At 40.8% G+C, this 288,358-nt stretch overlaps 2 protein-coding genes across 2 annotated transcripts; both read right to left on the reverse strand.

The window, feature by feature from the left end:
- Positions 1-46,088: 46,088 nt before the first annotated feature.
- On the reverse strand, positions 46,089-195,731 carry SMOC2 (SPARC related modular calcium binding 2). The gene is made up of 13 exons (XM_082481312.1): positions 195,560-195,731; positions 149,446-149,617; positions 134,287-134,393; positions 133,071-133,170; positions 125,368-125,415; positions 120,887-120,937; positions 120,012-120,086; positions 93,046-93,232; positions 86,232-86,314; positions 54,275-54,377; positions 53,101-53,375; positions 50,559-50,602; positions 46,089-47,758 (listed from the first exon to the last, which is right to left on the reverse strand). Exons 1-13 carry the CDS (start codon positions 195,632-195,634, stop codon positions 47,735-47,737), a joined length of 1,344 nt encoding a protein of 447 aa, XP_082337438.1. The 5' UTR covers positions 195,635-195,731; the 3' UTR covers positions 46,089-47,734.
- A 41,971-nt stretch (positions 195,732-237,702) lies between these two features.
- LOC309669911 (uncharacterized protein) lies at positions 237,703-254,125 on the reverse strand. Its single transcript, XM_082480708.1, has 14 exons — positions 253,902-254,125; positions 252,818-252,957; positions 252,060-252,149; positions 251,296-251,422; positions 250,426-250,520; positions 249,762-249,918; positions 248,686-248,805; positions 243,906-244,178; positions 241,496-241,641; positions 240,950-241,039; positions 240,154-240,280; positions 239,624-239,718; positions 239,044-239,200; positions 237,703-237,907 (listed from the first exon to the last, which is right to left on the reverse strand). The coding sequence occupies exons 1-14, from the start codon at positions 254,101-254,103 to the stop codon at positions 237,777-237,779; spliced, it is 1,950 nt and encodes a 649-aa protein (XP_082336834.1). The 5' UTR covers positions 254,104-254,125; the 3' UTR covers positions 237,703-237,776.
- Positions 254,126-288,358: the final 34,233 nt, after the last annotated feature.

Genomic DNA, 288,358 nt, shown 5'->3' on the forward strand with positions numbered 1-288,358 from the left:
CTTGATGGGATTTTAAGAGGTTATCTAGTCAATTTCCTGACCCCCAAAATACCTTTGTCTTTCATGACAACTATTTGTCTAATGTGTTTTTACAGACCTTCAGCACTGAAAACTCTGTAGTCTCCTTTGGCAATTTGTTCTAGTGTTCTACTGTTCTTTCTCGTATAAAGTTGTTTGCCATCTAATCTTTCCCAATATATTTTATTTCTTGCTTCAGATTAAGCCCACTGTTTATTGTCCAATCCACTGTGGTCACTGAGAACAGATTATTCCTTTCATCCTTGCAAAATTCTTTTACGCACTTGCACAGTTATTATGCCCACTTCTATCTTCTTTTGTTAGGCGAGACAAAACCAGTTATTTCATTCTCTCATCATAGGTCATGTTTTCTAGACCTCTGATCATTTTCGTCACTCTTATTTGGATTACCTCCAACATTTTCACATCTTTCTTGAAATGCACTGCTCAAAACTGAACTCCAGCTGAGGCTTTAACAGTACTAAGCAGAGCAGAGGGATTATTTCATATGTCTCATCTTGTTTATACATCCCACTGTGATGTTAGCCTTTCCACAGCATCAGAACATTTCTGACTTGTGTTCAACTTATGATTCACTCAAAGCCCAGATGAGCTTCTAAAAAATGGCCACCATCCTGTTTTTTTGGTATGTTCTCCCCTCCCATCCTGTATCTGTGTGGCTGATTTTTTCTTACACTTGTTACTACTGAATTTCATCCAGTCTTTTTTTCATACCATCTTGTCAGTTTGCTAAGATCATTTTGATTTCTCTTCTTATCCTTCTGGCCTCCACTCAACTGTTAAATTTAATCACCATGTTCTCTCTTCCCTCCTGAAGGTCAGTCAGTCATGAAAATATTGAGCACACCTAGATCCGGGACAGCACATGACTGGATATGTCCCTCACTGACTGTGGACCATAGCAACTGTCTGGAACTGCTATTCATCTGATTTTGCATGCAGTTTATAGTCAACACAAGATTTCCCCAGGATCCTCATAAGATGGTCAAAAACTCCATTAAAAGGAAGATATACATCTTCTGTATATTCTCTGTTCTGTTACTGTGTTAGAGGAAGAAATTAGGCATGATTTGTTCTTGGCAAATCCATATTAGCTCTTAGTCTGATGAAATAGTTTCCACTTTGACAGAAGATACTAAACAAAAACTACTAAAACTTGACATTTCAACCAGTGAATAAAGGTTAACTTGCATCCAAGATTTTAATAAGAGCTGGTTGAGTGTCTGTTTAAATTGCAAATATTATTTTCCAGTAAGTTTGGAAAGAGTAGGGAAGTTCCAATAGAACAGAAAAATCCTAATGTTATGCCAATATTCATGAAAGATAAATAGGATGAACCACTTATAATCCTAGTCTTCCCAAACACTAGTCCGGCTAACTAAACAGCTGATGAAAGAGTTCATCAATAAAGACTGAGATAGTGATAAAATAGAAATCCATTAATACAGCTTTTATGAGAAATTGTATATTCACAAAAGACTGTATTTTAACCATAGTAACATTTTGAATGATAAAAAAGCAAGAATTCATAAAATATTGCCAAACTTTTGTAAAATGCTTGACATGCTAGTGTGTTCCACTTTATTTAAGAAACACCAACAACTACAACGACAACAAAAAAAGAAAACCATAATAGAAAACTAGTTAATTGAGTAGTAACTGAAAAGTAATTGTTCACAGGAAATCATCTCTGAGTGGGTAGGTTTCTGTGCAAATCCAGAGAGGATGATCTGGCATTAAATTGTTTTCCATTTGTGTGGCTTTTCTGGAGAAGCACGTGAAGTAATTTCTGACAAATTTTCAGGTCCCGTGATGATAGTGGGAGTACTGATAAGAAAGATTGGATTGCCTATGAGCGGGGTGCAAGGAAACCATAAGAGCTTTTAAAGATGCTGCATATAAAAACATGCATTTAAGAACAAAAGATGTATCTCAGAATTATATGAACGTGTCAAATGTCTCATAAAGTCCTGATTTGATCAGCTCATGGTGGTGAGCAGATGGTATTGCAAGACTATGGGTAAAGAATAGCATGTTCCGTAACTGCGTGAATAAGAATATATTGAGTTGAAATAAAGAGGTTTTTATTTCTGTTCAAGGAATTCCTGCATTTGGCACAGTTTTAAAAATAGTGTGTCTGATTCTGGTCATTACAAGGCTGGTTAAAGCATGGGGAAACATACCTTGTTCTCAGTCTCAAGAATTTCTGAGATTTATTTTTGCAAAGAGATAGTTAAGAAATCACTTGACTGGAGCAAAACGTTTAAAAAAAATCCCTACTTGTGTACAGTGGGGACTGTAAGATTATTATTCTTTCAACAACTTTGTTTCAGTGGCTGCAAATGGCAGAAGGAAAAATGAAAATGTGTAAGTACATAAAATGTAAATATGTAAATAGTGTGTCTGTATAGTAAAGGGAAACTGGCCAAACTTTTCATAGGTTTACAAAACTGGAAGAAAGTGGAGAAAACTAAAAACTCTACATTTATATTCCGTAAACTTTTGTATTTTGTTATATAATGTGTATTAAGAAAGGCCTGAATTTCAGTCTCTGCAAAATGGAAATAACCTTTTACCTTCCTCATTTTTGTTCTCCCTTTTGCCTCCCTTTTTTTTCAATGAGTTCTGCTACAGATTCTTATCCACTTTCTGATATTCTCTTTTATTTTTCACATAAATTAACACAGAATTTTTGGTTTGCTTCTACAGTTTCTCAGATGTGCCTGTAGAGAAGGGGAGAAGCTGGCCAAGACACAAGCTCACTGTATGTATAATTTGTGCATCACTACTACATGTCTTGCACAGTCTCACACAGGGCGAGCAATCAATCTGAAGCTGATTTTTGAGACCTCTCAGAAATGAAGTCCATAGCTACCTGTGAAAAAATAACTATAGGGATGAATAGTGATGGTATTTGAGCTCAATCTGTTAGCTCTTCCAGACAAGAATGAACAATAACACCATCTCTGATGAAACCACAAATAGTGCAACCCATTTGCTTAAATACACCATGATAAGTCATGTAGAGAAGTACATTCTTTGGAAACACAAATGAGCGTGCAGATTTTTCCTAACCTTTTGCAGACATAAACATTAGTCAGTTTTTGAGATTTTCCTGTAATCTGTCCTAATTATATGTGTATGATATGTTTTCATCATTAAGAATATGAACTAAATTTGCAAGAGGGTTTTTTAACTGCCAGTATTGAAACAAAACCACATTGATGTACTGTGAGTGTTCTCTCTTTTGAATTCTACTTCAATGCTCTATTTATGAGGCATATTTTTATGAACACTTACAACTCGCACAGGATTTTTGTTGTTCATTGTGACTTTTTCCTTTTGATAATTTAGAAGGGTATCCGTTGTCAACTTTTACGGTTTCCATCTCATCAATTTTCTTATAAGACATGATATGCCCAGAAGATACTTCTCTCATTTACAGAGACCTTTAAAACCAATAGATGAAAAACATTGGTTCTCTTAGAACTTCCAAAGGCTGCTGAGTCGGCTATAGCTCTGGGAACAGGAGATATCATTGACTGATTAATCCAAAAGACCAATGATGCATTTTCACAGCAGAGATAATCCATTTCTGTGAATCATGAAAGAGGTATTAGGTTTTGTTTTCAAAGACAGCTGCAAAGGAGATGAAAGGAAAATGCAGGGTTGGGCTGACTGACGAGATGACAGTATTTCCTATGCTCCTTGAATAGCATCTCATAGCTGTAATGTTAATCTTGGGATATGCCTCTAGTAATAAGTTTGCAGTAGAGATCACAACAGAGTGCCAAATACATACCTTAAGTTAGGCGAAGCCTGCTGAAGCTAGTCATTTATGATGTCTATTCTTAAGAGTTGGTCATTCATTTAAAAACTGAAATCCATCAGCAAAGAAGCCCTGGAACAGACAAGAAGATTTGACAGGAAATGTCTTCATTTTCACCAAATCCAGGAGCTAAAATTCACCACAAAGTAATAGAAAATGCTAAAAAAACTGGGTTTGGTACATCTGAGCTGTTCCAAATATTTTAAACGAAAGTGAATGAACATGCACCCAGGTCATTTAAATGTACTTTTATATTCTGGTATGCCACATTTGGTTATTCCCAAAAGATGCATGACTGTTTTAGCAGATGAGAGGTGGCATGATATGTTTACTGTTTGGGGAAATAGTGCATCTTTAATACATGCCAATCCTGGGACATCTGATATACACAGTTTTAGATTAAAAAAACATGGTTTTAGTAGTAGGTTACGACTTAGGTTGAAAAATTAAATGTTAGGGAGCTGGGAAAAAGTAGATTTACATATATCTATGGAACTTAATTCCTTTCACTTGCGCATGTGAGGCACATAAACATGTTGCCATGTAATTAAAACCAATGTGTAATACATATGTCCATGGCAATGCTGTTAACTTGACCGTGCTGCTTTTGGTGCCTAGAGTCATACCTCCTCCACATCATGCCATATGAATATATCACTTGCAGCTGTTGCTGGCCTGTGGCACTCTTTATTACTCTCCGTTCAATTTAGGATGTTTGGATTCTCGTTCTCTTGCTGCTACTGCCTTAAAGCTTTTTAATACACAATGCTGTTACTGTATTGTGCTCTCTGGCAGTAATCAGAGAAAAAACAGCATTGGGGATTTAAGCTCAGCCTTATACATAACAACAGCCAGGTTAACAAATCTGAGCAGTAAGAGGAACACAGAGCACTTCTATCTCAGAGATAACTCACTACCTTAATCTGGCCAGAAACGTTCCCCCAAGTCCAGTGTCCATCAGACTCCAAACCTGACTAATGTCAGACAGCAGGTCACCCATCTTTACAATGAGTTTATAACCCACACTCACCCCTTTAAGACCGTTCACTTTTCAGTGAAACATTTTCTTTTTTATAGAGAGCTGTTAGTTTATTCATCTGTTATGCCCAGAGAAGTTATGGAAGCTCCATGCCTGGAGTGTTTAAGGCCAGGCTGGATGGGGCTTTGAGCACCCTGGTCTAGTGGGAGTTGTCCCTGCCCATGGCAGGGGGGTTGGAACTAGATGATCTTTAAGGTCCCTTCCAACCTAAACCATTCTATGATACTATGATTCTATTCTAGGGAAACAGAAGGGGACCAAACATCCCTTTTCTGCTTTGCTGAGCTGTCCCCGGGACAAGAGAAGCAACTTACAAAGAGAACAGAGAGAGAAAGCAGGTGGCAGATACTTCCTACTGCTACTGCCATCCCCTCCTTCTTCTCTAGCTATTCCAAGCAGAACGTTTGAATTTCTGCTTTTTACATGGTACTCCAGTTTGTTTTGTCCACTTTAGATTGCATATTATTATTCATTTCTCTACTCTCCTCTGTATTCTGTTTCTACAGAAGCAGATCTCTACTATTGTCTCTCATAAACAACAATAAAATAAGACAAAAGTTTGCCTTATGAATAAAGAAAACATTTGCCTTTAGCTGTATGTCACCCTCTTTACTTCTGAAAGATTTTTTTGTAAACCAGAGCAAACAATGAAGAAATTTTACAAAAAGCCTTTTCACACCTACCCAGAGGGCTAGACAGCTAGAACAAATTTGTCAGCATGGTATTGCAAAGTGCATTCCTGGAAGCTGCTGGGCCCCTAATCCCACCATTTAAAAGTACCCAACTGCAGGGCTGAAAGACTTGAATTAGACAGTTTAAAGTTGCAAGGATTTAAATTGCTACAAACTAAAGTCCAACTAAGGAAGAGAAAAAGAATCATCTAACCCTCCCTCTTCTGTTTACACCCTTGCTCATGCCCATCCATGGCTCTTATCCACTACGATCTCCACATATGTTGATAATGTACTGAATGACTTTCTTCTGTAGCAATACATTGAAAGGTATTTCTGATCTGAGCTAATAGTATACATGCATATTTTCTGGAATGAACTTAAATATTAGCTATCAAAGTGTTTCTGTTAAAACTTTTGCTTTCCAGATGCCTTTTTTATGCAAGACAGGTTTAATTTTATTTTTTACAAATAATTACACTTTTCAATACATTCACTCTTCAAAAGCATAAAAGCTTAGAACCACTAGATCAAATTTAATTTGCAAATAAAAAATGATTCTTTAGTCAAAGAAAAAGAGGGTGGGAGAGGCAGGGTCAGTATAGAAAGCTGACCAGGAGGTAGAGGGGAAGGGAGGATGCAAGTTCGAGATCGTCCCTGATTATTTTCCTTGCCTTGCATTTGAGCACTTTGAGATTTTGGCTGGGAAAGAAGTGCTGAAATGCCGTGACCAAAACTGAAATTGTGGTATTTTTGGACAGAGTGGAAACAGGAAGGATTAATAACCTTACAAAACAGCCCTTTTCTCTTGAGACTTGCAGCTTAATTTTGTAGTTCCAAGTTGTTATATTCTTTTCAGCTTGAAGATATACAGCAAGACTGTTGAAAGACTATTTCATATTGCGAACTGAAGCAATGCAGTTTTGCATAAGAACAATCCAAACATGTATGTCTGTGCATGCCAGGGAGATGCAGCTATTGTATGGCAAAGCACTGAGAAGTTACATTACAGCTCTAATTTGAGAGCAGATGGCTACAGAGACATCTTCACGGCTGCAAAAAGATGACCGAGTTTCACAGGGTCCTCAATGACTTACCACAAGAAGAGGAACCCTGCAGAAATTTTGCATCCTCAAGACTGGGAGAGCTTTGGGACTTTCTCCAGAGCAATACCTATTTGACTCAATTGCTTCTTTTAATCCCTGGGTCATGCCTGTACAATACAGCACTCAGATTTTGGAAGCCATCACAGAATCACAGAATTTTCAGAGTTGGAAGGGACCTCTAGAGATCATCTAGTCCAACTCTACTGCTAAAGCAGGATTGCCTACAGCACATTACTCAGGACTGCATCCAGGTGGGTCTCGAAAATCTCCAGAGAAGGGGACTCCACAACCTCCCTGGGCAGCCTGTGCCAGTGCTCTGTCACCCTCACCGTAAAGAAGTTTTTCCGTGTATTTGAATGGAACTTCCTGTGCTCTAACTTGTGCCCATTGCCCCTCGTCCTGTCACTTGGAACCATTGAAAAGAGCCTGGCTCCATCCTCCTTCAACCCACCCTTTAGATACTTGTATGCCATAATAAGGTCTCCCCTCAGCCTTCTCTTCTCCAGGCTAAAGAGTCCCAGCTCTCTCAGCCTTTCCTCATAAGGCAGATGCTCCAAGCCCTTAATCATCTTTGTTGCCCTTCGCTGGACTCGCTCCAGCAGTTCCCTGTCCCTCTTGAACTGAGGAGCCCAAAACTGGACACAGTATTCCAGTTGTGGCCTCACCAGTGCAGAGCAGAGGGGGAGAATGACCTCCCTCGACCTACTGGCCACACTCTTCTCTATGCAGCCCAGGATTCCATTGGCCTTTTTGGCAATAAGGGCACATTGCTGGGCCATGGATAATTTACTGTCTACCACAACCCCCAGATCCTTCTCCTCCGAGCTACTTCCCAGCAGGTCCGCCCCTAACCTGTACTGGTGCCTAGCATTCTTCCTCCCCGGGTGCAGGACCTTGCACTTGCTTTTGTTGAACCTCATTAGGTTCTTCTCTGCCCAGCTCTCCAGCCTGTCCAGGTCACGCTGGATGGCAGCACAGCCCTCTGGGGTGTCAGCCACCCCACCCAGTTTGGTATCATCAGCAAACTTGCTGAGGATACACTCTGTCCCCTCATCCAGGTCATTAATGAATATATTAAACAAAATTGGACCGAGTATTGACCCCTGGGGGACACCACTGGTTACAGGCCTCCAACTAGACTCTGTGCCGCTGATCACAACCCTCTGTGTTCTGTCCCGCAGCCAACTCTCAATCCACCTCACTGTCACCTCATCTAGCCCGTACTTCCTCAGCTTCCTAATGAGGATGTCATGGGAGACAGCGTCAAAAGCCTTGCTAAAGTCAAGGTAGATGACATCCACGACTCTCCCCCCATCCAGCCAACCAGTTATAACATCATAGAAAGCTATCAGATTGGTCAAGCACGATCAACCCTTGGTAAATCCATGTTGACCACTTCCAATAACTTCCTGTTCCTCAACGTGTTTGGAGATGAAATCCAGAACAAGTCACTCCATTACCTTCCCAGGGACAGAGGTGAGACTAACTGGTCTGTAGTTCCCTGGGTCCTCCTTCTTGCCTTTTTTGAAGATCGGAGTGATGTCAGCTTTCCTCCAGTCCTCAGGCACCTCTCCTGTTCTCCATGACCGTTCAAAGACGATGGAGAGTGGTCTAGCAATAACATCCGCCAGCTCTCTCAGCACTCGCGGGTGCGTGCCATCAGGGCCCATGGACTTGTGAATGTCCAGCTTGGCCAAGTGGTCTCTGACACGGTCCTCCTCAACTGAGGGAAAATCTTCCTCTCTCCAGACCTTCCCCTTTGCCTTCAGAGTATGGGATTCATGAGGGACAGCTTTAGCAGTGAAGACCGAAGAAAAGAAGGCATTCAGTAACTCTGCCTTCTCTGTGTCTTCCACCACTAGGGCACCTGTCTCATTCACCAGTGGGCCTACATTTTCCCTAGTCTTCCTTTTTCTATTGATATACTGAAAGAATCTCTTCTTATTGTCTTTAACTGCAGTGGCCAAGCTGAGTTCTGATTGAGCTTTGGCCCTTCTCATTTTCCCCCTACATAGCTTTGTTATATCTTGATAGTCCTCATAAGTTGTCAACCCCCTTTTCCAGAGAATGTAAACTTTCCTTTTTTTCCTGAACTGTGTGAAAAAGAATGAATATCAAGGATACACACATAAAAGTTTTCCTGAGCACATCCCTTCCTAAGATGTGTTGAAATCCCCAGCTGAGGTTCTAGTTTCCATACACTTCTTTTATTTTCCTGGTCTCAATTTCTTGATTTGTCTTTACAGCACTAGAAGGAATAACTCAGCTGCTGTGTTACCAGCCATTTTGCCGAGAGCCCCATCTGGTTTGACACACCTGGCTAGATATGTTTTGACACATCCAGATCAACAGAGATTTGAAGATCCTTATCTTCCCTGGACATGCCAAAACTTTCTGGATACCCATGTATTAAAAAGGTAAAACAGTTAGGAACCATTCTCTGGCCCTGAGACCAAGTAGGTTAGAGTAGCCACTCTGATACTTCCAAAACCAGGCTGGCCACATCCAACCTGACTATTGCTAATGGTTGCTGGCCTGTGCTTGCTTCTGACTGTGCTTAGTTATGTCCCAGGAACCGTTCTAACAATTTCACAGCACAGATGATCAAGGTTCAGAGGATGTGCCCATCCTTGCCTGTGCCTGTTTGATCTACATGTGTGCTCCTTCTTAAGAGCAGAAAGTACACTTGATGGAAATCAAAATGTCATCAACCCTAAATGATGGCATCTGCTACCTGGATTTAGTCACGTGATTTACAGAACTTTGGGGCAGCCAAATAAAAATTCAAATATATTTGAGATTAATGTTAGAGGGTTTATTTGTTTGTTTCTTTGTTTTTTTAGATATTTGGGAAAATCAGAAGAAAAAAGTTATGCCCGTGTATGGTTTAGTTCCTCTGGAAACAAAATGTTTTTTCTTCTGGGCACACTTAGTGAAAGCCAAAGATACAAGCTGCAAGATAACCGAAGCACTGCTTACAGAATAGGTGTGCTCTCCCTTCCTTCCTTATATAGCCCCAGTTCAGGAGATTTGGGTTCATCCTTCGTTGCTCTCTGATCAAGAAGATAGATATTTTTGAACTAAGGCTTGCCACGTGCTAGCAGAGAGCCTTTATCCCAGGCTGCTGAAGCTATTCCACTTATATACAACACTGAGATGTTTTGTTTAAGTCAGGGTGACTATGAGAGACTGTGTTCTGGTTGTTAGGGTAGGCTCTGCGGGTAGGAAGGCCCAGTTTGTAGTCCTTGTTGCAGTTGGATATTTGAAATTTTAAAATGGTTATTTTTACAGCTGTAAGTCCTTTAAAAATGGATTACTAGTAATCCTTTAATGCAGAAAGTTTGCATTTGAATGAAATTACTTTTCTGGATTGAATAAATTTCTTCTTATCCCAATTTTATCTGAAGACAGAACCTGCAGTAAAAGCCCTCCTTCTTGCTGTCTTGCAGACCATTTCTCTTCACTTGCCAGGTCACACAACATCCCTGAAGCCATTGGAGCACTTACTCATGTGAGACCAATTTGGGGTTACTGTGGCAGGTAAGCAAGAGTCCTGCCGGGCCCAGGTGCCAAGTTATCAACATAGTGTGCAATTTGGCAAGTGGCACCAAGTCATTCCTTGTACCAGGATTCCTGTCTGCTACTTTATGTCACTGAATTAAATATATATGTAGCTGTCTTTGATGCAGCACAGCGGTGGTAAACACGGGTAGTCAACAGCATGAGGCAACAGCTCTCTGCAGACCACTCCCAGTGTATGGACCATAGTTTGGGAACCACTGAACTAGCCAATGGTTACAAAGGGCTCTGAAGAGGTAATTGCTATGTCAGTGCTAAGTATTATTATTATTTTGCTAGCTAGCAAAGCCCCAAAGATAATGATATGATACACAATACATCATACTATACCGGAAGACATACTTGTCCTTGGTTTTGGTTACAGTTTTGTGGAATCAAAAATAGAGGGGAACCATATCTTTCACTGCCTGTAAAATGAGAAAAGCAGAAAGAGGGTTCAGATCTAATACACAACTGGTAAAGAAACACACATGAAAAGAACACTTGTGAACAGTACCTGGCCAAGATTTGGATGCTACTGACCCTGGCTTGTGCTCCAACAGCACAGGACCTGGGGCATCCCCCACTCCCTCACATGCAGAAGCATTTGCAGAGAAAAGCCCTGCTTGGGGAAACACAGGATCTCTGTCTCCTCACATGGATGCTCCTCACCCTGGAGACAGTGACCTTCACATTTACTTATAAAGGTGAAGACATTTTTGCCAATTAATTCAATATCTTCTGAATTTCTCGTTGCTTCATATAATTTCTATTCCCAGAGGATTCCTGTGCTGTTAGGCTTCACACCTCAGCCCTCCCCTGAGCTTTGTGAACCACGAATGGTCCACAATCCTCACTTTGCAGAAAAGGAATTGCATCACAGAAATGAAGCGTGGATTTTCAAACTGGATTAAGCATCTCATTCTTTGCCGGATTCCAGTAGGTATTAGTTGCTTACATATCTCTGAAACTTGAGTGATGGGCTGAGGGTCACGCAGAAAGCTACTGGGACCCCTTGGAATAGTTCCCAGCTTTCCTAAATCCAGCAGTGGGTTATGTTCATTGTTCCCAGCTTCTGATCATTTAAATCCATATTAGTAAGCTTTTATCTGCAAGCAATAAGGCCAAGGAGCTCAGTGGTTTTGAAGGTTGACAGCAACGATTTTACTGTAATCACAGAGCTTCATGCCCCAATGCTATAAGGAATACATAAAAAAAGGTATGACCTGGGATGAAATTATTAGTGTTGGTTCTGCGGTGGATATACAGGGCAATATTAGAAATGCTGGTTAAATGTTGTTTGCATACTGCACCCCTCCCTTAAGCACCAACCTCTAATAATATATCACAAGACAGCAAGTCAGCATACGGATGTCTGATAATCAGTTATTTTGTGGGTTGTGTATGGCCTTGCTGAAAGTGGGTCCAATCCCACACAGGCAATAATAATCCTTGCAAATACAGTCAGAATCTATTTGCAGATAAGGGCAGGAGCAGTCAGTACCAGTTCAGGTTTTTATGGTTATTTAAATACCCAACAAAGAATCTGTAATCCCAGTGCTGCAATTACCCTCACACGAATGGAATTCAGTAATAATGCTTCATTCTTAAAGGATACTTTCCAGCAGGGCATCCTGAGTGGCTTTACAAAGGGAGACACATATCTTCACCCTTTTTACAAGCTGGGAAACCAATGTACACAGAGATCCATTAGTACAAAATGAAAAACAGTAATCCAGCAGGCATAAATACCAGCCAACCTGAGCCTGATGTGCTCTTCTCCAGTGCACTGGGGGAGCTTTGAAGAGTCATGCAGGAGTGGTGTCATGGCTGCTGCCTTGCTATCTACCATAAAACCCATTATACTCATAATCATTTCATTCTGTACATCATACGGGTTCATTTATGTCATCAGGAATTGTTTTTCAATCAGAAGCTGTGAATGTATTTTATCTATTTTTTTTCAAAATCTGCCTGTGGAAGAAAACATTTACAGTTATAGAGATACCGAAAGTGGAGAGACCTGAATTATGAATAAGCTCATACATGAGAAGTCAAAAGCTCTTTATTAAGATGTTTCATACTTCAAGTTAAGTCAGTGTATAAATGAGGAATATTATTCTTATAACTCTGCTTACAAGAGCTTTCAAGTATTTCTGAAGTGACTCAGAAAGAAAGTTAGATGTACAAGATCTACTGGAATTTGGAAGCTGTGCTCATTAACGCTTTTTCTGCCATTTGTGGGTAAAAAAGCCACCCATGATTGAATACAAGGTGGAAGAGCAGGAATCATTTATTGGAATTATGTTGTTTTGGGTGATCAGAGTTTATTTCTTCCAAGAGGTACTAAATAGTGACTTCTGAAAATCACATTCCCCTCCCCCGCCCCATGCCAATGTTATTAGGATTTCTTCCAGTTGTCATTGTAATGTCTGAATGTTCAGTCTAGCTAAAAAATCCATTTAGTCTTGGCTAGGGTTTTCAATGGGAGCTGGGTGTCTCAGACTCCAGGGAAAATCTAAGCTCTTATTAAAGTACTTAAATTGTAATCTTTCCTAGGACTTGGCAGCTTTAGCTCTGACCCATTTCCCGTGGAGCTGGGATGAAGTCAGCTTTGTCTCGCACTTTTGCAGTGCCATCTAGTCATCCCTTGTCTCCTCTGCCCCAGTACTGCAGATACAGTCTTTTGGTGATGGGCATCCTTCCACATCTGGCTGTATCTGTATGAGGTACATGGGTCAAATCATCCCACTCACAGCTGTCAGTTCACCCCACTCACCCCACTTCTCCTCCAGCCCTTCCCATACCACATACCCCCAGCTGGAGGTTGCTGCTACATCTAACCTGCTTCCCTGAGCTGTTTCAAAAAGGAGTGACCTTTTCAAGAAAAATGAGCAGTTCTGGTTCAGGAGATGTACACATCTGTTCTTTGCCAGTCCCTGACTGAAACAAGGCACAGGGCATTTACAGCCATGCTGTCAGCACAACTGTGGAGTAATGGACAGGAGGCAGCAACTTTTGGCCTGTACAAAACCAGCTGCAGGTCACCTTTCCCTTAATACTTTACTACCCTGGTTGCCTGTGTATTTCATATGTATATCATTTACATATCTGTAGTTCACATACTTATAAGTGTGTATCATATATATACAAAAGACAAACATATTATATACACACATACATTGAAAATATGTATATTATTGTTCTTTCAGAACATTAGTCAGGAAAATTAGCCACAACAGAATTGTCTTTGCTTGATGAAAGGAAAAAAAAATAAATTGAAAGAGCTCAAAATTGCCAGGCAGAATGGAAAATCTTTTCAGAAGACAACGCAAGTGTAAACCCCCAAATAAAAGGGTGTGTTGCCAGGAAAAATTACCTTTGAGCCAATGAAACAATGACAACAACATGCAGAAATGAGTAAGAAAACAAATAGAGAGAGAGTAAAAGAAAGACTCTAAAGACTCAGAAAGAATAAGGGTAGAAATGGAACTGACAAGCTAGCTGATGTTTTGTAAACCTCTGAGCTGAATAATTAGAAGGTAAAACTGCTAAAAAACCTGCAGATGTTTTAGTGCCAGTTCATTAACCTCTCTTTTTACAAAAGATACAGAACTGAACGTGGCTACCTAAATAACATGAATATCATCAGCTGCAGGGAGTATCTTAGGAAGATGAAGATAAAGAACAAAGCTGTAGTCAGATTCTCTATCTTCTCTGTAGGCTGGAGGTAGCTGGTGCATGGGACTTTACAACAGAGTCACCTTGCAGGGAGCTTTGAACGAAGGCTATCCAATGCTCAAAGCTCACACCTGAAGGGGTCCATTGCAAAAGGGGGGAAGTTCCTACAAGTCCCACTGGGCCCGTACCCACCTGGACACCGCAGACATCTCTCCACAGGCATCTGAGCTTCAGTCCCAGCGGGCACTGAGGAATTTGTCTGGTAGCAGGGGAAAAAGTGGCAACGTTGGCAAAGAAATTAAGAGCACCTCTTATCATGGTGTGCTCCCTTCTCCTCACAGACAGGCTGCAGAGAGTGTGCCAAGCATCTTTATTGGCATGCTAACCTGACCAGCATGCTCAGGCCTGCAAGATCCTGTGTGCTCGGCGGGGTGTGTTTAAGCCTCTCCCTGCACAGACTATGAGTCTGGCCAAGGTGATGCTGACCTATCCCCGGTATATTCCCTTTTTATTTTTTTCCTTTTGGTGCTGTGAAACCTCCCCTGAGGAGCCACACAGAGGCTCAAAAGGGGTGCAGAAACACTGAGGGAATCTCCTGCAGGGACAGAGAGACTCAAGGGGAAAATGTACTCCCCAGACATCAGCCAGAGCCAGTGAGGCCCAGCAGCTGGTGTCTATCCCCATGGACTCCTGAGGTCCAGCAATGACTCTTGTAAAATTTCTGGCTTCTTCCATGCTAAAGCAAATACCAGCTCCCAAAGAAAACAAGGAAAAACACAGCTGTTGAAAATCCCCCATAGGGGAGAATACAAGGTTTGGTATTCATCTTTAGTCTGAAGAATTGTATCCTTATCTGAAACACTTCTGAAAGGTCTAACCCTTTTGTGTCTGCACAACTGGTCTGAAAAGCTCATCATCTGTTTTTTCATGAAAGTCTGAGGAATTCTTGCTTCTCTCAGGCCTGCATATAACATGATGTTTCCTCACGAAACTGTACCCTTGCATGTGTCGAATGCCTCCAAACCTCAGTAGCTAGTATTGGTTTAGGGCAAAATTCTTAGGGATCAGGGATAGAAAACCTCCAGTTTTCAACCGGAATTATCACCCCATCAAATCCATTCAGCAGTTCAGCCATTTGCTAAGCACAAATTGCCTGCATCAATGACCAGTTCATCCAGGTTATTGTTATTTTCTGTTTGCTTTTTTTCCAGGCTGGTTTAGATTCTCCCCTTCTCTTAACCATACAAGCAGACTCTTTTTCCTTCATGTTTTGGTTGGCAAGTGGTGTGGAAATCTTACACACCCAGATGATTCTGAGCAAGCCTCCAGGATAGGTTGTCATTGCCACTGGTATTTAACCGTCGGTGGCCAGTACTACGGCAATACCTGAGGGACAGTAAATACTTGATTTGACAGAAAACTTTACTCCAGAAAGGTGCTTGACATTCTGGCCCCTGTTAAATGCCTGTATTTGTGCCCTGGTAAATGAGGGCCCTGCAGAATTCTGTATTTTCCTTGGAGTCAGATTTAGGAGGGATATCTGGCTCATAGGCTGAACCAAGCTTGTTTTCCAAAGCTAACTTTATGTCATTTGGAATATATTATTCAAAAAATCACTAGTCTGAGAGAAAGAGAGCCTGAGAATGATTAAATACTTTAAATAAAAAAAGACAAATAATGTGAGAAACTACCACTAGTCTAAATTTTACTATCCATTACATTTCATGTTGGATGATTTAATTAATGAACTTGTCTGCAGCTAGTTCCATACAGAAAACGTCATGCGTTTCATTATTTATTTGCTCATTGGTGTGGTTTCTTTGTTTTGATTTTTGTTTTGTTTAATTTTCTTCTGTAGCCCCAGCCCACTGAAGGCGAAGCATGATGTTCAAAAGGCTGTTTATATTAAAAAACAACAACAAAGCAACAGACCAAAACTACAGTCCTGTGCTCATCTATAGCTAACAGTTAATTATAGATAAACAAGGTCTAATAAAATAAAAGCCTACATGGCCACGTGCCCAAAACACAGAACAAGTCAGATCTGGAGGTTCTGAAAAGCTGAGTCGTTTATTCTCCTGAGCACACCTCTGGAGCTAATATAGTCACTAAGGAAGGGAAGTCACAGACCATGTTTTGTAAAGAAGGTTGTCCCGCAGGATTCCTGAATCAGCCAGGCAGAAGCAGAACTGATTACTAAGCATACAAAAGAGCAACTATATATTTCTGTTAAATGACTTTGTATTTACTCTTTAGTTAAAAAATATTTTCAGAAGTGTCTAAGTGATATCTTAATTACAAATAGATAATCTGTTAAAATAAATTAAATGTGAAATGTATGAAGACTGAAATCTACAGGCCAATGTAATCTCTTCAGTCTGTTTTTTTTTGCAAAATACTTTATATTTTGAGAACAGAAGTCTGGGAGTTGGCCTACATAAAGTCTGAATACTGATTTATTTAAATCAGTTGAGAGTCTGTATGAGAAAATTTAATCAAACAGATATTGTGAAATAACCTATTCTGGAATAATTTCCATTAGAAATACTATTCTGAAATAAAAGCCTCTTTATTCCACAGTAATTTGGTTGCTGTTGAAGTGGAGGGTTCCGGTCACATTCCTCAGTGCCAAAAAGCACTTAAAAACCTTACTTCGTAATGTGCAAGAGATGTGAATTGAGAGAAGTGGTTCATTGCTGAAGATCCAAGATAGATTGCAAGCATCATTCTTTATTTGCAGTAAATTGTCTATGAAAGTATCAAACTAATGAAAAATGTGCTATATTTTAATAGCCGTGGCTACATGGAATTGATATTGAGATGCAAACTTCCACTTCTCAGTCTTTAATACTGAGCCTAAACTGCTTTAATTCTAACATATAAAATTAAGACAAGAGAGTCACAGAGATGTACATCCATTACAGGGAACAACTTAAACTGTCTCCATCAGCATAATTAAACTGGTTCTGGAGCTGTACATAAGGAAGGTTGCTGCTGTGTTAGGAAATATGTGTTCTATTCTCACTGCTCCTTACTCACTCTTGCTACTTCCATTGAGTTGTTCTTCAACTTTGGACTCCATATCTCAGTCTTCCTGTTTTATAAAAATGTACTTAACTGTATGAAATGGTTTAAAATTGCTATAGGAAAGCAATTAGGACAAGGTAGTCCATATTATAAAATCTTCTCTTAGTAATAGCCTAGCCAAATATCCTGAGAGCACTATCATTTTTTCTTATTACTGCACAGCAGTGTTGGGAGGGAGCAAAGTGTTTCTTAGCCCTGCTTATCTCAGCATTTCTGTTTCAATGCTACCTTGAAACAAAACAAAGGTGGCTGTGAGCCCAGGGATACGTGAGGCCAGACACAGACCATGGACAGTAGGTCAAGTCTTGTCAAAGGCCTGATAGTAATAAAAGCAGTAGAGAAGGAAGAGGATATAACCTGGTCTAAAATACTTTACAATCTAACTCTAGACACATATATGTTTGTCTTTGCAATGTGAACCACTGGGACCCATGTTCACGTCACCTTTATCCACGGTTTCCTGTTATTGATGTATTTACAGGGATGGTTTCTGAATGATACAAACCACCATAGAAATTGGAGAGGAAAGAAGAAAAAGGACATGCCCTCTCCTTCCCCATCAGATGATCTTTCCACTGTCATTTTATGGACGTACTGCCTTTCTTTTAATTCACTTATTTTTTCATGTATAGAAGTCCAAGAATAGATTTTTGCAGACAGCAACATGACGAATTTGTCACAAAGTGATGCTGTGTAATGAAGAGCCTGTATTTAAAATTGGAAGCCTTAGGCTGCATATGAGGGAGAAATATCTTGTGTGTAGGTTTTGGAACAAAGTTACACTCAGCCCACCCTTGTGCCCCCAGACTTCATTTGTCTTCAAAGTCATAAAAAATAATAATCCAAAAGACCACTGCCATCTTTTGCAGTGGCACCAGAATTATTCAGGGAAATGCAATGAAATAATATAGTTGCAATAAAAGATTGACATATATTGTGCTGGAAAACTACCAGAGGAAGCCAGGAAGGAAAAATCTGAGAAGAGAGAGAGAGGGGCATATTTTATGCCTTTTTCAGTGTATCATGATAAAAAGCAACATTCAGAGACCAATATCTAATCTCAGATTATTAATCTCTATGAAGAGATACCATTTATGGAAATAAGAGGGGAAATAAGTGTCCTTTGGACAAACAACACTGATTTTGACTCTATTGAAATCAATAGCAAAACTCTCCATGGGTTTGCACTTAATCCAAAGCCCTCGCCCAAGTCTGCTAATGTGTAAACCACTTGGGCATGCAAAGAGTGCTGAATTAGCAGTCTGTCTTTTAGCATTACAAAATTTATAGTCTTGCTGAAAGTAAAAGGCAGGTAAGATGAGAGGAAATGGCAAGTAATATTTGGGGAGGGACTAGTTAGAGGCAAATAAGAAGAGAAGGCAAAGTGGAAGAGGAATGTTTAACTCTGATTTATGGCCATACCATAAGCAGATAAACAGCTCATGATGACAAAAAAAAAAAAGTGACTGGCAATACACAAAGTCTTCACTTAGAACAGAAATGTCGTGTGTGATCAAGTGAGCTGTTAATGAAAGTGTTAGAAGTCAGCACCTACAGTGTCTGGTGTTCATGGTTTAAAACCAGTTTATCCATTGTGCTTCTTTCATTATGCCAGATTAGGAAAACATCAAGGTGACATTTCTCAGGTGGCCCCAGCAAAAGCAAGCTTTGCCATGTAAACAGTCATCCAGGCTCCAGATTAGAAGGTGAGTAGGGTGGTGGAAATTGTTGTGAACCGCATAAAAAATTGTGGCAATGATGTCCACCAGTTTTAAAAGTGGAGTGGGTTTATGTCATCTGCAGGCATTAAAATGCAATCAGATCTTATTTTGAAGCCTTTATTTTCACATGCTTCTTTAACAGCTCATAAATACTGGCCTGTACAAGTGGATCCTCTGTGGAGGGCAGGCTTGAGGATGAGGAGTGAAATGAATGCACCTGAGTAATTCACGATAATCTTTGGGATCAGAAAGCTGGCTGTGATGGAGATGCCACAGTTCCCAAACCCAGGGGAAATTCTGCCTCTCACTGCCTCTCAGCAAGAGTCAAGTTGGCTACAAGAGCCAGACCTATTTTGTGTAAAGCCACAGTGCTGGCACAGTTGTGTTAATTCTCAATTAAATTTTCCCAGGAAATTTCACTGATGTGGACAAGTTCCCAAAACAAAAAGGCCACACATTAAAATACCCTTTGAAAAGTTCAGATTGGACAAAGGAAGGGAGAATAAAGGTGAGACACTCCTGTTTGTCCTAAATGTATCCAAGGGTGGCTTTGGGGTTGGGTTTTTTTTTGGTTTTTTTTTTTTTTTGTCTTTTTTTTTTTTTTTTTTTGTTTAGCTTGGGTTTTGGTTTTTTGTGGGGTATTTTTCTGGGGGGGGAGGAGGCATAGGATGCATTTTACCTGCCCAGAAAAGACCAACTACAACTCAAGTGACAAGTAAAAATATCCTAATTATAGCAGCTGTTGGGCTGAACTAAGAACTTCTGTCTTCCCTGAATTTTTTCCATCATTACTACTGATGGTTCAGCTCCTCTGATAGGAGCTTTGCAACAGATACAGTGCCAGGTTGCACTATATGCAACGTTATGTTGGTATGCTCAGAGGAAACAAGAACAGAAAAGATGTTAAAGCTCCAGCCTCAGTGGGTGCTGCATCTACACTAGCATTCTAATGGCAGCACTAGGATAGGAAAGAGAAAGAATTATTGCCATAAAAAGCCCTTTGTTTACATAAACCCTTGAAGCGTTCTGCAATGATGACATTTAGATGTTGTTCTGGAGACAAAGTCAGCAATGCCATTCTGGAACCAGAACATACACCAATAGGCAGTATGTTGCAGAAGCTGGAGACTGGGGGTGGAGTTAGATATGTTTGTTCGGGGGCGGGGAAGAAAAAAATCTCAGCAGTCCCCAAAAGTTAAACAGTCTGAAAGATTAAAGAAAAAAGATTCATAGAATGGTAGAAAAAGAGGGTAAAAGAGAACATGAGATGATGTGTGCCCCATCCCCTTGCCCAGATGAGAATCAATTGTGTCTGATTCTTGTTTGCAACATGCATAGTCTGCTTTTTAAGACTCTAGGCAGTAGCCTCTCATGCAATCTGTAGCACTTCACTGTTCCTACTACTGGAGAAGATTTTGTGGTGTCAAGCATGAATCTTTCTTGCTACTATTCAAGCTCATCATTTCTGTTGCCTTCCTTCCTGGAAGACAAGAACAATGTTTCCTCCACAGCAACATCTTAAGTGTGTGAACATCACTACAGTGTCTCCCTTCATCTTTTTCTAGTCTCACAGACACTAAATATACACTATTCTATCAACATCGCAGTCAATTTACAATCTAATCACTTTCATTTAATGAGCTATAAGTAATTTCAGGTACTACACTGATACAGTATGCCAGGTTTTTTTCTGATGGTTTTGCATTCATATTTTCCCTATTGAAAAATAATACAAGAATAACAAACCCCCTTTTCTTGTAGTTTGAAAGACCCACACAAACAAAAGAGAGAAATGACTAACTGATTATTCACTAAAAAAAAAAAAAACAGTTCAGCTGACTCATTAAGTACTTTTGAGATGTTGAAATCAGGAGAAAACTCTTTAAAAGCCTTTTACATCATTTAATTGTTTCAAGTGGGCTTCAAATAGTGACTTCCCAGGTCTCTCATGCACAAGCCTGGACAGCTGAAGCCCTGTTGCCTGCAAGCCTGCCTGTGTTGCAATGGGCAGCCTGGTCACTGCCAGGCACAGCAGACGGATGTGTCCTTCCATGCCCCTTTGACAGCTCAAGCTAGACATGCCCAGGGCAGCAGGATGAAATTTTGAACTTTGCAGCAGAACAGAGTCCCTGGGCCATGGGAAAAACATGCTGCCACTGTGGTATTTAAACTGTCTGGGTCTCATACACTACTCTGGTACCATATGAATTACTGAAATCTCCATTTCAGTCCTTTAAGAATCTATTTTTCAAAACCTGCTTTCTCCCTCAGGGTCCGTATGTACCAGCACAGCAGAGCAAGTATGTGTGGGGCTTTTAACATTATTTTGTGATTCTGTTTCAAGCATCCTCATTCCCAGGTCTTTGCAGGCTGCTTTTGTCATGAATTTTCTGTTTCTCTTTGGAAACAAATATTGAACAACCCAGGCTGAAAAGAACCTCAAATGATCATCTGGTCCAACCTTTAAACAACATTTTTGATCCCTCCCTTTACCATTTACCAGTATTTATCTGCCATTTTACAAGTTGTCAAATGATTATGCAAATCCTAAAAACTCCCAAAACAAATTTCAATGCCTTTGTGGAATTTTAAATTAGATGTTAACAGGTAGTGGAAGATTTGTGGCAACATGACTATTTACCACTGTGAAAAAGGCAATGACAATTCCAACTTTACTGACTTCTGCAGAAATACTAGCCAAAAAGCAAGTCCTCCAGCTCCTGGTCCCATTAAACCAGTTGGCAGTCCATTAACACAGCAGTAAGTTGCAGAGCAGCTTCTGGCAAATGCCAGTGCCTTTACTACGGTACAGTAATTGTGCTTACCTACTCTCAAAAATATTTGGCTATATTAACAACTGCTTCACTAAATGCCTATAATTTCTCTGTCTGAATTTGGGCAGAAATGGACACAAACTGTGTCATCTCACATGACAGGTCAGATCTCTACATCATACAGGAGAGTGCTTCATTTGGAAAAAGTCTGTTCCACTGTACCATGCCCTGGCTAGGGTTACCTTGCAATGAAGTGGTCAAGAGGAAGCTCCTCTGTTAATCTCCCCAGCCCCTACTCCTGGCCAAACTTCCACCAGACCTCCTGCAGGCAGTTGATAATTGCTCTTGCTTGATTTCCTTGGTTAGACTCATCCAATAATGCACACAATAGAGGTGACCATGTCTTTACTTGACATCTAAGGAAAAATGGTGTTAGGACATCTTCTGTGTTAATTTAGGGCTTTATGACCTGATACTCTGGTCAGGACCATATCTGAATATATCCTAACTTCAGCCTAAAGCCCAAACATGAGCCAATAGATGCACAAAAATTTACTTGGATTTAGTTGTACTTAGGTAACTGTCCATACAGACTTGCTACTGAGATAGTTCGTAATATTTTTTATTTGTTTATGATGCAGGGAAGGCCTGATTTAGGCTGAATGGAAACCAAGTTTAAACTGAAGCAGGACAGGAGATCCACAAACCATAAAACACCAAAAGGCCATGTTGCCTGACGGGGCTTAGATGTTTTCATCAGCAAAATCATATCATCTGGAAAAGTAACCCAGGATTCATTTGAATACTACAAAAATAGAGACTATTTTACTTCCTTGGGTTGTACTGGGTCTGATCGCTCTCTCTATTAAAATATATTTCTTATTTCTCCATGTCAGTATCCTAAGCAGCCACAACCTTAGTCTTCTGTGTCCTTGCCACCTCCTGAGACTGCCCTCACACTGCCCACAATCCAGGACCCCACGTCAGCTCCTGGAGCTGTTGAGCCCCTGCCCCAGCGATGCCACAGCAGAGCCCATCTCCAGCTCCCCACAGCCCTGCCCAGCCATGTGCCCTGCAGAGCTAGGCCCACCAGCAGGCCCATGTCCTGGCCTGGCCTTGGCCTGTCCCCATCCCCTGGGAGGTGCCCAATGCCTGGGGCTGGGGCTGCCCCAGTGCCCCGGCTGCTTGCTCCTGGCTGGGGGTGGGATGGGCCCCAGCTGCTGGACACTGCCCTGATGGACCCTCATGGGGACCCTCTCTGGCCCTGCAAGGCCCTGACACTGGCAGATTCCAAAGAGCAGTACCGGTCATTTTTTCCTCAGGAAGATACTCCATGATAGTTAAATTGCTTCTCTGTCTTCTGTTTGGTTATCTAAGCATATTGCACTTGTTTACTCTTCTTGCAAGGTGATTTTATGAGCATTCAGCTCAAACTCTGTTCTGTACCTTCTCTGGTTCTGGAAAGTCCAAAGTTTTGAATACTCACGTACACCCCTGCTTTCCTACAAACTGTATCCATATCAGAAACAGAGATAATATTACCTCTCCGTTGGTCTTCACAGGTAAGAGCCAAAGGTCCTTTTGGAAATAGCTTCACCCAGAGGCTCATATTTGCCTGTTAGACCAATGTAATAAATGTCCACCCTGACATTCATGTATGCTTGAATAATGTGGGTTGAAAGCCATATTTTTACTTAAAAGAAGGTGCATTTTGCTGTGGAGACGAGGTCCAGAGCTCAATTTTCAAGTCCCTTTTATTCTGATTATTCCTTTGTTACTTTAATGGTGATGGCCTGAGGCTCCTAGACCTGGCAAACATGAACAGCTTTTCATCTTCATAAAAATGAGCTGAGATTGTTCACTGCGTTTTCCATTGTTTATCAGCCCTAGTAAATATTTGTGGGTGTCCCTATTCATAAACTATTTTATATTTGCAATGGAGTCTTTCCAAAAAAAAAAGAGGGAGGGCGGGGGGGAGAGGCTGGGGGAGGAACGGAGGGAAATATCTGGAATGCCAGCAGTAGCAGCAGCCAGTGCAGTGAATACCAAGGCAACTATAACATTCTCTGTGGTGGGTCCATTACATCTTCCTATCCCATTTACACTGTCTTTTCTGTGTCAAGGACAACACTGCCAATTAAAACAAAGCCTTTACCTTGCAGCTGTATTTGCAAACAGGGTTGACTGAAGTTTACTTCTGCAACACTTTAGAGTAGCCAAGAAACAGACAGATAATCCCGGCTGTAGTAGATACCTTTTGAACAAAGGCTCAGAGCCATTTTTTCTTGGTCATGACCTTCCCATCATGTAAAGAAGAGCTGAGCTGTTTCAAGAACATGCTCTTGTTCTGTATGGAGATTCCTGCGTATGTCATTCATAGTCTTCCATGGTTAATGGGTTCAAGTTATGCCAGGTGAGGATTAGATTAGATATTAGGAAAAAAAAATTCACTGAAAGGGGTTATTAAACATTGGAATAAGCTGCCCAGGGAGGTGGTGGATTCACCATCCCTGGAGGAGTTTAAAAAAAGGATAGATGTGGTACCCGGGGACATGATTTAGAAGTGGTTTTGTCAGGGTAGGTTAATGGTTGGACTTGATGATCTTGAAGGTCCCTTCCAACCTCAACAAACCCATGATTCTATGATTCTATTCCAGTCTCTGATGCAGATTTGAAACCACCGACACTGCCTTTACTGAGAAAGTATCCAAAGAGTCCCTCAAGTCTATGCTTATTTCTAGGGCCTTTTAGATATGAGAGTTGTGCTGTAGGTGGAAAAAGATGGAAAAAATGTTACTCAAAGCTTTGATCTCCAGTTTGGGCAAAAGAAACTTAGTAAACCTGAATATTATTATTGGGAAATGTCATCTTAAAATATTATTTTTTGTGTTTCATCTGCTTTCATCCTTACTGGCCAGATTAGGTCTCCCAGAGCATAAAGTGATATACTTCATACAGGATTCATCCCACATGCTGCATCCCTCATGTTGACCAGAGAAGACCAAGGCAGCTGAATCACACCACCTATATGGCAACAACTCCAAATCCACTCTTGCTGGATTTTTTTTTAATAGGAAGTTCATTTTTCTATGCAAAACAGATGCTTTTGCTTCATCTGTTCCAGATCACCTTTTCTTTTTTCCTTTTTTTTTCCCCCAAAATATAGTTCAAACAGAACTTTTTCAGCTAACCTCCACACTTTGCAAAAACCATTGTGTTTATGCTTATTCTTTTCTGGAAAATCCAGCTAAACTTCGGGTAAACTTTTTCCCATTCCCTTTTGTCTGTGAAAATTTATGTGCCATATGTTTTAATTTCTTTTTTTTTTCATTCTGCATTCCTACCTATAGATGGCTCCAATGGGTGGCCTCATAAGAGGTTATAAAGCTGTATTAGTTATGCAGTCATCTTAAATCCTGGGTAGTTAAATTATTATTACTAAATTTTCTTTTAATTCTTTTTAATAAAAATTAATCCCATTACGGAAAAGCAAAACTGCTAAAACAAAATCAAACAAAATAAGCTAGAAAGACCTTTCAAGAGGTAATAATAGAAACTATTATTACTTTTTTCCTCTTATTCTTCTGTCACTCAACAAACCCCCCAAGACGTACTGTTCAGCACTGGTCCACACTGTAAGTATAAGCACACCACTGCTACCAACTGCTTGGTAGTTCAAGTGGTTTAGATTTATGCTACAGATTGAAAGATCTTACATTCTTCTTTCTCATATTGTTCAAGTTGGATGCAGCATATTTTTACGATGTGGAAGTGCTGTTTTCAGCTTGCTTTTACTGAACAAAAAGAAGTAGGAGATCCATGTGAAAAAAAAAAAATGTACTCAAAGGAATTGCAAGTGTCAATCTCAGTGTGCTCAGAATTAATTACTATCATGTCTTGACTATGTGACCAAACCGTGCCCTTCTGTGAATACGTGCGTAATTGCATGGTTTTACATGACATGTTGCTTCTTGGAAATCAGGTTTTGTCCACTGCAGAGACAACAGGGCAGAGGAGAACTTATTAAAAAAACATATATGTATATGTACATAATATTTTTTATATACTATATAAATATTTATATTTTAAAGCACTGCTCTGGGACTCAGAGGAATTGGGTTCTCTTTCTGGCACTCCCACAAATATCCTGTTCAGCAAGGCTATAATAATGCCAGCATTTGAGGATGTCAGAGTAACAGGTTGCATACCAAACTCAACCACAATACTTCCTGTTTTTTGCAGTCTGTACATGGTACTAATGCCTGGCATTTTTGTATGATTTTGGGGAAGGCGGGAAGGAGGAAGGGATATTGGGAGACAGAATTTTGGCCATAGGTGTGCAAACTCAAATTCGGGAAGGTAAAAATGAGAAGCCCCGAGTCCCACTGCAGGTCAGAATGGGAATAAAACACATGTATCTTAGTCATCCTGTTCCTTTTCTATTTATGAAACAAATCTAAGTCTCACCTCTAGCTGCATATTTTGTCTACTTGGGAATATAAATCATGGTCACGGCTTATGTTGGCTTAATATATTTTGGTTGCTTGGGATGAAAGGAGTCCTTTTAAAGAAGCCTAGGTAATATTGCTCTTGTTCCTTATGTTCTCCTCCAATCTCTTTCCCAAGATGATAATATTTGTAATAGAACAGTTGTCATTCTGAGTTTTTCATTACTTCCCTTGAGATAGCCATCAATGCAAACAGCCAAAATCATGTAGCAGAAACTGCATTGCTGTTCTCCAAGAGATCCCAAGTTGCCAGCATGTGGTTCTCATTTGGAAAGACTGAGAAGGAGCAGTGTTCTCATAATAGCTCCAAACAAAAAACATTTACTTGAAACTGAAAAGTGAGAGGTGATGTCCTTAGGAATACTTTTCTCATTTTTCAGCCAAAAGTGGTACAAAAAGATGCATTCATTTGCCAGCCTCAGTATCTGCCAAGATATAGAGAAAAGTCATGTATATGACCTCAATTAACTGAAGAAGTACAAATAAAAATGGGAGCATTTGCATCAGTACATCATGGTATCAGGTTGAATGCATATCCTGATTGAAAGTGAAGTTTACCTACAGGTTGATGAATTCTAAAGCATTATTTAAGTTCAGTATTTTCCAGACTTCTGCCACATACAGCAACATTAAAACTATACTTATCTAATTGCCTTACCTACAGCCATGAAGCCACTTACAATCTCCCCTGGTGTTTAAACATGATGATAAAATCAAAATAAATTTTACCATTCCAATACGATTGATTCTTTCTGTTTGTCTTTACTGGTTATACATAAAACATCAGCCATAATTCTGAAATCCCCACAATGTTATTAATTAGTATAAATGTAAATTCTATTAAATGTAACTCTGCTACAGAGTATCATACATAAAAGTTTTATGTGCCTAATCCTTTTCTAAAATAACAAATATACATGGTCTGAGTTAAAAGGATTTTATTAGCCAGCTTCAACATCTGAAAGATTCAGCTCCCAGGCCTAACTTATTTCCTCCTAAGTCATAGGATTTGGAAAACAGAAATGATCTGAAAAAGCAAGAAGGCAGAGAAGTTTATATCATGGGTAGCTTACCCTTAATAGAAAAAAATAAGTGGCTACAAAGTCTTTTAAGGAAGTTTGGCTAAATAAGAGCAAGTGTAGATCAGGACAGAAATCATGGGAATTAGGTCAAGGACATGCTACTGTTTTAAGCTTATAGCACTGGAATGTGTGAAAGGGGTGGTCTTGCTAGACATGATATTATGATTTTCTGTTAGAAAAGACAGAATCAGGGAAATATTTGTGGAGTAAAAGGAAAGATTTATAACACATGGCAAACAGTTCAGCATCTTATGAAAACAAAAAGGACTGTCCTGAGGTAAGCAGAAGCAAGCCATATTATTTTTTAAAAGAGTCAAATTTTCTGCTTAAAAATTTTTGGGAACTCAAAAAAGACTAACTTTTTTAAAGAAAGTTTGTGTTTCTGAGTAAATGTCTCCTTCTGCATTGAAATTAAGTTCAGTTTTAATAAAGTCTTTTGATAAAAAAATAAACCACACTTAAATATCTGCCTTAAATGACTTAATAAATTTCTCTTTTTTTCTTTCTCAGTGAAATTTCCCCCAGTTGGCCCAAATAAGGATAAGAGACTTTTTAAAATCTCAATTATTTTCCTATAAAAGAAAATTGTTTCCCATGCTACTTGTCTTCTTCCATGTTTTTATTTTAATTTGGGTACTTCTTAGTTCTTTGATTATTCTGAAAAGGGAAGACTCAGCTTGCACAGAGATCAGAGTTTGAAGTGACCATATTGTTATTTTTGTTAGCAATATTGCTGATTACTCAACTGATTAATCCCTGTTGGCACTAATATAGATTACTTCCTAGGGCCATAGCTTGAGATGGGGAGTCAGAGAATCATGCATGCTTTATGACAGCAGGTGGGAAACCTATTTTTCTTGTGTGGCATTCCTAAAAGTGGGGACAAAAAATAGTTCCCAAAATGTTTCCTGAACGTGCTGAAGCAGGGTGCAGATTCAAAGACATCCCACACAACTGAGATTGTCTAGTTAACCACAGAGTCTAACTTGCAGTCATCAGATTTGTAGAGGTTTATGGGAAGTTAGGCACAAACGAGGGAAGCAAGGCAGGCAGTGAAAATTAGAGCAGATCTGTGGGCACTCTGTCTCCTCTGTGTTTGAGGTAACTAAAAGAAACCTCTAAACACTACCGAACAGCTGTGCAAGAAATAAATGACTTTGAATATAAGAAAGCCGAGAATTTCATCCTTTAGATGGATTCAGTACAGTATTTCCTTGTCATTCAGGTCATTTTGCTGTTCAGGAATGTTGCAAACTATGATGAACATGCTAATAAAACACGTTTTTGTTATTGAATTTTTTCCCAATGTCTCAATGCAATAGGCAGTCATGATTTTACTATGTTTCTGACACTCCATGAGACAGTATAAATGCAGTTATCCCAATGGCATGCAAGGATGGGCACACGCAGGACCTTCAGACTACTAGGCAGGTATTCATAGGAGAAAACTGGGCAGAAGGAGAAAGAAGTACGTGTAACTAATTACAGTAATGATAAAAACCTAGCCCTCCGCATAGGTTCCACTGGGAGGTAGAATAGGATGAGGTGGGAGTGGCGGCAGGGATTTCTGCCAGATGTGGAAAACAGAGAGAGGACAATGCTGGCTCACTGCAGGGTGCCTGTTTTCCTCCTACCAGTTTTGAATGGCTGCCAGGGAAAGAGTATACTTAAGAATATCTCTCCCTCGAGTGGCTGTGTTCCTGACAAGTATGAAGTATAGGCAGGAGGGCCTGGCTATACCTTCGAAATGTGAAGCAGAACTAATCAACAAGCTTGAGTGTAATCCTTCTGCTAGTAAAGTTGTCCAACAGGTGTCATGAAAAATTGTCTAGTTATTTTGTTTTGAGGTTTCCAGCTGAAAGACAAAATAGGCCTTAAGGACTCCGAAAGTAAAACTCTTTTCTTTATTATTTTCTTGCCCAGTAAAACGTTTGAGGTTTTTTTTCCTCATCTTTTACTTTCCTTTTTTCTCCAGTGTGATTCCTCCTTTCTTTCGTTCCAATAGTTAAAACAGCAAAAGGAAAAATAATTCAGTTTCCAGTCAGAAAGACTTTTTACATCGCCTCCACTCCCCAAAAAACTTCAGATTAGAAAATAATACTCCGTTTTATTATTTGTAACATTTCAAGCAGAGAAAAACAACTCCCTAAGGCGGCGATGCTCTGACTAGAAGAAGAGCCAGATTGTTTGACTCTTCCTAATACGTAGAGAGCCCTCACAGGCCACCGGTGCTGTTGTGCCATTGCCTTGAAGGAGGGACTAGGAAAGAGACTGCAGCCTTTTCCCGCTCTCACACTCATGCCACCCATGGTGCAGAGTTTGGCATCTTCAAAGCGAAAAGGTTCAGACAGAGGGACCATAAATCTATCTGAAATTGTTCTCGTGGTGGTAGATTGTTAGCCTACTGGCACGCCACTGGGTTTGGCTTTGTTTAACAGCTTGGCATTCTACAAAAAAAGTAAATCAGGCCTTTAATTTAGACACTAACTTTATGCCTTCAAGTTTCAATATTTTCATCCAAGAAGTTTAGAATGTACCCATTATTTTTACAGATCACATAAGCAGATAGTACTAATAACAATACTACCTAATTGGCTTTTCTTTTGGCTAGAGCATATTTCTCTAGTCCTAATGATTATAAGAAAATATGTGTCGATTGTTACACAAGAATTAAAGAACCTTAATACTACAATGGAGTTTTATTCCATGAAATTACTTATTCTGACACAAGTTTGTGGAGTTGGAGTTCAATGTCATCCTAATTAAACTAAACCTGCCCTAACTTCAGCAGAGCAGTGTTTGCAAGTGACTGGCTATTCTCCTCTGAGAGCAAACATGAAGCAATATTTCCCTCATACTCAAAGTCGATTTGACTCCCTACGGATCTGGTTTCTGTGGTGGTTGTATTAAACCCAAGTCTGGCTGTAGTGAAAAATGTCAAGTTCTCTGCTATATGTGAACCATAGGTCTCAGATTAGACTGGATCTCTGTTCTTCATATAAGTATATTGCATCTCCATAACAACATAACAATTCTTGGCAGACTAGTAATAAAAAAAAAAAAAAAAACAAAAAACCACACTGTGCATGAACCCCTCTCTAAATGTGTCCTGGGAGAAGATCTGGTAGTTAAGGGCAAACGCACAACAGGAAAAGATCACTGTCAGTATAATACCCATGCATCTGGCACCTTTTCTTTGAGAAAATGCTATGCTCTTCACAGCACAAATGCAAACAAGCTCCTAACCAGTTAATTTATGGTATTCAAAAAAAAAAAAAAGTCTCAGCAGATTCCAAACAGAACAGCAACAGAAGAATGACAACTGTTCAAAATACGGTATGGAAGTAAAGTATGGAGATCTTGGAAAGAGTAATTTTGTTCATCACCCTTCGGTCCTAACAGAAGAAAGCTAGCATGAAATTTCTTGAAGGTTATTTTGACTGGGAAAGAATAACTGTACTGTGTTCTTCATAGGCTGATTATGGTTTCAAATTAATATTCATGTGTGTACTCCTTCCTAAGCAAATCTATCTACAGGAATTAAGCAAATCACATACAAAATCTATTAATTACAATTTTTCCAAGAATACAGGTGATATGTTCTAGCTCCACCCAATTATTGAAATGTAATAAGCATAGACAGGTGGAGAGGAAGTTAAGATGGACAAAAGAAAGCCAGGCTTCCATTTCATGGTGTCAGACTTTTGGGGCAAATTCCATGACTACTTATTCTTTGCTTCTGTATAGAATGTAGCTATTCCTTTCACTGAATTCTGCTGAGGTGCTGCAGGGCTTAATTTGTTTCAAAATGCATTCAGATTTTCTCATGGTATTGCAGAATGGCATGTATTAAACTTGGTTTGGAAGCACATATAAGTACATACTCTCAGTTTATGTGCTCCCAGCTGCCTTAAGACTGAGCAAAATTTGGGAGTGAAGTGGATCCACCACTTGGCAGACTCTAGTTAAATTGTGCCGGTTAATGTCATGTCTGAATTGGGCCCACTTTATGCAGAGACTTTCAGTACGCTTGGCTAATTACATTGCAAAATCAGAATAACAACACCTTGTGTGCAATACAGAATAGACCCACCCTTTCCATACTGGGGGATGCTGAGCCTTGCCATCAAATTTTGTTTGAGGTCTGGCCAGACCCACCTAACACAGATAAACAGCTCTCACTATGAATTACACCTGGTTCCCCCTTTCCTCCGGGTCAAGCTTGCTTCCCCTACTCTTAAACCTGGCAGTTCTGTGGGATAAATTGTCCTTAGCATTCCATGATGGAATGAAGCTTGAAAAATAAAAGGAGAGACATAAACATGATTTATTTGTAGCAAGGAAATCGTCATTAGGCAACTCAAGTACTAAAGTAGATTTATTCCAAACTGTTACAAAATACTTGGCTTTGGAGCCCAAATTGACATGTCCTTGTCCAGGTGAAAAATCTCATGCCATGAATTGACCTAAAATTGCTACTTCTGTCTAGTTTCTTTTCCTTCTCTAGCGAAGTATGTTCGCAGATAGTCATTAATGAAGGGACAAACTTAAAGTGCAGATGTTACCATTTAAGAGAAACAACTAATTGCTGTGGAGAGGCTTCTCTCTCGACCGGAATGGGTGTGTTGCTATAGCCGATATGAGGCATAGGATCTATTCTTAGCAGTCATGGAGGGTTGAGATTTCTTCTTCACAAAATGAATTAGATACAGAAGAGTGATCAGGCACTCTAATTAAAACTAAGCAAACCTAGCCCAGTAGGATATAAATCATGGAAAGGCTTAGCTGAATAGCTGAGTTCTGCTGCTTTCCAGTGGGTAGAAGACAACAGATCAAGTGAAAAAATTTCTCATCTCACTGCCTTAGTACCTTTAAAGAAAACTATATCCGTATTGGGTTAATGTTTCGTAGAACTTAGCTGAGCAGATTCTCTTTATTCTGGTTTGACAAACATCTTGTCAGCTACTAGAAAAGGTAACTGTGGCAGCGGTGTCCTGGAAATGCTGTTATAGTGTATAGCTCGTTGACTTTTCAGGTCTGTGTGATAGTAGGAAAATGGTCATTTCCACTAGCCTAAGAAGATGTGGGAAGAGATTGTTGTCTGGAACTGTTTATAGATTAACGTACTGGAAGTAAACGTGGAAGCTGCTTGTGAGGTGCTGTAGGTGAAGTACAAAAACGCCACATCCAGCCAACTCCCTGATGAGTTCATTTCATAATTAACGCAGGCAGAATTATAAGCTAGATCTCACTCCCACTGAAACCAGTGATAAATCTTTTCTCTACTGAGCAAGACAATTAGCACAAGATTAAAGCACGTAGTGCACAAGCTGAAACTCAGTTCTCTACAGGGCCAGGTGGTAGAGATACATTTAAGTCCTCATTATGGATTCTCACAAGAAGATCGAAGTTGTTCATTTACCTCCTGTCAGTCTTGAAATTCTTAAGTCTCAGACAGAGAATCATTCTGACTCTCCTGGGTGTAGCACAGCATAACTTTGTAGATGTGAACAGAAGATTTGGCTCCATGAAAGTTAGGTATCTCATGCTCCTCGTGTAATTTTTCACAGTATGACATTCATAACATAATGCTGCTGAGATGGCTAAAGCCTCTCCAAGGGAAGACCCATGCCATGGCCTGGCTGCTGGCATGGGATGAGAATGGGAACGGGATATTCCATCAAGCAGCTGGATATAAGGATGTCCCTTCAAGTGATGCATGTGGAAAGTACACAGCTAGGACACACCAATCCTTGGTGTTTTAACACCACAGAAACACATACTAGTGACAGTTTCTCTGTTTTTAAGGGTGGAAAAAAAAAAAAAACAAAAAGAAACATGAAGGCTCTGAAATAACTGTGCAATAAGTTTGCAGTTGCATAGAACAAAGCCAGGAAGGAATGCTTTACTAACCTAAAACAATCATCCTATGTCAGGGGATGGGGACAGAAAAGAGAACAGAAAAGAAACTCTTTGATTCTTCTTTTTCAGTTGAAAGATAAGCTATTGTATGTTAATGTTGGTTAGGAAAAAGATGTACACACAGTATATGAACGCTCCTAGCCAAGGACCAAGACAGTTTTTCTTTAGAACATATTTCTTCCAGAGTTGCTATGTAATCGTTACAAACACCTCTGCAATTCTGATGTTTTAAAAATAATAAAATCCTAAGCAGCTTGAATACAGACTGAATTCTGAAGAACTGCTGTGTTACTATCCCCCTACCACACTCACAACTGTAAGCTCAGATACAGTGCACAAGCCAGCTTTCATTTAATAGCCCTGTTTGGGAAATTATGCTTAATATTAATAAATGAAACAATAACCTAAACCACAGCAGACTTCTGGTTTCATTTTACACAATAAAAATCCTTTGTGAGCTCGTGGTAGTGCATTTTATAGACACTGGGACAGCAGCGGGGGGACAGATGCTTCATCTGGAGGAAAGATTTGAAAGATGCTATTATCAGCACTCTCTGGCTAGCTGAGCTTTGATATTTTGCTATAAAATCAATGACTGAATGCATGTTATGCTTTGGGACAAAGAATTCATATTTGTGGTGCTAGGCACCACAAGAAGAGACCTGATTTTTTTGAAGAGTACTCAATCATGTCTTTTGTAGAAATGGCTAGAAAACCTAAGCATCACAGCATGTCTTTAGATAGTTGTTTTAAGGTGTCTAAGCTTGAAAATTTTTGTTCCTTCCTGTGAATTGTTAGCCAGGTTTCCTAAGCAAGTGTGATGAGTTTCTATGTATTCCTAATATATTTTTAACTCCTCAGACAATTTCAGGGAAAAAGAGTGAGGATCTTCAAGATACTGTTTCCGCAAGTCTCTTTAAAGTTATATCTTATTAGATATGAGGAAATTCAATCACACATGTCAAGCTATCAGAAATCAGGCCCTATCCACTGCTCATAGAAATACTGGGGTTTTTTTTATGTCTCTTTCCAGGACTTACCTGGTTCTATGTTTATTTACATAATTAGCTTCATGAAACTTGTTTAAACTTCTCCTTCAAATGTCAGGACCTCTTTGCATTCCTGGGAAATGCATAAACAAGTTAATATAAGATGTGGGGTAAGATTCCCAGCTGGCCACACGTGGGTGAGTCCAGATGCAGGATCTTGACTGTTTAAGTCTGCAAGCCCTTCTCAGTGTCTCACTTAGCAAGGGCTTCTGTGAATTTCTGTTTGGTTTGCTGAGCTGCAGTGATGCGTAGCTCTCAACAGGGTCCAGGGCAACTTTGGCTGCTTACCGGGAGGCAGCAGGGGAACAAGGGAAGTTTCTTTGGCCAACTCCACCTCTGTCAGTCAGTGGGTCGCAAGCCAGTCTCTCAAAGCTTTCATCCCAACATAGTTACACCTCATTGCACAAAGGCAGATAAAATGAGAAGCAAACCTAAGATTTACAGTATGGGTCGAAACAAGAATGGCTACTATTTGTTTTTCCCACTTCTAGCTTTCAGCTAACAAGAAAAAAAGTGCCATTGGGCTTTGGTAACAACCAAATAGCACAATATTCTGCAAACTTTTAATCTTTATTTGCTTTAAAGAGGGGATGAAACAAACTTGAAATACAAAGTAGCATGCCTGAAACTAAATGCTGGAGCCAACATTCCCCCCTGGAAAACAAACATCAGTAAAGTTTGGCAGATCCAAGTCCTACAAGTTAATCTCACCTCTAATTAAAAGTTATGTTGAGGAGTTCATTTTAAATGAGTGGCATTAAAGGTACTTTACCTTTCTTCCTCTGTATTACACATCTATTTTGAAATTCACAAACTGTGAAAGCCAAGAAGAACCGCATAACCCACAGTCTGACTTCCTGCCACAGGGATCTACATAGACCCTTGCTCAGTCACTACTGCTCCAGGCTCCGCATTCTGGCTGAGTCAGTGAATATCTTCAGGGATACAACAACCTTGATTTAAGAAGTGAAATTGTGTCCCCACACAAGCATATGGAAAGTCTTCCCCACATCCTGACTATATAATTACTACCTAAACATTTGGCTATGACAAACTTTCAGCAAATATGAAGAAATACAGAGGAACCTGGCGATGTTTGCTTTGCACATCTCTGTGTTTGGGATCTGCAGTGATGTTATTTGATTAAGTGGTTGGTCTCTAGAGCTCTGAGTAATTCTTTATTTCATTACATGTGACCCGAGATAGATTCAAAATGACATACAAGCACACTGTAATCTAGGCTATCAGCAGCACTGCTACAGATAGCAAAACACAGAACAGCAAATTTACCAGGCTGCAGCATCAGTTAATTTGCAAACAGGGAGAAATCAGATTTTCAAATAGACCACATGGCAGAACTGATTCTTTTCCAAGGTGCAAGAATAAGCATTAGCAGATGAAAATGAGTTGTAGTGGATTCATGACTAGTATTATCCATACTACCAGTATTCTCTGTCTATGGTGGTAGTCTCAGTGAACTGCAGCTACTCATGGTCCATGGACTGTTTCTAAGAAATCCATGAAACAGAGTCAAGAAAGATCTGCTGTCAGTACCTTGTATAGACTCAACCAGAGAAAGCACCTCCTTTGAAAAAAAATAGATTTACAAACTGAAAAAGGTTAGAATCTAATATTTTAGTTTGTTGTCCTGTTCCCTGCATTAGCAAATTAATGGGACAGTTAACTCCTGAAAGAGAAGACAAGCTGAGACAAATGGAAAAGAAACTGATGTAGATCTAACAAAGAAACTTCAAAAATATCCACATAAAAGCATTATCAAAAAATAGCATTTGCCCTAAGAATATTACAATGAAATTAAATTTCATTCACTATTTTTCTATGGCAAATGGTACTCCCTGAATGCATACCTGAGCTACCAACCTGGTGAAGCGGATGGAATTGCTTACTATAAAGTCACAAAAGTACAACATGCTTTCACACCTGCTGGCACAAGGACATTAGACTCCAACCTAGTGTATCCTCTGTGTAGCGTTGGAAGTATCGGACTTAACTATACTATGTCCCTTGCTTGGTGCCCCTAGTAGTAGGTGAGAGTTTCTGTACAAATGGAAATTATAGCCTTAAATTAGGAGGACAATAGATTAGCACTGAGGGTGTCAGTCTGTTGCCCAGAGCAACAGAACTGGAAGGCGTAACTTCTAAACCTTCAAAGAAAATGCATTTTCACTGCAATGTCTCTACATCACTTATCTTTTTCCATGTGTTGCTTATACTCGTAACCCTGTTTGAAATAATTTCTAGTGTTTTGCACAACATCTCAGGTTTCACCCCTGTTCATGACCTACAACGTGCTGCTATACATCTTGTATTCTAGTTGTTCCCAGACCACAAGAGGAAAATATAACCAAGCACCAATCTCCCATGTAAGTTATGTGCTTGTCAGGCAGACAAACAAACAAAACTTGCTTCAAGTCAGTTGAGACAGAAGTTAATGATCTTTTCTTTTCTGGAAATATCTTTTCTGCCTTCTGGTGGCCAACGCTCTTTGTCAAACCTAACCAGAACTTGTGCATAGTTTTTTGGGGCAAGTTTGCTATTCACCACAAACTTCACCACAACTCTTCACAGTCAAAAAGCTTTATGGCAAGCCTTCAGTCTCTCGACTTTTGCTGAGAATTTCAGTATGAAAATGTTTTCTGAGTAACTAACTAAATTAAAGCTGAAAACCGTTATAAAACACCCCCCCCCCTTTTTTTTTTTTCTTCAGAATCAGTGCCCAAGGCTTTCTAGAACATGTGCAACCCAGTTTGTGATGCAAACTGCAGATTTGCCATGCTCCTAGAAACAGATGTCTGCATAGCCTGCGCTGCCAACCTTGTTCTGTTACTGGAAACAGGTTCTCAGAAGACTTGTACAAGGATGGTGAAACTCAACTAGACTAAGATATAAGCACTGCATATAACTTCTGTTGTTCTATTCAGCAGGACAGATTTTAGCCACTATTAGAAACAGTGAATAAACCTAATTTTCTGTTTGACCCTTCAATTTTAGATTATGCACTTGCTCCTAACTCAACTTTCTTAAGACCTTCACTCTAAAACCTACAATTGGCTGACTTCTCACAATGCATGGATCAACATTTTTTCCTTCTGATGATGGCCTAAACCATTACATCAGTACAGATGTCTGGACACACATTAGATTCTAGCTTCACCCATGAGAAAATATGAAATTAAACTTAAAAAAATGTATCTGGTCCATAAAACCAGCTTTGCCTTGTTCTTGAAATCCCTATCTTGGATTCACATACTCCTCGTTACTCAGAAAGTCAGCCAATAAGCACAGATACATTCCTTTGTATCTAGGGCCAACTATGCCCTTGCTGAGGTCTTAGTGTGAATTGAAGTCGAACTAATGGTTGCCCTAACTTCATGCTGGCAAACCACCATTTCTCCTCCCTGCTCACGGAAGCCAGTCCTTGCGCACCTCTGCAATACCGAGTAGGTCCCATCTGTTTCATCTGTTTGTTCATGCCCACACTTATTAAGACCGATGGAAAGGCTGCTCTGAGCCTGGCACCGTCTGTAGGGATGGCTCATGCTGGGGCTTGTCCACAGTCTCGCTCAGTGTCTGAGCCTACAAAGCCATGATCTGAAGCGACGGCGCTGGGGCCCTGCTTTGAAATGGGCCCAAGCACCACTTTTAAACCTGGCAGCTAACCAGATGTGCATTTAGCCCATCCAGCAGCACCCTCCTGACAGGTTTTTAAGGCAAAGAGCATAAGGAGTAACTCCACAGTGAAGGGAGCATCACAGAGTAACACACTCGCCGCACTGTATGCCGAGGTGGAAGGGGAAATGGCAGCAGCGCTTTGCAAACAGGTTAGCTTACAGCCTGCACCCGTTGCGCTGGCAGCCCCTGGTGCCTGGAAACTGGGCATACTCGTATTTCAGATCCCCTGAGCTCACTACCCGTGAAAGCATTTGTATTTTGACTCTCACAGGAACAAGACGTGATAAAGTGATGCTTCCATTCCCCTTTCAAGCCTGGCTTACTCTTTTAAATCCACACTGCGCTCGTTAGAGTCTCAGGCAATGGTCTTGAACACTGGCGTAATGTTCCCAGGGAACCAGAGCACAGCTGGTCTGCACAGCATTTTAGAGAAAGGTAGGGGTCTTTATGTGGGAACAGAAATCTGCCTGTGTGTTAGGTTGTCTGAATAAACATAGGGTTCGCTGTTAACCACAACACTGAGTGTTTATTGGAAGCAATTCACAAAGGATATTAGGCAGAGGGCATTATCTTTATATGCAGAAACATCTGTATGCATTTTCCTATAGCAAATGTAACATACTTCACTATCTCTTAAATGTTGTTCTTAAAAAACTGAGTTGAAAGTTCACCAGAAGGCAAGCTTAAGAATAGCACAAGAAGGCATTTTACAAGTTTCCACATGTAGTTTTGCCTTTGCACTTCCACCTGGATCATTTGTATTCCACTCCTTGCTATCTTTGAAACAAAGGCTGTCAGCCACATCCAATTATCTCATTTTGTGATATACTACAACCACATGGGGCTTAGGATGAAAATAGTCAACTCCCTTACGTTTATGGCTGACACTCAGGCAATGGGAAACTCTTTTGTGAAATCCTGCAGCTAGACAGAACCAAGTAGTATATCAGCATGACCTGAATTTTGCTCATGGAAATGTGTGTAAAAGATGATAAACATTAATAAACTTTCCCTGGCAGGAATTAATTTTGCTTTTCCTAAAATAAATGGACATTTTCGTTTTGTTTGTTTGTTTGTTTGTTTAATTAATAGAATTATGATGGAAGCTAAATAGTATCTAAATGCATGAAGAACAAAATGTGAAAATACCATCAGCAAAGCACTGTCACTAATATACTCATGCTGCAGGAGATGTCCTGTTAGGTGTCTTTCAACTGTTTTCTCTTTTCCAGAAGATTGGCAACACTATTCATTAGAGAGAGCGATTAGTACAAGTGTGGTGTTTCACAGGGTGAAAGACTGTTTCAAGCCCACAGGAAAAAACACCACCGAGATAAAATAATAAAATTAAAGATATACTAACAGTTGCCATTAACCAAGGCTGCTAAAGTACCCATTAATGGCTTCTCCCGTGTGACAAAGCCTATATACTAACAATACAAACTAAAGCAAGACCTATAAGGGAAAATATCTCTGAAACTTACTGTTTCATTTCTATGGCTCAGACCATAACGACCAATGTCTTAAGCAAAATCCATCAAAAGAGATGTTGAAAATTAAAAGGAAAAAAAGAGGGGGGGGAGGCAGGATATGTAATGATTGATTCTCTATGCTCCAGTATTCATTTATGTGTTTAGCTTCTAGTTAAAAGCAGTGGTCAGTGCTTCTCATTAAACTGCCACGGCATTTGGACCCTCCTTCACAGAGAGGTCTGGATCATACTGGTGCTGTGATCCCCGTTTCTCACTATGAAGAGGATGCTGAGCCCTGGGAAGCTGCATGTCATATATTTCAGGAGATAATGGACTTTTCTTTCTATTTTAAAAAGGTAAAACAGAGCAGAGGCTCCAGAGTTTAAAACAATCTTTCTTTCACACACGCACACATCCCCGCCCCTTCTGTGTGTATACTGCAAGCAGCCAGTAAATCTGTGCCAGTTGTCATTTTCTTGCATTTTATAGCTGTACCGCCTGGCTTAATGTGAAAGCCTTCCAGGGAGAAACTGTCCTGAGAACCACAATATGGACTGTCTATGCTGCTTACTGTCAGGATGTGGGCTCTGGAGAGTTAAAAGTCTCTGGGCTTTAAACGGTGCAGGAGGCACCCGTTGCAAGACAGGTTGGCTGGGAACCCTCAGGGTCGGCCTCCTCCTCTGTACCTGGTCCTTCTCCCCCATCCTCCTCCAAGGTGCTTGTGGGCATGTAGCTGTCCCTCTCCCTCTCTCCCAGCTGTGCCAAGGTGAAGCCACCTCCCAGCCTGTCCTGATATCTGTCCCAGGCTATGTCAGTTCGCTATTTGCATTAGGTCAGCATGTGATGAACTTCTTTTACCTTCTCAACTGCACCACTGAAAATCTGAAGCATGAGGCATTTCTATTTTCCAAGTCATTTTCTGGATGACTATTCAAGGCTAGTGAAGTCAAACTTCTTGTCATCACGTCATTGCAACATTTGTTACCTTGAAAATAGTTTTAGTCTGAATCTGTGATATTCTCCTTAGGCTCCAAAGTCTTCTTGAACATATTCCATGCACTCTGTTTCTCTGCCTTTTTCTCTCTCACACACAGATACAAACCTTTAGATTAAAGATTAAACATTTTGAGAAATATTTAAATAATTAGTTTTTAGCCACCCCAAGAGGCATAAAGGCAACCACAAAAAAAAAAAAAAAAAAAAAAAAAGAGAATGAGAAGTCAGCACTCTGTTGTAACCCTTTGCCATCAATGTGTTGATTAAAGAAAATGTTAAACTGCAGGGTATCAGTCAAGTCTGTAGAGGATCTATTGGTACAACAAATGAATAAAAAACTTTTTTTAAAAAAATCTAATTACACTTTGCTTGCATCTTTACTGAATAAGAAATACAAAAGGAAATTTATCTTTGTTGTGGTTCAGATTTCCTCATCCTGCTCAAATCTGCTCTTAATTTAGAAATATGTTGGTTTCTGCTTTCACATTTTCATTAAATGTTGCTTAGACTTCCTGGATCTAAAGGAAGCCTTGGGATTGGCCATGAAAACAAATGTCTCTTGGAACAAAGCACTGGAGCCACTGGGATACAGAGGACCAAATTCAGACCTTATGCATGGACAGGGAAGCAATCCAAAGGCGGGCTGGACCTCTTGCACAGGTCAGAAAGTGATGCTGTTTGAGAGAGATGCTGTGCCCAGGAAGAGTAAATTTGGGGTCTCCTTTTCCCCTTCTGTTCTTTTTCTCTCCTGGGTCCCTCAGACTTTTCCTCCTCATGGAAGTCTTATGGGCAGTTCTGTTTCTTTCTGTCTTTACCATTTCTATTCTTGCTTGTTTCCATTCCTCTTTCCTCAGTCATTCCTCCCCTTTTACCCCCTCCTCCCATTTCTACCTGCTATCTCTCCTTCCTTACTTGTTCTGTCTCTTTGTCTGCTCCTCCTTCACTCCCACATGTGGCTTTAACACAGAGCTCTGGCCACCCTCCTCGGTTCCCCTGTGGTCTCTCCATGATTCTCCTTTCATTCCTCTCCTCTCTCTGTTCCTCTGCTTTTTTTCTTCTCCTCTCCCTTTCTTTTTTATTAGTCTTTTTCAAACTGCATATTCTTTTTTTTTTCTTCTGCTTCAGCACCTCATCCTTCATATGTTTTGTCTTGCAAAATATTTCTTGAAACCTATATAAAGCAGCAACAATACCATTCAGTCTCTTGGGATAACAGCAAGAGATGGGCTACAGTACAAGCTTCCTCATTCAATGCTGAGTGTTCAACACAAAGAAATACACTTCAGAGTGAGAGAAGCACACTTCCCATCTGCAGAGCATTAAAGACCTGATGCGTGCAGACACTGCTCCATCATATGGTGCTGAGCAGAAAGAGGAATTGTTAGGTGGGAGTTAACAGAGCACATGAATCTGTTGAGGGGTCACAGTATTTCTCAAATACTCCATAGCTGAGACCTGCATTGACTCCAGCCGGTTAAAGCGTGATGTTCCATTGCTCTGAGTATGGATTTGATGGATTAAGAAGCAAGAAGTTAGGGCTTGTCATTGACAATACAGGGCAGGAGTTTTCAGTGGATCACAGCACACCAGTGTAAAAAATCTGAGCTATCGAGTAATATCCTGTAACTTACAGTATCTGTCATCATGATTTTTCTTGTGTTCTTTGTTCTGGGTCTTGGTCTCACTTGCGCTCACAGCCCAGAATGCCAATCATATCCTGGGCTGCATCAAAAGAAGTGGGGCCAGCAGGTCGAGGGAAGTGATTCTGCCCTTCTAGTCTGCTCTCATGAGACCCTACCTGGAATATTGCATCCAGCTCTGGAGCCCTCAACGTAGGAAAGACAAGGACCTGTTGGAGCGAGTCCAGAGGAGGGTAACAAAGATGATCAGAGGGCTGGACCACCTCTCTTATGAGGACAGGCTGAGAGAGTTGGGGTTGATCAGCCTGGACAAGAGAAGGCTCCAGGAAGACCTTATAGCAGCCTTCCAGTATCTGAAGGACGCCTACAAGAAAGCTGAGGAGGGACTTTTTACAAGGGCATGTAGTGATAGGACAAAGGGGAATGTCTTCAAACTGGAAGAGGGGAGATTTAGATGAGATATTAGGAAGAAATTTTTCACTATGAGAGTGGTGAGGCACTGGAACAAGTTGCCCAGAGAAGTTGTGGATGTCCCATCCCTGGAGGTGTTCAAGGCCAGGTTGGACTGGGCTTTGAGCAACCCGGTCTAGTGGGAGGTGTGCCTGGCCATGGCAGGGGGGTTGGAACTAGGTGATTTTTAAGGTCTTTTCCAACCTAAACCATTCTATAATTCTGTTATTCTAAATATCCCAGTTTGGGGTCTCAGAAGACTGAACCCAAGCTGTGGGCTCAGGAAAGCTACCTGGGGATCTACATGTCAACAGAGCTAGAGCTGCTCTTCAGGTAGCGGTCAAAGAGGGGTTTGGCACACATCAGCCTTTGAGTGAAATGACTGGCAAAAGATAGAGATATGCTAGAATATTATTTTAGGTTTGAGGGTGTTTACATTCAGTCCCATGGCAGGCTTGTTTTGCAAGCTGGAAAAGTGCCCTATATATTTCTGCAGGGCATTAATTCACACCGCTTTAACTGTGCTGCAGAGATACAAACTAGTATGAATAGCCTTACCCATATTGCAGTTTTCTTCATGCTCTGTGTGCATACAGTGCTAAATCCATCAATTCATCAAGCTCCAGTCCTGTTAAAGTAAAATGAAGCATTTCTTTGCCTCATACATGGACCACAAGTTACTTAAAGACTGTAAAATGACACTCAGATTAAGCATGATTAATTGATGTTTGGAAACCTGACTTCTTTGAAACAAAAATGACTTTTTAAAAAAAGTTGAGGGAAGAGCAAGAATGCTGCTATCTTTCACAACAGCTAATTTTGGGATAAAATTTGTGTCAAAATGCCCCCTTTTTAGTGTTGATACTTCATGCTTTTTAAATACAGGAAAAAGAAGTTTCGACATAAAAATAACCACTAAACCAAAAAAAATACTTTTAAAAGTGAAATTTCATGGAAACGCTCAATCACTTTAAATCGGTCAGTCATGGTTTAGTGAAAACAATGTTTCTCAATGGAAACTTCATTCACTGTGTTTTTTTTCCTCAGATTGACTGCTTAGAACAGATCAGATATAGGCACCTTCATGGATGTTCTTCAGGTACTGAGTGGGCTTTATAAATTTTGATAAAATTTTATTTGCAGTGTAATAAAAAATTGCATCTTTCCACCTACAATCTCATAGACTGCTAATCTTCTACGAGTTATATTCTTCATAAAGTACACATTTAGCCAAGAATGGATTCTGTGCCCGTGCAAAGAAGTATTCTGTATTTGATAAGAAGCAAGCAATCCTATGAACTGAATTGATGTCAAGAGTAAAGAGAGTCTTTAGGGAAAGGATGCTTCAAATGACTGCATTTTATGGAAAAGATTGTTCACATGCACAGAATGGACTCTCATTTCACTATCTTCCCTTCCAACAGGTTTTGTATTCCAGCGGTGACATTGGTCAGGTAACAAGGTATATGACAAAATAGGAAAGATTAAGGTAGGAAAGGCAAAATATTGTATATATTTCTATTGCTAACCTAGATAAAAAACAGACTTCTCTCCCTGTCACCCTCCCATTGGATGTTATAGACAAATGTGTTGTTTGAATGCTTTCCACATGAGCTTTCATTTAAAGAAAAAATCAAAATGCATTATTTAAGCTTTTTAAACAAAGAGCATATTTCCACTTATAAAACTTGAACCGAAACTATTAAATAGGACAAAGAGTACAGCTTTTATCAGTAATTTACTATAATCATTCCAATGTTTCAGACATCAATAAACTTAGTTGGTTACTATTTAATGTCAAAGTAATTACTCCAAAATGACATCAACTTGCCACCCTAAAGAAAAGTAATAAACCTTTCACTTTCTGCTTCACACTAGTTTGTATAGCCTAGTTATATAATATGCCAGCATAAATATTTAAGAGAGACAACTAAATTATCTTTGCCAGGGAAGATTTCTTAGCCTCTATTAATCTATCTTTTATTACTTCTGTAAAAGGAAAATATTATTAAAATCTAGCAAATCTTGGACACACTTAAATGCCTTTAATGACGTAATCTATATTTTTGTTTGTCCTTCAAGGTTCTGGGAATGCCTGCTTTCTCCATTGGCTTATGATGCTTATGGAGGGAAAACGCCTGGTCCAAATGAGAAAAGTAGAGTTTATTCCTTGGTTTTTATGCAGTGACTATTTAGTTTAAGTATTCTGCCTTATACTCATATGAACTGATGCTTTTTTGCTCTCTTATTATCTGAAATGACATTAGCAAGAAAAAATGTCATTCTGAGCAATCACCTAGGTCCCCATTCTGCACAGTGAGTATCTGAAAGCCAGACATTTCGTTAGACTGAGCAAAGACTGAGAATGAAGTGATTTTGGTAAAACTGGAACTATGAAGTTGGCCTGCTTCTGGGGCTGGGAACAAGATGAGGAAGCTATCCAAAGTGTTGACAAAATATGGAACTTTTCTTGCTGTGTGGCCTGTTGACTAATGGACGTTGCAACAGGCTGGACAAACCATTGAACACACACACACACATTTTTAAAACACAATAGTCTTCTACTTACAACTTTATCAAAGCTCTAAATAAATCTGTTCAGCAACAGCTGGAACTAGAACAAATATTGGTCAATGAGAAGCAGAATATAAGTTGTACTTTCAATAAGAACAGAATTAAAATTGAGACTAAATTGTTGCACATGGAATAGGATAAAAACTAGAACTAATTCATTACTGTGGAATTAAATTAACACTGGTACTTTAGTGTGAGCCTAAGGGCCTATCCACATGGATTCTTTTTTTGCTATCGAGGCCATGCTGGGTTACAACTAGAAGGGTCAAGATTTGTCCAAGTTTAACTATCCTGTAGATATATGGGATATACAGGAAACCAAGGTGAATTTAGCAGGCTGTCAAGAGTGTTCCAGTTAGGGATCTGGACTCTAACTGGAACTATGAGAACTCGATAGTGCTCATAGCCCATTGGTGTAATGGCTGGAAATTGTAATGAACCATAAATGTGATGACACGGAAATACGTACAAAGATGAAATACCTCATGTTTCAGTCATTGCAGCGTCATTAAGTGACACTATGTTGTAGAAGTCTTTGGATACCTAAGAGAATGCCTACAGCATTTATTTGTGTTTTGATAAGTGTTTAAGGCTACTCGTTACATAATCAAGTGGCTAGTCCAAATTTGCCTTACCGTACACCCACCCAGTTTAAATGAGCTGCCCTTTCAAACCATTGCCGTGGCAAAATATTTGGTTGCCTACATTTATATTGTCTCTGAAGGTCACAGTGATGGAATTAGATGCTTCTTACAAAATGATGCTACTAACCATACTGTGCCCACCTAACCAGGTTCTGAGTATTCTTAGGGTTTGCCTCTCTCTCCTCAGTGCTTCTAGTCAGGTTGAAAGTTGCCCAGCAGCTCACACTCACACTGAGGGGAAAAGGTGTGATCTCTATGCCACATTGCGCTTTGCTGAGAAAAGGCAAGACACCGAGCTGAAGCTATACAGAGATAGCAGCAACATAGGATCTGCCCTCAAAAACACTATTTTGAGAAAGCAATGGTATGAATGAGGCATGAATGACCTTAGGAGAGAATTCAACAAAGGGGCAAGGGAAGAAAAGAAGACGGGCACAATATGAGGTCATGAGGTTTCTTGTGAACTCAACGTAGTGCTGGTCACCACTGTGTGTAGCTGCTTCTAAACATGGCTATCTGTGTTGCAGAAGAAAAAGCACCAGCATAGTTTGATAACATACTGATCTTTAATCAATAAAGAAGATTAAATTCAAAGTTTAGCAGTATAAAAGAATAACAAATACTTTTTAAAACAAAAACACAAGATAACACACAGTTGCATCTTGGTTCCTCCCTCTGTCAATGCTTAGAGTACACAATTTCTGGAGTACAATTCCACTGCACACAGTGTTTCCTATCACTTCAGCACATGTTGAAATTGAAATGAAACATTTTTATTTGCAAAAAAGCTTTTCCAGGTAGAAGCTCAAGCCAGGGTGCTATTACGATTAGCTATTCACATGTCAGATCCCACACATAATTTAAACAAACCAGAATGAAATCACTGCTTGTCGCAACATTCCTGCCTTTTCATGTCAGCTCCTAGATGCCAGCAGTCCGTCTACCACTGCATCGATCAACCCAGCTGCTTGTAACTCACAGTTGTTCAAGAGCTGAACCTTTTTTACTTGGGTCCCCTACTCTAAATTCACATCCGCAAGTTCTTATTCCCCTCAGGCACACATACAAAAAAAAAAAAAAACAAAAAAAAAAACCAAAAACATTGGGGGAAAAAACGACAGAAAAGGTATGAAAACTTGTGAGAACTTCTTTCAGACAGCAAGGAAAAAGCCTCAGGCAGGGGCGGTGTGAGTAGCCCCTCCTGACGGCAACTGTTCATAATTCGTTCAGCTTTACCTCTAGTGGACCCCGAGGCAAACCAAAGAGTTGATGGGGGCAGCCAGGTGTAGGGGAAGAAAAGGCTGAACAATCCGTTCAGCCTTTCCTGTCTCTTTATAGTTAGATTTACAATTCTGACCCATATAAACTCTGCTGCTGCTTTGCACTGACCACAGAACCATTCTTTTAAGCCCAGGCTGAAGCAGACCTGGGTGACGTTATAACCCACCTTACTCCTTGTTGGTTTGCTGCATTAATAAGCCAAGTGAAGTTAAAAAGGGGAAAGAATCCTACCAAAACTTATAATGAAAGGCACCTCAAAAATGGATAAAAGGATACATTTTTCTACAAGTATCCCAACTGTAGAATAACTGCTTTGAATCCATTAGTGGTTGCATTCTCATTGCATGATCTTTGGAAAGCATAATAATAACAACAATAAAACCAAAATGAAATACAATATTGCCACCAATTAAAAACCTGTTCAGTTAAAAACTGCAAAACCAAGTAAACAGCATTTTACACACTTCCCTCAGTCCTGCAAACCTGAAACATCCAACATTGCTTGGACAAAATTGAGAATACAGTAGACTTTTCAGCATAACTCTACTTAAATGACAGTATTGATTAAGAGAAACAAAGGATACTATTGAAACCAAAATACATTGAATCAGGTTTCTATGCTACTGCTTGCCAAAAAGCTATTTTTTAAAAAATGGTTTAAATGCAAACTTTTACATCTCCAACACGTTTTACATATTTCAGACAACAAAAGAATACACATACATTGTATGTGATAATTTTTCAAAACTAGCCATTACATTTTCACAGATTAAAAAAAGAGTCTGTTTAAATATTTCATTTCTACAAAGTGAATTTACATTTTTAAGTACAAAGTGCAAATACTACAGTTGTTTTTATTGCCTTTTGGTGAGGAAATCTCCCACATGTCAAAGAGATCTGCCTTGGATTGTAAGCTGTTCACCCTTGCTTCTTAGAAACTTGCTGAAAGAAAGAAAGAAAGTTGGAAAAAATTGCATTATTAATGATGTTTCCAAGTAATCAAGTATAAACATTTATGTCTATTTTTCAGCAATGTCCACATGCCACTATCAGAACAAGAGCTCTGCATAAATATAGAGGGGGAATCAAAAAATCCCTGCCCTGTAGTCCTTCAGGACATCTACAAACAAGGGTATGAGCAACATCTTTATGATTTCTTACCTATGGCCTCTTTAAATCTGTACCTGTCAAACACACAGTTTTAGCAACTGCCTGGGCAAGTCCCTGGTGCGCTATACCTTTCTGTGGCATGTGATGTATAAGGAACGGGCTGCTGGCCAAAGTCTTCTGAAAAATCTATAGTTTCCTTGTAAACTGTTTGCTAGGCTGCAAAAGACCCTCTGGGTCTCATTGACAGCGTGTGTGCGCGGATGTGTATGTTTGTTGGACGGGGTGAAGCTGAGGGAGGGAAATATGCCTGGCCACTACACCAGCTCTGTCAGACCCATCCTGTATTTGACCTCTTTTAGAGCAAGAGCTGAGGCTCAGTTAGCATCTTAGAATACGTATCCATATCTGCTTGCTTTCAGGAAGCTTGCATGTGGGTGTACACATACAGATGAGCGCGTATGCAAAAAAAAAAAAAAAAAACATTCCGGAATACATGCCTAAGCACAAATAAACATATATAACTGAACTGCTGCAATCAATAGTAGGAAACAAGCCCTTGAGTGCGCAGCTCCTGAGTGGTGCAAATCTGGTCGCTCCTTCTTAGATGGGTGGTTTCCTTTGAGTAGCTCCTACCCAGCCCAGTTGCTTTTCAATAACTTCCTTTCAAGTGAAAACTTTTGTGATGAAAGCCACCTTCTGCATTTGCAGGCTTGTATTGTTTGAGTATGAAACTGCCAACAGATGGTTTGCTGAGCCAGCCTTAATTTAATGCTATCATTTGTCAGCAACAGCTTTTAAAATAATTGGTGCTGAGTCAGGAAAATTATTGGACAAAATTAAAAAACATAGGACACTTTTATTACAGATTCTGCAAGTCAGGATCAGATCACAAGAAAGGGGAGAGGGCTTGTCATGCTTCAAGTGTAATGCACGTGTGCCAGTAATTGCCATTATATAATTAAAATAACCCCTTTGAATGTTTTTGAGTTCCGACAGGATAATTGTTTTCAGGCTGCCTTGTTTAAAGCATAAGTGATTTGTGGGGGGAACTTGAGAAGTTGAGACCACAAACATTTGTTTAAACAAACAGAAACTTATCACATCCCTCTAGCTTTGAGAATATTTTATATTCCATCAAAGGTACGTAGAAGGTCTCTGGTAGAACCCACAACCAATGTTGAGCTTGCCTTAGGAAGTGTGAACCTAACATCAAACAAATCAGAGATAAAGCAAGTAACAAACTGACTGGCAGCAATGAGAGGAAGATTTCTCTTGGCTTGTGGGGAGGTTCACCCTGGGTTCAGTTTTTAACAAATTAATATAGCTTTCTGATAGATGGGAACATATTAACCACAACAATGGCTTGGGGATATTTTTAGCCAAATTCTTATTCTCCCAGCTGCAGGGTTACCTGAGCTGTTCTTATAATATGTTTCTGTGGGTGTTTTTAAAAGCAATTCATCATTTACTGATGCTTTTGTGGGAATTAATAATTTAATTCTTCTAACTAATACAAAAGTGAGGCAAGAATGGTACGAAGATGATTCTTTTACCAGACCATTCAAATAAAAGGCGGACTCACAAGTCCTTCTTCAAATTCATGCATAAGTGCTGGGAAGCTGTGCCTGTGTTGTCCAGAAAAGTGAATTTTAGGATCATAAAAATGATTATAAAAATAGACTCACAGAAATGAGAAACCCTTTTTTAACCTTTTTCCTGAGCTTCCATTTGAATCCCTCCTTTTCAATGTGTACCCTTCCTTGATTTAAAAATTCTGCTTTTGTGCCTTTTGTAGTTCTGAATGCTTTGAGTAGCCAAAATGCCATGAATGACATGCACTGGTGTTATTCAGGAAAACAAAATCAAGTCTTTGCAGAAAATTGGTGCAAAAACAAATCACGGATTATGTTGTCAGGGCACTTGACGTTTTATTTGCTACAAAACCACTCTGCAGACCTAACAAATTTTAGTTTTAACACACATTAGCAGACTGATGCAAATCCTAGCTCTCCAGCACCATTTTGCTCAGGCAGTAAAAGCATTTGAAAGTGACAGCTCTTTTCTCTATGCTAAGATTTTAAAAGGTGTTTAAAGCCACCATGCAATAATTTGGTGGGGTTTGTTAAAGGTATAGATTTTCATAGGGCATGGGAAATGCATGGCTTTTTTCACAAAGAGTAATTCCAATCAAAATCTGTGTCTATAGTATGACTCACAGGGAAGTTAACGGAATTCAGCTAAAGCAAAAGGTAAATGAAGATAAAGCAGTGCACATTTAAAAGTGTATGGGAATGCCGACATACAGAAATGCAGAAGACTCATATGAGAGCTCAATTACACTCATCCAATTATCACTATCCTAGATGCCAATTACAATTTAGTAGGAACATCCACATGAAGGCATAATCCGCTTTGAATTTATGCACATTTACTCTGCACCTGCAGTTGACTAATTCAGCTTTCCTTAGAACTTAAGTCACAATTCGTTAATCAGGATGCTGCTCTACATTTTCCTGGCAAGTGTGCAGATGGCAGATGAATGCAGTTTGAAACTGCAATGATAACTCCTAAAACCCCAAGAAGTTCATCTGGGAAAGACAGGAATGGAGATCTTGCCCTCCTCAGTACTCACCTGCCTGCTGGATGAAGTGCTCTCAGTGTTGGTTTTAGGGGCTGCTAAAGGAGGGAAAAGAAAACATTATGAATATAGTTTGCAAGTTAAGCGTAGCATCCTGAAGAACTGAAGCCCTCATTCTGGTATTTAGAGCAGGATAACTGCAAAGCTTTCAATAAATGAGATGAAATGTTTCAGATCTTTCATTGAAACATCCTCTTTTTTTCTTTCCTCAATACAGGTGTTGCTTCTATCATGTTGTATGAAAGTCAAATGACAGCATTGGGACAGATTGCATCTAGTCAATGTTGAGCATTTCAAACTTATTCAATCTTTAGTAGTAAATATAGCCTATTATCCCTGGTGGGAAAGAAGCATGGACAAGCAGACTGTCTGGAAAGCATTCACTCTGCTTAATGACATTGCACAGGAACAGCTGTACAAGCCAAAGACATTGTTCACATTTAATCTATAAAACGACAAGATTATTACTGGTTTTTAAGTTTCTTAGTGGCAAAGTCCGAGACAGTGATCTGAATGAGGACACAAAAAAAACCCCAGAACAACTACATGAGCCTGCTGGACCATTCAAGGTCACAACCAAACTTGGGAGGGTAGGGAGGAACTCACCCTCTTGGTTTTCCATGTCAGTTTGTTAGCCAATCAAGCTGCGCTGGGACAAAGGGGAATGAAACTGGACCTTGAAAAATACTGCAGAAACTACCATTCCCCTGAGAAAGTATGTTGTGCAGCGCTCTGGCTTTCATATTGCTTCAAATGATTCTCACAAGACACCTGTGACTCACACAGAATGATACAGAGCAGCCTCCTTATCCCAGTTTTCACACTTCAGGTGACGGGGTCTCACCTATTCCTAGAAATATAACTCTAGCTTTACTGGAGTGGTGGCTGATTTCCTTCGTGCAAGTGAAAGGACTATCAGAAAGGATATTTTAATTATCAAGCGGGAGAAACAAAATAGAATGCTGATATTCCAACAAAAACAACTTGTCTTTAAAAATATGTATTTCTAGGGAAGCAACAAAACGATTCAGTTTAGAATTTTTTTCCAACCGGATACCATTAGTTTTTCAATGCAAAAGTTCTGAGGTATCTTTTCCTTCCAAAAATTTATATTCTCATTATTGACTGTTTGGTTTTGGTTTTTTTTGAGAAGCTGTCTTAAAAATCTCCAGTTATGGTGAACACAATTTTTTCTTTAGCTAAATCTGTGGGTGATCTTCACATGATTTCATGCCTCTTACAACAATCTTTTCTGAAACAGGCAGCTTATGTGAAGCAGGAGAATCCTAATCTTTGTTTTAGTCACTAAAATGGGCACAGGAAAAACTGGGGTTTGGTTTGAGTCTTGCTATAGCTTTCCTTATGTCCTGGAGGAATGAATTCAGACCCAAATTTCATCCGCAGTAAGACCAAGGAGTGCCAGCTGCAGCAGGATGGAAGTGTCTGGATGTTAACATACGGAGTGACCATAATGGCCTCCACTTTAAGACACTACTCTGCCAAGTAGTGGAAATGAAAAAGGTGTTACATTTCAGTTTCCACATTTATAGCATGAAGATAACAATAGTCATCCACATTCATATACCGTTTTTCCACCTCCCTCACCTAAGTGAAAATTGCAAGGTATTACGATTAGGTCCACAAAAACCACAGAAAAAAATCCTACGTTTGATATATTTGTTTTCAGATATCTGTTTCTGTGAGACATAGACAATTTACTTTATCAGTACAATGTAAAGCTATTGCTTCTTTCTGCAGTATTTCCTAGGCTTGAATATGACCAATTTTGTGGAAATCCTTTTGTTTCTGACTGCATTTCCCACTTGACTTGCTTTTCATTTCCTATGACACCTTTGTTTTACTGCCCTGGCTTCATTTTAAGGTCCCAGGCAAACGATATAATTCGCCCATATTCATGTTCTACAGCTTCTTACAGCATGGGGATCTATTGTTGTTGTTTACAATTTAAAAAAAAAAAATTCTTCTTTTTCGGGAATTGTGTGATTGAACTCTGCAGGGACCATTACACACTAGTTAGTTGCTCCCCTTTCTACCAGTTTGGCAGCAAGGTAAGGTGGCTGTGTACCAGCAGTTGTTCCACCTGTTTGGCAGATGACCACATTCCTCACCGTATCTCTAAACCACATTTGAGAAATAAGAAGTCATTAGAAAGCTCAACAATGTGCTTCCTTCCCAGCAGGAATCCAAAAAGCACAGGTGTGAGACTTCCACTCATTCAGGACATAGTACTGTAATAACATTAAACTGGCTTTTCGATGACTGTTAATATTATCGTATCCTCTTAGGTTTCCTACTGTAATACATTTAATGGTCAGAATCAACGGGAAGGTTTTGATTCTCTTGGAGCAAAGTGTTGATTTGCCTACACAGAAGCAGCTTTCCTGCCATCTGCCCTAAGCAACAGCTGCATTAGCTGCAGGCAGGTGTATTCTATTTTGTATATTTCTGGCATATACAAATATCAAACTTCATCAGCTTTTAAGAATCTAGTGGACAAGATAGAAAAGGTTCTTACTATGGCGTTTCTTTGTTTCTGCTTTACCTTCTTCTTTTGTTACTCCCAAGCAGCCCATTAATTCTTGAACTGACAAGGACTTGTCATTGTTCACATCACAGTATTCCACAAACTTCTTCACACATTTTTTGGGTTTTGATTTCTTTCTTAGGAATCTCTTAAATGGCTTGATTTCTTTCTTGCCAATGTCACCACTGGAATTTTTATCTAGCTGTTTGAAATACCAATGGACCACTCTCTCTTCCAAAGTATGATTTGGATCAGGCTCTGAAACCCTAAAACAGAGAAAAGAAGTTTAGTCTTAATTCTGACATATAAACCTCAGTTTATACCTTTATTTCAGAATAGTTAAACCACTGTCAGACACTTTGATGCATAAACCTCCCTGCTTTTGGCCACTAGATTCTTGTAGTGAACCCCTCTTTTTACTCTTCGGTCAACCGTATCCTAAAGTTTACACTAAGGGCTGAAATCTGCTCTTAGTTAACCCTCTGAAACTGCTTTGAGGTCAGCACCATACTCAGAAAACAGTGCTTTCCCCTTTGATTTCCTGAAAGAGAGAAAAGTGAAGTAAAAGAGAGAAAGTTTCATAGATGGCAGAGACATGAAAACGCATAATACACCCAACTGAAGTAGGTCAACAGTCAGCATCCCCAAATACCTAGGCTCCAGTTACAACCCACGATGCTCTAAGCTGCTCTTAAGAGATAAAACACCTAAATGTATTGAATTACAGGGTAAGTTATAACAATAAATGTCCCCTCCTCTTCAGATGGTAAGCACCTAACCTGCAGACACCCAAAGTCTTAATTGTACCTGTGACTGTTGATAGCATTGGTGTGTTTTACAAGCAAGTAGGCAAAACACGAATGAGGAAGGTAGCACACATTCGTCAAGTAAAGCCTGAGAGGAGAACAAAGACTGTGACGCAGCTGCACCAGCAGCTACAGATAAACTCTAAGCTGTGCTGCTGCTGAGAATTCAGCTATCAAGTGCATCTCTGTTTAGTGGAAATAGTCCACCATGGTAACTTTGAAGTAAAGTCTCCCAGGTAGGTTCTTGGAAATTTGCCCTTTCTGAAGTCAGAAGAAGCATTACTTCTCAAAGCCCTCAACAATTCGTTCACCACTGCTAGAATCCTTTTAAAGACATACAAAAAAGATCTGAAACCCACCGGCTGGAAGACAATGATGGATCAGAGACGGCATGCACCATATCAGTGGACAATGCATCCAAAACACTAGTCAGGAACTCATTCTTCTTGGCCCCAGGACAACCTAGAAAAACAACATATTTTTTTCTTTTATTTTTTCCTCTTTTTACAACATTTAGCTTCCAACAATAGCTCAAACTTAGAGATAGATGTGACTCTCTGCACACAAATTCCTATAAATTGTGGACAAGTTCGAAACATAATTCAAAGACAAGCACCTAAATTCAGGTACGTATCTGTAATACAGAGCACGAATAGAAAAACATCCTTTTGAACTTAAGCAAGGGGGAATCTGGTTTGTATACCTTGGGTCCCTCTCTTTCAGTCTGGGGCATTATTTTTCCTTCTTTAAGATTTTTCTTTTCCATGGGTGTCACATTTTGAAAAGAACAGCTTTGAAACAACAGAAGTTTGTAAATGACACACAGCATTTAAAACGGCCATAGCACAACACTTCTTTCAGATTCCCACCTTTGCCCCTCTGAACTACTCCTTGCTTTCTCAAAACACATTCTCTCAGTGCATCGCTTTTCTTCTTTGTAAAATGCCATTCAACTCGTTTCCTCTTTCATTTTTCTCTTGGACAGGGGTTAACTCACACTATATACAGCACCTAGCCCAATAGGATGCTGTTGGTACTTTGGTTCATACTGTGGGATCCTGTGGTGATGCTAGATCATCCTCATAATTACATTCCCTATGCCACAAAGCTCTTCTCTGAAAGAAACTGACAGCACATTTCAGACACATAATACGTCAGATAAATATATACTGAAAGATCCACTCTTAGAGCAGTGCAGCTGGAGCAGATAAATTCACCTGACAAGCTCATGGATGTTGACACATGGAGGTTTGCTTACACAACACACCTGCTTCCTCTCCTCTTCCCTAGACCCTGAGCCAAACACCAGGTCTTCACCTAGCCCTGTAGTAGCTGACTTGTACTCTAGGATGATCCATGAGCAGTGACATACAGATCACAAGCTTGAAGTTGGAGCCCACGGCAGGACTTTCACAATTCTGTGCTGGAGGCTCACTTACCCACAGTTCTGTTCTTAAGTGAAAAGGGAAACGCTTTGAAGTGTTGTGGAAAAGGAAGATTAGTCAATCAGTAGGGATTCGTTATTTCATTACACTTCTCGGAGACCTTTGGAGCAGGCAGTAGGATTATCTGAGCCTGAAAAGCCTCATCTTGCCTAGCAAATTATTTTTTAATACATCCCATGTTGATCCAAGGAAATGAACATGTGTTATATTAGCCCTTAGCTGTGTGGCAGTAAGAATAGCTCAGCTATTATGTACAGCTGCAGCACCCACTACATATTATTATCTAACACATTCATGCAGTTATGAGTTCCCTGTCTCTTATGTGTTTGCCTTTGGCACCAGGGACATTTTATTCCAGTAACTGTAAAAGTTGCAGGAATTCACTGAAGCAAGTTTCACTGCACTAAAAGCGCACATCCGAAACCAGATGTCACTCTCTTAGATACGTTCCTCTTCCCTTAGCCTTTAACCATTTTATTTTTTTTCCTGTTGCAACTGGGAAAAAAAAATAGAAAAAATAAATAAATAATAATAATAATAAAAAAAAAAACAAAACGAAACCCAACAGCTATGACTATAATCCTAAGTTTGACTGCAGTGAGACAAACACTTGAGCTTTTTCTGTAAAGGCACAGAAATGAGAAGGGTGGCAAGAGATTAATAGGGAAGGACAGAAGACTACACCAAGAGGTGCCTGGCAGCATTCAGTGTATAATTCAAAAGTATATTCTCTAGAGCAAAGAGCTTGCTGGTAAGTAAGGCTCAGGCACTGCAACTGTGTAAGTACACTGTGCATTGTGATATAAATGAAGCCACATAACTTTGCAAGTCACAAAAGCACATATGCCCAGTGATTCGGGTTTACATGGCAAGCTTTTGGTAGTGGGGGGCTACAGGGGTGGCTTCTGCGAGAAGCTGCTAGAAGCTTCCCTTTGTCCAACAGAGCCAATGCCAGCTGGCTCCAAGAAAGACCCATCACTGGCCAAGGCGAAGCCAGTCAGTGAGGGTGGTAGCACCTCTGGGATAACATATTTAAGAAGGGGGAAGAAACCCTGCACAACTGCAGCCGAAGAGAGGAGTGAGAATATGTGAGAGAAACAACTCTGCAGACACAGACATCAGTGAAGAAGGAGGAAGAGGAGGTGCTTCAGGTGCTGGAGCAGAGATGCCCCTGCAAGCCCATGGTGCGGACCATGGTGAGGCAGGCTGTCCCCCTGCAGCCCATGGAGGTTAACGGTGGAGCAGATATCCACCTGCGGCCTGTGGAGGACCCCATGCAAGAGCAGGTGGATGCCCGAATGAGGCCATGACCCCGTGGAAAGGCTGCACCGGAGCAGGGTCCTGGCAGGACCTGTGGACCTGTGGAGAGAAGAGCCCACGCTGGAGCAGGTTTGCTAGAAGGACTTGTGATCTCATGGGGGACCCACACTGGAGCAGTTTGTTCCTGAAGGACTGCACCCCGAGGAAAGGACCCACACTGAAGCAGTTCATGAAGAACTGCAGCCCGTGCGAAGGACTCAGATTGGAGAAGTTTGTGAAGGACTGTCTCTTGTGGGAGGGACCCCGTGCTGGAGTAGGGGAAGAGTATGAGGAGTCCTCCCCTGAGGAGGAAGGAGCAGCAGAGACAACATGTGATGAACTGACTGCAATGCCCATTCCTCACCCCCCTGCATTGCTGAAGAGAAGGAAGTAGAGGAATCGGGAGTAAAGTTAAGGCTGTGAAGAAGGGAGGAGTGGGGAAGGTGTTTTTAAGATTTGGTTTTATTTCTCATTACCCTACTCTGATTTCATTGGTAATAAATTATTTTTTGTTTCCCCCAAGTCGAGTCTGTTTTTCCCATGACCATAATTGCTGAATGATCTCTCCTTGTCCTTATCTTGACTCACGAGTCTGTCATTACATTCTTCTCTCACCTGTCCAGCTGAGGAGGGGGAGTGACAGAGCAGCTTTTGTGGGCACCTGGTCAACCCCCCACACCATGACACGAGCAGGCAGAGCCCAAGCAGTTCCCATGCAGAAGGCACATCCAGCCATGTCAGTATGGCAACCTGCCTGGACCAAGCAACTAAGTCTCTGAGCAACCTACTGAGCTCAGCACCACATCTTGCTGGCAAGGATACTTGGCCTGTGCACCGGAGCTGGTTCTCTTCAAAGGACAGGTAGAAAGTGGTCTCCATGAGACCTATCCTGAATGATACAAGCTTTATCCATTTCGTGCTGGGTGTGTGTTACTGTCACCAGGCAGAAGCCTGAATCCTGCTCCAAACATGAGCTGCAAATTGATACAGGGCTCATGGAAAATGCAGAAGATAATACTTCAGCATGTAACAATGCAGCACAATATGGAGACAAGATAATTTGACTTTTTTCTTTCTCTTTCCTTTTTTGGACAGATAATAATGTTAATATCCAATTTGATTTAGGACCTCCACCTGAATTTTTCATGTTAGTTATGAGTGTATTCCTGAAACATCTGGAAGCAACAGAAAAGTATGCTTTAGGTAGTTTCCACTGTTATCCAGGGAGCTGCTGAGTGTACATATGCTACAGGTATACAGATCAAAATGATGATTTAGCTTGCTATTTATGAGATACAGCTAGGTAGGGGAAAGTATCAACTTCTAAATTCACAGGAAATCACGGGGAAAAAATTCCAGAGTTTAAAGCCTGTCTCTGACAATTCTCCCTAAGATTAAGAAAAGTTTCTAAATGTGTATTGCATAAAGTTGCAATAGCAGCTGACAGCAATAGAAATCCTGTCATAGAAATCTCACTGTTAAAACAAACACAATCAGTTGCTGTGAAACATTCTAAATTATAACTCTACTACTTAACGTAAAATGACACCCTACAAAATCCTCACCAGTTAAATACGGAGAAAATATTCAGTTTCTCCCAATTATAATTTTTGCTGATGTGTGGGCAATCACACACCAATTTACCTCACAGTGAAATCTCTGTTCTTTGCAGGTGTTATTAACTCAGAATAATTCTCTGGAGGCTTCACGCTGAACTTTAATTTTCAACAAACTTGCAGATGAAATAGCAAGACTGGGGGAGCTTTAGCTTGATTGTGATGAATAATTCACTCTTAGTGGACTAAACACAGAACGGGAAAGACTAGTCTCTTATGGCAGCTTTATGCTTCTGACTATGGTTTATGTGCTTCGGTTTCTTCTTCAGCAGCTGCTTGTCCTGTGTGGATTTGACAGCTTACATAAATAAAAATTTGTTGTTAAAGGGTTGAAGTTGAAACCACATGGAGTTAACCCATAGGTTCAGAGATGTAACACAGAGTTGAGTGTTTGCTTTAAGGATAGTTTTACGCAGAGTAAACCTTAGACCAACAAATATGTACCACAAACTACAGGAATATACAAACACCTCATTTCAGGTATAATACAAAGGTAATCAAAGAATTGTCATTATAAGTCTCGTATACGCCTCATGTGTACATGTGTCTCTCTATAAATATATCTGCCTTTAGTACTGAGGATGGATTTTTGGAGTTAAATCTGTGGTGCAGTTGTCTATAAACTTTCTAAAATATGTACCTCCAAGTGCCTTGGAGCTCCCTGCTTGGTTAATAATAATCTACTGCGTCAATCTTGGAAGATTATCTTTTACAGCACATCTGAAGTCATGGCTAGAGAAGTATTTTGTTCATTTCTGTAAAAATGTGAATACAATAGATAAGATTAATCACTTTAAAGGGGGGGTTACATTAATCTTCCTGCTAGAGAGGAAACTGTCTAGAGTCAGTCACTCAAGTAATTAAAAGCATGACAACTTCCAACTAGAAAATCTAAAGCTTCTTTTGTATTCCCTGTTTGTTAATATGAATATCAGGCTTAGTGGTACACTCAAATATAATGACCACTGAAATACCTCTGAAGATTATAAATAAGTTTTGATCTGCCAAAAATCAGAATGATCAGAACTATTCATGTTTCTTTTGCAGCTTTGACTTCACTGAAATATAGTGGTATACAGGAGAAAAGAATTTAACAAAGTTTGTCAGTGCTACTGGTTATGCTAGGAGACAGACAATATAAGGAAAATATTTTTTCTTTTCTTTTTATTCTATACACACATATATGTGCAGTTCATGAGTTTACTTCTGTTGATTCATACAAATCACAAGTTTGTGTTTGTGTAGATATGCTAAGGGCCCTCCTAATTTTGGGGGGGACTTCCTGAGCAATTCCTGAGCCCCATTACAGTAAAAAAGTTCCTCAGGAGTTAAGCCTGGGAACTGAAATTGGTAACTCTGCTGGAGACTAAAAATCATGGCCTCAACGGGGTCAGTGGTTTTATGGCTCATCGCAGTTTTTCCATCACTGCACCTCCTGGTAGCCCCTCACAAACAGTAATTATCTACTTCTTACTCTCTGTCCTAGAAGGGCTGACCACGTTTTCACCTCTCCTAGTTAACATCCCTCAGCTATTTCCCTTCTCTTCCTTCTTTTCTTTCTTTTCTTTTCTTTTCTTTTCTTTTCTTTTCTTTTCTTTTCTTTTCTTTTCTTTTCTTTTCTTTTCTTTTCTTTTCTTTTCTTTTCTTTTCTTTTCTTTTCTTTTCTTTTCTTTTCTTTTCTTTTCTTTTCTTTTCTTTCCTTTCCTTTCCTTTCCTTTTCTTTCCTTTTCTTTTCTTTCCTTTTCTTTTCTTTCCTTTTCTATTTCCTCTCCTCTCCTCTCCTCTCCTCTCCTCTCCTCTCCTCTCTTCTCCTCTCCTCTCCTCTCCTCCCCTCTTTTTCTTTCAAATATTCTTGCAATTAAAAGTATTAAGTTAAACTCAGAGCCAAATTCTCTTTTATCTGTGCTTACCCAAATTTCAGAAATAATAAAGTAGAATAGAACAGAAGTTAGCTGGAGGGGATCTACAGATCCATTGCTTTGTAGCCCCAGATCTCTATGTCTTACAGAGAAGTATTATTTCTGAAGAAGGGCAGGAAGCAGATTTCAGTTTTCCACATATATTTTTGTTGTTACTATTTTAAAATGATCTTTCTGTTCCTATTTCAGGGGTGAAAAAACAAAAGACTTAACAAAGGATGCTCTTTCAAGGCCCTACCCTTCAATCCCAGAGATTCATATCATACCAAAGTGCATTGAGTGGGATTTGTTGAACTTGAGCCTGCTGAAATGAGGTGTCTCACCCATAACAGTTATTTAAGCTCAGTATAAAGGAACCCATTCAGAAGGCATTCATCACAACTACCTTAGACTTTTTCTTAGAATAGGATAGAATCTCCCTTAAAATGTATCTCTTCTTCCCCATTAACTACTGAGGAAGCCCAGACAGCTAACTTACACTCCCAGGTGGTGTAAAACCGCCTGTGATGAATTCTATATTTATCTGTTTTGTAAGTTCATTTAGACTCTGTTATTCTTTGGGTAAACGTGGTGGAAAGAAGCAATAATGTTCATAGCAGAAACACATGACGATCCTATAAACAGTTTTCACAGGCAACTGAGTGACAAAGGCTAGGACATTTGTTGATAGGAAAAGCAGTTCATTATATTTATTTTAGGTTTTGTAATATTACTGTTAAACAAGAAAAGGAGAATCAGAACATCAGAGCATAAAGCAGGCAACGTGAAATGACTAACTTTTGACCACCACTTTTTAGTTTGTTTTTTCCTCCATGAGAGTTTGAAAAGCTTTTGAAAAGCAAATTTCTTGGTGCTAACAGTTCAGAGATGTCACTGTGAGAACAGGCAAGGATGAACCAGCTAGAACACTGTAATCCTCTCAAACGCCATACAAAACTCAAAGGAGAACTTGAGAAGGCCTGTGGACCTTATTTGCCTTTTTTAAACATTCTCTTGTGGACTCTTACCGTTCTAGTTTTGGCCAGGAGCATGAAAAAGGTCTGACAACTCAGATGATAAGCAAGTCTCGCTCCTTTGCTGCCTAACTGGACACAAGGCATCCGATGCTTTTATTAGGTAGTCACTGCCTACACAATATCTACCCCAGTTTTGGAGGCCAAAGACATTTCAATATGTTGAGAAGAATCTGAAATTGTGAGCAGTTCGGTGCAGCCCGTGCCACTGCAAACTCCTTACCTTTAGGGTCTTTCCACCTTATGTTTAACATCACCTACAATATAGCCATGTGGGTCCAGCCCCAGTGTAAGAAACACAACGTATTTGTCTCAAGTGTTGGCACAGTGACACAAGTCAATCAGCCCACAGATGAGGACACAGAGAGAAGAGTTTCAGGATTAGAAAGAGGCCCAAAAAAAAGTCCAGAAGAGAAAAGCAGCTGGATCCAATTTTCAAAAGGTTATACTTCTGTTTTACATAGCATATTTCATGACTGCCTGTCCCTGAGATATACAGCTGGTACTTCTGACTGCAGTAACACTTTCAACAATAGCTTATTAAATTGAAATATTTTGGAATCCAGTTTTGTATAGTGTGGCAGGCATCTGAATCTCCACATTATCACTTTGAGAGTCTTAGCAATTAACAACCAATATCACTTAGGGAATCAAAGTGCAGTCCTTTTTAGTAGACATTTATTACTTCCAATTCACTTGCATTTTCATCATGCTGTTATGTTTCCTCTCGGGAGATGGGTATGAACTAACCGTATTTAATTACCTCCATTTAAATATCCATTAAAAAGGAAAAGCTATTACAAAAAATGTATGTTGTTGCAATTATGGAAGTGACCTCAGAAATAAGGTGCATAATTCTGCTCTCCTGCTGGAAAATTTGAACTATGGGGACTTACTTAGTAGGGATGGTTTTTACATTACTTAATTAATCTAAGCAGCCTGCTCCTTGGAAACATGCATGAAAAGCAGTCTTTTCTACAAACTGATGTTGATTTTAACCTTTCTGGATATCTCTTACCGAGACTTTTACCATTGGACACATCAGCTGAAAGTCCCAAAAGCATCCACTCTCAGCTAAAGCCACCAAAAAGCTCTCTATTTGGATACTAAGAACCAATGGGCATTAAAGCAAAACGATGAAGGATATTCAGAGCTGAGTTAGAAACTGTCAGCCCAGCAGCACACATTGATGTGAGAGCTCTTTTCAAAGAGTCCCTGCCCAGAGAGCGGTACCAGGTTTTCAGACAGAGAGCAGAACTTTCATGCCACTCTGTGTTTCTTATGCTGTCATAACATGGGATGGATGGAGATGTGAGGCCGCACTCCTTAAAGATAACTTTCAGTCCCTCAAAGGGTGTTACATACATGATGGAATTTTTCAAACACACCTTTGAAATACTGTGCTTTTCTTTTTTCAATCCGAATGTAAATGGTACAGAGCAAGCCCCACCTGTGGCGCACAAATGGGGAGTCTCACAGATGTGGTGACTTAGTGTCTCTCTATCCTGGAAATGAAAGCAGTGGCAGAACCACCAATTATGAAGCTAAGTCCCTGCTACAATGGCACAAAACAGATTGATGGATGGTGTAGGATGAGCTGGAAAAGGATACGGGGAAAGGAAGAGCAGAAAGGAGGCAAATCTAGGTATATTGCAAGCAGTCAGGTTGAGGATTTAGAAGATTTAGAAATTGGATTTCCAACACAGAAGGGAGCTAGGAATAAGGGGAGGCAGGCATGGCTGTTTCTTGGAGCATTAACTATATACTGAATTTTAACTAAGAATGAGTTTTTACAGCAGTGATTAACAGAAGTTTGTAAAATGGAAATTCTGGAAGTAACTGAAGTAAAACAAGAGTCAGCAAGAACCACTAAAGCATTACTTGAACACTATGGAATGAACAAGTCCTTGGAAACCTGGCATCACAAAAATTTCTCTCTCTTTATGTAGTATTTAATTTGGGATTGGCAGTTGTGTTACCTTCCTGGGCATTTTCCATTAAACATGACAGATTTCCTCTGCAAATACCATTTCAAATCTCACTGCCTCATCCTTTGCTAAATAAAAAAGCTGTAAAATGACTAATACAAAAGCATAAATACAGCTTTACAATTGCTCAGTATGAAACTTTTACAAGGTATTATATTATGCAAGAATGAAACGCCCTTAGTTCCTGCTGAAGGAAGTGGGCACACTATGACAGGCTGGCGGCTCATGCCTTAATAATTAGACACTATTCGTTTAATTTTAAAATGAAGGTCCACTCCTAATTCAGCATTACCCATCTCACATCTCCAGAGTTGACAGAGCACTCTGTAGCTACGGCAGGTTTCCAAACCAACTTTCTTTGCAAAATTGACCTCTATTTGGAATGGATCCCCCAAGCCAAGTATAATATTGTGTACCTCATTAAACCACAATAAACTAATGTGCAAGTAATGATGAGCTTGAATTCATCCCACAAAGAGCAGGGCAATTCAGCGTTAATCATGCCACCCTTAATTTGCAATTTACAGTAAGCACCGAGGAAATGAACACATAGTGCTTGGTATCTAAGATCCTGCAATGACAGAAACACAATGGAGTAAATTAAAGATGGAGATGAATGTAATTATGGTTCTAAAGTGTCTGCCAGGAAGGATGCAATGCAGCTGACTTCATGTAAAATAGTTTACAGCGTGCGTTTGATTACAAAGTGCATTGGGTCATTTTACAGCATGGAGATCCAATTACATGATAACACTCCATTATGGATTATGAGGACGGTTTCCTCACTGGACCACGACACTGTATGCTAGTTTCGTTGTGTACAGCATGTTCTGTTTCCTTTGTGTTCTGCACGTCCTGCATTTGGGCAGGAACCCAGCTAGGAACCTCCTGCAGCCATGCCAAGGCCTGGATTTCCTTCTCTTTGCGCAGAGGCCCACCCTGTCAACTTCAGCAGAGGCTGTGTGGGGGTTTAATGCTAATCAGGTTGCCCAGAGTCAGTCACTTGGTACCAACAGGCCATATCCATTGGGCCGAGGGACAGACTATCGAAAAGTGAAAACCATCTCAGGCTTCCTGACCATGGGACTCGAGAGGAAACAAAGAGAGAGAGAAATACCCTATCGTACCCCTCCAGCGGTCAGGCTTGGGCTGCAAAAAACCATGACCCCATTTTATACACAGGCGGACATGACACGGGCTGCTGCAAGACTGAGCATGTGTACACAATTATAGGAGCACGTGTGTCCTATTTCTGGAGCAGGCCATGCAATCTCATTTATTGATAACACAGCAACAGCAACACACGAAGGGGGTTCTCATGCATCTTGCTGTCTGCTGCTGCATAAATAGAGAGGGTTGGAAACAAGACACCACACTATATCTTTGTATATCCTGGCCACTGCAGGGGATAGGGGAAAATACAATCTGAATGAACAACAGTAGCATCCCAAATGCTCATACACAGCAAAACTGAGTCCCGCTTGTGCATGTATAATAGCCTGTTTTCCAGCCATGCATTTTGTACCAGTAAGTGCCTGCCTGTTGGTGAATGGGCTCTGATTGGTTATAATTCATACACCCCACATTTCCATTCTAACTCTCCAGTGAATACTTTTTTTGGTATAAATATGCATACTGTAATGTTGATTTAGTAAACAGCAGTCATTTTCCATCTCAAGTGAATGAATGTAAAGCACTTATTCAAAATTAGAGGTCCACGTTCCATACTTGGAGACACCCAACACTGCTAATTCCAACAGAGACAGACTTTCAGTCCATGAACTTTTTATCACTAGAGTAAACTAAGCCCTCTGCAGATGGCTATAAAAGGGTTCACATGCTAGATTGTCCAAAATCAATAGGTGGTCTACTGCTGGTTAAAATCAGAAAGCAGAAAAGAAGATAATGAGAAAAAAAGATCCTTAAACCTTTAAAAATGCCTGGGATTAAATTAAGAAATTCAATATGTGTGTGTGGATTACAAGGACAAGACAAACAGTCAAAACCTATCCATTTCTGTCAACTGATATAAGCACATTCACAGAGGGTTTTGCACCAGGGTTCAACTATGTGTGCCACCACAAAGACCAAAGCTTAAGCCAGAACAATTTCTTTGTGGGAAACAGAAGGACATGACTACATGGTAAGGTTAGTGAAAGAAGGAGACAAGCGTGGAAATGAGAGAGAAGCAGGTAGAAAGCCACAGGAAAGAAGAGAGGCATGGAAACCAGTGGGGAAAAAAGCTGCTTGAAGTTTCAAGCGAACTCACACAGACGGCCTGTGCTCTGACACAGACACCTCCCACAGCACTGACACTGACAGAATATTAATCTTCTCCCGTTCTCCTCCAAACAAAGCTCTGAGATAGCTCTGGTGTTCACATGAGTAGGCTTCTGGTGGTTTTGTTTTCTCTGTTTCTGCCAAAGACATGTGGATAACATGGCTGAATCTCTTTGCATCTTTAGCTGCATTTGCAGAGACAGAGGGTTTTTATATCTTCCTATTGCTTCTGGCACTCTTGGTATGTGACCACGAAGTAGCTCTCTCTAGGCCTGGCTGGGAAACAACAATTCCATCATGTGGAAAGTGTCAGGATTGGGTAATTTAGATTTTACTCTGGTGCAGAATGAGCTTTTTTTTTTTCCTTTTACAAGAACAAAACACCCCATCCCATCTTGGCCAGATAACTTGGTGATGAGGGCACGCAGCTGAGATGGGGGAGACTGAGGTTCAGTTGCCTGATCCAAACCAGACAGAGCTGGGAGTTGAGACCTGGCTTGCCGTTATCCCAGTGGAGTACCCTAATCTCTGACACTAGAGACTCAGGTTCAATTCCCAGCTCTGTCTGGTTTGGATCAGGGATTTGAACCTAGGTCCTTTCCTTTTCAGCTGAGTGCTCTAATCATCAAGCTATTGTGTGTCCACCGAAGGGTTCCTTTTGCTGTGAGCAAACTCTTCAGAACAAAGAGAGTGTCAGAAACCACTTCTATTGCTACATTAAAGCATTTGCTTCAGAAAAAAATAATAATAGTATCTAACTGGACAGCGTGTACTTTAAGTTAGGGCTTAATCCTGCGTGGTGTAGAGAAATGCAACCAACATCTTCCCAAGAGCCTGGCAAGTAGGTCAACAAACAGAGTACTCGCACTAGATCACATGAATTCATGAGCTTAAAGAAAAGCATGGGCTTCAGCGCTTTGCTGGATCGAGGCCACTGCACTTAGCACACTGAAGACTCAAATTCTCAGTAAATATCTTTTGTGCCTTGCGTTTGTTGGACTCGAGGCTTTCTGCCTTACCAAACAACAGAGTTGTGGGAACTGATGCATAAGGAGCACTTTATTATTCTGCCATACTATAAGCCAGTGTTTAATTTTTTTTCAGCAGTGCAGATACACAAGAGAAGCCTGTTGTTTGATATAGGAACTCATTAAGTCTGTTGGATTTTGTTTTCTAACTCTAAATCCATTCTATTTAAAACTGAGTATTTAACTTGTCTATTATTCAAGATAAATGTTTCACTTAGGAGACGTAAAGAAGGTAGACAATACAGCTTCCAGTGGCATAAAGTTGAATTCAGAGCACAGTGGAAAAAATAGGGAGGCTGGAGGGAATCAGACATTTAGACATCATGGGAAAGATCGAAAAAGAAGGAAAGATCGTGCACAGGGGCAACAAAAAGCACAGGGCACTTCAGTGGTTCTGTCTCAATTTGATAATTATAGTTCTATTCACAACAGAGTACAAGCTTCATTTCAGTTGCCTTTTTTCTTTTAATGAAAAAGGTTTCATTCAATTGTCTAAATTTTAAATGGAAAGAGAACTGGGGGTTCTCACACAGTACCTCCAAAAACACCACCAAACTTTATGCTTAATGACATGACTCAGTAAAGCACCTAGGATTGTCTGTAATATTAAGTGTATCTTGGGTTGTTTTGATGCCTGTGATCTGCTGGGGCAGAATCAACGATTTATGAATTTCATGGATGTATAAAGTTAGAAATATCTATTAAGACAAGGGAAGAGAATGGGAGTTCGAAATTCAGGTTTTACAATAATTTTTTAGTGACCTTTATTTTTTCCGGTTCATGGTTTTTGTGCATGAAAAGGATCGCTTTTCATCTCTCAAGTATTTGAGAGATTCCATTAATGCCACTGATGTGTTTTGAAATGGTTACCAGGAAACACTGCAAAAGAATATAATTGCCTAGCTATCAAAGTATGTTTTAAGAATAAATTGCTCTTCTTTTATGACAGGCATTTATCTGTAGACTCTACAGAAAATATAATGAGTATAGAATGTCCTCACTTTATCTGTCCTGTGTTACAGCGTTCTGCTTTATCTGTAAACAGAGATAAAACACAAAGAAGGCAACTCAGGGGTAGAGGGGTGGGAGAATGAATATTCTGCTGTTGAAGAAAGGAGTTCAAATTTTGGTTCCATGACAAGCAAATTAACCCAATTAATTCCTACTTGTGTCCAAATTACAAATGTTACTAAGAGAAAGCGCTGAAGTGAAGTAACTGAGGGAGAAAACAAACCTGTGATGGGAAACTTGACTTGAGCCTATGCACAGGGTATGAATCCTTACTTTAATATAAAACAGATTTCTAAATAATTACTTAAAAAAAAAAAAATTATTCCTCAGTATTAGGACTGAAAACAGGCCCACTTACGAGTACCACCCGAGACATAAGGCATACAAGGTTCCCTTATTTTCCTGCATCGTTGAACAATTTCTGAAATTCATTGTGGAAGGAGGAAAAACTGCTGCATCAAGACATTCACTGTACCTTACAATGAGCTCACTTTCTGTATATCAGCCATATCTTCCTGAATTAAGAAAACAGCATAGCATTACAGTTAGAGTAAGATCCAGTGAGTCTAATGTGGGTTTTATTTCACCATCCCTCCAGAAAACCGGGTTTGATTTGGAACGAGGAGCCCAGGTTTAATAGACTCATTCAGGTAATAGTTTTATGATAAGAAATGCATGCTTCTCCCCTCACACAAACCAGACTTTTCTGACCTGCTTCCCAGGGCGACTTTCCTTGGGCGGACTGTAAAGAATCAGAGCAGTGTGTATCTCTTCGCATTCCTCCTTCCCCCTCAGCCCTCCACACGAAGTGACTATCGCGTGAAGCCTGCCCACAAGATACCCCACAGCCAGATATGAAGGAGAGCTAGCAACAACAAAGCATTCACCCGAACGTTTAGCTAGCTCCCCAAGCTTAAAGCTCAAGCAGCTGAGGAATTCGACAAAACAAGGTTTCACTGTAGAAAAAACCATACAGTTTTTACTCTCCCAGAAGAGTCCCGCTTTCCCAAATAACCCTAGTTTCACCAAGCCACCTGCCTATGTCAGGGAAATTAATGAACTTCAAAAGTAAAAACAAGTCGCAATGAACAGCGAGCCCTGTTTTTCTAAACATCGGAAATGCCAGCACCACAGCAGCATGCCTTCTGTTTTACCAAGCCATACAGGGAGGTGTAAATCAAAGCCTGATTCCTGGACCTTACATGTCCAGCCACTGCACTGTACATTAATCTCTTTCCTTGATTCAGTTGCCAAGTGTGCAATAAGGTTGCGCGATGCATGCCTTGAACCACGAGCTTGGCTCCGAGAGAACTGTGCCCCCTGTTATTACAGGGGACAAAATACCTGTCTTAAGAAATTGATTTTTTAGAGGAACTTCAAATGAGTGATTTTTTCTAGTCCCTATTGGGATAAAGTTTTCCTATTGACAAACACACCTAGTGAACAAAACGTTACGTATAAATGCTGCACAGCTCATAGAATTAATGAAACGGGCTCTTAAACACATGAGAGACAGATGTTGTGGTCCGTTTGCCTTGATTTTTTTAAGCAAGAAGCAAGAACAAGAGAAAAACAAAAACACAGCAGACAAAGGATGATATCAGAATCGTGTCAAGGAAAGTGGACAGTCAAAACAGAGAACGGAATTTCAAACAGCTCATAACATATAGGCATTTTAGCGCTTGCAAAAAATTAACTTAGCTCAACTTGCAATAAGAAAGCATTCAAGTTTCATGACAAATAGTAACATTTAAAGTAATTCAGGAAACAAAGTCTTTTTTTTTATAAGAGAGACTAGCTTCCTTTGATTCGGTAGGAACCAGACTAAGTTCAGTCAGGGAAACACACAACATACTTCCTTTCAAAACCTGACATCGGGATTGTATATCTAATATTAATTATTTTTATCCATGACTTTGGTTCAAATCGATATGGCAATGTCAATGACGTCTAGAGCATGAATTCTCTGTAGGTGCTGTTTAAGTTGTTTAGATAATCCCAGCCTCTGTGACCCAGCTGGTGTTCTAATTATGCTGAAGTATGCTTTGCACAAGAAGATAGGAAAACTTGGATTCCTCTAAATGATTAAGGAAGAAGACAGATATTTACAAAATGTTCTTAATTAACTAAGTGTCTTGGCTTGCCAGGGTGAAAAACCTCATACTGTACACAGAAAGTAGTCCTTTGAAAAATATGCAGCATAAGATGTATCAATCATATTTTTTAAGAAGCAATCTTCCCGCTTTTCTAAGAGAAAAGATTTTGAGACACAGTTGTAAGAGCTGGAAGGTTACATTTTCTCTCACGCTTAAGAAGACTCCAATTTGTTAATAGGTCTGCATGAGAAATCTGAAAGATAAGTACGCAGAGCAGATACAAAGGGGTGAAAAATGTGGCCATTTCTAGTGCTGTACATGGTAACCTACCACTCAGCAGATTTAAGATGCATGGAAATCATTGATAAATGGAGAATGCGGATATGCTCAAGGAGTCACATCATATGTGCAGTGAACCCGACGTCGCTTGAGGCTGTTGAGCTCACCGACACAGCAGAGAGTAACTCTTCTGCCCTGGAGGAACGTGTCACACAACAAGCTCTAGACAAACAACTCAGGCACATACGTGTGCCTACAGGAAAGGCGGGCTGGCCAGAGCGGTTCATCCCACTTCTGGTAGGAGAATAGTTCAAAACCCCTGCTAGGTCTCACTGACAGGAAAAGATACAAAGAGCTCATTCATCACGTCCCGCCCCCAGCCCCGACGCGTGCCTGAGCAAGCTGGCCTCTGCCACGTGTGGAAAGAGTTGACTGTCCCAACTCATCTCAGCACAGGGGTGCACTCAGCTGGTATCAACCCAACCTCACCTCCTGCAGCCCCTCTAGAGTCCAGCATCTGAGCTGCTTTGCTCCTGAGCAGGAGAGCAGAAGCAGAGGAACAAACCTCCGCTCAGATCATTGGAGAGCAGAGGATGTGACATCTACACTCCAGGTCCCAGCACCACTCTCCAGGAAAAGTTAGTATTTGTGAAAGATACCAGGATTGTAACACTGACACTTCTTGAAACCTTCTAATGACCCTTTCTACTGAACCTCACTTGTTTCTTCCCTCCTACTAATGAAAATATCAGAGTTCTCCACTTAATACTGAGCTCTTTGTAAGGATCAGTACGTACACTGTCCTGGTTATCAGCGTTATTTGTACCACTTTAAACCCTAACAGTTACAGTGAGATTATTTTCATTTCAAAGCAATGAATTAGAAGCAGAATTTGAATCCTAGTTTTACAGATTAAATAAAATAAAAATCTTCTTTAGAGCAAGTAACTGTCAAGCATACCAATGAAAAATATGTCAATTTCAAAGCTACTTTCAAGCAGTTATCTTTATAATCAACTGGATGATATCAACTAATATTAGGGGAAGTATTGACTTAATATGTATTAACTCATTTTTCTTATTTTTAATAAAATGACACTAAACAAATTTTAAAATTCTGATAGCAAACCCACTGTTTGCTTAAATTTGAATAGTACAGTCAACTTGAGTGAGGCTAAGGAAATTTGTAATTTTTTTCCCCTAAAGTATGTCACAACAGTTCATTACAGACAGGAGAAATGGGATACAGCTCACAGAATGGGTTCGGTTCACTTCAGTACATGAGAAAACTCTTCATTGAGCTGGCCTCAATATATTCATAAGTAGAACCTGTTTAAGACCCTTTCATAGGAGGGTGAGTTTGAAGGCATAAGAGGATCTCTGTGTGTACACCTGTGCATGTTAGTATAAACACAGATTTAAATTTAGGGCTATGCAAGCTATCATATAAAAGCTTTTAATCTGTATAAATCAGAAATATGTTATTCCTGAGTGGTGAAATTACAAGTGCACATCGCCCCAAACAAACATCAGTAGAAACTATACCCCAATGCACCTTCACAAACCTTGTACATGCACATGTTATTTGGGGAAAAAAGAATCCAAAACTCTCTTGTATAAATATTTTAGAGAGTTTAAGAACATTTTATTAGGAATATTTTTTCTATCCTTCCAGCTTTTTCTTTGATACTGTGAATTCAGCTACACAGATCTCAGAAGGAGATTAAAATTCTAACCAATAAAATACTTCTCTCAGTAACTTAAAATTTACTTTCTGCGTTCAAAGCCTAATGGATCAAGTACCAGATATATTTAAAAAAATCCAAGGGTGGAAATATGTGCTACGTATCTTCAAGAAAAACCAGGAATCTTCTCTTTTCAGTGGTTCAGAGATGTTGTTTCATGACCATTTAAAATATTACTTCTCTGAACTGAAATTAAGGGGATGGAAATCTCCAGCAGACGTGAAGGAGTAACTCTTTTTAGTCACCAGTGATTCTTTAGATGCACACATATACACATACATACACAACTAATGGAGCTTTTTATGATGCTTTCAGCACTGAAATGTTGAAAATGAGAGACATACAGGAATAATGGCAAGTGAGACTGTAGAATTGAATGCCAAATGCAATTTATGTGTTAAATCCAAAATGCAGAATATTCTTTTCACCACCGATATATATTATATATAATACAGTCAACTACAAAGCTGAATATGCCAGTCAATAGCTATGCCTAGATTTTGTTTTTCTCTTCAGAAAGCGAGCTAAATTTTTCAAACTCCAGGTTTTACTGCCCAGCTCGAGTAAACATTTTCTGTTATAACTGTAGATGGCTACAAAACCTAGGAACTTTTTGCTTATTGGTACTTTTCCTGATGATAAAGTTGACAACACAGAAGCGTCTGTAGTGATGAATAAGTCATAAAAAAAGGTGATGAATATTCGCTCTGATTCTTACACGAATTTGATTCAATAACATTTACTTTGCATTCAACTGTATTCCAAAGCTAATTTCAAGTTGGATCACTACCAGCAAATCTGGATTATGTACTCAAAGAACCCAAAATTGAGACTCGTAAGGACAGATTCTGTAACTCTCCAGTTTGGGAACAGCAGTAGTACCTGGGACTGAAAAACTCTGACTTTCCACAGGTTCGGAGTGCCTACATCTCATTTAGCAATCAGAGGCTACATAGCATGTAGAATATCAAGGGTTATGAAACCAACCTAAACCTTCATCCTACAAACACTTATGCCTGGGCTTAACTTTACAACCACATGTAAAGGTTCTTTTGATTTTAATGGGACTAATCACAAGAAGAATGCGGGTAAGTGTTTGCAGGATCAGGGTTCAGCAGGTCACAAATTGTATTTTAGGAATATTTACAATTAATTGCTTGTGGATGACTTACAGAGCAAGAGGCTTTACCAGAAGACATTTCTAGATAGCAAACAAATTCAAGAACTTCACAAGCATAAAAGGCAAAATTTTTGAATAATTCATTTCCCAAAATTATTCATGGATTTTTGCCATAGGCTAGCATCAGGAATCTATGAACAGTAGCACTCCTGCTGAGCTACAGAGAAGCAAATTTCTGAATATTGTGAAGCATTCTGAATCCTTTGAAAGAACTCCCAGATGGTTGTATGGAGTAATTTCATTTTCTCCTTGAGGGCTCTAATTGTGGAGGCCTACAAGTTGTATTGAACCCAAGGAAACACATAATGTATTTGAAAACCATTGAGATAGTCTTGTACACACTGTCATCCTTGTGAACAAGAATACTTGTTCTACATCTATTCAGCGAGCCCAGAGAAATGCTGTCTAAATACCTGATGCAAAAAGGAATCTGGAGAAAAGCCAGCTGGCTTAAGCTCAGCCAGTGTGAAACGGAGGTGACACATGTTGGCAGATTGAGGCACTTTGAGGAATTGGCAGGAACTTTCACTGCCTCTTCAGTTGATGGCATCCGTCCACCCATTGTCCAAGTGGCTTTGCAATCAGCTAGACTGTAAATTTTCCAGGCATCATCTTGTTATTCTGTGTTTGCACAGTGCCCAGAACACTGGGATCCCAGACTATACAACTACAAACTATTGTGATACAAACAATTAACTATACTAAGTACAGAGACTTCCAAAGCTCATCTCGGGTCCCAGGTTCTCCACACTAATAGCAGCAGGTATGCCATCCTCTCTCTCTGGCTGCGTCATCGTTGCAGCACTTCCTTACCAAGACAGAGAATGTATAGTCAATCATGTCTTTGGTCCCACAAGACTAAGGAGCACATAGCCTGGCATTACCTTCGAACCTCAGCTGGAAACTCTGCTTGATATTGATATTCTACTTTTGAAACTAAAAACAACCTCAACGAGAGCATGCAACACTGATTTTGTCTCTTACACTGGTCTTCCCATGTAAGCCATGCCAATATCTAGAAAACGCGAGCATCTACTATACTCTCCAATTGTCAGAAACAGCCTTTTTCTTAAAAGTAAGTGAAGAGAAACATTAATGTAGCAGGCTAAAATCTAAATATTTTCTTCAGGAAAATATACCTACTGATGTGAGATCAGAGTATCAGCAGCTTCGATTTGTTCGTTTTCCTTGAAAAGTGAGCTAAACTCATTGCTTGACAATTTCAGTCATTACTCAGCAGCCAAAACTGATGTTATTTCTGTATTATACATTAACTTAAAATCTTAGGAAATGGGAAGTCCTGGACTGGCCTAATTTTTCACAAGCCCTAACCTCATAACTCTGCCTGGATTTCAGGAAGTCACTGTTTGATACAAACCAAAAATTACTAGAGTCGTTCATTATCAGTACGGTATTTTCAAAGTTGGTGGGAACTGAAAAACCCACTGAACTCACTGGGAACCAAGTGCTCATTTTATTTGAAAACTGGAACACTTCTCCAAGTGACTATATGCAAATAAATGCCTAACCATTGTTGTTCCCCCTTGAAAATATAGCTGCAGATATACATTAATTCAGCAATGAAAATATTTATTTTTCCCTGTCCACAGATTAGAGAGCTGTTTCTGCCAGTAATAAAGGAGAACTTGTATCCAAGTATGAAAACACAACAAAAGAAGATATCCATTTTGCAGGGAACAGCCTTACAAATAAATGACATGTTTTTATTCAGTTTATACTCTATCACATGAAAAAGGAGAAGCCCCATACCATGTGTTTTAGATGAAAATAGTGTCTTATTATGCAACTCCCACTGACTGTCATGATAAGGTTCAGGTGTCATTTTTCATTATGATTACAGCCCTGGCAGACTCAAAGGTTTTCTCCTTTTCCGTTCAGTCTCATGAGTTTTTCCTGCCACCTTTCAGATTGCGAGATGATAATGGTTGCAGGCATTCTGGCAGAAAACACTGAGCTTATTCTACATCAACCTTCCTCTCTTCCTGTGTTGTTTTTTCTGTTCCTTACCCAAGAACTGCAATCCAGTTGCCCCAAGTTATTATGAGATACCTCTCCCACATCTTCATTGCACCAGAAATTATTTCAAGAGTTTTTAAATGCATTTCTTGAAGCTTAGTAGCTTTAGGAAGACAGCATCAAAGTTTGTTCAATGAGGACAAATATTTTAATCCCTTTTAGGTTCCAATATGATCAAAGTTTCACTCCGCTTATGTTAGGATTTTATACTGGCCACAGGCAATACCTCAGTATCTACAGTCATGTACTTACAAGCAGCTGTTTTAAAAGGGTCTGAGCTATTTTCACGGTAAACTTCGGACTTCTGTTAAAAGACAGTAAGAAGCCTAATTTTCTTAATACTCACGTATTTTCTGCAGAGCCCTTGCTAAAAGAAACAAAGCTGTTTAACATGCACCATTTTGCACTTTCTGATTTCTTGGTTAGGCTAATCTCTGCATCAAAACATTTCAAATAAATTCATTTCCTCCTTCATCTTTTTGGTATTAGAAAAAAAGAATAAAAATAAAAGGAGAGTAAATATAATGTTCAGTAGAAAGGAAGGGCTCTCAGCTCTTAATTCTAGAGCATCTCTGTTTATCTCCTGGGAGAGCTAAATATTATGTGCTTTTGAGCAGCTCTGTGCTGTCCGACAGAAATCTCTTGCAGTACAGAGTATTAGTCCATGCACAGAGGCTTGGAGCTTGTCATCAGTAAGCAGGGCCGAGCAGTCTACATAAAGTGCTAGTTTAAGGAAAATGAAATTTAAGATTTCATTAGACTAAATTGGTTTCAAGGAGCCGTTAGTCATTTCTCTCCCCCTCCCCCTCCCCAATATCCACAGTGTAGGTAATATTCCAAATACTTGTCTTAAGTGTGATAAGGGAGTATCTGAAAAATGCCATTTTCAAACAGATGCTCTCATACCCTATTTGTATTGACAGACATTTCCCTGCTAAAAGCACTTCAGAGTGGAACAGTGCAAGAAAAAACATTGCTGCATGATTCAGTCTCAGCTGAGTATCATCGACCACAGCGGAGACAAAGCCAGGCTGTATCTCACCGCTTGTGGAATACCACGACTGTTCGTTTTCATGATCTGTTCAGGTAAAGTAGGAATTATGTCATTTAACTTGAGCTGTCAAAATATATTCAACTACTGATGTTAGTCATACTTGCTCCCTCTACAGTCAATGGAGACAGGCACTCCCAGAAAGAGATTCAACCTAAACCTGACACCAATAGGACACAGAGACAGAATACTAGCATAAGGATCTGAACTCATTGAATATTTATATATCAAAATCTCTGTTCTACTTTTAGGCATTACAAAAATGACCATATCTTTGAATGGGTAAGAATGAATGCTTTGTGGATTTTTTCCCCCCTCTTTGGTGTGATGACTACAAGCATAAGATAGGTTTTCCTACTCTGCCAAGTGTGGTTTGACGAACAATGCACTCCGAGCATCATCCAGGAGGGCTGTGTATTACATCTTTTTGTTACAGGCTAATCTGCCATGGCACTACAAAGTCTGTCCAAACTTTCCCTTTCTTGTGAGACAGCATTTGCTTTTAGCTAGCAAGTTCACAAACAGTGATGATTGTTCATGGGTGGGCTCTTTCCTGTAAGCAGTTCAGAGGTATCCAAGCAAAATTACACCATGTAGACATGGAGAACTGCTAAATATAAGCACAGATTTATAGAGCAGCTAGAAACTTTTCAGTAAAAAAAACAACAAAAAAATTAGCCCTCCCTAAATCAGCTCCATAAGCTAATACTCATGATAATTAGATTGTTATCCATGATGCTGTTCTGTTTTTTTTTAAAGAAAAAGAAAAAAAAGTGCTCATCCGAAGCTTTTTCATTGATGGATTTAGAACAGTGTATGTATTAAAGTACGTGTGGATTAAAATGTATAGATAAATTTAAGGAAGAAATTAAAATATCTTTCAGTGATGTCTTTTTTCAGCTTTACTGAAGTTTTATGGCAGAATAGGGTTCACAATTTCTCATTTCTCACTGAGGTGAAAACAGAAATATTTTATATGCATATGTATGTGCATATATTTCATGTAAAAATATGCATATAATTATATGTATATATATTCAATCCAAAATAATAATTTCCCTAGTCAAAATGGGAGAAAGGGGTCCATCGTTATCAGAACCAATGGCAAAATCAAGTGCAGAGGGCAGCATTTGTCTACATATTTACATCCTCATTGAGTGTAAACAAACGCAGCTTGATGAGGGTCAGTGGAACTTTTCTGATGTCCACTTGGACTTAGAAAACACATTTCTGAAGGAAAGCATTCTCTCACTTAATCATTCTCTGACCAAGAGCGCAAAAAAAAAAACCAACCAGAAACTCATTTGGAGAGTGCTGGTGCAGAGATAGTGACTGTACAGGTGCTGGATGACAACCTCCCAGGAAGCCAGCTGGAAAGATAACGTTCTCCCTTTCTGGGAATGCGTTCTTGAAGGTATCCCACTGCAGGGACTTTCTCAGTTCCCACTGAGAACAGGACCCAATGGCACAGAGCAGCACAGTGGGCAAAGCTGCTGTACTTAACAAGGGATTTGGCTGGAAAAGGAGGACAGCAACAAGTGAGGTGAGAAACAGAATTTATATTCTTTGGCATAGCCTCCAGCGTGTTTTTAATGCTGAGAAGCAAATGAAGTCAGTGTTTATTACTCCTAATATAGCCCTTTAAAATAAACATAAAATTATAGGTTAATATTAAATAGTGCAATGAATGAAATGCTATTGCTGAGCCAGTAGCATCACCTTTAATCAGCCAGCTTTTCTCTTTTGCTAGCTGTGACACAGCTGTGCCTTTCACTAGTGCTTTACTAGTAGCTCAAATGTTTTCACTGTAATTTTTTTAGAAAAATTCACACATGACTGGAAGTTACAGCACCTCTTAAGTTAAATGCTTGAGCATGTTTTCTTGTTTCGGATATTAATACTGCTGCTTTAGGTTGTGGGGAAGATCCTATTTTGTTAAGAAATGACTACAAATTGAGGCAAAAAATAAAGCATTATGAAGAACTGTGGCCAGACCGTTAGTAGTTGAAGACAGATCGGGGAGATGGACAGAAGAGGGTGTGCAGGAAATAAATGTGATCTGCAGAGCCTTGAAAAATAACTTGCCGGCCTTCCTTCCTCTGGAGCAAAACTGCCCGCTGGGAGACTACGATACAGTCATGCCACCAGAAAACAGGATAATATTATTGAAGCTACTCAATCCAAAAGCCTAAGCAAATGGTTGTAGATTAAAGAGACAGAGTCCTCTTTGGAGATTTGGCTGCTCTGAAGCCATGGTAGCGGCCTCAGGACTTACTGCTGCAGACCTCCCCCTTTATACACAGGTTTGACCAGTAGACCTACGTGGTCGTGAGAAGTACTGCCTCAGCCCAATGTCCTCCCCAGGCCACCACTACTCCATACTCAAACAAGCTTTTGTGTTACAGTGTGGGCACCCTGACTGAGCCTGTGTGCTGCCTGCACCCCTCTCTTCCCGCCCACCATGCGCGCTGGCGCTGCATCCACCCTCCTGCACTGCAGACATGTTGGTCTCCTCTTCGGCAGCCACATCTTTGCCCAGTCAGCATCCCCCACCGCCTCCGTCTCAGGCTGCCGGCACAGGGTAATTGCAGTGGACTGAAACATATGGAAGGAGGCCTTCACCAAGCTGTCACTAACCTATATGAAGCCTGCGGTACTGGAAAGGCATCCAGCCGCTCAGGATAGCAAAGGGCTGGAGAGCTGGGCTTCCTGCTGCAGCCCCTTATATTAGAGAAGACAGCTACTGCTTTGGAAGGGGAAGCAGCCATTCCCCTGCCTCCCCTAGCACTAAGGGGCTGAGGAGGAGCAATCCTGGCCCTCCAGCACCCCTCTGCACCTCTCCGTCCAGCCTCACCTCTCCTGTTCTCCTGGCAGGCCCTGCCAGGCTCCAGGCAGACGCCCTCCTTCTTCCTTGTCACACAGCTGTTCAGTTCTGCCATCACTGCCATGAAGGTTCATGGAAGCTTCCCACCAACATTTCCTGGCCATAGTTCAAACACTTAACTACACCGATCTGCTCCATATAGAGCCTTTTGGCCAAGTATCTCTTGGTAAATGAAGCAGTATAGCGCTTAGGAGGATAGTTACAGGCTCATTCAAAGCAGCCAGCAACTTCAAATGGTTGTTTGACAACTCAGAGCTTTATGATTCAACAGCAGAAAGGGATATTTTAAATATTAGCTCATGCAGCCAAAATGCTGGTTACATCATAAAGATATAATCCTTTTAATCCTTTTAAATCACAGCTCAGTGGAGAAAGTTACATGCCAATTGACCTAACAATTTGAAGCTCATGGGAAGGCAGGCACATGAATATAATCTGTATTATGATCAGAAATACTCAATTACTTAATTGATACTTTTAAAAACAACAAAGTTTTAGTCATTCAAAGGTTTAAGATCATGTAGTAAGGTAAGAGTATTTTCTACTTGGTGCCGGTACCAAACTCCACTGAGTGAAACTACAGTAAGCAAGATTAGGTAGACCAGTGGTGGTACCTCAGTGTTTTAGCTGGGAAATAGTCTGGTACAGTATAAAATCTGATGTGCTCATGGTCAAAAGCAGAGCAACTGTAAAAGTATAACGGATCATACCTCAAAAGGAAAAGCAGTAAAGCCGCTATCACTTTGGTTTTTTTTTTCAAGAAGACACTTTATATGATGGCTGTTTGGCTGTGGGTCTTGCATCATCGTGGTTTGAGCGTTTCCGATTAGTTCTCTTTAACTTTGGAAAAAGAAGATGCACTGCCAACAACCAAAAGCAAACTGTACTTATCCACACATAATTCTCCCATAACTTAAATCATGAGTTTCGCTCCACAAAATATAAACTGTTCAGGGTCAGTGCTGGAATATGCCATCAGAAACACAGTAAATAAAGCCATTACAATAGGAAGAAAACTGGGCAGTTAGAATACTTTTGTTACTCTTAAGTAGCACCAATGTGAAATAAACAAATGAGGTAAGCAGCTCTCATGCATGATTTTCAGGAGAAAATATTAACTGCTTGAATGCCAAGCTTAAACTAAGCTTATGAAGATCCATAGGACAAAACTGTAGCTGAGAGCAGAGTCCCTAGCAGGCTGTGAAATCAGAAAACAACCTGTAGTTCAACACAACCATATTTAAGGAGGAGTTTTAAGGGAAGTTTTTGTTGTTAAGTAAGTTGATTGACTATACAAGGGACACGCATCAAGACATTTCAATTAAGAAATATTTTAACATTCTTAGCTTGACATAAACTGTAGACCATCGCAGTATCAACACAGTGATCAGCAGAGCTTAGGCCCTGGATGGAAAGCACTGGGGTTTGGTTTGGGGTTGCGAGAGGACGGGGCAGTGGCCTATACTCTTGTCCAAACTGAGAATTCGAAACCTGCCTCATAGACACTGAGCAAAGATGTCAGTTTTTCTAATTTTGATCCTTCTTGTGTCACTGAATAAACCCTAGACATTAAAACTGAAACCTTTCAGGTGCTTATTAACTCAGTGCTATCAAAAACCTCAAATACTCATCTTTTTGGATCAAAAATTGTAATGAGAAGCATCTGAAGTGAGGCTTCTTGGAGAGCTGCAGGATTGCCAGGAAGGATGAAAATAAGAGTGAAACGCTGATCTTATTTCACCAATAGAAATCTACAGTAACTTCAATGCAATTGATGCATTCTACTGGATTCCAGCTGGGTTAATTGAGATCAGCATCTCAGAGAAAAGGAAGTATTCAGCAGTAAAGAACTATGCTATTTTGAGAAACAGAAAACAGAGACTTTCCAGGCTATTGGTAGATGGACTTACTGAATCTGCACATTCACCCAAGTCAGTATTACTGTTGCAGTTTATAAGGCACTGTCATTTCCAAACTACAGTTCCCCCTCCCAAATTATCCTTTTCTATGAGACGAAGTAGTACAACTATAGGAACTTCAAAAAACATACTGTGCTAAAGAAAAGGACAAACTTAAGCAGACCAAAATGAAATGTAAACAAATTAATGGTCTGACTTAAAGCCACAAAACCATAGAAACCCAGTGAAGTCTGAAAATCCAGCTTGACATTGCGTCCCTCTCTCAAACTTGTGTGCCTTTTACTCATTTTCATTTGGATTTTATTTTTATTTTTTTGTGTCGCAAAAAATAAGTGTACTGAATGTCGTGTGAGCAAAATCCCATTTCCCGTAGTGCTGCTCAAATTCTTCCTCCTTTCAAATTTCAGCTCTTGGCAATGAAAATTATATTACAGGAAAAAATTCCCAGGTTAAGTAAGAATACAAAAATCTTAAACCATATAAAGGATTATCCAAAGTTTATCCAGCCCGCACACACAGTTGAGACTAAAGCAGAGCCTTCTTGCATTCGATGCATACTTTTTAAATAAGAAAAAGATTTGCCCTTGAGGCAAATTAGCTGAGTGGTCTGGCACTGTCTCAATATGCTGTCGTATCTTGCTCTCTTACATATCCAAGTCCCTTTCTTCTAGGTTGCTCAGAGCAGAAGAAAGACCAGCTTTATGAACAGGTAGCTTATCCACTGTCTAAGACACTGGTCTCCAAATGGGTGCGGGTACCCCAGGGGGGCACAAGACAATCAATTGGAGTGCAGGAAGAAGATGCTTTTTCTACTATTAATAAATAAAATTAAAAAACTAAAATTGTGTTTATTTCATCCTTTTTCACTTTCTAGATTTGGGTATGTTTTACAATGTACTTAATATATTAGTACAATAGTCCATCTATATAATTTACAAATAAATATACATCTATTGAGGGTGCATGCTGAAAAACATTTTCCTGATTATTAAAAACTAGTGAATACATATAATGCTTGAAAATACCTTCACCCATAGACCCAGCCTGAAAACATACAGTTCCAGGAAATGGTATTTCTTCAGCTTGGCTGAATTAGACCTATTACCACTCATGATTTTAAGAAAATGCAGAGGCATCTACACCTCATTCCACCATAATATAGGTTTAGCTTAACGAGCCTTCATGCTATACCCTTCTAAATGCTCTTGACCAGCTTGTGTAGAAAACTGAATTTCTGTTTAACACATCAGCTAACCAAAAGCGTGAAATAAACCATTCAAGACTCTTCACAGAATATGTTTGTTCATCACAGGGCATCCATTTTGCTGTATAACGCAGAGGAGAACAAAAGGTCAAAATATGAACCTTCAAAAACTCTGACTGTGAGAAAAGAAAAGACCCTTCTGTTTCCCCAGTATGTGACATTCTCTAGACTCCTTTTCGGGTTCATTTTCATTTTCTTGGTTTCTGAGAAGGATCAAAACCACAAGTAACCTCAGAAAAATGCTTTGGCTTTAAAAAAAGGACTAGAAATCTAACGGGAAGAATTATTATCATATAACTTCCAGTCCAATCTAACAGATACAGGTGGCTTGGATCGTTCTTATAAACATTAGATTAGCGTTCAATTTCAGATGCTTTATATTAAGTTACCCTTAGGATGTGAGGATATATTCTTAGCTTGGTTTAAATCAGTGGGAATTTTGCCATAGACTCCAAGGGGCCCTTACCTTCTACAATTTTGCCTTAACAAGGTATCAGTGCTTGCCAAAAACTGCATCTTGATTTATTTGCAAATTATTGCTAAAAATATTTGGCTTAACATGTAATGGGTTCAAATTTTCAGGTGGTATAAATCAGCATAGCTGCAGAACTATGCCAATTTAATCCACCTGAGGATGTACCAGTGGGTTTTATCCTATTTAAGATCATTCACAGTAGTAAAGTAATTGTTTTAAAATCTTCCTCGTTTTACACAGCAGGCGGTCACAGTGGTTTCACCTAGGGCTACTGCATTTTTGTGGGTATAAGCTGCAAATCAAGCAAACCCATCCTTACAGAAATGTATTATTCCTTGAAAGTAAGTACACAATTAATCTACATTTTTTATTCAGTCCTGGCACAACTCAGCAATCAGATGCTGTATTTAAATTTAGACAACACAAACGCAAACATACCTTTGCAACACTGCTTTACAATAGAGAAACTTTGAGCAACGGTGGTTCATTTCTACTAAAAAATTGATTTGTATTAGCCATTTGTGCAGTTTTACCTGTTACTTGTTAACAACTAGTTAAACCTGCGCAAGATTCTCTTTCAACCTCCTTTTTTGAAAAAACTATCTAAAGTAAACTCAATTCATTTTTACTTGAGGTAGTGTTTGTATTATAAGAGAGAAATTTGCCAGCTGAGGACTTGGGCATTTAATAGACTAGTTGAGAGAGAGAAAAGAGAAAGCCTTAAGAGAGAGAAAGAAAAATAAACACTTCAACACAACTGCAACTGTGAAGCAATCTCTTCCCCCTGTTACTTCCTTAAGCATGTGCTTACTCCATGCTGCTGCAGAGTAGAAGAGGGAGGCTTTTCTAGTTAACCAGTAAGTATTTATGAAATGATAGGAAATTTTGGTATTTGCCTTATTTTAAAATAATATAAAGCATTTGGAAGTAAAATATTAAGCAACATGAGATATGGGAGAGCAAATCCATGTCATACATAATAATTTATGATAATTATGAGCTCACATTGCTTCAGTGATTTGCTGGACTAAAGCTCACACAACGCAGAATACCATAAAGTAGGAATAGAAAATCAAAAGACCATTGCCTAACTTAACGAAAATGAATTTATCAGCTAGGGGTTTACAGCATGGAAAGTTCTTGTTAATTGTTTCGCTGGCAAAGTATTTTGACTTTGGATAAATCTTTATTACTGTACTGTATAAAAGCACTACCAGTTTGGATAAGAAATAGCTATGTTAAAGCTTAAAACCCTTCACCTGCCCATCCTCCCCCTTTGACTCCAGCTAGCAAATGCTTCTTCAAAATTTTTAGCACAAGGTAGGAGTGACCGGCAAGTGGTATCTTTTAGTGAAAAACTTGGTTCTTCAGCTTCCTCTCTGCTATTCTCTCTCCTAAGTGCAAGTTCTTTTCACACAGAAAAAACACACAAAATCAAGTAATTATCCAGGTCTGTAACCACACAAGTGCTGTTTGAAATAAACTGTTGAAGATGGCCAACTTTCCATTGGTTTCCATGGAGTAAGGATTGTGAAATATCATAGAATAATTTGGGTTGGAAGGGACTTTTAAAGGTCATCTAGTCCAAGCCCCCTGCAATGAGCAGGGACATCTTCAACTACATGAGATTGCTCAGAGCCCTGTCCAACCTGACCCTGAATGTTTCCAGGGATGAGGCATCTACCACCTCTCTGGGCAACCTGTGCCAGTGTTTCACCCTCATCGTAAAAAATTTCTTCCTTATATCTAGCCTGAATCTAACCTCTTTTAGTTTAAAACTATTAGCCCTTGTCTTATTGCTACAGGCCTTGTTAAAAAGTTCGTCCCCGTCTTTCTTATAAGCCTCCTTTAAGTATTGAAAAGCCCCAATAAGGTCCGAAATATTTCCCAAATTATCCCTGAAATACCTGCCAACTTCCCTGAAGTTACAACAGCAGTAACTCCAGTAAGCAAGTGCTGACTGTTGAAATGATGGATAAACATCATCAATCTGATTGCCAACAGAGGTGTATTTACCACTAAGCTTCACCTATCTGAGGATTTACGTGGCACGTATGGTTTTTGCTGAACTCTGTGAGCAACTAAACAGCAAAACTGCAAGTCAGACACGCTCCATCCTTTTTTTTGAAGGAAGAGAAATAGAGACGATTTGGTAAGAGCTGTGAAATTCATGCTCCAAGGTGAATTGTTAACGTAAATCAGCTTTTCATATCTTAGTATATATACATGTTCAGTATCTTAAATGATAAGTCATAATGCATAATGTGGAGTGAGTACCTCACCCATTTGACCCTGTCTCCTACTGTCTATTTCATAACATAATTAAGATCTACCTAAAAAACGAATTAGATTTTCTGCCCCGTTATTAGTCCTTTAGAAGGCGGTTGCCTCACTGCTTTAACAGTTGCAAATCACTTTACAGCTCCCAGGTGAAATTCATTCAGGGTAGTTCATACCTATTTTTCTTGTGCCAAAATTGTCACAGAGGAAAATAGTTTCTCTTCCTCAGGGTCTCAGAGGAACCATATCGCCTCCTGACCTCGTCTTGTTTGTCTAAATGAAGCAAACGCTAGCTGCCTTCTCTTGGAAAGTACCTGCTTTCCCTGATACACTAGTGCTAGATAACTTCTGTGTACCCGTTTTCCTGAACACAGATGACCGGAATTGTACTCACGGTTCTAGATAAAATCCAGAAAAAATAATAGTGCTATCTAAAATGGCATGAATGTTTCCTTGTCTGTCCTGTTCCTGTCTGTCTGTCCCATCATACCTAGCTAGATATGGTTTTGGGTCACACTTGCCATTGTTACAGCCACAGCAATTGGACGGCTTACAGTTAATCCTATGATGGACTTCTTTCCATGTAAACCACAGCATATAATTAGATATGGTTTAATAACATATCATTCATTCTTTTTTTAATTACACCTTGTAATTAAATTTATTTCATGACAGAGAGTATGAATGTCTGCTTCACTCAATATGCATATCAACACTGATGGGCAGGTTTAGTTCAGAATTGTTGTCTAGATTTATCTCCGGGTGGCTAAACTGAAATATTTTTCATGACAAAAAATCTGCTGACATTATTTGCTTGTTTCTGGTTCTTTACAATAGCTGACAGTGATTCTTAATTCCCTCCTAACATGTGTAATACCACTCAACTTGCTACACCTCAAGTTATTCAAACATACTAAAAGGCCATTTCAAAGATGAAGCAAGTCTGCTAACCTCTGTGTAGCTCAACTAACCAAAGATAAGATCTCTCACATGCTTATAAAAAGTGTGAAAAAATTAAAAAATCTAATAAACACGAAGGTTTGTTCCTACAACAGTGAATAATAAAATAATGTAATTCTGAGGTAAACTGACACGGGTACTCTCGGAAAAAAGTAAGTAGATAATATATTTTTTAGACTGATTTGAAGATAGAGGCCAATTTCTCATGGATTTTGCTAGAACAAGGATTATGAAGTACGGGCCAAGTTATTCTGGAAATATTTGCTGCCTTCTCTGGTATGACAACAGCAAGGAATAATTCCAGTAAGTAAATGTGACTGCCTTTAAACTCCTGAGAAAAATGAGCCTTACTTTCTCTGACAACATTCCAAGACCCATATTTACATACACTATTCCAAAGTCAAAGACTCCAGTCAGCAGCAAATCAATATAGCAATATCTAAAAGATACAGTGTTTTGATATAGGGTAAGAAATTGCTTTCTAATTTATTGCAGTGATTAAACAAAGCATTGGAATGCATGAAACCAAATTTATCTGTTTCACTGACCTTGAAGCTGGCGTCCTTTGTATAAATCCTTTGTTTTGGTTGGGTGAGCTCTGGCACCGTTATCACACTTAGGTTGTTCATACCTAAAGACAAAAGGTTAATTTGATTTAGAACTAATTTATTTCCAATTTTGAAGTCCAAATTAAACGTATACCTTCTTTTATTCAGGGAATAAGCTTGTTTTCCATTCAGAAGGGGCAATGCAAATTCATCTGGCTATTTTCCACTTACCTCAAAGAAGCCAGCACATCTTCATTCTCTTGGGGTTGATACCCAACTAAAAATTTATTATGTATTCCAAAGCCCATTCTACAGGCAGGAGAATTGAGGATGGAGAAAACTGTGGGGAATTGTTACAGAGTAATACACAATAAAAAATAATTTGAAAAAACACCAAAAAAAAACAACCCAAAAAACCAAAACCAAAGTCAGGCTCTCCTCCCACCTACTCAATCAAAAAGCCATAAACACTATGACAAATTTGAACATCTGACACAGTATCCAGATTGGGAAACACCAGAGAAGCAATTTCAAAATCACAGCAAGGAAGGCATTGTAGTTAGTTACTTACTACTGCAGCTTTAGAGCCATGTGCTACTGTATCCTTTCCAAAAAAAAAATGTTCCTTTACATAAGAAGGGCTAACCTTGAACAGCTAACATTTTGATCAAGAGCGAAGAACTGACAGGGTTTCCAGAAGGACAGGAATTGGGCTGGAACAGCTTGAAATGGATTGTGAAAAAGATTGAATCTCCACCTGCTACTTGAATATTCTGGTTCCTCTATGCTTTCTGAGTTTACTTGAAGTCACTTTGTTAGTCCAGCTGGTAACAAGAAACTCTGGTATTTGTCCTTCCAACAAACATTGACTTATGGAACACCACTAGCAATATCTTTTATGGAAGACTGGGAGGCATGGGAGCACCTGCTGCTGAATCTCTCCTTTTTTCGTATGTCCCACTACTGATGCACGATGGTTTTTCACTCAGCTTGACAGAATCTCTTTTACATTCTCATTCTCCTAAAGTAGCTTGAAGCTGCAGAATTTAGCGTGTAGTATTTCAGCGAAAGTTTCAATTCTCAGTTAAACCCACTTAGTAATATGACTTGTGTCCACATACATGTGTGCGCCACGTACATACCTGTTCACTGAATCTAGCTTCTTTCATATTTTATATAACTGCTCATCTTTCTTTGAAATTCTCCTGCTCTAAGTTCCCCAAAATGACATTTACTGAGCGGTGTGCTAAAATGTCTGATTAAAATATACTAATCCAAATTTTTGGAACAAAATATTCTTTTTAGAAGCATTGAATGGAGACTATGTCCTGGGTCTGGGCCAGACTGCCCCTAAGAACAACACCTAAGTATTCTGATCTTAATTATCAGGCAGAATGAAAAAAAATATTATTTTTCCTTTGAGTGCTTAATTTATTTCCACATCATCTGATGAAACTGCCCACCGGCCCATCACATTTTGGCTGCTGCAAGAAGGCACAGTGTTGTTTCATGGACACGGGAGAGCTACAGGCACTTTTTTCCCCTAAAAAACAGCAGGAATAGAAGCTGCTTTGATAGCATGGGTTGGATTCAGACACCTGATGGATGACAACTTCAAACAGCCAAGAAAAGAGTGAAAGGGAAATCTCTGAGCAATACTTACTAATGCAGTATCTGGCAACCAGCCTGGTCCCCAATTAATCTGATACCTGACTCTGCATTCCCCTCGTCCTCTTCCGTTATTGTTACTGCTCTGTGCCTACACTTTCTTTTTTGGCCTCTACTCTTCTATCCTTTTGGCTTATATTTTTGTTAAATACACATGTAGTTCATTATATACAAACTAAATCTATTAGACCCCCATAGGTGTTAAAATGCTGCAACGTGAAAAGTCTATGTTTAACTCTTTGAGGCAACTGAAGAAAGACAAAATGAATCGTTAGAAATTTACCACACAGGAACAGCCATGCTAAGAACTGATAAGAAAAACGCACTTGCTTCAGTTTTCATGGGGAAAGAGTGGGAAAGGGATAGCATGTCAGAATGGAGCACTGTCAGGTTAAAAATAATGTAGTCAAAAGACATCCCAAGTTACTCTTTTGAATTTTAAAGGGGAAAGAATCCCTAGCAGTGAATGTATATCTAGGGTCGGCAAGGGCTTATGAAGGCTGCTCTATATGTCTGAGCACTGGGAAGCACTGAGAAGTACCGACCTGTCCAAAGCAGCAGAGGATGGAGGTTTTCACAGGGATTCTACAGTGTGGGCAGCCTCATGAAGCAGCTGATTTGTGTTCTTTTTTAAGTTTAGAGGATCTTGTGCAAGTGGATTGGGGTTTACTTTGCCCATGAACCTAGTTGCTAAAAAGTCACATGTGAAAACACAGACTCATGGGCCTGCTGAGCAAAAAGGCTGAAGGTCACGCTATGATGTCCAAGAGGCATTGGGGGCTGGTGAGGACTATACTTATAGACTTTTGGGGGAATGGTTGTTTGTACCTTTTAAATGCATTACCTTCTTTTAGTCAATGGATGTTTCCTTTAGACTTTCATAAAAGCTAGCTTTATACCACGACTTCACTTATTTCTTGTGAATTTTACTGCCCTAAAAATATCCTAGAATGGTTCTTCACTCATATATCTTTAATTTAACTGTAGAATGATTTTTATTTTTTTTCTGGAATACCTTCACTGACAAATGATTTATGTTTTTTTCAGATACAGGACATTTGAAAGTGAATGATCATTAATAACTTCCCTTTATTTTGGGGGTCTAATTTAATGAGACTACTATTTATTGTGGTATTCAGAGCCTGAGGATATAAGAAATTTCATCCTCATGAATGTATTCAAAACAAACAACATGAAAAATGCTAAGCTGTTCTGGCAACAGCTTCCCAGATCTGTCTATCCTTTAACTGTTGTCCCCTAGCAATTTGATACAGATTTGCACAAAGAGATTCTGGGATGCAATGCATCCATCTTGCTACCAGAACTACCAATGCTATCAGTTCCTGCAGTAGAGTTTTAACAGCTGCTTTTCTAAGTTGTATTTTGCAGTGGAACGCTGGAAGAGAGCATACACCATTTTGCACGAGCCTGTGGTTCTTTAAACTAGGAAAGACTCACATGGTCACTCCTTTCATTCTATAAGAAAGAATTACAAAAAGACAACTGCATATTGCTCATCATATTCTGATCCCCCTTTGCTTCCCCCTGCTAGAGAAAAAAGTTTAATTTTATCAATATAGAAAAAAAAATTAAAATCAAGAAATAATTCATGGGATTCCAGCCCACCTAAATCTTTCCCAGAAATGAGGTCTAGACGCTCCTCTTCAACTACAGGTAGTAATCCCATCTGTTTGTTTACCAGGACTGTAGATTCCTAAATACACCAGTCATTCTTTATTTAGTATGAAACTCCTAAAACTGAGTACTCTACTTACCCATCTGTGCTCAGAAATGTCCTCTCTGGATACATTACTAAATATTACTTTCTCAGAGCTCCATTGAGAACTGCCTATAAGTCCAGCAAAGCTGAACAAATCAGAAACAGTCAAGACGACAGCAGTTGAACTTTTAAGTATCAGTCATTAGGCAGCACATTCATCAAGCAAAAGGAAGATTTGTGTCTAAACCATAGGCATGAGATGACTGAATCCAACTTGCCAGCCTTCCAACTTTGGAGACAGCGAAAGACCTCCCTGCCACCTCTTCTCTCGCAGCTGAGTGGCTGTGGAGCTGCAAACACAAGAGGCCAGCAGACCAAACAGGATAAAAAGAGGATGGAGACTGATTCTAGATCCACAGGTGATTGATTCATCAAGGGGTTGGGAAGATCTAGAATTCCAGTCTGTATGACAGTAGAAGCCAACATCACACAGACTGCACGCACACTATACATATGAATAGGAGAGTGAGCTGGTTGATTTTCAAGGATCACCATCTCCAGTTTCATGACTGGTTCATCCTGATGTGCAGGACATGGCATGAGGCCTGCACAGATGAACAAGGAGCACCTAACAAAATTCAGACTTAAAAAGGAAGCATACAAAGGGTGGGAAAAGGTTCAGGTGATACAGGAGAAATATAGAGACACTGTCCAAGTGAGCAGGAATGGGGTTAGAAAAGCCAAAGCCCCCTGGAGCTAAATCCGGTAAGGGGCATGAAGGGCAACAACGTCACTTCTGACTGCAAGGGCAAAGGAGGAGCCAAACAACAAGCCAGACAAGACAGCCTTACCTCAATTCCTGAGAGCAAATGGAGCAAATCCTCCTAGAAGCTATTTCAAAATATATGAAGGACAAGAAGGTGATGGAGAGTAGTCAGCATGGATATATGAAGAGGAAATAATGCTTGGCCAACCCCGCAACCTTCTATGATGAGATGACGTGATCAGCAGATGAGGGGAGGAGAGCAGATATTGTTTAGCTTAATTTTAGCAAGGCTTTTGAAACTGTGTCTGACTACATTCTCATAGACAAACTGATGAAGTATGTGCTAGATAAACAAACAGTGAGGTGTGTTGAAAACTGGTTGAACTGCCAGTCTCAAATAGTTGGGATCAGCAGCACAAATTTCAGCTGGAAGCCAGTCACCAGTGGAGTGTCCCAGAGTTCAATACCAGAGACAATATCATTTAACCTCTTCATTAATGACCAGGATGCTGGGACAGAGACCAACTTTAGCAAATGGGCAGATGATACAAAACTGGGAGGAGTGGCTGATACACCAGTGGGCTGTGCTGCCATTCAGAGGGACCTCAACAGGCTGGAGAAATGTGCTGGCAGGAATCTCGTGAAGTTCAAAAAAAAGGCAAATGCAAAATTCCCACACCTGAGGAAGACTAACCTCTTGCACCAGCACGGGATGGGGGCCAACCAGCTGGAAAACAACTTTGTGGCAAGGGCCTGGGATTTCTGATGGACACTAAGCTGAGTATGAGGAAGCAATGTGCCCTGGTAGCAAACGTGGCCAACAGCTTCCTGGGCTGCATGAGGAAGAGTATTGACATCAGGCCAAGTGAGATGATCCTTCCCCTCTAATTTGCACTGGTGAGACCTATCTGGAGTGCTGGGTCCAGCTCTGGGCTCCACAAGCAAGAGAGACATGGACATAGTGGAGTGGGTCTAGCAAAAGGCCATGAATATTATTAAGAACTGGAACAGTTGATGTAATAAGCAAAGGGTGAGACAACCGGGACTGTTCAGCCCGCGGAAGAGAAGGCTCAGGGAGAATCTTATTGATGTCTATAAATACCCAAAGGAGGGGAAGTAAAGAAAAAAACAGAGAAAGACTTTTCTCATCTCACTGATGGCCAGTGACAGGAAAAGATGCAATGGGCACAAAATGAAATACGGGAAATTTCATTTAAATGTAAGAAAAACCTTTTTTTTTAACTGTGATGGTGATCAAATGCTAGAACTGCCCAGAGAGGCTGTGGACTTTCCATCCTTGGAGATATTCAAAGCCCAGTGGGACACCTACCCTCCTAAGCAATCTACTCTAGCTGACATGCTTTGAGCAGAGAAGTTGGACTAGAGAATCTCCAGAGGTCCCTGCCAATCTCAACTATTCTGTGATTCTATAATAAAAAGATACTTATATAGAAGAACTACAAGAAAATCAGCAGAAGCCCTATTGTTTGACGAGCACAAGAAGATGATTTGGACTCAAATTAGAGAATAGGAACTAAGGCTCCATAAAATGATTTAAACTATAATTCAAAGAAGTATTAGTACTAAAAACAAGAAACAGTGAACAAACCTAGGGGTGAAGGATGGAGGAAGAGCAGAAAAAGGAGCCTCTGGAATCTCTAGAGGACATCTCCAAGTCCTCACACAACATGTGTATGGATCCTACAGTTTCAGGACCAAATTTGGACTATTTTGTTTTGACAGTTTATGGATCTCAACTTGCCAGAAACAGCAGATCAACAGTAACCTTAAGTCACTCTCACTTCAGCTGACACTGTAATTGGCATGGTCTAGACTGTGGTATAAACAGCTATCAGTAAATCAGCACTTGAAGAATATATGAAAAACACTCCCTAAGAATATAATACTTTAAAGCAAGTAGCTTACAATATTTTTTCACAAACCGTATGCAAATGATAAAAAATAATTTTTGCTTAGGCTTGAAAAGATTTATGATCGCATCAAGATATCCATACTGCCCACTAGCTTTATATGAGCTTCTATAGCATTCCTACAAGGGCCAAACCTCAATAACCAGCCTAAATAACATCCTTTGCAACCTGATATTTGCTTTGCCTACATCTGCTCTATGTGGCTTACAACACTTTACCATGTATCCGGCTCGGCTGAGATGACTGAACTCCAGGCTTCTATTAATAACACACTAAAATGGTATTTCCTCTCTATGGGTTCCCAAGCAGTTGTTCCATCAAAGCTAGTCATATGAAATAGTTGAGAAGGTTGCTGGAAATATAAGTGAATATTTGTGAGGTTGGACGTGGTTTCTGTCAAAGACCATCTTACTTAGTTCTCCTATATTCAGTCTAGGGAGTGTGAGGTTTCCTTTGAGCTTATTCACTATCTGCTCCACGCTTTGGCTTCCCAGCACAAAACAGGAGTAAAATAGAGGATGAGGGGAGCAAACTGCCTGTGCCATTGCAGTGAAAGAGTCTGTGGCCATCTGGCCTTAACTTTTGATGCTGTTTAGAAATATCGCACTTCACAATGGAAGAAACCTATATGACATAATTCCACCATCAATAGAAATCTACATGCTAGTACATGCACATTAAGGCATCTTCTCACTACAACTTTTGAGCACTGAGCATGTATTCCCTTACCTGGTTGATGTACCAGGGATGGGACGTCCTGTATCCACCAGAACACACCAGCAGTAGCCCGTGGAAGGATGGCACTGCACTGGTTTGTAGAGGCCGCCCTGAGCACACTCTGGAATGAACACATTGTCTTTCTGGGGCTGTTTAGCTTCCTCCAAGGCTGACTGAAGCTCTTGATCACATGATGATGCTTTTGGAAGAAAAAGAAAAAATACTGAAGAAGCTATATGGAAAGGGCCTACTCGGTTTATCAAACAGTTTTTACATCTTTCCTTGATTGTATGTAAGGATTGCCTTTGAAGAGGCTTGCTGCAGCTCAAATACCAGCCACATCGGTTTATGCTGTATACTGTTAGGAACTTCAGTTTCCTTTTCATGCAGCTACCTCATAATACAGTCCTAATAATATTTTACGTCTCCTTTCCCATCTATACTGGATATAAACTAAGGATAACTACATACTTTCTCTGCCACCTTAAAAAACCCCTCGCCCACTCCACAATCCCTAAACGAATGATTCTTTTCAGAGGGAACAGTAAAAATCCAACTTCTTAGAGTTCCTTATAGGAATTCTAGTGGGAGGTGTCCCTGCCTATGGCAGGGGGGTTGGAACTCGATGATCGTCAAGGTCCTTTCCAACCTAAACCATTCTATGAGTCTATGATTCTATGAATTATTCATCTAGATATTCATTTAGATGTTTATATTCTGCTCTTTCCAGTTTTGGAACAACTTCTTAATACTTTGAAAATTCTTCCACCTTCTTTTCTGGTGATTCTGGTACTGGTGATATATCATTTGTTTTGGAGACCAAAGACCCACAAGAAAAAGTAATACATTTTTATTTCTGCATTAACAATATATCCCAGATCTCTTCTGGATGTGAGAAAAGCTTACGTGTGTACACATTCCTGGCCTTTATGTGAAACTATGAACCAGAGGGCAAAGAGCAGAAACGCCAGGGCCTGAGAATGCCAGTCAGTCCACATCAATCTGTAAAAAACCACCTCTGCTGAGGAATTTTGATCCCTGCTAAGCTGGTATATGTGGCACTGCAGAGATAATAAATGAGACAGACTATTTACTCAAGCCATTATTTCTCCAGGAACTTTAAAGACAGTCTCCTATCATATGAAATTTAGATGCTTAATAAAACAGCTTCTGTATAATTAAGAAACTAATCCAGTGAACAAAAATTAAGTATTTGAAAAACAAGAATGTTGATAACAATAAACACTCCACAAACACGCAAATCACTGACGGGAAAATTTCAAGTTACTAGAATCTCAATCAATAAAAGATTCTCTTCCGTTAAAGCCATTTCAATGTTACAAAAAAAAAAAAAAATCTGTGTGTAATATTTGCTCTTTCAAATCAGTTAACAACTAGTGAAACACTTATTCTCTGAATCTCTTGCAGGATTTACTTTTTGATTCTTCATTGTTCAACCCACAGAAGAACAAGTTGAATCCTGAGTGGATTTTCTAGTGTATTTGTAACGAGTTTCAGCTCCAGTCTAATCTCATTTACTCTTATCCACATGGTTCAGAAAATGCTTTTTAAATTGTAGGCAAAAACTGACAGAAAGTTACTAGTTACGTCCAGAAAGCTACTTGCCAGCTTCTTGCAAATGCAGATAACCAAAATCAGTAAGACAACTGTTGCAGGAGAATAGGTGGCAGGAGGTTAAACAGCTCCAAACTTTAAATGGCACATGATTCCATCTATACCATGGCCTGGTTTCCAAAGCTTTTTACAATCCATGTAAAATGTTTAAAAAACAAGCATATTGCTTGCTAACTTGATTACAAGGCACAGATGGAGGTTTTTTTCAGTTCTTTGGTTGATTTTTTTTTTCCTCTTTTTTTCATACAGTATTTGAGCAGGACAGCGAGATTAATTGGTTGATTTTGTCTTCATGGTTTTGTCTTCATCTACCCTCTGACATAATCAGAGATTGAATAGCTCTCAAAGCACCAGTGTTTAGATAATAAACTGCACTTAGAGAATCAGTGTAGTGAGGACAGAGAGGCTCCTTTAAAAAAGGGAAACAGCTAATTATTTGCATGCTAAAACCTTCACAGAAACAGCTACGGTTTCACAAATTAGAAATCCATCACCAACATCCTCTTAGAGTAGCCAAAATAAATCTTTCCGTCAGTGAATCTGGATTATGATGATTACCAAGTTACAAGGTACGACAATCCTGGAAAATGCATCACTTTTAGCTTAGTTGTTCACTTTTTATGTTTTGTATATAAACAAGCAAAAAGGAGCAAACGGGGTGAAGCAGCTGCAGTGAGAGGGAGGAAATCATTACTTCTCTTTAAAGTCCACAAAATTTTTTTCTTATTCATACTGATAAACCTTGGGACCATTCCACTAGCTACTGTGACCTTCTCTCGTTTTACATTCTTGTAACTCGCAACATAATCTGGCAGATGTGCAGGTATTATTATCTCTCGCAAACCCAGAGGAGCGATCCATTTTCATGCTCTCGCTTTTGTTTAGAAAACACATTGGCACATAGAGACTACATAGTCAGGTCATCCAGATGGACAAAATGCAACAGCACAGAGAGGGTGTGATGGAGAACTCCCAGTGCAGAAGCAGATTCAGACTGTTTCAGCTGTGAGCATAAACTACACCACCTAATTTCTGGGCAGCTCTAGTTTCCACTGATTGAAACAACCAGCAAAGGACAGCACTGCTGGCTCAAAACCACCGGAGTCGTGGGCCAATGCAGTCACCTGCATTGTGGTGACCTAGGAGCAGGTGTTACAGACCTAGATAAATCGTCTTTACCCTCCTGAGTGACTTGTCAAGGCAAGGATTTCTACAAGCAGCTGCTCGAGCTAGAAATTTGTTTCTTGTGCCCTAGGTCAGGTTTGTTCTCCTTCTTTTTCTCCCTTACGTCTGGTTTGAAGTCTCAGAGGTAGAGAGAAGCAATATTATGGGAGAGATGTCAAAGGCGGGTTGCAAATGTAGCTTATGGCTTTAGGAGGGACAGTCGGAAGGCTGGTGGAACTTAAGATTGCAAGTGAGAGTGGAAACAGGACAGCCAGTGACAGTAATCAAAGGAAGGTTTGAAGATAATAAGAAAAAAAGATAAAAAGAAAAAGTTGTTCATGCCAGAGTACGAAAAATAAACCAAAAAAAACAGCATTCATACCAAACACTAAGGTAAAAGTCCTGTAACTGAGAGGGCTTCTGTGATGAAAAAATCTGCCTTTGAAGAGTAAGCATCAGCACAGGCATTTAAGACAAAAAAGCACGTATTGAAGAAACTATGTTATTTTCAGGAACGATTTTCCCCTTCTTGGAACCTTTAATTTCTTACTCTTCCCCTAAAGATGGGAAATTGTAACAAGAACAGTTTATTGTAAATTAGTTGACAGATAAAATGTAGATTTTTTTTGAGAAATTGGAAAAAAATATAGATCAGTGTGATGGACATTATGCCTATCAGTTCTCTGTGTGCCAAACGACTGAGCCTTATCACGTATCTGCTGAACCCAGTTCATTCATTTTGTTCACCAAAAGTGCAGAATAGTTTATTTCCCCTCCTTACACAAAGGCTAATGAGCTATCAGGCAATATGCTTAATGAGTCGTTTCTGCAGAGTCCAATGCTTTTGTACACTTTTGACATGACCATTTGTGCCACCATTACTGCTTCCCTGTTTGCTTTCCCCACTAGAATGCTGTTCCTACATAAAGTAAAGGAAAACTGCTTTAAAGTGCTTACCTATGATTCTGACTGCTTTTCCCAGAACCAGAATATTAGTCCTCTGTGTAATTTCCTCTCTGAGGGAAGCATCCATTCCCTCTCACACTTTTTTTTTTTTTTTCAATTATTTACAACAGGAGTACTGGAAAGATATAATTGTAGCCTGTGATGACTAAGAGCTCTTATCACAGAGCTACCATACCGCTGCAAATAATTGCCCTTGTAATGTCAGAAGAGCCATGGTCAACAAACGTTCATTTGTCAGGAGAACCAGCGATAAATGTCATTAACTTAGAAAATGCTTGACAGTTTGTCCAAACAATCTGACAACAACTATGATCTGGAACCATAACAGATGGATGCCAGAAGTTCATAAAGTGAACAGTACGGAAAAAGATCTATGCCACAATAAAAGTACAATAAAGACCTTAATCATTAAAATACATCAAACTTTCTATGGAATGCGTTACTACAATAACATTCCTTCTGGGAAGAGAAAAGCAGTGACAGTCCACCTTCATCTTTTCAGGGAATATGCCTACACTGTTGTTCTTTTACTTAGTTCCTTCAGTTTTGTCTTGCTTGAAAAAACAGATGCTTTTCCAAGCATCTTAGTTCAATAAAGTAGTTAGACTTTGCTGAAAAAACTTTTCAGCATAGTCCACCGTGTTAGCCAGCCACACTGTAGCTCAGTTGGGACCCTTCATCTCAGGCTGAAGAAACTTCCTGCAGTTTCTACCCAAAACGATATTTTATTCCAGGTTCATAAGCATTTTCAATCATTTCCATCACAAATTTCAATCATTTAAGGACAGAGGTATATGTTGCCCAAATTTACAAAAGCCTTATACCACACGATGACTACTTAGTCTGAAAAAGGAATTTGTGAATGAGAATGAGTTTAAAAAACTGTTTCACATGTAATGTTCACTGCTCTTCCTATGTCATATTGCTATTCCATTTCTTCCCTTTTTAATTTAGATGTTAGTTCTTAAATATACTTTTCCCATTCCGGTTCAAGGTGTCTTCATAGTCCATTACAAATAACCAGCTGAAATGCTACATCTTCTGTCAATGCAAAAGATACTCCAGATAATGACAAACTGTGGGTAAGTTTCATGTTTTGTACAAAATCCTGAGTCAGTTCTTGTTGCTAACGATGAATTCTCCCTAAAGAAACAGTCTGCATTTCAATGAATGAAGTTAATTTACATGAACAGAAAAACACCTCAATAGTAGTAGGGTATAACACTTATTACAAAGTGTTATATTCTAAGTTTATAACTTATTTATTATAAATAAAACCTTATTTATGAAATACATCATTTATTCATCTCTGATGGGTTACTTAAACTGTTAATTAATGTTTATTAGGGGAAGTCCTGGTGGAGAAAAGAGGTGGCTTTTCTGGAAAAGTCATCCTGAACAAACTGCGCAACTGTGCATCTGTGTGTAGCATATCTAAACCACCAAGCACCGTATTATGTAAGTTATGATAATCATTTTGTTAGTCTTGTAACAGGAGATGTTTTAGCCCCTTGTTTCAGAAATTCTGGCAGTTGTTGCGCTGTGTCTTATCACAGCTTCTTCCAACATGTGGAATTTTCATGATTACAAATAATTTAATTTTTTTTTGCTTACATATGAATCACTGCATTTATGTCTAAGTTTCAGCGTGTTCTGCAGAAACAAGTTGCCAAATCTGCAGAAAATTACAAAGGCGTCTGTATGCTACTTTAACATTTCCTGCCACTATACAAACATTTCCTTTCAATTTCCTCAACCCCACAATGTGTATATGACAAACAGAATCCATTCCAAGAAATTCTGTTTTCAGTAGGTTCCTTCTCCCTCCTTTTCTCATTACCATAATGGGCCATGAAAGGACAATTTAGACAGCCTGGTTTCCACAGTAAAGGGATCTTTTATTAGGGCTTTAAGCTCAATGTCCTCTATAGAAAGCAGGTAACAAGAAACCTGTGAACAAAAATACTCCGAAAAGTGATACGCATGCTCTGGAGGAGCGCAGTGTAACATTAGAAACAGTTAATATTGCAGTTCTCCTGTGTTTCTGAGAGGATATACAGACAGAATATATTCATGTCCAAATTTCAGTATAGAGAGACTTAAATTGTATGACAATTTCTGCTAATTAAAATGTTATGCACATCATCAGTCTGGCCTAATTTAGGCACTCCTTCAGAACACTTCAAATATTGATTTACACAAGTTCTGTGCTAGTTTATTTCAAAACCATAATAATTAGGATGGATAAATAGTCATCCTATTGAAACCCATGCAACCCTCCAACAAATTCACATCTCACAGGGATAAGAATTTGATCGATTTGTTTATCATGAACCCTCCCTGAACCAGTGAAGTTAACAGGCCCCAAGGAAACTGATTACAATGTGGTTTTATATTTTCAACTAGTTTTCATAGTCTTCAAATTTCATTGAATGGATTTCCACTTACATGACACCAAATTGTATTTCCACATATGACTGAAACATTCACTTTAGAAAGGCAGTGGGAAGTGGGATAATTTCTTTTCAAGCTATGTTCTCCCTGTGGAAGAATTTATGTTGACTGGATGGCAAAATGACCTATTACAGCAGTGGCCCTGTTATTCCAAGCTCCAGCAAACGTGCACCTTCCAGGTAAACTAGCCGGCTCTTTACCTGTCACTAACCAATTTCATCGCCTAGAATCCATCATGTCTGTTCCTGCTATAAACGCTGCCTCCAAGGAAGCATGTGATCTAATATAAATGAAAAACACCTTAAATTATTTCATTCTAGTGAGGGGTGAGGGAGAGGTGTAACACCACAGCTTCATATTCTTTCAGGGTTTCCAGCCTTCGTTTAGACCTTCTCTAGCATGACAGATTCCTTCTCTGAAGAGGCAGATGAGGTGGTATAATGCAGTTTAAGATGCCAACCTCATACCTTTTATGTACACAAAGTTATTTTCTCATCCATTACGGCCAGAATGTGGGTATCTCACACTAATCTTTCCTAAGAAGCCCTATTCTTACAAGAATTTGCCTGCCTGCCCTCTCTTAACCGTTTCAAATGAACTCATCTCTAACGGAAATCAACTTCAGCTCAGTGCTACAAACAAATGCAGGAACAACTTTGCTCCTGCTACTAGCTTCTTATAAAGACTATTCATAAACCTAAATCAAACAATCTTCCCCCAGCAGAAATCCAGGGAAAAATACCCACTAAATTCAATGGACAATACATCAGTCCTCAGATGAATATATTCAGATGCAAATATGTTTCCAATTAAGCCTAATATTTGCTCATGCACCAAGTACCGATTTGAAAGAATAGGTAGCATTAATCAACACTCAACCTTAGCCCCAACATCTAGATGGCAACAAAAACCTAAGACTAAATTACAGTATTAATCCTCATCTGGCGCCACATGTTTTGGTTTACTTGAGGTTCAGATACGCATCAGCATGAGGGTTCTCAAGGCCTGGAGAAAGCTGGCAACATTCCTACCCTACTTATTCTTGTTTGTGAAAACTTGTGGGAACCAAATATTTCAGGCCCCTTGTGTGTATTTGCAGAGTACACTCAATGTACAGCTGATCACTATTTTGCACTTTTGGAGCTTGAGTAGATGATTGTGGCTAAACACAAAGCTCATGGCTTCAACACAGCCCTAAAGATTAATTTATGGACTTTACTTCACTGAACAAAGCAGGATAAATCACAGACAGATGCTCTCGTTTATCTATGTGGTTTCACGTGCAAAGATGCTGCAATACACAAGGAGGATCATCTGGAAGTGCGCTGAGCCCATTGAAACAAAGATCCAGAACACAGAGACCACCAGCTCCCATTTAGCTTTACCTGAAATAACATGGCCACAGCCAATCCAATCTACCGGTACATACCAGGATTTTCTCAACTTTTACCCTGGGTTTGAGTAGCCAGGTGGCACTAGGTCAAATCAACATTTCTGCAATACACAAATTCTGTTTCTACCAATAGGCAAAAGTTTGGGACCCATAAGACAAAGATCTCAGATGAAAACACAATGCCTTGCTCTTTAACTGAAATCCAAACCCACTTGCCTACTGGATTTTTGAAGAGAGTTTCTGGTTTGGGGAAGTTTTTGCACATTACCTCTGCAGTGCTTTATTTTTCTTAGAATTTGAAATACTAGGAGTGCTGTGACAAAGACTGTAACCACAAGACTGTAAAAGAAAAAGAACTGTTTTGCCACAAAAGCCTGCTATTTTAGCAGTTTGCTTGTTTGCTTATTTGCTTAATTTTTAGCCCAACTTGTTGGTTAAAGAGCTGAGAAATATTATGTAAGTATTCAAATTTCTCCTCTCATAATTATATCTAATTTAAATTGCTCAGTTATTCATTTATAATCCTTTTTCTGCTTCACTGAGTTCTCACAGTGACACTGTACAGATTATAAGGGATCAAACTAGCTACCTGGTTTTAAACAAAATGTAATTCTAAATTTTGCCATTCTTACTTATATTGAATAAAACAGTAGTGTGAGATCTGTCCACTGACTTGATGAAAATTCACAGAGAAGTGAAGTCTTCACTTAACAAGCATGACAGAATCTCGCTCTGTATTAGCATTTACTCCTCCTGTAGATAACACGAAGTTAGTATTAAATAGGTTACACATCTGAGTTATTTCAAAGATGCATTTTGCATTAGAGCCAAAATGTATATCCTGAACATCCCGAGTCAAACATTTATTATACCATCTATGAAATGTGAGAAAGCAGTGAACCAAGAGCAGCACATTTTTGTTACATCTTTAACAGCAGCGTGGGAAAATGATAGCAAGCCTTTGCCAAGTGGACCGCATTAGCCAGATTTGATCCAAGGACTGTTTACACCCTACCCTCTACACTGGATCTTTGAATGCAACCCTAACACAAATCAAAAATTCTTTTAAGCCAGCTGGTCAATCACGTGGTATCAGGCTTCACAAGGAGAGTGAAAAATCTTGTGGTCTTCTGAGTAGATGAGGTCCCTCATCCCTTTTTGCTCATAGAATCATAGAATGGCTAGAGTTGGAGGGGACCTCAAAGACGATCTAGTTCCAACCCTCCTGCCATGGGCAGGGACACCTTCCACTAGACCAGGTTGCTCAATGAATTGAGGACATTCACTCAAATATAAGGTTGAACAAGGATGTATTATCATCTCCAGGTGCTCTTGCTTGACTTTGTTAACTTGGGTCCCCTAAAATGATACTGTGCAAAAGACTGCCCCATCCCGCAAGGATACAACTGAAAGCAGTTATTTGCCAAATGGGATGAAATCTGTTTTTTCCTACATAAGAGGGAACATTGGTTCCTACTATTGCTAGGTAGAGCTGCCAAAGCAGAGCAGCACCATAGGGTTCAAACTGCAAAACCAACCAAACAACAAAGCCACCACCCAAAATTACAGCTAATGAAAATCACTGACTTTTCCCAAACACAGTGGCTAGCTGGCCAGTTTGCTATAGCAATCTAAAGGCTCATTCATTAAACAAATTGCGCAAAGCTACCATTCTTGCTTTATGAGTATATTGACCAGCAAATGTTAGTCTTCTGCCAGTGGAAAAATGTCTCATTTTTAAAGAAATATTTGAAGTGAAAATAAAGCTGGTTCACTTTTTCCACAGAGCTGTGAAAATGAAAGTCTTTGCCAGGTGAGCTGAGGGTAAGTATTTGTTTGAATAGCTCTACTAAAAATTACAAAACAAAATGTGCAAACTGGGTTGCCTAAATTCATACTTTGGCACTTAAATAAGCCAGCCAGCTTACAGGAATGTTTATCAACCAAGCACTTCCCCTCAGTGAAACAGGAGTTGTTTCTCTTCACCGTTTGGGAAACCGAGATACTTGCATCAGAGCTTGGATAGGATTTTGGATCCCCAGCCTTAGGAACCCAAGCAATTTTATTTCTGAGGTGTAGAGTGGCATCACTGGCTGCAGTTTGTGCCACTTTCCTGCCATAGGTCCACGCTGCTAACGCTGTTGGCACTGTGCAGTGTTTTCCAGCCTTATTGCTTAACTCCTGCCTGAGGTGGCTGCACTCCAGCTACACTTTATTTTCTAAGTATCAACTCATTTCCAACCACCTTACAGACAGCTCCCCTGGATATATACTTACTCAAGATGTAAACAAGATTAACATAAGAATCAAGCAAATTTTTTAATTCACATATTTGGGGTTTTCTTAATAATTTCTGTAATTTTTGCATAATTAATGCCTTTGTGTCATTACACCATCTGCTGCGGCTGTGGTGCTTGTGTTGTGGGCTGCACAGTCAGTCCGTCCACAAAACAGCAATCTCAGTTCCATGCACCGGCATGTGAGACAGAAATTGTCTCCCCATGTGCTGCCAGGGCACCTGAGTGCTCAGGTGAGCCCTGGGAAAGCGCAAGCGAAGTAGGTATCACCACGGCCTGCCGTGGTTTCTCCACAGAAGAAGGAGCACAGCTCTGACCGTAGCCTGAGCCAGACTTTCCTAGGTCCCACACTCACAGGGCTTGCCCTGTGCAGGCGCCTTCTGCAACCTGCTCATGTACTCTGCAGCCTGTCCATGCCTGTCCCACAGAGTGGTCTCACTGCAGCGGTGCCGGTGGAAGGCTCAGGGGTAAAGTGCAGTGGAACTTGTGGTCGTTTTATCTTCTCAGATTTCACTGTCATAATCTCCGACCACAGGGAAATGAACGCTGGCTACTGTTGCAGAAGCCATCAGAAGCCAGGAGGACTTCTTCCTGGTTTAAAGGAACGTGATCCAAGATGCACAGTTAAAAAAATAAGCAGAAATATTAAAAAATAAGAGAATTTTATTTTCCATTTAGGTAGTTCTCCTTTACATGTCTCAGACTATCTAACAAAATGGCCAATATAATATGCACACCTGTCTACTTCATAGCTGACTGGATGGGCATTACAGAATGGTAAGGATTTGGGCCTCGACACTAAGCAGGAATACAGAGATTAATCAGGCTGTCGAAGCAGAAATTCTCCATTCTTCCCCAGTGTTTCAGGGAGCGTTACTTTGACAGCCGTAATGCAAAAGTTTATGCTACCATCATTCCCACAGCTTCTTCTGTGGCTAAGCAGAATGATTCCACCTCCAGGGCTCTCAGATATGTACCCTTCAAACCTACTTGACTTAAAAAATCTCAACATTTAAAATTGTAGTAATGCTGAGAATATAACTGCACCATTAACAGCTAATTAATGACAGATGAATCAAAAACTGGCTGCTTTTATACTGACTTGCTCTTCTTCATCTTGCCAAAGAGAAGGCAAGAAGCAGGTGGAAAATGAGCGTGCATGTTATTGCTCATGTCTCTAATTACAAGAACTATGTTGTGCAATGAAAACTCTTTTAACAGAGCAAGAAGCAAATTCTGTGAAGTGCTATCATCTGTTGAGTCGCACTGCTCCCAGAATGCATTAACCCTTGTCCTCACTATGAGATTCAGCAAATAACGTGAACATGAAGCCTGGTCAGAAGGTAACTGCGCTGCTTTAACCCTGCACAAATCTGAAGGCTCATCCTACATATAAGGCTGTACAGGTCTTCCCCCCCGCAACACATTACATCCAAAACACAGTATTTATATAGCACGTAAGAAGTCAGTATTCATAACAGGAGAGGTACAGGATTCAGATAGAAGACGGTTTACTGGTTTTGGCCAAGTTTTGTGTGCAATAAAGAGGATGAGCCAAAGAAGAGAAAAAGCCAGTAAGAATATTCTAATACTATTTCTTTTGGGTCCAACAACTTTTTAATATAGTTTTATGCAGCTCCTTTTTCTTTTTTTTCCTTTTCTCATATGGCTGTGGTTAAACAGCTCAGCTTGTGCTTTGGTTTCAAGAGCAAAGCCAAATCTTTGGCTTGGCTTTACCTTCAAACTTTGGAGAAAAACAAGGGCAATCTGAATCAAATATAAAAATACTAATTCCACCCCACTTTCATCTCTGTTTTCAAAAAGAAATAGTTCTCTGAAGCATGGATAATGCTAAATATGGTGTGATAGTGAAACATTCCTGTACTTTTGCAGTACAGAAGACCACCTATCACATTGAAAATCCCAGGCCACAATTTCTGTTCCTGTAAACTGGAACCATTCCATTGTACACAGTAGGGATCAGCAACAGAAGAGTTAGTCCCTAGTGCATCCAGAACAATTTTAAAGGCTTCTTAGATGATGCATAGTAGCAAAGTCAAGGACTTTTTGAACCAGTACAATCAGAATTTTGAAGTGTGACTAATGATCCTTAATCCTTTACAACCCATAGTTACTTTAAGTGCTCAGATTATTAGTTTTAAGTGTTTAACGTACCACACAAATGACCTGTATCAATGGAATAAACCTTGCATAAATATTTCTCAACAATCTATTGTGTGTAAGAATAAAGAACAGGTTTCAGAAAGTGTTATTTTTCAAAGTGTTTGCTCAGCTTATTTCCCACAAATGTTTTCAGCACTTTCAGACCTGCTCCCATCCTGTCTCCCCCCCCCCCATGTACATCTACCTCAGGCCTCATTTATTTTGAAGCGCTCTACAACAAACAGAGAAAATCCAAAGGGCTGGTTTTGGCAGAACTGTTCAAATAAAACAGATTCTAAATATTTAACTTTTCCAGATAACCAGCATCACAGGAAACAGCAATGTTGGCATTCAGTCACCTAATAAGGAAACGTTTTTATTACCGCTTATGTGAAGACAGTTCTGTTATTCTTTCTACATTTTATACATTGTATGCTTTGTTTTCTTTTTAATTTGGGAAGATTAAAGGTTGTTTGATGGCTTGAAAATAACGCAAAAGGAAGCTCAGTGCATGATGCTCCCAGGAGGTTGTGAAGCTGTCGCAACCAGAGCTGTTGCTGATTAAATCTGTCTATTGTTATAAAGCATTCTGGGCCAAACCAATCAATCGCTGGCATAATTAACAAAATCCAAAAGTGCCTTTAGTGGGACTTGTTTTCATCAATCAGGAGGAACAAATACAGGCTAAAAAGAGTGGAAAAGCATGCGTATTTACAAACCTGCTTGCCCTAGGTCACGCTTGTGAATAACTACAGTACAGTCCCATAGCAAATACCATTGAATACTAGAAATTTTGCCTCATACATGTAGGCTCATTTAAAGAAAGATAACATGGAGGTGAAGACACAGGCTCTCCCTTGCACCAGTCACGGGCATCCTCTTTTTGCTTGTGTTCTGCATATACATTTATTGCAATCACACAATGGCAGGTACAGTTTGCAGAAAGAAGAGGAGGAATCTTTGAAGTTTTCAATGAGTTGCAAGGAAAAAGGGTGAAAATCCAATGTCATGATTTACATGACTGAAACAAAGAAACCAACAAAAAAAGCAAAAGACAGGAAGACTAGATGCAAAATGGAAACTGAGAGAAAGGGTTTAGGTTGTGCCTTTTCATTTAGAGAAAAGCAACTATTTCAACTGCTCGGTACAACATCTTTTTCTCCACTTCCACCTCCTATACTATACAAGCCTGCAAAGCTCCTCATTGTATTCAATAACCCTGTATGAGACACCATCTCAGCCATCTCTCTGCTGAAACTTTTGCTTCTGCTTGCATTGATCTGCCCAGACTGCAGCAGCCCTCCCAGAAGCAGAGCCAGGGCTAGAGCCCCGGAGTCCCTGGCTAGCTGCCACGAATGGAAGCAATGAAACCGCACTGTCTCTCTGCACTGGCTGACGTCAGATGCTTTCGCATACAATACTTTGTAGGCTGCTTAAGTCTCCCCAATGACATCCTGAGGAAGTAAAACTGGCACAGGATACGGGCCAAGAATCTGATAGCGCTGGTCATTCAGACCAACAGTGTTGATGTTACGACACTTGCATTGAGTTTTATTTGAAAAATACAAATGAACTTCCACAAAAACTCACAGCCTTGACTACGGAAACATTCTTACTCAGAAAAGCGCTGGATTAACGCTGAGCATATACTCCACTAGCTTTAGGATCGAACACCTAGTTGCTCCCTGCGTTTGGTATCCTTCAGTATTCTGCAGTATGGAAACCACACCTGGACAAGTATCCCTGAAATGGTCTCTGAAATACTACATAGATAGGTGATGACACCTTTCCATGCTTACTCCATCTAGGAATCAAACTATGTCTCCCATCTATTGTACTGTTCAACTGGTTGTTCCTAAGAACTCTCAGCTTGGTTTTGGAGTCTCTGCATTTTCAGAATACAGCCTGCAAATCCATAGCATGATCTACAGCCTTTATTCTCTGGTGTCCAATCCGGCCTTTGGCTGCAAAAAGAGAAGGTGGAAGAAGAGAGAGATGAGAAATCAGTATTACAAGAAAAGCATTTGAGACTGCAGAATGGTACCTAGGCAAAAATGGAGAAATATGCAGTGAAGATCAGCTTTTGACAGAAGGGAAAGGAGACTGCGAAGAAAGGACTAGAAACAGAACACCGAATTGTGTGTGGAACCAGCAGTGAGGATGATTAATTACGCTAGAGATAACAGAGACTATGATAAAATTGCATAGGGCTCCAATAAAAGCAGGTATGAAAAAAAGCTGAATTAAGCTTAAAGGTAGTATTCTGACCCACAAACTTTCTTACTCAATTGTATGGGGGAAAAAAAGATCTGAAGCAAGGCATTTTTCCTCTAGCCTTGCTGCGGACAGGGGATGCTCCATATAAAAGTCACACTGGCTCATTTTTACAAGCGTATTGAAAAGGTAACTGCACCATGAGATCCTTGAGGGTAGCACTATGGTTAGTTATGTGGTATTATATTCTCAGACATGCATGAAAGTATTCACGAATACTCAGTGCTTCTGAATATGACTTCAGTGCGCAAAACATCACCTCAACTGGAGACAATGAAGTACAGAAAGGTGATAAAGAGAAAATACTTTGTTCACTTTCAGCTGGCAACACAAGTGGAGTAGCTAAGCCCTTGTGCTGACAGCATACCCATTAAAGTCGAGAGGAATTCCAGCTATGCAATAGCAGCAGGACTGGGGTGGACTGTCTTATTATCACTGATCCAGCAGACTGATTTACTACATACTAGCTACTTTAAAAAAAATAAAAAAAAACCCTCCAGCCTGATTCTATTATCTTCTCATAAGGTTCCCAGTGGTGTTACCCTTCTGACTGCAGTGGAGTCACTCCTGTTTACACCGCTGCAGGTAAAATGAGGCTTCATGCCTGCTGAAACTAAATCACCTCCTCCTACAGTCATTTGCTATTACTGTATTGGACTGTTTAGTTTAAAGGATGAACTACAGGACGTGTGACTACATTAGAAGTCACTGTGTCATACCTGGGATGTTGGTAGGGAAAGGGAGAGAAGTGACCTTTCAAACCAGACATTTATACTGATATTTTTGGCTTTGCTGCTTCTGTGTTGTATCAACTCAAAGGAACTAAAAATCATGTCCTAAAAATGCTCTTAAATTGCTTTTTAAACCTGATTAGAAACTGCAAGAACACTAAAATTACAAATCCCTTAAGCTAGGTGGGATGCAGCCTTTATTCAGCCAAACAGGAGAGCAATGAGAATAATGATTCTCTCATTATCTTCAAGCAGTAAGGGCTACTGAGATTACAGCTTTAGCTACATGGTGGTAGTCTGGGGAAAGTCAGAGAAGAAACATCCAAGATCACAAGTTATTTACACTTCTGCTCCCCAAACCAATTCGGTAAGTAAACCAACAGAAAGGGTCCCTACCTCCTTGCCAGCCAGAATAATGGGGCACAGTGCTGCTGTGAAAGAAGGGTGAACTAACTGCACCACGACAGCATGTGATGATGGTCACGAACCTCTGCAACTAATCACACCCCTGCCTCTGTGAAGAGTCTCCACTGTAACGAGTCTGTGGATGAATTCCCTAAATGAGAAGTGAACACAATCAGACAGATTCAACCCTTGTCAGCCCTTACATTAATGGGAGTTTGCCTCAATACAGACCTGAAAATTTGGCCTAATGGCTGAGGGGGAGCATCGCAGACCCTTGCTACGATTTGAACCTGATCAGCTCTTGCAATCCTGAACGATTTTCTACTTTCTCGCCAAAACTGTATCTCAGCTTTTGCGAGGCACAAGAGGCATTAATTTGACTTCATACTCCTCTGATCCCACACAAAACACCAACCAGTGGGTTGCTCTGATCTAACTGGGTGCACTGGAAAACAATTCAAGGGCATTACAGGTCACCCACATTTGAGGAATTTATGTATCTATGATGTGTTCTTGTCCAACAAAAACTGCATCTAAGCAGTCATCCAAAATTGAGGAGAATAAAATTTCTTCCATTTTGACAAGCTGTCTTTAGTCACTGAAGGACAATAAAAGGAGTAAGTTTAAAGAACATTAAGATCTCACTGAAAACAATTGAACAAGGTAACCCACTGTTTAAGTGACAACAATATACATTTTTTCATAGCTTGTTATGACTGTAATACTATTTGTTGAAAAATTTCATTGTCATGGTCTTCGGTGGAAAACCAGGTTTTTAAATGAAAAGATGTTCTTCATTCAAAGTGTTTGTTTTTCATAAAAAATATGATTTTTAATATGAACAAACCAAAACCAAAACCTCACGTCAAACTGTTTCTTTGTGTTGCACTTCCCAGAGAACCACAAAATCCAAGATGTCTACAAGTTTTCTGAGGTTTCTCTGAGTTTTGAAAAAGGGGAGACCATTGTATTCTGCATGTATAGTCAGCCTGATGACCCCGGCCCTTGAAAAAGAAGGAACTAATGACGTTTCAAAATTACAGCTCCCACAAGGCATTACAATGACCATCAAGATTTTGAGTTTTGAACCAAAATTATTCAGCTTTTTGAAGGCTTTTTTGCTGTTTGAATTTTCATCTTGAAAATAAAAATTTTTAGCTGAAAATGTATATATTTTCAAAAAAAATTCTCTAAGAAGTAATTTTTTTTCCATAGAAGCCTATAGCAGTTTGGTATATTAAGCTTTGCCCTCTCTTTTCTCTTGTGTTTTGTAATGCACCTAGAGAATTTAAGATCTGAAATTTAATTTACAGCCTTAAACTTATTTAAACACAGTTTTATTTGTGGTTGAATGCAGATACTTGGCCTGCCGTTCTTAAACTAAAACAGGTATTAAAAATAGCTTAATGAAAAACAGTGGTCTGTCTCTTCAACCACTGCTTCTTCAGTAACACAGAAATCTAGTGCATTATAGCAACAATAGTTAATGTTATTTCTAGGCAGTGCAGAGTGCAGGGAAAACATAGTGTCTAGCATTTATCTGGAACAGTCTGTTATGAGAGAGGACAGATCATGATGGACAGGGTGGAGTGAAGAGGGAAGCAAGCCAGTAATAATACAATACTCGGGATATATACAGCATCTTGCAGATGAAAAGATCTCAAAGTGATTATACGTACGTTAGCAATGTTATTTGACTAGAACAAGTTTCCTTGTGCTAATTATGCTAATTGTGCTATTCCTTGGTGCGGCTTTTCATGGAAAGGAGACTCTACACCAGTCCCAAACAGAAAAGCCAGTGTATTACGGTAAGGGCAGGCCAGGGGAAAGGATCCATGGATGACAGCATTAACCTGGGACCTCAACAGTCCATAAAAGCAGACAGCGCAGTAAAGGCTTGGACCGATGCAATAGCTGCATTGCAGACACGTGGCCAACGCACAGGTTTTGGAGTGAATTCCTCTTCTCCCACAGAAGTCCCTGCAGGAGTTTAATTTCTCTTGCTTTTCTAGCAAATGGAAAATGCTAACATTACTGATGAAGCCTCAAAAAAGTTCCTGCATCACATGGCAATTTTTTCAAGAATTAAAGGAAAAAGCCAAGAATTTATAGGAAAATAATTAAGCAATGCATGAACTGTAACACGAGCTGTCAATCTTTTCAGGGAGTTTCTTGAGAGATACACGGTTTGGCAAATAAGAAAGTTGGAAGTCATACGTGGACTTAATCATTCCATTAAAAATCCCTCCAAAAACCACTGTGACTTAAAACACTGTGACTGCCCATAACCTGATCTACCAGGGACCATCTAGAAATTAATTCAGACTGTCAGAAATGTACATGTGGGGAAACTGAGGTAACACCTTGACTCCAGTCACCAGGGGTGATTCATGTTACATGGCTACCGGTCCTTCCATGGTCCAAATCTCCATTAACAGCAGTCAGAGGTTTTTTGTGCAGAATGGGGCCAGATCAAGCAGCAGAATTCCACCATTCACATAAGATATTAAGAGGGGAATATTTTGGAATAACTGTTTTTGCCTTTTTTTAAAACACTTCTTACTCAGTTTTTGGAAAGGTGGACAGTTGGTCATTTGACCTCATGGAAGAAAGAGAAAATTGCTTTCCTCAGAACAGTCTAGTCTGTCATAAAACCAGAATAATTTTGCCAGAACAGCTCACCGGATGACTGATTAAAATTAAGAGCGAAACTTAAAATTTTGGTTTTCTTAATCTTAGCATTTTCAAGAGTTTTTATCAGCTCACAGATGAAGACATAAGGAGTTCTTAACCTTGCAAAATGTAGGAGACAGTTTGGTTGTGAGGTGGTTTGGGTCATATCCTTGGAGTAATGGAATGACTTTCTTCACCATCTATATTCTAAACAGGGTTTCTTCTTTGTAAGAGCATAACAACCGATTTACTGAAGTTTTGAAAATATGAGCCTCAGAGCTCTCTGACATTGCAAGTATTTCTTTCATTTGGTAATATATTTTTTTACTGGCTTGACCTCAAAAGTAGTATTGGATTCTTAATATTTCAGAAAAAAAAAAAACAAAACAGGACAACGTTTTAGATGCCAGTTTGTAAATTTATATGCCTAATTCTATATGCTCACACCTGACTTAGGCCTCTTACACAAGCAAGTGCATCAGAATCAAGCCAGATCCTGACTGTCTTGACTGAAAGATTCATCTGTTTCCCAGAAAGATTATGTCTTTAGATATGATCCAGTCCAATATGATTCTTTTTGCATCTGTCATTAAAATACAGACTGTTAGCCTGACATCCCTCTTAGGATTTATGAAGCTTATTGATGCTTTCATGATTATGCAATCTGATGTCTGGTAAACTGTGGAAAGCTACGGGTAGGCGGGGGAGTGCATGTCTAAATATTGAAGGAGAACTTCAAGCAGGACTGGTGTGTCATTTACTTGCTGCAGAAAGTAATGAGATATAATTAAAAATGGTCAGGAAAGATTACTATCTTTTGGCATCAATTTTAACACATGCAGTAAAATAGAAATTATCAACATTGCATAAAACGGATTTTTTTTTTCTTTTTTCTTTTTTTTTCCCCCCACACTGGGGGTCCAATAAAGCCCTGGAACATCCTGAACATAAAGAACATCAATTGGATGTAAAACAGAACCCTTTTTTTAATGGTTTAAAATGGGAGGATCTTCCCCTGTAGTGGGAGGAAAAAACGGGAAATGTCAGTGCTTGATCTTTATCAAGGTTTTGAACTAATATGTAAAATTAAAATGAAGATAAATGGAAATGCTTGTGAAAAGGATTATTAAAGATAGGACAATACTATAATAAGCACGATCCAGCAGCCTGCAAATTAGGAATGAATCACAATATACAAGCACTGTGGGGAGGTCCGGAAAGTTTTATCTTCTTGGAAGAGGCTGAAAGAACTGAAAGAAAACTGTAATTTTCTTTTACCAATTTAAGCCAGGCAAGGCAAGGCAAGACAAGAAAAGAGGACCAAAGAGTATGAAGAGTAATTTTCTTCACAGGTGAAGGGGGTGAAGAGTACTGTTCTCTCTTTGTGTAATAGCTAAATCGAGACTAGGATATCATTAAAAATTGCTACTGAAAAGTAAGACAAAGTTCTCAATTATGAACTAAGTCAACCATTTACTGATTGGCCCTAACAGTGTGAACAATCAGTAGTTTCAAAGCCACCAGTTTTTCAGCTGCCAAGGAGTATCTTCAAAACAGTATTCTAAAAGAATACTACTCTGAAATAAAATAATACTACTCTGAAACTAGTCTGTTCCTTGACAGAAAAATAACCAAAAAATGGAAGAGAAGAAAAGAGAACTATCTCCTACTCTTCGAAATAATTAAAAATAAAACATTAGGATATATAACAACATGTGACAGTGCCTCGCACATCTCCCTCCCCAACAGTTTCTTAACGATACTGTTTTTATAGTAAAATACAAATCACAAATTATAGTTCACTCCAAATAATCAAGTTAATTCAGGAACTCTAAAGGGAACATTTAGTAAGTTAGCAACCAGAGCAAATCCAAAGAGCCTGAGGAGGCCATAAGACTGTTGGCCTGGAAGCTTCCAGTCCTTCTCTGTATCAGTTTTCCTTACTTAACCTCCTCACAATGCTTTTCTCTTTATCTTCCATGCACAACTTGCTGAGATAACAGGCCAAACATCAAACATTCTACCAGCTGATGTCTTCCAGCACCCACAAATTTTACAAGGCTCAAAAGTTAGGTCTGTGACCATCACAAAACATTCAGACTTCAGCTGTAGATGGCATGAAAAAATGCTAGTGCCTTTTCTTCTGTAGGGAATTGACCTACAGATGAGCCCAAGCTCTAAAGTTCACATTAATAATATCTCGATTTGAACTTGTCCAAAATTTGTCAGAGTCTGACTGCCCATCTGTGATGGACTGAGCTCCTATCAACAGAATCCATGTGTGGACTTAATAACCAATTGATAAGTTTGAAGAGTTATTTAAAATCAATAGTTCTGCCTTCTACTTTCCTTTCATGGCTTGAATTGAGGTTCTCAGGGCTCAATTCAATGCCATTTTGGGTAGTCTGGATTATCAAACCTACATGCCAGAACATCACAGAATTCCAGTAAGCTGTCATATCTCCTAGCCCACGCAGATCTCAGATACCCTAGGCCATATGAAAGCATGAGATGCCTGTATTTCAGCAACTTATTCCCATGCTTTTGGTTTCTCCAGCTACAGCTAATGGCTGTATTTACAACACAAGTTTGGGAACGCAAATCCCATCTTTGGGTGTGGCTGATACCTCACCAATTGTTGGAAGGAAACACCATCTTTAGGGCTGAAATGAGGTAATAACAGTGGAAAAAACCCACTGTTTTTCCCATGTAATTCAGTGGTTTGCAATTAATGAACCGCTCCTACTCAGGCTATTTCCTATGCAAATCTACTTTATATATTCATTTAAACTCAACTTCTGAGTGTCCAATATAGGTGTAACGTATTCAGACTGCGTAGGACTCTTTGGATATATGTGCATATTCTGCTCTGAAGTCCTCGCCTGCCCCTCCTTTAATATTGAACACAAGCAAATTTGAGAATGGAAGACTGGCCAGGGTTCTGCAGGCCAACGCACAACTTACTAGGAATTCCTGCTCTTCCCTGTTTTCTTTTCTCAGTTTGTTACGACATCCATTCTGATTTCCTTTCCTAACTGGTTTCATATCTCAAATCTTCACAGCCTAGTTCACAATAGTTCCAGGAAATTTCTAATTAATTTATAATAAATATGTAACTGGGAACATGCAACTGGATCTTATTTTTTTTCTTGCTATCTCACACATCTTCAATTGCACGTAATTTACCTTCAGTCAATATTATAAGCAACATCCGGAAAACGCAACAATTGATGAGAATACATACCAAGTCACTGAGCTGTTACTAATTTTACTGTCTGTAAGTTACTAATTTTCCTATGCTTAAGAGAGGACCGGCTATTAGAATTAACGTGATTGGGCAGACACACAGACTCTTACATTTATTTCCTTTGAAAGAAAACGCTACTTTAGTTTTTTCATGCAGGGTTTTTTCACTTCAGGGCTGAGCTTTGCCAGGGTAGGCATAGCAGGAGGACATTAGCCGGGTTCAGTTTGGAATGAACACGAACACTGGAGTACGGAACAAGGTTTGTCTTCATCTTCTGTAAGAAGGTGACTTTCAGGGAATGATCAGTGCACAGAGATCCCACTGGAACAACTGCCTCTGAGAAACAAAACAAAGCAGTCTAACAAGACAGACACCTCACTGACAACTAACATAGTTTCCACGTAGGAAAAACTCATACGTACAAATGCTTTAAAGCAGTCAGATGACAAGGCAATAAAAACTGCATTCAAATCTTAGAATGCCACTCTGTCACATGCGTCAGTCTCACTGGCAGACTTTGCCAACAGATTCAGACTATACGGACAGGTAAGTGCAATCAGCTATTTGGTATAGGCACAGACACATAATTACCAGTTACATTATCACTTTAAATTCCCCATTTTAGTCTATTAAGAATGTACTCACAGTAGATGTTATACTAATTATTTTCACTTGCATTTTCAGCCAGTCTCTACTACATTACTGTCTGTGCACTTCAATGTTCTCCCAGATGGCGTTTTGAGAACAAAAGTCCTGTTGGATGGAGCCCTCTGAGGCTAATTGATAAAATCTTGTAACAGATTTTTAAAGCCTTGAGACTGATGGTCTGTACTGAAACGGCAGCAATAAACCACTACTCTGTTGTGTCAGAAAATTAAATAAAAAGCTACGTGCTCCTATCATGTGTGCAAAGCCAAAGCCAAAAATTAAATTGAAGATGATTCCGTATTACCAGAATATCCAGGTACAGTGGCTGAAATGTGGGCACTCCTGGAGACTCTAAAGCCATAGTTTGAGGAAACAATGAACTCCGATTAAGGATTCTTTGTTCTCGATGAAAAATGTCATAATCACATGACCCACTACTATTTGCATAGATGTGTTAAGAATTTTGACAGCCTGACCCTTCATGCCAGAAGAGGGTTTCCTCTGGCCCGACCCTATTTTATGGCGTGTCCTCTAGCACCTGCTTAAAGCATATAAGCATAAAGCAGGCAGAAAGCATGAAGCTGGCACAAGCCCTGCATCACATGTCTGTGCCTGATCCAGATGAAATGGGAACTACTGGGTGAACTAGTAGGGTTTAGTCAGAGTATGAATGGTTGTTAAACCGCTGTCTGGGAGTTCTGCCATTGACTGCCAGGAGCCCTAAATTTCAACCCACTCATTTCATGTGTTTAAAATTTAACACACGAATCAAAGTAACGTTCAGTAAAGTACGAAGAAATGCAACAATTTCTTCCTGTCTTCTATTTTGCCAGTCAAACCAGATTATCAACAAAACAAACACCAATTTTTCAATCATTTTACAATGCTTATTAAACAAACTACGCGACTGATCAAAGAATATATAAATCATTAGTGCTAATAATGCCATACTATTTAATCTTTAAAGAAACAGAATACAAAACTATTAACAATACGAGAATAGAACTGCATATTAAATACATGAAATTGTACTGTGTCTTACCCACTGAACGTTATTTAACCCTGGCTCTTTTAACTTGAATTATCTTATCAGCAGAGTCTCTAAAGACCTTAAGCCCGTATGTAAGTATATTCCAGATTATGGATGACTTTTTGCATCCTCCTTTTGCAAAATTAATGAAATATTATACTGACTATTATTTATGCTCATTTGTGTGGTGTACAGATTGTACTTAGAAAATATCCAGTACTTGAAGAATTTTTTTGAATGTTAACAATATTATCAGTTAAACTCACCCTATTTATTTTTTGTGGAAGTGCTCCCACAACAAACTATTAGAAAAATTTGGCTCCTAAACTCAAGCTAATGAAATGAAACCTAAGCTTCAGTGGGCATTGTGAAAAGGATTAAACTACCCTTCCTTTGCCTATACTCAAATTCAAAAAAGGGCATACATCCTCTGAAAAATGTCACACTTGGTTCCCAAGAATCCCACAGGCATGTCTACTGCTGGTAGAGCAGATGTAGCAAGGACAACCTATGAGATCGACAGTCCAACCTGAGCCCGCCCCAGGGAACTGCATTTTCCCTGTTCAGTAATGGGAAAGATCTGCACCGTCATGTAGTGTTCTCCACCCACATCAAGGCTGCACCTAGCCCTGAAGCTACAGTAACTGGCAACTACTGAGGACATAGTCCAAAATATCCAGTTTCTTCAAGGCAAAAAACCCTTCTGTCCTCTGGTCTTTACAAAATACAAAAGCTCTACAAGAACACTACCTGGATTTTCAACTGATACTGGGGTGGGATAAAGTTCATCTGAAACATAGATACCTTCACGTAGTCTAGAGATCTAAACTAGTCACCGCACTCAGTGAGGTCCAGATACTTAGCTGGCCAAGTGCTGGTGTTGGCTTTATGATGAGGTGGGCTGCTCTCCCGGCTCCACTGACCGTACCGACTGTATCCCCACAAACTACAGCAGGAGTTTAGACACTGAGTTCACATGCAGACAGCAGCATGTAGGCTGTGACATTTTCATGTTGGTATCAGAACCCATACAGTCCCATGGTCAGTGTTTTCAATGCATTTCTGTTTATTTTTGATCGATGTTGCTAGAATTCTTATTTTTGTCAATCCGATGTGGCAAGCCCACAATATTTTCTGTGAAATGGAGGAAGAAATGAGGAGTGAGAGGGTAAAAATAAATCCAGAAGAAACAAAAAATTTGCAAAATATCTGCAAAGGCAGGAAGGCATATGTACAAAATATAATCTCAGCAAACACTATGTTATATTAGCAACCAGATGCATACTTGTTTTCTAATTCTGGAATGAAGAAGTCTTTTTAAATTTTTTTTAAAGTATCTTCAACATACAAAAAGAGCTAAAATGGACATGTTTCTACCCCAACCCAACACTCTAAACAGATCTATTGTTACATGACCTGATGTTGATGGGGTTTTTGCCAGCGGTAACATTTTGTCATCAAAAGCTAATAGGTTAAATACCACTCTAGAAACGCCTTTAGTGAGCAGCAAAGGCCTATTTCTCTGAACCAACAAAAATAATATGCACTATAAGTCATTATAGAGCATGGATATGCAATACAGTAATTTCATGCCTTGCATCTGCAAGTCTCCCAAATGCCATTACTCTGTGCTAAATTAATTTAGGCTAGGCTAATTGAATCAAATGAAAGCACTGGATAACTAATATAAACTAAAATTTCCTGAATTGTTATTTTCTATCTTCCAAAACCTAAAAGCTTATGCTGATTTTACTGGCTAATTGTAACTGGCAGATCATTTGCAGGGTAGCAAAAGCAAACCCCTTCAGGATGAGTATAATAAATTTAATGTATTATGTATTCATGTATTCATTTGTGATCCTTAACTCACGAAAATATTCTCCTAAGGGGACCGATTTCTCAGGTCAAGATAAGTTTGTTTATGACCGTGACTTGTTGACCATGACATGATAGGACATATATATGTGTAAAAACTAGAAAAAATAAAAGCACTACAGACTCAAATACTAAGCTTTTAAGTAGGATGTTTGGAGTTTGCCTGAAATTTTTCAGGATTATTATTTTTCTTTAGTTATTTTCTACAGGCAGGGCTAGGTCAGAGTGTTTTTTGTACCTGAAGAATTTCTTTGAAAGCACTAGGGTTACTATAGAACAACAAAGAAAAGTTTAGCCCATTATCAATAAATTTGATCTTTTGTTTTATAAACACAGTTCATATGCAAACATAAATTCTCTTCATTTTACTCAGACAAACACATTTCAATAAGCTTTCTGGTGTTTGTATGACCAAGTCGGAATCAGTTTGCCAAGCAAATTGAGTAAAGAAGATACCTGTATTTATAAGCCTGAGTGTCCAAAGGTGGTCAGTTTACAATATCTAGTGGATTCAGCCACAAGGTCCTTCCTATTCCATACATGTAGCAGCCCGGAGTTCATTCTCTGTGGATGTTTCTAAAAGCCTTGGCACCACTCTGAGAGGTAATAAGGAGAAAATCTAACCTACTTTTTTCAAGACCTTAAAAGAGCTGTTTACTGAGTATCAGTGAGGCTCAGCCATCAAAACAACTTATAAATATACAGTCACTGAGACACGCATTTTTGGAGTCTGGAAGAAAGATACTGCCAGCAGCTGCACTGCAAACTCAAGAATTCTTGCTTTAGATCTAGTCTCTAGCACTGTAAAAATTAAATAAACACTCCTAAAAGTGACATATTTCTATACACGTATTTTACAGGACTGAAATCCCGAAGGAATTCTGGTTTTGCTGACACTGACTAAACAAATCACAGAATAAATCTCCAGCACAGAAAGTCCTCTTGTCTACACTCCGTTTAAGGTCCTTTCCTTAAGTGCCTACTGGAGCATCAAGGAGAGGAAAAAGTATTAATAATTATGGCTTTGATGATAAAAATAGCTTATATAAAGGAACCTGTAAACCTCTTAGTAAGGATATGTCTGTCTTTCTTATGATGATTGTTTGTCTTTTTAAATCCTTTCGGGCCTCAATGCAGTAAAATACTTAAGCAGAGTACTTAATGTAAAGCACAGCCTCAATTTCCACTGGATCTGAAGTGTGCTTTTGGGTGATTTACTGAGTCATAGCCCGCATCATTAATGTTTCCTTTCAAATTAAACATTTTTCCAGAGAAAAAGAAAGCAGGAAACTCAAGAAGATTGTCTAAAGTTTATCCCACTGAAAGGAAGGAACAGTGATGAAGGTATCAAAATTTACAGTTACCAAAGCACTGAATGCATCTGAATATTGCAGAGGCTTCCGTCTCAGAACATTTCCCTAGCATTCCTAGTCCAGGTTTACAAAGCTCAATTCTGAAGAGTGGTGAAAAAAAGTAAAGCCACAATTCAACCATTATAAAGAAGACTAAATTAATTCACACTAAACTGGAGACCAGTCCGTAAATAGCAGATGAAGTCTCTGATGGGAGTTTGCTTCTTTTCAGTTTTGCCTCCTAAGACTTACTACCAAACACATGTAACCCACACTGTCATTTTCCAAGCACCTTCCTGCTACACATCAGCCAAAAAAAATAAGGAAAACACAAGTAGATAACAAAGAGGCAGAGAATTAAAGAGGATGCAAAAAATAAATGTCAGATCCACTCACAGATACAAACAGATGTGTGAGCCAGAGACTTTAGTGGAGTAATGTCAATTTACACCTAGTAAAGCCTGGCCAAAAATATTTCCATATAAAAGGAACGTATGACTCATGAGCCTACAAAATCATCACAGTGCAAATCATTAAGTCACTATCACATGATGAGAGTGGAAGCATAATGGTTATTAAAATGACTTTCACTTAAATGGCTTCAGTTTTAACAAGGCTTAATGCATGTCTTCACAGGAGCTTTGCAAAGTAAGGACAACTCAAGTTCTTACCTGAGCTTTTATTGGTTTTGTTTTGTCTACTCTTTACTTGCTCAGTCCATAAGGTAGGATAACGAGAAGCTATATCTAGAAAAGAAACAACAAAACAAAGTTTGCAAATGTTACATTATTTTTTAAAGTTACTAGCAGCTGAATGGGAAGCAGCTAGTTTTAAAGATAAATGGATCTAAAAAAGAAACAGGCACACTGGTTTCTACTAGGACAGTTAAAATCTTTATTCATGCAAAGGCATGAATAGTTCCTTCCTTATCGCATTCATACAAAGGATCCAAATGAATACTTGCAGAAGAAATTATGTTCAATTGGAATAAAAATCTCCCAGTGTTGACCCAAAACATGTAATAACTTCAGATCAGGTTCCGCGAGATTTGCAGTGAGTGGTAAGGCAGCCACAATATAGGACTATCATTGCATGTAGACCTTCAGCTTTCCATTTACAGAGCACTGAATTTCCCCAGAGCCAAATCAGCCTGACAAAACGTCACCCTTAACATTACTAGGCAATATGCTGAGGACAAAATTCACCCTTTAACTTCCTCATTTGGCCATACAGTTTTAATCTGCACTCTGGCTCGAGTTTAAAACCTGTCCGTGCCCTGAATCGTGACAATTAAAATCGCTAAGGCCGGACTCCATAGCTATAGCGTCACCTCAAAGCTATCACAGAAAATTCGTTGCTTGCAAGTAAAGACTCTATTGTGTTTGCTGCCTTTATCTGGAAAAAGGTACACATGCTTTCAATTTCTTGCAATTTCTTGCAACTGCTCCAGCAATTGCCCTAAGTCTAAGGTAGCATTTGACGTTGTGGTATACAGTCCATACTGCATAGTTCAATACCGCACTGTTAAATTCCTGCTGATGCTCACCTTCTTCATCACCTTGAGGCTGAGTCTCCAGCGCGGGAGCTGAGGCATCATCTGAATTCAGAATGGAAAAGATTTGCAAGGAGACTACAATTATGAGAGTAAGCTAAATAAGTGTACATACGTGACTGATACTAATGATTTGCACATAGCCCCGGCCGGTAAACAAACAATAATTTAAACATTATTTATAGGTACTACACAGCTTAGACATATTACATGTACAGACTACAGATTATAAATGGATAGCTTTTGAGGTTATGGCTGATGAAATGATTGCAGGGTCTTTGATGAGGCAGGAAATGATCAGGTCGCTCCCTAGAAAGTAATTCTTCATTGTTAATGCTGCATATTGATAATGATGCATTATTGATTTTAACTGATCAAATCAGCATTTCTAAAGAAGTAATTAGATAAATGTATAGAAGGGGTAAGACCTGCGAAAGCAAACGCAGTCTGGGGCAAATGAGTGGCTGCAAACATGTTGGCACCTTAAAATGAAAGTTTCTTTCAGCACAGCAGAATCTACTTAATAGTCAAGCTGATTTTATAAGCAAGATTCACAGGTTAAAAAAACAGAATATTGTTTGCATAATTCTTATCCTCTGGTCAGCTATCTCCATCCATCTGCTACCAAACATTACTGCAAGAAAAGAGGGAGGAAAATTTACCGAAATGATAAAAGGATGTGGGTAATTTTAGGTTAGGTAAAACACAGTGGAAGTAGTGCTGGAAAAGAAAAATTCAATATGAAAAATTATTTGTTAGCATTCTGTGAGAAAGAGCAGTACCCAAAGGCCTATCTACCTTATTACGTTTTTGTTATTATTTTTTTTCAAGTATTGGGAAAATATGACTATGTTCTGGTTTAGGCCTTGCTAGCACGTATTTTCCAGTCATTGCTGTTTCCTGTAGCATGCAGCTAACTCCCAGACAAAGACGTCCTGCAATAAACAGCATCTTCCATACATGGGTTTTATGAACATTTATTGCAGTTTCACAACTGGATCTCAGACCAACAGAGTTTCCAAATTGGTGTTTTCATAGAAGCTGGAACCGGAGGTAACTGAGAAGCTTCCTCGTGCATGTAGCTCTACCAGGATAACAGTGAGGAGCACCTTCAAGGCTAACACACTACCTGTTTCCCAATTTCTTCTTGCTACTGCAATTCAAAACAGCTGCCTCCTATTCCCTTTGCTGCCATCGTCACAGTTGGGTTTTTTTGTGTAAATCTGTATTGTCTTTATGCAAATCATGCAGAGGATTTGGAGGCACTCTGACCTTTCCCTCTGGAGGCCACAGCTTGGTTCACAGCAAACTCAGATAACAAGTAAATACTGATAGCAGATAAGACCAAATTGGCAGCCCTGGAACACTAATCTTCATGCTTTTCACAAAACCAAAGCGGCAGCAATAGAAACGTATTTTCACTGCAGAATGTTTTAACCAAAGCATAAGGAGACTTCTTTTACGAATGCTCATTCTTCATGTCCACGCCATGAGAGGGTACTTTGCTCCGATGCCATAACAGACTGTCACTTCTCATTAGTTTTGCTGGCATTTTTGTGGTGTCCTCTGGGTGGTGGAATAAGACCATTGATTAATTTCAGAGAAGCCATCAAGTATCCTAGTGCACTGAGAATCAAGACATACGTTTAGATCATCAATCAGTACATGATTAAGAAAACCTAGAATTTCAAATTTCAATATTCAAATGTCAATATTTCAAATTTCAAACCCAATAATTTCAAATGAAACTGAAAACTTGGGTTTTGGTTTAAGCAACATTTTTCTAATCACCTTTTGGTACATAATTTCAGTTTGTGACACATTTGATCTTACATTATTACCTGAAATTCAGACATAATGTTGCAACTTTATTGATTATCAGCCCAATCAAAATTAGCCTCTTGAACTTTGTTCAAGCAGCATTTAGAAAAGTTTACCAATTTTTTTATTTTTTTTTTAAAAAACTCAACAGATGTTTAATGTTTGAGTCATAAAACTGGCCTCAGGTCCCCCCAACCCAAAAGAAAGAAAGAGGTTTGCTTCTGGTCATCAATGAACCAAACATTTGGTATAGAATAACTGTATAATCTAAAAGGTATTAACTGCACTCCAGAACTGGAGGAGCTCCAACTGCTCCTGAACTACCCTTAATCTCCACGAAGACACCTACATTAATTTTCTGTTTGCACCTTTTCATAAAATCTTTTGTGTTAAGAATGAAAAGGCATGTAGCATTTCATTGTTCAAAATGACATTCAATAGAGAGTCACAACCGCAGAGCAGTTCATGTTAATTAGATACCTCAGAGGTTAATTGCATAGGTCTTCCTGGCTGGTACATGCATACCAGTCCATATGTGCATACATTTAAACAGAAGCCATTCTGTTTGCCGTCAGAGTTCAGTTACCAAGATCGTATTCCTGCAGTCAGCTAAGAATCAGAAAGAAAAGGATGTGATCCCATCTCTGACACGAGCTTTTCAGATAGTCTGAATATTTTCCTTGGATGGAGGAGGGAACTGCGGGGCCAGGAAAGATACGTTAGGAATTATCTTTTAAGCTTTATTCCTGTTTGGTTTAATGTGCAAATTTGCAAACACGCTCCTGACCTCCAAAATCTGCTGCAGCTGGAAATATTATTTCAGTATTGGAATACCCAGAGAAAGTCAGGTGCACAACTGCAACAGATATGGCTCTCCAGGTCATCTTCTCCTGTGAGTCTCTGTGGGACATCTTCAAAGAAGAGATTGTCTCAAGCTAAGTCTTTGCTGTCTCTTGAGTAGAGTCCTCAAAAGCACACTTGAAGGTCTAGAGCGTGTCCTCTGCAGCAGTGAGAATGTTGTGAACCTGCCTAAACTTGCTGGGTTACAATATGGGCTGGCACCCACATCCAGGCACCCCTGGCTAGTCCACAGCAACATGCAGAGGAAAGATGATCTAGGAGTTCTATGGTGTTTGGTTTGTTGGTTTTTTTTGTTGTTTTTTTTTTTTTTTAAAATACTGTTGTGACCTTTCAAACTGAGCTACAAAATACTTTTTACTACACTGACCGTGAAGCCAAAGCACAGCTCTTTAACTCAGATAGCTGATCCTATTCACTACGCTGTGATGGTCCCTAAGGAGGTTGTGATGTCTCTGACAACATGACTTTGTTTAAAGCATAAGGCAGTGACTGGCTGGAAGAAGGTTGGGGAGAGGAAGTTATCAGCATCCGAGAAGAGCCAGGGACCACATGGGAACCAGGTCAGCAGCCCCTCATGCTGCAGGCTTGCGCTGGAGAATAAAAACAGGGCGTGAGTAAAATGCAACCGTGTTGTTGTAGACACATATACATGATGCAGAGGGAGACTTGATAAACTGTGTTCATTTAAGTTCCTTGTTCTATGACTGCTCATCCAGGGTTCAGCAGCTCAGTTGCCACAGTCACAAACAAAAATAAAGGATTCCAGATATATATGGGACAGTTCTTTCAGTTCAAAGCTGAAAATGAAAGTCCTGACTTAAAAGAAATGGGTAGCTTAAGGTTAGTGGAACCCACAATTTGTCTGTAAATACATGAAGGAAGAATTTTCCAGTACTTTGCAATTGTTAGCCTTTAAAGAAGTACTGATTTTCTTAACCTAACAGTGCAATAGTTCATTGCCGTTGGGTGTATTACAATGCTGCAAAAGTTCCTGTAAAAAAAAATTTCAATTATATTTACAGTGGAGCAGTCAGTCATTAACATTAGTGTGAATATGAGTAACTTCTTTAAAATTAATTTACGCCAGTGTAACTGACAGCAACATTTAGTATGTTATTTTCAGCTGAATTTAAAATTCTTTCAAGTGTTTTGCAAGTGTAAGCTTTAATTTTGTTTCAAGCATAGACATCTCCCTCATTTAAATCTACCAGCTATGTTGGAGCCGCATCAGATTTTGTCCTGCCAACAAGACATACAGCAGGATCTATCTCTAACAACAACAATCATCTGGCCATGAATGTAAGCCATCGGATAAATTAATCACAATATAGAGAAAAGTGCCGGATCCAAGTTGACTCAAGCACTGATTGCTATGGAAATAAAGTGAGGACTCCTGTTCCCGAGATTTTGGGACTGCAGAATGCTGTCTGTATTAAACAGACAGAATAATCTGTCCTCCAGGGCAAGCAAACAGTATGGGAAAATATTTCAGAGTATAGCTATGGGAAGAAAAGCTATTTTGCAAAAAGCACAGAATATCAAAGTCTGTAGACTAGAAAAATATGTCTATATAGACAAATGTATGCATACGTATACACATGTTCATATTTGCAAGTTTACTAAATATCTACAATGCAGACATAAGATGAATAGCATGCATGCGTGTATACATACTATATATGCAGCTATAATGCATGATGAATATATATTGATAATTTAAACCTATGGAAAATCACAGTGGGGTATCCCACAGCTATTTTAGTTTATCTTTAAAGGCCAACTAAGATATTTACCTGTTTTTCCCGCACCTTCTCGTTGTGGCAGCTTCTCACTCACTGAACCTGCAATTGGAAAAAGGAATTAACCAGAAAAATATTATTTTCACTTTTAATATGTTTTCTAAGAAACGCAGTTCAGCTCTAATGATCCATTCTTGTTTACTACAGCAATAAATATCAGCAAATTCTTCCCTTGCAAACCCAAGATTTCAGCTTTGCCTGACTTCTGCATTTGTGTACCACCAATTTACTGCCAGATGCCACTTCTTGGCCACCACAGCACCTGAGAAAGAGACAACATTACACACTACACAGACACATGTGCCACAGAGTCAACGTCTCCCTTCCCCACTGACCCAGCGAGGACAGGTCCTGCAGGAAGATGCGTCGCCCCAACACTACTCCCCCACGGGTTCCTTGTGCAGGGCATCACCCATCCTACACAGAATCACAGAATCACAGAATAGTCAGGGTTGGAAGGGACCTCTGGAGATCATCTAGTCCAACCCCCCTGCCAGAGCAGGGTCACCTACAACAGGTTGCACAGGACAGCGTCCAGGAGTCCACACTGAGTCTTGCTCATCCACCTCAGCTGCTCTGTGGGGCTTCCCCAGCCTCTAGCCCACTCCTGGCTCGGATTAAAAACTGCCCCTTTCTGCCCTAAATACCTCATACAAGGCCCTCTGGATACCCTGTGCTGGTGCGGAAAAGTGTGCGTACTGGGGGAGGCAGGGACAGCGCTGTATTCTGAGCCTGAGCTGGTTGCAGGAGACGTCCTCAGAGCTGTGGCCCTTAGGAAAGGAGACCACAGCGGTGGGAAAGGAGAGAAGAAGGTGGCAGGAGACATGCTTTAACAGTTTATGCTGCCAGCCTGGACACCAACCCAGCATCCAGCCTCAATTCCAAGTCATCAAGATATGGAGAATCCGTTGGTTTTCTTAGTAGTTTTTACAAAAGCTAGTTGTCCTGAGGGTTTAAAATAGAAGTATTTTCTTATTTCTCACCTATGCCTCATTATTACACCTGTTTGTGTAACTCCTGGCCCCTTCTTATCAACATATTAAAAAACATCTTTAAAAGTGGTATTTTTCTCTCTGAAAAAAAAGCATAATGTCTATCAATTCTTACCACGTGATCTCTTCTTACACACATCTGTATTAATGAAAAAATAAAAAAAAAAACCAAACAAAGCTCTCAACTTACATGCTTAGAAGTGTGTGAAATAATTTGGGCCTTAATTTTCTTAATTTACTTCCCTCTGGAATAACAAAATTCACTGGGTTTAAAACAAACAAACAAAATCCACCAATCCTTGCAGCACAATAAATCTGTTCTACAAGGACAATTTAAATAAGAGAACCCACTAAATCACAGGCCTTGCTTACCATGCTGAACTCGTGGTTACTTCAGCATGACGTTTAGACACAGGATTCTGCCCGAGGGAAGACGAACATCACAGAATGACAGGATAGTAGGGGTTGGAAGAGAACTCTGGAGATCATCTAGTCCAACCCCCCCTGACAGAGCAGGTCCACCTAGAGCAGGCTGCTGATTTTAGATGCTCCATAAAAGAATACGTGACAATGTAGCAAAGCTGCTATCACCTTCTGAAGTATTCTGCTTCTAATACAGCTTTTATACACCCATATCAAAAATATTCTAGTTTAGACTTGTTTCCTTTTTTGATGGTAGTGTATTTTTATTGTATCATGTCTGAATCGCTAGAAATTCAATATACTTAGTGATGCATCAGTACTAACTCCTACGGGAAAAATAAAGCCATTACCATTGTAGGAATTATATCCAAGGGTGTTTGGGATACCTTGCTCTAAATAGACTGCAATACCAATCCATCGTGTTCACTCTGAAGAGTGCAGATTCTTGCACTTATGCTAGCTGAAGGCAGAAGATCTGAGCTTTTGGGTTCTTGGCTTAAATTTGACAAGAGGCCCAGCTTGAACTCAAATGAGATGTTCCAGTTTGAGGAAGTACTGCATACAAAATTACAGGTTTTTCTAATTGCACTGAATACCAGTGATCCAATCTTTCTTCAAATTTCATCCAGTTGCAATTAACTCTGTAGTTTCTCAATTTAATTTTGATGCACAGGAGTATAATTATAATTCTCTTGCAAATACAGAGATTTTAGGTCTGGTTCATCATCACTGAAGTGTTTTACACCAATTTGTGAGTACAGATGAAGTCTCAGCATGTGGGATGTGATAGCCCCCTCTGATAGCCCCTTTGCACTAAAAAGAGTGGTAACTAAAGCCTCAGTTTGATACCAGTGTTGTCTCTCTATATACATTCAAAACCATTATTATAAATTGAACTTAAAATTCAGTTTATACTTCAGTAATTTAACTCATTGGTGAAATTTATATAATATTCACATCTTTAACCAAAAGCAGAAAAATCTTTCTAGATTTCATTAACACCAAGATGTCTTCAGATTACTCCATCTGCATATGAAATGGTGAGAAATAATGACTACATTATATTCGTGTACAGTCAGGGAGAAATTAAAATTTTTGGGGGGGGGAGGGGTTTACCCTAAATTTTAATGGAAAATTGATAGATGGATGAAGAGAGTGGCATTCACAAAGGCTAACTTTAATATAGTGAAACTAATTTCACTATGAACTTAGATGAATGCTAGGAAAATTAGGTTCACTGAGCTAACATTATTTTTTTTTGGATAGTCTTAGGAAGCGAATAAAAATATTCACAAGATTTTCTACAAAGGGAAATTTGTGCCTTTCACATAATTTCACCTGGAATTTTCAATTCATGCAGCAGACACTTTGTTTTCTCCAAGGTGGAGGTGGGGAAGGTTTATTGAGCTTGTATCAGGTTTTTCTACTATTTTCTGAATATATGAGAGCTAGAGGGACTTCTAGCTTAAATGGAAATAGGAAGTTGCATTTACAAGTTTCTAGGAAATTGTATCTTCAATACTCACAATGAAATGTTCACATTTTCAGTGAGACGAATAAAAGAAATAGCAATTTATAACTTATCTAAAGGTTAGGCAATACAATCAGCTTCCAAGTTTTCAATGAACTGTAAACAATCAAATCACCACACAAATATCTTTATGGAAGTGGAGAGGGCAAGAAGGGATATTAGATTCAGCAATATTATTTTAACAAGAAGAATTTAGTACCATTCTAGCTTGTACATATGCTTTGCTACATATCCATGTATGCATCTGATGATTTAAAAAAAAAAATGGAGAAATATTAATGCCTTAGTTTATTGCAAAACCCACAACTCAGTCTAAAAATTTCTAAGACAAAATAAATCTTCCAGGGATGCGAGTTTTGTCGTTTGTGATTTTAGCATACCCATTTCCTACAGTTCTCATCATATGTGACTGGGCTTTAAAAAAGAAGGCGAAAGTCTATTATTATCTAGTTTATATAGTGACTTCTGATCTCCTGCTAAAGAATATTTGATATGTAATCACTGAATGCAGATATCAAGAAACAGGACAGTAAACATACCATGCTGTTCTGTATTTCACATGTACGTGTGTCTGACTGTGTATTTATAGAGAAAGTACTATGTATTGGGACAGAAGAACTAGGTAATTCAAGGATGGATATTTTTCCCAGCTAACAAAAGCACAATAATGTAAACTAAAAAAGTTCATTGCCTTCACAAAGATACTCGTTTTCATTGTATTATCTGATGATAACACTATACAGACAGGAAGAGTTCTGAATTTTTCATGTTACTTGTATTTCGGCCTTAAAAGTTGATCATGCCATCTTAATTGCAAGGTAGCAAAACTACTTCACAGAATAATAAAACGTGTGTCCATACCTCTGCAATCTCACTGGCAGAAGCCCAGAAGAGTTAATATGGCATAAACACCCTACAATAGGTGAACATTGTATTTTCCAATGATAATTTAACACCTGCTTCTCAATTTCTGCCCCATTTCCCAGGACTCTGTGCCTGTGGAATTTCTGCAGTTCCCTGCGGTGCTGATAACAGAGATGGGGAGTTGTAAAAATGTCTTTTTTATGCCTGGTGTTCTTTAGTGAAAGTATTGGGGCACATTCATCATTTTTAAGGAGCTTTCTTTTTAATGCTGTCATGGGAATGTGTTTGATTTACTCTCCTTCTCACCACTGCTCCTGAAACTTTGGAGATTATTTCCATGGAGTGGAATGGCACTCTGAGATTTATCATGTGTGTTTTAGCAGTACCAAGTGTTGGTGTGGGAATAAGTGGAAAGGATGGAAGAAGAGCCTCTTTCAGGTAAAGATGTAGTAATTAAAGCAAAGGTTTTACATAAATCAGTTGGAGAGTGCTGCATTTTTTAATGCTGCTTATAACCTTCATCCTTCCACACCTTGTGTAGCAAAAAAAGACAGCTTCACTACGAGCAACCAGAACAACACACTGAGCAAAAAAATAGCTCACACAGCTATTGTAGACACATAAAAAATATATGTGACACTTTTCTGTCCCAGGACCTGAGACAGCTTTGGGAAGCATCACTTTATGCAGCTAACCAATATTAACAGTTAGATAAACTTAGAGGTTGAGTGTTTCACCTATCCAATATCACACGATAAATACGAAGCATGGATAGGGAAAGGAATCGAGAAACCAGACTCCTAACTGCCCATCCTAAATTCTGCTCCATATTTGCTCTATTAAAATCCAAGTTCTTCCAGGCTGCCATGCTCTTCTTTCCTATTTCGGGATATTCACCAAAGCCAAAGGTGGTTCTACTGGGAGAAAATGAAAGGCAAGAAATTATCCCATAATTTAGGAACAGCACAGTTGATTAGACATGTATTCAAACCTTATCTGAAGTTACTGAAGAACTAAGCTAGAATTGAAAAGAAAAACTGAACATTTTCATTAAAAAGATAAATTTTCACACATTCCACGGTATCACATTTCCTATGAGAAAATCATTAAAAAGGCATGTTCCCAATTGACTCTACCTGCCATCATGATTGCCTGTGCATGTTCTGCTCTAAAGGGAAAAGGTGGCACAAGTGATCCTGGGAGAAAAAAATCTGGCACATGCAAAACTGAAAAATTTGCATAAATGTCTTTGAAACAGCTATAGCATCATGCCTGCAGAAGACACAGAAGCAAGCAAAACCACATAAACTTGCTGATGTCGGGATGCCACTGCTACAGGAGAGCTGCCTGCAACATCAAAAAATAGTAAGGCAATGCCTGCAATGAGGCTAGCAAGCACACAATGTATTAGACCGACTAGGTACACTAGGGTTGGAAGAAATGGCATCCCTGAAATACTAGTTAAGACAGGAGTACATCTACTTAAACTCAGTATATCCACTAATATTTTGATTGTAATTCCTGTGCATAGTGGTACTAAAGTATAAAGGAGAATCAATGGTGATCTGGAAAACATCAACAGTCATTCTGGGGGGAAAAAAACCCTCTGTTATCCTAAACAGATGGCAATTTTGAACGTATACTGGGAAACGGGAGAGAGGCTCAGTTGGGCTTCAGGCTTTCATTCTGCAACATAAGAGCAAAGTTTTGCCTCATTATACCACACAGCTTTCTGAGAAAATCTGTAGCTGCCTTCTCTGCTGAATGAGAAGATTTCTCCAGACCTCTTAAGACTGAGCCCTCAGCCACCACTACTGCAAAACCTCCTAGCACTTCAAATCTATTTCCAAACTGTGCTGTAGCTGGACTTCTTTCCTAAGGGACAAAGGAGAAGTGGGGAGCAGTAAAACATGAGAGCACTGATACACGAGCAGGGAGGAAATGTGCAGAGATAATCCCAAAGGGTCTCATAACAATTGGAAAATTACTCACGATCTTCCACAGAGCAAAATCAGACTCTACATACTCACCTGGGCCCTGGAGCAGCCTATTTATCTCTGAGCTACTGAATTAAAATCGACTGCTACTATCACCTTCTCCTTAGCATTTCTGGAAAATTAACTCCCCTTCCCATCCCTCCAAAAATGAGCTGAAGCACTCTGGCAGTTTATCTGCTAGGCACGTGAATATACCTTTAAGAGGAACTAGGGTTTGGTTCCTGTACAGACAGAATAATACTTATATTAATCTATTAATTAACCTGGAACTACAGTGCAGCTTCTCCTCGATAGCGCTGAATTCAAATAGAAAAAGTGGAAGTACAGTAACTAACTCGGCAACCTTTTGAGCCAAACATAATGCCATATGTCGTGACACAGCTGCCAAACAATTACTTGTCGAACTTTCAGCATAAGCATAGCCCCGTTTTCACCGATGCCAGTGAAAGAGAGGAAGGTATAATTTGATACTGCAGAGGAAGCAATGAAGGCATGCTTTCAGGGAACCGCTGGCTCTGGACATGCAAAAGCACCTCTATTCAAAAACACACTGAAGCACAACAACGCTATCCTAACCATGTGTCTTCTGAAGATGTGATCCAGTCATAAATAATAATTACATTAAAATGAATGCACATTCGTCTCTGTTTTAAGGCTTCTGAATATTTTATATTTTTTTTCACAATTGACTGTCATTCCACAGTGACTTTGCAGACTGGATCAAAAGGATTAGTCAGAAGAGTACTTTCTGGCCAAGATGCATGGAAGATTCTGCAAATCATTTAAACTTAAAAGTGGAATTAACTTTTTATAATCTTTGTTGAAATTTTCTTAGTGGTCTCTTTCTTCCTCCATCTATTTATTAAAAACATCAATATTCTGCTTCAACGATTGAAGTAGATCAGACCAGGTGAATTCCCTCAAAGGCACTAAAACACGTTTTTTCAGCTTCATTTATGTTACAGGGTTAGCTTTTTAAATCTATTTCTTCTGGTCTCTGACAGAGAACGGTGCTGCAGCACAAACAGAAATGCAACACATAAACCTCAAGTATTTTTAGAGCTATTTCTGTACAATTCTGTGAGCCTCAAGGAAGGTGAATAGCAACTCCAGCAACTGTTCACACACTGGGGAATTATATTTATTATCAATGTCAGTGAAATAGGGTCAGAAGCAAACTCCTAAAAAACAGTGAACCTGTTAATTGTCCTGATGAAAGACAAAGGGCAGTACACATGGCAATGAGTTTGATTTGCCAATTAATTTCTTCAGACAATGATTCCATTATGTTCTTAATGATTTGTTTCATTTTTATTTCTCCTCTGGATTTGGTCATTCATGGGACTTGCTGTGGGAGTTCTTTCATTGGGCTATGTTACAAATCAGGACATTCACACTCCATATTTTTTTTGAGTTTTTTTTTTTTTCTGTTCTCTAAATACTTACAATATCAAAAAGGCAAAGCCCACTGAATTTTTTTGCTGTGAGTTTATGTGCAAAAGAGTTTCAACATAAAGAAATGACTACTTCAGCAAGTCAGTTGCGTGGTGTCATATATTGACACACAAATATCGCACAAATAACCACTGCAGAAAATCCCTTCAAGAGCAAATAAAGTAGATGGATCAGAGAACCACAGGAAGGTTTAGGGTGGCAGTGACCTCAGAACTCACGCAGGGCTAGCTTAACAGCCACTTTCTCAGAGCCCTGTCCAGTCAAGTTTTGCAAATCCCCATGGAAGGGGAGTCCACAGCTTCTGCCAGCACCTGTTTCTGGGCTGAACCACTCTTCCCGTGAAGAATTTCTTTCCTTAAGTCTAATCAGATGCCACAGATAAACTCTACTGCTCACGAGACAATGCCATAACCTGGCCAGCCAAACAAGTCTTACCTGGGCACCGGGGAGTTTTGTGGGCCACAGCAGTACCACTGATAGGACGACCATTGGGAGTGACACACCAGCAGTACCCAGTGTAACTATGGCACTGAACCTGTCAGAAACAACATGAACCACATGCAGTTTGTCAGACATATGTTTGTTATCCCACAGCATTCATGACACACAAGTACAAAAGACTAGTCCAACAAACTATATTGACAAAACCTAGAACAATAAACCATAATGGACCTAATCTAAGTCCTACATATGATCCTTTAGCGTAAAGAAGAGTTTATTTCAAGTGAAGTGTGGTAGGTCCTTCAGAATCCAATGGAAGAGAAAACTATTGAAATATGTGGTTGTTTACACCCTATTTCAGAAGAGTGAGGCGCAGGTGTTATGAAAACCTCACAACTGAAGTTCCTCAAGGGACACATAAACTGTTCCTGAAGCGAGCAATCTTGAGTTTTTTTCCACATAGAGAACATATTGTTCCACCCACTGAAGGAGCAGGACAGAGTGCTTCTGCCAACATTATTCATATCCCAAGCTGTCAGAAAGGAAACTCTCGGAATTCCTCTTAGAAATCAATTGCATTATATTTCCTGAGGGCCAATATCACTTGCCTCACCAGGCTTAAAACGAGAAGGGTTGTCTTCTGCGTAACTCCACAAGTGAAATGCCGTACAGAGGCAGCGGAAGGTGATCTTGATTAGGATATATATCACAGGATAAGCTTCTAATTGCATCCCTTCTGAATTCCATGATCTAACCTAAGTAAATTAGTCTCAGACCATATGCTTGTGCAGAAATTCAGCTGAGAATAGGGAAGAATCCTGTATGATTCATGCTTTAGCACTAAGATATGGACTCTGGTCACAAGATTTCTGGTTGGGATCAGGAATAGATCAGAAATTCCAAGCATTTTACCATCTGATGAGTATTCAGGGGGCTACAAGAATGACTCAGCTGCCTCAGCCTAGAAGAACAGGGAGTGTATCACATGAACAATGGTAATGCTTGGCTCTTTTGCTGGCCAACTCTGAAAAAAAGAATAAGGACTCGGCACAAAACATGAATTTTCCTTCCATCTTTTAACATCAGTGTTAGCACAAATTACATTTTCGTTTTGAAATTACATTTCACTTCATTACATTTCTCTTTTCTTCATCCTCTGCAAAATTCTGACTTGCCAGCCATGCAAGATACTGAATGAAAAATTTTCAACCTGACTATATGTGCCATCATCATTGCATTCTGGGATAAACACTTGTTGAAATTCCTTGCGAGCTTGTTCCTGGGTGTACTTCCTCTCAGCCACACATCTGGAAACATCTAGAGAAAGAGAGAAGACAATTCAGTTGGATGATGAAATAGGAAGAAAAGATAGGTGATAACCTAAATAAAGAAAAATGAAAAAGGCTCTGAGACCCACGTAAAGAGAACTGGAATTATAATCAGGGATAATGTACAATCACTTACATTTTTTTATGAAGCAAAACCAATGTAAGACAATAACTTCTGGGAAATATTGTCCTAATTCACCTCATTCACATGCATGATAGTAACATTTTTTGCTGAGTATCATATGTGAATCACGTTCTTCCTCCTTTGACTGCCTGTCTAACCTGTGAGTCCTTTTGGTTCGCACAAATGTGCTCATCCTGCCATGCAGAGGAAACAAAACTGAAATTTTGCCGCCACTAAGATGCGAGACCACAAAGTGAAGCACAGAGGGGAAGGACAGAACTCAGAGATGAGACGGAGAAAGGCCTGGAGAGGCAACCTTGCTGCTCCAAGTGCTTCCAAAGGGCAGAAGCCCAAAAAGGACTTTTATCAATTTAACATGGCAGTAGCTACCACTTCGTGCCCCACAATATTCCTTCAGTGCTGGTGGCAGCACCAGCTTTCTAGTGCTTCAGGTAAGGCAAAGGAGGCAGCAGGAGTGTAGTTGCCTTATAATTCCTACTGTGAGTTTACACGCCATTTACTTCAGTTAGGCAGCGATTTCAGCTGTGACTACAGGAGTGATGACCAGGCTGGTAAAAAAAATAAAATAAAATAAAATACACTTTACAGCAGAGGTGCTTGTTGGGGAGGTGATTTAATAATAGTTTTGGACATGCATAAATCATACTATGCTAAAATTTACTGTAACAGTTTATGATTTAGATGTGGCACAAGTCAAAACCTACAACATGGTCCTTTTTTGTCCACTGCGTGGTTTCTTGCACCATCTCCTGCGTTACTTGTTACTGGTCTCCACCCAAGACAAGGTAGCAAACTATGCAGCTTTAATTCAGTAGAGTTTCTACAGTTTAGTATATTGTACTATCTAACACATATACTACATTTCAATTAGGCAGCCAAAGGGTGAGAAAAGCCACATATTATATACATTCTTTTGTTTAAAGCTGCTACAAATTTTAGCATGTTGCTGATTAAGAATCAATACTTCAGAATCTGCTTGAGCTAAGCAATTTCAGGACAAATGAGAATACCAGGCAAGCTTAAGGTAGAATTAATGATTTCAAGATGTGACTGTAACATCTGAATTAGAATGATCTCAAGCATACAAGAGGAGAAATTTGCTGTTTCTGATCCCTGCTTTGTTTAAAGACTGTTTGACAGTAACTGGCTAGTTCCCTTCTAGGGCTAAAACTGTCCAGCGATTCCCTGTGAGAGGGGGGTGTTATGGTGGTTCGTGAATGTTTGTGCAGTTCTTAGAAAGCACGGGGACAGGCCTTCTCACCCATGCAAGTTGCACATTGAACAGAATCGGAACAGTGAGGCAACACCACTTCCATTTCCCCATTGGATACCAGCATACCTTGACAGGATTTTGGCATTTAACAATCCCCAGGAGCATACAGGTGAGCCAGCTAAGTCCCCCAAGGACCCTCTCTGGGCCAGCATGATCCAGACATACGTGCACAGAACCAGCATGGAAGCTGGTGCGATTGCAGATGTCCTTTGTGCAGGATGAATCTTTCACTGGTCATCTCCACCGAGCTTTGGGCCACTCACCTGGCAACATTAGCATAAAAAATGACCTTCAAGTCCTAGGCAATCTGGTGTGGAAGTGTAGCATAACGAGGACAGAAACTGGTCCTCAGCATCTGCATTCAGAAAAGAAATTTGGGCCCCTTTATTCTAATCTTCGTATTGATTTCCCTTCTGGTCTTGGATTCGTGTGCACAACTTATGTGAATTAGTTTACTCTTCTCACAGGAGCATCGTGAGAGTTCATGTTGGTAAAATGCCCAAAATACAAGTTGCTTCACTTTGAAAAACTACGTTTCGGTCTTAACAACCTTAATCATATTATGCTGTTTCAGGAGGAATATTCACAGAGATGCGAGGTTACATAAAATGGACAGAAAAGTCCAATCATCCAGAAATGTGAGAAAACCCATAAGGAACTGAATTAATTTGTACTCTGGTACTTTAATAACTTGTTTCGTCATTTCATCAAGGGAAAATTATAGCCAATGTACTGTGCAGCTCAGGTAAAGTCTGTTAATGTATGCACTGCCAAAGTTTTTTTGGGGAAAAAAAAAAAAAAAGAAACATTTTAAGCAAGCTTTAGTGTTGTAAGCCTTCTTCTGAGCATGGTTTGGTTATACAGTACTTACTAACATGTGGTTTTAATGTAGCTAGCATTTTAACTGAAAATAAATCACTCCTTTGTTGGACCTCTGTCCTCGTTTTTCTAGAATGACATGTGGTTTAAATGTCTAAAAGGAAAAGTGATATAAATTCCATCACATAAGGTCTCTGGTATAGTACCAGCAGGGTTGTAAATTATCTCCAATATTTGAATTATCATAAAAACATGCCAAGGAGAAAGAGAAGTTCTCCAAAACTGTCCACCACTTGTTCCTAAACAGCCTGATGCTCTAAAGGCCTCCTATTTGTGGATGATCTAATATGCTTTAAAATCAACAATGACCAAATTTAGTGGAATATAAAATTAATGTTTGAAGCTTTATTTTGTATTATATAACCATGGAAACTTTTTTAAGCTGTTGGGCATTACTGTGCTTCAGTATACCCAAAATAAACCCATGAGGAAGATCTCTTATCAAGTTAAGCATCTGAAGCTGTGAATAGTCAAAACATTATTTCTAGTTCTGTTGTTTTATTTCACCAAGGTATTACCACAGGGGAATAACTATGACATAGAGATGTGGTCCAAACCTGATAGAAGAAATGTAATAGGGTGGTCAAGATAAAAAGATGACATATAAAAACATTCTCCCACAGAATACTAATGAACATGAGATTATTAATTCAGAGGAGCTAAATTCCTTCCAAATAAAATATCACTGAAGCCAAAAGAAGTTATAATATTTTTTTATCATAAATTTGCAAGATTACACCATCTGAGCATCTGCCTTTGTGTCCTGGTTGCAATACCTTCTAAATCTACTGTGCGATTTCAAACAAATTTTCCAAAGGAAAAGAGGAATTCAAGAGATTTAAGTGCTAGATATTTATGTAAAATAACAACTGAAAAAGGACAAGAAAATTAATTCTTGCCATGATGGGGAGAAAGGCTGAAACATGAGCTCACACCAAAGTACCAGACAAGAGATAGACGTAAGGAGAACTTGCACCTCCTAACAGGTAAAAGGCAGCAACGGGTGAGATCCTAATCCATAGGGAAACGAACCTTCCGCACGGACAATGCTCACGCTCACTCAGTGAAGCCAAATCTGAGACTCACTGTGCAACGTCCTGTGAGTGCACCCAGACAACTCTTGTCTACAGGCCCCTCCATGCACCTTGCACAAGCATAACTAATGAAGATGACTCCCATGAATCTCTAATTAGTAGGATGAGTCTAGGCTTAAGCGGCTTGCCAGGAGGAAGTTTACAGGAATACTGACATCTAAGCAGATACCAGTGAAGCCTCTCCCATACAGATACAACTTTCCTCTTTATCTAGAGCAGGAACAATTCAGATCAGGAAGGACCCTGATTGTCTTGAAATGAAGATCGAGAATGAAAGGTAGTGCGACTTATCTGGTACCTCTGTGCTGAATAATCAGCCCACAGCTTTGATTTTGATCATCACGGACCCTGACCAAAGCAGGCCAAACTCTTTTGGGGTGAATGGCATCACACTGGGACAAACAACCTGAGAGCAGTGGGGGCTCTACGTCTGCAAGGTGTTGGAAGGATGAAAAGCACTGTGCAATGTTGTGCATCACTGGAACAAGTTGCTTTGTTTCACTAGTGTTATATTGGATTTCTAGCTCTAAAAAAAAAAAAGTGGGTTTCTTTTTTAAATCTGTTTTTGTTTATACTTTTGGAACCATCTAGTGGAAAAATAAGGGGCTTGAAACTGTTACTGGTTTCTCACTAGAATTCCCACTATACTTTATTTTTCTCCCTAGCTTAATTATTAATAAGGGAGCCAGCAGGCTCAAGCCAGAATCTGGTATATGACCTGGTGGAAAGACCTTTTGGTTCTAAGACCTGTAAAAAGCTGGAAATGAGGCCTCATTTGCCTATACTCGGACAACGGGAAAAACTAATTTTGCAGATATGTATGCCCAGCTGGAATTTCGAATTATGTCAATGGCAGACTCAGTGAGAGTTTACCCTCTCAACTCCAGGTAAATGGGATTTTACATCCCAGAAGCTTGCTGGAAAAAAAAAAATTGTCCTGGCATAGAAACTGAGCATGAAGATGCATGAGCTTACCTTAAATTAGCTCACTTGGACTGTATGAGCTGTCAAACTGGGCTGGTACAGGGCTCGATGCATTTTAACACAGTATGTTGGCTAGCGTGTTGATGGTACCACTGTGACTTAGCACCAGGACTGCAAAGGCAGATAGAGGTTTAAGAAGATAAATACATCTTGGGGTGTATAACTGAAGACAAAAATGGGTGCACGGGAGTGGACAGAAATACACAGAACTGAGGAGATTACAGAGCTGTAGCTGTTTGCCCCGGTGATAATCCTGGCTTCCAGAGGAGACCAGTGTCTGGATGGCACAGGTGAAATATAAAGCCATCTTAATTCTGTGCTAAGCTTCTATATGCAAGAGGGAAGACTTGTACCTGTGAAGTGAAGTGGCACTGGTACACTGCTGCAGGATCCAGAGCCAGATTTTGTCACACGTGACACCTGGGAGCACAGGAATTCCTGCGATAGCACTAAAGTCAGTGGGAAATTGCAGCACCCAACAAAATTCTGGAAATAGAATTAGCCTCACAAACAGCACAGGACAGACTTGGAACTAATCTCATTTTATGCCTTCTTTCCAACAGTACAGCACCGAAAACACTGAACTTCAGAAAAAAAAAGAAAACATCCATCAGTTTCAACTACGCTGGCTAATCCTTGAATAATATATCACACAGAGAGAAGTTTATTACTGCAAAGTAGAAGTTTATCTTTAAAACAATGACACAAACTCATCAAGGGTGTAAACACCATCTCTAAAGTGACATTTAATACAATTGAATTTACAGCAACTTTGGGGCTCCGCAGGGAGATCTAACCCAGATTCTCTCATGGAAAAATAAATAGCTTGCCAAAAGAATAGATAAATCTCCTGAAAAGATTTTGATTTAGGTCATCCGGTATTTCTTGGTTTGCTATATATTTCAGTAAGAATAAAGTACCTTTCCCAGCTCCAATAGACTGAGCTGACTTTGCCTGCTTACAAAGAGATTACCCTGTGTCACATGGAGCTGTTATGTATTTATGCATAAAATGCACTTCACAGTTTATTTAGTTATTTTATTACAGATGGAATAACCTGCTGAACAGATCAGAAACATTTACCACTTTGTTAAAACCACTTACAAAGTGGTTAAACTTAATCATTTGAAGAAAAAGTTCCCTTGAGGGCTTTCCACAGATACTTAGCTGTTCTTACGCTAAAGAGAAAGCTTTTCTAAAGTCACATAGATGTGAACAAGCAGACCTAGTATAGACAAATATAATCCAAATACCTGTCACTGTTTCTCTGTAGGTTTCCCGTATTGCCCCTCCATTATGCCAGAATACCTATATACACTTACTTGCCCTTAAACTTAGAAATATACAGTGCTTCAAGCTGTTCATAGCTCTCCACCTGAGCACCTCACTGAATTGTCCTAACAATGAACCAGAACTTTTTTCTACTTCTGTGTTTCTTTCCCACCGCTATACCCTTTTGCTAACTGGTAGTGATACGATAAAAGTCAAATGGTCTTAATTTGTAGTTAATTTAGCACAAAAATGTTTTATTCGGAACACAAGACACAATTTGGTTTATATGGCGTAAACCATTAGTAACATGAACATTTTCTACGATATTTGACCTAGGTCAACGTATATTCCAAAGAACTGATCATGTCTACTAACAAAGCACATAAATAGCTGTAGTCTCTAGTGATAGGAAACACGTAGCAAGCTATACGTGCTCAAAGTTTCAGTTTCAAAGATGCAGAGATTATTAGCCTCTTGGGTTGGAAAGGATGTCAGCACAGATATTTAGCCTGACACAGCCATAAAATAAAGACTTGCTGCTTCGTGACAAGGGCTGGCCAACTCTTTCACTATTTATTTTTATTGCTGCATTCTGGATTCAAACAAAACAGCAGAGCAATCTTAGCCTAAATTCTCCTCTACCGGCATCTAAGAGAGGCAGGCAGTGTAGAGTTTCTTTGTTGTTTTCTTTTTTCTTTCTCCTTTTTTCTTTTTCACATTTTGCAACCACCCAGCAATTTAGATAGCTAAGCTTTAAGATAAAATAAGGAATGCTGTGCTGGATTCCTTCTTGGCACGATAATATTTCTCTCGATTTGCTAATAGTCACATTTGGAGAGATACAGTCTGACTAGAACCGAATCAAATATTTGCAAGAGAAACTAAAGCTACAGCTTTCTGATTTTTTACATACCAAAGGCCAGAGTAGGCTTTCTGAGCAGAACAGAGATTTGACAAATAGTTTCGAGAAGTCTCATGTGGGCCAATTTATAATTCTTCCACTGAAAATCTGAGAAGACTTGCAACTATTTGTGGTTCCTAGTCTTCAATGCAGTATTATTGCTTTAGCACTAGGAGTTTCTGCTTCACTTGCTTTAAGATGGTGACTTTATATTAAAGGTGCAACTTTAATTGAAAATACATGAGCGGAAATGAAAACTCCACAAAATGAAAAAAAAAAAAATTACTTTCATACAATTGCAGTTGTGCATATTTGATTCTAAAAAGATACCTTTTTTGTGCCTAGGAATGCTCTTCTATGCCTTGTTTCTCTGCAGTCTGGCTTTGGCAAATTCTGCTTGTAGAAATATTACCAAGAAAAACGGGGTATTTTAAAAAGACATAAATCCCACCTCCAGCAAATTGTGGATACTATTTCAGCATTACTTGCCCCGTGTTCCAGGTAGCAGTAGACGCATTTAAAAGAGCAAAAGATATTCCACAAAAAATATTCCTCACATCCTTAAAACTTTATCCACCCCCATTAAATACCTACTAGAAAGTATAACCAGAAGCCAACTCCTCTTGCTTTCAGGGACTAAGTAAATTATAACTTCTGCATTTAGATACCTTTTGCTCACAAAGATGTTGAATATTTTGTTTCTCAATTTAACACTTTTACTGCAGTGGCTTGATACGTAACAGCTTGACACATAACATAAATGAAGACTCAAAAACAAAATTAGGTCGGGGCTGAACAGTGTTTGCATCAGGATTGCCAGCATTACAGTCTGCAAACTTGCAGTCATCCTACAGATTAAATGCAGCACCTGCAGTGAGAAAATATGTCTGAAAAAGGAGGATACAGGTCCTGGCTAAAAGTATTATAAGATAAAAATCTGCCATATAATTGATTTTTTTCCCAGAAGTATTATTTTTAAAAAAAAGACAAACTGATACCACTTCTCAATACATTCTCATTTTAATATTTTTTCCCCAAATAACAAAAAAACCCTGCATCCCCATATTTTTTCCTTTTTTCTTTTTCCTCATAAAATATGAGGAAAAAAAAAAGGGGGGGAGAGGAGAAAAGGGAGAGGCAAGGACAAGTGAAAACTGTTCTCTTTTCAATCTGCAGACTGTGCAAGCTCTCAGTGTGTGTTCAGGATTATTTTATAGACTGACACCTTGGTCCAGTCCCGCTTTCACTCATTTCAGTTAGGAAAAGAACCAAAAGCCTACCCACCATATCTTTCTTTCTCCAAACGAAACATCTCTGGAGCACGTTCTGCCTCCCAAACGCAGCCCACGGGGCTGCCTTCCAGGCAGCAGGTGGACTGGCCAAGCCAATGTCCCTGCCCACACGCTGACCTAAGGGACATCCTCCGGCACTGAGAGCACACGTTGAGCTGACACCCTGAGGCTTGAGGCAAACCTGAGCTTGAGGGCAGCCTCCGTGGGAATACAGGACTAGGCCTGCACTAAGAAACCATGTCCAGCATTTATAACCCAGTTCTTTAGCTAAGAGGCAATGATAATGTTTCCCCAAAGGATGCTTAGATTCCTGTATTGTGGGACCAAGATTAATTTCTGAGCCCAAAACAACTACTGCCCAGCAACGTCCACCTTTCTCTTCACAAATAATATCAGCATGTTTATCCAAGGACAGAAAGGTACCTTAAGTCAGACCATTTCAAATTATTCAAGCATGTCCTTAACTCATCCGTTAAGTCATCCTACTAATAATTCAAATGAGCGAAACTTCTCACTATTTCTGAAAGCCCCATTTTAATGAAACAAATGCAAAGTGGTTTTCTCTTGAAGGAAATTAAATAGCAAATAGTAAAATACCTCTTTATGGGGAATTCCACTGATATTTTGATGTGCTTCAGTTCTTTACGTGAATCGTGAGAACGAAGATAGTACCTTTTGTTATGTCTATGATAGCCCATAAAAGAATGGCATTTTTAAACAGCCAGGCTCTTTAAGATACCATAAATGAATTAAACTAAACATGAGCTATCTAGGGTTTCCAATGGAGAAAGGGGATCTACACAGTTATAGAATAACAATGACTCCACTGTGTGTGACAGCTCTCCTTGGTGCGCTCACGAAGCAGCAAGGCCTTGCTGGGGCCACCTCTGCAAGTACTGAACACATACTCTGAGTGCCAGCCAGACTAAACGCCAAGCCTCTCGTGACTTAAATATCGCTCTGTGAAAAGCTCCTTACTTTTCCATTTTGAGTATGGATCACTCTGAGATGTCTCCCGAGTCCGGTTTAACAGTTCACTGCAACCCCAGGTCGCTGCAACACGCTGACAGCAAAGTTGGGAAATGCGATGCGAGTTGGCGGTTGAAATTCTGTAGTGAGCAAGAATTTGCATCAAACCTGCAGCCACTAAAGAAGTCTTATTTTAGTGAAGCACTGGTAGAGAAGCCACGAAATCCAAGCACCTCAGCTGGGACGTTTCAGGAACTCTATGTTAGGGCAGAGGTATGCTGGCAGGACTGTACATGTAAACTTGTTTTTTCCACTGATCACAATGTCAGAATATCAAATATTATTACTGACCCACTCGCTTAATACATTCAGAATATTAGTCTCCAATGCCCCAATTATGGGCATTCACTTAAAAACAAACTGAGGAAGAGAACAAGTATTCTTACTGTTATTTAAGGAATGAGAAGAGAAAAAGAAGAAAAAAAATTTAAAAAAAGGTATTTTTGAGTGCATTATCCTGCATTGCTTGCAGACCACTTTCAGGGCAAACTAGTTAAACCAACAGGAGGTCCTCTTAGCTAACTCTAAGAAGGACATCTCCATGGGAGATTGAGGTTTTGTAGTTCAGGTGAAACATTCCCAGTAGCCACAGACATCTAAAATGCAGTCACAGACATTGCAGATGCTCTTCAGCTTCCTCCTGACAAGTTGTCTAAATTCACATAAAGAGCTTAAATGCCTAAATAAAGGGCGAACTACCCCAGATGAACTACAGTGCCACCTGTTCCAATTCACCCTTACACCATCAGCAAAACTGCAAATTGAACTGCGGCTGGCAACTAGACACTGTTCGCTTGATAGTCCAGTAGAGACAAAAACTGTGGTCCCTCCAGTAGACACTCCCGTTACAGATGTTGCTCGCCTTGAACAAGATGCAATCAGCTAGCAGACTTTCTACACTTGAGACCTGAAGTTGCTGAGATGGGAGATGAAAGGCTGTCTAACAAGAACTACAAAAAACTGCATTGATCCTGTAGGAGAACCTCCCACTAACCTAGCTAGGACTAAAGCTTGTGTCGTGTCAAAAAAAGGCACAGTTTCATCGAAAAAAAATCTTCAGTCCCACTCGCCTCCACCCAGCATCATAATTTCAGGTTTAAAAGTTAATACACACTTTTTACTGTTACAGAAAACTACTTGAAAAGCCTAGAATTGTTTGAAAACTGCTGCAGGAAAAATATGATTTCACATTTTCAAAGTCCATGGGAAAAAATGTGTTCAGTAGTGGGGAATAAATAATCTGTTAGAAAAATTCTATTCATTTTAGCATAGGGGAAACTGATGAGAGTTTGCAGAAATGAGCGGAAGCATTCTCTCTTTCTTTTGTATTTATACTGCAAAATTTTCATGACAATAGAAAATTTGAATATTCTTTATACAATGCCATTCTGTACTGATAGGACTAAATTTTACAGAGTAACTGTGAACACCTATAGGAGAAAAAAAAAAAAACAAACCTAAAAAAACAAACCAGATTTCTTCATATGGGGTGTACAAGATTCTCCATGAAAAAAAAAAAAAACATTAGTTTCAGGTAGTCTCATCTATCACAATTTGTGATGACAGTCAGCCTTATATTTGTAAGATAAAGGAGATCTTCACTCAGCAATGCTTCTCCCATTTCTGCTGGGGAAGATGCTTTTAGCTGATCGCTTGTGCACTTCTGTTTCCATACAAGAACAGCCTTTTGGAGTAACAAATACCATGTTCCAAATCATGTAAAATCCCCATTAAATGTAAAACTGTAGCTACCAGCCCTACAGGAGACCGCAGTGCTGGGCAACACTCCCTACTCATAATGCCATCTACATCATTCAGGGATATAATTTAAAGGGTTGTGGGGTTTTTTTCCTTTTTAGAATAAGGTTTTTTCCTCTCTTTTCCTTTTTTTTTTTTTTTTTTTGTAGACATGGTTGGTCCTATTTTCAAGACTAAGAAACTTCATAGAATGGTTGGAGTTGGAAGGGACATTAAGGATCATCTAGTTCCAACGTCCCTGCAATGGGCAGGGACACCTCCCACTAGACCAGGTTGCTCAAAACCCCATCCAACCTGGCCTTGAACACATCCAGGAATGGGTCATCCACAACTTCCCTAGGCATCCCGTTCCAGTGTCCCACCAACCTCAGAGTAAAGAATTCTTCCTAATATCTATCCTAAATCTACCCTCTTCCAGTTTAAAACTTTTACCCCTCGTCCTGTCACTACACTCCCTCATAAAGAGTCCCTCCTCAGCTCTCCTGTAGGCGCCGTTTAGGTACTGGAAGATTGCTATAAGGTCTCACCGGAGCCTTCTCTTCTCCAGGCTGAACAACTCCAACTCTCTCAGCCTCTCCTCATCTTCATCTTCAATTCTACTTTTTGCATGCACTGACAGAGTATAAAAGGCTCAGTTTTGTAGCCTTCCTGCGTGACTCCCAGAACTCTCCAGTCCCCCCCTCACCAGCTGTAGAGGAGAGAACAAGGCTGAGTGCTAAAGGACTCGTGCCCAAGTTTGTATCAGTCGTAGGAAGAGACCCACCCTGGCATGTATCAGGGCAGCCCTGTAAGAGTAGCTAGGCTCAGTTCTCAGGTTCAACAGCCTTAAACCCCTAAAACAAGGTGGGTCTGTGCACGCTGCCTACTGGGAACAGTCCCTGGCCCATCTAACCTCCAAGGCACGTAGACACAGTCCTTGGGAAAGCACTAGCTTGCCCATGCTCCGAGTGCAACACGGAGCGCTCCACCAGCTTACCTGTGAAGGCAGTCATACCGTGTCTGGCACTGCTTAATTAATTAGCGTAGACATAGCCTCTGTGTCTTTCTGACCAGCTTAAACACAACAATATTGCTTTTCCACTTCTTGTATGTTTTGTTTCTTTGGCTATGCGAGGCCAGATTCACCGTGAAACATTTGTGCATGTGTAGCGGATCCTGCTCACAGGTGATATTTTAACAGTTCCCTTAGCACAAACAATATTTCTCAGCTGTCAACATACATTTATTTATTAGATTCGCAATCTTGTTGCACAGTAAATGTCTGTGTCCAGTAAGTGGCAAATCTCCAGAACTTCAGAATTTAGATTAGATTTTGTTTGAAAAAGTACCCAAACGTGGGTGTTCACCTACAGTGTAGGCAGATTGTTTGAGACCTTTGAAATTTTACAAGATTGTAACTTCTTTTAGCATTTCGAAGCTTAGCAATGGATTCCAGCACTGCCTAGAAGCGGACTGAAAAAAAAAAAAAAAAAAAAAAAAAAAAGAAATATTATAAAACTTTGTAATGTCTTCAGAAAAGCCCACTATGAGAACAGTCAATTTTGATGCTTATTTTGTCAAAGGTGAGTTGTTTTTCAGAACTGAGGGGAAGGTTCAGGGTTCATTCATTTTCAGGTTTGTTTAAGCTGTTTTGATCTCTGCTGCAGCCATTGGGAACTAGAAGGACAGGAGTGTGAGAAAAGAAAATGCCTTATTGCTGCCAGTTTTCTGTCATTTAGTTTTAAGATCTAGCATCTAAAAATGGTTTCCTTTGCAATGCTAAAGTATTACCTGGGCTGAGCACTGTTGCTGTGAATGAAACTTAAGAAAGGAAAGCAAGCATATTTAAAGCAAACTATCCTCTGTAATTTTAGTATTTGAGTATTCAAAACCAAATAGATGAGACAAATGTTGAGAACAGGTGAGGAGGAGAAGAGAGAGTCAATCTAAATTTGGGTTTCTCAGAAAAAAATACACAGAGAAAACAGCCATTAGTCTGGTAGTGCTTCAACCTGCCTTGTGGATGTAAAAAGAAATCGCAGTTCTGAATATATAAACAAGAAATGATTGATTCAAAATTATTCCAAAAGTTTGTCGACATAAACTGCCAAGGTGTTTAGAATTCTCGTAAATAGACTGAACCAAACAAAAAGCTGGTGACCAAGTTTTCAACTAATTAAAATGGTACCTGCAAGTATTAATTTTCAGGCAGGATTTTTGTGAGGTGAACAGGCATTTTTACTTGAGAAAAAGAAAGGAGACAGATACAGACTTAAGATTGCCTTTTATGATCACTGATGGATGAATATCAGACACAGATTTAAAGTTGCGAATCCTCTATCAGGAATCATCTCTCTTCTCTCTTCATAACTTCCACATGCAAATTACGCGTGTTTCTCTCCCTTTTTCCTGCATTAGCAACCTCAAAACTTGCTTCATAACCAATGTTTTTAATGGGGGTAGGGGGGTGTCTGGTTTTTCAGGAGGACAGATGAACACTTCCAAAAGGATTCGCTTTCATTCCAATGCGGAATGAAAACAAATTCTGTAACCTTGAAAGTTGCCCTGAAATGAAACCATCACTTTTTGGTTAGCCCTATTAAAACAACCCTCTGCCCTTTGGTCAAGCATCACCTGCAACAACAAATTTCACCCCTCAAAAGCAACTGGTTCAAAGAAGTCTTAATCTGAGCACTTCCTTAGCTCTTTCAGAAGAATGTTTGATGGGACTATCAAAAGTAGCTCCAGTAATGCTAAAACTGAAACTGAAGCTAGGCCAACGAATCATCTTTTTCTCCTCTAAAACTTGTTTTTACAGCTTGTAATATTTCTGATGATTGCAGCCATGGGTAGGAGTAAAGACATTGGTCACTTCAAAATTTAAGACTGCTTTGATTGAGTAAGAAATACTATGAAAATGTAAAATTTAAAAGAGGACCAGTCTCTTGCTGATACTGACCATATATATTATTGGCAAATGTGTCAACTGCCAGTCAAAGGAGAACTCATTTAAACATTGTGATGTTTCATGTGTGATGTTTGCATTTATTTAATTGAAAGAGTAAAAGCACCTGATTGATGAGGGCATGATGTGTACTTGCTATTAGCAATACTTAAGCTGACTAAGGTGTCTAATTCCAAGTCTACAACTGTACTGACACACTAGTCATTAATAAACAGTAAATGAGGACTTCCCCAAATTGTAGTTGTTGACTGCAGAAAAATTTGCCAGCATCACCGAGGACACCTTCAGTAGGGCAATTCAACTCATCTTTACGGAAAGAATTTCTTGCAGATGACATTGTCAATATGGTAAGAGGAAAAAATAAAAAAGAAGAACATGCAAAACTGATTTCCATAGAAGTCTATAATGCTCTAATGTATAAAATGAACAAATACAAAGTGCACAATAATTCTCTCTGTCATTCATGAGTGTAACAAAAGCTTTGGCTCAGGTAGCTTCATTATGTTTGCAAAAGTAAATAGATCCATCAGCTAATACAATGGCTTATTATGAAAGGGCTGAAGAATGAGCATAGTGTTTCATCTAGGCAGAAGATGAGACAGAATGTCTCTTTGAAACAGCCTTGATGCTTCAGAGGTTTGCTGGAGCTAATGGAGAGAGATGATGTGGAAAATTGCCTCCTAGAGGTTGAATCAGTGCGGTCCCTGGGGTCTTCTCCCTCCCCAGCCGCCCCTCTCTTTTGGACAGAGAGAAAGGGAAAGTAAATCTTTGTGACCACTGTTATTCTTACATTTTAGAAAGAAGATAATTGTGTTGGGAATCACCCTACACTTCAGTAAGGAATTGCATTCTCTAGCACCAGGATACACTAAAAGAGAAAACATTTAACTGGGAATAAGTATTGGAACTCAAGTGCTAAGGTTGCATGTTGCACAGTTTCTCTAAACAGAGATGAGAAGTAAAAGAGTGGATGACGTAGGTAGGAATGGACTGTGAGGTCCCTAAGCATTACAAACCTTTTTTTTTTCTTTATTTTTTTTCTCTCTCTCCTCCCACCCCCACCAACTAAATGATTGCAGTTAGAAAGCACAAGACTGAATTTGGAGATCCCTAACTCAAAATACCAAATTGCAGTAGACAAGAAACCTTGGGAGATAACAACCTTAAGAGTTACTCTGAGCCTGCCACTGTCATGGGCCTTCAGAAAAAGGACCTGACTTTACAGTTTCCTTTACAGTGACTTATTATAGTGTAAATGGGTGGGGAGGTCATATTTTTCCTGATGGATAAAGATTAATTTATCTTTATGTAGCATATTGTTATAAAATCAACAGGATGGATTTCAACCTCCTTGCTTTTAGAAAACCCTTCAAGTACAGCACTCCTAGTTTTCAATACACAGACATTTTCAAAAACTATTTGAAGTCTATTATTTCTCATTATGGTCAAGAGAAACTTTGATTTGCTCACCTTTGCAGTTGCCCCGGTAGGCTATTTCCAGCTGAGGGTCTTTGCATTTTGCTCGCTGAAATTCACACCGGGACAGAAAAGTTCTTCCATCAGATGCACAGAGTGATTTCTGAGGGGAACCTGCACAGTCCAGGCTGCATTCTCTGTCTTTGTCTTGGTCCACTCTCAGAAACTAGAAAAAATAAATTAATGCTGTAGGAATGCTATTCCCATGTGAAAACTGCTCTGTGATCCCCCTCCCCAGGGAAGACGTAAATATTATCCAAAACTGAAAAGAAAACTGCCTTTTTAGCCTATTGAAATAGTAGCTGATTCATTATATCTGGGGTTATTCAGCTGCTCCTTTGACATGGTAGGGATTGCAACATTTTTGTAACATACAGTAAATCCACTACCGCAATTAGGAAATCTCTCAATCTCCTTCAACCATTATGAAGCTGAACACAGCGGGTTGGAGTCTTTAGAGCAAAACCAGTGATAGCAGAAACAATCTTTGCAACAAAAATGAGACAGCAATGGAAACTTGTCTATTTTGTTAGCTATGCATTAAATAGTCTACAACAACAAGCTGAAAAGTCCGTTCTAAGATCCAAACAGGATTTATAACATCAATACTCATCTAAAATTATACCCAAAATATGTCCAATAGCCTCAGTGCAAGAGGTCTGAAGAGAAAATGAGTGAGGTAGGAGAATCTTATGAAGCACCTTATGAAACACAACAGATTGTTTATTCTTGAAATGCCCATATTCCAAATCTAAAGACTCCTCAACAAAAAAGAAATTTCAGATCTATTTTATAGAAATATTCGTATTTGTGCACATGCTTGCCTATAAAAATATATGCCAAGATTGAAGATGGAAATGTTACAGCTTGCAATTTTTCCACTGACACCACTTTTATTCACGATGAAGTCTCAGCTGCCATTCCAAAGTGCCCCACCACGGGTGAGCAGAAAAGACAAAACCTGAACCAGGCTGTGTGCAAAATAGCCTGGAGTCAAATAATTTTATTTAAATTGTTACCAAGCAACAAAAACTTCTGACTGATGTTTTGAGCACGTTCTGAGCCCTGGCATGGGTTGCCCATAACTGAAAACCCTCAGGGGTGTCCCTGCTCCAGCATGGGTTGCCCACAGGCCATGGTCCCTGGGGAATGTCCTTGCGACAGTGTGGGTCACCTGTGGGCTACAGTATTTTTTTTCTGGACTGGCAGAGGGCAGTTCATGTCCTCTTCTCACACTGGAGAAGACGCAAGGCCCCTGCTGCTCAAACCCTGTCAGTTCTGCCCATTGCACCACACATTCTTCCTTTATCGGAAATTCAATCTTGTCTCCTCCAGAAGACAGTGAGTGGGTACAGGCTGACAGAAGTAATTTAGGTTTTTCCCATTATGATTTTCAACAGATGCTCCCCTTTCTAGTTTTGCCACGAAGCCACAGTGAAGCTGGTCTAACTGTTCCTCCCTCCACTCCCAAGACTGCGGGCACGGCTGATGAGTTTGGCGTCATCCTTGGCATTGTGAAAAGCAGGAGCTGCTCACCCTGAAACACGCTGCCAAAAAGCTAATCGGTTCTGATACCACTGCATGCCAGCCAAAACTAAAGATAGTAAAAAAACCTAAAGCAGGGACTAGGCGGGACGTGAACTCAGTCCTCAGATTAATTTCTCTGTCATTTTGCTGTTTCTGAATAAGCACAAAATTAAGCAAGGCATAGAGCTTCATATAATAATTCTAAGATAATAATTCTCCTAAGCATTAGGAGGCACCTGAGAAAAGGTCTTCATCCAGCTGAAGCACTGGTTTCATTGGTGCTACTTCATCATCATAAATCTCAGGTACAGAAAATTTTGAACTTCAGAGGAGAAACTGAGACTAATAGGAGGAAAATTTCAAGCAGAAAAAGAGGACAGGAGCAGGAAAGAGGAGGACAAGCTAAAAATTTCAGAAAACATTTGCTACATATACTTTCTCTGCATTTTATTATGCATAAAACATATAGAGAGAGTCATAAATCTCCATAATCTTCATACTTAAACTGTGGTCTATTTGCATTTCCTGTCACTTAATGTGAAGAAATACAGATGCCTTTCTGGATGGAGCACATGCCTGAAAATGGAGAGACAATCTCAAAGGTATCATTTTAAAATAATGGATTTTGACAAGAATTTTTATGTTTTAGTGGCACAGTAACATAAAAAGGAGAGTTTCCTTTTCCCAGTGTTTTTGAGCAACTTTTCATTTTTAACAATAAGTAGCTCCAGAAGCAAATTACTCACAAATTACACACAAACCCCAAACCTTTATTCCTGGAATCTAGCTACAGAGCTGCAGAAGTGGGGAAGAAATGTTCCTTCCCCCTTTCCCTTCAGTGCTATTTTGCAGACCCATTTTGCTGACAGAAATTAATAATTAGCTGAGCTGAGTAGGAAGGGAGAAAAACTGAGGTCATCTCCTTTTACCTGCAAAATTAGCAACAGAGAAGACAGGCTTCCGTACTCTGATCAACCTCCAAATTATGTCAGGTCCCCAGGGCCTGACCAGGTGCCCTGATAAGCTGCAGTGCAGGGGGCTAGTGAGGTCCTCCAAGCCTCCCTTTCTTGCCTGGGAGGCATCTGCAGGACTTGGGGTTTAGTCCTAAACAGATCGATAGTCCTAGACTGTGAAAAGGACTTTTCAAGCAAAAACGGACCACACGGGGCCTCTGGCAGAAAAAGTGGACCCAGTCCCCTGCTCTGCCTCAGCCTTCCCCTATGGATTTGGCGATGACAAGTCAAGTGATCTCTCTCTTCCTATCCTGTGAAGTAAGGATCTAAGTACAGCCTTTCTATGTGTATAAGACTACTCCTCTGTAATCGCCAGGCACTGTGCCATCCTTAATTTATCCTCAGCAACATCCCTGTTGAGCGGAGAATTAGTTTTCAAAAGCACAGGAAGGCTTCGTGAGCCACAGAAAATCATGTGGTAGATCAGGGAACTGAACCCAGGCATCAGAAAAACATCACACAGAGCAACAGTCTAGCCCCTGTCCCATTTTTCTCCCAGGCTTTCCTCATCTTTTCTGTTTTGAGTTGTTGCAGGAGTTAAGATGGGTATGCCTGATCGCAGTGGACAAACCACAGTAACACAGTGGACAGAAAATCCCTTTAATCGTGTGAGGAACAAAATCCACTCCCTTGAGAGCGTGATAGTTCACAGATAAAGCTATATCTTAAAGGGCATTTATCCAAAGAGTTTTATTTAAGTATTTTATTATTTCAAAGCCTTAGAGGAGATTAGAGTAAATTATGGGTTCAAGGATATTCAAGCAACCTGGAAAAGCAGAGGATGAAGACATACCCGGGAGACAAAACCACTTGAATAGCTTGTTGGTTAGCCAAACCTCACTGGAGAATTTGGGTTGTACATTTAAACAATTTCCACCAAGCTAGCGCAACTGAGGGATTTCAGAGCAGGAAGGACAAAAAGGCAAGCAACTGCGAGAAAAGATAGCATAAAAGGGAGAGTAGCAAATGTGTTTATTAAAAAAAGATAGAAAGTATTTGATTGACATTTGGAAAATACTCCATCGTCATCTTTACTGCAGCAGCACAAGGTCATACAAGTCCAAATCGGCACTGCTTGCTCGCAGGTAGCCAAAGGAATAGATAAATGTCAAAACTAATAGAAACAGTGACATAAGCAAGGGCCATGCCATTTCTTATGGAATTTACTATTTGTTTAAACAGAAACAAGCAGTCAGTGACAAAAACTGAGATCATATTGATGCACATCTTAGAGCTGCACTTTGCTGTGAAAATACTCCTTTTGATTAAAATAGGACAGTTCAGCGAGAGAGAAAGAGGGTTCTAGATGGACCTGAAGGTGACTCACCCTAAATACTGTCTCATCTATTTCTGTCTTTAAACTCATTTAACAAACAAATCTGTTATTGTAAAAACATGTGATTCACTGAAAGACAAGCTTAAAGCAGCATTTTTGTTGAATGCTGGTAGCAACTGAGATGAAGCCAACAATACTTGACCAACCTGAGGTGGAAATATTTTGAACAACCAGCAAAAACTGGACAATTATGGTTAAAACCTATTAAAAAGCAAACCGCTTTTAACAGAGAGGTGTTCCTGCCCCTAATAACACAGAAACCAGCCTAGTCAAGTTTCAGAAAATTGTTTTCAACTACAAATTTGAGCTTATGCTACAGATTAACAGGCATGACTCCTCAAACAGAGTTGCTTTAATTTATCTTCTGCTTTACATTTTAATATCATAAAAAATTTTTACAGCCTCCCATTTATTTCAGCCTTTCCAAAGCATTATACTTTACAACACCCAATTTCCAAGGGGCCTACTATTCTATGCTAGGCACTGCTTTAAATTCTCATGTAGTATTTCTGAGAAGAAAGAACAATAACAGGACTCCATCAGAAAAATTCTTGATTATTAAGTTTACCTCAGTTAATAAAACCAAAGTCACTATAAAATGTGTGTACCCACTCGACAAATATAAGCATTGATAAAATATTATTTACTGACATGTGTTTCAGGCATCATGGAATTCCAGTATTTTTTTTTTCACTGTCTCACACACCAAAGACTCTTAATGGTAGTTGAAATGTGCGCCCCTGTAGTGGTAGCTAGATAGTGATCTTTCATCCCCCTGTTACTGGAGTTTGGTAACACCGGAATTGCCAGAGTATGAAGTAGTAGATACCTGAAACCTTGCCTATACTGGGGAAAACTATTTCTACTCTGTTTTCCGCTCTGCTTTATCTTTCAGCCTTGTTCTTTTCACTGGTCATAAATCTGGGCTGTGGACAGTCAGGATGCTTATTTCCTCAACCACAAGCAACATGTTGCAGTCCATGAGAAAGTTTTTCCAGTACCTCAAGAGCAGGCATTCGATGGTTTCTTTACCGTGCTATTAAACCATTTCTCAAGATAACATGTCCGTAAACTTGTTCACTGCTATGGCATAACACGTATCTTCTCTTTACCTAACACTATCCACTTCTATTCAGGGATTCCGTTTCGTTCCCTCTGGCCTACATCCTGCCGCCACATCAGCAGTAGGGCAGAAAAGGTCTTCAGACGAAACTGAGTCACATCCACACTTGTGCATTTCCAACGCACAAATCTGCGACCGCATCGTCTACAGTGCAGAGCAACTGTCTTTCCAGCCAGGCAGATCACAGAATATACTAGGAGAACAATGCTGCATGGTTAGAAAGTCAACAACTGGATACACCTACAAACTGCCAGTCCAAGAAAGCAGAAGAGTCGAGACCAATGCTACAGTCCGGTCACGGGGAGCGTGGGCACCTCTCTCCATTGGAGGAAAAGCTGACGACAGATGCACTTAGGCTGGGGCGTAAAGATTAGTTACTGAATCTGGCTCACAGCCTTTTAAACAGTAATGGGAAATGCTTTGCTCTACATTTCACAATATAGTGCGCAGCTGTGGACTGTCTTTGGTCAGAGGCCACTGTCTGATTAAGCTGAGCAAGGCTGGGGAGTGTTCCCCAACTTCTTTTTTTATTTCTTTATTTTTTTATTTGGGCCAGCTTAACTCTAAGAAAGCTTACTTGCAGTCCTGTAGCAACATCCTTAACACAAACAGGCTGCACACAAAGCATAACTCATAGCTATGTTAAACCTATTTTTGCTTTGCCCTAATATAAGTTTTCCTACTACAGCTGAAACTGCTGCTTTGCTCTCTGTGGAGAGAAACTCCATTCTCTTCTGTGAGATCAGGTTGGAGTCGGCACTAGCAAAAAGACAGACCTTCAAGTTCATGGATTTGGATCACAGGTTTTCAACCTTTCTTCAATTTATAGACCACTTATGGACCTATATGCCCTCCACTGACAGTACATATTTAAACATAGTGACAACAGTTTTTTATTCTGTTACTTTTTGTGGACTCCTTATAACTGACACACAGACTTTCCCTCTAGCCAAGTGAAAACTACTGCTTCAAAATCTGAAAGCTCAAGCCTGCTTGCAAAACAGGAGAAGAACACTTCATCTTGGGGGTCTGAGGGCCAAAAAGGCCTGAAAAACAAGCAGAAGAGAAAAGATGAATGCTAGACATCACTGTTTTGCTTGGAAAAGCCTAGTGCAGACTATAGCTTTGAAAGGCAATTTCTTTATCCTGCATCTGGTTACTGTAAGATGTTGAATAGAACGGTCTGACTTCCCTGCTGCTGGCATGGGAGGTCTGCGAACAAACTATAGAGCAGCGCACTCTAAAGTGGCTCAGTGCTTAGGGCTTTACGCTGTTGAAAAATGTGCTGATTTACAGTGATTTATGCAGCCATGCTGTTTCTGTCTGATAGCTGCCTGAAGGGCAGATGTGGAAACCTCCAAGCTAGGAATATTTTGCTCCCTCCGGGCTCGTCTACAATGGGAAAATGAGTTAGACAATAGTAATACATATACGTGCGCGTCTATGTATATTTGTATGTGCGTATATATATACACACACCATTGTATATATCTCTGCACATGCAGGCTATAATATGAAAAGTCATATTCCCATGTGTATTTCAGACAAAGGCAACGATGTTTAAATACCAAAATGCTACAGCGTGCCTTAGAGAGCACTCTAACCAGCTAGTCTGTCTCAGTTAATCTGCTTTATTAAAACACCACTCATTTTTTCAATATTTATTTCATCATTCTTCTGCCAAGGCATGAAGCAGAAGGTACATTTACAGAAAAAACCCTACTCTCATCCCAATGCCATGGAAAAGCATTCAACTCTAGCACTGAAATGTACAGAAAACCTAAGTTCTTCTTATTCTTGAGTTATTTAGGACAATACCAGAAGACACCTTCAAAATAACTCTGTATAACTGCTGTACTTAACCTGTCTTTAACAGATTAGTTCACCTGGCACTGTCTCACTGAAGCAAAACGGTGCTTCATGACTGTTCCTGGACAAGCTCAGAGCTGCCTACTTCAAATTGCGACCTCCTTCTTTGTCCAGCCATACAGGACACCACCATGAAGGTTACACTTGCATGGAAAAATTTACACAGAAAGCCGTCACACACAGGACTAATCAGATACTAGTCTGATGAGGCAGAAGGTGCCCATTCCTGCTAGTATAGCGGGCAAGGCCATTTGCACTTATAACAAAGAACCTCATCAAAATATTTTCGCTTTTCTTCTCAATGGTAAAGCTTCTTGGTGTAAATCAGAATCTTTCCATTACATTCCACTACCAGACAAGGGGGCAGACTACTGACTTCAGTGAGGTTATCTCAGACAGCTAAAAATGAACAGAAAAGTTCATTTATCCCCGTTCACACAAAAAATATAGCATTCCAGCCACAATATGGCAGCATTCCCCAGGGCAGCAAGCCACGATCGTGATTTCATAATGTGGAGCAAGTTGCATAGCCTAGATAAACTAGAAATTGGCACCTTTAGCATAAGATTCCTCTGACTTAGGATAAGATGGATCACATCCTAGAAATGTCCCTTCCACTTATGACTTGGAGAGCCTCATCAACTAGCTCTCCTGTAAACGGCTGAAGTCCTATGAGATTAACCCAGCTCATAGTGTCAAAGAAAAACAAAGGGGAAGAAACATTCAAAGTCCCAGGTTCCAGGCGACTAAAACAGATGTGGAATCTAGGTTTCAAAAAGAACTTTATCAAAGGTCTTCAGTAGGTGTCCTTGCATCTGCAGGGGGACGCAGGAGGGAGAATTGTCTCTAATGTGTGCTGAGACATTGTTTTATTGAAAAGGACCCTGTTAAACCTCTGAACGCAGACACACACATGCCCCTTTCCCTCATTATATTTCATTAAACTCTTCATGTGTAACTTATGACATCATATCTCTTTCCATGTAAACTTTAGCAAGGATGGTTGAAAGAAACAGCTGGAATATGCAATTTCACTGAGTGGGAAGGTAAGGTTTGGGTTTGTTGGGTTATTTTGGGGGGGGTGGGGGGGGTTGCTGTTGTGGTGGTGTTTGGGTTTTTTTAAATCACTCTTGGGTCCATACCCAAAGTCAGCTCCAAATTACCTATCAATTAGGACAGTGGTGTTCTTTACTCCATAGTGCCCACCGTTCTGTGGAGCTCTTGGAGACTCACTGCCAAAGCTACAGTATCATCTTGCTATGACCAGCACAGAAAACTGACTATTAAATAGGGTTGTGGCTTGACTGATATGTTTTGCTTTGGCATGTTATTTTTTTAAATGTTTATTGCTTTAACAGGTATTATTTTAAGTGAGCTCTACTTTGTTGTATTGATGGAGGGATGGTGGGGCTGAATGTCAGCACATCCATCACTTCTTTTTACTGCTGCTTCACATATGACTAAAAAAGGCAAAACATCTCAGTTGTGCAACCATGTAAACATGGAAGGACTGAGCCGAAGTTGAAGCAAACTGAGACGTTCTTTCCTGCTTTGTAGAAAGGATGGACATCAATTTATTACACATGCGATCCCAAGTTTCATCATTACCATTACACAAAAAAAGTTCCTCCCAAAAGCTGACCAACTTAAAGAGATTTCAGGTATTCGGTATTTCTGATCTACTACAGATGAATTATTTTGGGGGCTGGTGAGGCAGGGAACCACAACCAACTTGGAAAAGGGTTGGGAGGTGGGGAGGTAAGGGACTCTGTAAGGGGTTCAAAAGTGCCAGTTGAGCAGATTTTTCTTCTATTTATTACAGTTTTTATCAAAAACAAACTAAATTGCTTTGGTCTCTGAAGGTATAGGGGAAGTTACAGCAAAAGAGCATACTGTGCTGTTTAAGCACTCTGAGTATAGTATGCCAGGAAATCTGATGAAACACTACAAGAACAAAGGGTCCAAATCTTTTCTTTTTTCTCTCCATTTCACTTTGTCTTGAAAAGAAACTTCAAGGCAGTGCAATCATACCTCTTGAAGGGCTATTCTCTTGAATAGCTTAATTCTAGGATCTGGTTCCATCCCTACTAAGGGGAATACACGAACTTCAATAGGAGCAGGTTTGGGCTCCTATTGAGTAGCACTCAGCCCTGGTGAACTACCCTTTCAGAAGGACCTTTCACTGATTCATTTGAATGCTCCTACAATATAGTCTTTGGAAGCACAAAGCACTCACTCCAAATGAGTCATGCCAGAAGCTGCAAAGTTTAACCATCAGAAACAATCTATGAATGATTTGTTGGCATTGACTCCATATAGCTAAAATTGAACCAACGGTCTTAATTTTCAAGACACGATAAACATTGTCATTGACACTAAAACACCCATTATCTGACTACCTTTATTCATTTTCAACATTAGGAGTCCTCCATATTTCACAAAACCACTCATTATTGCAAACCGAGTCTAGTGTATTCACTATAGATGAAAACAGCCCACACATTTAGTACTGTAGATATTTAGAAGTAATAAAAGTACACCACAGCAAGGACAAATAGACTGCAACTTTTCTTTTTCTTCCAAAAAATAGTTTACCCGGCTTTTTGGGGACCAAAAAGTCTCCCCTTGATTTTTATTATAATTATTTTGAAGTCCATTTTAACATAAACAACTGGTTTCTTTCACTTTGCAGCATCAAAAAAAGTTAAATGGTATCCAAACTTAAGGTATCACCTTGCTGTATGTGTTGCCTGAAAATTGAACTGTAAATTGGGAAGGAAAGCATGATAGTCTTAAGTACGATGCTGAAAGCAACACTGTTAAAAATGTGGTAAAGAAAAAAGACAAGTCTTATCAGGAAGGTGGTGTCCTTTGTATGTATGTACAACCGCTAATTAGAGAGATCTCAGCCTTTCTATTTCTTTAGTAAATATACAGTTTTTCTTTGTCCAGTGGCATTACTTCTTTTGGTTTCAGAGTATTACCAGCAGTGTATAGGGGTTCAACAAAGTCAAAACACACCTACTGATAAACAGACCTTGGGTTACCAGAGAGAAAATCTACCATAAATTTGTACAGAAACTCAAATTGAAAGGGTTTCCAATATGAAGGTATTCTGAATGTACTGTAATCCACTAGTTTCTAGATGTGTCATGTGTCCAGTGTTCTGCATTTTTCCCAAGTCACTGGTAACTTTATGCCCCTCATTCTTGTGGTATTGTTATTCATAATCTTTTCTTTGGCGGGTTGCTGTCATTTATAGTGTTTCTTCTCCATTGCCAGAAGTCACACAGGGAGAAAATAAACAGAGAAACAGTGGGATGCATTGTCTATGTATTGAATTATCCTCTAGTTTACTTAAGCTTTTCATGAGTACTGACCCAACTTTCAGAATACAAGGGGGCTAGTGCAACTGTCCTGCTAGCCAGTTTCCTCACAGACAGCTAATCTGCCTGGTTGGTGTCTTTAATAACCACAGCTACGATTTAGGAAAACAGACACATTTTACTTTTTAATCTTGTTCAAAGGCTGCTCACATGAAAAATATTTTGGCTTCTAAAATGTTGAAAAGCTATTTTAAAATGCAAATAAAATCTAAGCCAGATCAACATTTCTATATTTGAGGGTTTTATTTTGGGATTAAAGAATACCAAAACACACCCTTGAAGTGTCTAGGGTAGCTTAAAACAATAAAACTAAGAGCAATGACCTAAAACTCAAAATAAGAACCATTAGGTTGAACCTCTGTCACAAAGGCCAGAAACCTCCTCATCCACTGGTACAGCACATAGGACATGTGAAGCCCTGAAAATGAGCTATGTAGATGGGCTCAAACAGTCATCGCCAGGGCATGGTATTGCCATCCTCATTGTTCCCCGAAATCACGAATGGGAGACCTCCTTCCCAGCTCACCTGTGCTCTCTTCCCACCACATGCCCAAGCAGCCACCAGCTCTCCATACCAGTCCACCAGCAATTACACCGGGGAATGTCAAAAGACAACTTCATAAGGAGCTCTCACCTCAGTGAAAAGGAAATAATTTATTAAAGGAATAGGGAGACCCCTTCAAAAGCAAAAGTGAAATAGTACCGGATGTTGCCTTACAGACTTTTAGGGAATAATCTCCCTTTGTGGGGGGACAGAAAGGCTCAGGTAAACAGGACTTTTCTATATCTGAGTTTCTGTGCAACTCTATTTAAAGCCTATCATGATCAGCAGGCAACTGGCCACTCTCCATATGGCTGGTTGCCCTCTCTTCCTGGGGAAACAAAGAACACGAAGGGCATCTCAAATGACGAAGACACAGTATGAGACAATATCACAACAGAGCATTTCTTTTTATAATTTAAATCAAGTAAGCAACCGATTCACGCAGGGCAGAAACTCGATAAGACATCAAAGGTCTAATCCCCAACCCATAAAGCTAACTTGCTGACAATAACTGCAAAGCTCTAACTCTCTTACATTTATCACTGCCATCAGCTTCTTCAGAACAAAGTATTTTAGAAGGAAGGCAGACAGCTGAGTCTGGGAGGCAGATTTTGCTCTTGTTAAACTGTTGATCTTAAAACAACATGTTGCTGGGTTTGAATACTATCATCTTTAAAAGCAGAAATCATGCTAAAAGCAAACAGTTAAGCAGTATACATTTGGAATATACAAGGGTTTAACAAGCCAGTCTAATGAGAAGAAAACACTTTCCATAGGGACACAAGAACCTGGCTGTGGTTTTCTCAAACCACTGGCAGTTCTACTTCCTCCCAACTTTGGGGTTTTATGGAACTCTTGTATGTTTGTTTGTGTGTTGGGCAAAAAGATTTTTCCTTTAATTTAAACCATTGTTTTCCAAGGAAAAATGTCATTAGGAAGCCATTTATTTCTAATTATTATGAGGACTTTTGAAAAAAAAAAAAAAAAAAAAAAACACCAAAAAAACCCAACCTTGAATATGAAAACAAAACTTTGTGGGTATCTAGAAGTGGGTGGGAGGGGTCAACAAACCATGATCCAAAACAGGCAATTTACCAGAATAAAAAAAGAATTTTTCCAAGTTCTGTGTCACATTTTAAGTGGCCTCTGCTTGCTTTGTAGCAGAACACATTTTCCTTGTTGTTCTTTGCCTTCTACACACCAGTTGGCCAGTAACTTTTAAATCTGTCTGAAAAGATTATCCAGCAATACCAGAAAATGTTAAAGAATCGTCATACTAGCAGTAAAACCTATTAGTCCCTTTCCACTGTGGACCCTTATGCGTGAGATTTCTTGACAGCAGAAGGAATTGTTAGGGATGAGAAAACTGACAGAGGAGAATTTGCAGAGTTTCCATTTGATTTCAGTGAGCAAAGACCCCACCACTGTAGGGCCACAACAAAAAAATCCCCGGAGAATCCACAATGAGAGTCACACATACTGTATTGTGAATGAAGCATCAACAATAAAAGAGATTACTGCATTCCAGAAGTAAGAAAAACAATGCTATTTCTAAACACAGTGTAGCTGAGAACATACAGAAGAAGACTGTATCGGTTGGTTGGGATCCTTTGATAAAAATCACCTACATCACAAATTTTTTTGAGATTTTTTTTGAAGTGGGATGCATTCAGAACCAATTCTTACACACTTTAAGAAACCTAGACACTCTGTATTAGTGATGAGAAAACTGTTCCAAGTAGTTTGAAAATACAACAGATTAAAAAAACAGAACTCTAGAGAACAGGTATTTAATTTTAATCAGACTTTCTTGCATCCCCCAAAGTGGAAGAATTGAGGCCCAGGAAGTTCTAGTTCTTACCAAAAACCTACCTAAACATCATATTTCTACAAACCAAGAGTGAAGATTTCTGGAGTCCAAAGTCTCTGATGCAATATTTTATATTTGTGGCTTCTAGTCATACTAGAAAAATCAGACAATCTTATCCTCTCAAATTATTTGTTTTTGGAAGCATATAATTACTCCATGTTACAGATACTGTTTATATGCAGTAGAACTGACCAACAAAATAAGGACAGGGGTGGCACCTATGAAATATTTTCCTATTTCACTGTGGAAAATAGCACCCTGATACAGTTTTGCACAGATTATAGCATTTGGAATAATATTTAACAGAGCACATCCCCTTCTAACAGACATGCCCATCCCACCAATTCCACATCCTCTTCCTCCCATGTGCACAAGTTGTTGTCTTTCTTCATATTTTGTCTTTTGGTGCTTGTGAGCTCAAGCAGAGTAACCGTAGCCACGTCTTTGTTTCTCTGTTGTGTGTAGCGGCCTGGAACGCCAGCCGCAAGATGGCTAATTTTGACCAAATTTCATCGACATGGAAGGAAGAGAAGAAATAGTGAAGCCATTTTTACAAAAGCTTAATCTTTGCTCCCTGCTCTCTGCCTCACAGGGAGGAAGAAGAGTAGATGCCACAACAGATGCTGAGGCATTCTCACCTCCCCTTGCGCTGTTGCCTGAGGAAAAGGAGCATTAGGTGACTGGCCTAAGGGCAATTGCTCATCCACCCCCCTCCCCTGGAGGGAGACATTTGCCAAGCACCTAAGCAGAATTACAAGCTGTCCACCACAGGCTACCGATGCTCGCTGTGGCCAGTGCTTGACCACATTAAAAAGCAATCTGGATAAATATGACAAATGTCAGTCTAAACCTATTCAGCCATGAATATGGCTTGGAGTACATGAACAAGGGGATTTCTCAGGCTCCCTGGCAAGTGTAACTCACTGTTTAACTTGTTCAGAAAACAAAAGAGCAAAGGTTTTATGTGAATTCAGTGTGCCCATATTTACCACTGCAGAGGCCTTCTTCTAATTAAGATGCAGGCCTGGGGACCTAAAAAGTTTGTCCCCCATCAGATCTAGCACAGATTGCCTTTGACACCTGGACTAAGTTATTCTTCTGTCATTGCATAGTCTGTCACTTGACCTTTTGGATGCCATCCACCAGGCTGATATGCCTAGCCACCTCTTACAGCACCTGAGGGCCAGGCCTTCCTGGTTTATTAAAGTTCCCGGAGGTCCGCTACTACTGCAATTTACACCACAGCTCCAGCCACAACTTATTCAGAACAGCATCGTCAGCTGACTGACACATTTGCCATAGGTTTGCTGTCACTGGCGTGGACTCCCAGGTAGCAAAGCATGTTCAGCTGCGAAGATGTCTGACAGAAAGACAGACTAATTGCTAATACAAATGACTCCAATTACTTTGTGGCATTTTCCCATTATCAAGACAATCCATAGAAAACAGCCACACCTTTAAATAATTCTTTTGGATTCACAGGTTTTCAGAAATCAAAACTCTAAGTCCCTCTGCAGCTGCAGGTGATACCTACATACTCCTCACAACTTGCCTCTAAAGAAGAGAAATCCCACTAACATCAGTGTGCAGCCAGTGAATTTAGTCACAGAGATGTGGTGACTTGTCCAAAGTCACAGAGGAAGTCTTTGGCAACGCTGGGAATTAAACTCAAGGCTCCAGAAACTCATTCCTGTTTTTCAAACACATGCATCATCCTTCCAAATGTCCTTTCCTACAAAAGGATGTAGTCAGGGCTGAAAAGGGCCCAGCTCATCAACAAAGTAGGGACACAGCAAGACAAACTGTATGAATCCTTCAAAACTGGCATGTGGATTTTCTTGTTAAAAACATTTGAGGATGTTTTGTAAACTAAATTATGACCTTCTTTGTTTCCATTAAAAAAAAAAAAAAACAACAAAACAATTTTTTGCTGAAGGTCATTTTTAATGGGATCTAGGATGATGCTCCAAAGGAAAAGCATGGGATGAGCTGTTTTGTCTCTGCATGCCATTAATTCTCTCAAGTTTTGAAAAACAGTGTGGTAGTGATTGGTTTTTTAGCTCTTTTGGTGCAAGTCCTGAATTCAAGGTCTCACACAGTTCTCCTCCACTTCTAAGCCTAGGAGACTAGAGGAGAACAATAATACATTTAGTTTGTACGAGGGATGTACCTGCAATGTTCCTTCCTTAAACGAACCAGGCCTACCTCAAAATCAAGGCAATATTTGGAGCCAGGACTCCACCATTTCTATCTACAATGAACTAAATAATTTTTTATTTCTTGGTGCTTCTTTAGTCCTCACCCCCCCAAAAAAAATTTCAGACTATTATTACTTGTCTTTGTAAAACATTTCATAAACCATTAATGAAAAATGCAATATAAGAGCAAAACATTAAGTAAGTGCCAAAGCCACAAGATCAGGCTCTGAATGAGGCCACAGACTTTACTTTCACTTTAGTTCTCTTGGGCTTATTTATTGCTGAGCATGGATTACTTGGATTTTCTATGACAGCTTAGCACAGTGTTTTATTTAGTTGTGGGTTTTTTAGCTCTAGGAACACCTCAGTTTCTAGATACTTCTTTGATGTAGCTGTCAGACACGTAGAAACAATGACAGCATTTTTAACATATCCATCAAAACACAAAATAGATATGAAACGTTAATGTTTCTATAGCAAACTGATATGTTAAGGCAGAGGTATATTTTTCAAGGTTTTTCTCAACATTGTTCCTTACCACTAATTCGCCTAAAAGCTACATCATACTGCTTCTCAACAGCAATATTTCAACTAAATTACAAGTTTACCTGAGAAAAATAGAAAATACTCCAACCAAGAAGGATACGTTCCTTAGCATGGCTTCCATACCCAAATACTTCAATCTTTTCTTCTCCCAGTTGGAAAAGCAGAGAGGATTAGCATGACGAGGAGTTGATAACATGATTTATCTGCTGCATACCATGCTTCTAATATCACATCTATCAGATAATCAAAATAAATGTCAGTGGAAAGCCTTGAGCACAGAGTATGCAAGATGTATGTCTGTTAGCTGCTCTAAGAGGAATGAAGCTGTAAATTGGCTAAACTCTTTGGCCTCCTTGCACCAGAAGTTTTATTAAGAAAACTGGACTCTGAAGTTGAGAATGTTTTGTTTCTGTAAAATACTGTTGAACCACAAGAGGATCCAAGCTAACTAAATATGGAGCAAGAGATGTTTTTGTATACCAGCCCAAAATATTCTCTTACTGATTCATTGGTAACTTATGACTGGTTTGGATATAATCTTAACCAACCATCGTTGGTTTTGGGAGGTGAAATGACATGAGTCAACTGAAATTAATATGATAAAGAACAGCTCACTCTTACTGCTTAAGCAAGCTGCTCCAGTCAAAGCTTTGCTTCTTACATCAATGTTCCAGCCCTAACCTTTGAGAAAAAGCAAATACAAAAAAGCATAGCAAGCTCCATCTATCATATGATTCCTTTTCCCTAGCTCAAAAGCATAACAGCCTTGTACAGATGGAAATGAAACATAGTATTGCATTTTCAAGCACACAGAACACCCAAAGAAACAATAGACAAATGCAGTATTTTTTCATATGGTAGCTGTACTGCAGACACAGCTTCATAGCGTTGCTGCCCATTACTAAACATTCTTTCTTCTTCCCATTTCTAAGCCTAAAAATCTGGTCAATCAAGAGATACTCCAAGCTCCTTCAGCAAGACTGACATAACCCTGCACAAGAATCCACCTAAGATCTTGTTCCCAGAAAATATTAACACCTAAGCTCTGGAAGTAGCAGAGCTAAAATAGAGAAAAAACGCTATTAATAAATTTAACCAGTGAATTTAAATACTGTATCTAACAATCCCTGAAGAAGTAGTGCAGACAAATGTGAGGTTTTAAGTTGAATCTTGAAATCCAGATAAAGGAGCAAGTGACCTACTGCTGTTAACAGAAAGGAGATGGATTCCAGGAATTTTATAAAATTCCAGTAGACAGAGTGAGTACAGGGGGAAATACGATTCTCAGCAATGAACAGTCTTCTAATTTAAACCTTTAAGCCCTAACTTGGATTGCCTTAGTTGTCAGTGTGAGAGAATATACACCTTTATCTAACCACTATAAAAGTGCATAGTTTTAAAGTTTTAGGGTTATACAAGTTTCCCCAATCACCTTGCAGGTTGCCTTTTACCTTTGAGTTTTCCCCAGTTCGGTTCTCCTTTTGTTTATGTGTAATATGTAAGATGAACACTTTTTAAATAAAGTTGTGTTCCCGCACAGCATAAACAGGTTATCAGTTTGAATATGATCCACCTCTGATGAATCATCTCTGGATATAATAAAAAAACTAGAGCCAAAACAGACTTGCTTTCTCTATGATATCTGTTTAAGCTGCTCTTAAGAGATTGAAAGAACAACTGTTAACTGTTACAAAATTCGCCTATGTTCTCAAAAGGCTTTAACTAGTCATGTATTTTATGTACACAAAAAGAAGATCCCTGCTGTTCCTTAAAGGATTCACACTGTCTGCAAGCTTTGAAATACTGCTGTTCTCAAGGGGAGGCAGTCTATGATTGCTCATCCTTGCCTGCCTCAAAGTTACAAACTTGAATGGCAACTTAAAAGGAGGTGTCAGGATTTCTATGTTCCTTAGCCAAAACCTAATACTTTGCTGAAGAGTTGTAGATCTAATCATCTTCTTGCACTCTATTTTATTACTGGCCCAGAGCTATCTGAAGTACCAGTTTCTTCTGTCTGGTAGAGCATGCAACATAACATTTCATGGGCCTCGCTGTTTTCTCTCTTGCTCCCTTAATGGATTATGTTTTCATGCTAAGTATTACTGAACTGGTAACTGCACGGATCTTACCCTTGATTCACCCTGGTTTATATTGTTCTTGGCTAGGAGAGGTAAGAATGAACAACCCCCAATAAGAAGTCTGACCATCTTCCTCCAGGGGAATTGCAGCTGTGCAGAGACCACATATCATCTTTGGAAAATAAAAATCTGCAAGGCAGTTTCTCCTTGCTAGCGTAGTATGGTGCATGTCAGACCACTTTCACTGCAACAGATAAGTCAATTCCCCTCCTTTGATGAAACAGAACACTTGCAATTGCATCCAAATAAAGACACAAGTAAAGGAATGGTAATTTATTTTCATCCAGTGTTAACCTGAAAACAAACAAAGATTAGATTCGGCAAGCCTGGAAAACTACACAGGAACACTCAACAAAAGGATTTTGCAGCAATGCTTCCAGGAGTTGCTGCTTCTGGTCAGGACAAGAAATCCCACAGGAACAACCACAGTTTAATCCGGAATGGGATATGCATGCAAGAATAATGAAGATGGAGGAAGGGAGAATGACAGACACAAAAACACAGCACTTTTGCAAGCTCTGGCAAACCTAAAGAAAAGCTTGGGTTTCTTAAAGGTTTCACTGAACTTGAACTGTAATGTAATTCAATAGGGAAAGCTGGAGTGGAAATGAACACTTGATCCAGCTCTAACATTGTCTTTACCTCAAATACTTGTATAATGTTGGTTCCTAATTGCTGATGAGTGATAGCCTTAAAGGTGAAAGACAAACTCGGTGCCCTGACAGGGTACAGCAGGACACAACTATAGAAAGTGTGAAGAGAAAGCACTGGTGGTAGCAGAGCCTGGAAGAAACCAGGGAAAGACAGCAAGGGGGATACAGCAATGGCACTGAGGCCTACCTTAAAAGAAAGGCCTCAAATGGCCATTGTAGAGAGCTGCCATTCCAATATCCTTTATATTTTGCATCTGCTAGCATATATGCATGATGTTCATGCACATGCAAAGACCTGCAGACAGGTTCTCCCCAAAGCTGATGCAAAGAATACATGTCTTTTCTATATTATTAGCATACAGAGACATCATATGGAAAGCACAGACCTTTCCTCACACATCATCTACGTGCCAGTAGATTGCACTGACTTTAGCAAAGTTACTCCTGACTTACATCTGTGTAAAAATAAGTCCAGTGTGTTCAAGGAAATACTCTGCACAGCTGGGACAGTTTAGACACATGAAATAGATGTTTGTAACACCATGTGATTAAAAGAAAAACCCAAACCACAGAGTTTAGATCTGGATCCAAATCCTCCTCAAGCTTGGTATGTTTTAGATCCAAGATTTTGATTCAGACCCTTTTCTATATAAATTGTAGCAATTCACAATTTGCTGTGATTTTAACTAATATATCATACTGAATAGATCAGCACCTACTTTGAATTTTACAGGCTTTATGGTAACTGGTAAATTAAGTTGTGGAACATGAACAGTAATGAGTACTGGTCTGGAACAAAAGAGAAACATGGAAAATGAACACATTAACAGGCAAATGCCAACTTGATGTTCCACTGAAATTATAATTTCCGCTGGCCGTGACTCTGATGTGAACACTAACTTGCTATCAGCAAATACATGATAATCAGTAGAACTCATTCCAGAGTTAAGCAGTAGGGACACCTATGAGAGAACACAACAATTTCCAGCATGAAAACACTGTTACGGCTCCAAACCCAGTTTCTGCTTAAAATTAGAACTCTATTTCTATTAAGATTATCCGTCAACGTCAGCTGTTTCCTTGCTCAAATATTTGTGGGAGGGATTGAACTCTGTTAACATCATTAACAGCAGCAATCTCATTTCCTTCCACAGGACAAGTCATTGATCACTTACTTACACATTAGAAAGCAGAACTTATCTATTCTGAAAACATTTGAAGTGCAAAAAACTTTCTATAAAGTATTAAACAAGCAAAATACCTTTGTCATTCAAAGGGTCTGCCTTAACTTCCAGCAAAGGCAAAAATCCAGTAACTTGAAGCTGAAGTTAGAAAGATTCAAAACACAAATAAGATTCAGCTTTTTAAAAGAAAGGTGGTTTATCAGACAGATTTACATACTCCTTAATATGAATGAGAACAGAAGTGACCCAGCTATGAATATGTACATACTTAATACTGCCTTCCCTAATAGCCTAATATTTTTCTGAATTTGAAAGTGTCCATTTTTAAAATACATATACTGAAACCGGTTGTATAAGTAGTAGTTAACCCAGTAATAAAATGAACTCATCTTCCCACTCTTGAGAATCAGTGTCCAAACCAAAATATGTCAACTATGCAGTTAGTTGTGGGAAAGAGGTTTCTTTCCTAGAGTCTAGGCTGGGAATCCCAAGACTGAGAAAGTGCTTTCCAATTAAGTTAAAGGTCTACTGACTCCAGCCACAGACGTCTTCTCTCAGAGGTGGTATATGCCGCCAACCAAGCCGACAATTCAGAAATATTGGGAATATGCAGAATAAGCCTTCATTTCCCCTTCCACCCTGAGCTATGACAATCCAGTCATTTGAAGAGTTTTCATGGTACAAAGTAGTCAGACAGCTTCAGATCCACTTCTGCAGCAAGCAGTACCGAAGAACAAAAATGCAAAATTCAAGCTTTACGCTGGATGTTAGTACTTGCAGTCACTAGATGCCAGACTTTTTTGCCACACAACATTTCCACAATTAATCAGTATTTCACCTTTTCCTAACGTAAGAATATCCCGCCCATTTCCATAGACTTCCCTGGGGTAGCAAAAAGAACAAGTGTCTGGGGGTAAGACGGCCACCTCTGAAGCTGATCTCGGATCCCTAACCTCGTGCCAGCCAGAAAAAGCGCATCACTTACAAGAGCATGAACTGATTTTGCTAGCCACAGCTGGATGATCTTATATGACAGAACTATGCATTTTAATCAAAACCAAGAAGTGCTATGCCTCTTACTGTCATCTGAGCACTAAATATGACAAGGGTGAACAGAAATATGGTTTCTTGATTCTCCACATCAACAGTGACACCATCCATTAGAAGAAAACTACCAAAGCTGTACTTGTTTCCAAACATCCATAAATTAACTACAATGCCTCAGAGTGATCCACAGTGCAACACCTGTCACATCCAGATGCTTTTGTTTGCTTTTGTAGTAAACTCAATGCTTTCACAAGTTAGGAAGACTGTTTTGATGTTTTCGTTTAAGTAGGGTATTGTGATACATCAGTCTGTTTACACACATATCTGCGTACTTACCTACCTCTTCAGAATTAGCTTACATGTGGCATCCAAAGTTTGTTGGTGTTGTTTTTATACAAACCATATGCCCTGCCCCAGTCACCTTTCTGAGTACCTCACCAAAACACTCAGCCTGGAAAGATTTGAGGATTGAAATATTTCAGTTAAAGGTTACCTGAGTCAAGGTCACATTGCCAAGAGCATGGGAAAGTTGCTTTACTACTGCTCATCCTGTGATTCTTGTATTAAATACAAGAAAAGCATACAAAGTCAGATTTATAGAAAAAATAGATTATTTCAGTGACTTAGGTATGCTGTTGTTCAGTTCCAGTAAAGAACACATTGTTTACTATGGGACCAGGGAGAGAAGGTATTGTTTTACCCAGCAAGCGCGTTCAGGAAACTGAATTAATTATCAGTATCTTTCTTCAAACAGGTATTTAGAAAGTAGGAAGCAACTTTGTTTCCATTAGGCAGGAGTGGGAAGATTCACCTATATTTGATTCACCACTGCAAGTAACCCTTAGAGCTTGATTAAAAACTTCAAGTCAATACTGAAATAGGTGGGAAAATATCAACTGTTTCCAAGACGATTCAGCGACCCTTTGTCAGCCCAGCTATTTCTTAAAAGAATACACACAGATAAAATACAGGCTTCTAGAAGTAGTTGATTTTGATTTTTCTGACCTCTGGTCACTTGGAATTTTCTTTCTACATTTAAGGGTGATAAGCCTTAGTTATGAAAATCCAAGCATGTCTGCAATGATTCTTCACTCTGGCACAGACGAGAGACTCTTAACTGCTTTTGTGCGAATAAAGCTACAGCGATGAATTCACACACTAACAGTAACTGGCTGAACAAAAATTTCTATGGTCCTTTATTGTGGCTCTGAGGATCAGGGAACTGGAGTTCCAGCTATGTCTGTGACTGATGGGCACAAAAAACATTTTTTCCAAAAACTGTCAGTGTGACATCTGCAAAAACACAACTGTGAAGAGGAATAGCCCATCTGTGTTACCCTACATGGAGAAGAGTTTTATACACTGCAGCTACCTGTTAGACTCAGAATACCCACCTCTATCAAAATGTCATTGATCTTTTTGGCTATTTGTTATTGGAAAAGACAACTTGTCCAAGTGGAAGAACTTAATTTCCAAGTGTATTATTTTTCCAAATAACTGATTAATTTCAGTTTTTCTTTTAATTCTGGTTTTTGGACTCCGTACCAAGCCACTGTAAACTATATCGGCATATGCAGCTATTACTTTTTCCTGCAAGTTACATAATTCAGATCAGCAGTACTTAAAATGCTCAGGTCCAGGGGGGTTATTTTCCCTGGTAAGTTGACAACCTTCCCTACACCGTGCTATTGTCTCAATGGAAATATAACTACCTACCAGAGACAGTTAGAGAGGTTTGCAGCTTGTGTTTTAAACTTATTTGACTCCCTCAAATGTAAATCATTAGCTAGATTGATCAATATGTTCACAGGGCATATTAATTGGGATAAAAAAAAAAAAAAAAAAAAAGAGACAAAACATCCGTTTTCAGCACTAGTAACTGAAGGACATTTCTTTCCAAGAGAAACTTTCTTTTCCAGAGTTGAAAGTTTCCAGGCCCAACCACTGGCTACTTGTTATATTTAACAGGGAAAGGCATTAGCAACACACACTGCACCTGCAGAAAACCAGACCTGAACACAATGAATTTCACTTCAAGATTTGAACCTTCTCTGAACTGTCAATTCAGCACAGAAAGGCCTCCCCATCTATTTTTGGTTGCTCTTCTAATAACTCATAATAAAATCCTCTTTTGCATCCTTTATTTTGCAGTTTGTTATTTCTAAGAGCCAGGCATCACCTGGAATTTTTATGAACTGTAAGCCTACCCAGGGAAGCTGTAAATTACTTAAACTATATTACAGCATTTCAGTTGGTGTGTTTTAATCCAGGTAATAGAATTTGTGCTGAAAATGCTCAGCTTCGGGAATTTTCCTAGCAGCCTAAGAAACAATTTACTACTTTATCCCGTGCTTTATCCTTTTTAGATTCTATTAAAAGAAAAGCTCCATAGTCACAATCTTAGCATTTTCCTGAACTAGTGAACTCAATCCAGTTTACAGTAGTCAGTAAAGTGCTGCTAACAATAGTGCCTTTCTTTTCAAATAAGTAAGATCTTCATGCTTTCAGGAGCCAGTTGGATGGGGATCTCCTCTGTTATTAACAGACAGGAAAACCAAAGAGGCTGATGAACTTTTGCAAGGACCTATTTGTAATACAACCTTCAGTAGGGTTTATTCTCCCAATCTAAAACGAGCACAGACCAGAAAGTGTTATCTGTCCTTTCCTTTCAGGAAAGGCACATGCTTCATCCGCAGACACCTTAGAATATTGTACATTTTTTCCTATGGTGAAAGTCCTTATTCAATATAGGATCTGCTAGGGTGTTTTAATGCTTTTAGTTTCATCCTTGTAGCTGATTAGTTTGACTACTAGCTGAATAATATGGGCACATCAAGCATCACTGAGGAATTCTGCCTATCATTGCTGAGCACAGCAGCATCTCACAGAAGACAAAATAAACAGCAGATGTCACTAAGCCATCACTGTGATCCCATCTGTAAATACTATAAGTCAAACTCTTCCAAGTTGCAGCTGTGCAGCCACTTCCATTTGAATAAAGATTCACTGCTATAACAGGGGATATTTTTCCTCATGTTATCTAACCTACATATACAACAGCTTTTATCACAACAGTAAAATAAGAGGTGGAGGGCTAGAGGGGTGTGTGTGGGGGGGGGGTGGCATCCATCAGAATTCCCCAGAGCTCCCTTTTGGGAGATGTGCTGCAGACTCACTGATACAGAATGCCCCAGTGTTCAACAAGGACTACATAACCTAAATACAGAGCAGTAGCTTAAGCTAAGAATATTGGCACTGTGTCCACAGCAATTTTGTGTGAACTCACAGAAACATACACAGGGGATATAATGGCTTGAGCTGTAACTCTTCCTTTTTCCATTGTTTCTGTTATGTGGTTTAGGCAACATCTTTTCAACATTCTCCACATCCTCCCCTTCTCACCATTCCCAGAAAGGGGGGTGACATTTAGTCTTCCAACCATGAAGTTGTGGAACAAATCCCACACAGCGCTAGTGCGGGAAAAACCCATCTTCTGAGAGCAACCACAAAGCTCTGAGCACCAAGCTTACGTTATGGCATGCAAGCTGGCATCAAGTCCATCCTAAAGTTCAGCTCCATGGTCTTTCTCACCTGACCATCGTATAAGATTTTCCTGGTGGTTGCTTAAATTGAGCAACACAATTACGTGCCTAACAAATCCTCCCCTCCATCCCATTGTTACCCTTGAGGGAGAACTACCTGGGCAGCAGAGTTTTATCCTCAGATTATCTACACCAAAAAGGCAAGGTCAAAGAATTTCTGTTTCTTCTGGACAAAGAGGTGGAGAAATTCTCAGTTGTTCCTGCCAGATGGCCACATGCTTCTGCTGCCTCTAGGCCAAAACAGCTTGACAGAGGCACTTAGTTTGGAAGTCCCTGAGAGGACAGGATGTTTCTCAGCTCTTCTTTCCAATTAATTCACATGTCTCCTCCATATCCTACAAGCGAGATTTCAACAGCTGCCTCTACCAGGTTAAACTAGACCCACCAACGCAGCTGACCAGCATCCTTAACACTGCTGCTGCCATACAGCAGGGTACACAGACCGCTTCACAACAGCACTTCCAGGAGTTTCACAAAACTTCACACTTGAGAAAGTCTTACCTCACACACTGACACAGAGATCTTTGCCCTGAAGATGTTAGATGTGAACAGGACAGGGCACGGAGGTGGCTGCAATGGCTCTGCAGAGGGAGCTGCCCCCTTCTGAAACTTCACTGCCCGGGAAGCCTTCCCTTTAGGTAACACAAAGCAAGAAGGGCTCAGGCTGTAACCACATGCTCAATAGCTACTCAATGCTTGTACAGTAATGGCAGCAAAGAAGGGACTGAGGCCACCAAAACTGACATTCTCTTCGGGGAGATCACTACACAGTAGAGGGTCTGAAAGACACTGGATGGCATTATGAGAAGAAGGAGTTTCATTCCCAGACAGGATATCAATCTATGTTTTCAAGGCTCTTGCAGGCTAGAAGCATTATGCTTTTTTGACCCTCCCAATTCCCTGTTGCCACCCTAAGCTGATGAGTTAGACTGTTTGCTGAATTACAGTTTGCTAGTGCTGCACAACAGATCACAGGCAGCACCTACAGAAGGCATAAAAGGTACAGGAGGAACAGGAGAGCTGCAGTACCCAGGTTGCTTCCAGCTCTGGGGACCAGAGAGAGGGCACATGCTCCTTTCCTATTAGGCAAAAAAAAAATATTTTAAAGTCACCTTGAGAAGAGCCACCACCTTAAAAACAGTCTTCATTAAGTATGATCTCTCCACTAGATTTTGGTTCTAAGCCTGAACACTTAGTTCAAACCAGAACATATCAAATATTGCCTTGATTATTTAGGTAACAAGCACTACCCACTGATGTTGGCATCAAAAGAAGCTGCTCCTTTAGCAGGCGTAAGCTGCTAGTCACAGAGAAACAACCCTTTGAAAGCCTACCTGAGAAATCTCAGCCTGCTCTGTCACCAGCAGCACCACACAAAACAGCAACTGGGAGCCAACACCCCACACAGCATTTAGGCACACATGCATTGGTAGATGAGCCCCTTCCCTACACCTCAGCTCTACCAACAGCTCATCCAGACCCCTCCCAGACTAACATATCAGACTCCCTGGCACCACCAGCTATAAAAAGGCCAGGGAGAGGGTTAGCTAGTTGCACAGCTGCAGCAGATCTCCATGAAATGGAACTGGTGCAAATGGGAAACAGGTTTTATTCCTCCTTTCCCCCATTAAATCCATATCATCACCCCATTGATATCCTACCCAAAAGTGCGTATAGCTCTAACTGCATTATGTTAAAAAACAAAGCTATTGCAATGAGGTGACAAAATCTGTACTACTTAAAGAGAATCTCAGTGAGGAACTGGATGGATCACTCAAGGTTAATATATTTATTGTGAAGGCAGATGGGACTTACTGATGCAATTTAGTCCTCACATATACTCTTACCAAGTAGCTCCTGTATAAAACCTCTAATCATTTCAGGAGCTAATGTCTATCCACGGCTAATGCTCTGATAACAGACTTCACTGAGCTATGCGGTTTCTTACAACTCAGGAGTGTTTGCACGATACTCAGCTGCGGAGTGCTGATGCAGTCACAAAGCATAATGCCTATCCCCAAGAAAGACATCAAAGGAGGTCAAACAAGCCTCCTGCACCAAAAAAAACCTAAGTTATCACCGAAAATTTCTAAGAAAACTGCAAGATTCTTTTCTATCATTTTATTCATTCAAGTTGATCGAAGAGATTTGCTATGAATGGAAAATCGTCTACAAATCCTAAAACTGAGTTTGATTTAGTGTCCACCCTTATGGCCAGATATGATGGTAACACACTTTGCAAATGCTTTCAGTGTAAAGGTTTCTCCTAAAGGCCAGAAAAAATCCTGATGCAGTGAAGTCAAAATGCAAAAGTAAAAATATCACTTCTGTTAGAGCAAGAAACGAGAATGGATACTTGTTTCTTTTTTTCTTTCTCCAGTGAGGAGGAAGTGTCCTTCAGAGTTTTCTTGTTGTGTCAGAAAAGCTGACACTGGCAAGCACTTTTTGTTTCATAACTGCAAATACAAGGCATGAAATTTAATCTTTCATCAACATGAGCTCAGTCCTTGTGGTCCCACAGCTATTTCTGACCAGACCTTGCAAGATAATAGAAAATGATTTCGCTAAAGCATTGCTGGGCTGAACATTTGAAGGCAAGCCGCATGTCCCTTAGTCACCTGCAACTAGCTTATCCAGATTAGTCTTCTGAAATTTGAAAACATTGGAAAATGTATCTGATGATTACAAGCGTAGTGATCTATGGCACCCCTGCACTGCCCGGTGGAGAAATGTACTGCCACATTAGGTGGGTATGTTTACTCAGTGTTGCGTGGCTCTGAAAGCCACAGCAGCTTGGGCGCCGTGCCACAATAACACAGTTACGTTGCGCGGTGTGGTCTCCTACAACTCAGGAGTCTTTGCACAAGACTCGGCCGTGCAGCACAGAAACAGTCACCAAGTCCTGCTCCCTTCACCCGTATACACGGGCATGCACGCGGACAGACGTGGACATGTCCCCTCTGCGGCTTCCGTCTCTGGCAGCCTACCCGTGCTTTCACGAGGTTTGTTTGCACTTTCCCCTTTGTATGGTGTGGAAAGCAGGGAAAGCGATGTGGAAAGCAGTTCATTCATTTCCTGTTGTAGCTTGCTCCAGCTCACACCCGAGGATACTGCGGATGGGGGAACTTTGCCTGTATGCCGGCTATCATGTCAGACACATTAACACGAGTGGTCAACAGCCTAGTAACTGCTGTCTTGCAAAAATATTCAGTATTATGTGGGAACCTACAAAGACTCCCACTCTCCAGACGTACTAGATGATGAGCTGTAAGACTGCTGGACACACATTGCTTCCGCAGTCTGTCTGAAACAGTCCTCTATGCAGCTGGTTGCATTTTTCTACAGTTTCGTACATCATGGGGACTCATTTCCCCTGGTTCTCCCTTCAGTCTGTTTTCATGACTTAAAGGATGATGGGACCCTTAGGTTTGGTATCGTGCTTATCTTCTGGTTTGTGATTCTCCTTCTCCGAGGGAAAAGTCTTCACTCATGAATAACAAAGGAACTTCAGCATAACATATGTGATTCGATCGGAGGTTTATTTTCTCTATTCCCTGTGTATTTCATAGCAATTTAAGCTATAAAATCTGTATTATACAAAGTACAATGCTACACAATGCGAACTAGTATGCAGAGGTGGTTTACTGGGGTTCTTAGAGCGTAAGACACAGTTACCGTCCTGTAAAACTGGAAACAACAGCTTGGCCTCTTGCTTGTCTTAAGTTGGTTTCTGTCACCTTTTCCAGATTGAAAAACTGGTTGCTAGGATTTTTCACTGGAAGAATTACTTTGCAGATTTATTGTAGGGTGCTATTTTTTAGGGTGCCTTCTGGACTGCAGCACTTAAATATGATGTTGGATCTCCGTGTATGGGTCCGGAGAGCGTGCCCCTCATAAAGGTTTGGCTACCTGGGCTCAGGGTCAACAAAGAGACAGCACAGCTGCAGCAGCCCCCTTCTCCTGGTGTCCCTGGGGGCAGGCTCCTGGGCAGCGGTCCAGGGGGACAACCCAGACGGATCTGGCCCCTGCCTGTGGGAGCTGCTTTTCAGCCAAACCCTTCCTGCTTGGCTTCTGCCTGATCCACTGCTCCCACCACACTGCAGCTTCACCATGGGCTCTGCTCATCCAGACCCAGACCCCAAGCTACGGGGGACTTCCCACCTTGACACCAGCCCATCCCCAGGGAGGTGCCCGATGCCCGGGGTTGGGGCTGCCCCAGGCCCCTCCATGGCTGCCCTGCTCCTGGCTGGGGGTGGGACGGGCTCTAGCTGTCCGTGGGGAGCCCCCACCGCTTCCACTCCCCAGCCCTGACAGCGTCAGACACACTAATGTAGACTGCTTGCCTTTTGCGTTACATTTTTGTGCCGTATTAAGAGGTTTTTGGCAGTTGTAGTGGCTCAAGTAGAAAGGAATTGGTCCCCCGGGAGGGATGTGTAACGATTTGCTTTGGACTGAGGAAGGGGAATTCATTTTTAATTGAATAATATGTGAAAAAAGCCTTACATGTGCTAATTTGTTGGATTCAAATGTATTTAGACTGGATTATGGGGATGTTTTGACATTGGGTAATTAGAGAAGACAGTTGTAAGATTGGACTATTTTGACAGTAAAGATTTTGATATGGGTAAGGGCACTGTGACGCTAAGATCATGCGAGTGATATAAACGTAAAGGAACTGTGCTTACCACTTGAAACAAGCAACCCGAAAAATAATTTTCTATGTAACACCAAAGATATCTTTAAAAATACATAAAAGAAATAGCTCGGGATTTTTCAAAGGCATGTTCGAAGAACGGATCTTTGGAGACATCTCCCAAATCACATCTTTAAACTTCTACAGATGATCTTATCTGCCATGCATAGAAGATTGTGAGTGTGACACAGAAAAAAACCCCACCTGTGAGAATAAAATAAACACTTTTATTTTATAAGAGTTTGTCTTTGATGATAGTTATATAAGGATATTATTTTTTTTTCCTATTTCTGGAGGGGTAAATCTGAAGCTGTCTGTGAATATTTTAATATGCCTGGTCAGAAACAAAGTTAACAAAAGTAACAATCAACGACTTGACATGTCTTATCTCAGTCTCTTGTCATGCTAAATAATGATTCAAAATTCAAATGTCAGTTTTGCCCATACTTCAGATGCACCTGAGAGATTTTCCTGTATTGACACAACAATTAAACAGTATTTATTATGCCTTCAAATGTTTCATGAATAGAGTCTGGTTTTATAGGTTATTTCAAGGCTGAAAAATACTCTGTAAAATCTGCAAAATCCTTGCATGTTTTTGCCACTCTGTATTGAAGCTATGGATTTATGAAGAGAGGGCATGATATACTGTTTTTTTCAGTGAGCCACATCTTTGATATATGCCAAATCAGAAACATATATTCTCATATCAAAAATGGTAAAGGAACTGTCAAAAGGTAATTTCCCAAAAAAAAGGCAACACTGAGTACTGCTACACTGTCTTCAATGCTGAGAAATATGGTGTCATTGCTAACAAGGAGTTTAATCAGAGAAGTCGAAGAGTCTGCAAATCTTGCAGAATACCCCTCAGGTTAGAAAAGGTTCACAGAAGTGGACTCAGTTCATGAAACTTTTAAAACTGTATTAGCTCCCGTTTAGATATGATTACTGATATACCACAAAACTATCCCTATAACTATACTAACCTGTAGTGGCATCCATGTTATACTTTGCATTAAATGCTACAGCTGCTTCAAGTTCCTTCCAATTAAACACCCCTTCTACTTAAAAATTGCCAGATTTCCTGCCCTTTCATATTCTGTCAGCTCTTTTAGGAAACAAAACTCCTTTGCATTACTACACATTTCTAGAGTACAATATAATGACTTCTTCTCCATCTCTTTCAGAACATCAGCACTATAAACCCAGGATTTCAATAAAATCCACAAAGTTTATCGAAAACTTTCAAAGAGAAGCGCTGTTTATTAGGAAATGTTCTCTTTAAAAATGCAACATTTCATAGGCAAATTGCCTTTAAAAAAAAAATAAATAAAAAATTGCCCAAATTTCTCCATTCCTTCCCTCTTTATGCTAATACCGTTTTTAATCACTTGTAGCTTTGCTTACATAATTCTTATCATGAAAGAAAACATTTAGCCATTCAGCTAATCAGATTGGCTAGCAGAAGTTTCACTTGTTTTGTTATTGATAACAATTATTTTTAAATCTCAGATAATGAAACTCCATCTATCCACAAAAGAAGGAAATCAGTTAAAAACAAAAATACAAACCAAGGAGTCAGTACATGCGTGTACATGACTCAGGCAAGAGGGGAGCATTTTCCCTAGACTGCCTGGAGCTAGATGGCTATCTTGTATATGATATTGATTAAAACATTCTTCCCTTGTGCTTTTCTTTTTTGATCCTTCAAATATATATGCACCTATCACTGGACATACGTGACTCTTCTTGCCCTGATTTTTCAGCCCATGTTACAGCTGATATCTTTTTTGGCCTTTCACAAATTCCCTTTTAGTAGGTGAGGGAACCGTCCTTTTCACCAACCCAGTTTCCACAGGCTCCTAAAGAACCAGGCTTTACAGAGATGGTGGTAAATAAACAGGAACAACTGGGCAACTGTAACTCGCATGTGAGCTTGTTCTTAGACTCAGCCATCGATCAGAAAGGCAGCAGTGATTTACCAGTCATGTAGGAATAAAGCAGAAATATTTGCCCAATTGTTTTGAACCAAATCTGTCTCCTCTGGTTCTGAGAGGCGTTGTAGGCACACGGTCATCAATTTGGCCGTTACCAAAGCTTCAGGACTAGCTCTCAAGCCCTAATATACACTTTCTAGGAGGAAGGGGTCCCCAGACAAATTCCCAAATGACCTACTACATACAGTGGAACTGTACTTCTCCCCCGGACAGATCCGCCACGCTCCAGCAGCGTAACCGAAGGGTCCATAATGAAGCTGAGTGCCGCTGATAAACTATGTCTAGGGTAACAAAGTACTGGATATGTATTTTATTAGGTGATGAGCAGAAGAAGGATAACATTTGGATTCACTAAATCTGCCAAGTGTTCGATTGAAGTTACGGTGTATTTGAACAACACCGTTAACAGTAAAATGGAGTCCCATGGCACAGACCCTAATGCGATGTGGAAAATGAGATAGCAATAGCGCAATGGTGTTCACCTTTGACATGAAAAGCGCGATGAAGAAAAAAGTCTGTCTGAGAGAGGGCATACAGTCAACAGCTGTTTGAGAAAGCAAAACAGTGAGCAGCAGAGATCTCCGGGCTAGACAAAGCTTAAAACCCTGATCAAGGTGCTGCAACCACAATGCAAGTGACCCATACGCTGAAAGACCAACCCTTCATTTCATAGCACCGTTCCCAGCTTCAAGTTAATGGACATGAGGGAGTACTGGCCACATTAACTGAAATAACGGCATTAACTAGTTTCATGCCTCATACAGTTAGTAAGACGCTGTTAGTAAGGCTGTTGACGAGACAAACTCCCACACTGCATACTTTCATGCACAATCTGCAGAAGGAGTTTTAACACAATGCGCGAACACTTCTGGACAACAAGGCAGATTCTCAGCTAAGGTAGCAGCAGGTAAACACCTTCCTGGAGAGGAGCCTCACCTTACGTATCCTATTCCGTCTGGGGCAGGATTCCAGGCCGTGGTGGGGCCGCAGGACTGATGGAGAGGTGTGAGCTTGGAAAACAAAGTGCTTCGTGAAAGCGATGCACCCTGAGTGCGCTTGCCTATATTATGCAGTCAGAATGAATAACAGGTACCTTAGCACTCCCAGTTCCATGCCCTTTTCTTAATGATTGCGTTGATGAACAATACACATAGATGGCCTTAGCTCTAATTTAACAGAATTGTATATGCAGATAATCAGTGTGACTCTGATATGAGACCTGAAGAGATTGTGTTACAGCTTGCTTGTAAGAAAAGAATATGATTTATAAAAATAAGTACATTTTATTTATAGCCCATTTTATTTATAGCTCATCTTGGGAAGGGAAGGGAAGGGAAGGGAAGGGAAGGGAAGGGAAGGGAAGGGAAGGGAAGGGAAGGGAAGGGAAGGGAAGGGAAGGGAAGGGAAGGGAAGGGAAGGGAAGGGAAGGGAAGGGAAGGGAAGGGAAGGGAAGGGAAGGGAAGGGAAGGGAAGGGAAGGGAAGGGAAGGGAAGGGAAGGGAAGGGAAGGGAAGGGAAGGGAAGGGAAGGGAAGGGAAGGGAAGGGAAGGGAAGGGAAGGGAAGGGAAGGGAAGGGAAGGGAAGGGAAGGGAAGGGAAGGGAAGGGAAGGGAAGGGAAGGGAAGGGAAGGGAAGGGAAGGGAAGGGAAGGGAAGGGAAGGGAAGGGAAGGGAAGGGAAGGGAAGGGGAAAAAACGCTAAGACACGAGATAATTTTTTTCCACACACTTCTGGTATGAGTAGAGCTTCCCATTCTGTTGACCTCGATTACTGCCTCTTTCAGGTTCGGCTCACTTCTATTTCACCTGAACTAGTGCCTCCACCACTTTCAGGTATCTTTCAGCCAATCTTTCGCTTCCAGAACAGTTTTTGAAGCCTACATACACCATGTCATCTAAGAATGGCTGTATCTCAGATGAGATTCTCCCCTTACTGCCAAGATCAAAACTGTCATTTTCACCCCCCAAAAACGGACTAACAGTCTTGTAATAATGGTCTTTGTGGATGTGTGATTTAGCTCCAACTTATCAACCCCTATATTTGTCCTGTAAAGTGAAAGTTAGACAGAATTTTAACAAGTTTTATTTCATAAATTAGTGTTTGCCTCCTGTTTCAGTGGAACTTGAAGTTCTATAGTCACATGCATTTGACAACAATATGTAAGAAGCACGAATATGATGACAAGATTGATTCAAGAAAGTAAATACCACTCGGTAGCAATAGACAGCAGAGAGGTGATTTTGTGCCATGCCTCTCTACAGTGTATGCCCAGCGGTGTCCTTCTGTTGATCACCTTCTACCTATACACACAAAAAGCTGACAACACATTTCTGTTTTATTCGAAGGGCAGACACGTACAGACTCACAGAGATTTTATCACATCTCTGAGGCTTCACATCCAAACATGCTCATTGACAGTATCGGTTTCAGATATTGCAGTAATCTCCAAGCTCCTCCACATTCTTCTGCCTTTACAGGGTCAGACCCATAGTCAAGTTTATTCTCCTTCATTCCTTTCAAGAAAGCAAATAAAAGCTTCCTCTGTTCCAGAGTCAAGAGGACAGACACATGTCCAACTTTGCCTTGCTCAAACTCCCACTGGACTCAGGAGGATGTAGTGGAGAAGGTTGGACACATGCAGTGTAAAGAGTGTGGAATATTTGAATTGCCATCATATAAACCCTCTGGCACCCATGTACGGCTGCACCTGCAGCTCCTCTACCCATGACATACATGACTTGATTGGAGAGCTCGAAACTTACATCTGTTGTGTGTCTGTCTCAGGCACTTCTCTCCAAGTCACATGAGGGTGTACAAAAGCAAACCGATATTCAGGAGGGCCAGGACAGAAACTGTGATTGTGAACCACCTCTTTATCAGGAAGGACTGCAGCACAGTGAGACAGAATCATTTCTGGTCTCTCAAAATGGTGTACTGGGGGGGGCGAACCATCTCAATTCCCCCCACCCACGCTTCTCCACTATTTGAACTGCCTTGAAGACACCTGGCACACATTCCACCACTTTATAAACAATGCAGGACACGGAATGTGTGGACGGGACACATGCAGCCCTCAGGCCTTTTTACAGTCACAAAGAACCGATACAAAATTAAGTAATCAGCTGCAATTACACTTTGTTAACAACTTCTGAATGTCACTCCACTAAACAGTAGTGTTCTAGCAAAACCAGAAACAATAAAAAATAATTGCAAAGGTTTAAAAGACGTTGGCCTCTACTCAGACAAGAAACACGAGGTATGGGAAATAGAAAGCATCTATGCCTGCCTCTCTCAGACACACACGCACACCTGCTTTGCTGTTGCTGACAGCAGATAGCTGCGGGGCTCTTCCTGAGAGACATCCTGCATACCACAAAATAGCTGTAGAATATGAACTGTGACCCCCTTCAGCTTTGATAGACTTGTCATTTCTCTCAAGCTTTTCCATCCATCATGCACGCTTTCTTATGTTTAACTCATTTATACGAAGATCCCTTGAGGGTATTTCATTGCATCTCTGACACTGGTTTAATTGCTGTCAGGTGAAAATAGTGAGTTCTTACATGTGATTAGTCCTATTTGTAACCACCTAATTTCATTGAACGCTTCTGGTTGCCTCTTTCTTGTATTAAGTGAGTATGATTTCCTGACATGGCTGTAAAATGAATCTCACTTTGGAGTTTCCTCACCCCCAGGTGTGTGGAGAAGACTCGGGATAGCAGTTTTAAAGAAATAATTTATTTTCGTATCAAGGAGAGAAACTGTGCAACTTTTTGATTGCTCCCGTCACAATAAGCAATTCAAGCAGTAAAAGCTCTCTCTGTTCTCTCATCATTTAGTATGACAGTCAAGAAAGCTACTAAAATAAAACCAACTATTGCTTGAGGCAGTTCCTGAAGTGGACCTGATCTGAGATTTGAAGGGAGATGGTGTTCTTTTCAGTCTTTATAGAAGACAAATTTATCAATTACCAAACACAGCTGCCCTGCAGCATCTTCACCACAGTCCAAAACTAACGACTTAGAAATCTTGCTAAATGAAAGCTAACACTAAACGCCTATGCATCATCCCCTTTCTTAGACCAAAACACATAAACAAACAAAAAAAAATTCAAATCAAAGTGGTCAGATCACATTGCATAAACTTCAGAAAAAAAAAATCTGAAATTCTGATTAACCCCAAGGGAACTTTAGGCTTTTATGGGGGTTTTCCAATCATTGTAGGAAAACAGAAGGAAGAAAAGCATTCCACGGGAATGTATATAGTCCACCCCTGCATACACATATAAGACTGACATGGGTAGTCTTAAGATAGGAGATGGCAATCTAGGGAATTTATTGCAGCTGATGGATAGCATTTTGAAGCCCTGGGTAGCCTATAGGAAGAAGATATGTGTTCCTTGATAATGCCTGACACCTCTTTGAGGCTGTCAAGAGAACCTTTGGGCCAGGTTTCCCAGAGGGTTCTTGGTGCTGCTGCTGCTATAGAAAAAGAGTACATTCAAGAGGTGGTGAATGTAGCAGCAAGAACAACTCTCAGCTCTTCGGTCTGCATCCACAGGATGGAATTATCTTGCATCCAGACCCATCTTGTTTTCTCCCTCAAGAAAAGCTAGGGAAGGGCAGTGATCAGAGAAGCTCCCAGCTCCTTGCTAAGCTACACGCCAAAATCAGAAGACACATCCAAACATTCCCTTTATTCTTTGCAGGAAAGGCCAGGCTGCACTGGTTCAGGGTTTTTTCTTTCCTTTAGGGGAGAAAGAGTTTTGCACCATGAAAGGAAACACATACCACAGCCTGAGAACCCCAGCTTTAGGGCAATGATAAGGTTGAAACACTAAGCTCTCAAAAGTCAGGAAATACCAAGCAGATGACACTTGGCCCTCTGCACTATGCAGATCCCCTTTGGCCGGCAGCATGACGAGACCGGGGAATAGACCCTTTTCCTCAGCTCTTCCTGTACTGCTGAATTGATCACTCCGATTCTTTACAAAAGGTAGACTAGGGTGGAAAAAAAAAAAAAAAAAACACAAGCACCCAAAGCAGGAAAGCCTATACGGAGTAGCCAGCTTGGATTATGCAGAAGATGTAAAGAACCAGACTGTGGCCACAACTGCCTAATTAACTCCACTATTTGTATGCCCTCCATTACTTGAGTTCAGCCTCATCTGTAAGCAGGTGTCATTCAAGATTTACTCTTATTATTGAACTTGGTAACAACAGTAGACGAAGGGAGCCAACCAAGAATGAGGCTCGTTTGCCCAAAACACCGCACAAACCCAAAGAGCCTACAGCCTATAAATCAGCAAGGCATGTAAACACCGGGGAAGAAGATGTACTAAGGAAAGAAGATCAACTGTATGGGGAAGGAAATGGTTGGAGCAAAATCTGCGGAGGCCAGAGACAGCCCAGTCAAAACCATGAGTCACAAAGGATGTCAGCTTCAAGCTCCTCTGGGCTCGCTCCTACCAGCAGGTTTTCTGCTAGCTCTTTTCTTTGGTTTTACCTCAACACTACACGTATTGTGAATTTGTGATTATCTCACCGGTTACTCTATCGAATCAGCAGTGCTGTGTCTGCTGTGCTTCTGTGGGTTTGTCACCAGCCACCCGGATGCATAAAGCAATTTCTATCAGCAATATTCAAGCCATTTCATCTTGGTGACAGATCTGGCTTTGCCATCTAGTAGGAAACACTCCGACTCGCTCTTGCATCTCTCCTGGCCTTGTGTCTACTGAAGGTAAAACACTGACATTTCAGAAGAGCAGCACTGGATACCCATTTTGCACTGGAGACATTACTGCACTAGGTGCAGACAAATAGACATTTGAGCTCTGCTTTTTGGCATTTTTCCTTCAGAAAGAATTCAATTATCAGTGCATGAATATTGCCTTGTAATTTTATTGCAAACTAATGGAAGTCCATCACCAAGCAATGACAGAATTTTTGCTCTGGGAGTCATTCAGCACCTGGAAAGTGGAAACTTAAACAGAAGAGCAATTTACCAAATGAACACTTCTTTCAAAAAATCTTTGCCTTTCTCTCAGAAATGTAATTTATGGAACCTTTCAAGGAGGAAACAAGATGGAAAGATAAAACCTCCTGTACAAAGTTCAGATTTGCAACTAAATCCACTTAGGCTGAAATCCATCAAAAATTTGACATGCTCGAAAACTGCCTTCCCAGGAGGGTGCAGTCTGAAACATAATCCCATTAAATACAGTGTGGAAAATAAGTTGTCCACTTTGTTTTGTCTTGCTCACCAGAATTCCTGTAATAAATGCTGCAAAAAGAAACAGTACGGATACACGCAATGAAACATACAGGCCGTCTGCTTTCTGCAGGCTGAACCCCTCCCGGTGTCCCACCGTCAAGAGCAGCTCATATGTTAGCCCATATTTCCCCTCTTATCCACACCAGCCTGCTCTGACCTCTCACCAGTGCTAATGATTAATTAATGTCAAGGCAAGCCATGTCATTAAAGACACTTCTTTTCACAGAACTACCTTTCAGTAGTTTCTGTTGATACATTTTTTTCCAGTTTGAGATTTTTCCCACCTGAGGGCCTATCTGATGGGCAACTGAGTGGCAAGCGCTGAAACATGAAGGTCCCCAGTTTACTGCCTCCTCCCCTCCAGACTCCCGGGCAAAGAAAGAAGGGATTCCCCTACTTTCAGCCCTCCCCCGAGGGGACAGGGCAGACCGCGCTGCTCTTGCGCTCCCTCCCGTGGTGGATCCCTACAGTGTCACAGAAGAAGACAGGGGACCTCTCTGCCCCTGAGGACGCTGCCTAAGTTGATGCCACCGGGCTGCATTTGCAACGGAATGGACAGAAACAGAGAAAGATCTGTCTGGAACCCCTCTCTGCTTTTTGTCTTACATCTCTGAAGTCTTTGACGGTTGCCTCCTAAAAGTAAGCCATCCTACAGAGCAGAGGCAATTTACCAAACAAATAAACATACGGTCAAGTCAGAGGCTTCTTTACATTGTTTGTTGCCAGTCTTTTTCAATTCTGTACCCTCTTGTGGGGACAAAGGTGCCTTTAGAATTTGTGCTACCCTCTGCTACAGTGTAGCACGCTTGGGACGCGGTTTCATTTCTTTGATTTCACTTGCTAGAAAATTTTACTTTAAAAAGTGACATTTGCTCCATTGATTTTTCACTCTAACAACAGGCACACTAGCCCAGATGATGGCTGTGCTCTGGCCTTGAGCAGCGCTATATGGCACTATTGGCATGAAAAGGCAGCTCACAGGGACCACAGCACTTGACAAATGTAACCTTGCAGATCCTGCATCAGCTTCACTGGCACCCCTTTGGCTGCACTAAGTGACGTCAATGTGGATGCTAAAGTGAATGAGAACTGATTAAAACACTGTGATTAAACGCATTAAATAATTCTTCACCCATGCAGATGGACATGAAGACAAATACGTTAACTGGGGCAACTGAACCAGAGCCAGTTTGGAAGCCGTGTTCAACATGTCCTTACGATACTTGCCTCTGATGGTAATTCTCCTTTTAAGACCATTAGGTTCACCTTGTGGTCCCAGATAGGAATCCAGTGTGTCTGCATACCTATAGTAAATCAGGATGAACGCAAGTGCACTGCAGCCAGCACGGCACACACATATCAGCCTCTCAGAGAAAAGATTCTCCCATTTTAATATCTCCCATTTTAATAATTATTTTAGCCTTTCTGATATGCTGCCAATGCCATATTTCCATCTTGCATTCTCCAAAAAGGGGTTGCAGACCCTAAGCTCTACCATTAGCAGAAAGATTCCACTGTGAAGAGCAGCACCCAGCAAAGAAAAAGGTTTGGGAATCAGTTCTCTACATCGCATGGTCTAGATCCCAGGCAGATCACACACTTCATGCTGTGTGGTACTTTAGGACACGTGGTCTGGTATAACAGCACTTCTGTTCACATAGTCATGTTTTGGTTAAAATATGATTAAATGGTTCATGCATCCACCAAAATGTCACTCTCCCTTCTCCCCCTCCTTCAAAGTAGTAACGAGACTCAATGTCAGACTTTTACTCAGACTAAACTCCACCACTCCTCCGCTTTACTCCAGATAAGAGCAAGAGAAAGATAATAAAACTGAGTCATTGCTTTCCCTCCCTGACATCCACGCATGCCCGCAATCTGCAGGTTTTCTCTGCAGCTTGCTACATGGATCACAGTGAGTCCATCCTAATCCTAGTCCATTAAAATGATTCTTTATCTGACATTAATTTAATCTGAAAAAACGTACAGACCTCTCCTGAGCATTTACACTGCTTATTCACTGACGGTATCTTGCTTTAATACTGAGCAAAGAATATTGGTAAATGTAGGATATATCTAGCCGGAACAAAAGACTGTGAGCACTTTATGGAAGCCAATTGTATCCTAAAGATCTGTAAAATACAGCAGGCAGCCACGGCATAAATAAAGAAAGAGCATTCCAGAGCAATGGAAGTTTTCTTCGTTTTCATGTAACTACTCTTTAGGTGCTCTAGGAGAGAGCCCCAAAGATTTATAGCATATGTATGACAGCTAATTTGTATACAGTTTAAAAATGAACACCTAAAAGACAGGAAAGTATACTATTACATCCTCAGAACAAATTTAAGGTAACACAAAAGAAAAAAATGATCTTTCCTCAGTGACTCAGAAGATGACAGAACAAGCAGGCTAAAGTAAATGAAGAAAAAAAGCTAGCTTTTGGATAGGTATGAGGTAAACATTCTTGAGCGAGTTTTCTAGTGGCACACTGAGCAAGCCAGGGAGAGAGCTGGAAAGGATCGCCTTCAGGAAATGTTTTCTCTTTCCGTCCTGACAAGAATTCTAGGATGTATTCTCTATTAGCCTGGATTTGCAGCAGCTGATGAAATACTTAGTGGTCATTTTTAAAAGCTAATAAATTAGAAAGGGGGGAAAAAATTCACTGAAGGGCAGTTACTAACTCATCAAGGCCATTTCTTCTGCAAGGACTGGCTGAAAATTCAATTTGGGGGACTGACTCCACCAAACTTACTTCATGGGTTCTGTGGTAAGGTGTGACACTACATTAATATTGCTTCTTTGAAGACCAATCTAAATACCAGTCCATACGCTTTTGGGTAGCTTTCACCTTCCCATAACCAAAGTTTGCATCCATGTATCCCATGCACACCACTGCACTGCCCCAATGGCTGTAATGCAGACCAATTCACTGCGTAGATGGGGCAACTAGGCAAAGACTGAAAAAGTGCAGGAAAAAACACAGTTATTTATGCTGTCCCTGCTCTTCTCTGCTCAGTTCTTTGCTTATGGCCAATTTCTTGCTAAATCTGAAGTTATCCCTCCTTTGTAACATCAGCATATTGTAAACTCTAAGTTTTTTCCTGAAGCATTTCCTCTTTTCAGGTTCCCAGCCAGTATTGCACTGGAAAGTGTTTTATCCATCACTGTAGATAAATACGAAGGCAGTGATTATCATTTAATAACCAGAATTGGATAGAGAAATGTCAACAGAAGCATATCCCATGAGAATATGCGGGGCCATTGAGACTAAAATGATTGCCATCACCAGACTTCTGTTGTAGAAGGCAGTAGAGGGGTAGAGGAGGGGAGGGCAGTATTCACGCAGTCAAAAACTATTTTGACTATATTATTTCTGAAGTAAGCACTCCAACTTTTCACTGTGAAATGACCCTCATTGTGAATCTTTCATCTCAACTTCTTAAAAATCTACCTCAAAACACAATATTGAATCAACCAGAAAATTAAGAAGCATTTGGGTTTTGATCCTAAGGAAAACACAAAATATTTGGAAATCCCTGAGTCCTTTGCAAAATGTAACCTCCATTCACTCTCCAGTTTCCCCAAGAACACGTGAATCTGTTCAGATAAAAAATGCCACTCCTGAACCAAATTCAGACCTTCATTTGCCGTTCAAAAATAGGTCTTTGATCCCAACTCTTTCTTACTCAGTTTTTAATTTTCAGGCGCCTGTGCACTTCCTGGTCTCAGGCCTGACAGGAAATGGAAGTACCAAAATACCATGAAAATGGCTGCGCCTGTGGTGAGGCTGGTCTGGCTGAAGAAATGGAAACACTAACAAAGTCCTGCGCGAGCCAGATCTTGAAAAGATTCGTAGCCCGATTTCCTGACCAACGTGGTTCAGATAGGTTTTGGATAGCAGCTAAACCTTTGGAGGCTTCTCAAAATGAACCGAGCCCCGAAGTTTGCTAGCTGTCAAGGAATACACATGGCGGTTCTTCGAGGTATTCAGCGGGCAATAGGGGACGGCCGAAAGCATCACAACTGGCTGAAATCTGCATGATCTACTTCTTTTTGTTTCCCCTATCCTGCTCTTCCCTCCCCGCCCACATTCACCTCTACTCTTCGCTTCTAGTTTTAAAATCTTATGGGTGTGCAGTCAACCTGCCATCTCCATTGTGTCTTTCGCAGTATAAGGTAGAGTTTATGTTGGCTGCATGCAGAAAAATTACTTCTTACCCCTGATCAAAAGCTTTGCTGACTCTTTCAGTAATAGCCCTCACAGGTTTTGGTTTTGTTTCTTCAGTGAGAAGTGTCTCGAGAGTTTATTGCAAGGAAGCATTGTTGAAAGTGTTTTATTTTCAGAGCTGATGTACCCTTGGTTGTACCAATGCCCATTTGCAGTAACAATGCTGTTAGAATCTGGAGCCACTTACAGTTTTATTTATGGTCTTGGGTTTTGAGTCACAATTAGAGTAACTTTTCCAAATGTTTGGGTTTACAGGCGCCATCCAAATGGGTCCTTAACTTGGAAAGCTTTGATTGCGTTTAGCTTCCTTTTACTGAACTACCTTAGTGGTCCATCTTATATTGGTGAGTGTTGTGGAAGCTATCCAGCACATTAAATGCTATTGAATACTCACAAAGCATGTGCCAAGGGAGAAAAAGAAAACGATTGTTCCCTGAAACACTCAGCCTCTGATGAAAGGAACTTTTAACAGGCAGAGGTGTTCATTTCAAGAAGCGATTTCAAGCAAACTTTCTTCCTTTGTAAGATCTAAGATCAATATTGTATTGAGAAGGACACATGGTTCAGCAAGGCTTTGAAAGAATAAAGTTAAATAGTTTGTGGTGTGTTATAAGTCATCAAGATTTTAAAATAAGAAACACTTGTGTCCTATTGTTTGTACAAGGACATGCACACAACACCGCAACTGAGATAAAAGCTAAGCTGATAGTTCCAAAAACACAGCATAAACAATGCCAAAGTAAGTGTGGTGATAAATGCAGTGATCTTAAGCTTACCGATTCAAGGATCAAAATGAGCTTTCTTCAAAACATTGTGTTTCAAAACAGAAGTACCTATATCCTCAAGATATGACTATTCCCCTAATACAATATGCCAGTAAGGCTCAGCTCTTATCGATTTCATACACCCAGAAAGAAGGCGTGCATCTCACAGAGCAGAATAAAAATACAAAAACGTTCCAACAATGCGTTACAAGAATTGCAGACTACTACCTGCCTTTCCACAAGCAAGGTAAAAGGACAAGGCTACTTAAGAAATTTTCTGGAAAGTAAGAATGTTTTACATTAGTATTCGACACAAGGGGAGGAAAAAACAGGAGCAGCCAAATTGGCTACAGTCCCTCCAGATCTCATGGTTTCTTATGAGACAGCTCTCAGCCTACCTTCCCAGAATGAAAGCCATTGTTCTGTTGCCAATGTTTGTTTATTTAAAATAACAATAAATATAATACTAAATAATGTTCTCCTCCTCCACGCATCCCTGTGGCTCAGTCAGCAATTCAGAATTGGAATATTATGCTTCCCTTCCCTTTGTTATTGCAATATGTTCCTACTCCAGAGACGGGTTGAGGAGCATCTGTAGCAAAGAGTATTTTTTGACCACAGGAGGCCAAGATTGCTACAAATTCAAAGTAGCTTTGGGCTATCCCTAACCCACAAGAACATTGAATCTCTTGGACCCTGGTGCACATCCTGACTCCCCAGTAAAGACTCAAGCGTGCATCAGCCCACCCCTCATGTTCCTCCTCTACCCTGCCACAGACAGGGACAGGGACCCAAGTGAGTTGGGTTGGGTCCACAGTTTGGGCAGAGAGGGACATGTTAAAACACTCATACGCCCGCTTTAGATGTAGCCATGAGGACCAGAGGACGACTCTAGACTGCCTGACGCATCTCAACTACCTGCTGACTAGTCTGCTGCATCCACCTGCCAGAAATTGACCTGATGGCTATTATCAAGGCTGTAGGAAGCCATATGCTCACCAGCCTCTGCAGACCTGCAGTCACCTATGACTGTTAGGCAATCAGAAACCTCCTGGAGGTGTTATTTGTGTGAAAACTCGGTAATTTCTTGCTTTTGGACTATTGCAAATCTTTCGATATTCTGAAAATCACATATGCACCTGGACTATATACATGGGTGGTTGTTGCGTGGGTATTTCTGCCCAAGGGAAATGCAAAAATATTATTCCTAATTATAGGGGGATACAGCTCTGTAAAATACTGAAAGTCTTCTCTGAAAGTCATACTTGCTCTGCTTCTAGAGCTAGAGAGGACATAAAGTTAAAACTGCCCAGAAATCTGTTTAGACAGATGAAAAACATACAGACAGATGCTGGTACCCCCCTCCCTGCCCGGCCATCATCCAGTTCATCACTTAGAACCCAGAGCCATTTAACATCCAGGCAAGGAAAGAACCTCCGATACCTGTAGTCATCTTTAGGAAAATGATCTTAGCTTCAGAGTTGCTTTTGCTAGAGGGAACTTTTATCACATAGTTGCCAAAGGTTCATCTTATGGCAGATTTACCACGGCGGTTAAGGAGACGGTGCCCCTGATATTGCCACCAGCTGGCAAGCTGCACATGCCCATGACAGTGTGATACCATCAGGGAAGTGCATACTCTCCCTGTAATCATCCCACAGTTTTCATGAAACTCGGGTCCACAGTGAAACATGCACTGTCCCTCTGGCCTCTGGTTATTTATGAAAATGTCAGTCTTTTTTTCCAACCACAAATAAAAAGAAAATCTCCATCTGCTGTGTAGAAAAGAATGGTAGTTCTCTGTCATCACATACTGGCACAGCAGGTGAAAAAAAAAGTTACGTATTTCCTTGGTCTTTCTACACACCCTGGGTTTGGTTTTCCTTATAATTATGCAGATACTATCCATGAATATTTGAGAAAGGTACATGTGGGAAGGGGTTATACAGCCTGTGAGCTACAAGCAAAATGACTGCAGGAGTAAAGAATGATTTAGCGCTGTGGTATTTGTTGCTGTAACAGTGTTGCTTTTTTTTGTTGTTTAAATAGGGAAGTACACAAATAGTAGAAATAAACCTGCCTCATTCAAAGTTTAGTCTTGTGGGAAGATGTAAAAATTATGTGTGCATGAGTGTGTCTGTGTGTTGTTTTCTTCCTATGGGTGTCTGACTGTTTATTACCCATTTTATGGACGGATTTCTACTGTAGTCTAGTATTCATATGGGCTAGCCATCTCCCCAAGAAGAGCGTAGGCAGTGGAAAAACTTGCATTGGCACACTACCTACAGTCCCCTACTAACAAGGCTAGCTACCCTTACCAAAATGTTCAAGTGTAATTCAGTCCAAAAGCTTAAAGTCTCCAAAGTCATTACCTTTTTGGTAGCAGAAGGTGGGGATTCCACCAGCATTAACTTTTCTGGTCATGGTTTATAACGATGTGCACTACTCTGAGGTAGAGAAATGACCAATACACGCTCTGGATGGGTGAAAGAGGGAACTGAGGGACTTCAGACATCTGTCAGCTAACAGTGAAGTCAAATACATCTGCATGAGTCTATGTCATTTAATTTTTAAAGAGTCTGTCCAAGTGCCCTTGGCCAGATTTTTCTTCCCTTTTGTGAGGCAGGCAACCACTCACTGAATGACAGCTACATTCAGCAGTGATTTATATACATCTATGAAAAGGCTTCGGCATCATTTGAGTCATGTATCATTTAAAGATGATCTAACAGTCACAATCACTCTTGTTTTACATTTGCACAAATTAAGTTTTGGTAGCATTTCCAGTTTACCTCCATGCTAATATTGACAACTTTTTTATGTACAGAAGAAATAACGTGTAATCTCTTGTAAATTCTGTTTACATGTTTGTGAAAGTGAACCTGGAATTAAATTGCAATGTTAACCTGTTAACTGGAATAGTATATATCACCTGACAGTCTAAGGGTGCTTCAAATTAGGTTCTTAAAAAGATGAGAATCACTTGACTTTATCTGTCCCTCACTTTCAAATGCCACACACTATAAAATTCATGGAGCAAACTCATTCCTTTAAGGTTTCCAATTAGCAGCTTCTAATCTACAAATCATTTCCCCCCAAAAAATAGACGAGAAGGCAAAACTTTTCCTGAAGAATTTCAGGTATGAGCAGCTCAGCCGTCCCTCACCGCCGTTTCTCTTGTTGTCCCTATCCCCCTACTCAAAAAGAAAAGAAAAAAACAAAAGGAAAGAAAAAGAAAAAGAAAGGAAAAAACCCAACTCTCAGTATTTTACAGCAATTTTCTGAAAGACTGAGACAAAAATAGGGTCTATTTCACTTTGCAACTGCCTGTAACTTTAGCATAATAAACTCCAAAGGGCACAGCCCTCACCAAAACACTTAAAAACAGCTTGAAAGGGGTACTCGCTGCCCGTTATGTTTACTCAAGCACTTGTTTAAAAACACATTTAAGGAAAATGTTTTTATTTCTACAGATTGCATTAATTATAGCTTTGCAAACACTGCAAGCTCCACCAGAAGACTGAACTGAGCTATTAGCTGCAAACCTCAGGTCTTGGCTAGAGAAGTGGTTATGGCTTATTTAGCAAGCTTAATAAATTGGCTCACCCATCTCTACGCAGAGTTCCATGTTTAGCATCATGGAGCCTGGAATAGCCGAAGAGGCTCGTTTCGCGTCACTTTATAATTAAAAATAAAGCAAAACCGGTCAACTCAAGACGGCCCAAAAGCAGACCTCACTGCAGCATTATTCCTCTTCGGGCAAATAAAAGCATTAACACGGACACCGACGTTGGCCCGAAACTCTGCGGGGACCCACAGTAAACTTCCACTTAGCCGCCACGGGCCGTGTTCTCCCCCGTGGAAAAAACGCGAAGGGGCGGCGGTGCCGCCCGCTCCCCGCTCTGCCCACAAGCGGCGGCGGAGCCCCCCCACCTCCGCTGGGGGCTCCATCCTCCCCCCAAAGCAGCGGGGGGGAGGGAGGGGGGCAGCCCTTCGGCCGCCGGCTGCGGGGCGGTGGGGGGGGAGAAGCGCATCAGCCCGCTCAGGTGCGCTGCCCACGGCGGACCGACCCGCCGGGCGCCCGGCGCCCATCATCGCCCCAGCGGCGGGGCGGCCTTACCGTGAGGGCGGAGAGCTTCTGGGCCGGCACGGCGGGGAGCAGCTCCGGCAGCAGCAGCAGCAGCGGCACCCACATCCTGAGGCGGCGGCGGGCACGCAGCGGCTCCGGGAAGCGGTGGAGGGGGACTCTCCTTGGGATGTCTCTCCCCCCTCCTACGCCCGCCTTTGGCTCCTTTTCAGTCGCTCCCGATGGGAGGTCCCAGCTTAGGTCCTCTCTTTTCTTTTTTTTTCCCCCCACCACACCCCTTGAAATTTGGGGACGGGACTATAGCAGAGAGGCGGCAGTTTCTCCCTCTCCCCGTGTCCCTCCCTCGCTCCTGGAGAGGCAGCCCCGGCTCGGAGATGCTCCCCAGCCTCTCCCCTCCCGCCGCCCTACCGCCGCCCAGGCACTGCCGGCGGTCCCCGCCGGTCCCCGCCGCCTCCCCCGGGGCGCCGCGCCTGCCTCCGCCTCGGACGGGCTGCTGCCCAGACCTGGGGGTCGCTTCTTTCCCGCCCCCCCAAGCCTCGTCTCCCCCGTGGCAGGGGAAGCGGGAGGGAAAGATTGGGACGGGAAGGGAGGACCGTCCCACACCACCCCTCCGGTGTCCGCCGCCGGCGGGGGGCCGCGGGAAGGAGCTGCCGCGGCTGCGGAGGCTGTGGGTGTGCGACCTCACCGAGCCGCTCTTCCCCTTTTCCTCTTATCCTCCCCCCTCCCCAGCCCGGCCTCCGCTTTCTCCTCCCAGACCCACAGATCCTCGCCGGTTAACCCTCCCCGCTGCTCCCGGGGGCACGCCGGCTTGTTCCCCCCGCGGGGATCATTCCCCCCACCCCTCCATCCCCCCACTCCGCCTCCCGCTGAATCAACACGTACAAATACCGGCAGCCCCTGGCGGGGAGGGTGAGAGACGCCCCGACCCCCTCCCGGTGCGCACCCACCCTGCTCCCGCCGCCCGCCGGGCACCGCACCGGGGCGGGCAGCAAGGGCCGTGGCAGCCAGATTTTTGGAGGGGACAAAAGCCCTGTGGGGCGGGGGCGGCAGGCGGGCGTCGCTGGGGGCTGCCAGGCCCTCTGGCACGGCGGGGAGGGGGCACTGCTTGCCCGGGGGCGGAGGAACCCGGGGAGATGCGGGACGGCACTGAGGAGTGCAGTAAATGCCAGGTGAAACCTCCCTGCCGACAGTTTAGCGCTTTTCTCGCTTATCCTTTTGGGAGCCAAATAGAGGCATTTTATTATTTCCTTACTGTGAGGCGCCAGAGGATCTCCTCGCCCCCCCTGCTGCCTGAGAGAAACCCTTTTACTGCAAGTTTTGTCAATGGAGGAGTCCCCCGCTCCTCCCCTGGGACCCGCGGCTCCCCGCCAGCCTCCAGCGATCCCCATGGTTCAGTGGTGCTGCCAGGGAATCTGAAGCTATCAGCTTTATTGTTAGGGTGTGCGCATTTGTGGGAGAGGACCCAGGCGCGGGAGGGCTTTAGGGAGGCTGCAAAGTGGCACGGTCCCAGCACACAAGTGACAATGTCCCCAGGCGTCCAGATCTGACCTTGCAGGCTTGTCACATCCTGGCTGCCTCAGCCAGGGCTCAGGATGGAGCGTGCTTTCCGGGGCAGTCGGTCCGATGCACAGTAATCCAAGGCAGAGAGAAGCAGCTACTAATTACAGGCAGACTTGGGTGCTTTACTTGAGACACCTACTGCTGACTTTTCCAGATCTTACGATGTTCAAGGCATGCAGCCAACTAACTAGTCACAGCTTCTCTGTGTCTCAACTGAGCACCCAGACTGCCCCCTTTTCAAAAAGTTTGTTTTTAAACAACTCAATTATCAACACAAAGTACACGGATGCATGTGTGTGTGCATGGCCTGTAATATCTCCTGGGCTCTCTAAACGGGAAAAAGAAAAGCAAGCTATCATATGGCGTTGCCTAGGTCAGGGCACGTTTGGGACCCTTCGCTGCACCGCACAGACCTCCATCGGTCTGAAACCAGCAGTGTCTCACACAGTGAGAGCAGATTGCCATTTGCTGCGGTAGGCAGCACAGGACATTTTGCCAGCATGAGCTTCACAGCCCTTTCCTCTCAGCTGGGAGGTGGTGAAACTTGGCAATGTTGATGTCTCTGTCTTGTGACCATGACTCCACCCCCTTTCCTACCTCAAAGGTATTCTCCACATGTACCTTGTCCCCTTTTCCCCCATCAAATCTCTCATTCCATTGCCTTGTCAATGCAGGTGGTCCCACCTCTCCAGAATTCATCTTCTCAGTCCTTCTCCTTCGCCGCCAGGCCATCCCCGTCTGTCCCCCAGTTTGGGTCTGGGCCCCTTCCGTCACCAAGCAGCCCTACAGCCCTATGCCTGCTTTCCGTTCCGCCACGCTCTTTGTAGCTTGCGAAGCCCACAGCCCCTTCGCCTTCAGCTCAGTGTCTTCTTGTGCACTGCCATTGTGCAGCTGGGAAAAGGGGATTTGCAGCAGACAGTCTCGTTTTACCTGTCAGGACCTACTGAACAGCACAGCAGTTTGGATTTGACATTGCAGGAAAAAAATCCATGCTCGGACTAGATGAGAAACTTATCTAATAAAAACAAGCTGGAGGTTTTTGAGGGTTTATAACTTAGTCAAATTTGAGTGGATTTCCACAGAGTTGGCAATAGCCAAAAGGCCAAAACTCTGCAAAAAGGGAGTCTAGAGTCCAGAAACTGGTGGCATTATGGTTTTAAAATAAAGATGCCTTGCCAAAATATACACTATTATTTTGTCTACTGTCATTTCCCTAGCTTTTTTTCTCAAAAAAAGACTTGACTATGCTACTTAAAATTTCTTCTTCCCTTTCTTTGCCCCACCATCCCAGAAGATAATTCAGCCTAAAGTAAATATTTTTAAAGGAAAATGTGAGACCAAGCGATAAAAAACTGGCAAGGCTTAAGCAACTGAAAATAGTGTTTTATAATGTAAAAGACAGAGTGATTTTAACAGGCAGAGCTTCCAGCCACCACCGTGGTGGTAAGAATCCTACCTGCCTCCAAGAACTTCTGGTCTGATTAGATACAGGATAAAAAAAGGGAAAGAAATGTTCCTTGTTATAGCTGGGGAGGGACTATGAGTCATCTCAGTATTCCTTACAGGTGTTGATCTCCCATTTAAAAAGGAGACAGATTTCCAGAGGGACTCATGGGTCCATTCACAACAATACATTGTGAGTGTCCCCTCTGCAGAGGTGCCACTGAAGGAAAATTTTGGTTTCCATTACTTGCTGCAGTTTGTCAGTGGTGGGTTTATCCTGAGAGCAGCCCTCAGCCCCCATAGCCAGACATGGTTTGGGTCATGTATCAGGGTCAGTTTTGACCTAGCTGCCACCTTACATCAGGACCATGTCCAGTCTGGATCTGTGCCATATTAGGAATTGTACCGAAGCTTCCTGAGGTCCTACACTTCTGCTCTTGTAATGAGACCCACATTTTCTCTTCTTTGCCCAAGTCTTTCTAGAACTGTTGTAGAGAGCAACTCACATTGCTTAGGTAAGTGAGCCTCATGGAGCAATCCTGTATAATCTAACAGCAGTGGACCCAAATATACAGGAGATACTCAGCAGAATTTACTAGAGCATGAAAGCTTTCTTTTCATGCTTTTAATTAGGTCAGAAAAAGAAAAAGGGAATTATCTCTCTGCTATAGAATTGTGGAGGCTGCTTTAAAATCCTGTGGAGGGTTGACCATCATGCATTAAATTCAACAGGATTGTTCCAATAAGGATCTTGGAAATTCTAACTGTGAGAAAGGAAGAATTATCTGTCTCTTAACTATCAAGGCTACAGAAAGTAAATCCTCTTAGGTTTCAATGCGGTACTGTAACGGCAGGGATGCACCGCTAGATCCAAGCCAGGTTACTTGGCTGGGGTATGTAAGTGTTCAGGAGCCTGCTTCTCGTAGCAGGATCAGGTGTTGCTTGGCAGAGGATAATGCAATTCTTAGAAAGAGATTCTTTTTCTCCTACGGATTCCTGGCTCTCTCTTTTAATGAATTGCCCTGTGCTCTTACCTGCTTTTCAAGTTTGGTGTTTCTCAAGCAGCAAATGCATTCTGCAGCCTTGTTAGAGGTAAATGAAATGCTTGATTAATTTTTGAAGTTTGAAAAAATAATGGGAAATAATATTAAAAGTCAAGCAAGCCTTTCCTGTAATGCCTAGAGAATATATGGGCACTTACAGACATGCGGACAAGTACAGAACTGTTATTTTTAGCCTGTGTGGCCAGGGCCTACCTTCCCCTCTGAGATTTCTACATTACTGAGCAACGTGAAGCCCTGGTCGGTGACAGAGACTGATTGGGCCTGTAGCAAATAATAACAAAATAGAAGTAATTAATATTTTTACTTGTAAAGCATTAGCACTTAGCTTCTTATAAACAAAGGAAGTAAATCAAAACTGACTGACGTCAGTGGCAAGTCTCCCATGGCTTTAACAGGAATATGAATGAAAAGCTCACAAACAGGGATCTGAGAGTCCAGCTTTACTGTGCTTGTGGTATCATTAAACTGTATTCACAGGGCTTTGTACTTGATATGGGTGATATCCCATATATATATATCTCATATGTTTAGTTTAAAGGAATAATACAACCCTATGCTGTCTTACTTCTTTGTGTTTGCTGTGAGTAGTAGGGAAGATGGGGTCCGAGAGATAAGTAGGAGGTTGTGAGACTTCTTAATCAAAAAAAAAAAAAAAAAAAAAAAAAAGAGACTCATTCCTGTAATTAAATTTTTAAAGTAGAAAATGGTCTTTGTAAACTTCTTTAACACACAGTTGTTTCAACACAGCTATGAGCAAGCAGCTGATGACCGAGCTGTGCTCTGTGCCACATGAAACGTGGGGTGGAAATTTTAAAAGTGTTTATGGGAACCACGGGCCGAGATCCTGGTTTTTGAGAGCTACACAGGTGAGCCAAACCCTCATCCCAAAACACCAAGGCCCACGCATTGTCTGATCATGAAAAATAAGGTTATCAGGCTGGCTTTTTAGAAAGGGGACACAATGTAGAGGTAAAGTCAAAATTGTGAGGGAACATGCCCGTGGGTGGCTGGTTGTCCTTGCGAAACAGAAATAGCTTTGAAAATCATCATCCTTGAGTTAGACCTTCCAGTTTCAGCATGTTGCATTTTTCATGATCAGAGCTTACTGTGAGGAGTTTTACCGCACTTTAGTGAGCAGTCAGTATGAAGAAGACAACTTAATCCTTCAGGGCAACAACAACAACAACAAAAAACCCCCACCCCGCCCTGCGTCTTGTGGGGTGAGAGCAGAAGAGCGCTGGTACCTGTCCCATCTGTCAGAGACACGCTTCGGCCACGCTCTCCCCACCCCACGCCAGCACACTCTTTCAGACTTCTCAAAAGGAGGTTGGTTGCTTGTTGCAACGCAGGGAGGCGTCGCTGCTGACTCACCTTACGCTAAATCACCCTCCCGCATCACCACAGCTCCGTGGCCACAGGCGCTTCTCTTTCACCCAAGCGTAGAACTTGGGACAGTGTGGTTGGGAGCGGGAACAAACCCTGCAAAACCAGCTGGCTCCTGAGTTAAAGGAGCACCTGGGACGGCAAGAAGGATGTAAGCACCAACACAGGGAAGAAAGAAAAAGGTAAAAAAAAAATAGCCTTTTGGAAATGTTGCTGGCAAACTCGGTCTGGTGCCTGATCCTCTGCAAACAATTACGGGATACTGCATGATTTTTGGAGTCTTGAAAACAAACCATAGTGTGGAGAATGTCAGCGGGAGGAGCTCTGTCTGGGGAGGGTTGTAGTCATCCTCAATGGTTGTAACTAGATTTACACCAACCATGAAAATCAGACAGGAGAACAGCTATTATGTGAAGTGAAATATGGGCTGTCGAATGATTTTCTGAGTGCTAGTGGAGTAGCTGAAGTCACATAGGATGCAGGAGAAAATCAGAACACAACACCAGAAGGTCTAAGCCATAAAATAGCTTTGAAACCACTAGGCACACAAATAGAATGTGCTTATCTCACATTATTATTATTATTATTATTATTATTATTATTATTATTATTATTATTATTATTAATTATTCCCTTTCCTTGACCAGAGTTATTCTGCTATCGCTACCTGTTTGCTGTTTGCTGGCTCATCATCTTCAAAAGGAAGTTCTTTATACTGGCAAATAATAGAAAGAGCAATCAGTTTGAATGTGAAGATGTAGCAAGTCTTCTTATTGGGAAGATCCTGGGCAGCTGTCAGAGATGCACTACTTCAGCATCCCATATGCACTGCTTCTCAGAAGAATAGGAGGAGATCTGTTGTGGAGTTGAATGGAAATGCTTTCACAGGAAAAGTGTGGTATTTTAGCAGTGGAAAGTTCATGCAGTCCTAAATGTGGAATAAAAAGCTAGGTAAAGTGCGTGAATATTTCTTATTTCCAGTCGCTAGCATTGACATTTGTGTTGCGTACCAGCTTGCTATTTCAGATTCGTAAACCCGTAGTAACCCAAAGCCCATTACGTTCTCACGCCTATTCCCCAGTCCTGTGTGAAGCGAGCTCCGTGGTCCCAAGCCAGCCCCCTGTGGGCACGAGGTGTTTGCGAAGCCTTCACCACACCGAGCAATCTCAGCCCAGACGCCAAAGCCTAAATGGGCCCAGTGCCAGAGCCACACCGTCACCGCCGACAGAGATCAACCCAGGACAGGATGGAGGCGAAGCCTGGGAGAGTGCAGGGCGGCCACCCTCGTCCCTTCCCACACCGTTCCTGACTCATACGTAAACAGGGGGCTTCGGTCTCCAGGGCTGATACTGCGTCACCTTGCACAGAGGTTAATGACTTTTAAGAAATTAGGAAGGAGAAAGCAAACAGGCATAGGCTAGTTGTTCCTCACCCCTTCTCCCCTTCCTTCCTACCCCTTCCTCATAAGGGGCACAGAGGGAAGAAAAGTGTATTTTTTCCTTTCTGCCCTCAATGACTGTCCAAAGGAAGCCAGAACAAATCTTCTGTGCCAGGTGGGAAAACATAACTCATGACTACGAGCAACCGCCTCATCTGCAGGGGTGAAATACTGGAAATGTGAGCAAGAGGGTGGGGAGGAACTGGTGATAGGGGGAGAGCAGGAACGGCTGCCCAACAGGCCTTACGGGGCGTGCAGGTCCGTAGCAGATGCCCTCAGCCGGTTTTCAAGTGCTTCTGAGGGTAGGCAGAGGAGCAGGCACTTCTGGTGGGAAAGTGGCATTATCAGCATGCTGTGGTCGGTGTAAAAATTGCTATTCGTGACCAAATTCTGCTTTACAATGGGTAGCAGTGGCTTTTAGTCCATCGAGAGTCATTTTTGCTTACCAAGCTCCCTTCAGAAAGAGGAAAAAATTGACAAATAATGCAAGAAGCTCAATTAAACCTTCAAGAAAAAACATGCCACAGTTTGGGGAAAATGCCCGTTTCTCTTCATGGTTATGAATTTCATTAGCATGTTCTGCACAGCTGATAAGTACAGTTACATTCCCATAGACACGGTGGCAGCAGTGAAAGGACAGGTTATCACAGCAGTGGATGTGACAAATTTTCTGCTTTTAATTGGTTCTTTCCTTTTGGATTTATTCAGTATTTCAGAGGCTGTGATTTTCATGGGCTTCCCATTGCCTTACCAAAAACCACGGGTTGCACCTCGTGCCACCGGGTTTTTTTACTTTTGCTGACTACTAAACTAATTAGCAAGCATACATTTTGGAGAACATGTTCATAAGTGCCAAGGTTCCTTCCAAACCCTTAAAAAACCCTGTAGTGTAATGTCAAGGACTCATTTGGGCATGTGTTGCTTTACCACTTTAGAGAAAAGACAATATTATTTTTTTGTTTTAAAGGGAGGCAAAAAGCAGCAAGTTTTATGGGTTTTGGCAGGCTGGTCTTTGTTTCCCCTTAGGCTGAGCTCGTGGTGAGCTGCTGGCTCTGCGTGTCTCTGAAGCACACGGAGGTAAAGTGTAAAAAGGGTGGCAAAGAGACAAATTTACAGCAAGAACTAAGTGGAAAGACATCACGAACAATTGAATAAGGGCCTGTCTGCTTAGACAAACAACCTGCCAAGGCTTTTTCAGTGTAGGGCTGATGTTAGACAAAAAGTTCGTTTCTCAGAGCTGAAGAAAACCTTTCGTTCTCGTTGTGGTTTTAAATCTCTGACAGGCTCCATAAACATTAATCCATAAGGTGTTTAAAATTTTGTGCCTCAGCAAAGATTTGTGCAGGTTCTGTGGTTTGTATTTATTTCTATGGAGTGACTATGGCATGAGAAGAAAGATTCTAGCTTTTGAAGTGTAAACACTGGCCCACTTGAGAGACAGAGATATGAATTACACTAAATATTTAGTAAATGATTGGTTTCCACAGGGAGAACAAAGTATTTTGCATTGGAAGAGATACAGAAAAAAAAGTAGGGAAAGAAAATCCAGTAGTTTCATAACTGTTTTTCTAAGAAAGAATGTGAAACACTATCTGTAACTGGCACCTTGTAACCCTTAGGTCATTGGCCTTCCCTGAGCTCACAATAAGAGCCGATCAGTAAATCTGCAGTGAGATACGGTTATGCATGTGCTTGGGTTAGGAAACGGCAACTTTTACAAAGCGATGCTCTTCACAGAGGCACATCAGTTGCAACAAAATCCTCGTTGGGAAGGACTTCTTGGGCCCCGACAAGTGCTCCTGCTGAAAATCAGCCAAAGCCCTGCCTCTGGGGCTAGCCAGAAGGCTGGTGTTTGAGCCGCCCAGCGGTACAGGAGACCCCTCTTCGAGCTCCTGTGTTGCCTGACGGATGACCAGCTCTCCCACCTCCCATCCTAACCGCCAGTTCATCCAAGCGTTCTGGAGCGGCTCTGGCAGACGAGCACAGAGGAATGGAGTGACCTTTTGGCAGCCAGCAGAGCAGGGCTGGGGAGATGTTTCGCTGGAAGACTCAGGTTTGATGCAGCTGATTTGGGCAGAGCAGGGGCGCGCACCTTTGTCTCCTGCACGTCAGGTGAGCATCCCAAGCAGCTGCCTAACGTGGACTCCCTGCTTGGTTTCTCAGGAGAAGCTTTTACTGGTATCCTGTCTCAGAAAAAAAAAAAAAAAAGCCTTGCAGCTCTGTTGGCAAAAACTGCTCGGGTTGCCAGGATGTGTAATTTCATCCTTGGAAGCGGTGCTCTGCCGGGAGTTGCACCACCCCTCAGGGGTTTATTGATATAAAAATTCCAGCGTAGCTGTACTTGCGAGCTCTTCCTAGGGTACACTATGCCTGTGAAAAAAGAGTATTTGAGAACATTTGGCATTAAAAGATTATTATTTTTTTTACGCATTTTTACAGCAACATGGGATAAACAGTAAAAATAAGTCAGGCTAACAAATTCAGTGCCTAAGCAAATATTGCAGGGTGCTTTGTTAGACTGGGGCTGACACTGGAGTTAGGGAAGAAAAACAAACAACAGTGTTACTTTCTTTGAGATTTGTCTGTGGCCACCCCCATTAGCTGCAACTAGAATCTAAATGTCATCTCAAAAAAAACCCAAACCATGTGCTGTCCTTAATTCCTGTAAATCATACTGACTTCGGTTGCATTCCTCTGGTGTAGCTGAGAGCAGAATTTGGCCAAAAAATACTGGTACTGCTCTTTTGCCCACAGGTTTTACATATTGCGTGTGGAGATGTCTAACTAAATATCAGATAGCTGATCATCTGCCACCTTGGCAGGCAGCATCGATCACCAAGGCCAAACTTGATGTGGTTGATATCAGTACTACAAATGAGAGGGAAAATGTGCAGAGATAATCTGAGGAGAGCGACAGAGCACAGGTCTGGCTTGCCAGGTGTCATTACAACAGGTCTGAACCATACAGACGTGCCCTGGCAGCACGGGCAGCTTGCCTTCAGCGGAGCGCCTGAGAAACCATGTTTGCCCAGTGGTCCGGTACATCAGTGCCCGATCCACACCGTTAGGATGGCTCCAGAGAGCAAACTCGTGCTCACAGTCAGGGCAGTGCCCGGGATTATCAGCTGTCCTTGAGCCATCGTTTGTGCCCCAGCCATTACAAAACTTTTCCTGTTTCCCTCCTACACAGCTCTGAGCTATTGCTGTTTCTCGACTGTGCCTTTCTCTGGTTGGGAGGCAGGACTTGGCTTTTCTTTCCGAGATGCCTCAACTGCTGCAGGTGCCATTACAAATATTTTATTAGTTCATTTTCAGAAACCCGGAGAGCGAAGGAATCCGAGGTAGAACTGAACACTGCTTTGCAAATGCTCTGGAAGGTATGTCCAACTTGGCACTGAGCTCAGTCATCCCAGTTGGCAGGAGAGCAGAAAGTCCTTTTCTCTCTCGAAGATGAAATCTGTATGTCTGCCAACTCCCTGTAATTACAAGCCCCAAAGAGTGTCTACTCCAGTGTAACTAGAGATCTACGGGCTTTGGCATTTCATGTATCAATTACCACTTAGTGCTACATCACCAGGCCAAGATGGGAATTTCCTTTGTGGGGAGACCTCTTTTATTAATAAAAGACGAATCGCATTTGTTCTCCAACATGAAGCTCAGCTGGCTCATTTCTTTTCTGTCCCCCAATACAGAACTCCAGTCGAATGCTCCCAGGGAGTATCCCTTCTCTCTTGCCTGTCTGTTTGCCCGCGTTTAATTCTGCATCAGCATACGCAGTCATCCTTTTTTCTCTGTGCAGCTAATTCCCATTCCAAACCAACAAAGACCCTTTCTGAATAGCCTCCTAAGGTTTGAACCAACGTTCAGGTTCCTGGGCTTTGCCATGCCTGCCCATGACTACCAGCACCCCAAAGTCACACTTGACCATACTGTCACACCCATAGCATGTGGCATTGAGATTTCAGGGGGGTCCTCACCAGCTGGGACAGCAGTTAGCAGGCATATCGCTGGCTGCAGGCTGAACCTGAATCCCTATAAACGTTTCAAAACCTGCTGAGAAGCTGTTAATCACTCAGACGGCTAGCCAGTGCTGAATGCTGTCCTGTCTGCACCACACAGCAGGTGGCAAAAAAAACAGCTTTAAATTGGAGTGTCGGTGACATTGATGTACAAGTTGCGTCTGAAAGTTGATTCACCAGGTGTTACTGGAGAACTCCGACTTTGATGGGCCCTTATGGAAGAGTCCTCAGAGGCTGAGGCTCATATAATGCAGATAATTACTGACCTTCGTGCATTCACCTTTCTCCATTCCTGCCACTATCAGGTACGGATCCGCTGCTGGAAGACAAGTCTTTTCCTGCCTGTGACTGAAATGTTATCACAGGAGATTAAGAGAGAGGAAGATTATGAAGAACATTTTGCCAGGAGCCTCCTGGTCCCCAGGAGGAATCAGTGAATCTTGGGGAGGGGTTCAGCCTCACTAGGGGTTTACACGATAGTACCAGAGCAGTGACTGCTGAAAACACTGGGAATATGTTTAATTTTTCACTTAATGGGTGGAAACACTGTGGAATAAAGAATTTCTGGAAGGTGAGGGAGAAAGCAATAGAACAGCTGTGAGAAAAACCAGGCTGCCCAAAACCCTGGGTACACAGGGGCATTTGCTCAGCTCTTGTTCTTTAACTTTTCTCTCAAGATGAAGTTAAAGGAGAGCAAAGCTGAAACAAACAAACAAACAAACAAACAAAAACAAACAAACAAAAAAAACCCACAACCAAAGAGAGCCGAGAGTGAGCAAAGGTTCTTTCCCCAAATATCGCCAATGATAAGATGCTGAATCTGTTCAGAGAGCAGCAGACTCTGCCTCTGGCCTCAATTCTGCAGCTGAAACACCCAGTGTCTGGTAAGCTGTGAGCTCCAGCCACAGCTTTCCCTCCTGCCAGTACATGCAACATGGATCTGACCTCTTCCGTGTCTCTGGTGTCAGGTGATGTGGCCAATCTCCCACCACAGCTCTTCTCTGCCTCCATTTGAGCCTCTCTCCAGTACCTGGGTAGTACCATTCACATGGCATTCAGGACCACAGCCTCTCCAAGCCTCTAGCGCTCTGTCAGCTTGCGCTGGAGTTAGCCAGCAGGGATCAGAGAGATTGAAAGGGCTGAGAAAAACTGATATTATATAAATCTTGTTTCCTTATAAGCAACTTCAAAAAATTGTATTCAAATAAGCCAAAAGTATGGAGAAACAGCCTTCATGTGTTTGCCACTTGCCAGTTAGAAACCTCTATGTGCAGTGATTTATAGTTTATTGCTAACCGCACTCTCATTGAAACTTGAAATTATTTCACACCAGAAGGTTTTTGCAGATTTTGAAAACATTTGGCTTTGGTCTGAGGGGACTTCTGAACCTTTTGGGGGCTTGTTGGTTGTTTTTTGTTCCTTTGGTTTAGAATTGTGAGCTCCATCCCTTCCTTTAACCTCCCTCACCACTTGTTGTCATTATTTACAAAAATATGAATATTATTTTCCATGTTTAAAAACAATTTTTCTTTTTATGAACCCTCACCAGAAGGGATTTCTCTGGCCTTTGAGGAGTCAGCCTAGGTGAGTTTGGGGTCTTTGCTTGCCCTGGAGCCTGAAGTTCACAGCTAATTTTGAACAGTTGAAAATTAGAAGGAAAGTGCAGCTAAAGTTTCAATTGGTTCGGTTTTTGAAGCAATCACAGATCAGCTCAAAAAAACCTAGTAAGGCAATTCTTTTACTTCTTTTGACTATTCAAAGAAGGCAAACTTTTACTTACCCTGTTAACTCATAGCTTCAGTGTCTATCCATGAGATTACCTATGTGAATTTGTCCCCAAAAAGAGAAGCTTCAGAAAGTTTATGTTAACATCCGAGAATATGGCAGGAAATAGAGTTGTAGGCATTTATAGCATTCTATTTGGATTGTGCATTGCAAGTCAAGGTAGTTTATGCCTTGATGGGGTTTTGTTAGGATATGGCTATATGTGAAAATGACAACATTTGACTTCATGCAATTATCCTTTGACTGTTAAGCCCCTGGTCCCAAAACTCCTGAGCCAAAACAATGCTGCAAGATATTTGTGTTTACTATGAAAACAGGGATGTTTTTTAAAGGTTGAAGACAAACACTGAATATAACATGAAAGAAGCTTTATTTCAGGAAAGGTTAATCAACATTAGTTTCATCACTGCGATAAGTATTGCCTTGTTACTACTTCATACAACATAGAAAAGCATTTCATTTTTTACAGTATTTGTAGCCTACTCAGTCACTCATGATAATCCATGACACAGCTTCTGCTGGCAAGAGCTGGCAAAAATAACAATTATTCTTAGAAGTATGAACATATATTTTCTATAAAACGTATCTCAACTTTAGTGATAAAACTAACAAGCGTGACTGTTTTGAAATGTCTTTATTTTTTTGTTTCAAACCAAGAATCCCCCAGGAAATTTCAGTGGAGTTGAAAAATTCCCAGCAAAATGTTTGATTTGGTCAAAAAGCCTCTTCAAGATTAGATTAAAGTATTTCAAGCAGTTCTACTGTAGACTCTAAATTGTGTCTTTAATCCAATAAAAACTCCATTTAATGAAAGCCATCTGCAAGTCATATCGTTGTTACTCCTCACCCCATTCTTATTGCTGCTTGAAGCATCTTTGTATTGGCAGTTTCTATCAGTGGCCACTGGTTTCCAGCAGAAGCCTGGTAGTTAAAACATCAGTCCAGCAATTAGGACTTTGTGCTTCTTGCTGCCTCTCGCGTCGGCTCGTGCTGCATAGTCGTGGTCACTATGCAGCTCATTTTGCCCATCTGATAAGAGGATACCGTATCTGCCTGCCAGGTGTGTTGTAGGGACACAGCGCTTAATGTTTGCAAAGAGCTACCGGGGTACTTGAATAGAAATTCTGTGGAAGGGCAAAGTTTCATAATGGAGTTGCAGCAGAGGCTCATATAACCATACTTGATGCTTCTCCACCCTAAAAAGTTTTGCTCAGGCTGCAGTGAAATGAAATGCTGACTACACTAATTTAAGAAATCCCAAAGCCTTTGTTCCCACCCCTGTGCTGTGCCTCACAGCCCGCTTGCTTGCGCTAGGATCTGTTGATGGGACCACGCTGTACTTATCAGTACATTGACCTGAATGAGAAATGACGCTGGTGAGGGGACACTTATTTTTAACTAGATAAGTTTCCTGATCTGCTTTCAGCATCTTCCAGAAAAATTCAGAGTGGAACAACTGACAGGGAACAGAATGGAACAATTGCAGTACACAGGCAGGGACAAGCAGATGGGATGGGCAGGAGTTCTTAAACTGATGTCACCAGCAAACCACTCCACTAAACTGCACCTCAGAGAGGCCCCCTCTCCATGCTCGATGCTGCAGAGCAGTACCTCCCTGCACACTAAAAAAATGGCACATTGCAAAATATGTGTGAAAGATGGAAGAAAGGAATCATACTGATCCCCTCTGCGGAGCTGGGGATCCAGAGACACTGAAGGCAAGTGACTCACCAAAAGTGGATCAGACAGCAGTAAGAGAGCAAATCTCAGTGCACGTGTTCTGCTTCTCAGTTAGAAAGTCCATTCTTCTTCCCATCCTGTAGTATGTATTTTAAGTTCCTTTCCAACGATTTTCACTCTTTCCACATCTAAAACATAGCTTTGGCTCAATTCTGATTGAAATTTCCTGTAATCAAGGTGCTGCAGGTGCCCTAGAGAAGACTGAGGAGCAAGCTGTAATTTGAGAGAAATAAAAGAGTTGTGTATGGCATAGAAGTATGAAACTAAAGCAGGGCACTTGGAAAATAATTTCTTTTTGTGTACACTTAAACTCCCACAAAGAAAAGAAGAAGTCTTTGAAATAATTATCTCCATATATGTTGCTATTATTACAAAATGCTCACATTAAAAACAAACTGTGAGAACAGTCTAGAGTAGATTCCTGGTGAGAATGTTGTTATTGTGTTGGTCTTGTGAAGGGAGCTTCAGATGTGTCCCTGAGGGTCTCTCTGGAAGAATGAGGATTTAGGCTGCATGCCTGTTTGTCACAGTACTTTTTAACGATACTCCTCCAAACATTTAGAAAAAAGTTTTTCATGTTGCTGAAGAGCTGAAGGAATGGATCTTATCTCTCAATGTCCTGTGTTTCAAGTTTTCTGAATGCTATTTTTGAATATATATTTTTAAAATTTTCTTTAAATTCAGCTAGGTGTCCGCATTTCTGAAGAGGTGACTCTAGGGTCACTTTCAGGTGTTTCAGTGGTTATGCATAGTTGTCTACCCCTCAGCAGCATTTTCCGAGAGATTTTGAAACAGAGAAGGGCTTGTATGGCAGCAGCATAAGGTAATTCTCTTTTTCCTTATCCCATCCCCCAAGTGAAAAAAAAAAAAAAAACTAACCAAAAACAAAGCAAAAAAAAAAACCCAAAAGATGACAGCCAAATTCTTCATCATCACTACAATATGTTGACCAGGAGGTGTATTCTTGGGAAGGGGAGTGCTTTCGCCTGACATCAAAATGACAGCTCTAATTACCCCATGCATTTGTGATTTGCTTTGGAAACTTATTTTGACACATGCAGAGCCAGAAATTGCAATAGCTTAAGGGAGAAAGGAAACCTGTCAAGATGAGAGTGGCAGAGCAAGAACAAAAGATTGTGAGTTTCCTCTTTGCCACCACAGATCTCTGGGTCGCCATCTTTTTTCATAGCAAACTAGGAAAGAAAAATTCCTGAAAGCGAAGCTCTGTCTTATCAAGTGTGATAACATCTGACAAACTGTACAGACCTTCTCCTCTCCCTTCCCCTCTCTTTTGCAAAGGTTGGGGCTAGGCCAACGACAGAGTAGCAGGTCATTGACCTCTTAGCCTCTGCGATCATTTTACCCCAGGGCCTGAATGATGTCTGCAGACAGGTCCATTGGGAAAGAGAGGCAATAAGGTCACCACCTCCCCATTTCCTTTTCACTGCTATCTCTGCAGCAGCAGCTTCTCCAGGCTTGACTTCTCCATGAGTAATTGATGTGTTGAAAGTTAAGCATGTGCTTAAGTGCTTTGCTGGAGCGGGGCCAGCATGTGCAGCACCTGGCAAGGTCTCGTCCCGGGCAAAGGAAGGGCTAGCTCAGAGCAGCTGCCCGTATCTCCCCATGAAGCTGCTGAGAAAGCGGGCTTGAAAACCACCATTTACCTTGGGCTTCTCCCTGCCAGCCCAGCCCAGGGAGCTGTATGCTACCCATGCAAAATCTGCAGAAATCCGAACTCTTTCAAAATATAACATGATAGCTGATTTTCTCTCTCATTTAATAAAGAAATGAGACATTTGTCATGATCTGCATCTGTCTGGTTGTGTCTCACCACTCCTCCTGCCCCATCTCCTCTGAATACATTGACCAATTTGATAGAGGAATAGCAATCTCTGAGAAAAAATAGATCTCAAAATTTCATTAAAGTAGGTGGCCAGAAATAGATGCTAAGACAGAGAAAGAGCCAAGGGATCCTCCAGCTGCTGAAATATCAGAATCATCTTCAATGATATGACGTTATTGGGGAGCCAGACAGAATTAGCCTTAGTGCTTCCAGAATAACTTCTAGGATCTGCGGGCCTTTAATTAGAGTGCGTCATATATTGACCTGACTCTTAGAGCTGGGACTTCTGGGAAAGAAAACTAAGAAAAAGGTACCTCCTCAATTCCACAAGGCTCCCAACAAAGCTGAAAGGTACCACTGATACTAATAAGCAAAGTAAAACAAAGGGGGGAAAAAGTATATAAATTCTAGGGAAAATGTAGGCCCACTGGTGAATGAGACAGGTGCCCTAGTGGTGGAAGACACAGAGAAGGCAGAGTTACTGAATGCCTTCTTTTCTTCGGTCTTCACTGCTAAAGCTGTCCCTCATGAATCCCATACTCTGAAGGCAAAGGGGAAGGTCTGGAGAGAGGAAGATTTTCCCTCAGTTGAGGAGGACCGTGTCAGAGACCACTTGGCCAAGCTGGACATTCACAAGTCCATGGGCCCTGACAGGATGCACCCACGAGTGCTGAGAGAGCTGGCAGCTGTTATTGCTAGACCACTCTCCATGATCTTTGAAAAGTCATGGGGAACAGGAAAGGTGCTTGAAGACTGGAGGAAGACCGACATCACTCCAATCTTCAAAAAAGGCAAGAAGGAGGACCCAGGGAACTACAGACCAGTTAGTCTCACCTCTGTCCCTGGGAAGGTAATGGAGTGAGTTGTTCTGGATTTCATCTCCAAACACGTTGAGGAACAGGAAGTTATTGGAAGTGGTCAACATGGATTTACCAAGGGTTGATCGTGCTTGACCAATCTGATAGCTTTCTATGATGTTATAACTGGTTGGCTGGATGAGGGGAGAGTCGTGGATGTCATCTACCTTGACTTTAGCAAGGCTTTTGATGCTGTCTCCCATGACATCCTCATTAGGAAGCTGAGGAAGTACGGGCTAGATGAGGTGACAGTGAGGTGGATTGAGAGTTGCCTGCAGGACAGAACTCAGAGGGTTGTGATCAGCAGCACAGAGTCTAGTTGGAGGCCTGTAACCAGTGGTGTCCCCCAGGGGTCAATACTCGGTCCAATTTTGTTTAATATATTCATTAATGACCTGGATGAGGGGACAGAGTGTATCCTCAGCAAGTTTGCTGATGATACCAAACTGGGTGGGGTGGCTGACACCCCAGAGGGCCGTGCTGCCATCCAGCGTGACCTGGACAGGCTGGAGAGCTGGGCAGAGAAGAACCTAATGAGGTTCAACAAAAGCAAGTGCAAGGTCCTGCACCTGGGGAGGAAGAATGCTAGGCACCAGTACAGGTTAGGGGCGGACCTGCTGGGAAGTAGCTCGGAGGAGAAGGATCTGGGGGTTGTGGTAGACAGTAAATTATCCATGGCCCAGCAATGTGCCCTTATTGCCAAAAAGGCCAATGGAATCCTGGGCTGCATAGGGAAGAGTGTGGCCAGTAGGTCAAGGGAGGTCATTCTCCCCCTCTACTCTGCACTGGTGAGGCCACAACTGGAATACTGTGTCCAGTTTTGGGCTCCTCAGTTCAAGAGGGACAGGGAACTGCTGGAGTGAGTCCAGAGAAGGGCAACTATGATGATTAAGGGCTTGGAGCATCTGCCTTATGAGGAAAGGCTGAGAGAGCTGGGACTCTTTAGCCTGGAGAAGAGAAGGCTGAGGGGAGACCTTATTATGGCATACAAGTATCTAAAGGGTGGGTTGAAGGAGGATGGAGCCAGGCTCTTTTCAATGGTTCCCAGTGACAGGACGAGGGGCAATGGGCACAAGTTAGAACACAGGAAGTTCCGTTCAAATACACGGAAACACTTCTTTACGGTGAGAGTGACAGAGCACTGGCACAGGCTGCCCAGGGAGGTTGTGGAGTCCCCTTCTCTGGAGATTTTCAAGACCCGCCTGGATGCAGTCCTGAGTAATGTGCTCTAGGCAATCCTGCTTTAGCAGGGGAGTTGGACTAGATGATCCCTAAAGGTCCCTTCCAACTCTGAAAATTCTGTGATTCTGTGATTCTTCCTGTTTGACCAGCCCTCAGCAATATTGTGCAAACCAGGGTAATTCTTTGCATTATGCTAATGGGACAGCTTTTCTGAGTTTGAGTAAGGATTATACACATATTTTGTGTTAAGGAAACAAACCAGCTAAAAGATTCCTTTAAGAACTTATTTAAAAAATTGAACATACTCTAAGTGATTCCTTCAAGTGGTCTTCTAGCAGGCTGAAAAACACCAAAAAGAGTAACAGAAACATTGAAGTTACTTCTACTGTAAAGCAGACATGAAAATAGCTTCACTGATCTTTTAATTGTGGAAATTGCTATGCAATACAAACTCCTTGATGCTCCTGAGGGAAAAAAAAAAGAGTGTTTAAAACCTCTTTGAACAGCTCAAATGCAAACTCAAAGTCTGAATTACTACAAATTCACAGTCAAGTACTTATATGGTTCTCATATTGCCCTTTGTTAGACAGGATGGTTTTGCCCACCTTACAACTTAGGCTTTCCATAGAAGTACAGTAACCTTTAATAGTGCAAATGCTAAAAGAAGTGTCTCAGAGAAGCTTTGGCAATTTCCAGAGACAAAGTAGTGAGAATTGATGCCTCTGCTGTCTCACGTGGAGCAGTATGTTACAGTCACCCTTCCTGTTACAGCCACCAGCATCATCACCATGTTTAGATGTGTCTCTGTGAAATGCCAAGTGCAAGGCTTTGAAGGCCCCGGAAGACTTCATGTGCTACTGCAGACACCAAGTGCAGTCCAAGAGTCACTACTGTGTTTCAGCAACATCTGTGTAACATGATCGGTACCAAACAACGGGGATTCATTCAACCACTTGGTCTGTGGAGCAAAAGGTTTCCACTTTCTAAAGTTTGCTGAGCACAAAGCATGCTTGAAATAAACTATAACCTGTAGCTGTCGATTTTACCTTTAATTGTGGATGTACTGAAATGAGCAGCTACTCCTCTTTCTCTTGAAAGGGAGGCAGAAGTGGAAGCAAATATAATGGTGTTTTCTTTTAAGGTTACTTTTAAATTCTCCAATGATACTGATAAGCCAGGTTCAGACTCTGGTTTCATAGCTAGGAGCCGAGGGAGCCAGAGCTCTAAGGTAGACACAGACTTGATCCAAAGTCCACTGAAGTCAATGGCAGCACTTTCACTGACAATTCAGGTTTCATATCTTAATATGAAGATTCACTTAAAGATGAAATATGAAAATTCATGGGAAGTTAGTAAGCACAAAAGGAGAAGGTGAAACTAAATGATAGTATCATTACCTCATGAAGTATTAACAGGAACTTGTATTTTTTAAAGAAATGCTTTTTTGTAATTTTTCCCTCTGCATTGTGCTGCTCTGCAGAGCACACATGGCACACTGCTGTGATTATGTGTCTTAAGCCTCTGGTACCACTCACTGACTGATAAAGAGGTCAGAGGGGGAGTCTGGGTGATGATAGTGGAGAGAAATGTTCCAGAAGAAGTCTTACAAAGGGCTGTGAACTGTGGAAATTCACTCTCTCACTGTCACCAGCTATTAGCAGGGCCATTAATAACACAGCATCCAATGTATAGGTGCATTAGCTGTTGTCACGCTGTAGTAATGGATCTTCTACAGGAAGGAGTGACGGGTGTCTTGATACTAAAGGATAGCAATAGCCCTGTGCTAGCTTCCCTCTTCCCTTCACTCTGACTTGCAGAGGGAAAAGAGATAGATCACACACGCTTTTCTGAAGGAATCATTCCTGAGAGGTTTTTTAACTCTTTTATGCAACCGTCTTCCACGTTGTTTGTGGCAAGTGCTATACCCAGTGATTTTAACACTCCTGCTTTCAATGGTAACATACTACATGGTCTCCACTTAGGAATTGGTAAATGTTCGCCGTTGGGTTACTTTGGTTTGAAACTATGTCATCTGATACCATTTCGGTTCTCAAGTGGGTGATTTGCATCCCTGAAGAAATTGTATGATTTGCACTTGCACACATGGTGGGCACTTCTCAACATGATGGTGCTATTTCAGCCTAAGACTTGCAAATGAGCCAGTTTCAAGCTTCACAGCAGAACACTCACTTTGGAAATTTTAAAGCTTAAACTGTGTGAACTGGAAACACTACAAGAGTCTTATATGTTGACTTGAATAGGAAATTGCTATCAAATTCAAGTGGAACTTTAAAATATATTTTTCTTCATTATTGATTTTGGTTCATAATTCAATGTCTATCCTGTTCACAGACAGTAGTCCATTCTCTAACCAAAGCAGGTATTTTTTATTTTCGTTATAATTCTTTCGTTTGATGGCTTTTAAAAGGTTCTAATGAGAAGTCTGTTTTCCTTATAAGAGAAAATTGTCATTTGGCCTCTAGAAAGAAAGAGAAATAAGCAAATTGGAATGAAGCAATGATAAAATGCAAATCTGTGGTTAAAATAGAGAGATGTTTGGCATATTTCTTTGTACATCTAGTGAACTCAGCAGAAAACTAATCAGTCTTTAAAATACCCATGGCATTCCTATTTCTGTCCTACAGATTTTAGTGCTGATAACCTGAGTTGAAATATAAAGCTCCAATGAAAACTGTGAGGATAAATTACATTTCTGTGAGCAACTAAAATGAGATTTTGTTCTTTGTGGGCATATACAAATTCATGAATCTATTTAAAATTCCAGAAGATCAGAAATGAAAAAATAATCCAAGAATCTTTCATAACTGCGAGGAAATATATATGCTTATGCCATTGTCTATTTTCCTTTGACATTTCAATCTTTCCTTAAACATTGAAGTGATCACATTTCACTGGCACGAATGCCCAGAGAAAAGGAATTAGTAAAGTTGGTCGAATATTCTCCCATGAGACTATTAGAAAAAAATGCGTGTACAACAATTCTTGCAGGAAATCCTTTCCTGTTTATCAAACCCAGATAACAGAAATTATATCATATGATGCCACAAGCCTGTCACAGCCAGGCTCAAATTTTGCAGATAGGCAATTTTTGGAATACCAGTTTTGAAGAAAGTACATTCAGGGGAAGGTATCAGTGTGAAAACTTTGGTATTTCTGTGGATTGTCTGAGGATTGGAGATGATGTCCACAGCAGTAAATACTTTATATCCTGAACTGTTAGCAAGAGTCTAAAAACACAGAGTGACAGAGGAAACACTTAACAGGAATTTTTTCAGAGCCTTCCCATGATATGTGCACATGCATGTCTGAAGCACATGTGCAAACCTTATTGTCACTGTCATTTCAATCTATCATAAACACTGGGAATATCACGTTTGTCCATGGCAGAGGCATGGCAGAGGCACACACTCTTAACCTCTCCCTGCATCACAAAGCACCATGGGAAGACAAGGCAGCAGATACAATTTGTATGACTAAAAGCAGAGGAACCCTTATGGCACAGCATGTACGACAAATAAAGCTTTTGTGGCTCTGGGAGGACTAGGATTTGATGAATAAGAGGAGTTAAACACTTCCTATCATGTTTTCATTAGATGAGTCTAATTTGGACTACTTTTCTTCACCAGGGACCTCCAAAAAACCTTCCATGTGTTGCAAGACAAAGATGTAGGTGGCCTGATGGGTAGAGAAAAAAGAGACAGGGATGTGTCTGGAAGGAGGTCTCTCCTGACAGGAAGTCAGTGGAAAGACGGTACATGTATATGCTAGTGCCTGCTCTTTTTGGAGCTCATTGGGCTCTCTAGCACCTCTCTGTTGAGGAAAGCCATGGAGAAGAATGTGCTGAGATTGCAATTTTCCTTCCTCTGAATTTCAGCTCAAGCAGATAATACTGATGACAGTGTCTTTTTAGGGGGGAAAGTTAGCATGGCAGGCTCTGTTCATTCCTTCTGTTAGAGAAGAAGCCATTACAGAACTGTATCTGTCTCACTCCACTTGATCTAGATCTTCTCTTCTTAGCTACTGTGATATATGTTGCTGAAAAGTTATAGGTTAAATACTCTACCGTGATAGTGCTCAAGTGACTGCTGGCTGATGGCTAGAAAGAGACTATACATCTGGATTACCACATTATAGCCAAAATCAGGCTCCGTGTTTTCATTCCTCTTATGATTCTCCTACCTAAAAAGAGAGAGTTCTGTTGTGCTCCGAGCTAGAGAAAAGAAGACAAATATTTTCCCTCTTATCCTGGAAGAGAAGTAGGCGGTGTCTTTCCACATGCTGTCTTTAACCTTTGCTGCTCATCTTTTGGTCCCTAAGCTTATTACAAAAGCTCAATTTCTCCTATGAAATCACTGCCTTATGTCTGCTGTTTGTCTGGGCCTGTGTCATGTCGGGCCCTTTGACGCTGACTCTCAGGCTGGCCAGGGTGAAATTAAATCACAGCTTTCTAAAGCTACTAGCTCAGACTCTCTGGCTTTTATAGCTGCCATTAAATAACCATTCTTTGTGAAGTTGCTAGTCCAGTACCAGTGGATGGGGAATATCAAAACAAAATAATAGCAAATACTGTGGCTGTGGAATGACATCCCATGTGTTTGCTGTCATGCTGGGCATGTTGAGTGGCAGTTTGTTTCCCTTTGAGTGCCTTCTTTGGCAGTCAGGATGTGCTGATGTGCTGTTGGAAACGGTTGTTCAAGAGAAGTCTATGGGGATGATATTAATGAGTGATTCAGGCTCTGATGAAGGAGAGCTTGTGTTTAACGAGAGGAGAAAAATGAGGAAAGCACATGAAGTTTATGGAAAAGACATGGGCATGACCAGATAAAAGAAAATAAGCTGAGGGGAGGACATACAGGACAGAAAACAGGAGAAGAAATGAGAATGATGGGATGTCACCAAACATACCAAAAGCATAGAAACAGTAGAGCTGTCACTGAGTTAGAAGAAAGCAGCATACCCATACTCTACAGTAATGCTGCCAGAAGGAGAATTCAGCAAAATGCTCTGTTTCAAGTTTTTTGAGCGACATTCATCTTACTCAGGGAACTGGATCCTGAATGTAGGCCTTGAAATAAAACAGCACAACCAATAATCAAAAACATTATCTTAAGCTAAATTCATGTTAACTATATGATCTTCTCTCTCAGTAATTATGTACACAGTTGTCAAACCCTAAAAAAAAACCCAACAGCCCAAAATTTTCCAGTTTACCTTGGCTCACCTTTAAATCTTTTTTTTTTTTTTTTCCCCACAACATCAATAAGGAAAAGACATCCTGTGATATTAGCTGTGTCGCACATCTTGTTATTCACAGGTTATGAATAATTGCCTGTCATCTGCCAGCTTACCTCAGTTATGGTCTGGACACCTACAGAGTTGATAGATTGTCCTGTTGGCAGCCCATGTGGCATGTAAGTGCCTCTCATCAGGCTTGATTGAGGAGACCTGCATTTATCAGTCTGCAGCTCTTTAACCTGCTAACACCCTTTCTTAACAGTTTAACTTTGTACTTGAAGTAACTGGGTGAAAATAGAGGAAGTTTCTAAACTAAACTAGAGCAAATTTGGTAGACCACCATGAGGTCACATTCTTTTCTTAGAGTGCTTTGATCCTACTGTGACATCTTTGAACTCACTGTTGTTTCTCTTCTGCAAAGGTATAAACCAGAATCACAACTTCTGTCTTTTCTGTATAACATAACCTATGAACCTAGGAATTAGAAATGGAGGAGACTTTCTGAATCATAGCATAGCTGAGGTGGGAAGGGGACTTGTAGATATCTCTAGTCCCCCATCCCGTCGCCCCCCTCAAAGCAGCATCAAGAGCATCTCACTCAAGGTCTTGAATCTGTATCCTTTCCTTGCAACTGCAAAATCAACAGTCTGATCCTTTGAGCTTCACCCCTACAAGGAACCTTTGTGAATGCATAATTACCCACCCATTTTCAACGGAAAGGACTCCTATCACTGACTGCAGAACCCAGTTTTGAGCCCACTGCTGGGAGAAGGCAAGGCAGACACCAAACTACCTCCTGACCCCCCTCTCTTTCTTTGCAAAAGGTCAGCAGAGATATTCTTTTACCTGTCATTCTTAGCAGGGGCATTTCAGCATGGAAATGCCTCCTACCTACTCACCAGTAGGAGGTCTGTCTACCAGTGAATTTCATATCCTCCATTGGCCTGCCGGTATCCCAGCCTGTTGATCTTTTGGGCGGGATGCACGGCTCATCTCTTTGCTCAGGCCCTTGCCTGAGGACGTGGTGATGAACATGTCTAGCTTATCCTGGAAGGGATTCTGAGCTGAGTTGACACAGATCAACGAGCCGTCTGTTTTATTTGCAAATTTCTAATGGTAGCCAGAGGCTGTCTGGACACATTTAATAAATAAAAAAAGTAAATAAAAAGCCACTACATTTCATTTGAACTTAATTGGCACAGGAAGAAGTCACAAGGGAGCTATGTAAGGTTTTATGGGGGGTTATTTTGACAGAAGACATCATTTGTTAAAAGACAGAAAGAAGAAAAAAAAAACAAAACACATCATTGCCAGAACTTTGTTTCTCATTCATGCTGTTCTTCTACATTGCAAATCAGCAAATGATGAAATCCAGACATGAAGAAATACAAAGATTCATTGGCTCTGAGTATAAATTTGTATTTCTTACTTGTCACTCTCATTTTTCCAACTCACAACATCTGCAATTATTTCAGAACACATTTAGATTGGAAGAGTAGAGGAGATATGGGTATTTAGGATGCAGAGGGAGAGGAATAGGGAGAAAAGTTTAAAAAGTTTAAGAAAGATGAGTGAACAAGGAAATTTGAGGTGTTGGAGAGGTGTGAATATTTTATCATAGGCTTGTTTCTGGTTTAGTGTGCTCTGGACTTACATATTGGTGTTCCCTAATCTCTCGTGCCCCATTTGTCTTAAATTATGTAAAATTAATATATCAGTTATCTGAAGTTGCTGCTAATTAGGGAAATAGCATTGAGCAGTTTCAGAACAGCAAACCTTTTTGAGATGGGAGTCTTCAGCTGAAACAAGATGGGGACTCTATCACTGTGTGCTAAGAAGATGATACTGGAAGAGACTGCAATTTGGCATACAGACTGTTTCCCTTCTGAACAGAAGATGCTATCCACCTAAAATTTATATACTTATATCTGTATTTATAACATGGTTGTCTTTTTCTTTTATTTCTCTGCCACCGTCAAACCCTACTTTTTCTCTAAATGCAAAAAATAAAAATGACTTTTTCCTTGGCAGTTCTTGGGACCCTTGAGATGAAGCCTTTTCCTTGGGCTGCAGTGACACCTAGCGCTCATATCCTTAAAGCAAGAACAGCCTGTGGTTTTGACTTGTCAGGTTTTGAATATTTTCTCATTATTATGCAGTGCCCAATAAGAGTGCCAAGACTGTTAGTGTAGTCACAGCACTGTATTTATAGCGTTTTGGATCTGCATGTGTTTGCGTTGGGGTGGGGGAGTCCCTTTAATGTGCACATTTGTATGGTAGTCTCTGCTGAGACAGTGCTGGGCTAAGGGGGACCGGGAGCAGCTTTGTCACACAGCCGGGATGTTCCCACGTCTCAGCTGAATATAAAAACTTCATTTGTGTTCCTGGCTTAGAGAGGCTTTTCAAACAGCAGTGCCAAGGTTTAGCTTTCCAGATGGCTACATATAAGCCCTGAATGCAGGGCTTGTGATGTCCAATATGTTTCAAAGACTGCCACACCTGAAGGAGTATCCAGTCTTTAATAACATGAAATTAAGTACTTGGAGTATTTCTAATTCAGTTTATCATGTAGTTTACAAAGTATTAGCTCCAGTGTGATTCACTGTGTGCTCGGTCGCGACTTTGCTGCCACTGTATATGTCAGACGTTGACCAGTCAGAAGGAACCTCACAAAAAGCAGGACACCACTAACCAGTTGGTCGCCTCGGGTTTGCATCTCTGTAATGCACAAGCACTGCTGAGTTTGCAACCACAGCCCTCAGTGCAGCAAACCCAATGTTTGCACCGCTCCAGCCCAGAGCGTACATTTCTGCAGTTTCCCTTCTGCTTGTTTCTGCAGGCTCCGCAGTGCCGCCACGCAATGCTGTGCAACCCACCGGGAATCCGCCCAGAGCAGGCAAAAACCAGCAGTGTCTTTACTCTGCTTCCAAAAACCGCCACAAACAAAATCAGGACAACCCCCTGCCCCCAGCTTGGCGCCTTCATTTCCTGGGATTAGCAGCTGGCTGGTATCCTAAAGATGGGTAAAGCAGGAGAACTGTAGCCTGTATGCAAAATCATATAGCCACAGAGACCCCATGGCCAGCATCTTTTTCTGCCAGAGCTGGAAAGTTGCTCTGCAGAGCACTATATTTTCCCAGTGGGACTGCAGGCATTTACCTCGCCAAGCTCGGCCTCTTTCCCTTCCGTAGAAAGAAAATCTCAGTGCCCTTCCATGGAAAGAAAATCTCAGTGTAAGATGTTATCTCCAATGGTTGGGTGCCATTTCCTCTGATTCTGCTGGGGTTTGGAATTACAAACACTTCCTTCCCACAAAACTCCCCCTAAAGAATTGATGTAACTGGTAGTTCACTTAATTAGCAATTTTTGATAATACGGTAGTGTATAGAAATTGGGCAGTGTCCCTTCAAATGGATTGTAAACCGAGTATCCACTCTTGCATTACCTGTCCAAATCTCACAGGAGCAACCATGCGTGCCCATTGCCAGACATTGTTCGTAAACTCAGACCATTTACTCACACTCTTAACGCTGTGAGAAGGACACACACTAACCCACATCCAAAACAGGGCTCAGCCCTTCAGGAGGGATTTTTTTGCCCCACACTCTTTCACCAGTGGCTCCATAAAGCTGTTCTGAGTTTGTAACCACCTTCTCATCTCAGGCAGCTTGAGATGGTGCCGTTTGCCAGTGGTGGAACTTAAGAAGGACCTGGGGGGCTCTTGGCCCATCATGGTTATTCTGGAGTGTTGGGGGGGGGAACCTGGAGCCCATCCACCACTGCCATGATCCTCCTGGCCTTGACTGTGGGATCTCCCACCCCCGCTGCCCATTCCCCCACCACGCATGTGTGGAGATGTTTATGGATTCAGGCAGAAATCCCCACTGCTCTTCCCCACTGCTTTTCATCCTTGCAGCAAGGGTAAAATTGAACACGGGTGTGTGAAGCGCACAGGTACTCCACATCTTTCACCTTCAACTGATAAACCACTTTGACACATCCATGGGATGCTCTTTCCCATGCAGGAAGACCAACACATCTGTTCATAGATGTTTGACACTGTTTCAGGTGTCAAAAGTTTCAAAACAAAATTGAAAGCCTTTTTATTATTATGACACTTTCAAAAAATCTGTTTCTTTTTAACAGCCTCCAAGCTCAGGCTAGGATCTGGAAGCCAAGCTGCATTCCCCCGAGCCTGGGACTCCCTTTCCTAAATGTTTGGCAGGGCACTTGCTGCTCTCATGTTAACCAGTGCTGCTCAGTGTCCCGTTGCTTCCGTGCATCTCCAGGCAAGAGCGAGGGTTGCACAGGTGTGATAAGGCACAACTTCTAATTATGGAGCAGCACCAATTGCTTCACTAAAGTCACGCGCACTACATCGAAACAATGGTACTGTGTAGCCTTGGGCCTCCAGAACGGAAGTCATATCAGGGAGAAACTTTTCTTCCAGCCACCACTTCTCCCTGAGCACTGTGGTGTCTTCCAGGGCCAGAGAATACTACCATGTACATGGGAGACATCTCCAGCCTGTTCAGCAGACTACAACCCAGAGACCTGCGTCAAACATCATAGCTGGAAGTGTTAACAGCTATGTGATCTGACAGCAGCAGACAGATCCCGTTCTCTTTCTCTTTCCATGTTGCTCATGCAGAGATATGGACATTTTAAAACTCTATTCTGCTAAACAAAGGAAAGAAAAATGATCCTGAGCCAGGTGGCTATGACGAGCCTCATAGAAATCGCCTTTTTCAGAAAATGCCAGCTCCTTTCTAAAAGGGATTTCAGCTTTCATTCTCAACAATAGTGATGCTTCTAATTCCAGTGGTTGTGGAGGAAAGCTAAAAATATATTTTAAGTGTATCATACAGAATCAGAAACTAGAAGGCAAAAGAGAGCAATACTCTTTTAAAAGGAAGCACACAGCCTTTAAAACAATCTCCTCATTTTGGAGCCCAAGTAATGAATTACATGAATTTATGCCTTGTGTTCTTGGAATTCGCAATTGCTATTAGTTACCTATGAGAAGGAGATCTGATAAGAAATGTGTTTCCCTTCTCATTTTATTGCTATAAAGCACAACACTACTTCGTAACCATGAGCTGTTGTTTGCCATCTCCAAATTAGAAACAGTAGTTCCACAAAATGGAGTTATGGAAAATAAGAGATGGACAGGTTTACTGCTTGACTTGCTTGGGTTCAGCTTCCCTCTGGGGTATAAAATGTTTTTGTTTCCCAAGGGCTTATCTTTTCTGTGCCAATCTCCCTAGCCATAAACTGGGGATAATAATGCACCCATGCTGTGAAGCTAATTACATGTAACAATATTTACAGAGCTCCATGAAATCTTCCTTGAGCACCACAGATGTTCAAATTTGTGTAAAATACATTGAAAATTTTCATCTATTTGGCAGCGTTCCTTTAGATTGTCATGCTTTCGCCTCAAAGGGCTTCATTTGAGCTGTGGTGAGGAGTTGACACACAGAACAACTGGAGATGAAACAATATCCATGATGTTCCTTCTCAGCTCTTGGCTGAACGGGCTGTCCAAATGGCAGGCTCCATCTATGGGGTGACAGCCACCAGCCGCCAAGGGTACCAGTCTGGCTTGGAGAAAACTGTTTTCGCCCCTAGATAACCCCTGGTTTAGGTACTTTGGATAAGTACTGCATTTTCTGTCATCTAATGGTACAGAAGATAATCAGATGTGGCCATGGTTTTTCCTCATATGTATCCTCCAGTATGAAATTGAATAATCAGAGCCATCATGGCTGATATTTTACATTTTCCATTGCTACAACAGAAGCAGTTGTTCTTGGTGATAATAATAGCACAGAAGAGTCCTCTCAGTTCTTTTGGCACAGGAAATCTTACCCACATGTTGCACTGTGATGCAGAAGACAATGGGAGAATATATCCAAAAGCCTCTCCAATATTTATTTTTGCAGAGTACCCAAAAGTGTGAGTAGCTGGGCTGTCTGTTCACAGCTGTCTTGGAGAAAAAAAAAAGAAAACGCTTGAAAAAAAGGTATGTAAAATACTTAGTGAGGTTAGTAAAAATAGTACAATCTGCGATTGCTACATTTGACAAAACTTCAAAAGGAAAATTTACTCCTTATTTCTATTTTCCTGGTAAGGATATTTCTAGCTGCCTGATTGTTTATCAAGAACTATCAACAAGCCTTTTCACAGTCATGGGATTCCTTTTCCATGGAACAACGTTTATCACACCGCTTTTTGTATTTTGCATTTTTAACATTTTGTATGGGTTTCCCCTGGCGCTAAATAAAGAAAGAAACATTTGTTCACTTCGAGAGGTACCATCTGGTTTGAGTTTAGTCAGGAGGAGGAGGAGGACTGGTCTCCAGTCCAACGGTACAGAAGGAGCCCAGAGCACCAGGTTGGGTGGGACCTGCCCATGCAAAGCAACCCCACCGGCCCCATCAGCCTCACCCAAACCACAGCTCACACCTGGGCAAGGGACACGCAGGGCGCTGCATCCCCCCTCCCGCTAGCCTGGCTCTGAAAAGCAGCTGATTTTTGCCCTCTGGTGTCCTTCTTCAGACATTGCAGCAAACGATTTAAGAAGTCAAGAAGCGACAACTATGCATGGTTATATTGCTACTGATGGAGCATGGAGAAGGCAAAGCCTTGCTGACATCAAAACACCAGCAGCTTATCAAACGATCTGGAAGCTACGCTAAAGGCCTCTACCTCTGCCCTTTTGAAAGTAATGCAGTTCCCTGAGAAGACACAAATGAGTGTTGCCTGTTGGTAGAGTAGAAATGAGTCATATCTACCAGATTCAGTAAGTATTGCCTGACTGAAAGCTTGGGCTAGCCATTTATAGTGGGATCATTTCCCCAACGTGCTTGTGCTTTCATTAATGTCAGTGTTGGTGGGAGTTTCAGCACAGCTGAAAAATCTTTTACTTTTCTGTGTTTTGTCTAACGTTAAAAAGTCCTAAAGATTTTCTCTGCAAGTATTTAATACGGAATTCTGTTCCTGTTACAGGATTCAATAGTGCTGACACTGTAAAAAACAGTCAAAAACTCCAGAGACTATTTCCCTATGTGTTTACAATAACTCCTGTAACTCTTCTGTTTAGTTTGGGGAACACTTTTAGTTTCATACCTATCAGATTCTATGAACATTTTCTATATTCACTCAGTACCATTGTCTTTTAAAACTGGAATAAAATGGAAACCACATTGCCTGAATATGCCATCCCTCTCTGCTAATAAATGGATTCATTAGTACCATAAAAGCTCTAAACTGATAAGCATAGTTAGAACACCCACAAAACAAAACCTATCTGGAAAAAACTGAAAAGATATAATATCAAAGGTATTTTTGAAACTGGTTTAAAAATATTAATACCACAGTCCTTCAGGGTAGACACCATGTAGTGTGGTTCATCCTATCTGTGCACGTGTGGTACTGCAGGTTAAAACCTGTTGAGTAACCTGGTCTAGTGGAAGGTATCCCTGCCCATGGCAGGCGGGTTGGAACTACATGATCTTTAAGGTCCCTTCCAACCCAAACCATTCTATGATTCTATGAAAACAACCGTGTGGGGCTAGGACAGTCTTCCCAGGCCTTTGATTCCAGCTGTGAGTCCCAAGTCACATTTGCAATTGCATAAAATTAAGTTACCAAGCTGGCTCCAGTGCAAGCTCCGGCACTATTCAATCCCTTGCCAAACACTATTCAATGATGTCCAGGGAGATATATGTCCTGGGGTGAGTTATCCTCTCCATTGCATAGTGATGCTATAGCAGCAGAGATTTTCTGTGTCTAAGTCAGGGAACAACAAGCCCTTCCTCTCAGAAAACACTTGCCTGTAAGGTCCTTGTGCCGCTTGTTAGCTAGAAGTGCGGGCACGCGTGACTTGCAGAGGTTGTACAGATTAAGTGCCCCTAAAGTAGAATGAAGCACAGATGAACTGCAGTGTGTGACAACACACGTGCAGCTGGAAGTACACTAAATGTTTTCAAAGAAGGATTACTGGGGGTGGCTTTGCAGTAGTGCAAAACCTGCCCATTTCTAAAGAAATGTTCTTGAGGTACTATGTTCCAGCCGATTCTGCAGCTGAGTTAACTTGTCTTGGACAGTCATTTTGCTCCATGCATGTGTGTACCTATGTCACACAGGCTGAACTGTGTGACTCCCCCTGATCTGATATGCAACTGGGAGCCATCATTGACCATCTGCTGAAGGCTGAAGGGTGTTTCACCTATTCCTTTTTTCCTCCCAAAATGGCAGAAAACTAGGCAAGAACATTTCTAATGGTAAGCTGAAAATTGCTAAGTAGATGCTGGTGAAAGAGTGACTCTGCTTCTGTAGGACAGGTCCGTACTGCCCAAGAGGTTGAGAATAAGCATATAAATGATAAAATTTGCTCTAAGTGATGTGTTCTCAGAGCTAAGTTACAGCAAAAGGCACACAGGAAGATGGAAAACCAAAGATGTATAGCAGCTAGATACAGCCTGGACCTCTGGTCTCCTGACAGCAAAATACCCAAAGATCTGCCCTTCTATACATGCGTGGCCTGAATGCTTTCCCTTTCACCCCATCAGTTTAAACACACTCTCTTCAGAATCACTTATTCCTATTGGGATGCAGACAGGGTGAGCCCAGTGCTGGTACTGGGCACAGTTTGACACAATTTATCCCTGTCTTCATCTGCATCTGCAGCATCTCAGGTAGGAACACAGTTATGTAGCACCAGTGGAGACTAAAAGTTGATTCAATCTATCTAAAATCAGACTCACCCTTTGCCACTCAGGGGGATTTATATCTCTTTCCAGTAACTACAGAGAGGGCTTAGGATGCTGCTGACTCAAGTGCATATTAGATAATCTTTAAATGGGAGGAAACTAGAATCCCTGTGTGGAACTGCCCGGCACCTCTCGGCAGGCCAGACAAGGACCAGCTGAAAAACTGTGCCCAGACACATCTCTGTGTAAAATGTAGGCTGGCATTCATAACGTCATAGAGATTTAAGTGACCTTTAAATTAAGTTTCTGGGGGAGGTCTGTAAACTTAAGTTCAGGGAAGAGAAGCTGCTAGAAACGGGAAATTCTTTTTTTTCATGAATCTTTCTGCAGAGAACACAGATAATTATGCTGTGCTATATTAACCAACACATATACACTATTTTATATGCCATTAGCTTTCAAATGCTTTCCCAACAGTGCCTTAGCCTCCTGCCAATGTTTCCCCTCAGGCCACCAGAAGACCCTGCTTCCCAGGTTGGCACATTTCTCCTCAGACCAATGCCAAGAATTTTGATCTGGGTTCCAATTACCAAAAGAGCTGTTGTGAGCCATTCAGCCTGCAAGTAATTCTGAGGTGAAAAAAGCGTTTTAAAAGTGACAGGCTAAAAATAAAATGTTAGTAAAACCGAGATCGTTCTTTCGGGCTTGTGTAGGCAGACCAGTATTAGCAAGTATTTTATTGTACCGAATGCTGTTCTGAAGAATCAACACTACATGCTCTAGCTTTGCAAAAGGTTTGCAAAAATGATTAGCATTTTCAGCTGTTTCCATCTGGAGAGGCCCAGATGGAGGCTCATAAAGAGCCCTCATATTCCAAAAGTGCTGAGTATGAGGGAAAGATGAGATCTAACTGTGAAGTTCAGTTGAGCTGTACATAGTTTCAAGAAGCCCCAGGGCTTGGAGCCTGTTAAAGCAGAAGAGTTCTTGGACATGTCTTGAAGCAGAGTTTGGGTGCCTAGAGACCTTTCAGACAAAAATGGAGTCTCATTTCACCTCTGGAGTGAGGCAGCACCTGAGCTGTGATTTACAGGCCGAAAAATGTTACATTTGTGCACTTTAATTCTTGCTTAAACTCAAATCAAGATATTAAATATTTCTTCATGCCCAATCAGTCACATACAGCTTCATCTAAAAGCAAACATAATGTTCTTGGAATTAATGGAATTTCTCACCAGGATATAAAAATCCAAGTGAATTTTTTTTCTTCACAGAAACTTTGTGCCATATTTACCAGTAGACCAAATGGTGAGATTTCAGCTTATTCTGCTGAGCTCAAATACAGCAGGTCACCCATTTGCTTAGCCTCGGTGAGGAAAACCTTGGATTAATATCATGAGGAGTGTGCAGTAATTGATTAGTATTGCTCAGCTGAAAAGCTATGATTCACAATATATTTTTTTTTAAATATGACCATTTTTCCGTAACATAACCCTCCAATAGCTTATTCTTAAATAAGTGATACATCCTCAGAGGGTGAAACAGTATCAGGGAAGAACGAGTACCCCCAGAAGGTAATACATGAAGACAGAGGTCTAACAATAGAGTAACGAACTTTCAGCTGGAAGCACTTACTATCTCCATTAGGAAGATACCTACACCACTAGCCTAACTTAGATGTCTAACTTTTAGGTAGCTGAACTTAGGTAACCTCCAGGCCACTTTGTATCATTCTATAAATGCATCCACACATTCTTCTGTATAACATGAGCTATCTAAGCACAACTGTGATAGATATTATTAGTACTAGAAGAACTAGAATGGATTTTTTTACAGCAGCTTGCAAAGAATTGTCAGCTCACCTTTTGTGAAAAAACAAACAAACAAACAAAAAGTATTCCCAAATATTTTTGCATTTCTGAGGATTTCTCTTTCATAGCTTTGAAACTGTTTGTCTTTGCAGCTGCTTCAATCTCCATCGGTCAAGGTGACCCAGGGAACTCAACTACCCTTCTCATTCCCAGCATCTGATTCTGATACAGAATTTGTACAGAATTATATTTTGGCTGTACCTTTGGCAGAGTTACAGCGGTGTTTCTGTAGGCTTCACAGTTCTCCCTGAGTGGGCTTGCTGTGAAAAGTCTTTGGGTCCCAGCTCCTCTGAGGAAATCTAAGAGGCAGTATAGGTAGGGAACCGGTGGGCAGAGGTTCCTCCTCATGCAAGGCTATTTTGCCCATACAAAATGAAGCCCATGGGACACACTTCACTACCACTAACTTCCAGGAAACTCTGGTAGGTTCATTGATGCAGTTTATGGGTCTTGTATTTGAGAGTGAGTGTGCTGGGAAGATACAAGGTGATGAGCGGAAAGCACGCTTCCCTGGGAACCGACCCCAGTGGATGGGGAGGTACTGAGCTAAGGAAGCAGGCTGTCTAATGGCAGGGTAGCATCCTCTACATGCCTATCTATTTCAAACATTTTGAAGAAGACACTTACAAGACATTTTTCATCTGAGGTAAGAACAATAGGAGAGGACACAGGTAAGTGGTAGTTAAACGTATTTGCCAAATATATAACATTTCATATTACTGCAATGAAGTTTTCAATTCCATCTATAGAATACATATTTTACAGTTAACTCTTCAGTTCAGTCTTAGGCAGTTTAAATTCCACGACAATATATTAGAGCTTTTTTTAAGAAGAGAAATGGCTATATTGGGCAAAATTTCCCTCCGAAGTGTCTTTATGTATCTTTATGTATTTTTATGCATCTTTATGTATCTTTGTGATGTTGTTAACTGGTCTGATTTTAAGAGCTGTTGCGTGCTATCACCATCTACTGATACCCATAGAAAATAAATGCTCTGTAATTTTGAAAATGAGGCCACTGACATTATTCATACAGGGCCAACATTGTCTAGATATCTTAGGAATGAAAGCGAACCTCAAAGGGTTGTCCTGATTCTGCCAAAAGACTAGGGGTTTACACCTATGTATAGATGTGCATACTTTGGGTGGCAAAGATCATTATGGAGAACAGTGGACATACGGCTTGTTAATACAAAAGTACATTTGTTTGTGAAGCCTAGCTTCTTTAAAACATTTTTGTCCAAAGTTGGCAAAATTCTTCGTTTGTAAAAGGATTTCATTAAAACATAATACTCAAGCCCAATTTTTAGTCTTTCAAAATACATTTCAATGTATATGGTAAGAGCTCTTGCCAAAATGTTTTCCAAGAAGAAAAGGGCTTTTTGACTGAATAGAAAATGTTACGTAATATGCTCCATTTTATTCCAAAAGTGTGTTTTGGTATTTCAGGTTTCAGTAAAAGCCAGCAACTGTACTGCATAAATATACCTTCTTTTAATTTCACCTGCAGGAATAGCAATTTCTTGGCAATTTCTATTTTGAAGCATCATTGAACTGATCTCAATGGGTCATTATGACCTGTTGTGCATGATTTCAGTAATACACGGGCTAAAATTTGAAATATGCTTTACTTTAAATAACATTAACCCTACCTCCTTCAATTCCTCATAGCTTGTTGACTTTAGCTATTCATCACTGAAATGCCTCTTTCATTCAATTGCACAATCAAAACAATTCCCAATCCACTGTTGAAGAGACAAAAGTATTCAGCAACAGTGAAAGTAAAGTTACGTTATGTAAAGAAGAAAGGGTTTCTTCTTCTTCACCACTGCCTTCTTTTCATGATTTAAGGGTTATATTCAACTATGGGACCTGGATTATGAAGCAAGTGTCAAGGAACAGAGGAGCACTGAAGCATAATGTCCAGGCACTAGTTGGGGTGAATAAAAGTTTGAATTCTGAATTGTTCCCAACTCCTTGACTGTATTTAGTTTTCTTTACAGTAAACTGACTATGGAGGAATAAGGTGGAAGACAGATTTTCTATATAACAGGGGGATAGTCAGGGGTGCTTTATTAGATTTCAATTCTGGAAGAACCTTCTAAATGAATTCTTGAAATGTTTTAGCATGCGCACCTGTGGTATAATTAACATCATTTATGTTTATAACTACATGGTCTGTCAGAACCTTTGATTTTTGAACATGTTGTGGGTTTTTTCATTATAACAGTCTTTCTCGTTGTCATGTTGTCCCTTTTTCCCCTCAAAAAACTGCCACTCAACAATTTTACTGCTCCATTTTATGCAGGATATTGTACTCAACAGGTCTTGTCTTTGGAATATTTACAAATAGTAATGACGAAGCCTCAAAAAAAGGTAATCAAGATTTTATCCATATTGCAAGCAAGGAAAATGAATGAAACTGCCCGTACCGTAAACCAGTCTTAGCTGGTGGAAAATTTCCTTTTGATACCAGGGCTTTAATATGCTTTTACTGAATCATACAGAACTAGCATGTTTTTAACATGGCTTTTGTTGTTTTTTTTTTTTTTTTTTATTAATATAAGCAAGTCTTCAGGAAATTACACCAATCTAATTGCTGTGATATTCTGCTTTGCACAGGTTGTAAACGATTACATGTCTGCAATAAATAAGGCCTAGAAAACACTGTGCAACAAGAAGTCTGAGGCCTATGTCCAACCTGTCCCTGATGTTTCAGTCCAGCCTTCCCTTTTCCCTTGGAACCCAGGCAGAGCAGTTCTCTGATGAAAAAAAAAAAACACATTGCTCAGGCAGCCCAGATCTGCTTCTTACCAGCCATCAGAAAGTTGGTAAGAGGTAGCGAGGGGCACAGGAATCGCTGAAGTGAGTACAGTGGCCTCCCCCTGCAACTCCCTTCATCAGGTTCCAGCTGCAGCAGCCAACATGTGCGGCATTAGCTGGAGAGAAGGAGCCAAATGCACCGGGACTTGCACAAAAACAGCTCCTGTCATTAAACACTGGCTCAGTCATTTGCTAAGAGAGGTTCACTGCAGAACCACATCACTTCTGTCTCTTTGGAACCTTCAAAATAATACATGAGAATTATTTCAAAACCTGGGAGAATTCAAGGCTAAAGTGTTTGGGCAACTACTTTTCTGGTGGAAAGACATAAATAACACAGTGTCAGAAAATGGAGTATCTGCTGAACACAAGGTCAAATTCTAATTTCATGCTCATTGCCAAAAGGTTAGGCTTACTTTAGCTACAACTATTTTTACCTGTACACACTATTCACCAGAATATATTCCTGGACAATGAAAAGTACCTCTCCCATTCATAAAGCTGTGAAGTACTCATCCCAGGGCTAGAAGTAAAAGTAGAAGTAGAAGACATCTGCATCTTTGATGTTCTGGATCTTATCTGAAAAAACATAAGTATACAACTGAGCAGCCAGGAAAAAAAGCTGTTAAATACTCAGAAAATAGGTATTTTTAACATTTACTAAAATTGTCAATACTATTTGAAAATACAGTGAATGTACACCTTTGCTAGCAACCTGATTCTTGATAGCAAACATATAAATTCATTATTTTTCATATATTGAATGAGTTTCTTGCTAAAATAACCAGAGGGAATGCAATAAACCTTAAATGACTGCCACTGGATTTTAGGTCTGAAGTTCCCTTTGCAGAAACACACCTGGTTTCCCCCCAGCCTAAAAAGCTATAACTTCTCCCATATCTACAACCGGTCAGCACTGCTGTCCCTCTCCAGGTATGAGGGAGAGGGATGCTGTCTGTCAGTGCGTGCACAGAGTGTCGTGTCTGCCCTGTTCCCTTTCAGTGGCCGGGCAGGGGGGTGCCGGTTTGCCTTGTTGTGCCTGCTCTACTCGGGGTGAAGGAGAGCCCTGAGCTGGAAAAGCCGTGTGGAGCGTGGCTGCCTGTGGCGAGGGCAGATGCTAGGAGATGCCTGGAAGAAGCAGAAAATGACAGAGCCAAGCCTCTGAAGCAACAGAAAAATTCTTTCTTCGAGACCCAGAGGCACCGGGGGTGAGGTTGTGTAAGACAGCTGGGACAATCTGACAGCTTGCTGCCACCAAAAGTGAGTGTTTCATGCTGCTTCAAAAAGCTGGGGGTGTCAGGCAAACACAAGAGCTCATGCAAAAGAAGGAGCAGACAACTACAGTCAGAAGAGGGAGGTAAGCCTAGCCTTTGGGGAAGCCACTAGCTCAAATTTCTCAGGAATGTTCAGCCTGTGTGGAGCCTGCTGCAACCCAAAATGCCATGAAACGTTGCTGGACTGAGACAAAAAGCTGTGAGGAGAAAGATTTGCTTAAAAGGTCTCCTATACTATTATGTTCTCACTCAGAAGAAACTGAGTTTCTATATTTTACTTGTTGATTGTCCTTGTTTAGCTAAACTTAAAAGTAGCCTTTGGAAGTTTACAGCCCTCTGGGTGATTATGGTGTGTCCACTGAAAAGAAAAGGTCCAGGTAGGCTCATCTCTAAGCTTTGGACAAATCGAGGTCCTTTCACAGTTAGTTTAAAAAGATCCTAGCCTGGATTATTTGGGATTAAACTGGCCAGGGAGCAGGTCCCCCGGGAAATTTGAGGGAGCAGTTGTCTTTGGCAAGGATGAGCTGAAGGAAGCAATAACCTATGGAGCCATTATAGCTGCAACTGCAAGAGGACATGTGTCCAGTCTCTGTAAACAGCACTTTATCACTTCACATTCAGAAATGTATAATTACCCCTCTAAAGCCTACAGACAATCTCAGAAAACACATTTTACACAGGAAATTGAAAACTAATCTGTATGAAGTGCTATTAATAACAGTAGTTTCAGATTAAATCAAAAAAAAGAGTCACCTTAGTCTTGCTCTGAAAAAGCACGAGTCAGGCGGGACATGAAGTTGATATAGTTCTTCAGGAAGAGAATTTATTTCCTTCTCTTTAATGGGATTGGAAACTAATACAAACTAAACTTTTTACCACAAATAGATAGATCCACAGACTATAGATAAAACCAAAAAAACCCAAGCAAGATAAAATATTGAGCTGTGTGTCCTAGGAAGGGGCTGTTTTATTATAGCCAAGGTTTCTAGCTTGTTCACCCATAAGCATACATAGACTGAGAGGTCTGGAGAAGGAAATCTTTTAAGTAGGATCAGGTAACATCAGTTGGGAAACCATAAGATATCACAGCTGTGAAAAGGCTGATGACTGTATCTGTAGAAACCAATGCAAAACAGTCTGGAGGGACAACTTAGTCAAAAGTAAACATAATTCATCAATTTCTGAAAATAAAATTTTAAAAAATTGGAGGAATCAGTCAAAAGTAACAGTCTTCACAAACGAAAAGAATTTAGGTCCCATCCAAGGTTTTTACTGCTTTTCAGAGGTGTTTGTTTGCAACCATTGCATTACCTCCTAATGACCAAATCCATTTTCAGCCTTTTAACCAGCAGGAGAGTCTGAGCTCATCTCTCCAAGTCATATTGCTATAATTTCTGTGAGAAATGTTGTTTTAGAAACCAGAAGCCCCTTCCCCCTGGCGAGCTTCAAGTTAGGCTCCATCTCTCTCAGCTTACACCACACCATCTAATTAAATGGGTTGAATCTTGGCCACATCACATTTAAAATGAGTCACATAAAGCATTTTTTAGCACAGTTCTTTTAAGATTGGTTGGAACTTTGAAATTTTATAACTCAAATGTCAAATGATATCTAAAATACTTTTGATATTTACATAATACCTCACAATTTTATACCTTTCCTGCCTCAGAAAAAAAAAAATCAGGTTGAACATGAAGTGGATGTAATTCAGATCAAATATCACCTCCTCTTTTTTTTCTTTAAATGACCTTAACAGGTATTTCTCTAAGTGATTAGGAGAAAACATGAAGGTATCCAGTAACATCAAATGGTGGGATAGAAAGGCATAGGAAGGCAGAGGAAAAAGGTCCAAGAGTCTGGGTGGCAGGTTTGCCTGTACCTCCACTAAGCACACAGGAATGACCTATGTCCTGCAGTGGAGGAGGTTTATGGAAACACCAGTCCTCTTGCCCTTCTCCATGGAACAACCCTAGTTCCTGTGCCTGCCAATCTGAAGTCATCATTAACCTGCCGTCACAGCCACATGCTTCTGGACTACAGCAGTAGACTCTTCATCAAGCAAGCAAGACTCACCCATTTCAGGGAAAATGGCGAGAATCACATCATCAGTCCTGGTTTCAAAGGATTACAGAGCTTCCAAAGTTTCTGGGCTGCTAAGAGCCCTCAGGCTGCAAAATGCCTTTGCAGGAAAAAAAAAACAACAGAGCTTGAGATGCCATCATTTCATCTTAGTAAAGGCTTTTTAAGTATTTCAGTGACTGTTTCCACATTTCTGGTCAGGCTTGTTCCCTTGTTCAGCTCCTTGCAGACACTGAGATGCACACTGCTTTCTGTTATCTAGATAGCTTTTTAATATCACCATGTAGGAAAAAGCAAAGGGTATGTATTAAAATGTTGCTAATTCCAGAATTATGGGGCATGGTGGCTTTTTCATCCATGGAAGCCCAGATTTAGATGAAGTCCTACTCTTCTGGGAATTAAAACCTACAAACCCAGAATCATCAGGTTCAAACAAACACACCTCTTCAAGCTCTTGCACAGAAGTTTTGAAAATCTGATGGAGAAGCAGGCTGTGAGTGGCCCATCAGAGCCAAATCTGTAATACCTGACATTATTCCTGTCAGCGAGACATGGGGCAGAGCCTGGCAGCCAGGGCCATCCCTATCCATGGCCAGGAGCAGGGCACCTGCAAGGAAGAAGAGCAGCCCTCGAGAGCACCTCTCTGGGGACAGTGATGGGCTGAGGATGGACCAGGATGCAGGCCCACGGGTGGGCCTGGCTCAGAGGGGCCCATGGCCAGGGAGGGCAGTGCTGTGGGGAGCTGGAGACCGGCCCTGGTGCAGCATTGTTGCAGCAACCCCCAGGGGGCTGACATGGTGTCCTGGGCTGTGGGCAGGGTGGGGGTAGCCCGGGGGGCTGGGCAGAGACCGTCAGGGCTTTGGCAGGGCCTTGAAATATTTCCAGTTTTGTTAATACGTTTTTGGTTGCTGGTTGCTCAGTTTTAAATCTTAGTTTGGTGTGACAGTCCTGCACATATATCTGTCTAGGAATATGGCAGAGGAATCGCTCTTTCAATTCCGTTTGCCAGACAGAGTTGATATTTCCTTAGCTTTTGTGGTTCTCCAAAAGAGTGGTTGTGACAAGGGGTTGTGCAGCATGTTTTGCACAGAAGTAGCAAGAATACTTATACCAGCAAAAAGGGTGTGGAAATCATACCTATGTAGCACCAATGTATTTATTGTCGAACAAGTGCAGCTCTAATTGTTTAGCAACAGAGTCATCAAGGGGCTTCTTTGCCCGGATCCTTCCATTCAAATGTCATGGCTTTTCTCACTTGCCTCTTACCTAACTCTCCCCAGAGAGGCCAATGGGAGCAAAACATTCAAGAAAACTCAAGCCGTTCATTACTTAAGAGTTTGTGAAAGCAAGAGCTCCAGAAGTCCCACCCTGCACCAAAGTGAGGAGCTTGCCAAAGTGTCAAAGGCCTTTCTGGCCTCGCTGTACAAAAGTCAACACCATGGTAGCTATGGTGGGTCTAAACTTAGAGTGTCATGCTCTCCCTGTACACAGACATTTGTGGTTTCAGACCCACAGCACAAATCCATGTCAAGCCCACAATGTCCTGGGAGGAGAGGCCCTGCATCGGTCCCTCTGCCTCACCATTGAGCACCCCAGGGACCTCGTTCACCATCTCAGCCCATGAAGAAGTCACAGGGACAGCACCAGACTGGTGCCATGATGCCTGTGTACTATCCCCCTCCTGGAAGCATGCCAAGCATTTGCTCGAGGCACACGCACATTTTATTTGGTTGCAACAAGCAAAGCACACACCCTAGGCCCAGAACACACTTAAGAATTAACACCCAAATGCTTGGAGGTGCCAGGTAGATCTTAGGGTTTTCTCTCTTTTTTCATGGGGGCAAAACACAGGGAACGTCCACCTTTGGAGAACCATCTTTGGAGCATGACATGCTGTCGTGCTGCTCATATGCTTATTTTCAGGCCTTGCAGTACACATCGTATTTCATCTTTGCTGCCAGCTTTGTTCCTCCTAGGCAGTCTTCAAATTTTTGGTCCATTTCTTCATTCTGAGCTTTAGAGAAGAGGTCTCTCCAGTTCCCAACAACCCCTGTGTGCAAAACGAAGTATGAAAGACTGAAGGCAGCCACTCCTAAGAGAGGATAATACCTACGCAGCAATGGGGAACCCATGAGGTGGGAGGGATCTGATTTATGCCCCTGAGAAGTCTGATTTCCTGGGAAAAAGTAGCAAAGAAAAGAAGTAAAGGCGGCAGCCAGGCCACAGGGAGCATTGCTGGTACGCTGCCTGTACACCTTCCCTCCCCAGGGGGTGTTTCCAAGGTGGTTTCATGAAGATTATACATGGAAGAGAGAGTAACCTTTTTTTTTTTTTTTTTCACAAGAGAAAGCTCATTTGTGAATGCCTTCATCTGAAGAGGGAAGTTATTTAGGGCAGTAGGGTAGGTGGTAGAGAGGAAAGTGGTTAAATCCTTCTTCCTCCAAGGAGTGGTGAAGGAAAGGCATTAAAGCAAGACCATGCCCACACCCACAGTAGTCAGAAACTAAAAATTCTTGATGTCATGGGGCGCAGCTGGGCTGCCAGAGCTCCAACCCCGGCTCCGCGTCTGTGAGGGGCCATCTCTTGGGCCAACACTGACATACCCATTGGGAGGAACCATGCTGAGAGTATTCCTCAGTACTCGCTGAGGGTGTAAGAAGAAAATGCCTGTAAGGCCAGAAGAGCAGTGAGCAATGCATTCCCTTGAGGTTCAAGAGACTCTTGCCCCACTAGCGCACCTCCTCCCAAAGGGGACTTTCACAAAGTGACACGTGCAGCCTGGATCTGTGATCCAGGATTGGCCTCATCACCTGACTGCCAGGCAAAGACCACACCACTACCCCTCTGTAAAAAGCAACCATCAAACCCAAGCAGATTTGGTGCATAATTGCTGGCATAACTTACACCAGTGTTGGCCCCCACCTTCACATCTCACTTGCCTAACCAACTAGGGCTGCCACAGGTAAATAGGGCAACACGGAAACAATGGCTGAGGACCTTAAGCCAGGATAGTTGAGGCACTCTGGTATGTTTCTCAAAAACAGCCCCAAATCATGCTAACAGCACAGGCTTTTTATATGGGATGTCACAGGAACCTCACCCACACCTGTCTTCCCTAGAAAGCCCAGTAAGCTCATGGCTAAGTGGTCTACTCAGAAGGCAGGTTCTCCATTTGCAGAGACTTACCCTTTCGGAAAAGGATGTCCCCAAACTTTCCATGGGTTTCCTTGGATTTCTCTTTCATAGCTTGGAAAGTGGTTTTCTTTGCAATTCTGGGAAAATCTTCCTCACTCAGGGAGAATCCAAAGAAGGCAGCAATCCTTTTCATTCCCAGTACCGGGTCCTGGCCAAAGCAACATAGGACAGAGGTGAGACCAAAAGACTTGACACCATGGCTGTGACATGAAGCCAGTACCTGGTGGGAAACCCAGCAGAGGAGACTGTCTCCCATGCTGTCAACAAGGAATTCTAAGAACTATGACAGAGAGGGAACCCACACATGGTGTCCTCAGCGTCAAAGAATTTTCTTCTCTCCCAAAACCAGCTGTGCCTGTGCCAGATATGACTCCTTCCACTAATAGGCAAGGCTATCCTCTTCCTAACCCCATGGGCCTCCCCCAGACGTAGAAGAGTAGTTCAGAAATGCATGCCCTTCTAAAGGGGCAGACAGGCTTGACCCAAGAGTTTCTTCTTCCCCACAGCCATATATATATCAGGAAGGCTGCACAGTACAGCCATCAAGGAAGAGCTGAGTGAGATGCCACACCTCTTTTAGTTCCTCATAGCTTATCATCATGATCTTCTCATCGTCGATGTATTTGTTCCATTCCACTAAGTGGTCAAAGTAGGATCCCCAGGCCACTGCATACAAAGAGGAGACATAGCTGTGTAGGGTATTCCACAAAACAGGGCCTTACCAAATCAGAGGAGTCAGCCCAGACAGGTCTCCAAGCATGGCATGAGGATGGTGAAGTGGTGACCAGCTCAACATATCTGTCCTTTAGGCTGAGATCAGTGCAGGATCCCCCAGCTCTGGCCACTAGGTAGCCCTGAACCACAAGCTCTATTGCAGGAATGGAAAAGTCAAGATAAGGCTTTCTCATTATCTCTCCATTCTAAATTAGAGACTAAAAAAAATCTAACTCTTTGGTACTCCCTGTTTCAGCCATAATGTGGGCCTATCTGTCTGTCCTGGGAGTGCCTTGGTAAGGTATGTTGGGGTAGGATTCCCATGCACAGGATCCTGTGTATGCCACTCATGTAGGGAGGAAGGCCAAAGGATACAGGACAAAGTACATTTCCCATTCATGAAGGCTGTAAAGTACTCATCCCAGGAGGCAAAGGACGGCAGCACTGGCATGTTGTTGTAGAAGTGGTAATAGGAGACAGCCGTGTCTTTGGGGTTCCGAACCAGCACAAGGATCTACACCAAGAAAACACATAATTTGTTTTTTGTTTGGTGACTGACCAAAATTCCATCTTCTCAATGCATCGCACGTCCAATAACACTCACCAGACCATACAATCCTCTCTAATTCCTCTTTTGAGCAAGAAATCAAGCTTCAGGGTGAACACAAGAAGCTTTTCAGGGATGCTTTTGGGACATAACTCTGAGGTAGGTCCAATCCAGAGAAATGAGCTCATGGACTACTGAACAGGAGATCCACAAGCAGACTGTGGGTGCACCCTTGCTTCTCTTTGCAGCAATTCCCTTTGAAGACTATCTTAGCGCCAGTCTGTAGTGGGCTTTCCAAAGGTACTCTGGTCTTGGAGGCAAGTTAAAGCAAACAGAATAACTGCTTGTCCTGCTCACTTTTCTAACACAAACCTGGAAGCGTCTTTCTGAAGGAGAACTGAAGGGACAGTGACACCCAGTGAGAAGCCCGCTGATGATAACTTCTTGAGTCAGCAAAGCTGCTGAGGATGTTTGTTCACAGCCTCAGCACACAGCACACTGCCTCTTCAACTTTGGAAATATGCCTGTGCATTGACCAGTCCAGGTGAAGGTGCAAAAACCACATCTCACATAGACAGAGGAAAGCTAATTTGGGGTGGAAATGCTTTTGCAGTGTGATGCAAAGAGAAGACTCACCTTAGCCTTGCTTTGGAGAACAGACAGGGGCAGGAGATGAGGTGGCAGATGGGTCAGTATAATTCGTCTGGAAGGCAGTTTCTTCATCCTCTTTAAAATAAGTTGGAAGAAATGTGACAAGACAGAAGTATCCCGTTCAGTGGCATGTGCCTTTTCAGGAATTGTGGGTAATAAGAAAAGGTGAGACCAGAGAAGAAGGATCTCATCCTTTGGAAAACCCCCAGGGATACACTGGTAGCATAGGCTTCTACCAGCCTCTGCCACAGACCACCATTTCACACGAGACATGCCTGACGACTGGACACCCAAGAGGAAGGTGTTACTGATCAAACCCATAGGGTCCAGGCTGGAGTCTCCTGTGGCTCCTCAGCACTGTCTGTGCACCAAGACCCTTGCGTTGGGACACCAAGGGCAATAATACATGCTACTTGTGCAGACCATAGCAATTGTTAAGGCTCTAGGGTCTCTATTGCCTCTGAGATCCACCACTGTCAGCTATTACTACCTGTAGGAAGAACATTGCCAATATTTTCAGTCCATGCCAACCTCATATATGCCAGGATCTCCAAGTTCTAGGCGTGGAAATATGTCTAGCTTCTTTTCAGCATTTATTCTCTCTTTCATTTCTTCTTCCGTATATTTGGCATCTGTTGATTCCAACTCCTTCACCATTTGGTCAAGCCAGTTGGTTCCTGAAAGGATAAAGACACCAGTAGCACTATGTTGTACCTTAGCCTGTCAACAGGTGGGTGTGCTGGTTTTGGCTGGGAGAGAGTTAACTTTCTTCATAGTAGCTGGTTTGGGGCTGTGTTTTGGATTTGTGCTGAAAACAGTGTTGATAATACAAGGATGTTTTAAGTATTGCTGAACAGTGGTTAATCAGCTTCAAGACCTTTTCTGTGTCTTGCACTGCCGCACCAGCAGGTAGGCTGGGGGTACAAAAGAAGCTGAGAGGGGGCACAGCCGGGACAGCTGACCCCAACAGACCAAAGAGATATCCCACACCGTATGAGTTGTGCTCAGCAATAAAAGCTGGGGAAAGAAGAAGAAAGAGGGGGACATGCAGAGTTATGGTATTTGTCTTCCCAAGTAACTGTCAACACATGATAGAGTCCTGCTTTCCTGGAGACGGCTGAACAACCTGCCTGCTGACGGGAAGTAGCGAGGGAATTTCTTGTTTTGCTTTGGTTGCATGCATGGCTTTTTCTTTACCTATTAAACTGTCTTTATCTCAACCCACAAGTTTTCTCACTACTACTCTTCTAATTCTCTCCCCTGTCCCACTGGTGGGGAGTGAGCAAGCAGCTGTGTGGGGCTTAGTTGCTGGCTGGCATTGAACCATGGACACTAGGCAATTATCAACCAGGGCATGCCAAAAGCTAACAGGGACAGAGCTGTCAGCCCGATGTTGTGGAGTGCTACCCTGCTCACTTCAGAAGCACATCCCATCCCTTAGTGGAAACAGAAGCAGACCACTATTGCTCTTTCCAGCTCTAGCACTTTTTGGTCACCTCAGACTATGGAAATTCCCCAAGAGCAGTGGTGCTCCCAGCACAGGGCCAAATGCATCGTCTCTTGGCTATTTCTGCTCTCCTTCCACAGTGCTGTTTTTGGGAACACTGTATTCCCTCCTTCCGACCAGCTTCATTTTACGGTCTCTTTGTGATCAACACAGTTTGGCATCATTCCCAGCCCCCAGCTAGGCTTCCATAACTGACAGCAGAAGAGGTCATCAACCAAGCCACCAGTCTGTCAAGTGTTGTCACCATCTTTGCACCAGGCTCAGCTGTTTTGGCCCCTGCAACCTGGCACAACTGGTGTGCGAGGCTCTGGGCATGGAGACCCAAGTTTCGGTTTTCAACTGACATCTTCTCGGATACATAGGTGGTCCCTCACACCTTTAAACCATTTCTGTCTGTGCACAGCTCTACAGGTTGCACACAAAGTGGATGTGATAAGGATCAACATTTCCTCTTTTTCTGTGAATGAATTGTTAAGATATTTCTCTAAAGCGAATAGGGAAAAATGAAGGAATCCAAAATGCCCATAGTAAAAGAAAGAGGAAATAATCCAAGTCCTGGTGGCATTCATGTCTTTCACTCCATTTAGATAGATGGGAATCACCTGCATTCTGCCATGCAGTAAGCCTGGGGAAACAGCAGTTGTTCTGCCCTCATTAGCAGGATATATTCCCTGTATTGCTCTTGCAGCACGTAGAGTAACAATAAACTTTCCTGTATTAGCAAGAGCATGGTCAGAAAATCAAGGAATGTGACTATGCTGTTTTACCCAACACCGGTGAGTTCACCACTTTAATATTATGTGCAGGTCCTGCACTGAAGCACAAGAGATTGCGGGAATCTGGAGAGAGTCCTGCTGAACATCCCTGAAATCACTGGGAACTGGAGCAAATGAATGCATAGAAAGGCTTGGTTTGCCCAGGCTAGAGGCAAAAAAAGTCACGGGAGAATCTCACTGCAGTCTTCCACTACTGGAGCTTATTATGAAGACAGAGCCAGCTCCTGAAAATTGGCCAGGAAATGACAAAAGGGAAAAATTACAAATCACAACAAGGGGCTGTCTGACTGCACAGAAGTAAAAACAAAACAAAACAAAACCAGCCAAACAAACAAAAAAACCCCAGCCCCCAAAAGAACACTGTAGTGGGAAAACACTGCAACAGATTTCCAGTAGATTGCGAATATCCACCCTCAAAGTTTTAAAATTCTCCTGTACAAGGGCTTGAGCAACCAAACCCAGCTTTGAAGGTTAGGTCTTTCCCTTGCTTTGAGCAGAAGGTTGTATTAGTTGACCTTTTACAACTTAATTTCATGATCCTATGAAGTCTGATTTCACCATAAGATTTCTCAGTTATTAGTCCTATGTTAAATATTGGCACAAACTTCTGGATTGCAGCATTGGGTACTTGACTGCTTATCAAGAAAACAACACTCACCTGTTTTTGGATAGCCTGCTAGAATCACATCATCACTCCTGGTTTCAAAGTATTTCAGAGCTTCCAAAGTTTCCGGGCTGCTAATTGTAGCAGGGTATAAAATACCTCTGTAGGAAAACAGCATGTCTTCTGGGGGAATCTTTTCACCCTGTGCAAAAGAATTTTCCACTATTTCAATGACTCTTTCCATATTTCTGCTCATGGTTGTATCCCTGTGGAATTCTTTCTTTTCAAAGAAACAGACACAGGCTCTCTTTCCACAATGCAGAAAAACTTTATGCAACATATTAGCAAATCGGACAGGGCGTTCACTCAGGGATGAAGGTACAAGTCACTGATTAACTCTGTATTCTGTTAACTCCTCTTGAAATTACAGGACTGGAGACTGACAATAGTGACATAGAGTCTTTGCTGCAGCTGATACTAGGAATGGGTGTCTGTTCTTTACCAAGCATTGCTATTGGGGCAGCAATTAATAGCATTCAAAGTGTTAAATGAAACTAAAGAAAGACCTATATAGGATATTGCCTGAAATATTTTTACCTGGTGAGCAATGCAGTGCAATTTTCAAACTGGACAACGCGCATGTAGTAGACATGTGGATAGTGGATCTCAACCTAGTTTGTTGTTGACTCCACTAATGGATACACATTCAACGGTGCAACTTCCTTCCAGGTGGTGGCTCTACCCTGCAGTCAATCACTGTAACATCATCACTTCAGGTGCTACCTCCAGAGCTAAGGACAAGTACTACCTAAGCCATACTTCTTATGATTAAATACTCACATTTTGAGATTTTACTTTGCCAAATACTACAAGAAGGTTACTTTCATGTGAAGCTCTAATACTTAGGTTCTGCATTAACATGAATCAAATTCTACCTGTACGACTTCAGGTCTATTTCTCTCTATACGTGTCCCTAATATAATCATTGTGTGAAATTGTTCTTGATGGGGGAGTTATTGGTATTCTGGCAGATGCCTTTCAGAAGATAAGGACTACTGAGATGGAGAAATAGGTATCTCCAAAGGTCGTCCAAACAGAGTCATGCAATACAGGAAGGCCGAATTACCCGGTGGAGAGGCTTTTCACTCTTCCCTTCGCACCCTTAAATAAAGTATGGGTCTCGTTCACTACCCATACATCAAACACACAGCTCCTCACTGCTGTGTACCACATCCATCTCTCTTAATTCATAAACGGATATTAGGTACTTAGTAAACCTATATACAAGTTTAATTAAGGATGAGGAGGTGTCAAGTGAAAAACACAACTGTAAGACCTGGAAGATTGCTTACGGTTACCTATAAAGAATCATTTAAAATTATTTTTCTGGTCTCCCAAAATGCAGAACTATCAAAATAGATCATTTTATTGGAAATATTTTCTCTATTAGTGATATTTTATTCAGAAAAACTGGAGACACTGTTCATATATTATTCCTCTGCCAGCTCTGTTATCGCTTTCAGTTTTCTGTCCCTGTGTTTACTTTGAGTTACAAAGTAAAATCTCCTCCCATTTACCAATACCAAAGAATACATGAAGAAATTAGCATTTTCCCTCCTGCCTCCAGAGCCAGCTGCCTGAATGCTGAGGGAGCCAGATCACTATAACACCTCAACATGGAATCTAACAGCCTGTCACCTGAGCCCGTGGGGACACGGGTGCCTCTGGGTCCTTTAACCCTTGGACCCTGATCTCTGCTCATGAGCAGGGCCCTGAACCCTGTCACAGGTGCCTGGCAGGCTGCTCAGGAGCTGCAGAGGTGAGGCCTCAGAGCAGCTCTGTCTCTCTGGAGAGGCTCAGGGGAACCAGGTGTCCTGAGGGTGCTGGGACTCCCAGTCCCAGCACTGTCTGCCCAGCAGCCCAGTGCCTCCGGGTAAGCAGGTGACCCTGCCGGGAGGCTGTATAACTGTGGTACAGCTCACGTGGTGCCCAGGGAAAACTCTAGCATCTTCTTCAGTGGAAATATTTCAGGACTCATTGGTAACAAAAAGGACTAGACCAGAAAGAAGGGGGGGGGGGAGGGAGGTGACAATTGGTAAGGATCTAGCAGTGATAAAGTTTGAAAACCACTGCTATTGTGTCAGTCAACTATGTCGTAGCTTGAAAAGAGATTCCCAAGATTTTCTGAATGGATTCTCACACTCACTGCCTTCACCTCTTCTTACTTTTCACCCCCTCAAAACATTATTCATTCTTCAAGTCTCCTTGCCCACATTCATTTTCTGACATGGCAGCTTGCTTTTTCCACCCTCCGCTCTCCCACTTCCTTACCCCACTGAATGCAAGGGCACACTGAGTGTGTCTAATGGAGCAAAAGCATGTCCAGTCTTTGCAGAGATTATTCCCAGACCCAATAACAACTGCCTACATAATCTCTCATCCAAAATGCTGCAACAGTAAAATTTTTTGACGATCAATGATTTCTCCTTCTTAAAAAAAATAAATGTGCTAGTCACATTTACTTCTTAAAGCCCAGCGTGCCTGGAAAGCCTCACTGCAAGCAAATTCTCTTGTGCAGTATCAGTGTCCGAAAACTCGAAAGCTGCCATGAAATTGCAATAGGATTCAGCCAGCGAGAACACAGAATGTAACTCTAAAATCTGGTGTGGATCTAATTGGGGGGGAAAAAATATCACATAAGGAAGTCAGACTTGGTGAAGTTTTGCCTGTTTCATAAACTGGAGTGTTTGATGACAATTTAATTAATACAAGAAGAATTAAAACAGACAAGGGGTCAGTAAGAACATGGAAAGGTGGTCTGCTGTATTCCAAGATGCCTACAAGTATAGATCTAGAAGGGACTTAATGTGACTTTCTAGTTCTCCACTTGTACTGCTAAAATATCAAGTATGCCTGTCTTCTCCCTGATAGGTGCTTCCTTAAATTTCTCTGCAGCCTCCCTAAGAAGCATTCTTCAGTTTAGACTGACCTGCAACCACAGGCTGTAACAATTATTGACTGTGTCTTATGAGTGACCCTCCTGTTACTGTAGACCAGAATAAGATTTCACTTTTTTTTTTTCCAGCACTTTCACGATGTTAGCCCTTGCTGTGTGATTCCTCATGTCATTTCATGCCACCTGCTGCTTGACTGATTTACCCTCATTAAGTACTTGTGCCTTTGGTTTCTCTTTTCTAAATGCAGCATTTTACACTTTTATGAACGTCATGTTTGCCAACCTTCTTCTCAATTTGTTATGATGTTTTTCCCCAGTACTTTCAGCCCTCTGTTCTCATGCCCAGACTTAAAAACATATATGATACAGATATTAGTCTGTCCACCAGTGTTAAGAATAATGTTGAATATGACCAGGACTCACCACTAAAGGATATTGCTTTAATTGTCCTCCCAGTTTTGCTGTCATCCAGTATATGCAGTTTGACCATGAGCACACTATTGCAACCAACTTCATAACAGACATGTAAACAAGTGGATATTCCTGCAATTATTGCTGCTGATGACCCTTGCTTCTGGATGCCTTTTGTCACTGTTGCATGAATTTTTAGGAACGCAAATCTACTTTCAGCACTTTAATTTCATTTCTATAACCACATTTGTAAGTTGTCATCTCCACACATGAAGCCATCAATTTGTTGATCTAGATTGTGTCTCTTTTGTCATATAATTTCAGAACCTCTCTGATGCTGTCATCTATTGTATCTTCTGTCTATACGTTATTCAAGAGGTAAGTTATCTTTTAAAGAAGGAACACGAACAGCTTTGACATGGTTTATACTTACCACCTTATTATCCTCAAAATGTTTCATGGTTGGTTGCTTGGTCATCTTTGTTAGTAAATTTCCAAGAATCAAGCTAAGGTGACTGCTCTATTTTGATTCTTCTTTCTCACATTTTTAAACACGGCTATTATATATGTCCTCCTCCAAGCATGTGGTACTTCTCTGGGTTCGAACGATAATTTCTAGTTGTTCAAAGACTGTGTCAGGACTTTTGGATGCTCTGCTTTTGAATCCATTCATTTTTTTCAAATTTTTAAAGTATCATTTCTAGCATTCCTATTTCTTTGCAAAACTCTGCATTTCTAGGCAGAATTTACCAGCTTTAAAAGAAGGTTGGACCAGATGATCTTTCAAGGTCCCTTCCAACCTGGGTTGTTCTATGATTCTATAAAAGCAACACCTCTGAGTGGATCTTGCCTGTTAACACCAGCCCGCAATCTGAAATCCATCTTGAAATTCTGAATTCAGAGAGATTAGAAACCCTAAGAATGCTGATACCCACTCCCTTTCATTCTCCTCCCTCTAGCTTTGATCCAGTTTGTGCTGAAGTCACGGGAAAGATGTTCTTTGTCATTAATTAAGGTTGTGTCAGATCCATATTTTTGCTAGTGATCTTTTCTTTGAAGATGTTGCCCGATTTGGAACATTTAAAAAAAAAAAAAAAACAAAAAAACAAAAAAACAAATCTACACACTAAATAGTTACAGGTAGTCTAGAAAGACTGAGTTTCGCTAGAAAGAGAAAACAGGCATTTTTTTTCCAAGTGACAGCTACTGAAACAGGGCTGTTAAGTTTATCTGAATATGGTTAGTTGCCATCTTATTCAGCAGATGAGTGTAGCCGAAGCACGGCAAAGATCCCACCTTTAAAACAAAAGCATTTTGACTGTAAAGGCTGCTGCATTGTGATTATTACAGTAGTTCTAAAATACTTGGATCATTTGATGTAGGTTTCTAGTATAAAGCATTCAGATGATCTGAGAATGCATTGAAAAGCTCTGGCTGTAACCACATTTATTACTCTTCAGGCTTTACAGTACACTTCATACTTTAACTTTGTTCCCAGTTTAGTTCCTCCAACACGTTCTTCAAATGCTTTGTCCATTTTTGCATTCTGATCTTCACTGAAAAGATTCTTCCAGTCACTTACATCACCTTCAAAGAAGCAAAGAAACTCTTGAAAAACAAGAAATTTTGTTGTTGTTGTATTCTATAGATCTGTCACTCTTGTTCCATTGTACACTAAATTGGGTTGGTCCATTTTTCAAGACAAAACTTCACTCATTTTTGCCCCAATGTAATTTCATGAAGTCAGTGGAGCTACAGCTCTGGGAAACTGCTATAATGCACAAGAACGTATTACTCTTCAGGTGACCATGTCCAAAAAAACAGCCTAAAGTCCTGTTTCCCTGCAGCTCTTTAGTCCAGTCAGTTATGACTGACAAGGTGGAAGAACATGAAGGTGTGACTAAGAATCATCTGTCAGAAGGCAGAGCTGGGTTTCTGCTCCCTTGGCAGCTTGAGTTTTTATGCAGTGAATTCTTTAATGTAAAAAGCAGAAATAGATTCTGACAGCCAGGTTGGCCCTCTCTTGTCTGTGTTCACTACACTGCAAAAGTAGTTCCCTTTTTTTCCCCTTCTTTATGTACCTGACTCTTGCATGCTTGGCTTATGTCTAACCTGTGAGAGTGAACAGGGGGTTGGCAATGACCCTTTCAGGAGATCCTATACTCTCCTAAAAAGTGTGATCATGCTACTCAGGCTGAGTTTGGCCCGGTTTTGCCAGCTCAGGAAGGCCTCTAATGGCTGAAGAATCAGTGGTCTTGGCACAGAGATGGACAGGAGTTCCAATAGATGACAATTCCTCCTTCCCGCCAGTCATCCATGGGCGTCTCAAATTTGTTGTGTGTGGTTGCTTATGTGCTGGCTGTAGCCTGTTGCCGGAGCCTTGCTGGGTCTCTTCCTCAACAGCACTCCTTGACTAGTCTTCTCAAGCACAAAAGTGATAACATGCCTGATACTAATCTGTAATGCTAATATATGTGCAAAAAAGAAGCAAAGGATGGGTGGCCCAAGTCCTTTCGACCTCTGGACCTCTTAGAACTTCCTACCTTTGCGAAAGAGAATATTGCCAAATGACCCGTGGGTCTTCTGTGAGTTCTTCTTCATTGACTGGAAGCTGCTTCTCTCTACCACGCTCTGAAGCTCTTTCTCAGTCAGGGAAATCTCAAAGAAAGCAGCTATGTTTTTGACACCCAGGGCCGGATTCTGAAAAGAGGAATGCAACATACCACATGACATTCAAACAAATTACACTGCTTTCCGAGGTGTCTGCACTTCCCTACATCTCTCTGCTGGCTGCATATATAGAATATTCATAGCGTTCAGTAGGACTGAAGTGTTTCTCTTCTCCATAATTATTTTCAGAGGAGGTAGGAGCTGTCTTCCTATAGATCACAAAAAATTGTACGATTTACAGTCCAGCAAAATCTACACTGTTGAACATATAAAAGCTTCCCCCGAAAAATTACTGGATATTTTGATTTACAGCGATTTGGGTTTATATCACAGCTAAACAGAAAACAAGAATGATTTTCACCAGCAAAATTTTAAAAAGGCTTTTTAGTTTGAATTTCACCTTTCCTTCCCTTAAAACAAAATTTATCTTATACAGTATCACACAGTTTGAATACACTACATGAATATAATGGTTAATTGGTTTAGGAACAAATGTTCTTTGACATATAACATTTTTGTAACTATTGGTAACCTCACCTCTTTTAGTTCTTCATAAGTTATTGTCATAACATTTTCATCATCAGCATATTTGTTCCATTTGGAAAGGTACTCCAAGTAGCATCCCCAGGGCACTAAATAAAATAAAAGAATCCTAAGATGAAGCATAAATGAAGATTAGACAAGATCCTTATGAAATAAACCAGTTTTTACTCCTTAAGTTGATCCCTCAGCCATGGGCAATATTAATCATATCTATGCCAGAGTTTACACCCTTCTGTGGGAATTATGGGGTTTTCCTCCAGGCTGTTCTGACACTTGCACATGTCTCAGGCATATGATAGAATTTGTAAGTTTGTACGGTAAAACTTGTTAGTATTTCAAGATAGATGTGAGTCAAAGAGCTATCAGTAATCAAACCATCTTGCAGACTCCCTTAATCCAGTTTAAAAACTTCTGCTGGCCGTGTGCTATGCCAAACTGCAGAATTTATGCAATTTTAAGTGAGTGGCGTTATTTTCTTCCTTTTTTAATGCACTAGACTTCATCCAAATTCATCTGGTCCAATCTGGCATGTTCAGATGTCTGCATGGGTACAATATGACGGACATTGGACAGGAGGGGTGAAGGGGATGTAAGACAGCAATAAGGAGGAACTGCTTCTTCCAGGGAAAAATATTGGTTTGTGCAAGTTAAAGCACTTTGTGGGAGTGCAGTTTTGATAAGGATTTATCCTCAAGCAGTAAGACAAGTACTCTAAATTTCAGTTAAAATCTCTAACTTTCTGTCTTTAATCTCTGCTTTTGTACGGTAAACAAAAAAAGCCCTAGTGAAGCTGATTTACAAAGTGCAAGGCTTTTAGGCAAAGACAAACCATTGAATAATTAACACAGACAGAATATACTGTACTTTTCTTTGTCATGAAAGCTGCAAAGTAATCATCCCAGGTGTCATACGAGGGAAGGGTAGACATGCCATTGGAAAAATGGTAAAAAGATGTAGCTACATCTTTTGGATTGCGAACCAGCAACAGTATCTAGAAAAAAAATAAAATATTTTATTTGTAGAGAAAGACATAACAAACTACAGTATGAAGAAAACAATAATCTACTTTATAAACACAGTTTGGGGAATTTCTAATATCTTATGTACTACTTGCAGAAGTAGCAATTTCATTCGAAATTCAGAAGGTGAAGGATTTGACTTTGCTTCAGTACCTTGTGAAGATGATTGCCTATAATTATTAAAATATCTTTTGCAGATTAATCAAATTAATTATGGAGAATCTAAGTATGTTTTGCTCAATAGAATAATCATTCATCATTTAGGTAATAGGGAAAAATAACAAAAATACAAATTCTCTCTGAAACTTGGCACATTGAAACCCTCACTTGTGACAACACCATAAAATGCTTCCCATAGGAAATTGTGTTAAAATACATTTGTCCTTCCTCCCCAGCCTCGCTTGTGGAGACTGACACAAAGGTGTCAATAAGGATGAGCTGAGATTAAGTGAGATGAATGGCAGTACTTAAATAGGCATGTAGAAATGGCCAGGCTAAACACTTAAGTATAAGACTGATTCTGAAAATTGGCAGAAAAGTACTAAATTGGCTTTTAAAAAAAAAATCTGTTGGAGTGTTTGCTTTCAAGACATTAAAATCATCACTCACCTTGGCTTTATTTTTGAAGATAGACCTTGGAAGATTTTCAGGAAGGAGATGAGTCAATATAACTCTTCGAGAAGGTAATTTGTTCATTCGCTTTAAGAATTGGAAGGAGGAAAGCGGTCAGTTCAGTTAGTACCAGTATTCTTTTCATCAGCCTATGATAAAATATTGCCTTGCTAAACTTATCAACAGGTATTGGCTGATAGAAGCACTTATTCTTCGAGAGTGTTATCCTGAGATCTTAGTGCACTGCTCTAAGTAGCTCTAACTTTCAAAAGCCCCTGAGAATGAGCATTTGGAACAAGATTATCCATTGCTAATTCTTTTCAGTGATAATGAATTTAACACGTTCTGTTAGACACGGGATCAAATCCAAAGGTAAGATGCAGATTCTACTTGGGGGTATCTGAAGGCTGAAGGATCTCAAGGAGAGAGGAGGAGCGAGGAAGAAGAGCTAGTAGAAGAGACAAAAGCCATTCTTTCAGGTTTTGACATTTCGTGAAAGTCTTCTTAAATACAAAACATGCTACGCTGAATTTCTGCCGTTCTTGTGTATACAATGAGTATGTGCTCCTCTCAAGCCCTCTGAAGTGTCCATTTACCCCTCCGTATTTGGCAATGCAGATGACATTCATCCTGACCAGATGCCACATATAGGGAAGTGGGAGAGTTCTTATCAAACAGTGGAATATTTCACACCCCATATATTCAGTATTTGAAGCACAAAATTTTGACAACTTTCATACGTATTCTGTGCCCACCTCATATTTCCCAATATCTCCAATTTCAAGGTAGGGGAATTCTTCCAGTTCTTCATCATTCACACTGCTTGCTTTATTCTGCGTTTTCTTTTCAAATATGGCTAACAGGTCACTTAAGATTTGACCTACCCAGTTTGTGCCTGAAAGGAGAAAAATACGGAATTGTTTGTGAAACCTTTAGAATAAGCAGAAATAGATTTGCCATGAAAGCCAAGAGGTAGGTAGTACTATCAGGTGAGTTGCTTCATCTCCTTTCATGTGATACAATCACAACTGTCTGGACAATCATGTCTCAGGGTCCTACCTTTGCTCTTTATAAGGATACATTTCTCCAACTCGAATGGCTCAGTACATTGTAAATTAACTTGTATATCGTAAATTAACTAATAAAGAAGAAGAACCACTAAGATTCAAATAGGAAAACATGCATTCATGTTATAGATTTTTATTGGGACAAATATAAGGGGGATTTGGGAGGTAAACCTGTACGTCAAAACCTAGTATATTATATATGTTTTCGGACATGATGCATAGGATTATCTTGGGAGGAAAGATGAGTCACAGAACTTTAGCACAGGAGCAGAACTAGGTCTGAAAATTGTGCTGTATGTGCCCATTTTCTTTATCATAGGCAGAAATTCTCTAAAGTGACATTTCCTGTACACATTTATTATATTTTTATTCATAACATAAAGAGAGTCTGTAGAGAACGCTCATCTTTGGTTTACCATTTCCTGACTTCTGGACACTGGGTTCCTACATCTCTATCACTACAGTCTTAATAACTACATTATGGTGCGTAGCGTTTCTTCAAAAAGAAAGCATGATAACAAAGCAAAAATTTTACAATCCTGTATCATACATAATCTTATGTATCATCTAATATACATGATATATATTATTATATATTTGGTGTATATATATTTTGTTAATATATTATATATTAGTGTACAGATATTAAGGTAATGTAATGTAATATATATAGTATGTTATATGTTATTTTATTATATTATATATATTTAGTACAAACCTACTCATTTGCCATTACATAACTTTATTTATGAAGAAAGAAAACTATATTCACCAGATTTAGGGTATCCTGCCAAAATGATATCATCCCTTCTGGCTTCAAGGGACTCCATGGCTCTGAATACTTCAGGACTGCAAAAAGTAACAGGGTAGAGAATCCCCTTGTAAGAAAAAAGCAGTTCATCACGATCCATTGCATTAGCCGCAGCCATTGCCTTATCTATAATCTCAGCAAATTTTTTCCTGGACTTCTCCATTCTTGTCTCTCTCACACACACAGGCTCCGTCACAGTGTGAAATGCTATGCAGAAAGAGACAGCCACAGATTACCTTTTAATAGGGAGCTGGGTGGGGTTTTTTGACCCTGTGAGCAATAATTTACTACTCTTTCTGAAACTGTAATGAAATACGCAACTCCAGTCAAAGACCTGAAGTCATTTGAACTTTTTGAAATCAACAGAAGTCCAACATAAACAAACAAGAAAAACAAGAAAATGCAATTGCATTCTAGGTTAAAGAGCTTAGCTCCACATCCAAAAATCTGTAAGGAATTACAGCACAGGCTTTATAAACAAAATATATCAAAATAGAAAGACGTGAATTGCAGGCCGGGCTTTAAGCAGCACAATCACATTCCTCATGGCAGTTCTGCTCTTTCCAGTACCCCCTCTACTGGGATTTTTTTTCTTGTCATATCACTCATCATTCTCACCTAAATAGGATCAAACATGTTAGGATTGGGAGAGGAGACGTTCACTGCACTAGTAACTGAGCTGTGGACCTACCCGTGATGGTGACTGAATGCTCCCTCCAGCTGGTGCCCAGGAGGGCACATGGACACATGTACTCTTCAGCCATTGCTCAAACTGCAGCACAAAGTTCTGGCTTTCTGGTGCTTACATGGAAACAACTCATTTAGACCTGTTCTTTCCTTAATGAGCTCTATCACTGGTTAGCAACTGATCAGTCATTACTGAGTTGGTAATAATATAGCCTCAGCTACAATGACTAGCATTGATAATGCACTTCAGGTGATGAGCTTCTGACTCTGCTGACCTCAGTAGAAAACCCGCAGTTAAGCCCAGGTTTAACATTCAAGCCTCTGGCAAGAGGATGGGACACAAGGAACAAGAAAATAGTTCCCCCAAAAAATTCCTGCCAAGCATCTAACATTCTTTCCTATCTCCATCTTTTGAATGCTGCCTGTTGGGCACTTGGAGCAGGAGGACCATCGACCTGTATGCTTTTGCTATTTGCTCACCCTGAAGGATTCACACCTGGTCCCTGAGGCACACTGCAGTGCTCATGGGATGACTTAGCCCTACATTTTGACATCAATTGTATTCAGTCCATGGAAATCTTTTGCTTTTCCCTTCACCTCCTTGTTTCTGTAAAGCTGTGTCAATATAGAAAGACTACCTATGTGCAGGCATCATCTGACCCAAGTGGACATGATATGACTCTTCTTTGATCCATTTGTTGTATGAGATCTGGTGCCAAAGTGCAGCCTGTGCCAACTAACTAACTGATGTTAGCTAAAAATTGCTGTGCCATGAAATAGCACTTTTGCTGATCCTTGAAGTGTAACCAGCCACCGTAGCAAAATAAAAAAGCAGCTTGCCTTATTTTTTTTCCTTTACCTTCCCTTGGCATTACATTGTCGTGGAAAGAAACTAAGAAAATGTGTTTAACTGGTATTTTTGCCTGCTGACAATACAAAGGGTTGGAATAATAGGTACTCGGTAAGGAAGGAAAAAGAGGGAAAATGGTATGTAAATTATTAAAATATCTCATGCAATAGCATAGCGTTGGAATAGGATTTCCATGATAGAAAGGCAGGTCACTGCATTCCCACACTTCACTCAACACAAAATAATCCAAAGAAACATTGATAGAGAAAATCCTGAGGATTTCCAGTGTATTTTTGCCAGAGAGGGCAGTCAGGCCAATTATTCCTTGGAGGCATGTTTTATCCTTAGGAATGAAAAAAAAAACAGTATAAGTGGAGAAAAACCAATTAAAAGACATAAGTCACGAGGAGGGATTTTGAGATGAGTTAAATTTCTTGGGGGAAAAAAAAAAAAACCAAAATACAACAGGATCAAGATTTAGTAATGTGAGCCTTTGATACAGCCATCTGCCATGACACTTGAGATGGGAGATGGGAGGAGCGTACCTTCCACCGTACATGTTACACAAGAAGACCCTCTGATCCTGCCAAATACTGAACCTGGAGACTGATGGAAAACATCAGTTGACTTAAAGTTTCTAAGAAGCAGCTTCAAAAACATGAAGATTAAAAACAGATTAAAGGATTTAATAATCTCCAGATTAATAGTATTTGTTGTTCAAGCCACCACAGTGCCTCTAAAGGTTTCTGACTTCCCATACTTATCAGACCTGGTCTATCCTGACTGTGGGGCTTTGCAGAAAGAGGATGGTGACTTTCTCTGTGATAGCTACAGGACACTATCAACTGATAGTTGTCTAGTAGACTGATCTGCTTATGCAGATCGCTTCCCTGTTAAATGAAACAACAAGACAATACCCTCAAAACTTGTGCTCTCAGATGGTAAATTAGAAGAGGTGGGTTTCTATAACTATTCCTATGATCTGCATTGATCTCAGTAAAACTCTGCAGAAGGCTTCCATAAATTAGTCCTCAAAAATGACCTAATAAGATTTTAAATGGATCATAGACTAGAATAGAATTGCTTAGTTTGGAAGGGACCTTTAAGATCATTGAGTCCAACCATCAACCTAACATTGCCAAAACTGCCACTAAACCATGTCCCTAAGCACCATGTCTACCTGTCTTTTAAATACCTCCAGGGATAGTCATTTCACCACTTCCCTGGGCCATTAAGATTGATCCATTCATGAAAGTACCTTAAATGTCCCTGATCATCCACCAGCAAAATAAAACTCCAGGGGGGAGGGTGGGACATGGAATGGACAACATTCCTTGGGATCCTTTGAATGTGTCCATGAAAAGTAGGGCTTAGAGTAGAACTGGCTATATGATGGAAATGCCATATGTGGCATTTTCCCCTTTGAATAATGTAGCATATGCCTGATTGGGGGGAAGTTAAAGCCTCCAAACAGAGATCAGGATGGTAGGATGACTTCAAATATGTGATAAAAGCTTGTTTGTACACCCACAAAGGAGCACAGAGAAACAATGGAGGGGGAGGCCAAATAACAGCCCGCTCAGACAGTCCCAGGGCCATCGCAGTAGTCATCAGCTTATCAAAGGCCTGTCTACACAAACCCAGAGGAGCACAGGAAGACAAGGGCAAGCAGGAACCCAAGTTACGGACTCAGACAAAGGGACACCCTGTCCAGGCCCCTTCTAGAGCTGTCCCAGGTGAACTTCGGTACCAGTGTCCAGGTGTGAAGATGGCCCATCAAGATGATCAGAGCTAGAAGACTGACAGAGGCTGCTGCCTGGGGGTATAGGTACATTAAGGAATGCAGAGGAAGAGCCTTTCATGATTGTACAGGGCTTATTATGTCAGGAGTACATGACAGGTGTGACAACTGCCACAAAACAAATTATTTACCTGCCTGCATGACACTATTGCTATTTACTTAAAAATACAGGAAATACTCAAACAGAGATGAAAAATAATTAATCTTCAGTACATAATCAGAGCTCATTTTCTTGACTACTCTAAAAAACTGTTTGAGCTGGGGTCTAATCTGTTGTAAAACTTTCTAGGAACCTCCTTCATCTTTTGTTTTCCTCCTGAATTGAGAAGGATCATGATGTCATCACGATGGTCAGCTTCCCTGACCAGGAAAAAGCTGGTCACAACATCATATTAGACCACTATCCCTTGTCTACAGATGGATACCCAGCCCTGTCTTTCTGCTCCCCAAAATTTCCCACGTCTCATCTAAACTTTCCTGTCACATTTTTTTTTCAAACTCAGCTTTGCTTTCTCTGGAGAGTTTCCACTCTCTTAATCCCCTCTCTGGAACAAGGTAGGAAATAAGCAATTTTCCACAGCTTTCATCATCTCTATTAATGTGTTGGCTAGCTCCCAAAGCACAGATGCAAAGGTTAACTGCCCTCTCCCTCCTGTTAATACTCCACTAGGTAATAAGAAAGAACATGCCAGTAGATAAGAAATACAAGCAAGAGAATTTCATGACACACAATTCTGGAGAAGTCATCTTCTTATACTAATCTGAAAACATCAGCTGTATGTTAACAGACCACTCAAACCATCATCAAAAGAGATTTGTTTCCTTGGTTATTTGTTTTATCTGATATTTCCCAACAGTATTGGTGAAATTAATTTAAAAAGTTGGAAGTCTCTGACTAGAACTTTGTTACCGAATAAATGTGCAGATGGAGGAGTCAGGCCAGTGACCTCAAAAAGTCACCTGTTGGCTCATTGTGTATTATTACAGCCTAACATTAAAAGAGGAAGGGGAAGAAACAGGAAGAAGGGAGCAAAGAATGTCACAAAACACTCTCTGATGTTACGGAGGACTTTCTGATTCCTGCTAATGCACTAAATGTCCTGTTTCCTGCAAACTTGTCTTTAGTCCCATTAGGTTCTATGTCCCTGAAATAGTCAAAGCTCTGGAGCCTTTGGTACAGTAGAAATTATTTCATATAAACAAATGAGGCCAAATAGAAAATGCAAATGTAAAGTATGCTAAGTAAAGCTGATTAAAGAGGTATCTTGAAGCAGGTTATCCAGATGCATTAAAAAAATTACTCCTGTCACATTCTTTGCAAGAAACATAATTGTGATTTTAATATTCAGTATATGAATTTGAATGCACAAATGAGGATTATCAACGCAAACACAACTCGTTCAGTAGAGCATATGAGACATCAGTGGATATATTCCTATAAGACCTGAAAGTATGCAGCTTAGGTCTTAAGCATAAAGACAAAACTGTGTATTTTCACAGAGAGAAGACAATTTAATTTCTTGTCTGAAGATCATATATTAATTGTTTTTTCACTTAACTTATCAAAGACACTTATTTTTATTCAAATATTGTAGTATTAGGACTGGAAAGTCATGCAAAAAGAACTAAAGAGTGGTTTTCTCTGATTTTTTTCAAAACATGTTTCTCCATGGATTTTGTTGAGTCCCAGTCATGATACTGTAAATTAATCCTTTAGAAAGTTTAAAGAAGAATTGCCAGCTAATGGCCTGTGGGCTAATTCCGATGCTGGCTTACCAGGCCGACATGGACACCACCAATAACAACCTATTTACTCTTGGCCCATGATCTACCACTTTGTGCCACCTCCCGCTGTCCTTTGAAGGACGAAGGAAGCTGACTGAGCTCCACGTGGTGTGCTGTGGAGGAGGACAAAGGCTGTAGTATGTATTGCTGGAAACAAAGTTGGGACGTGGGAAGACGACATTGGAATTTGTATCCATACCCTCCTACCCTGATAAGGTATCGAGATGAGAGTACAGGAGAGATGAGTTGATGTAAGGCAACGAGAGTGAAACAATGATTTGAGCATCTCTTCCCTAGAAATACCCAGTTGACAACTCTCTATGGGCAGTTTAGCCAGACTGAAGATTACCGGTAGATGGTGCAGGAACAAGAGTTAAAAGCTCAGACGCCACTGTGTGATAAGTGTTTTTCTGCTGCTTCCAGGGTAAACTTAGCAGCGTAGCTCTTTTTAGCAGCATCACCCCTAACAAACCCTGAGAAAGACAAGATGGATCCATGTAGAGCTTCTTCAGATGCCTGTGCTGCATTTCCTAGTGCTCTGGGTGCAGTGCTGGACGCAGGCTGGCTCCAGCGTTTGTTATACATTGAGCATTAGCAAACAATTTTTCCTAGCAGAAGCACATGGAGACCCCAACGCAGAGACACCTAACCAGTTACTCAGGGGCACAGCTGATGCCAAACAGGCAATTCAAGCCCTGCAAGACGCAGGCTAACAAAGCCACTGTCTCAGTACTGGGCTTCCCAATATGTCTTCCGTTAGCCATACAATCAGATGTCTCATAACTGCCTGTCTTTCCTCCCTTGCTTCATGTGGCATCTCTTCATTTACAAATTACAAAACTCCTGCATTGCGTTTCTTCCCAAGCAAACCCAGTGCTCATGAATAAGGAACTACTTCTGCAAAGATACATGTGCCAGAGTAGCTGACATTCCCCTGCAGTGCCCAGGCAACGTGCATCAGTCTTAACCAGGGGGCAAACCCTAGAGCCAAGCAGTGAGTCCATTTGTGTGGCTGTCCCTGTGTCTGATATAGCCAATGCCAGATGGCTCCAAGATAGACCCACTGCTGGCCAAGGCTGAGCCCCTCAGCAAGGGTGGTAGTGCCTCTGGGATAACATATTTAAGAAGAGGAAAAGAACTGCGTAGCAATGGCAAGAAGAGAAGAGTGAGAATATGTGAGAGAAACAACTCTGCAGACACAGACATCACTGAGGAAAAGGAGGTGCTTCAGGTGCTGGAGTAGAAATGCCCATGCAAGCCCATGGTGAAGACCATGGTGAGGCAGACTGTCTTCCTGCAGCCCATGGAGGTTAATGGTGGAGCAGATAACCACCTGCAGCCTGTGGAGGACCCCATGCTGGAGCAGGTGGATGCCCAAATGAGGCCATGACCCCATGGAAAGCCTGCACTGGAGCAGGGTCCTGCTGGACCTGTGGACCCGTGGAGAGAGGAGACTACGCTGGAGCAGGCTTGCTGGCAGGACTTGTGACCCTTTGGGGGACCTCTGGAGCAGCCTGTTCCTGAAGAACTGCACCCCCTGGAAGGGACCTACGCTGGAGAAGTTTGTGAAGAACTGAAGCCTGTGGGAAAGACCCACGTTGGAGAAATTTGTGGAGGACTGTGTCTCATGGGAGGGACACCACACTGGAGCAGGGAAAGAGTGTAAGGAGGAAGGAGCAGCAGAGACGACGTGTGAGGAACTGAATGCAATCCTCATTCCCTGTCCCCCTGCACCAGCTTGGGGGAGGAAGTAGAGAACTCAGGAGTGAAGTTAAGCCCAGGAAGCAGGGACAGTTGGGGGTAAGGTGTTTTAAGATTTAATTTTTATTTTATCATTATCTTACTCTGATTTGGTTGGTAAATAATTAATTTCCCCCAAGTCGAGTCTGTTTTGCCCATGACAGTAGTTAGTGAGTGATGTCTTCCTGTCCTTATTTGACCCACAAGACTTTAATTATATTTTCTCTCCCCTGTCCAGTCGAGGAAGGGGAGTGACAGAGCAGCTTTGGTGGGCACCTAGCATTCAGCCAGGGTCAACGTACCACAAATAGTCAGCAGTAGCACAGTTTACCAGACTTACTAATCTGTCCATGAAATATATTTCCACATGTGGATCAGAAAAGGCAAAACTTCTATGTCTTTTTATTTTCAGGTGAGTATTTTATCTTATTTAAGTCTTTTTCTGCCAGTAGTTGTGGCTGTTCTACATCACAGTAACCCCACAGTTGTTGCCTTTGAAGAATGAAAACAGATAGTTAATGACAAAACTCCTGAATTACCCGCAGCTTTTACCATCCTGTTTTAAAGTATTCTTAAACTTATGATATTTTCCCTGATGTACCAGGGGTACCATTCAGGAACTGCTTCTGAAGCTCAGTCCTCCAGGCCTTAGTTTGTCGCCCCCACTGCCTCCAGCCAGAGACAGAGGAGTCCTTCATTGTGGTAAGATAGGGCAGACACCTGGGACTGGTCCAGTTTCATATCCATGGCACCATATGGCTTGAAACCTGTTTCCCATTTTTAATAGCAATTTTTATAACACCTGTAACTGTAGACTTTATCAGAATTGCCAGGATTTAAAAGTCAGTGCAACAAGACAACAAAAAGGCTTCTGCTAGTGTAGAGTGCCAAGTTAGCAGATTATTTTTCATTCCTGATTAGTTCCAGTGCTGCTCCTACACTTGCTCTCTGTCTTGTGCTGAGCAGCAGAAGCTGTTTGGTGACTGGGATCCTTGAATCCCTACAGAAAGGAATGAGGCCACCAACTAGAGGCCACCAAGACTAGCTTTGCTGGATCACCCTATTCCTCAATGAAACGGTGATATCCTTAAGGTTTAAGGTTATAAATGGATTTTACTTGAAGGAGACCTAGAATAAGAATGATTACTAAATCATACAAAGAAGTTCAGAGTGAATAGCACATCTCTTCAGTGAAGGCCTTATTATACGCAGACCAGATCGTATTGTGAGAAACTATCATTTCACTCATTAGGTTGTAACCACCATACTTTCCTTCCCAGCTGAGTTCCTACTAAATTTTGGTTGCTGCTGACTTGGAAAAGAGTAGAATGATGTCCAGTTAAGGTGACACGTAACAAGTAAAAGCAAGCTGTGGAAGAAAAGCTGTAGAAATGCAAAAAAAAATCCTTTTCCTCAAACCTGAGTACTACCAAGTTGCAGACTTGCAGGGTGAGGAAGAAACGGAGAACATAGCTTTGAACAGATGGATAAAGAGCTGCTCTGAGGAAATGCCTCCATGAGAGAAACAATAGCTTTTATATATTAAAACACTCATATTAATAAGTATTCATATTTTTATGAGTATTGAGTCTTTAACTAGCTGATTCATGAACTGTATTTACTCCACAGAAATGTTAATGCAACACCTGCAAAGAGCAGGTAGCAAAAGTGGTCATCTGCTATGTGGGGAACTGACTATTGCAGAAGAAAATTTGTGTAAATGCATTGCAGATTTCTTGAAAGCACTCTCACCTAGTCTGGAGGCTTAAAAGATATTAAAAATAATCCTTTTTTTTTTTTTTTTTTTTCTTGGCTAAGTCCAGCATTTGTAGTCTCCATGTCTGAACTATGCAATTTTCTTCCCCCACAGCTTGGGAACCAGCAGGAGAAAAGCATTCCTGGAACCACAGGCAAGACAGAGTTCCCATATTCAGGCCCAGAGGCTTGTCCTGTCATGGTCTGCAACAGCCAGTAGCAGGAAAAAAATCGGTCTCAGAGCCTTTAATCCTGGTCTGGAAGAAAATGGTGCTGCTTAGTCACTGCATGAACACGGGGCATGTTGAGTTCTGCCAGGTGCATAAGGCTGTGGAGATGCTCCTTCACTCCTCAGGGAAAGCATACACATTGACTCTCATGTGCATGAGGACCTCAGAGAAGCAGGTGAACACAGAGGTGTCCTTTGGGTCAGCACACCAACTTCATGGCACAAGATGCTTCAAGGCACAAGCCTTGCTGTGCTCAGGCAAGGTGTGCTTGTGGAAGAGTAGCTGAAGTTTAGCTGGGAAGTTTCTTCTGAGCTTCTATGCAAGTCCCAGAGGCTAACACCCTGAGCAGACCTCAGCAGACTTCCACAGTCAGATCAAAGACGCATCCCTCCCACAGAAACTATCTACCTACCACAGACATGACATAGTGAGGTGCCTTGAGGTCCCAGGAGCCCCCACGTGAAAGTCTTAAAGTTTGTGACCAGTGCTTTGCTTTTGACTTCAGAGCAGACCTGAGCGGAGAGAAAAAGTAGCCAAAACCCAAGTCCAGGGCAGGAACATCTGCCCGTCGCTTTTCCGCATTCATGCCAGTCAGGTAAATATCCATGTCCAGTCTGTTCCTTACAGCAGTGGGTTAATGCATAAAGCAACCACTAGTGATTACAAATATTCCCAACACTGTCAAAAAAGCTGTTACCTGTAGGTAACTAAATGACACCACTCAGTGATGTAACAAGAAAAATTATGGCTAGGGGTCCACCTCTTGCTTCTCTGACCCGGACCAGGCCTCACAGCAAGGCAGGTCTGGGACATGTTAGAAATCCATGAGACAAAGTCAAACAGAGCTGTAAACTGTAGCTTTGTTGTATTGTGACTGAACCAAAACCAAAAGCGGTATCTAGGGATGACACACACAAACATGATCTGTTTGGTTTATGACAACCATTTTCATTAGTCTAAAAAAAGAAATCAGGACACTCAAACTGGCGTATTATGTGTTAATAAGATTCAGATTTCTGCTGATGCATACTTGCAGAAAAGTACAAGGCCTGGCAGAGATATTAGAGCAAACTTTGGTAGTAGATATGCATCAAAATTACCCAAAGCTATGGAGACAGAGGCTGATATTCTGCCTATAAAAAGATAACTACACTTTAAACAGATTGAGCTACTGATGTGTTAAGAGCTTCTTTCTTATTAGTGTTTAATGCAGAATTAATTCAATTTCCAATTAAGTCAATGAAAAAATTCCATTGATTTGAATCATAATTCGATGAGAGCTTAACTATGGCAGAAATCTTTTTGCCAAGAAGTGACCTGAATTGATAGTCTTTAGAAAGGTCTCTAGGTAGCAAACACCATTAAGCACTCTAGAAAGACCAAAAGAATTAATTAATAAAAGCGGAAACAGAATATTCCTTTAAGAAGGAATATTGTGAAGCAGGGCTGTTAGATTCCTCTGTACATGATTAATTATAATACTGTTCAGTAAATGAACAACTTCTCAGTATGCCAAAGTTCTTAATTTAGTAGCAACATCGAATGTACACTGCAATCACTATAAAGGCAGCTGTAGTCTGAATATTACAACACTTATCTGCAACATCGACTTCTTTCCTGTGTATCATGCAATTGCATTCCTGGTCAGAGTTCAGGAAATGATTGCTTTAAGAGATCTGTTTTATCTCTCAGGCTTTGCAATACATGTCATATTTTAACCTGGAGTGGTTGCTGCTAAGCGTTCCTTGTACATTTTCTCCATTTCCAAACTATGCTTCTCCTCAAAAAGATTACTCCAGTTGCTAATGCCACCTACAAAGAACCCTTATTGATACTGTAAGATGTAATGCACAGGTTTTAGTATTCAGAGTATTTATTTTCTCAGGAAACATTTCTTACATCCCTCTATGTGGTAAGTGAGGTGGTTTTCCTTGCTTTTTAAAATGATTATTGGATTTGATTCCTTTCCAAACATGAGCAGTTCTGCTAGGCTGCAGAGATCCACTGGGTGTAGTCAATCTGTGGCCAGCTTTCTGCTTCACTTATCCAATAGATGACCCCAGTCTTGGGGCAGGGATGAGTGACTAGCCATAGACTAACTCCTGGGTTGTTACATGGGTGAAAATAGACCAGGTAAAACAATAAAATGATCAAGAAGGGTCACATTCGGGTAAAATGCTAGTATTTTTTGCAAGATGACTTGCACTCAGAGTCCAGCCTCTTGCAACACCATAAGCAAATGGTCCCAGTAGGAGACTAGCAAAAAAATCTAAATTGGCTTGAAAATCCACTGAAGTCAGTACTTCTATAAATCATTAAAAAAGCATTCATTTTATCTTTGTTCTTGAATGGACTAAGGTAAATTTTGAGAAGCTGTATAGGCACATATAATTAAGTCTTCTTGGGGGCAATTTCTTTACCCACATCAATAAAATTCAGAGAAGAAAGTAGAAAGTATAATTAACGTGACATTAGTATTCTGAAACCTTTTGCTGATGCAAAGGGTTTCAAAACCCTTAGCAAAATATTCAGCTGGGAAAGGAAGAAATTGTTAAACTTTTTACTGGGACCAAATATTGCCTGTTTTCAGTAACCCTAACCTAAAAGTTCTCAATAACAATTGTTTAGGGACAAAAATTGTCCTCTGATCTATTTTGAAATATGAGTTCGTGTTTTCTCTTTATGTGATGAGAGAAATCTAAAAGTAATTGCTGGGATCTTTGTAGAGGAAGTGAGAATGATGCATTCTTTCAGAGTCAAAATGAACGAGCCTGTTGAGACTATGACAAGAGAGGGAACAGGAGAAGCAAGAAGCTGAGATGAGATTGGGAAGGGGAAAAGTTGGAACAATGTAGAAAGGTGGGGAAAAAGGAAATACCTCTGAAAGTCCTAAGCAAGAATCTGAACTCTGACATACAACAGCAGAAGTTTGTCATAGAATAGAATCACAGATTCATTTAGGTTGGAAAAGACCTTTAAGATCATCAAGTCCAACCGTAAACCCAATACTGCCAAGTCCACCACTAAACCATGTCCCTAAGCACCACATCTACACTTCTTTTAAATACCTCCAGGGATCGCGATACAACCACTTCCCTGGGTATCCTGTTCCAATGTTTGACAACCCCTTCGGTGAACAAATTTTGCCTACTATCCAATCTAAATCTCGCCTGGCGCAACTTGAGGCCATTTCGTCCTGTCCTATCACTTGTTACTTGGGAGAAGAGACTGACCTCCACCTCACTACAACCTCCTTTCTTGTAGTTGTAGAGAGCGATAAGGTCTCCCCTCAGCCTCCTTTTCTCCAGGCTAAATAACCCCAGTTCTCCCAGCCACTCCTCGTAAGACTTGTGCTCCAGACCCTTCACCAGCTTTGTAGCCCTTCACTGGACACGCTCCAGCACCTCAGTGTCTTTCTTGTAGTGAGGGGCCCAAAATCAAACACAGTATTTGAGGTGGGGTCTCACCAGTGCTGAGTACAGGAGGACAATCGTTTCCCTAGTCCTGCTGGCCAAGCTATTTCTGATACAAGCCAGAATGCTATTGGCCTTTTTGGCCACCTGGGCACAATCCATACCTAACTTCTTTGTGAGCAGCACCTACAGCAAGGTCTCTTTAAACATGGGGATTAAGCTATCCACTTGCCTCTGGGGCTTGTCCTTGTGCATTTGTAATAAAGCATATTAGCCAGATAGCGCACAGAAACCTGAAGTAGTCATACAGATGCTGCAGCTCCTTATGAAAAAAAAAAAAAATCACTGGCTTTGGAAAGCAAATAAAAATAAGTATTTGATTTTTAAAAGTAAATACTGGGCATAAAAAAGCAGCAGGGCAATAGCAAATTGAATCAGCTTGTTGGAGGTGCAACAGAAGTACCTCATGGGACTATGTCCAGCATTTCATCTCATGCTATATAGTATGTTTATCTTTGCATGAAATGTCTCCTTTGTAACCTCTACAGAATAAAATTGGACTGAATTTTGGAAAGAGTCTCACACAGTCCTTCTGAATCTTTTTCTCCTCACAGGGCTACCTGGATTTATATTGGTTAGGGAATCCCTGCAATTGTTCATAGTCCTTACCCTGTAAGGATGTATATCATATACCACGTGTTCCTTTGAGAAATGACATATAAGCTCCAGTGCCCACCTTGTATTTCTCAAGATATCCAATTTCAAGACAAGAAAATTCTTCTGATGATTTGTTTCATTTTTATTGTTGTTATTTTTTTTGCAGCTGTTGCTATTAAGTCACTTAATATTTGACCAAACCAGTTTGTAGCTGGAAGCATGAAAAGCAGAATTGCTTTGAAGACTCTAAGAAAAGTCTTGCATGTAATGTATGAAATGGTACATGACAGGAACCAGTGGCATCTCTTTAGGGAAACAAAAGTATTTTCAAGATTAGAAATTCACACTTACAGAGACTTTGAACAGTACCCAGAAATATGCCTGTTCTGCGGCATTTAAAATATTGCTGAAGCCTACAAAAACATAGTTGAGGCCTTTTCTGCTCTGCTAGGATAAAAGCAGGGACTGTTTTAGGGGAGTTGTATCAAACCATAAAATGGGAAGAGATAAAAATGTTGACCATTGTTCCAAACAAGTTTCTCTAGTTCTTTGTCTTACTACTAATCAGCAAGACGGTTTTAAGAAGGGCATTGACCAGTAAGTACATCACTGGGTAAAAAGAGTTATTTAGTTGGATTGCATAAGAATATTAGTAAAAGCCATAAGGAAAAGTCTTTGGTTTGCCTGAAATTAAGTTATATAGCTGATCCTCTTCTTTGTCTGTCAAAATTCACCTTGGCTCAAACTTACCTCAGCATAACTCCCGGTCAGTGGGATTATCATAAGCTTGAACTTTCTCTTTTGTCAGATCCAGTATTTATATAAGCAGGTCTAAATCATTCCAACTTTAAAGTACTCATGTAAGGACTTATAACAGCAATGTTAAGACTGGTATGAACGCTGTATGAATGGGATGCGTGTCTGAAGGCACCAGGAGAAACAGCAGAACAAGGGTTAAGAGGATGACCTCTATGGATAAGGAAGGAGACTGTTCACAGCAATGCAACTGAGGAACGTGTTCCTTATGTCAAACCCAGGAGGTCAGTGATTTGATAAGTTCGCAGCACCACAACTCGTCAGCAGAAGACCCTGCACTGTGACTACAGGAAGATATTGACTTGGTTATTGCATGCGGCAGACTTGTCTAGCTTTTATAGAGGCTGAAGTAAGTAAAATTTGGGACCCAAAGCATCACACAGAACTAATCATCAGCCCCTATGGGGTAAAAAAAAGAGCTGTCTAAAAACTAGTTTGTCACCAGCAATCAAGAACAACCTATATGATAAGAAATTAACTTATCCTTTGTGTCACACATCATTAGTGACCCTGGCTACGCCATTCAAATACAAACACCTTGCTACTTGAAAGTATATAGGTATGAGAGAATGAATGCAAATAGACAGAATAAACTCACTTTGATTTTTTTGTAAAAAAGATATCACCTTCCTCTCCCTGAAGTCTCACACTGGTTTTTGTTACACTAATTTCATAATTTCCTACACACAGAGGTACCGGGATGGGTTATATTAAGCAATTAGAGAAATGAAAGATAGCATTTTACATTTCAGAAAACCAGATGTATTTCAAAAATGTTCATGCATTTAATTCTGATAACTCTGGATATGCCAGATATCCACGTACACATCCCTTTTCAGTCTGAGTTCCTGTGGAGTTTATGGTTTCCAAAGACAAAAAATGCTAACATTTGTATTTTGGTAGGATGGAAATATTTCATATAGTTTATAGGAAGGGGAGAGAAAAGTCTACAACATACAGTATTGTACATGAAAAGAAAACAGATAATTTTACGCCAAAGTTTGGTTGTGTTTGGGTTTTTGGATTTGGGGTTTTTTTTTTGTTTAATTTGCAAAGGGGAATGCCACCTTCCTTTCTCATTCATCTCAAATAAAACCTGAAATAAGTATTTCAAAGTTCTAAATGCAACACCATAATTACATTAGTGGTAGCAATTGCTATTACTGTTGGTTTTAGTGCTGTTATTGTTATTACTATTGTTACACCTTTTCTGATTATCAGCATTATCATGGCAACTTCCATTGTGCAGCAAGAAAAACATACCAATTTAGGAAAGCTTGCTAGGATAACATCATCTTTTATGGCTTCAGAAGACTCCATCGCTTTGAATATTTCAGGAGTGCAAAGAGTAGTGGGTAGACAGTTCCCCCGTGGGTAAAGATCAGGTCTTTATGTTGCAGTCTGTCAGCAGCGATCATTGATTTTTTCAACACATCAGCTAAAGCTGGTTTAGACTTTTCCATTTGTTTCTCTTCCCTTTTGCTTTCCAGAAGGCCCTGCTGATGTGTAATTGTGGGCAGCAGAGGCAGGTACATGTTACCTATTTATGGGTTATTTGTGTCAGTGCATATTTCTTAACTTGTCCCTTCCTAGAACTTTGTTGAAAAAGATCCTGAACTACCTGCAGCTGGGTCATCTAAAATAGTCTCAGTGACCTCACTGAGAAATAAATAGACTCCAGAGGAAATTTAAAGGAATCTATTTGTTTTTAATGATGGCTCAAAGGACAGCTAACTCGCAACCTACACCGTCAGGTGCTTATTCTGATTCCATCGTTGTTAACATGGCCTCTGGCATATGTTCATTGGACATGAGATAATTAAGAGCAATTAAGCTTAATTCTTTGACTATAAGTGAATATAATAACATGGTTGGCTAATCCTGGGAGAACATGGGGTCTTTTCTAAATACTCTGGGGGAAGGAGATTTAGAATACCCAATTTTGGCAAAGAGAATGCAAGACTGTCTGTGCTGGAAAGTTTTCAGTTGACTTTGGCAACACCAGAGCTTTGGCCTGGGCATGGAGCTCAAGGCAGAGAGGGCTCCAGAACACAGCAGGGAATGCAGCAGGAATATCAGCATATTGACAGGGCCCTGAAAAGAGATTTGATGTCTGGCAGACTGGACACTCATTGCAGTGTCATTGAGGGTCAGATCAATGGGCTTAGCGTGGCAAAGGAAGCAGATCAATGGGCTCAAAGAAAAGTGAACATTGTGCTTTTTCAGATGCCCACCTTTCCCTAAAAAGTAAGATCAGGAGGAACAACTTGGGGGTTGGACTAGATGATCTTTAAAGGTCCCTTCCAACCGAAACCATTCTATGAACTGGCCAACTAGTTCCTGCTTGCCATGGAAAGGTGCCGGCAGGTTTGATACACAAGGATGGGACAAGTGTATCAGCAGTACTTTGATCCCAAAGGTAAACAAAGTGTTTACATTCTGTAAACAATGGTCCACCCATAAGTGTTTTAAATGGTGAGCTAACAATTTGAACCGGAATTTTATCGCTGCAAGTGTTACACAAATGAAGAACTGCCATGCTAGAAGCAAGAGGAGCCATAGCTCTTGATTCATCCGAAAAGTATCTAACCTGTTCAAGTGAAACCTTGCTGTAGGACACTGTGGTTCTGAAAGCTAAGAAGCTAAGAAGCTTTCAGAGGACAGCAACAACCTCATGGAAGAGAATTTCTCAGAGGGCTGTTAAATACAAGTAATTCCAGATTCAAAATATCCTTAGATCACTGATTGTTGGAGACTGGGAAATTATTTTAAGGAATTATCATTATGTGCTGGATAGTCCATTGGCCACAACTGTACATAAGATGCACAGCTAAATGCAGCTTCAGTCCATTTTAGGACAGGACATTAGGGTCTCACATTCATGGCTACTTATAAGCAACATGGCAACTTATGAGGAATACCAAGATGTAGTGAAGCTATGCCGGGGGAAAATTAGAAGGGCCAAAGCTCAAGCAGAACTCAGCTTGGCCACTGCGGATAAAGATAATAAGAAGAGGTTCTTTCAGTATATCAACAGAAAAGGGAAGACTAGGGAAAATGTAGGCCCACTGATGAATGAGATGGGTGCCCTAGTGGTGGAAGACACAGAGAAGGCGGAGTTACTGAATGCCTTCTTTCCTTTGGTCTTCACTGCTATAGCTGCCCCTCATGAATCACAGACCCTGGAGGCAAGGGGAAAGGTCTGGAGAGAGGAAGATTTTTCCTCAGTTGAAAAAGACTGGGTTAGAGACCACTTGGCCAAGCTGGACATCCATTAAGTCCATGGGCCCTGACAGGATGCACCCACGAGTGCTGAGAGAGCTGGCAGATGTTATTGCTAGACCACTCTCCATGATCTTTGAAAAGTCATGGGGAACAGGAAAGGTGCTTGAAGACTGGAGGAAGACCGACATCACTCCAATCTTCAAAAAAGGCAAGAAGGAGGACCCAGGGAACTACAGGCTGGTTAGTCTCACCTCTGTCCCTGGGAAGGTAATGGAGTGAGTTGTTCTGGATTTCATCTCCAAACACGATGAAGAACAGGAAGTTATTGGAAGTGGTCAACACGAATTAACCAAGGGTAAATCATGCTTGACCAATCTGATAGCCTTCTATGATGTTATAACTGGTTGGCTAGATGAGGGAAGAACAGTAGATGTCATCTACCTTGACTTCTGCAAGGCTTTTGACACTGTCTCCCCTATCATCCTCATCAGGAAGATAAGGAAGTGTGGGCTAGATGAGGAGACAGTGAGGTGGATTGAGAGCTGGCTGTGTGACAGAACTCAGAGGGTTGTGATTAATGGAGCAGTGTCAAGTTGGAGGCCTGTAACCAGTGGAGTCCCCCAGGGGTCAATACTCAGTCCAATCTTGTTCAATATATTCATCGATGACCTGGATGAGGGGACAGAGCGTATCCTCAGCAAGTTCGCTGATGATACCAAGCTGGGAGGGGTGGATGACACTCCAGAGGGCCGTGCTGCCATCCAGTGTGACCTGGACAGGCTGGAGAGCTGGGCAGAGAAAAACCTAATGAGGTTCAACAAAAGCAAGTGCAAGGTCCTGCACCTGGGGAGGAAGAATGCAAAGCACCAGTATAGGTTAGGGGTGGACCTGCTGGGAAGCAATTCTGAGAAGAAGGATTTGGGGGTCCTGGTACATAGTAAATTATCCATAAGCCAGCAATGTGCCCTTGTCGCCAGGAAGGCCAATGCCATCCTGGGCTGCATAGGGAAGAGGGCGGCCAGTAGGTCGAAGGAGGTCATTCTCCCCCTCTACTCTGCACTGGTGAGGCCATAACTGGAATACTGTGTCCAGTTCTGGGCTCCACTGTTCAAGAGAGACAGGGAACTGCTGGAGCAAGTCCAGAGAAGGGCAACTAAGATTATTGAGGGATTGGAGCATCTCCGTTATGAGGAAAGGCTGAGAGAGCTGGGACTCTTTAGCCTGGAGAAGAGAAGGCTGAGGGGAGACCTTATTATCGCTTATAAGTATTTAAAGGGTGGGTTGAAGGAGGATGGAGCCAGACTCTTTTCAGTGGTTCCCAGTGACAGGACGAGGGGCAATGGGCACAAGCTGGAACATAGGAAGTTCCATTCAAACACAAGAAAAAACTTCTTTACGGTGAGGGTGACAGAGCACTGGCAAAGGCTGCCCAGGGAGGTTGTGGAGTCCCCTTCTCTGGAGATTTTCAAGACCCGCCTGGATGCAGTCCTGAGTAATGTGCTCTAGGCTTTGGCAGGGGAGTTGGACTAGATGATCTCTAGAGGTCCCTTCCAACTCTGAAACTCTGTGATTCCATGATTCTTTAAGGACTTCATTTTAACTTGGCCTCACGTCATAGAAGTCTAGCCAGAATCAATATTTATCCTGTAATGGATAAATAAAATATCTGATCTAAAATATGGCTTGAGCTTCAATATATGTTATATTATGCAATGTTTGTTTAAAGTACACAGTTAAGCTCATTCTCAGGTTACAGTGGGTGAAAGGATCAGTTTTCAGTCTTTTATTTCACTGTTCTGTTTGCTCAGCTGACAATTACACTTAAAAATAGAGGGGGTTAGCCTACTCTAGATGTATGTACTTGTAGGGTCTGTGAGTACGGCTTCATATTATTTTACGAAGAATGAATCATGTCAATTCTGTCAATCTTCCCAAAGCCTTTCAGGCTAAGAATTTGACTTGTTGCTGAAGGCTATATTTTTATGAGAATTTGAGTGAAAATGATCTTGCCACTTCTAAGTATGAGAAAAATGGTTGGGAAAATAGTTTCTTCCCTCCTTTTTATGGCCATTATGAAGTCATGACTCAAGCCTTGCCTTAGTTCGAGCTTTAATAGGCATGGTATAATTCATATGAGTTTTATCCAGTTGTACTTTCTTCTGCTTGCTCAAAAGAGTAAGATAACATGCAAATTTTCAAGCCTTACCCTAGTTAGTGCTTCAACTGGCATAGTACAAATCACATGAGTTTTATCCAGTTGCATTTTCTTCTGTACACTCAAAAGAGTAAAATAACATAAAAATTTTCCTCTACAGTAAATGTTATCATTACTCATTATATAAATGATACAAAATTACCACAATGAAAAACACAGCTACCATGAGCCTGCTGTTGCCTTAATTGCATAGGTAGCTGAGCTGAAGTACATCACAGGGGTAAGGAGCAGAAATTTGACCTCATAATTTGCCATTGAATACAGAACATTGCATAAAAGCCCAGATCCCTACAGAGCATGGGAGCAGCCATGAGCAGAAGAGCCGAGTCCTTTCTCCTGCTAATGTTGGGCAGAGTTGCAGACCACTCAGAAGTAAAATCTCCTGTCACATACTTGGTTCTTAACATCAAAAGGGAGACCTTTATTCTACAGTTCAGCTGCTGAAATCGCCAGGTAGAAGCAATACGGGAGCAGTGACACAGCCTTTTTGTTATGGCATATATTTAAGCCCATTCAATATAGGAGATTTTCTTTAGCCAGCAACACAGCGTAACTGAGGTTGGTGAAGGCCCGTGGAGACCATTTAGTCCAATTCCACTGCTCAAAGGAGTCACTTAGAGTAGTTTGCCCAGGACTGTGTCCAGATGGCTTCTGAATGTCACCAAGGACAGAGATTTCTCAGATCAGATCTTCACCATATGATACATATAAAGCATACTTGAAATATCATATGATGAACACTACCTTATTGCTCAGGTAGTCTTACTGGTGTGACTCACTGCAGAATTACTCAACATTTATGGGATGTATAGAATGTGCACCACTGAATGTACTTATATTTCATTTTTGAGACCCAGTTTGGAACACAGGAACTATTTGGAACAAAACTAGTGACATGGTATCGGTGAATTTGTATGCAAAGATACAGAGGAAATAGTATTATTACAAAACGGCTTTGGAGCATTTCAGAGTTTTTTCTGATCAAACTTTGTTTCATCAGAAAAGTTCTCATCCCCTGTACTGCTGACACCTAAAAGAAAAAAAGCAGATTATGGACTACACATGACATGAATTTTGTATTCTGAGAGGGCAGATCTACCTGTTTTCCTCCATAATGAAGACTATGAGGTTGGAGGTAGTTTCAGGCACTTTGACTTTAAAAAGAAGTGAAATGGAATAGGATGGGGAATACTGCCTGGTCTCAAAGATAAAATTCTAATGACTGTATTTTTATGGGAACTGAATAATTTTATTAGACCCTGTTGATATAATTAGGCTTAGAATCCTTTCTCTCACTGCACCACATTCTGGAAACCAAATCAGTCGAATGATTTTGTTTGAGCACATTATGCCCTGAAGCAGATATTGAGGAAAAATCAGGACAAAATATTTATGAAAAATATAACCATTTCATCATTAAGTAAATAAAGGATTTTAGCTTCTTTGCTTTCTTATTTTTTATCATTTTTGCCCTGAGGCCAAAAGTTTATCCCACTGTATATGATGATCCAATACAAGACCTTCTTCTAACAAATATTCTTCATCTATGTATGTAAAACACCATAACAACAAGACTACTACCTTCTTTTTTTTTCAAAATTCCACATCTGTTAAATAAATACCATCCCAAAAGCTTTAATTTCATTAACATCTTCACAGTTTACATCATATGTTCAAGAAGACATTTTACTGGCATGCATTGACAGTTCTAACTTTGGTAATTTCTCTTTGCAGGAGAGAGAATATTCTCATTCTCCATGGTGGTTTGGGGCATTTTTTTTCCAAGACCAGAAGTTATTATTTTCAACAATGATTTGAACACCTTTCCCTGTTACTAAGAACTCAAAAAAATCAACTATTTTTTGACACCCAGAATCTGGCTCTGAATAATATTAGGTGATACACTACAGGTTACTGGCATTGAACATTTTTTCTTCATCTTTGGACCAGGCTGATGCTGGAAATGTCTTTAACAAAGTTATGAGAAATTCAGATAGACTTCCCAAAACATTTTCAAGTAGTTTGAATGTTCTTATTTGATATCCTTGCTTTCATAACTGCAAACAGAAACTCCAAGATATTAACCAGACTGCAGCTCAAAAGTGCTGAGCACAGAGTGCTTGTTTGCTTCTCTGGAAATCACAGAATGCCAGCACCCTTCTCACGAATATCTCGTGAATGACAGGATTTTGGCAAGGTTGACACTGCCTTTATACTGTGTAAAGTCCTTTCTAAATATTTGCTTGTCCACTAACTATTTTTTTTGGACTGAAGCAGCCATTCAGGAATTTTCAAAGCTTATCCCATTTTACCGCAACCTCTTCAGGAACCAAACAAGGTTTTCCATCAGCAGAGAAAGTGCAGAAGAAATCACACACTGGACATCCAGGGAAACTTTGGTCTCCTCTTTCTTCCAATAATTAAATGAATGGCTACCTTGCCTTTTTCTAATTTTCTGGTATCATCTAAGTTGGAAGCGGGAAAAGGGAACCCCTCTGTAGCCGTCTAGGTTGGTCTCAGAGTTAAGAGTGTGCAGAGAATAACTGCATCTGTGAAACTGAACTCAAGAACTGAAGGAAGGAAGAGAATAGCGGACACTAGCGATGGAGACAGAGATGGTGAGTTTTCATGAGCAGTCTGGGAAAACACAGACACTGCAAATGCCTAGGCTGGCGACTGCAGGAAGGAAGAAATGAAACTTCTTAATAAAGACTTTGTTATCAACAAAAATGGCTATGTTGATCTATGGGATATATCTATTAGTTAATACTGTTGTATCTGGCAAACTATGAATAAATGACTGTAGTTCCTTCCTTCGAGCAGTGAGACCTCTGATAGGCCAGAGCTGCTACACAAGTGGCACATTTGCCCTCCACACTGAGTTGGACTCATTAAACTCAAGGCTTTCTTTGTACCGTAAAGTTGCTATTTATTCCAGCTGTAAGAAGCAGGCACTAGGATTCATTTCAGCTGATGTCCTTATGAAGAGCTATAACACAGCCACAGCTCTATGTGAGTTAATTCCCCATGGACTCCATTATAGTCAGTGGACAGATGTAACCACTGCCAGGGCATCATTCTTCTCATCCTGAATCAGATAACTAAAATGAGTCACATGAATTGCCTCACTGAAATACCAAGGTCTCTTGGGCCCCTTGTGGAATAGAATAGCCATTAACCACTCAAGAGCGCGTCTGCATATGAAGAGCCTTCAGCCACCACCATCAGTCTGTCTCAGGGCTAGCAAAGGGGCACGGTTGCTGTCATGTGTGTTCAAGGAGTGCAAAAGTAGCTGTCACTCTTGGTGGTGTAGTGGATGGGGAGGTTCAAAGAAAGGCAGAGCGCTTATAATAATGTGGGACTTCCCTGGATCTCCCAGTTCAACATATGAATGCTCTGTCTTTTCTTAACCTTATTTCACTTTTTCACCTGTCACCTCTTTGTTTTTCTTTGCAGCTGTTGCAATTATGTCCTACCATATCTGGAACATGCAATGATCCTGTGAAACTGGTAAGAAATGGCTTTAAAAAACCCATCACTGAGTAACTGCATCACCTTGTCCTGAACTTTTTGAAGAGTCTCCAAACGGAAAAGAAAAACATCTGGCATTTTTTCTATATAAATGGGTTATAAAAAAAAAAAAAAAAAGGAAAAAAGAAATTATGAAAGAAGCATGAAAAAAATGGTAGAAAGAAGAATAACCTTGGCTGTTGCCACCTGGAGTGTATAATCCCAATGCCTCTCAAAAATAGCTGTTGCAAACAGTTTGAAAGATGGATGAATCCGGGGGGGGAAGAAAAGAAGGGAAAACAAATGTGGACAACACTGGAGCAGACTTTGAGCTTTTGCAATGGATTCAATCATGGTGAAGCTTAGAGATTGGACATTTACTTTATGATAACGCTTTCATCTGCTGAGAAGTGTCTTCCTGCTGTGCAGCACAGTTACATGTAAGTACCTGAGGAGAGCACTTGCTCTTCTTTGGAATTAATGAACTTCCTACCAGTGAACTTTCCACACTGTACCAAACACACAGGGAAGCTAAATTTTGCATTATGAACAGTGGTGGTTCTGCGTAATAGAAGAGAACATGACTGCAGACATTTTCAAAGATAAGCCAGCTGTTTTGGCAAATGTAGAATGTCTTCAAAGACAACGTCATACATCAAAGTTACCAGGTTTTGCATTATTATTTCTACTTTACTGTCTCCCATCTCATTCTTCTGAATTTCTTGCTACACTATGACACAGTGCTCTGGTTAACATTACATTTCTGTATCTACTGCTACCTCCAGTGGTGAACTGTTTCTGGTCTTTCACCCTCTTGACAAGTCTTGCGACAGCAGGTTCAGATGCAACGTTTTGAGACTCCTGAAGAGCACGATCTTCAAAAGTAAGACTAATAGTTTTCAAAAATAATCAAACCAAAAATGAGCACCACAAGATGGATTTCCACAAAGACATGTTCTTATGCCCCATGGTCTCACATGGGAATTATGGTACAAGCTGTCAAACAGCAAATGCCTTTCAGAGCTCTAAGACTGACTGTAACAGTTGCATCAACCCCCAACTCCCATCCTTTATGTCTCAGAGCTTTCATTGTATTTAGGCCTGGAACACAAATCTAGATTTAAAAAAAAAAAAAAAAACTTCACGTATGGACACAAGCCAAATATCTGAGGGCTATTATTTTGATGTTCAGATATGCATTGTGCTGTTTAGCATACAGATATTCGTTATAATCAGCACACACCCAACATTTCCCCTCCAGATGGTAATGGGAAAAACCCTAAACCAACTGTTATCGGTTACCTCACTTATCGCTCATTTTGGAAGACAGTTAGTTATCATGCCAAGAAGCATAGCATGAGACCCAAAGAACTGCCCTACTCCTTTTGCTGACAACTGAAGTTATTAGATGTAGAACCCCAGAAGAGAAATTTTTGAAAAGCCCAAAGAAATAGGGTGAAAAAATCCTGTAAAAAAATCAGAGAAACATGAATCTCCCTTTTCATGGACTGTGTAATCTTCCCCACTTATGCAAACATTGAATAATGAGAGTTATTTTGTATTACTTTTACTATTGGATTTGCCTGTTCCTTTCTTAACCCCTTTAGGTGTACAAATTCATAATCACAGCATTATATTACAAAGCTTTTTTTTTTTTTTCCTGGAGAGAAAGAAAAATAGAAAAGTATATCTGATTGCCACCTCGCTGTCTCTGTGGGTTTTTTTTTTAACTCGATGTTCTTCCAGTTTTATGTCACACTGGATAATCTATATTTTGACCTTTGTTAACACGTGACATCTTGATTTTGTTTTCTTAACGAGAAAGAGATCATTAATGTTTGTGCTGTTACCTAACAATCTCTGCAAGTTAATGTTTAATATTAATTTTAAAGTTGCATTATGTAAGCAGTAATATTTGAAAACCTCCCTTTGCTACATGAAATCTCAAGATGACTCCATTTCTACAAGTACTTCAAAGGGTGAAAAATGCTCTTCACTCCAGTCAGATAACCGTTTTGAAATGAAATTTCCCCTTCTACACTTGTGTGCACGTGTGCTAACAACTGCTTTTAATGGGGAGAATTATGGCCTCCAATTCATAATCAGTACTGAAAAAGCCCCATTATGTGCAACACGACAATTGTTATTAAACAATTTTATTCAAAAATTGAAAAATAAAACTTCTGGTTCACCACTTTTTTTCTGACTTTTTTTAAACAACTGCACCTAAGATCAAATGATATCTCCCAGGTGAATTTAGAAAAGTGTCTTATCCACTGGATTCCAAAACTGCCTAGGACTCTCTGTTGAGTCATATCTAAAATTACTTGTATATGTGGCTAGACTTTGCCTTCCCACAGGAAAACCAGCAGCAGCAGTTAACAAAGACAGAAATGCTGGGAAATTCTTCAAGCATATTTCTTCAGAGCAGATTGCAGGGTGCAATCAAGCACAGGGCAGGCAACCCCGCACCCATGAAGATTTAGCCTTTAAGTCCACAATGCTAAATTGAGTAGCATACGGGTCCACATATATGGGTACATAAGCAGGATAACTCTGCCACTTAATGAAAACCATTTCCCTGACTGCATTTAGTGTAGCCCTGCCCTCAAGTTCCTCCCAAACCTTCCACCACTGGATGTATGCTTTATACCCCCTTGTTCCCATCAAGCCTGTTTATTCGTATGGAGACTCGCTGTTCCTTACCCAGCTTCTGCACAATAAATCTAGTTCCACCAGTACCCAAAATACAGATTTCTTTTGAAGTCCAAAAGGAACAACTAAGTATCTGGTCTGACCACCTCTACAGAATGTGAAATTTTACCCAGTTTCCCATGTTAAGACCAAAAACTTGCTTTGAACTGAACTGCCTGCAGCGGTCACCTACTTCTAATTTTATTTCACCAAAATGCAGTTTTCAAGACCAGTCACTGTGCTGGACTTCAGTTACTCTCCAGTTACTCAGCAGTTCTCTACCGGTGCTTGAGGCAGTACTATCTGATTCTCTGAGGGTGGATGTACTTGTAATTAAAGTACAGGTAATTCTCTCTGCTTCCCAGTTTTTAAGTATAGTATACAGCAAACTGTTGGTTGCAAACAGCCTAGTTATTCACATTTCCTTCTAATTGTTTCAGAAAAACTAAGTGCAAGCTCTATTTAAAACAAAACCATGCAATTCCAATGAAAAAAAAATATTACAACTGAGAGTAAAATCCTTTGTTGAAAGAAATATTAAAAAGAGGCATCTATAGCACTTATTTGAGTCTACAATTGGCAGATAAACTTATTCACCTCTGACCAATAATTAATAATAAAATCCCAATGAGGATCTCTGACACAAACCATGGGGAAATAACTGTCTCAGAGACAGTGGTGACATCTCAGTATCTTACTCTCAGAGACCACAGCAATGTTACCTGACCAGTCCATCACTGCTCCAGAGCTCCCTGCCCAGGAATCTGGTCAGAAAGAAAGATGAACAGGTTCAGCTGTTGGAGACAACTCCTCCTGACATGGCCCTGGCACATGATGGATGTAGTGGAAAAGAAAAATTGAGCTCTTCGTGGCCATGCCCCTCATACTGCTTCCAACCCCAAAGCTCTCCCCTTCAGTAGAAGAGCTGGGTGAACTTGGCCCACACTAAGTGGACAGAGGAAAAAAACACGTAGTACCACATACACCATTCAGATATGGAGGCCAGTCTAAGACTGCTTTGTGCACATTGACTTTTTATTGCTTATTTTTTTCCTTTGGTATTACCTTAATTGTGAATTAAAGAAAATACATTATCGAAACACACACACACAAGTTCATTGCACATACTTGTTATAATTCACTTAGCAGTGGGTAAAGATTTCTTTTTTATTTCATTTAATTTCATTTTTCATTCCACTCCTTTCCATTCCATTTCATTTAAAATACTTCCCGATCATTTTATAATGCTTTCTCTTGAAGCTGAGAAAAATGGCATATTCACCAGATTTAGGATACTCTGCTAATAACACATCATCAATCCTGACTTCAAAGGATTTAAGAGCTTTAAAAATTTCTGGCTGCTTATCACAGCAGGGTACAAAATTCTCTGGTAGAAGAACATCAGCTTCTCTGGGGACAGATTATCAGGGGTAGTTTAACCTTGTCCAGCATGTCAATGAACTTCTTGTTGGCCGTTTTTTTTCCCTTATGGCCGTGCAAATCTGTGCAAGCAGTGATATAAAGGGGTAGTTAGGTTATTTGTTTCTCAGCAATTAAGTAAAAAACTTGTCTTGCATGTTTATAAAGATAATGCTAATAAACTGTGGATAGTTCTGAGGACTTGCAACAAATTCATATGATTTTGACGCCTGCATCAGGAGTGCTGGCAATGACACAACTCCTATCCTTGTACTGTTTGAATGTGGCCATGCAAACTGCTGTCAGCAAATGCTGAGCAAGACATCTGTCTCACTTAATGGAGCGGGGTGCAGTGACCAGCGGTGTAAGGAGGAGATAAATACCAAAGGGTGGATTTATCACCTCAGATACGATCCTGTACTGATGAGTTTGGCACAGTCCTTTGTCTCTGCACAGCATCACAGTATTAGGTGGATGCACCAGCTTGGGTTAGCACTAGTTATAGAGTCTTTCCATGGAGCTCCATTACTCACTGTAAATGAGGCCGGAATCACGCAATGGCATATTGTGGATATGATAAGAAGGAACCTAAAAGCTCTGGAAATATCTGGATAGCAGGGCTGTCCAACAGCCACAAATTCCAGAAGCTTGAGTTTGCCTCCAGGTGGGCTAAAAAGAAACTACCTGCATTTAACCAGAAGTTCGTTGAAGCCAACACATTATTAGAAAATGTTTCCATTGGAAAAGTTGTTGGTTTTCAAATAAAATCTGTTTCATCAAATAATCTCTGATTGCTTCCAGCAGTTACCCAGCTCCTCTGGCAATATACCAGGCAGGCACTTGCTTCTTCAAGCCCCTCTCCTTCCCTTGCCTGTCTGCAGCCCAGCATGTTCAACATCCTTGAAGCTTTTTTTCTCACTCCCAGCTAGTTCCTGAGGCACAGACATGCAATGCATGGCCTTTCCTTGGTCCTCTACTTTTAAGGTGCCACCACCTTAAAAGGCACCCACTGGTCAGTGTGCAAGCAACATCCCGAGCACACATAGCCATCCTTCCATAACTACTTTTTACTGCCAAGATCCCACCTTCCTCTGTAGGAAACCCGTCTTTCCAGCTCTTTCCAGTTATACCCACATCTGTTCTCTACCTTGGCTCAAATTTGAGCACTCCACAGTCTCCACAGGTGCCTTTTCTGGAAGCAGTTCTATCTATCCGTAAGGCCTTGGCTTTCTAAAGTAGGCAGCTTCCCAAACTTTTTCTCTCCTCCTCATCTCACAAAGCTGGCCTTACATATAGGTAGAGCTTTGTCCCCAGTTTCCGCCACTCACCACCACCATATCCGCCCTTTCCTCCCTCCCCTCCTTCACCCCAGAAAAGCCCTTCACATAGTACAACCGCTACTCCCCTGCACTTCACTGAGAGCCTCCTACCTCAGAGCAGTTGCATAAGGAGCAGCCGCCAACCCCTCAAAGCAGAGGATGCTAAATGATTGCAGAGCATAAAGAAGTGCTAGGATCAACTCAGGGAGAGTGTTTTGAACCACAGCTGAAAATTTCTATTACTCTTCATTTGGGTTGTTTTTCTCTCCCAGCCACGCAGTGGTGGGAGACTGTTTGGCGAGTCTGGCGATTCCTTCAGACTGACATACATGTAAGGCTGTGAAGACGGCAGCAGCTGCTCGCAGACCTGTAGAGACGCCAGGGTAAACAGTAACTGGCAAACTCGCTGGCTTGATGTACTTGAGCCACAAGTAGACCCTGTGTGACTTCTGCTTACCCACAACCCCATGATCATAGAGCCGGGGGCTGCAGCAGGGCTGGAGTGCTGACTCCCCACAAAAGCAGGGGAATGCCACACTGCTCTGAAAGCTAAGGGCATGTTCTGTCAGTAAACAATGGGTCACCACCACTTTTCATAAGGATTCACTTGCTCCACCAAAACAGTCACACCTAATTTTTGTTAGGGATGGTTTCTCAGCTCCAGAATGAACCTTTTAATGGGAAGAGATGGGAAGAGACTAGCACACCTCAAACATGCTAACTAGGGCATCCAGGATACAGAGACTGGAATAAGGATATGGGGGAGATCAGAAACAAAGGAGTTAAATATGCCTGTCCTGTAGCCTGGGTGTGGGGGAGCACTGCACAGTAATATATTGATTATTCTGGAAAGCTCTGCATGCTTTGTTTCATCTCAATGTAGAGTGGGAAAAGTCCAAACTTGAAGGACACAACAGCTAAAACTAATCACAATGGGAAAAGCTACAAAGGTGTAGGTGGGAGTGTAATGTTTGTAAAACACTGTAATCAAAATATTTTAGCAGATAGTATTTGCAGACAATCCACTTTAAAGGTGCTATGTATGGCACGCATCTAGATTGCACTTTTTTCATTTCCTCCCAAAATCCCTGTTGGATTTTGAGCAACAAAATTGATACACACCTATGGAGCCCGATCCCTAACCTGAACGAAACCCCGGGAGGTTGTCTGACGTCTTTGCGCCATCTACTGTCTTCCACAGATCTTAGCATTCAACTCATTTTTTTGGACTGCACAGAGTACCGATTAGATGTTTTCATAGGAATATCAATTATAGCTGTATGGTCTTGTTCCGGAGAGGGCACAGTCAGCTCAGAAGCCCAACTCACATTTTTACTTTTTTGTTTCCTCCTATTGTCACAGTCAGATTGACCTCCAACAGGTCACAGCCTATTCAGGATTTCTCCAAATTATTTCCAACCCTTTAATAAGTCGCCTCCCTTTGATTTTAAAACGTTCCAATGCATAATGACCCCAGCTTCAAAAAAGTATGCCTTGTTTCTGATGACTTTTATCCCCAAATAGTGTACTGTTTTTCCCCTGAGACAGAAAGGCGTCTTTAGGAAGCCAACACAATGAAAAGATAACATTCTTTGTCTTTGCACAAAGAGGGCCTACAGAGTAGTCCGTGCATTCCCAGGCTACTTCCTGGATGTGAAACGGTATATAATTAAACACCTTCCTCAGAGCCGAAGAAAGGACCAGTGTCTAAAAATGTCACCTCCAGCTGCTGGATACCAATCGCTTGTGAGAGAAAGGCATCTTATCTTGCCTGAAGGCTGGAGATGTTCAGCTGAAAGCCCCTTCTGAGTGCAATCAATAGCTTGAGGCTACCAAAAACATTAGAGCTTAATAATTGTCTCAGACATTGGATATTGGGTTAAGGTGACATGGCCATAACAGTAACTAATTTACCTTTAAAACTATAGCCCGCTTATACTCTGATTAAGATAAGCAAATGCTTTTCTCGTCTGAATTAATATACTTGATACTTCAACAACAACAACAAAATATAGCTTATGTTCAGGCCATTGTTTCTGGTGGGAGAAAAAAAAAGGAAAGCTGTTACTGGAGTTTCATGTAATAAAAGATCAGCCATTAGAACAGCGATAGGGCAGAGAGCAAAAGTGCAGCTAGCTGAAATGCATTTCTGACAGTAACTAATACTGGATGCTAAGGGAAATAATATATGAAATGGAGCAGTCAGAGAGTAATCCTTTCCCCTGTCTATACACCCCTTCTTCAGCAATCGGCAGCTGTGAGTTCCTGAGGTGATGGATACACTCCAACTACATTTAACAGCCACCAGTGGACCAATCCTTCACGATTTTTCCTAATCTTCTTTTGTCCGGCTATGTGAACTTTAGTCTCCACGGCATCCTGTAGCAATGAGTTCCTCGACTGAATTTAGTGTTGAGCAAAGAAGATTTTTTTTGTACTGCTTCTCCACTATCACAAGCATGATACTATTTCAAGCATCCTATAAAGACTTCTAGGCAAAAAGGTAGGCAAACCTGAGGCAAAACTCAACTTCCTAATGTGAAAACCTGTAAAGAAAATACATATCCTTTGAATAAATATCCTTTGAAAATAATTTATATGCCTTTTAGAAATCGCTTTTTAAAAGGCAAAAACTCCTTCCTTTTTCCTTTATAAATTATCTTTATCATGAATTTGCAAGTTTAAAGGATCGCAGGAGGAACATGCTACAAGCAGGTCATGACTAAACAGATGCAAAATGCACCAAAGCCACATTCTCCCTGGGTTCACCATATGGTGCTCAGCCTTCTTAAGGACAGAACCCATGTGAATAGTTATTCACATGTCTTAAGTGCTAGTAGGTGTGGTTTTGCTTTACGGATTCATACCAGAGATGAAAAACTTACCTTGGAAATATGTGTGCTCTAATTCTGTTTAGGCATTGACACTCTTTAAGTGTACTATGCACAACCTCCTAACTGTGTTTTATACACCAATATACATACACATACAGATATATATAAAAAATAGAGTTAGATTTTTCCCTTTAATTTGGCAACTCTGTAACTATTCTAAATGGAATACATTCAATGCCCATTACTGCAAACAAAACTCAATCCATTTATGGTAAACAGGGAAACTGCTATTTCCCTGAAAAGTTAGCTCGAATAATTCCAAAGCTTTTCTTGCTATTGTTATCCCTTATTTGGGATTACATATTTTAAATGTCAACCTCCTATACTTGAAGACAACACATGAAGTATTTTTCTTGCACCGTTAATTAATGGTGTGAAATTATCTTTACTGGTGCCTAAAAGGGAAATCATACAGCACAGACAAATGTATTTCCATGTTGGTAAGATTCAACAGATCTCTGATCTGCAATTTGCACAGTTCAAAATGATGCAACAACACAGCACTGGTTGAAAATATTCGATGGAGTATCTTTTATTAGAATATGCTGTTTCTGTCAAAAGAAACTATTATGTAGGATCTCGTCATTTTTTATAAAAGCAGTTATACATGAAAGATTTACATCACATCAAACTCAGAATATTTGGGATTGACTCCTTTCTGGAATATTGCCCTGACTTCCTCCTTTCATCTTGATTAAACTCACTCATATTTCATTAACCTAATATATTATGTGAAATATTTCACATTTTTACAGGCAGGTTAACAGCCACTTCCAAACTTTACTTTAACTTCCCAGCTTTATTCAGGTATTTTATATATATCTATAAGTGTAGCTATAAACAATGTTACAGTTTAGTTTAATAGAGTGTATTTGTTTTTTCACCCTGACAGAACTTACCTTGCCCTCGTCACTTGATAAATGGTTGGCAACTATAGCTTTTTGTCCACTTTGCTCTCCTCAGACATGGTGCAGTCTGGTACTGTGCCATTAGATGTCACTCTGAACCCTGCGAAAGAAGATCAAAGCCTGAACTAGCATCTTCCCATCAGCAAACAATAACCCCAGTTTCAAAACAAGAGATACTGTCTTCCAAGACTGCACCTTACCCATGTGCCCTCTCCAGTACGTACACCTTGGCCTCCACCTCCACGTTCCCCTGCGGCTACTGACTGTGCTGACACCACCGCACACGCTGGAAAGCAGGTCAGGCACCACACAGCAAAAACTCAGTCCTGTCCTCCTTTCATCTCACAAAGGAACAATTTCTAAGGTCCATAGTTTTCAATCACACAGATATACCATGAAAAAACACAGCTGTGGGGTGCCTCTGGGAGGGCCGAAGGGCAATGCTGAGCACGGTGTCTGAGTTTAGAGCAAATAATCCAGCAAATGAGATGTTTGGTGGATTGGCTCAGAAGCCAACCACTCTATTCCTGCATTGCTTCTTATGGGTTCTGCTTCTTCTAGTCTTTTTCTTTGGTTGGTTTGTTTGTTTGTAGTTTTCTCCTGTCTGAGTTTTTTCCCAGTGAAGCATTTCATCAGCTTGTTGCAACTCCCCCAGGGGAACGGGGGGGTGATGGTAACTTTGATCTTGGGGGAAGAGATAGCAGTGGCAAGGTGAGGTGCTCCCACGTCTGTCGGGTGGATTCTGCTGATGCTGAAATCCTGGGGGTGGAGGGAAACCCACATGTTGACTTCTCATGGCAGCAGGATCGAAGTGCACTTATGGCATTTATTATATTTCCAACCTTCCCATCTAGGGCATCATGGCATTTTATGCATAAACCGCAGGGAGCAGAGCTGCCATGTCAAAACAGGACAAATTTTAAAGTCCCTAGATTTCCTGCTGACACGACTGTATTGCACACAACAGCTTTGGAGTTTTGGGCACATCCTGGAATTTCAGCCACAGGGAATTTCAGTTCTGCTTGGGATAAGACTTTTGCCCATTGCCACATAGTTCCACTAATTCTAAGCAGCTCACAAACAGCTGAAGGTGGGGCATCTTTGAAGTACCTTGTAATCTAATCACATTTATGTCTTTTTAGTCAGAGTACTGCATATGTCACAGCAAGACAGGGTTGGATTAATTTAAAAGGAAATGAAAGAAAGGATTATAAAACCCCAGAGGTTATTAAAGGTTCTGCTTTCTGATAACGGAGGCATTATATCCTCTCAAAAACCACACTGCACACACACACACACAGGTGGAAAGCCAAAAGACAGGGGTTGTGGGTATAAGCCCTGACAGCCATGTAAGAAAAAAATCACTTTGACTCAAGTGAGAAGCATGGCACTGTCAGGCTGAGAGCTCACATACCAGAAATAAAAGCCTTCATTGGAAAACTTAGCCCAGAAACCAGTTACTTAGGGAAGCAACTTTTATCACTCCTCCAGAGATGGGTACCCAGAGCACAAGTTCCTGAGGGCCACATCGCATGGCTGTGCTGTTTTAGGGGACTCCCAGTGTGCTTAAGACAGGTGAAGTGACAAGCCTGAACACAAACACCAAGGATCCAGGAGTGCTGCAAAACATACTGAAGTGTTCCAATTCCAGCCTGGTATGTAAGTATTGACTTGATAGCAGCATCAGGTGGGGAGAGTTCTTTGGGGTAGGGATAAAGCATTTCAAACTGAGGCGTTTCAAACTGAGGCAGCCCATTTCCCAGCAGGAAGCCAAGACCTTTCTACTTCTGATTGTCACCATCACCTTTACCATTACAAGGGGCAAACTGCTGCTCTGCATGCTGGAAGAAGGATGGCTGAAGTTGCCAGTTGTTCTCCAGAACACCTGCTGAATGATTCAGCTGGTGTCCTTGAAGGCTCAGAGGGTTTGTCTGAGACAGTTGTCTTCTCAACTTGCAAGTCAGCAAAGCATGTCTTTTTGTCCCACTTTCATTCTCTTCAGCAAAGTTTGAAAGGGAAGTGATCACCTCCTCCTCCATTACACCCTCTTGGGTCTCATCTTCTTTCCTCATTTTCCCACATTCGTCCAGGGGGCAACCAGAACCTCATCCCAAATCTCTGTCATAGGATATAGTAAAGTAATGCCTTCCATCTCCTCTGCATTTCACCTTCTGTGGTGGAGAGAAGAGACAATGCCATTCATCTCAACATTGCTTCCAGAGGACTATAAAGACAAAGACTTCCTGTTGCTACCTTAATTGGATGTCCTGGGAGGGGTGGATTACTGTCTCCTAGCCAGGATGGATCTGCAATGGAATACGCTGATTAGCAAACAGAAAATGTACACAAAGCAAATCTACCCTTCCAAATTTTTTCTAGGAAGAGCTTTACAGGATTTACACATGAATTTGCTTGCAGGGAAGGAGATTTGAGCATCTAATTTAAAATATCTTGTTCTGTGAAGATGAAATATTTCTTTGGGTGCCCACATGTGCAAAGA

Source organism: Vanellus vanellus (genome assembly GCF_965231255.1).
Source record: "Vanellus vanellus genome assembly, chromosome: 3".
Lineage (NCBI taxonomy): Eukaryota > Metazoa > Chordata > Aves > Charadriiformes > Charadriidae > Vanellus > Vanellus vanellus.

Excerpts from the sequence above, each read along its gene's own strand:
- SMOC2 (XM_082481312.1), bottom strand. The coding sequence starts at position 195,634 with ATGTGGGTGCCGCTGCTGCTGCTGCTGCCGGAGCTGCTCCCCGCCGTG. Across the intron at positions 120,938-125,367 it reads AGAAGGTGCGGGAAAAACAG|ATGATGCCTCAGCTCCCGCG; the intron begins GTAAATATCTTA and ends TTCTGAATTCAG. Across the intron at positions 120,087-120,886 it reads GCCTCAAGGTGATGAAGAAG|ATATAGCTTCTCGTTATCCT; the intron begins GTGAGCATCAGC and ends TTTCTTTTCTAG.
- LOC309669911 (XM_082480708.1), bottom strand. The coding sequence starts at position 254,103 with ATGGAGAAGTCCAGGAAAAAATTTGCTGAGATTATAGATAAGGCAATG. Across the intron at positions 244,179-248,685 it reads GTTAAAGTATGAAGTGTACT|TTTTTCTGCATTGTGGAAAG; the intron begins GTAAAGCCTGAA and ends TGTTGCATAAAG. Across the intron at positions 240,281-240,949 it reads TTCTCCAAAGCAAGGCTAAG|ATCCTTGTGCTGGTTCGGAA; the intron begins GTGAGTCTTCTC and ends TTCTTGGTGTAG.